The 288,358-nt window shown below is 38.9% G+C and overlaps 2 protein-coding genes, 2 long non-coding RNA genes and 1 pseudogene across 4 annotated transcripts in view; 4 read left to right on the forward strand and 1 right to left on the reverse strand.

Annotated features, from left to right (window-relative positions):
- Positions 1–41,220: 41,220 nt before the first annotated feature.
- LOC118988423 (uncharacterized) lies at positions 41,221–72,581 on the forward strand. The gene is made up of 4 exons (XR_005066765.1): positions 41,221–41,488; positions 62,597–62,658; positions 64,750–64,908; positions 72,488–72,581. It is a non-coding gene; the product is annotated as an uncharacterized LOC118988423 (long non-coding RNA).
- Positions 62,038–68,118, reverse strand: TMEM17 (transmembrane protein 17). The gene is made up of 4 exons (XM_037048013.1): positions 67,576–68,118; positions 64,082–64,185; positions 63,810–63,923; positions 62,038–62,822 (listed from the first exon to the last, which is right to left on the reverse strand). The coding sequence occupies exons 1-4, from the start codon at positions 67,673–67,675 to the stop codon at positions 62,544–62,546; spliced, it is 597 nt and encodes a 198-aa protein (XP_036903908.1). The 5' UTR covers positions 67,676–68,118; the 3' UTR covers positions 62,038–62,543.
- Positions 72,582–86,091: 13,510 nt separating the features above from the next.
- LOC118988425 (uncharacterized) lies at positions 86,092–208,178 on the forward strand. The gene is made up of 3 exons (XR_005066766.1): positions 86,092–86,304; positions 108,911–109,046; positions 208,049–208,178. It is a non-coding gene; the product is annotated as an uncharacterized LOC118988425 (long non-coding RNA).
- Positions 164,970–165,806, forward strand: LOC118988424 (60S ribosomal protein L26-like; annotated as a pseudogene).
- Positions 208,179–222,292: 14,114 nt separating the features above from the next.
- The window catches only part of EHBP1 (EH domain binding protein 1), a 361,085-nt gene continuing 295,019 nt past the window's right edge, over positions 222,293–288,358 (forward strand). Inside the window, exons 1-5 of the mRNA XM_037049039.1 lie at positions 222,293–222,481; positions 223,369–223,761; positions 271,615–271,672; positions 280,026–280,121; positions 287,281–287,334. Coding sequence (XP_036904934.1) covers positions 223,658–223,761; positions 271,615–271,672; positions 280,026–280,121; positions 287,281–287,334 — 312 coding nt within the window. The 5' untranslated portion in view covers positions 222,293–222,481; positions 223,369–223,657. The remainder of the gene's footprint in view (positions 222,482–223,368; positions 223,762–271,614; positions 271,673–280,025; positions 280,122–287,280; positions 287,335–288,358) is intronic.

A 288,358-nucleotide genomic window follows, 5' to 3' on the forward strand; every position in this document is an offset into this window, starting at 1 on the left:
GAGAATTTGCCAGTGTACCTGCCTACACCACACTGAGTGTTTAGCAGTTTTTGACCAAAAATAGCATGACCCTTGTGCCCCACCATCCCTGTTCACCCAGTGTTGCCTCTGTGACTTTTGTTGTTTCCCTGGATGAAAAAAGTCCTCAAAGGGAAACATTTTGCCAAAAGGGAAGAGGTAAAATTTAAAAAATGGCAGAAGCACTAAAAGGCATCAAAATTGATGAGTTCAAAAAGTGTTGTGAGCAGTGGGGGAAAAAAAAAGCCTTGACAAATGTATTGCATCACATGGTGAGTATTTTGAGGGTGACTGAAGTTTAAACACATAAGAATAAATACACAATTTTTTTATAAATAAATTTCAGGTTTTCTTGGCCCTTCCTCATAGATATGTATGTTAAATGACACCTAAAAATGCTTAGCCCTTAGCCTTTAAGAATTCTACTGAAAATATTGTCCAATAGAGCATCTCAAAATAATTATTGTTAGTATAGTAAAAAATTTATGCCTAGTTCATAATTCTTTATATTAAACTTTTTATATTAAAAAAAAAGCCAGCCCTGGCTGGTGTGGCTCAGTGGATTGAGTGCCAGCCTATGAACCAACGGGTCTCCAGTTCAACTCCTGGTCAGGGCACGTGACTGAGTAGCAGGCCATGTCCCCGATTGAGGTGTGTAAGAGGCAACTAATCGATATATTGTTCACACATCAGTGTTTCTCTCCCTCTCTTTTCTCCCTCACTTCCCAACTCTCTAAAGATAAATAAATAAAATTTTTAAAAAGGTAAAGGAAGGTTTTTGAATTGATAATGCTAAAAAGTTTAATTTTTAAAAACAAAAATTATTTTTGAGTGATCTTTTCTTTGCAGAAAAACTGCCCCCAGTCACATTGAACATACAATGTTATCACAGGTAAGTAAGGATTCCAGGGTTCTAACTAAGGCAATAGAGTGGATAGAGAGGACAGGTGTGTGAGCAGCAAGCATCATCTAAGGTAGAACGACTGTGGGAAGCAAGGCAGAGAGGCTCAGGAGGCCAGGACAGCTCCTGGCTTTAAGCTTGGGTGCCAGATTGGACGGCAGCGATGATGATCAGGCTTCAGAAGAAAGAGAAGACATGTCGGGGAAAGGGCTGTCTGTGTCCAGGTGGAAACAGCACTTCACAGCCAGCCTGACACTCAGGAACCTTGCAGCGGAGGTAAGGATTTGAGAGTTTCGGGGACAAGGGTGGCAGTACAAGTTCTGTGTGCTGAGGGGATGACCCTGAGAGGAGTGTGGAGGGAGGAGCATCCTTAACCAAGGACACAACTGTGAGGACAGCCAATACGTTCAGGGCAGTGTGGCCTGAGCTGGCAAGACTTACCGCGATGGTATCATTTCAGGGCCCTAGAATTCCTCTGTGTCCCCCCACCCCGTGCCCTGCCCCCACATCTTCTCCCGGACTTCGCCATGCCTGGAGTTCTTCAGCTCAGGAAAAGTGTGGCTAGGAGTCTTCACTGTCTCAGTCACAGTCCTGGGGATTACGGGTATGTTGTGAGAGATGACATCCACTTGTTGTTACTTCGAGGAAATCCCCAGCCTTAGCCCTGCCCAGGTTTGGGTGGTAAGATTTCCTGAGAAATAAGTGAAGAAGAGTGTATGGGTTTGTCTCCTTTCCTTTCAGCCCGTGGTGAGGGCTGCAGGGTGGGGGATGGGAAATGGTTCTGTCAGCTTTGGCATTCGTTCCTGCTGCACGTTCCCCCAGCGCTGATTACTTTCCGGCTGTGGTCGGGGCATCCTGCCCTTTACTGGATAATGCAGAACAGGTGCCTCATTAGTTAGTCACTCCTCAGACCAGGGCTGCCCGAAAGTAGGAGGTGGTGAAGGCTTTGTGTGGCCTCAGACCCCTGCTGCTTGTAGAGGGAAGGCAAACCCAGCTGCACTGGGGTCCCTGCTCCCCATGTGGCCTTTCTTTCGCTTGGTCTCCCTCTGTTGCCTGATGGCTGGAATGGAAGCCAGGCCCCTGGATAGTGGTGACTGGCACTGTGATGTCTACCCCACGTTGGCCACATACTCTGCCCTTAGTCATGATTAATTCTCAAAAGAGCCCTGAAAGGAGGAAGAACAGCCTTCTTCCTCTCCAAACATTTCTGCCCACGTTCTCTATCAGTCCATCAGTATTCCTAGAGACCCTGCATGGTTATGACCACAGGCCTATAAGGCCTATCCACTGTCTCACAACCCCTGTCATCTGTGGGGGAGGCGGGGCCAGTACCTTAGGTAGAGAAATGATAGTCACCCAGACAGAAGGGCTCTTGAAGGAGAGGTGGATGACATTGTAGGGACATAGACAAGTCAGGTGTGTTTGCAGAATGGATGTTGTCTCTGTTGTCGTCAACATTGTGCAACTTTGGAAAATGGGCAGAGGACTTGAACAGACATTTCTCCAAGGAGGACATACAGAGGATCCAGAGACACATGAAAAGATGCTCGATATCGCTAGCTATCAGAGAGATGCAAATTAAAACCACAATGAGATACCACTTAACACCAGTCAGAATGGCTATCATAAACAAAGAAACAAACAACAAGTGCTGGAGAGGTTGTGGGGAAAAGGGGACCCTAGTTCACTGTTGGTGGGATTGCAGACTGGTACAACCACTATGGAAAACAGTATGGAATTTTCTAAGAAAACTAAAAATGGACGTGCCTTTTGACCCAGCAATTCCACTCTTAGGAGTATATCCTAAGAATCCTGAAACACCAATCCAAAAGAACCTATGCACCCCAATGTTCATAGCAGCACAATTCACGATAGCCAAGAGTTGGAAGCAACCTAGATGCCCATCGGTCAATGACTGGATCACAAAACTATGGTACATTTACACAATGGAATTCTATGCCGCAGAAAGGAAGAAGGAACTACTACCCTTTGCAACATCATGGATGGAACTGGAAAGCATTATGCTGAGTGAAATAAGCCAGGCAGTGAAAGACAAATATCATATGATCTCACCGTTAACAGGATTCTAAACAAACCAAACAAGCAAGCAAAATACGACCAATGACACTCAAATACGGAACAGGCTGACAGGGCCCAGAGGGGAGAGGGGAGAGAATCATAGGGGAAAAGGGAATGGACTCACATGAACAAGTATAAAGGACACATGGACAATAACTAAGGGTGGGGGGTGGAAAGGGGAGGGAGGTGGGGAGCATGGGGCGGGGGGTGGGCAGGGTTGGGAATATAAGACAGAAACCTGTACTTGAACAAGAATTAAATAAAAATAAACACTGTGCAACTTTGGCATTTGAAGAAATGAATGAGGAGGTGGCCATCAAATTATGACACCCCTGAGACCAGGACTAATTCTTTTATTCTGTGTCTTCTACTTATATCTTTTCCCCGAAATCCAAGTAATCAATAGGAAATGGATCTGAGCTGAAACTGGTTGTTCTGTTCTGCAGAGGCTCCCACAGGCTTCCTGCACAAAGTTGCCTCCAGGCTCTAGCGTAAGGGTTAGGGCTGGGTGTGTGGCTCTGGGGTTTTTTAGGAATTCAAACCTGATGACACTAGACATTGTTTGATGCAGAGATAAAATCCTGAGTTTAGGCCTTGGGGGGAATCCTGCTGGTCTGGTATTTGGTTTCTATTTAAGCGTTCCTTTTTCTGTACGGAATTGTTTCTCAGAGCTGAGCAACATGGGACAGCCAAGAAGCAGGACCACCATTCTAAGGGTCCAAATGAATGGTCCAAGCATTATAAAATAGAGAACTCTGCTATGTCTGCGCTGACATTTCTGAGGGCCTAAAGTTAGAAGAGGACACAGCAGCTTTTTTCAGGTCTGGCTGAGTGTGAGAATTACTTAAGGAGCTTTAAAAGTACCGAGGCGTGGGTTCCACCTCCAGAGATTCTGACTGGATTGGTTTTGGGTGGGGCCTGGGCCCTCTGGAGGTTTATGAGCTTCCCAGGTGATACTAATCTAAAGGCAGCTCTGAGACCATCCCAGTAACATCTGCTTGGCCACCTGGCATCTCTGTTGGGGCCGATCCTCATCTGCGCGCCACCTGGTGCACACTCTACCTTTTACCTCTATTGTGCTGTCCCTGGAAGGGACAAAGGAGAACACTACTCTTTGTATGTTTCTGGGCGGTATCTTCTGGAAGATCCAGATTTAGAAGCTTTGGAGGTGAAGGATACATTTTCTGTCATTTCCTTCTTCTGTCTTCAGCTGCATCTAGGGTCTAAAGGAAGTCATGTCCTGGTGCTCATGACTAGATACCCCGCAGGGCTACTCAAGGAGGGGTGAGTTCCAGAGCTGGGGATCATCTCCAAGTAGTAGGGATACACAGCAGCAGGCCACGTGGAATTTGTTTCAGTCATGGTTCTGAGCCCTAATAGGGAACATTCACAATGTCCCCTAGGCTTGCCCTTCTGTTTCTGGTCTAAGATGAAGTGAGATAGCATGTAGACTGATTAGGAAAATGAGTGGTTAGAGCCCTGGCCAGGTATCCAGGTATCTCAGTTGGTTAGAGAATCATTTCCATATACCAAGGTTATGGGTTTGATCCTTGGTCAGGGCACATACAAGAGTCAACCAATGAAAGCATAAATAAGTGGAACAACAAATTGATGTTTCTCTCTCTTCCTCTCCCCCTTCCTCTCTCTCTCTAAAATAAAAAAAAGTGATTAGAAAGATGATCCAGTGTGTAAACCATGGGAGCAGTTGTGCAGGTGGGAAGAAAGGAGGGCACAAGAGCCAGTGTGGTCACGAAAAGCTCCACAGATGAGGTGAGACTTGAGTTTTGAAGAATTTATCCAAGAGAATAAGGGAACCCTTCACTGAAGGTTAGTGAGATATCAAAAGAGAGAATGACACATTTTGAGCAAAGATCAGTTTTTAGGATCCACATGGTATAAGGAGGTGCAGGCACATTGGCTTTCTTCAAGAAAGTCTTATCCTGGGCTTCTCTGGCTAAAAACGAACCAAGGTGATTATTTAGTTCAACCTGCACTGATGGTTCTCAAAATGAGTTTCCTAGACCGGAACCATCAGCATCACCAGGGAACTCGTTTGAGCTGCAAATTCCCAGGCATCACCCCAGGCCAACTAAATTAAACTCTGGAGGTTGGGTCTAGTAAACTATTTTTCACAAGCTCTGTATGTGGGTCTGAGGCTCACTCAAGCTCAAAAGCCACTGTCCTACTTTTCATACACTCTGCTAGGTGGACTCTGGTTATTATCATCACAAATCAGGGACATGTTTCCAGTAGTTCCTCTCACTGGCCTCATGGTCTTTTGCTTATTGATCTTATGTCCTGTTCAAGTGACACAGTGTCAAATAGTTGACAGATATTTATGTATCAGTCAGCATTTACTGAGTGGGTGGCTACCATTTGCTAAGTACTGTTCTAGGGGAAGGGAATTCTATTCTAGGGGAATAGTACTCTAAGCCCTGAGAATGCAGCAATAAACAAGATCAAAGTATGTTCTTTCAAAGCTAATTTTCTAGTGAGGATGATGGACCACTCAAACATAAAAATATCTAGTAGTTCTATGTTCAGGAAAGAAAGGCATAAGAAATTGTTGGAGGGGTATCAATTTTTGCCCGTGGCTAGAGAAGATTTTTGCTGAGGTAATATCTGAGCAGAAACCTTGTTGAAATGAGGAAGAAAGCCATACCAGCAGCCATAAGGAGTGAGAGAAACAGTGTGTATCTGGAGTCCCAGCCTTCTCAATCCCCGTGTTTATCACAACTCCCTAGCATTTTCACACCCTACCACGGCTGCCTCCCTAACCCATAAGTAGCTAAGATCAGAGGCAAGGTGAGGTTTTCCACCTGATCTGCCACCACCATGGGTGTACTTCCCTGTAAAGTGAGTAATAAACGGCATGTTCACATTTGCTGGTCCTCTGGGTGGTTTTTTTGGGAATATCAAGAACCAAGGTGGTGCTCCCTGACTTGGAGCACCTGCGTTAGTTACAAGGGTACTCAGTGAATGGGTTACAGAAATGGCAAGTCCCCAGGGTAAGAATGAGAAGCTTCACCTACTTTAAGAACAGAAAGGGAAGACACTACAGCTACAGAAGAATGAATAAGGTAAAGAGATTCGGGTCTGGGAAGCAATCGCCAGATCCTGACAGGCCTTGAAGATTCTGTTCAGGTGTCAGGATTTCATTTTGAGTGAAGTTAGACTTCTGGAGGGTTTTGAGAATGTGAATGATGTGATAGCTCTTTGGACAAAAACCACTCTGAAGAACAGACCATTCTATGAGAGCAGAAGAAGGAGATGAGCTAGAGACTACTCGAATAATCCAAGTGAAAGATGTAGCATCTGACTGGAGTAAAATTCAGCTGGGTTCTAGGCATTGAAGGAGGGGCCATCAGGACATGCTGATGGGTGGTATGGGGTACACAAGAATCCACACTGACTTCGGGGTTTAGGTGACTGGAGCTGAAGGACCACACCCTGGGAAGGGGAGCCACTTTCTCTGGGCCCTTCTCAGGTGGTGGAGGGCATTCCTCCAGGGGGCAAGCCACTGCCTTCACAAACAAGAGTCTTGCCTGTTGGAATGCCATGCTTTTTATGGGACAAATCTGGGACAGGCTTGGCCACCGAGTCCCAGCCCTCCTGGAGGGCAGGCCATATCCCACCCCTGTCACCACATGGCTTCCTCACATCTTCAGGTCCTCCCTCCTGTGTCTCTAGCTGAGAGCTCCCTGGCTGACTTGGGGAATTCTTGCTCTTCTTGCAGACACCCCAATGTCTGCCATCAAGGGGCTTACTTGGCCAAGCACTGGGCTCATCTCCAATGAGGCAGGTGTCACTTTGGTGGCTGCATCTCTGGGTGGTGAAGTGCTGACACCACCTAGTCTCTCCCATGGCCTTCAAGTGCTTCTCTCAGAAGCAAAGTCATATCTTATCCATTGGATAGCCTTGTCCTCACCCCTTTCAGAGCCAGGACAATTAGACAGCCGGCCCCAGAGAATGATCTATGAGTCATAGTATCCTGGGGATCTTACAGAAAGAGACCCAACATGTGCTGCCTGAAGTCCAGAGGCACTGTCCACAAAACCACTGCAGAGCCCGGCCAGCGTGACATTGACAATGGCCCCCACCAAGATCCTCCAACCACAGCTGCTCCTGAGTGTGTTCCCCAGCCCACACTGGTTTTTCTACCTTCTGCCTGTGACAAAGTTCCTGGAATTCCAGAGGGAACCATGGGGGGTGTCTACATTAGCTTTGTGGCTGGTGTCAGGTTTACAGTTGCCTTCAGATGCCCTGTCTAAGACAGGAGGGTTCGGGGGTGTGCCTCTCTCTCAGCTCCCAAAGTCCAGCCATGCCCCCAGGGCCTGTCCAGTTAAGGTAAAGAGCAGAGTGACTGCTGGCCTCTCTGCTGAGCTCCCTGGGAGCTGTGACCTGAGCTTTCTGCAGACTAACGTGGAGCACCGTCTGCAGAGCACATTGGCTTATTTGGTTCCCTTTCCAAATCTGGCTGGAGTAGAGCCAGCATTTAGTTTAGTGAGTACTTCCTGGCCTGAGCCCAAGCAAGCTGTTTGTAGTGGGGCAGTTGCTGGTCCTCACTACTTAAAGTGAAGTGGGAACTTGCTTTCAACTGCCTCCTATGGCAGAGAGAGCACAGAAGTAACGAGCCAGCTTGAAGGAAAGACTGGACAGTGGTCTGCATCCCTTTGCCTCTGAGTTCATTACAAGGTTTTGGCTTTCACGCTCCCTGGGCTCCTTCCCTGGAAGTGAAGCTCCCTCGGGGCCAAAGGCATATGTTACTCTAGGTATTTCACTGGTCTCTAAGCTGCAAAGCATCTGAGCAGTGATCTCCTTTGAGAGACCTTGAAGAGCATGATGACATGGTCATTTAGCCCTCCAAAGGGCCCACTTCACAGGAGGCTAAGCCCTGGCAATCTACTCATCCCCTAGGATAGGTGTGGAGAGACCTCACCTGGGAAGTGCCACTGTCCCTTCCTAGCTTCCCAGGGGCCTCCTCTGGAAAATGGACCTAGGTTGTAGCAGCTCCTACTGTTATGTCTACTCTGTCCCCCTGGGGAGAGAGTTCATTCTCCCTGGAGACTGAGATACCCCAGAATGACTCCGGTAAATTAAATACTGGTCTCACACACACACACTTAAGATTTCATTCATATTCTTCTCTGTATTTCAGACCATCTTTCTCTAAGTTGATTTTAGAAGTTTCTTTATAGCTTATTGACAGTAAACTCTTGATTTTATTTATCCAATGTCTTTCACCCTCTTTTATCACAATTGTGTTGGGTATGTGATTCTAAGTTGATAGTTATTTTTCTCTCAACATCTTCAAAACTGATTCACCATCTCCTGGTTTTCATGGTTGCCATGGAGAAGTCCCAGTGATGTTTCTTCAAGGTGATCAGTTCTGTCTGACTTATTTTAAGTCCTTCTCTTTGTCATCCATGTTTTATAATTATATTATGTCTCTGTGGACTCCTTTATTTTTTTAACTCTATTTGTGCATTTCTGTTCTGGTTATTTATTGCTATGTACCAAACTGTCCCAAATTTTAGTGGCTTAAAGAAACAATCACTTTAACCTCACTGTTGTGGGTCAGAAATTTAGGCAAGCATCAGCCGGGCAATTCTCCCAACTCTACATGGAGTTGACAGGAGTTTCTCGGTGGTATTTACTGAAATCTGGGGTTGTTTGGAGAGTCCAATATGACTTCACTCATATACATTTATACCACGAATGTTGGTGGGGACAACTGGGAGGCTGGATGCAAATGTGCCCCTTACAAGGTGGCTAGCTTTCCCTAACACAGGCTTTCAAGAGACCACAGTGGAAGCTGAAAGGCTGCCTCTGACTTAGCCTTGAAGATCATATAGCATGATTTCCACAATTATCTATTGGTTAAGCAAGTCACTGAGGGCAGGCCAGGTTCAAGGGAAGAAGAATTAGATTCCACAGAGGTTTTATGGCCATCTCTAATTACTGCTTTGTGCATCTGTATCTGTGAATGAGTACCGGTTTCTTTGTTTTTTTATGCAAGAAAACTTACATCCATTTCTTCCTCTGATTTTTTTTTACCACCATTCTCTATTTATTTCCCACTGTACCCTCCACTCCCGGGACTCCAATTCTATAGCTGAGACTTTCTTATTCAATCTTTCAAATCTCTTAACTTCTTTCATATTCTCATCTTGTCTCTCTGTGCTGTATCATGGGGGATTTATTTGGTTCATTTATTATAAATTTTCCAACTTTGCCACTTGAGCACTGGCTGCTTTCCATGAGACTGACCTCCAGAGTCACCGGGGGTGCGTCCCGAGGCCCCTACTATGTCTTCGCCGAGCCCGGGAGAGAATCGCCCATGAACCCTGGTAGTGAGCAGCCTCATTCTGTCCTGGCCCCAAAGCGGCAGCTAGAAATAATTTCAGACCCAAGTGTTACCTGTGAGGATCTGGGAGGCAGAAGGGCAGAGGCTGAGGGACAGCTAGAACAGGGACGAGGAAGCCCTGGGAGCTGAGCATCTCCTGGGGCACCTGCCCCTTCCCTCTGATGGTAAAGAAGATCCTCTGTTCACAGTGAAACCTTAATAGCCCCAAAGCTGCACCTAAGCCAGACATAGGTTGGATAGTTCCCTTAGTTTTTTTCTCAGAAATAAAATTAAGTCTTTCCTCATGGGGGAGGGAGTAAATGCCAGTAGAGACTCCACTGTGTAAAACATTGCTGTTCAGCACTCTGCTGTGGAACCTGTAATAATCTAATTGCTTGTAGGACCCCCATTTTACAGGTGAGGTTACTGTGGCTGAGAATGAAGGAACTCAGGCACACATAGTCTCATAAGGTGTTTTGGTTTAAGTGCAGCACCTAGAACCAGACAGCCTGGGTTTGCATCCTGGGTCTGCAGCTTTCTCATTGTGTGACCTTGGGAAAGTCATCTAACCTCTCTGTTTTATACTCTGTAAAGTGGAAATAATAGTATCTCATGGGGTTCTAAAGATTCACCAACTTGATTATAGAGTGAGTATTGAACACCAGTACCTTGGCACAGAATGTGAGCTAAGTATGTTTCATCTGCTATTAAAACCATTATCAATGTCTGAACTGCATTTGAAACGCTAGAGAGATTTGATTCCTGTAAGCAGGAAAGCAAAACTAATTTCTCTTTTACTTTCTCTTGCTACCCATGGAGATGTAACTGTATTTTCCTCACTTCCTGGAAATGGCTCTGTTTTAGCATTTCAGCATAATCCAGGAGGTAAGATTTCATAACTGGAGAGTGTTAGATATATTCCAAACCAACTAATCATGTTTGGAGCCCTGAGCCCTCTAAAGCTATCTTGTAGGTCGATAGCAGGAGAGAGGCTGGCTGTATTTTCAAACTACAAGGCATGGTCTTCACTGGTTGTGTCAGGGAATTGATCAGAAATCAGCCTCTCTGATCCAGATTTCCACCTATGTGCCTCCCCTGCTTTATAAACACATAAACTTAATGTATTGTTGGTGTACTGCGTCTAAAGTTTTGTGTTTATCAGCCTTAGTTTACCCAAGGGCCACTGTCCCCAAACCCACTCCCAAGTCCAGTGTCAACACAAACAGAAATGCAAGCAGTGAGAGCTCGAGTTGGGTCAGCTGGGGAAAAAAGTCCCTGGGGCTTGTGATACTGTAGTTATCCTACTGTGCTTCGTCAATGTGATTTTTCCCCTTCCTCTCTCTGAAGTTGTATTAAAGTGAGGGTTAAGTCAGGGCATCACAAAATCTCTAGTGGGTGCTCTTCCAAAGTGTTAAAATCTATGGTGAGAAAGATTAGGCAGGAAGTAAGGTGCCCTGGACACTTCTGGTGTTCTTTTCCTCCCTTCCAATACATTTCTAGAAAAGATACTGCCACAAGGAGTATGAAGACTGAATTCCCATGGAGCCTGGCATGCTGTGTGGGCTCCTCACACAGGTGTTGGCTGCCCCAATGCCCTTTTGACTGGAAGACTTCTGAGCTGCTGAGATCTCCCATGAAACCTGCATGTCCTCAGGTCAGGGGTAAACTCTCAGCCTCCTGCCTCTGGCCACAAATACCAAAAAAAACCAACAAAACAAAAAACCATTCTCTGAAGGACACAAAGTTCAGAAACTGTTCCACAACTTGGAACACATGGAAAATCATGAGAATCTTCATTGTACAGATTTTTCATTTGCAAACTTTAGCTTTGGAGTGCTTCCACAGGATGCTATTCCTGACTCTGAGCAGAGTAGATGTGCATAAGAATTAACTTGAACATCCGGTTGTTTTCCCAAGGCTCCATCCTTTGTGTCCTTGCTTTCAGAAGTTTTCTTGCCAAAGATAACATTGGGCAGGGACTTGCACTGGGAAATCAAGTGAGCTCCTTCTGAGCAGGTCCAGATGGAGCACCCGGTAATGAACTGGACAAAGGCCTTCTCCTGGCCTTCCTCTTTCTAAGGAGCTACTGCTGGTGATAGTAATTCTTTTGGTGCAGTTACCTTGGGAATTCTATAAAGTGTCTGGTGCTTCCACAAGCAGATCAATAGACATGATTACTATTTCCATCTTGCTACTTGCTGTGTGAGCTTGGTGTTTGGGTCTCAATATCCCTAAGAAGCAAAGGGTTTGACTAGATGTTGAAGGTTTTGTCTAACTCTCTGAATGTTAGATACTGAAATTCCAGCAAAGATGCCATTTACCACAGTCTTTTTCCATTGGGTTCAAAGGGCAGGAGGGTGACCCTGCAGTGATGTTGCCACAGCTCTTTGGGTATTTGTGTATGTGTTTCTTAGTTTCTACATTTCAAGAGAAATGTGAGCTCAGCACACAAGAGAGGCTCAGTATGTGTTAACTGAATGGCTCATGGCTAGAAACCTAGTCATCCCTGACACTTTGTAATTGTTGGTTCACATCCTCAGGAGTTGCCCTGGGGGAATTTGAAACTGGTCCCAATACACAGGTGGCTACGAAAGACTGATAGACCACTCCAGATTGGTAGGGGGCAGGTTTAATAAACAGGGGAACTTACATACAGGGCTAGTCTTGGGCAGTCACAAGATGAGTAAATCTCCTCCCCTGCCTGTCAGAATTCTAAAAGTTCATATAGAAGCCTTAATAGGCTTCAGGCATGCATGCTGTTTATATGGTCTCACACACACTGCTCTCTCAAGGCTACATCCGAGAAATGGCTCCTCGTGTGGGGACAGCAGGGTGAACATACATTCTAAGAACGGGGGCAGGGGGCGGGTAAGGAGCCTCTGATTGCCCAGGTCCAGCTCTTGGGTCACCCAGCTATCGTGCCCTCTAGATGTGAGCTCCTCCAATGGCAATTCTCCCATGTTGCTCCTCTGCCCCGCCCCCCAAGTGTCCAGACAAAGCTGTGCCTTCATTAGTTTGGGCTGCTGTAACAAACTACCGTAGGCAGGGTGGCTTAGCAACAAAATTTTATCACTCACATAGTTCTGGGGCCTGAAAGTCCAAGATCGAGGTGTTGGTGGATTCAGTGATGAGAATCTGCTTCCTGGTTTTTAGCTAGCCATCTTCTTACTGCATCCTTACAGGGGGTCTCTCTGGGGCCTCTTTTGTAAGGGCACTAATTCTATCCATGAGGGCTCCAGCCTTGTAATCTGATCACCTCCCAAAGGCCCCACCCCTTAATACCATCGTACTGGGGGTTAGAATTACAATAAGAATTTGGAGGAGACGTAAACATTGCAGGCAGTGACAAGAGTTAAGATGAAATAAAGTCTGTGAGGTGGCCATCTTGAAGTTTCAGAGATCTGGTAGCTGCAGACTTTGCTCTAAAGATAGTTTCTAGATGGTATTGAAACTAATTCTAGTTCTTAGAATCTGTATTGTCACATCCTGATAGACTACGTCTGAAACAGAACTGGCCTTTGTGCTTCTCTGGGTGCGTGGTTTTAAACTTACCGGTTTCTGTCATTTTAAAAATAGACAAGGAATTAGTTTCTGATATGCCTGTGAGAAAAGACTTTTTGTCACTTGCTCATAGACAATTTAGATTCCATATCACAAAGGGATGTTGGACATTTTCCAAAGTTAATTCTCAGTGTATTATTGGGTTCTTGAAGGAGCTATATGGCAAAGTTGGTGACAAGTCCTTACATTACCAGATTTAGTTTATTCCACATCTGGCTTTGGCCTTTGATAAAATATTAGTGGTTACTTTACTTGTTTGTTCAGTCAAAAATGTACCTATTCTATGTCAGGCAATACGCTAGGGATCAGGAACATAAGAGCATAAACCACTGAAAGTGCTTTTTAAAGCCCAGGAGGTAATGGAATATAAGCTTGTCATCTGGTTCCCTCTCTCTCTTTTTTAAAAATATTGTTCCCTTATATTTCAGGAGTTGGGTTATCCTTTAATGACCTGGACATGCTGATCAGAGTTGCTGTGTCCACAGCTGTCTTACTTGTGTTTGCTCTCGGCCTCATGTGGCTCATGACTAGAACCTACATTAAGAAGGCGAATTCTGCCCTGACTGGTGTGGCTCGGTTGGTTGGAGTGTCATCCTACACACAAAAGGTTGCAGGTTCAATCGCTGGTCAGGCCACATACCTAGGTTGTGGGTTAGATCTGTTGGCAGCCAATACAAGAAGGCAGCCAATCGATGTATCTCTCTCACGTTGATGTTTCTCTTTCTCTCTCTCACTTCCTTCTAAAAGCAAAGAAAAAATGTCCATGGGTGAAGCTGTAACAGTTTTTTAAAAAGACAGCAAATTCTCTGAGTTAGAATGTGACAGTGCCCATTTTTAATCTGAGGAACCTCTGCAAACACTTTCCCTTCAACCCCTACCAACCTAAGCTACATGCCAAAGTTCTAGGTGGTGCTCAAGGCCAGGAGCATCTTCAGAGCAGGGAGCTGCTGGTGTGTGTGGAGAAATCAGGCTCTGAGGATGGACAGCTGCTACTTCTATAAAGGAGGGTGGGAGAGGGACCAACTTGTCCTGGAGGTGAAAAACTCACAGTGCCATCAAATCACAGAGACACTTATGAATTTAGGAAGAACTAGTTGGATTCCGATCCTGTTTGTCACCCCTGTTTTCTATGGTTCCTACTCTCCTTGGGGAGCGGGCCTGTGTGCTTTGGGTCCTGCATCAGGACTTGGCCTATAATCCCAGCACAGGGCTAAGAAAACCTCTGGTGGCCCAGATACTTCAGGTGAAGAGTTTGAGTAGAAGGTCAGATATTAGTTTCTGATGGTTACTGTAACCAATTACTGAAAACTTCGTGGCTTAAAACAACACATGTTTATTTCCTTAGGCTTTTAGAGACCAGGAATCAAAACTCAGTCTCAGTGGGCCAGCACCAAGGCATCAGCAGAGCCTCCAGGGAGAATCCATTTCCTTGTCTTTTCCAGTTTTTAGAGCTGCATTATTTTTACATTCTTTGGCCTATAGCCTCTTACCCATCTTAAAGTAAGTGGTGTAGCATCTTAAACCTCTCTCTGCTTTTTTCATAGCATGTTTTTTTTTCTCTTATATAGTATATGGTTTTCCTCTGCCTTGGCCTTAGGCCTCTCAGGCACACCTCAGAGATATTATGGGTTCGTTCCAGACACTCAAAAGTGAGTATGACAATAAAGTGGGACATAATTTCTTTTCTGGTGGAGGGTATTGCCTTCCATTAGTAAAAAATACAACACCTGTGAAGCAAGATAAAGTAAAGCACAATAAAATGAGGCATATGAGTATAATAAGAATGCTTGTGATTACATTAAGACCCACCTGATAATCCAGGGTGTCCTCCCCATTTTAACAGCCTTAACTTAATGACACCTGCTAAATCCTTTTTGCCATCTATGGTAACGTTCACAGGTTTCTGGGCTTAGGACCTGGATGTCCTTGGAAGCATTTATTCAGCCCATCCCAGCCAGTAACCGCCCGTTAAAGGAACCCTGGGTGACGACTCTCAGGAGGTTGATCCTGATAAGGAAGGCTTTTGGAGAAAGCACAGGTAGGAACTGGAAGGATATCAGAGCCAGATACACCGCAGTTGTCCTTCTTCATACTTTTCCTTCTTACTCTTCTAGAACACTTGAGGCTGAGGCGTTAATAGCATTTGAGAGCTGGGAGGGGCTAAGGCAACTAGCAATGTTACCGAATTGGGGGGCATGTGCGGCTCTGATGCCCAGGCCGCCCCATCCCCCCACTCCCACCCCGGTCCAGGCCCACTGCCTCCATGGTACTGTTCTGGGCTGTGGTCCCACTGAGACCACAGACTTGCCTGGGGCAGTCGGTGACTGCCAGGTTACTGTCACAGTCCGAACGGCAGCCACGCAGTGTCTTCGGTGGCCAGCAGGGGTCAGCATCCCCCGCGCAAAGGCTCCCTACGATGCTGTCCGCAGAAAGTGGGACTCCGCGGCTCCCCGAATTTCTTCCAGCCAACTTTAGTTTCATTTGTGTGGCTGTGTCACTGTTTTGACCACACAGCAATTTGCGCCTTTGTTCCTTCTCACCTCGGCATGCCTTTCCCTGGCCCACTTCTCTTCTAACCCCGGAGAAGCCCGAGAACCGTCCTTTGATTTGACACCTGGTGGGTGGACTGAAGGAGGGCTGGGAGGCAAGGGGCTCGCCCTTCACCTTGGCCTGGAGAAGAAGCGGTCTCGTCGAGTCGGTGAGGGCAAGAGGAAGGAGGGTGTGTGCCTGGGAGGGTGTGGTAACGCTGGTGAGAAGTAAAGGGTGTCAGGGTTGGAGGCATCAGTTTGTGTGTGTGCTGATAGTTCGGAAGGGGGCTTGCAGATAGCAATGACTATTAGCTTTGGAATGAGTTCCTCACCAGATGCATCAAATTCTTGGCCAAAGTTTGATTCCCAAGTCTCCATGGCTCCAAGTTCCAAATCCAGAATCGGAATGGAGGGTGGGGATGGGCTGCCTGGATGCAGAGGGCTGAGCTAGCCCAGTGGGAACTTCTCAGCTAAGGGGCACTGTAGTGGGGCTGCAGCAAACTTTTGCTACTAGGCTCTGATCCAAGTCTGTGATTAAGGTCTTAATCTAATTAGCTGCTGTCTCACTTGTTTGTGGCCTGACCTGAGAGGTTGCATGCATAAGCGTCTGGCCTGATCACTGCTTTGCCACTGAACCCAGAAATGGCTATTCTCCTGCAAAGGAGCTAAGGCCTTCATGCACCCGCATTTCCCTCTGTTTTTTTCTCTAATCTGAGAAGACAGAGAATAGAGCTGATGTGGTGTCAGAAAGAGACCTGGATGTTAGATCTGACTTTGCTATTTACTACTTATGAAAGGGTGAGTAGCCTTCTTGCCTGTTACATGGAGGTGCTAACACAACTGAGCTATTTTGGGGAATCACTCAGTACTTATAAAATGCCAAGGTTAGAACTGAAGGTCAACCCTATGTTTTGGTCTGGGCACCTCAGGAGAGCACCAAGGCCTTTCCTGCATGGGGAGGCCTGGTGGAGCACACACTGCAGGACAGGAAATACAAAGCAATAAGCAGCGGTGTGCCCTCATCGGTGAGACCCTTATGCTCCTGTTTGGTGCTATTCAGAGATCATTCCCAGAAGTTCATTCCACCTGTGTTGTGGCAACCTCAATTACTACAGGAGCCAGCCCATGTGGATTCAATCCCAACTCAAGAATCACCAGCTGTTGTGGCTCAGTGGATTGAGTACTGGCCTGAGAACCAAAGGGTGGCCAGTTTGATTCCCAGAGCACATGCCTGAGTTGTGGGCCGGGTCCCCAGTATGGGGCACACCAGAAACAACCACACATTAGTGTTCTCTCCCTCTCTCTCTCCTCCCCTCTCTCAAAAAATGTGTGTGATGCTGCTGAGCAAGGCACATGGCCTTTGGCAATCTGGCCCCCATGATCCAGATGATGGGCACTTGGGTATTGATACTAAGGCCAGAAAATGCTTAGAGCAGAAAATCCAAGACAAGCTGGTGCTTGCCAACTGCTGGTTAGTATGTCTGTGCTTGCAGGAACCTCTGGGCCAGGACAGTGCTTTAGGCTTCTTCGATATTTTCAAGCATGACAGCTCTCAGAGTCCCTTTCAAGAGGCGTCTTCAGACACTCTGCCAGTATGATATCCTGCAGACAGTTTGAGGAGGAACAAAGTTCTAGTTTTGAAGTAAACTTAGCCTCAGTCTTTAAAGAAATTCACAATCTATTATGAATAAAGCTGGTAGGAAGTTTGTGTACCACTTTGTACCACTTCCTTTCTCAGGGATGACTATGTGGAAGTGTAATTTGGGGTCCTGTGGTTTCCCTACGTGTAGAATTTCTGACTGAAAATTGTAAGGTAGCTGGAGAATTGCTTCCCTTCGTGGGAGAGATTTCAGGCAGATGTCTCAGTGGGGAGAATGCCACAGGTTTTATTGAGAATCAGTGGGTTTTTCGTGTGAGTAACAGGCAGCATATCTGTGTGTGTTAGGGGTGTGTGTGTGTGCTTTCCACAACCACTCGTGGAGGCAGGCACACCAGCTTTTCAGGGTGTCTGCTGCAGTGCCGTGGCATGGCCCTTCACTGGCTCCTCATTGTTCGTCACTGAAACCTGTATAAATCTGGGCTCATGAGGAACTTCGTTATTGTCTGCACGACTCAAGGCAAAGTCACTCAGAATGAAGAGGCTGTCTACTGCAGGCTGGTCTTGGGTCACAGACTTGTGGCCTTCGTGCAGTGCCCCCCAAGTTTCTGTTTCCTGACGAGTTTTCTTGACCTGGTTACTACCTAGAGCATCATCATTCTCATTCAGTTCATTTCTCAGCCTGTGACAAGAGACTTCTGTGAGTACTCACACCAGGGCTAACACTTTTCCGCAAAGAATGCCAACACTGCCTTCCACACTAACTTCGCTTACAAAACAAACTGTGTGGCTTAATTGAATTTTCATGTGATCCGAGTGAGCTCCTAACCAGAGGGGAAAAGAGGACATGCACAGTCAGCTCAGATGTCACTGTAGCATTATAAAAGTATCATCTTGCTATTAACATTTGTGAGTACTGGATTTTTCTCAGGTCCCAGTGAAATTGTGTTCCTTAAATAAGCAAAGCAATGAGGACAAATCAAAAAGCCAAAATACTAAAAATGAGGGACAATGGAACTTGTGTCTTATTCAGTTACAGGAGTAACTGCATAGCCCCTCTGTTTTCTGCACCAGAATGCACAGTTACATATTATGGAGACAGGCCAAGGTGCCCTTTGCTCGGGTCTGAGGAAGAGCATCTACTAGCCTTGCTGTGATTTTATTTAATCCTCACAACGAGCCTCTGGGTAGAAATGATTGTTACAGGTGAAAAAATCGAGGTTCCGTGAAGTCTCCTAGCTGTCCTTCCTCCCTGTGGTGCAGGTTAGCGGTTGAAGTGAGTCAGTCACAGGGACCCGCGGGGCCACAGCCGCTGGACTGTGTCTGCAGGTCTTCGTCTCAGTCGTTGAGCTTCTAGGCTTCTTTCTGCCACATTTTTGTTGTAAGTGTCTCCGAGCCATCGGTGACTCTAAAACAAGAAGCATAAATGGTAGTTACAAAATAGACAAGGGGAGGTTAAGAATAGTATGGGAAATGGAGAAGCCACAGAACTTATATGTATGACCCATGGACATGAACTAAGCCTGGGGGGGGATGCAGGTGGGAGAGGGTATAGGGCAGAGGGGACTAAAGGAGGGAAAATAGGACAACTGGAATAGCATCATCAATAAAATACATTAAAAAAGAAACCTTACAATTAAAGATTTCACTGTTACGCCCCCTCTCCTGGGAGCCGGGTGTCAGGCCCGGGCATTTCCCTGAGTCAGAGCACATACGCATCTTCTTTCATTTTCATCCTGTTTCCTTGGAAGAATTTGCTCAAAGCCTATCAGATGGACCCAAACACAAGCATTGTTGTCCTGAAGTTTGCCTTTTGTTCAGTCATTATTTCCATAAATAGTGTTTTGTCTGAGATGAAGTCCTTTTAGTCGGGGCCGCAGACACCCCTCCTCAGGCCCCTTGGCTCCAGGGACAACTATTAACCTGCAGAACTTGGTGTCCCCGAACCTCCCTCACCACCAGGGGGCCACCTCAGACCCAGATATGAAATCAGTTTTGCCCTTCCGCCGCCACTCTGACACCCGAGTTCCTAACTGTGTTTTTTGTGGGATAGATAAGTTCACAGGAACCCCTTTGTTCTCCGGTCATGTTTCCTGCATGATTACTAGCTGTGTACACAGGTCTTCTGGTTTGCATGTCTTTCTGGGAGAAATACCTTCCCCATTTTCCAAAACAGTAGTTCATCCATTTTTGTTATATAAGGTAGAATACCAGTCATTCAAATTAAAGCTCTGAAAAAAAACAGACGCTAAGTATTGTCAGTTGCCATCCCTACTTTCTGCAGTCGATCTTTTGGGCTCCTCCGAATGTCCCTTGATACTACAGTTTATTATTGCTGGGAAATGTAACATATTATTTGAAAAATGGTTATTTTACCAAACTCTGGCAATCTATAATGTTAGATCAATGACTTATCTAAAATAACAAACCACATGCCCTGGCTGGTGTAGCTCAGTGGATTGAGCACGGGCCTGCAAACCACACGATCGCGGTTTGATTCCCAGTCAGGGCACATGCCTGGGTTGCAGGCCAGTTCCCAGCAGGGGCCAGTTCCCAGCAGGGGATGCACCAGAAGCAACCATACATTGATATTTCTCTCCTCTCCTTCCCTTCCCTTCTAAAGATAAATAAAATAAAAAATAAAAAAATTATTAAAAAAAATAAAATAAAATAACAAACCACACAATGATTTCTTCACATTCCGGACTGGAAGACTCACCCTTGCCTCATTCAATTCTATTTTTACTTTGGTGAGCACCTGCTATACGCCAGGCTCCCAGGTGAACAAAAATGGGACAGTCCCACCTTTGTCGGCACTCAGATGACTCACAAAGTTGAAGAAGAAAAAGCAGGCAATTGTGGCTGGTTGCTGGGTCGGGGGAGGGCAGCTTTATGGAGGAAGAAACCCGTGAAAGATAGAGTTCTTGATGGCCCGTACACAGTGGGATAAGCTGAGATTGAACTGTTGAGTACATGATTTCCCACAGGAAAACTGGGTCCTAGGGTCTCTAGCTAGCCCTCTGGGTTCTAGTAAGTTCTCTTCAGCTTGTTGCTCTTCTGAAATTTGGGACAACACAAGGTGCTTCCAGGCCTCAGGCCCTGAACTCTGCTCTCTGGTATACAAATATGTTCAAATGACCTTTAGCCTGGTTGGGATTTGAAGTGACCAGGCCAGGGACGGGAGGGAGACGGAGGTGAGCATGAACTCAGAGGCCTGAACGGACAGCATGGCTTGCCCCCATCCTGAGGTTCTGCCTCTTTAGCCTCTGCAAGTTTAACTGCCAGTGTGGGTTGTGCTCATTCCCTGGGGGCTGGTGTCCTGCTTTGCCACCCTGTCTGGTCAGTGGGGCGGTCCAGCCTCTTCTCCCACTAGCCTACCCCACACCAACAGGCAGGGGACACCTGGAAAGTAGTGGCCTCTCCTCCACTTGGCCCAAAGAACCTAACTTTTTTCAGGGAAATGCTGTGACAAACCCCAGAGATGACTAAGTCCACTGATTATCAAAGCATGGCCCAGGATGGGGGATGGCCTGGTGTCATCTGGGGGCACCTGTTAACCAGGCATGTCCCTGAGTCTCATTTCTGCCCACCTGTACCCGATCTCTGGGGTAAGCCTGGGTCCTACTGAATCCCCAGTTCTCTGTTCAATTCAAACTGAAAACCACAGAACCAGCCCCGGCCCTCGTTTTGCATCCAGTGGGTGGCCAGGGGTCAGATAGGTGAAGAGATTTGTCTGGATGTCCTGCGTGAGCTAGGACGAGAGCCAAAGACCACTCCCAGTCCAGAGCTTGTCCCCACACTCAATGCCACCACTGTTCTTCACCCCCACTTGCCTCTCACTGTGGACACCTGAAGTCCAGGTCCTGGGCGTTCGTTCGGCCCTGGTGGCCTGTTCAGTGGGCTGACAGTTGCTATAGGAGCAAAGAGCTGAGGAGTTGGGAACGGAAGCCTGAAAAAACTGGCCTCTGGCGTTGTTTCTCAGTGTTTTCAGTCTGTTTTCCGTGTGAGCAATCCATCTTTCAACCAGCCAGGCTTCCCACACATCCAGCTACCTGCCCTCAGCCCTGGCCCTGGCCCTGGCCCTACCTGTATGAACATCTTCATAAACACCCACACCACACCCTAGTCCCCCTGACCTCCTTCTGTTGCCACAGGTGTCTCAGGTCTCTCCTCCTTCCACTCCCTGCATCAAAAAGTGAGCAGAGGTGGTTAAGAAATGTGTTAGCACAGGGAGAACCCTGAAATCAGCATCACAAGACCTGAAGTGCCGCTTTGTGTGACTTTGGGCAAGTCACTGACCCTCTCTGGCCTGTGTGCAGGACATCACACAGTGTGCTTGTCCCTTTGCTTCTCGTTCTAGCATAGACTAACCCACCTGTGGCTTGGGAAAGACAAGTCAGTCCAAACCAGCCCCTCCCCAGTGAGCCAAGGGGACTCCTGGTTTGCTCACAGTGTTATTCCCAGTAGCCAGTGCGGGGGTGCCACACAGAAGGTGCTCAATAAATGTGTTGTATCATGGATAAATGTGAATTTAGAGGCACAGAGACTCTAGCAATTAGGGGAAACACTGGAGCTGAAAAGGCCTCTTCAGCTACACTTCTGGCTAATGAGTTCAGTAAACTCCTTCCCTGAACCCTTTCAGTAAGCCCCACTTTGCGCTTCTTTAAGGCCCCACAACTGGCCTGGCCATTTAATTTTAAAGGATGGGCCCGATAAGATCGTCCCTCCACCTCTTCCTCTGTCTGTTTATTCTCTTAAACTTTCTCCCACCCCTTCCACCAGTTACCTTCTGGTTTACACACCCCTGGTGCTATCTGCTCTCCTGAGCCTCCTGCCCCTCAGGGGAGACCCTGCCCACCATTGTCCCCTTTTCAACAGACTTGGGTGTGTCTGCAGCCAGAATATCTTTTGAGCTGGAAAAAAGGAAAGAAGCTGGACATTCTTTTGGTTCCATCTCCTCCTGAGTTTCGGTTCTCCCAGTGTGACTGAACAGAGAATTTTCCCACCAGGCACTGATAGAGCCAAACACGGGACACCAGCAACTGCAGTGGAGAAATGCTGGCCATTTTATTACAAATGGTGCCACCTGACAATGGGGAGCTAATGCTCAAAAGCCCAAACTCCCTAATGGCATGCAGGTTACAGATTTTATAGGACAAAATCACAAGACAGTGTGGGTTCAGGGGAGTGCTGGGAGCTGATTGGTTGGAGGTGAGGTAAGGGTAATAAATCATTTCTTCTGGTCTTGAGGACAGCTCTAAGGTCTGTTCCACTGTCCCTCTGTCTGGTTTCATGGGAAAGTAGACCAGGGGTCATTCTGCCTTACTGCTCAGAAGCCAAAATGTAACTTAGGTCAAAATATTATCTTTAGTCTGCCAGAGGTCCAGGCCTTGTGCTGTATCATTAGTCAGGTCCAGGCTACAACTTCTGCCTTGGGGGTTGTTGATGATGGAGGAAAAGGCTAGGTCTCTGAGGGGGTGGGTGTGTACACATACACACACACACAAACATAGAGAGATGATTTCTAGAGCTAGAACTTAAAGCTAAACTTTGAGCTGAGTCAGATGGACAACACTTACTGATCATAGGACGCTGCCCTGAGCAGTTTGGGGAGTGAGATTGGAGACACAGTCCCTGCCCTCCTGAAACCAACAGCTGTGTGGGACAAGGGGTGTCACAAGACAGCACATGGTTCACTCCCCAGTGAAGAGAACAAAGAGCTTAGTGTCAGAAATGGTGCTTTGGTGCCTGAGATCTGACCCTGCACCTAGTTACATTAGGACCTTGGGCAAGGTACATTCCAGATCTGAGCACGGTGTCGTCATCCAGAAGATGGGGACCCTTGTGAAATACAGCATCCCTTTTAGGCCCGCACATGGTAATAACCGCTGCAGACAAGATCCACAGATGGATCTAAACTCAGCGGGCAGGAGCTGGAGGAGAAGCAGGAGAAACTTGTATTGTCTCCGAGTGTCTCTCCCAAGGGCTATAGCAATTACGAAGAGAAAAAGAGTAACTTTATTATGGAGAAACCTGGCAGATACCACGTTAGTCGAGTGATCAAGGTTAACATGACAGGTTTATAATAAGACAAGTCAACATCCCAACCCCTGGTGTGATGCGCTAAGAAGAACACACATCACTTCTGTGGAAGAAAAGGGGCCACATATCAACCCTCCAAGCTCAGGGGAGGCCTGCGAGGCGGCCTTACAAACTCAGAGAACAGAAAGTAACCACACAGGATGGTCTGTAATCAAAACCTATTAACTAAAAGCAGTTCCTGTCCTAGGCCAGTATTTTTCCCTAGCAAAGATCAGTCTTTTTTATTTATTTTTAGAGAGAGGGGAAGGGAAGGAAAAAGAATGGGAGAGAAACATCAATGTGTGGTTGCCTCTCATGTGTCTCCTACTGGGTACCTGGCCTGCAACTCAGGCATGTGCCCTGACTGGGAATCGAACCCTGATCCTTTGGTTCACAGGCCCGCGCTCAATCCACTGAGCTGCACCAGCCAGGGCAACAAAGATCAGTCTTTACCTTAACTAAGCCTATTTTCTTTTTGCATTTATGATAACATATCTTTGGAATGTCAAGGTGACTTCCCTTTTCCCACTCCCCCAAACTCCTTGGCCACAAGCTGAGACCACAAATCCCCTCCGCGCTATTGTTATCATGTCAGTTGTTGATTGTTGACTATCCCTTACTCACCTGTGTAAAAGAGGCATGTGTCTATCATTCTACCTTTTATCCAATCCCAGAGGTTTCGTCCCTTCACTTTCTCACGTCCCTCCTACTCTATCACCACTGGACTTCAGCAAACCCCTTTATGGCTCCTCCTTTGATTCTAACATATAAAGTGAGGTGCTAAATTGCCATTCTCGGAGCATTTCTCAATCCATTGAGATACTGCTTCCTGGAAACTGCCAGTTTGGCTCAAATAAAGTCACCAGAAATTCTCTACAGGTGTGAATGTTTCTTACCTTGACACTAATATGGTTCTTGCCAAAAGTGCATAACCTCATCTAATCATGAGGAAAATATGAGCCCAGGCTCGTATGAGCCCCGATTGGGAGACTTCTTATGAAATAACTGATCTGCAACATTAAGTGAGTCAAAGTCTTGAAAGAACTGAGAGACTAAGAGGTGATTCACAGACTGGAGGAACACAAGACGACAACTAAACGACATGTGGGATCCTTGACAGAATAAAAGAACATTGGGGAGGAAAAAAAGCCCCATAATGTACTATGGTTGTGTAAGATGTTAACATTAGGGGAAGCTAAGTGAGGGGTGTGCAGAACTCTCTAGTATTTTTGCAACTTTTCTATAAGCCTAAAGTTTTTAAAAGTGACTCAGGGTTTGTAAGGGATAAGTGAGATGATGCCTGTAAGGTGCTTAGCATTGCTGGCACAGTTTAAGTGCTCAGGAAATTTTAATTTCTATTATTACTTGGTTTGATAAATTCAAAGGATGGCAGGTAGAGAGGGAAGGGCAATCCATTCTTCAAAGCAGGAGGATTAGCTTGAGCAGAGCCTGAAGGAACAAGGTATGTTGGGAAACGTAAGCATACCAGCAAGACCAAAACAGAAGGCTGAAACATTAAAAAAATAGGGATGTAATAGGAAAGACCTCAAATGCCAAACTGAGAAGCCAACTTCAGCTAGAGAAAGGCAGTGGGGAGCGCCTATGTGAAAAGTAGAAACATAACCTACAAGTTCCTGCATTTCAGGAAAGGCCCAAGGAGGGAGGAGAGGGGGGGAAGAGGGAGAGGGAAAGAGAGAGAGAGAGAGGGAGAGAGGAGGGGGGAGAGAGAGAGAGAGAGAGAGAGAACAGAGAGAGAAAGAGAGAGAGCAAGAGAGAGCAGCGCGCCTGAGTGCTTTCTGAGCAGTTTGCTAGGAGTTTGGAATGTAAAGGTCTGCACCAGCTGGTAGGATAGGATCATGTGGAGGAGGGTGGGGGTGAGGGTAGGGGGTGGGGCACAGTGAAAGCAGGTGGAACATCTGGGGGCCCCAGGAAACTGAGCATCCTGAGTGGAAATCCAAACTGAGCCTGTTTGCTCTTTCCTTGTCCCAGATGCTTAAATCCAACAGGGGAAAAAAGGATGCTGGGAAGCAGTCCAGGAACATTCAGTGTCTGCTAAGAAGTCAAATCCAATGCAACAGGAATGTGACTTGCTGTGTTCAGAGAGGTGAGAGGCCCGACTGCTTGGCCACAAGAAAAGCTGAGAATGAGGCTCGAATTCAAGCTTAGTATATGGGTGAGAGGGGTTGGTCCTGCCTGGGCCCTTTCTGAGCTGGCACAGGTGGCCTGGGAGGCCTCAAGAAGCAGCTTTGAGAGCTCACCATTCAATTCAGGGCAGAGTGGACCAAGCAGAGGACCTGGGGCTGAGGCCCTGAAGGGGCTCCCTGTGCTCAGCACAACGGTGGGACTTTGCTTCAGCCCCTTCCATCATTTCCCCTCTGGGAGGAAGGGTTCCAGCAGAGGGAAGTCAAAGCAAAGGTGGGGCTGAATGTGACTTTTTGTATTTGGTCAAAGTTGTGCGCGGCTCAGCTGCATGTGGGGACCATGGAGAGTGTCTAGTTCTGTGTTCTTCATCCTGGCTGTACATTAGGATCATGTGGGACTCCTCAAAAACCCCAGTGCCAGGGCCCCAGACCCATGATAGTTGATTTAATAGGTCCAGGTGAGAATCAGGAATAGATGGTTTTAGGGTATTAGTAGTTTGGGTTTTAGAAACGTTATTTTCAAAAACCAGTTGAGTGACTAAAATACCCTGCCCCCACCCCATTTGCCCATTACCCCCCTTAAACCATTTGTAACTCTTGGTCAGTCTTGTCACAATACTTCCTCCACTGACTGACCCTGGACCTGTCCCTGGGGTTAGCTTGAAGCGATCTCAGACATCACAACAAGCTCAGGACTGCGGCATCCCCAGGCGATCTCCATGGGGTTGAGACCTGCAGATGTAGTCCAAGCCCTTCACTGTACAGATAAGAAAACTATGGCCCGAGAGGAGAAAAGACTCACAAAACCTCAGAAGATGCCTCTTCCTCTTTAACATTCTATGAACATGTGAACTTGGAAGCACCACAGAGACTTTTGGAGTATCCTTGTCAAAACATTTCTGGGAAGCCTCACCCTGGCGCCAAGCCAAGGCCTCCACCACAGATGTCAACCAAAGGTTTTGTTTCTTCTAGTTTCTGGCAGAGCTTAGTCCTGCTTTGTTCTGCGTAGTCTCATTGCAAGACTGTTCACTGACGGCCCTCTCTGAATCCTCTCAAGTTCTCTGGGCCTTTGGTTGGAATTTAGTGGTTCTGTTTTCTGGCTGAAGGGCTAGGTGGGGCTGTGATGACTCAGGGCTGGGAGAGCCTGGATTTGCTGCCTTTGGGGCTCCTCCAAGCTCCAGAAGGACAGGAGGCCAAGTGTTCTCAGAGGTCGACACTCTCTGAGGACCAGGTGGCAGGGCCTCAGGCAAGGGGTGAGCTTCCCTACTTGGGCCTGCGGCCAATGACAGGTGTGCCTGCCGGGCCTGCCTTCTCTGTCTGCTTTCTTTTGTAATCAGAGAGCAGACACTAATTGTGAAACTGGGTGTTTGTTGACTCAGAACCCCTTTCAGAGGAAATGAATCCTCAGTGACTTCAGCCTGGTGGTCCATTAGGTCTTGCCCAGAAGGCTTAGGGTTGCTAGTGATAAAGGCAGCCCTGGGAGAGCCTGGGCTGTGGAGGCTTTGGTCAATGTGCAGGGGCCAGAGTGGTTTCCTTTCCTGCCTTTTGAAAGCTCCCTTCCACCTCATCTCTGCCTGCGAGCCCTAGCCCTGGGCCTTCCAAGTGATGCTGTGGAGACAGCCAGCACTACGTCTGCCCTGCTCTTAAAGAGGCTGTCGTTCAAACCAGGGCTGTGCACGACGGGGGGGTGTGGGGTATGTCAGCACATTTGCTACCCTGTCCACACCCTATCAGGTTTTCAAGGAGGAAAAAAGAGACCCCCCCAAGTGACAGAATCGGGGGCTCCATGTGTTCATTTGACATTTGGCCTGAAGTCCAAGGGACAGTCACATTTGTCACCTTAAAAAAATCAGTTTCCAGTACAACCACAGCTGGGGCCCTGACTTAGGCTGTTTCTGTGTTTGTCGCCTCCATGTTTAATCTCTAGATTGCTGGACAGGACTGCTGTGTACGTGGGTGTGTGGGGGGTGGGGGGGTTGGAGGAGGAGGGTTGTGGGAGTGGAGACGGAGTGCTCAGATGCACCTCTGAAACACAGGAGAAGTGGAGTAAGACTCATTGCTGCAAGGACCTTAAGGTGCAACTGATGACTCAGGGCTAGGAGAGCCTGGATTTGCTGCCTTTGGGGCTCCTCCAAGCTCCAGAAGGACAGGAGGCCAAGTGTTCTCAGAGGTCGACACTCTCTGAGGACCAGGTGGCAGGGCCTCAGGCAAGGGGTGAGCTTCCCTACTTGGGCCTGCGGTCAATGACAGGTGTACCCGGGGTAGAACAGGCAGGTACGCATGGGAGACATGCGAAGATGCTTACCTTTCCTGTGTCAGCAAGTCTGACCAAAAGGACTGCTGTTCACTGTCTCTGTTAGAGAACGGAGTGGAGAAGCCCTTAGAGTTGGAAGGGACCTACTAAAGGTAGCGGGGAGAGTTTGAGAGAGCTAAGTGCTGGCCTTGGGACAGGATGGGAAGGTCACCTTGTACTAAGGGGTCAGCTCAGTTTGATGTTATGCAAGGTCCAGACATGGCAGGCAGTCACCCCTTCCACCTTCTGTCAGGGCATCCATCCCCTGAGGGCCAAGCCAAACAATGTCTTTATTTTTCCAGAAAATGTGCAAATAAATGCATTTTATGTTATTTCAGACCCTCACTTAGTTTTTATTTTGCATAAATCTATGCACTATACACAGTCATCTCAGTATACAAGAACGCATGTCTCTGTTGTCTGGCGGCATATTTCAGCCTCAGGTTAGGTCGAGTAGAAGTGACTGGGCTTGTAGAGACTGCTAAGCCCTTCCCTCAAAATGAGCCCAGGGCAGGGTGATGTATGAACAAGGCTGGGATGTCCCCTAGCCCTGTCACACGTGTGAAATAGGGAAGGGCAAATTTTTCTAAGATTTTTGTCTTCATTTTCAAAATGCATGGGCTAATTTAGCTTCTTGCTAAGGTCACTTCCAATTAAGTCTCATCTTTTTTTCCTTTTTTTTTTAAATTAAAGATCCAGAGATTATATTGCCCCGAAAAATGAAAAAAAATTATGGTGTTGCCAAATTAGGATTTCTTTTCTTTACTTTCAGAATTCTTTCCAAGGAACTTTATTTCAAGAAACCAAAATTTAAGATAAAGGTAATAATTACTCAGTCTGCCTGTTGCCTGTTTCCAGGTGATGGGAGGCAAATACTGAATAGCACTTGGAGAATATCCAGTTGTTCTGCTGAGGGTCGTTGGTAAGGTCAGGGAAACAGAAGACAGGGACACATCCGTGGCTCCTGAGAGTAGGAAAGTGCACCAGGAGGCCCAGGTAGGTTTTCCGTTGGCTAAAGCTTTGTGGTCTTTGGGAAGAGGCGGTGTCTGGTGCCCTAGAAGCAGGCTATCTCCTGGCTGTCAGCTGCCCCAGGCAGCAGGGGTCCTGTTGATTTGCTATGAGTTTGTCTCAAGTTGTGAAGTGTCTTTCCCATCCCCTGCCCTTGAGGAAACCCATCTCCTCCCCTTCTCTATGACCTCTACCTTTGTTTCCTAATGTTCTTCCGGCTTTGAATATTCTCTTCCAGGACGTGTCCTCTGATTTCCCTGGCCTCTAAAGCAAGGTCACCTCTGAGTCTAGCCAGCAGTTCCTTCCTCCAGGTCTCCTAGATCTAGGAGGACACCCCATCAGTCGGTTTGTTTCCCTTTGGCAGATTCGTCTCAGTCAGCTTCCCTCACCGTGCCAGGCACCTCTGTGTGGGTGGAGGGGGTGGGGGGGGTACCTTTTCTCTGTCTACTTCCTGCACTTCTTTCCCTGCGCCTCCACCCCTAGGATTACTTCCAAGGCCCTAATTCCTCTTTCCTAATTTAGCAGATCCTGGGGCCAGCTCTGGAGAGAGAGTCAAATGGGTATTTAAACTGCCACAAAGACATCAAATCTTCTGTTAGATTCTGACCTGAAACTTGAAATCTAACTGTTCCTATGTGGAGTCCTCACTTCCTGCTTCCAAAATTCCCCTGCCTATTATAGCTGCCCCTAGAGGAACACACACCCATGGGCAGACTTTGGCCCACAGCCTGTGGCGTTTCATAGGAGGCCAGGTCCATGGATGCACACTTTCATGGTATAGCAGCCTTTGTCTGGATGACAGACAACCAGGCCTAACCTTGACCAGAGGTCCAGACACAGGGTCCTTGGTGACTTAAGTGTGGTCAACCCAATGTGTTATGGGTCCACCTTGAGCTCCCTGCAGTTCCCCTGACCCCTCCCTCACATCGCTTTCTCTTGGCAAGACCACAGCCCCTCACAAGGAGAAGCCTGAAACATTTCCTTGGGAGAAAGAGCAAGTTTACTTTTTTTATTTTTTTAAATGTATTTTATTGATTATGCCATTATAGTTGTTCTATTCCCCCTCTTCATTCCCCTCCACCCTATACACCCCTCCCCCACCATTCTTCCCCCTTTAGTTTATAACCACATGTCTCAAGTTCTTTAGATTCTATATTTCCCCTACTATTCTTGCCCTCCCCCCTATCTATTTTCTACCTACTGTCTATGCTTATTTTCTGTACTTTCTCCCCCCTTCTCCTCCTCCCACTCCCCTGTTGCTAACCCTCTATGTGATCTTCATTTCTATGGTTCTGCTTCTGATCTAGCTGCCCTCTTGGTTTGCTTTTGTTTTAGGTGTGGTTGTTGATAACTGTGAGTTTGATGTCCTTTCCCTGTTCATATTTTTTTATCTTCTTTGTCTTAGATAAGTCCCTTTAACATTTCATATAATAAGGGCCTGGTGATGATGAACTCCTTGAATTTGATCTTATCTGAGAAGCACTTTATCTGTCCTTCCATTCTAAATGAAAGCTTTGCTGGATAGAGCAATCTTGGCTGTAGGTCTTTGGATTTCATGACTTGGAATACTTCTTTCCAGCCCCTTCTTGCCTGGAAGGTCTCTTTTGAGAAATCAGCTGACAGTCTGATGGGTACTCCTTTGTAGGTGACTGTCCCCTTATCTCTTGCTGCTTCTAGGATTCTCTCCCTCATTTTAATCTTGGCTAATTAATTAATTATGATGTGCCTTGGTGTGTTCCTTCTTGGGTCCAACTTCTTTGGGACTCTCTGAGCTTCCTGGATTTCCTGGAAGTCTATTTCCTTTGCCAGGGTGGGGAAGTTCTCCTTTATTATTTGTTCAAATAAGTTTTCCACTTGTTGCTGTTCCTCTTCCCCTTCTGGTACCCCTATAATTCAGATGTTGGAACGTTTAAAGATGTCCTGGAGGTTCCTAAGCCTCTCCTCATTTTTTTTAATTCCCGTTTCTTCATATTTTTCTGTTTGGCCGTTTTTTTCTTCCTTCTGGTCCACACCACTGATTTGAGTCCCAGTTTCCTTTCCATCACTATTGGTTTCCTGTGCATTTCCCTTCATTTCAATTAGTTTAGCCTTCATTTGTTCCTCTCATTTGTGACTAAAATCAACCAGTTCTGTGAGCATCCTGATCACCAGTGTTTTGAACTGTGCATCTGAAAGGTTGGCTATTTCTTGGTTGCTTAGAGTTATTGGCTCTGGGGCTTTGAGTTCTTGAGCCATATTTTGGTCTGTTCTCACCTGTTATGTATGAGGGGTGGAACAGGTGTTCACCAGGGCAGGGGAACTCAGTTGCTGGGTTGTGATGCTTTATGTGGGGGCGGGGTCCAAGAGGGGCAATGGCGGTCCCCTCTGCTGCTTCCCTCAGCTGGGGCCTGTGCAATCTGTCTTACTGCTCGCTTCTTTGCTGGTTCATCTGCGTGCGAATGTGTGACTGCGGTCAGCCTGCCACCTTGAGCCCTCACTGGGTCTGCCCATTGCTACCCCACACCTGGGATCTGCCCAGGACTGCCTATGTGCCTGGGTCGGGGGATCTTTCCTGCCTGTCCCTGCTCCACTGCTGACTCCACCCCTCTTACTGGTCTAGCTGAATGGTCCGTTGTTGTCTGACTTCCATATAGTTCAATTTTCTGTGTTTTGGCTGCGTTTTTGTTTACTTAAACTTTGTTGTCTTTAAAGTTGGTTGTGGGAGAAGGCACAGTGTTTCCACCTACTCCTCCATCTTGGCGGAAGTCCTCAAGTTTACTTTATTATCTCCTGTGCGCCACAGGTGGCCCACCAAACAAAAATCATGGTTACTTGCTTTTTCTCTGAGATAGAAGACCACAGCCAAGACCCCTATTTAAGCAAACTTCTCCCCTCCCAAGGGCTTCTCACCTGATCTGTCCTGAGGATAGTGCTGGAGCAAGCAAAGGCTATTTGCAAACAGCAAGATGCACATTCCCTTCCAGGGGCTGAAAGTTGCTGCTTCTCAAAAGGGGATTACACTATAGAAATGTTGAGTATGAGGAGAGAGCAATGGAGAAGAAACTCAGCCTCTCAAGATGCAGGATCTGGACTGCGGGATTCCAAGCAGAGCAGGCCTCTGACCTTGGGCCAGTCCAAGAGCAATCAGCAAGTCATCAGCCTTTATGGGCGCTTAAGGTGTGCAAAATTGTTGACTGGAAGGTTGTGGCAGAGAAGCTAAAGTCTTGTCTACCTCCTGGGAAGCTTAGAGACCAGCTGGGGAAATAAGGCCAACATAGACAGCAGTGGAGCACTTAAAAGCTACCAACTGACACAGTGACCTTGGACAGTGCTCTTAACCTCTCAGGAACTATGAATTCATCTGTAAGTTGGGCATAATATCAATGAAAGCCAAGATTGGATCAAAGGAGTTCAAAAAATGGCAGTTGGTTGTGGGCTGGAGTAGTCAGGGAGGGCTTCCTAAACTGGGAGCTCCTTCCTTGTAAGGTGGGCCTGTGAGTTTCATTTTTGTATCCCCATCTTTAATCCACTTTCTGGGATTCAGCAGGTGCTCAGTCAACACATTCTAATGAATGGACAGAAGAGAAGGAGGAGCTAGGGCTAAGGTTGAAAGATAACAGGGTTGTCAGGTGCCTAGGAGAAGGGAGAGCCTTTCAGATGAGGGAAAGGCTGAGCCTGAATGCCAAGCGGGAATGTGGCTTGCAGGGCGGGTGGGAGCTGGTCTGTCTGGCTGTTTGCTGACAATTTCTGCACAGTAAAGAACTTGATGTCTGAACTCTTCTCCAAGGGCTGCTGACTGCAGTATGTCTACGGTGTTGCAGCCCATCTGGCAGAGGACCCCTTGGCCCCATTAACATGCCTTTGTCTCTATCAGGGCAGAGCAAGAACTCAGACGCAGAGTACAGGCCCCTGGCCGCTCCAGGAGCTGAGTGTTGAAGCAAAACTTGGCAGGGTTTCAGCCCCTGCAGCAGGTAGCTGAGAGTGTGGGTGGAAATACAGATATTTTATTCAGAGAAGTGGGTGGGGGGATTTAGAGTTCTTTGTGGAAAATAGTGCAGGTTAACTCATGTATTACTCATCCAGTCTTTTCCAGGATAACACAGACTTAATGCTAATCTAAAAGCATTTTCCAACAAAGGCTCTAAAATGCCAGAGGGACCCAAGAGATGCTATAAACAGCTCCCTCACCAGTAAAAGAAGGGTGGTCATGGAGAACCACAGCAGAGCTTTGGGGCTTTCCCTGCAGCCTGCAGTTATAGCCTCTTCATGGCCTGTGCTTGTTTTATTACTACAGACTCTAAGCTCAGCATATTTTGGTACACCACTGAGGAAATAAAACTAAGGGACAGAAGCATGCCTGTTGATTGGCTCTGACTGGTGTCTCCCCTGTCTGTCTTCCAAATAAGCTATTTGGGCTTATTCTAGACCTCAGGGAGTGGACAGAAGCTAGAGCTGGAAGTTCTGCTGATTGTCACCCCACAATTCCAATTTACCAAAAACCCAGATGTCCTAGATCAAGGAGGTCCTTTTGGTGTTATTTTCAGTCTCATGGATGTTAGGGAGTAGAAAATCACTTTGGGGTTCTTCCAGATGTTAATGTGTCATTCATCCAATGCCTAGAACTACGTTAGGCAGAGTTGGGAGGTAAGGAAAACGTACAAGACAGAACTGCTTTCCTCAGGAAGCACACAATGGTTTGGGGGATCAAGACTGACACATTCAAAACAATTAGAAATAGACCACAAGAGGGTGGCATTTAAAGACAACCTTTTAAGAACTTGCCCCTGGCTAGTCTCTTTGGGAGGCACAGGACAGCACATGAAGAAACCCAGGGCTGGGTGAGGTTAGAAGCTTTTAGGGAGGCTGGAACTGCCTCTAACATAAGAACTAATCCCAGAGATGGAAAAACTTTGGGGTGCAGGACCAACACAAATTAGGTGGCCTCTCTACCTTCCATTAAAAGAATGTTAAGTAATAATAACCAGCATTTATTGTGTCTCAAGCACTGTTCTAATCCCTTTAACAAGAGTAGGTCCCTCAGTCCTCCCAATAAACCAGTAAAGTAGGTGCCATTTGGTGAATGAGAAAGGTAAGGTGTCAGGAAGATCCAGCCGCATAGTCAGAACCCTGTTAGCTGGTTCCTGATCATGTGTTCAGCTGTTTCCTGTGGGGCTGCGCTGAGGGTCTGGCTAGGATTTGGGAGTCACAAAAACAGTGGAACTGCAGCAGAGATGGTAGACAGCCATCTCTGTCTGTCTGTGGGAGTTCTGGAGGGACACCTACAACACAGAACCAGGGAAGGTGGCCACATCAGAGAACTCACACCCAGGGCCGTGTAGCAGCAGAACTGACACAATATCCTCCTCCTCTTCCCTCACCTTCAACTCTAGCCGCTGGGAGTAAAGGAAGCAGCCAAGGATCGTAGCATCCCTGGGCCTCTTGCTGACACCGTGTCTGACCTCGGCTGTTTCCTACTGGTTACACTCGTACTGAAAACCACAACCACCAGGTTTTCACATGGTCTCAGGAATACCAGGACTGAGGTGGGTGGACAGAGAATATATCAGCAAAGGAAATCTTGGCAGAACTGATGACCTGGTTACTTCCAGAATGGATCACAGAGGGATGTTGGCAGTGTTATATGGGCTTTGCTTGCTCTCTGGAAACTTCCAGAAGAGAGAGAGAGGGAGGTAGGACTTCCTGGAGGATCCTTAGGCTTAAGCTGAACATTACAGAAGGAATAGAAGAGGGGATGGGTAAGAGCCTCCCAGACAGGAGATGGGCAGGACCCTGGCAGGTCCTCAGGCCCTGTAGGAACTCTGGATAATCATGCTGAGGATGGGAGGGGGCCAGTGTGGTGGCACAGAGACAGCCTGTCCACCAGGCTTTGAGAGTCCTCAGAGAGCCTGGAGTAGAGGGCTGCAGGGCTCTCCACAAATCCACACATCCTCATTTCACTCCCTGGTGTAAAATTGAAGCAAAGAGAACATGCGTGAAAATCTTGATTTTCCTTCTATAAGAGAAAAACTTTCAAAATAGCTCATTTTTGCAATCCAGCCCCTTTGACGAGAATTGTGTGCATAGGGATATTTAAATGAGCTCTATACTGTGGTAAGAATAGCTTCATTTCTCTGCAATGTTTGCAGCCCCAGTGTTCTGTGTCCACAGGCTTGCAAATGCTTCCCAAAGCTCAGCCTACAACCTGCTCTCCCACCCACTCTGAAGCTGCTTCTCTCTCTAGAACAAACAACCCTGTCTTTCTCCAGGCCATGAAAGAATGGTAACATTCCTACATAAAATATCAGCAGCTAGGGGCCTTTGTTGAATTAAACAGGAGGCAGGAAGTTTAGGAAGTGGATAATGAGAACTTACACTTTGGCAGATAATGGGGAATACAAGCAAACATAAGACACCCCTCCCCTTTCTTCAAGAGGCTTAAGAGCCCAGGGAAATCATGTAAAAGGCAGCCTGTGGTGCGCTGGGGTCCAGTAGGCTGAATGACTTTGCCAGATTTAGCACCCAAGTCTTACATCCCAAAGAACACTTCCCCACACCACACTCTCAGTCTTGGTCAACTAAGAACTATTTGTCTCTCCAGCCAAGGACTGTGACTGTTGGAATCTACTTCCTTCTCATCTCATTCCTTGCCTCTACCCCCACCCCTACAAACAGCCCTTTGAAATAAGCTAACATTTAACTTAAAATAATAATTTATAGTGAAAATAACAATAACAGTGATCCATCCTTCACAGCAGTTCTTTTTTTAAAATATATTTTATCAATTATGCCATTACAGTTGTCCTATTTCCCTCCTTCATTCCCCTCCACCCTGCACACGCCCTCTACCACCATTCCCCCCTCCCTTTAATTTATGTCCACGTGTCTAAAGTTCTTTAGATTCTATATTTCCCATACTATTCTTGTCTTCTCCCCGATCTATTTTCTACCTACCATCTATGCTACTTATTCTCTGTACCTTCTCCACCCTTCTCCTCCTCCCACTCCCCTGTTGCTAACCCTCTATGTGATCTCCATTTCTATGGTTCTGCTCCTGATCTAGCTGTCCTTCTTAGTTTTGTTTTAGGTGTGGTTGTTAATAACTGTGAGTTTGCTGTCTTTTTACTGTTCATATTATTCATATTTCTATCTTCTTTTTCTTAGATAAGTCCCTTTAACATTTCATATAATAAGGGCCTGGTGATGATGAACTCCTTGAACTTGACCTTATCTGAGAAGCACTTTATCTGCCCTTCCATTCTAAATGAAAGCTTTGCTGGATAGAGCAATCTTGGCTGCAGGTCTTTGGATTTCATGACTTGGAATACTTCTTTCCAGCCCCTTCTTGCCTGTAAGGTCTCTTTTGAGAAATCCGATGACAGTCTGATGGGAACTCCTTTGTAGGTGACTGTCCCCTTATCTCTTGCTGCTTCTAGGATTCTCTCCTTCATTTTAATCTTGGCTAATGTAATTATGATGTGCCTTGGTGTGTTCCTTCTTGGGTCCACCTTCTTTGGGACTCTCTGAGCTTCCTGGATTTCCTGGAAGTCTATTTCCTTTGCCAGATTGGGGAAGTTCTCCTTTATTATTTGTTCAAATAAGTTTTCCACTTGTTGCTGTTCCTCTTCCCCTTCTGGTACCCCTATAATTCATATGTTGGAATGTTTAAAGATGTCCTGGAGGTTCCTAAGCCTCTCCTCATTTTTTTTAATTCCTGTTTCTTCATATTTTTCTGTTTGGTCATTTCTTCCTTCCTTCTGGTCCACTCCATTGATTTGAGTCCCAGTTTCCTTTCCATCACTATTGGTTTTCTGTGCATTTCCCTTCATTTCAATTAGTTTAGCTTTCATTTGTTCCTCTAATTTGTGGCTAAAATCAACCCGTTCTGTGAGCATCCTGATCACCAGTATTTTGAACTATGCATCTGAAAGGTTGGCTATTTCTTGGTTGCTTAGAGTTATTGGCTCTGGGGCTTTGTGTTCTTTTTGAGCCATAATATTTTGGTCTGTTTGTACCTGTTACATAGGAAGAGTGGAGCCCTAGGTGTTCACCAGGGCAGGGGAACTCAGTTGCTGGATTGTGATGCTGTATGTGGGGGCAGGGTCCAAGAGGGGCAATGGTGGTCCCCTCTGCTGCTTCCCTTAGCTGGGGCCTGTGCAGTCTGTCTCACTGCTCGCTTCTTCGCCTGGTTTATCTGCGTGCGAATGTATGACTGTGGTCAGCCAGCCGCCTTGATCCCTCACTGGGTCTGCCTGTCGAAACCCCACGCCTGGGATCTGCCAACCGCTGCCTGTGTGCGCCTGGGTCGGTCTGGCCGATTTTTCCTGTCCAACCCTGCTCTGCTGGCTGCTGGTTCCGCCCCTCTTACTGGGGTGGCTGAATGGTTTGCTGTTGTCGGACTTCTGTATAGTTGAATTTTCTGTGTTTTGGTTGCGATTTTGTTACTAAATCTTTGTTGTTTTTAAACTTGGTTGTGTGAGGAGGCACAGTGTTTCCACCTACGCCTCCATCTTGGCCGGACCCTTCACAGCAGTTCTTAAAGGAGATCAGGATATGCCACCCCCCCAAAAAAAATGCCATTTGGAGTCAGGATAATTTTCAGCTGAAGATGATCAAGAAGAAATAGATGCAGGAGGAGTTCTCTGCCCTTCCCTTATCCACGAAAAAAGTGAGGCATACATTTCTCTTTGTGAAGGTGGCATAGATGTTCCTTTTGAGGATGCAACCCTCTCCCATGCCAGGAAGAGGAGAGCAACTCCTGATTCAGCACCAAGATGAGTCTGCATAACCGAGCCTTACTAAAATTACCCTTATCTTCCACTAGTTTTCTCCATAAATTTCCTAGTCACTTCCCTACAATTTATTGTCCCTTGAAGCCCAAACCGTTTTTTGTTTGTTAAGATGGGCATGTAAGTTCCTGAACCTAACTGCTTCTTTGAATTTTACTTTTTATGTGAGTTCCTGTGCACATACAATATTAATAAATTTGTATTCCTTTTCTCCTGTTAATCTGTCTTTTGACAGCTAAATTTGCAATCCCTCAGTCATTGAACCTAAGAGGGCAGAGGAAAAGGTTTTCCTCCCCAACATTCTCAACCTTGGCTTGCATATTAGAATTTAGAATCACTTGTGGAGCTTTTAAAACAGATCGGCACCCAGGTCCCTCCCCAGAATGGTGAAACCAGACTCTCCCCAAGGTGCTTTTAGGGTGTAGATGGCCAGAGTGGAGAAACACTGTCTAGGGTTCAGGAGTAGAGGAAGCAGCAGGGCAGCTGAGGGACACAGAATCCTGGAGTATTTCCCGGAGTGATTTCAGCTTCAGAGCCAGATCAGGGTTGCTTATGAATGACGGGGAAACTCTGTAGGTGTTAAGATAGATGCTTACTGAGCAAACCATGGCCCTCTTGGGAGGGAAGCAGATAGAATGTCGGGAGAGGCATGCCCATAGAGTAGTTCTCAGTGCGTCTTTTTGGAGAGACAGCTAAGTGCTGATACCTTCTTCATTGGGTCTGGGAACCCAAGATAATCCCACCCCACTCCCTACCCCCACTTCCAGCCTTCTGCCTCATTTCAAGAAGTCCCTTTGAGGCTGTTTTCCAGGCTGCTACTCCTTGGCGTTTCTGGTTTTCCCATTTGCCACCTCTGTGAAAGAAATTAACAGTTTTGCCAGACCCTATATAAACAGGAAGGCAAGCTGTTAACAAGAGCCTCCTGCCCGCTGCCAAGCCCAGAGCTCACGGTTTCCTTTCTTAGAGCCTGTCAATTGTTAAGAGGAGAAAGGAGAAGAATGGGGTCTCTCTGGACACTGTATGGGCTCTCTTGCGGCCACTTGAATGCCAGTGTTGGGGCTCGCTGACAGCTGGGTGTGCAGCTGGCTGGTTTTGTCTGTGTTTTGAGGGACAGCCAGGACAGCCACTGATTAAACTGGGAACAAAGCGGGACTACAGTCGTGGTCGTGCACACCAGTGCTGCTGAGCAGCAGAGAACAATTAATTGCCATGTTGTGGAATGTGTCGATGGGGGCAGGGAGGCAGTTGGAAAATGTAAGAATGTGCAGGAAAATGTCAAGCAAGTGCTTGTTTTCATTGGAAGCTGAGAGAGAGAGAGAGAGAGAGAGAGCGAGCCAGCAAGCCAGCTCTGGACGCGTTCTCAGGACCCACCACAGTGTGGAGGGTCCTGGGCACTCCCTGCAAGTCCCGCAGCCTTCCCACCTGAGGCAGTCTGACACTGGTGTGCTGCAAACGGCGATGCCGTGCCAAGCAAGAGGGGGAGCCTCTTGGCCTTTGGGATAACAATTTTATCTGTTTACTGGAATATGATACAAAAATGCCCAATTTCTGTATATGGCGTGACAGGGAAATGTGTTCCCTGTAGCACCTATCTAGGCACTAGGCAACCCTGGAAGCTTGCAGTCTGATTTTTACCTGAGAACCAAAGGGCATTGGGAGGGAGTAGGAGTCCCTGCTCCACCTCCACCACCAAGGACACTGCTGCTGGCTTTTCAGGGAAACTGAAACAGAACAGCTACTGCAGTGAGGTGTGTGTATGGTTTAAGCTGGAGAAGCAAAATACATTCATACAATAGGAGAGATAAAAAAGGAGAGCAAGATTGGCATTCAAGGGGTCCTGGAGTGTCTGTGAGGTGGTTTGGAGCCTGGACAAAGAGAATTTAGGAAGTGTTGGGTTCTCTTTGATTTTTTTTTCGTGATGCCATATTGTTTGCTGGACAGTGCATTGAACTTCCTGCCAAGGCTGAGCCTCATGGGGCTCTGGGATTTACTTAAATTACACAAAAATATTATTTTTCCTATCCTGGGTTTCCTCTGGAAAGCTGAGCCTGAATACAGGATTGTGTGCTGATTGGGGAGGTGATCCAAGGGAGCAGAAGTGAGGAAAGGGAGGGAAGGAAATACAAGCCAATACAGGTGTTTTATCAAGGGCATCACTCTGTAAGGGGAACTTAATCCCACCTAGGACCTTTTGAGGAGTGTGAAAAAAATTTTCTCAGGATGGTTCCCCTGGTGATCAGCCAGCAGAGGCGTTCATCCAGCAGCTCCCATTGCCTGCTGTTCGAGGCTTCCATTGAAGGTGTTAATTCCCCCACATGTCAGGGCTGTGCACATGTGAGTGCTAAGTGGGCTCCCACTAGTGTCCACAGCATCATAGAAACCCCAAAACAAAGGAAGCAAAAGATGTAAGCCTTCTGTTGACATAAGAGGCTGTCAGGGTGAGGTGAGGACAAATTGAAGTTAGAATCAGAGGTGAGGTCCAGGATGAGAGGCAGGAAGCCAGAGGCATCTGACCTACCGTTCAGTGAACGGTGGGCCAGGCCCCTGACTTGATGCAAGAGATACAAAGAGGAAGGTATGTGCCCTTAAGCTGTGGCAGAGGGAAGCTCAGGGCCTTTCTACATTCCTTTATGTGTGATCTCTTACTCTGAAGGGACCCCTGACCTACAGCCCTACACTCTACCAGAGCAATCCCAGCCACTCATGCTATGGCAGCTCCCAGAACTTGCACTGTATCTTTAGGGCTCCCCTGCCCTACTGCCTGGGTCCTGTATCTCCTTAATCCCCAAGAGCCCCACCAACTGCCATTAACCTACCATTTCTTGCTGGGAGGATCTCTACTTACTGTTATGAAGCAAAAAAAAAAAAAAAGACTAAACTATTTCACAAAGTTGTGGCTTGAGTCCACAATAAATGACTGTGATGGGTACATTTCAGGTGGGCATGTCCAAGAAGAGAGATTTGCAGACCGAGTTGGGAGGGTGGGCCAAGAAGCCAATGAGCTTCCCTGTCCTGAGAGATGCCTTGATGGAGCCCTGAAATGAACTCACATTTTCCTAAATCCACCTCAGTTCATGTGACGGGATGGGAATGCTTCCTTTCTTAGCCAGTGTTGCCTGTTATGAGTTCCCTGCAGCGCAGAGAAGGGAGCAGCATGTACTGCTTTGTTGCTTCCTGTATAGAGAGGGCAGGAATGAGGAAGTCTAAAGAACACTGCCCTGGGCAGCTGCCACTGGGGACCCAGCCAAATCTCCAAGAGCAGAAAGGCATCTGGCCAGAATTCCCATGGTGCACATTCGTGGGTGTGATGGACATGCTCGCTCACTGGCCTTAAGCTTATACGTAACTAGACAGAAAGGGTCTGGCTTGATTTGTAATCAAATTCCTGCCCTTCAAGCATTTTGTTGCTTCTTGCATTGGCTTTGTTACTGACCTTGGGCAAATATGAGCCAATGCCAGATCAATAATAAAGGATACTGATCTCCTTTATTTACTGTGCCTGTGGGGGGTAGTTAGAATGTGGTTGGTGCTGTGGTATATTAATTTATTTTCTTTCTTTGCTGTTTAAAAAATTATAATTTTGAAGGTTAACTGTCAGCTCTAGTTTTATCCTAATTTGTGCTTCTCTTGGACAAAAGTCTTCATTCCTTCAAACTCAAAATGGAGGTTGGGGAAGTTTAGAAAAATTAGGTTCTGAATTCATCAGTCAGGGGCCAGTGAGAAAGGGAGAATCACTTCAAGGTGTGTGTGTGTGTGTGTGTGTGTGTGTGAGAGAGAGAGAGAGAGAGAGACAGACAGACAGACAGACAGCCTCACAGACAGAGATAGGGATTTGGCCTTATGCTATTCTGGAGCTGTTTAAGAAGTCTCAGTAAGGCTATTGTCTTTGCATCTAAAGCTGGAAGTTCCCAGGGAAGATGGGTGGGGGTAAAGAAGTGGAGAACAAGGACAAGCTAGAACCCACAGGCAGGAAGTGGAACCCAGAAAGGACTGAAACCCATGTTGGTTTCTCACTGCCTGTGACTGGATGGTGTACATGTCCTGCAGGAGCAGCTGGGATCCTCTGTCACCAAACTGCACATACACTTGGCCCAGGAGATGGAGGATTTAAAGAAGGTTCCAGAGGAAGGTGGACCTTTGAAGGCTTGACCGCTACCCCACACCAACAAGGTGAGCCAGCAGATGATGTGCATGAGTTGCAAAATGGCTGCCACTTCACCTCCACCTTCCAAATCTCACACAAGAATCTCTCTTGTAGCTCAAGCTAATTAGAAACATACAGGGAAGGGAATTCTGGGAAATCAGTTCTGCCTAGCCAAGTTGACACATTACAAAACCACCATGTGTCCTAAACAAAATAATAGTAAATTATTGTTTGGCAAAAATATTAGCTACCATCTTTTGAGCAGTGTTCCAGATACTTTATATAAGTTACTTCATTTCATCTCATAATAGTTCTATGGGAAAAGTATTCTGTTCCTATTTTACAGATGAGGAAACCAAGACTGACAAGTTGCAATGAGGATGTTGTTATGAACCATAGAACACTCAAGGCTCCTCTTTCCTGTAAGGTATTCAATCCATGCAGTTTGAATATGGGTTATCCAGTCTAGTCTTAGGCAAAAAGAAGAACATGTGAACCAGGCCTGACCAATCAGAGCACTTTATCCTCTTGGTCACAACATCTGGTCCACAAATGGGCATTGACAGTCTGAATCAACCAGAAACTTTCCTGAGACTTTTCTACTAGAAAAGCTATAATCTTTGTTTTTGATAGCTTGTCAAGTTAAGTCTGGAACTTGGCTCTCATAACCATCTTCCTTACCACGTAGAGCATGCTTATGCTCTATGAAGAAGGAGAAAAAGATCTCATTTGAGCCCCTATTGTATTCAACCATGCCTAAAGTTGGCTGTGCTCTTGAACCACCCTGGTTACATGAGCCTATAAATTCCCTGTTAATAATAAGCTAGTTTGGGTTGGGGTTTTATCAGTTGCCATAAAAAAAGACTAATAAACTAAACTGGTGACAAAATAGAATAATTGTAAGTGAGAGACTCTAAAATATAGATCCCTTTTATGTGGGGAGCAGACCCTTGGTTTCCCAGTACAGAAGCCAATACATTTTCAGTTTTGTTTTTTTTTTTTAGAAAACACTACTTGCAACCAAGACAGTGTGTCTAAAAAGATGATTAAATGACTGGTTGTGTTGCCCAGTAAGTATTAGAGCTCAAATATGGGACTGTCTGATTCCAAAGTCTAGGCATTTACCCTAGTCCTGGGCCAAAGATTGAATAGGCTGCTCAGAGGAAAACCTAGGTGAGCTTTTCTAATTCTCCTTGGAAACAAAAGAGACTATTGCGTGATGTGAAAGCGGCCAGACTTTGAGGTCAAGATCTAAGGTTGGGATGACAGCCACCATATGTGTGAAGGAACAAAACAAAAAATCCTAAAGGATTCACAGAGCAACCCTTATTTGTGTCTATCATTTAAGTACTCTATATACCAAACTTCAGCTGATCAAGACAAATTGATGATTAAGACAAAGTTTATTCTAGAAAAAGGACTCATGGATATGGACAAGGTAGTGTTTGCTGGGTGGGGGGAGGTATAAGGGGACTAAATGGTAATAGAAAAAATATGATAAAGATTATATATTTAAAAAAATAAAAAAATAAAAAGTATCCAAGGGTTTTTTTCAAGACAAAGTTCATTCTAGCTAATTCCCCAATATGAAATCCAGAATGTCAAATCGCTATGCTATTTTTAAATCTTTCCCAAATTTATCAATTTGACAGTCTCTTTTTATTCTTTTCCAGTGTCCAGTACCCTCACAATTAGGGGTTCTCTATGACTAACTTACACGCTTCCTGCTTTAGCTCTTCAAACAAGTGGGAGACATCTGGTCTTGACTCAACAGTTACCAAGGTTTTAAAACCTAGTCTGCCCTCACCTTTTTCCTTGAAGAGCTTAAGAAACTTAGTATTCATTGCACCTTACAAAGATTCTATTTTCCAGTGACTTTGGTGGTACTTGTCCAGACTCTTTCCAGGACTTCTCTATCTCTGCCGTAGTGGCATCTGATAGAACTTCCTGCAATGAGGGAAATATCCTATGTGTATGCTGTCCCCTACAGTAGCCACTAGCCACATGTGGCCATTGAGCACTCAATATGTGGCATGACTTAGGGACTGAATTCTAAATTTTGTGTATGCATAATTAATTTAAATTTAAAAAGTCACATGTATCTAACTCCCCCAATCATACATAGCACATACATGCTGTGGTCTTGTTTCTGGCCTCATGAATATTATTCTGGTTCTTTGAAGACCTGTTGACTTTCGTTCAGTCTGTGGTCTACCAGGACTCTCTACCCTAAATAACCTCTTTATTGTTTCCAGCTTCTATATGCATACTTTGGTCCTTTTTCATGTCTCTAAAGTTTGTATTTACCACTATGGAAATCCTATGTTATTTGTTTCTTATATTTTTTAGAATAGTTCATCTTTGACCAGAAAGGATAGTCATGTTGCAGCTGATGTAGCCATTGGAGGATTACAGAAGAATTCCCCAGAGAAGCGAGTGAGGGACAAAAGAAGAACAGTCACGAGTTTCCTGATTCATAATTTCTATTACATCAGGGGCTACCTATTGCTCAAAAATGGGGCAAAGATACTATTTACTTTCATGATCGCCTACTTCTTCCCCCTGAAAACCTGCTTGCCTCATCTTCCTGATTTCTGTGTGTGCTTTTTCACTTCAAGGTTTGGAAATGTTATGTTGAACTGACCTTTCTGATTCTCAGAGGGGGGAGATTACAAAATTTTAAAAATATTCATGAAATGTAAGTGGCTAGAAGGGTTCACTAGTGAATACATTTTCTATCACGGCTTTCTCCTCTCCATTGCCCCTTTTATTGTTTCATTGACCTTTTAACCTCGCATTATACAGAAAAGTGGCACGAGGCTTTTACGTAAAATGTGTTCTAAGATCCAAGAGATCAGGGAGTAGATCTTTGATTAATCCAGTGTATCCTTTTAACAGTTCTCACGCTCACAGTTAGTAAAATGCTAAAGCCTACTGAAAGTTGACTTTAGGAAATGCCAACAAAAGATGACTGGCTCTTTGCTCTCATTTTCCAGCACTGTTACCTTATATTTGTCTCCGTGTTCAGCATCTGCCCCAATCAGACGGTTCTCCTGGCAGCCCCAGCAATCCCTGTCTCTGACCCTTTGTGTAGAGCCAGGGCCTCTCTGGGCCACCTCAAGCAGACTGGCACAAAATTAACCTCACACAGTCAATGTTTCATTTTAAAAGCTGAACTTTTTTTTGTATTTCCATTTTGGTAAGCAGACCAGATGCTTTGCCAAATTTACCCTCAGCTAATTGTGGAGTTCAGTGTCCTTAAATGAGCCCTTGTTTGCTCAAAACCTGCTGATTTGCAAAAGAAATTGTTCCAGGAATGTGGGTCAGAGTGGACGCCCCTGTGGAAGCTGATTTGACCAGGAAAGAGCTGCTCAGGCCTGGCTGGGGTGCTGGGTGTGTGTGAATCTGCAGGAAGAGAGGACTCTCCAGGGCAGGATTTTCATTTTAATGATAAGGCTGCTGGAGGTGGGGGAGAGCTGGGGCCTGGAGACAGGGACAAAAATCAGTCTGGCTCTGATCCACCTTTGGAACCCCCTCAAGCTTTTCATCTTGAACAGGCTGTGGGGCAAGATTGAAATAAAATATTAATGCACAGCTGGAGGAAAATAATTTTAAAATCTTGTATTTGCTCAGCCTCTGTCCCTGGAGGCCCTCTGATGAGATATATATGAAGCAGGAATGATCTTCCAGCAAGACTAGGGTAAAGATGAAGTTGCTCAGTTACTCTACCCCCACCCCTCAGTCTGGAACCTAATGGCCAGAGGTGATGACCCAGGGGATTGGCCCAGGGCAGATCACAGTACTCTGGCCAGGCCAGATCCAACTCCTGCTACCAAGGAAATGAGCCAAGAACAACCTGGAAAGGATTGAAAGGGCAGGGGAGACCCAAATGAGGCAAAATAGATGTAGTTCCAGTGGAGGGACAACTATGGAGGGGAGGGATCTTCTGCCCATCTTGGTGACAGCTGGGGTGAGGGTGTTCCGCCTAACAGATGGGATGCATATTAATCTTTTGTCATTTTTAGCACACGTCCCTACTCAGGGTAACCTGGGGGCAGCTCCAGTCTAAGCTGTACCACTCCCTGGTTGGCTGTGTGCTCCTGCCAGCCCTTTCTCTTATTGGATGTGTTTTGCTGACCTGCAAGGCAGATACTAGGAGAGCACTCAAGGTATTTCACTCTGCTCTCATAATCCATCTAGAACTTGTTTCAGTTCTTAGAAGTTCAGTCATTTTAATAATTGCACTAGTTTCCTATGGCTAAGTAACATATCACTATGAATGTAGTGGCTTAAAACAGCACAAATAGATCTCACTGGGCTGAAATCAAAGTGTCAGCAGGGCTGTGTTCCCTGCTAGAGGCTCTAGGAGAGACTACTTTCTTACCTTTAGCATCTTCTAGAGGTGGCTGCATTCTTTGGCTTATGCCCCCTTCAATTCTTTTTTTTTAAAGATTTTATTTATTTATCTTTAGAGGAAGGGAAGGAGAGAAGGAAAGAACTATCATTGTATGGTTGCCTCTTGTGTGTCCCTTGTTGGGAACTGGCCTGCAACCCAGGCATGTACCCTGACTGGAAATCGAACCACAATTCTTTGGTTCGCAGGCCTGCACTCAATCTACTGAGCTACACCAGCCAGGGCTGAATGCCAGTTCCCCTCCCATTCTTAAAGCCAGCAAATGTCTTCTCACATCACAACCCTCTGACACTCACTCTTCTGCTCCCCTCTTCTACATTTAAAGCTGCTTCTGATTACATTGGGCTGCCTAGATAATCCAGGATAATCTTCCTCTTTTAAAATCAGCCAACTGGTAACCTTAATTCCATCTGCAAACTTAATTCCCCTTTGCTGTATAATCTAACTATTCACAGGGTAGAGGGATTCAGATGTGGGCCTTTTTGAGGAACTATTGTTCTGCTCACCTTAATAATAAATGCTCACCTTTCTTGGAGCCTTTTCACAGACCTCATTTGACCCTAAAAATACTTCTGAGGTAGGTGAGTGGGATGAGTGTCTTTTAATGGATAAAGAAGCTGAAGGAAATGTCAGAAAACCAAAATGAACCAACAAATCTTGTACAGATCTCACCCTGAGTTTACTTCAAAATAGAAGATGGAACATAATTAAGATCCAGGTCGCAGTTCAGTCCACTTCAAGACCGTAACTCGAGATCATAACGTGAGATGACAATGCATATGAAAGAGGAGGAATATGGGGACAGCATGGCCTTGCGTGGCCAGCTGTCACACCTGGATTCCAGTTTTGTGCTCACAGGAACTTGGCCTGGCAATGTCATTTTCTCTTCCCAAGTCTAGGATTCCCTGTTTTTAAAGCCACCCAAATGGCTTTGAAATTGACTGAGATACTAGTTTAACACAGATGGCTACTGTAGAAAGATGTTTATTAAAATGAATGCCATAGAAAGATGCTGAATGGAGAATAAAAACCATTGCCCTGGTACTGACCTGTTTGAATTTTCCATGAAGTAGAAATAGATTATTTGTAACAGGCAATCAATATCTAAACAAGCTTTTTATTGATAAAAAATGAGGTTTTTAAAAAGAATTAGAAACCCAGAGATATTTAGAGCAATCCTGAAAGCAACTAGTAAGGAGGAACTCTGACTACTGGTCCATGATTGCCGCCCAAATGCACCAGACTCAGTTTTACAGTTCTCCTAAAAACTAAACTCCCTTTGCTTTGTGACCAGGAAGCTTAGGAACTGAATCCTGAATTTAGGGAAATCAAGGAAGAAAGAAACAGAAAGTCCCCAACCCATTAAGAGGCTGGATTTAAAAGGTTTACCCAGAGCTCCTGCTGGCTGGCACTGTTTTATTCTGGGGGCGGAGGGGGCTGGTTTAGAGGGGGTTGAGTGGAATTAAAAGACTTTCCCAACCTTAGCACAATTCCTCTGCTCAGAGGCCAGATTTTAAAACAGCAAAACCAAACATACACAAACACACGCACACCCTCTTGTGGAGTTTGGCTATCTTTTAGTCAATAATACAGGGGCTTATACTTTAAGCCCGGGATTAAACTTGAAAACAAGGTATCTTCCATAATGGACACCTTTACCAGGTGACTAAAGTTGGCAGCATACATCACACATGCTCCCTGAGGCTTGAACATAGTAAATACATCCTTCAGTGGCCCCTTCATCTCAGAAAGCAATTATGGTAAAACACTCCTAGGGCGGGTTTGCCCGAAGGGCAAGTGATGACTTTGATTCATCTTCTAGCTCCAAAGCATGACTGTATCAAATAGTTAAAATGAAAAGGAAGGAATGTTTTCACTGGAGAGTCCCAACAGTTTCCAGCATATTTTCCATTTGCCTGACTGCGCTCTTGGCCCCAAATGGGGTAGAAGGTGGAGTTTTCTCTACTGAAATCATGAAAATCTCTTTATTGGCATGTGTGCATTCAGATCTGCTCTTGATATTGCGTATGTTATTAACTGCAACTGCATTTGCTGTGAGCAAATGTTTTTGTCTTTAGTGAGGATCACTGACTAGGGATTGCCTGCACCCCAAGATTGGAGCGATCATTTTCGTGAGGGGCTAGCTTATTGTATTTTTGTTGTATCTTTTCAGTCCTCAATCTATGTGTTTTGATTTGGGCTTGTTTGCAAAAGGAGGAAATATTTGGCTCATTCCATTTCATGCAGCGAAAGCAGAAGCTTACTGGGGGCTGTTTTTATAACCTAGAAGACAAGTTTTCAAAAGACATTTGGCAAGCTGTAGGTGTTATTAAGATTTTGTGTAATGGGAAGCCACACAGTGCCACACCAAGTGCACATGCGCCTGCCTTACCCGTAACTGTTTCAAAAGAAGTTTAAAAAGCAAAACAAAACAAAAACCCTCCATCAAAATGTTATTAGGTAAGCTTGTTGTTACATATGAGTTCCATAGCCTTTAAATCTATGAAATCCAGAATCCGTAAGTTCCTTTTGTTTCTCTAGGGCCAAATGTTGATTCCAAAAAATATTTAATTCTGATATTAAAAACTTTATAAATGCCAAGTTGTAAACACTGAGGAACTTCTGGCCATGTCTCATATTTTAAAGATTACAACTTAGAAACACTAAGTTTTAGATTCATAGGATTCAAAAAGTTAGGAGTTTGTAGAAAAAAATCTTAGTTTTTAATTTAATAACCAGACCCTTTACTAAGAGAAACAGAAAAGTATGTGGGCACCTTAACTGGCATGGACCCACCAATGAATCGTTCAAATTCCCTCTCTCCGAACCCTTTTCTGACCACCCCGTATGGATGATTATTTTTCTCCACTTGTCAGCATCTCTGTGAGCTCTCAGTTTGCACTTTATTAATTTGCATTTGCAGGAATTTTGCTTTATAAAATGTAGGTTTTGGTTTTATTCTAAGGGAAGAGGGAGAAGGAAGAGAGTGTGCATGTCAAGCTCTCTTCCCACTGCTTTAGGCTCGGACATGGCTCATGTTCTAGACCCCTTGACTGAAATGGGACAGATTCCCAGTCAGTGGGGCCTGGAGTTCCCCTCACCAAGCATTCCTTTATTACTCTCTCCTATGCCCCAAGTTTTCAAAGTTATGCAAGTCTTTTGAACAGTATCCTAGAGGCCCTGTGCCTTTCAAGCAGTAGGATCTCAATCTCTAGAACTGAATGGTGTGGTAAAGCTTTGGAATCAGACACACCTCAGTCTGAATCCCACTTCTGCCAATAGCAGGCTATGTGATCTTGGTTAATTTATTAGAGCTCTCTGATACTCAATTTTTGTCATTTGCAAAATGGAAAATGGTATTATTACCATACAATTATTATATTAATATACTATAATAACAATACAATTATTAAAATTTCTTGGAGGAGAAAATAAGATAGTGCATGAAAAGTACTTAGCTTTTCTGAAGGACCTATCTCAAAAGTGGTAATCCTTCAAATTAGTCTTGTATTATAGGGCTTCCCTATTTAGAAGAGATTAATCAAATACAAATCTCTTTTTCTGCTGGTCAACTCAGATCAACCCAAAATGACAGAGGTCAACACTTGGAGCAGGTGATATACTGACCAACAGGAAAAACTACAGATTTTTTAGTTTGCATGCTCATCATTTTTATAGGTAAATATATTCAATTAAAATAAAAACAATGAAAATAACTTGTTGATTCTTTTTTACTCCTTCTCTTGACCCTAGAGGTCTGAGGGTTCAAGGGTGAAAAATAGCATCATTGATTCTGCTTTGGCTTCTAGGCTGGACATATCTAAATCAACCCAAATACATCCTCAGAGCACGTGTTTGGGAAGAGGGAGCACCACGTGGTGGAAACACAAGGTCTTTAGAGCTCACCAGGCTTGGGTTTCCATCCTGTTTACTCCTGCGTAGCACTGGAAGAGTTCCTTAACTTTTCCCAAGTCTCAGTTTCAGCTTCTGTAAAACAGCAGTAATTACAGGAATTACTCATTTGATGATCAAGTGAGGTATTGATAAAGTCATAGTGCCACATTTGTCTATAGCACATGTTCAATTAAGTGGTAGCTGTTGCTCGTATTTGTTTTTGGAGTCCAGGCAAATTTAAAAGTTTACTCTCAGTGTAAGAGTAGTGATAGGTTTTAAAATTAGGATTATTTCGGGGCCCTGGCTGGCGTAGCTCAGTGGATTGAGCACAGGCCTGTGAACCAGAGGATCGCGCTTCAATTCCCAGTTAGGGCACATGCCTGGGTTGCAGGCCAGTTCCCTGCAGGCCAACTCCCAGTAGGGGACACACGAAAGGCAACCATACATTGATGTTTCTCTCCCTCTCTCCTTCCCCTCTAAAGATAAATCAATAAAATCTTTTAAAAAATAAAAATAAAATTAGGATTATTTTTTATGCCACAAATATTTAGATATGAGTAAATGTAGCATTTCTGCCTTTTAAGGGTTTAATTATTAAAGAAACTACTATATAAAAACAGGAGAGAGGAGTTCTGAGTTCTAACATGACTTGCTATTTCATTCATCTGTGCATTCAGTCAACATTATTAAATGCCTACAATGTGCCACGTGTGATGATGGGCACTGGGGACACATTGAATAAGACCTTGTCCTTATCATCAAGATGCTCATTGACTGTAGGGGAGACAGATATTCCAGCTTTGACCTCATCAAGCAAGATGTGTGTCCCACCCATTTCTGTTCATTATCCTTTATGGTTCACTTACCCTTCTACCTATTAGGGATCCTGTGGTTCATTCCTTCTGCCATTCTCTTGACAATACCTGAAAGTCACCATACTATTGCTTTTTCCACTGCATTTGCCCCAGTATACGCCTAACTTTGGATTAACTTAACCATCTACCTTGAGTCCAAGAGTACCCAGAAAGCTATAGAAAATGACCCAATGCTAGGTTAGAAACGCTATACACATCCATGGTGTCCACCCCCAGCTAAGCTTTCAATACCACTTAATAAGTCTTTGCCTGGCCTTGAGAACTCCTCGTACCATTCTCCTCATCCTAGGATCTGGTCTTGTCTACCCCTTCAGCCTCATCTGTCTTTTTTCTCTCAGCTTATCTTCATGCATTACACACACTGTTTGGGATTCCCTACACACATCATGAAATTTCTGGCCTCCCCACTTTTCTCATGGCATCTCCCTGCTCATGGGGAGAGGGAACCCTGTCAGCACAGATTCAAGTAGCCAGTTCATTGGCAGACACATTTCTGGAGTAGAGAGGAGTTATCATTAGTAGAGAGCATGAACATTCACTTTTTTTGATCCCATGATTTCCAAGTGACTATAATGATTTTAATTTGGCTTTTAAAATAAATTCTTGACAGGTACAAGAAGAATATCTACTGGCAATTGTATTTTGCATTATAAATTAGTAAATTTGCACTCTGTTTTCTGTATCAGTCTTTGAAGAGTTTAGTTACCATGGACATTTCTTTTGAATCTGTTTAGTTATGGATATACTAACAAAATCAAGTTTCTCTGTGGAAAAGCCCAGGACTAAAGTACTAGACCCACACAGAACAACACCAAAGTGACTAGCTGGCCTCGGAGACAATTTCTCTGTCTCACTTCCCTACAACAGCAGTGACTTCTACAGACTTCTACAACCCCCAGATCATCACTGCTTTACGAGAAAGGGGGGTTGGGACTGGGATATAACCTATTAGAGTGGACATGTCCCTAATGGATATGTATTAGCTTGTTCTAAACATCCTTGTAACAGTATCCCATTTCGTTCTATTGAAGCTTTGCTTTACAAGCAACCTTTGTGGTTGTAACTTGATCTCCCGAATGGGAGGGCAAGCCTATGCCTGTGCCCAGTGTGCAGGGTACTCAGACCATATATAGCTCCTGTTATACACAGTAAGTCCCTTATCAGTTTAGATGGAAGTCATCAAAATATCTGTCTAATTAAGCCTAAGAGTCAAGTTCCTGGGCCCAAAAGGAACACAGTGAGATTAAAGACTGAGAAGAAATTATGTGACCTGGAAATTTCAGAATATAAAATAATAAGAATATTTACCATTTATAAATGTTTATTTTGCTATGCTTATTTAATTCTTGCAAAAGCCCTATTAGCACCCATTTTAAAGATGAAGAAATTAAGGATTAGGTAAATTAAGGAACTTGGCCAAGCTGATAAATGGAACAAGTCTTTGGGCATAGGCCTATCTGCCTCAAAGGCCATTCTCTTTTCTCAGTCACTGTGCCATAGTGACTGCCCTTAACTAAGTCCATTAATTTATTTATTCTTCCCATATTTGCTCAGTACTTACAATGTGTTAAGCTTTGGAAATGCAAGGATACTTTCACGGAGACCCTACAATTAAATAACAGGAGTCTAATATACAAAAATACATCTAATAAATTCTTTTCAATGCTATCATAAAGTACGAGCAGCAGAGACGCAAAGAAAAGTATGTAAGAGTTACATACTTCTGGAAGCAGGTTGGGGGACAATGGGAAATTGTCATAGAGGATATGACGGTTTAGGCAGGCATTCAAAGGTAGGTAGAATTTCACCATGTGGATAAGACCACTTGTGGCAGAGAGACCAGTAAGAGGGAAAAACCCAGGAAGGCGCACTGGAGGAACTGCAGATGAAGGACTGCAGGGGCAGCAAAACAAGGCCAGACAGATGGGAGGAGGCCTCGGGTGTCACGCTAGAGTTCGGGTGTAAAGTTGCAGGAAATGGAGAATCTTGAGGAATGTTAAGGAGATGAGTGACATCATTGGGTCGATTTTATTTTGAGTATCTCAGTAAGTACAACTATGGGGATGGTAGTGTAAAGTTAGGTACCACATAGAATAGTACACATCAATTAACAGAGGTTTGTCCTCTCCTAAGACCACCCAGGTATTTTCCTTTGAAGAACAGCACACAATGAGCTCTTTAATTGTGTACTAGTGGACTGATTTTTTGAAAAGTGTATGTTAGATAATGAGTGTATGTGTGTGTGTGAAATGTATTTGTGCCTAGAATTTCAGCCTGTTATGCGATTCTTTTGTAATATGACTGTATTGTTTATCATATTGGCTCTCCCTCTTTGCTTTCTATCACTTTCAAATATGGCAATAATGTTTTCTAATTCTGTGTAAATGTAGACATAGCATTCATCCCTGTAGCATAAAGTCCAAACTCTTTATCGTAATATATTATATGAAAGACTGATATCTTGAAACCAGTCTTTCCAATTCATCTCAAGCCCTCCTCTACACGCCTCATATTTTATCACATCAAACTACACTTGGTTTTGTTCAGGCCTTACATTTTCAAATGTCTATACCTTTGCCCAGGTTGTTCAGCTGTCTGAAAGACTATCCTGCCCCCTAGACAGAACTCCTCACTTATCTTCATATTTTACATAACTCTATTAAAATATTATCATAAGACATTATGCTCGACCTTGGCTAGAGGTGCAGGGACTCAATTCTATTTATCTTTTGTCCTGGAGTATCAAAGCATAGTGGATGGCATACTGTCGGAGATAACGAAATCAGGTTTATTTTGCAGAACAAAATCTTAGCATACTGAAAATATAAAACATGAACATATCCTTTGCCGCTCTGCTTTGTAAGTGACTGAACAATCAACAGTTAGTGCTTTCCAGCCTTCCTTAGTAAAGGTTCACTAACCACAGGGAGCTCTAGTTTTTAGAACAGCAACAAACAAAAAAACGAACGAACCCCCCAAAACAAAAATACTTCTACTAGAGCTTTTTTTCTTTTCTTATTTTTTAGGAAAGCTATCAAAACAAAGTCCTAAACTTCCACAGTCTCTAGTGATCATTTTAGTACTTCTAGGCACCATCAAGTTAAGAATTTATAAAATAAATATTAAATTGCATATCAAACCTTTACATTTGAATTTTGAATATAAATATCAAATATTTGTCTCTTTTGTGCTACAATATTTAGGGTCTCCGATCTGTTTTCAATTGGAATATAAATAACTCAATCTGGAACTAAAAACATTTAAAGATGAATTGACAATTTTGCTTTCCTATCAGCTAAATATAGTGCTGTTAGAGTTCTGAAAAATTAAAAGACAAAATCATTCATGGTTTATTATTGTTTTTAAAAGTTTACATTTTTAATGAAGCTGAGTACTGAACACTTAGGTTTGCGGAACAATGATGGACAAATAGCTATATGTGTATCCTGATAGGTTAAAAAGGTCTTCCCACACAAGTGTTGTTGTGGAACATGTTTAGATGGAGACATAGAGAAGATAAATTTCAAGTGTCTTTGCTTTTTCATAAAATATGTATATGTTCCTGCTATCCTCTAGTATCTTGTTTTGAAGTGGTCTATACTTTTCTGACTTTGGTTAAAACGATCACACACTGATACCTAGACTCATTTTCAGAAAGACAAAAATCTGAATCTACGTTAGCACCAAGATAAATTTAAATGTTGCAATTGAACCTGTATTTAAACACATTTTTCTAGGGCCTGAATGTCTTTAAATGCTTAAACACTAGGCTGGAGACAGGGAGATTTTTAGAATGATTCTTACAATTAACTGTTAATTTTGTATTTTTCTTGACTTAAACTCCCCAATTAATATATATAACAAATTAATATGAATTGTACTTATAAAATGCAGCATTTAATGCTTCTGATAAACCTTTTCTAGAACTAAAACCTAACATTTTATATTGTAACAAATTTACAGAGTAAACTATTCTGCTTGTCTCATTGTTTTCTGCCTCCATGCCTATTTTGCTATGCAAAAGCTTTGTGTCAATTTACTTTTTGAGCCGTTTAAGACCAAACCAAATTATTCCTTCAGCACATTTTAAACAATCCCTTAAAGACCTCTTTTTCTTGGCTATGTTTCCAATCTTGGCTTATCACTATAATATTTCATGCTCCATGCTTCTGAAAAAATTCAATATTCAAGAACAAAGTAATCCAGAGCTTTACTTCATTTCAGTCTTTTTATGTCCCAGGGCTGTCCCAACTCAATGACCCAGTTTTTATTGTGTCACATCTCGCTGTCTGTTGCTGACTGTGACCAGCTTGCCTAATCCTTTTCCTGTCCCTTATCAGTTTTCCCTTAATTCAAAAATCTCTCTCTCTCTTTTTATTCTTTGTACTTCTCTTTTTGCAGCTTTTAGATTTTCTTTTCCCCCTCCTTGGGAGACTCAGTGTTCCTGTGGTAGCAACTCAGAAAAACAAAGATGAATGGGTAACTGAGGTCCATAAGTCTTTCTTTGTCAAAAATTTTATTATCGTATCTTCAGAATTGTGGGTGGTGAATGGCAGAATGTGGATATTATAATTTGGCAATATGCATCAAGGGTCCTTAAAAATGTCTATACTATACAATCTAGCAATTTCAGCAGCTTATTAGTTAAAAATAATCATCTAAGATATGGAAAAAGCCAAATGTACGAGATATTCATTATAATGTTGTATATAAAAGCATAAGAAAAAACAACACAAACACCCAACAACAGAAGAGAAGTTAAATGATTGTCTACTTGATGGACTATTGTGCAGTCATTTAATAAGATGACGGTTGTGTGACTATGTAGAAAGATGGGTAAATATTTATAATGTTCTCAGAAAAGCAGGGTATAAAATTATAGTGTCAATGATGATCATAGCTTTATTTTTAAAAAAGCATTTATGAATTGAAAATTGCAAGGCCACATGACATTTGCTAATAGTTGTTATTTTAGGGTGGTAGAACCAAATATGCTTTTTCTTTATTCTTAAAATCTTGGTTCAATTTCTTTTAAAATTTAAGTTTTTAAAAACCATTGTCTTAACTGATGCAAATTAAGAATGATTTAGGTAGGTTATGTCAAATAAAATTTATAAGACTATTTCAGCCCTGGCTGGTGTGGCTCAGTGGATTGAGTGCCAACGTGAGAACCAAAGGGTTGTCGGTTTCATTCCCAGTCAGGGCACACGCCTCGGTTGTGGGCCAGGTCCCCAGTAAGGAGCACTGAAGAGGCAACCACACCTTGATGTTTCTCTCCCTTTCTTTCTCCCTCCCCCTTCCTCTAAAACTAAATAAATAAAATCTAAAAAAAACCCCCCTCTTTCAGACAGAGCTCTATTTAAATGTAATAACCTAACAACTTGAGGGTGGGGGAGTGGGCAATAAGGCAGTCAGGTTGTCACTTTGTTTACCATTGTGTATAATCCCCCAAAGAATGAATTAAGAAAAACCTTTTGGGACTTCCGGCCAAGATGGAAGCATAGGTAGACACATTGTGCCTCCTCACACAACCAAAATTAAGGAGAACAAAAATTTAGAAACCAAAAATCCAACCAGAACTGACAGAAAATTGAACTGTATGGAAATCCGGCAACCACTCATCCAGACCGGTAAGAGGGGTGAAGTTGGTGGCCTGTGGAGAGGGGTGCGGCAGGAAAAAGTGGTGGTTGGTGGACCTAGGCACCCAAGTGGTGGTTGGCAGACCCCAAGCACACAGGCGGTGGCTAGCAGGCCCTGGGGGCACAGGTGGCTGCTGGCAGACAGCTGGCATAGGGGTGGGGGGGGCGCAATGAGCAGACCCAGTGAGGCGTGCAAGGTGGCTGGCTGACCACGGTCACACATTCACGTGCAGATAAAAGAAGCAAAAAGAGGGAGTGAGACAGACTGCGCAACCCAGGGCCCCAGTGCTGGGAAATAAGCCTAAAAGCACTGATTAAAAATACTTGTGGGGGTTGAGGTGCTGGTAGAGACTCCCAGCCTCACAGGAGAGTTTGCTGGAGAGATCCACAGGGTCCTAGAATGAACACAAGCCCACCCATCCAGGAGCCAGCATCAGAAGGGCCCAATTTGCTTGTGGGAAGTGGCAGAAGGGACTAAAATCCAAGAGAGAGAGGAGCTAATGCCATTGTTCCCTCTTGGACCGCTTCTCCACATACAGCGTCACAACACAGCAACTGGGTTGCTCTGACTGGTGAACACCTAAGTCTCCACCCCTCTCTACATAACAGGCATGACCAGACCAAAAAAAAAAAAAGGCTCAAACAGAAGAACTGATTAAAGCCCCAGAGCCAATACTTTTAGTGACCAAGCGATAGCCAACCTATCAGATGCACAGTTCAAAGCACTAGTGATCAGGATGCTCACAGAATTGCTTGATTTTGGTCGCAAAATAGATGGAAAAATGAAGGCTACACTAAGTGAAATGAAGGAAAATGCACAGGGAATCAATAGTGATGGAAAGAAAATGGACTTAAATCAATGGAGAGGACCAGAAGGAAGAAAGAAACAGCCAAACAGAAAAGAATGAAGAAACAAGAATTCAAAAAAATGAGGAGAGGCTTAGGAACCTCCAGAACATCTTTAAATGTTCCAACATCTGAATTATAGGGGTACCAGAAGGGGAAGAGGAAGATCCACAAGTGGAAAACTTATTTGAACAAATAATAAAGAACTCTCCCAATCTGGCAAAGGATATAGACTTCCAGGAAGTCCAGAAAGCTCAGAGAGTCCCAAAGAAGGTGGACCCAAGGAAGAACAGACCAAGGCATATCATAATTACATTACCCAAGATTAAAATGAAGGAGAGAATTCTAGAATTAGCAAGAGATAAGGAGACAGTCACTTGCAAAGGAGTTCCCATCAGACTGTCAGCAGATTTCTCAAAAGAGACCTTCCAGGCAAGAAGGGGCTGGAAAGAAGTATTCCAAGTCATGAAAGACAAGGACCTACATCCAAGATTGCTCTATTCAGCAAAGCTTTTATTTAGAATGGAAGGGCAGATAAAGTGCTTCTGAGATAAGGTCAAGTTCAAGGAGTTCATCATCACCAAGCCCTTATTATATGAAATGTTAAAGGGACTTATCTAAGAAAAGAAGATAAAAAATATGAACAGTGAAAAGATAGCAAACTCACAGTTATTAACAACCACACCTAAAACAAAAGCAAACTAAGCAAACAACTAGAACAGGAACAGAACCACAGAAATGGAGATCATATGGAGGGTTAGCAACAGGGGAGTGGGAGGAGGAGAGAGGGGGAAAAGGTACAGAGAATAAGTAGCATAAATGGTAGGTAGAAAATAGACAGGGGGGAGGGCAAGAATAGTATGGGAAATGTAGAAGCTAAAGAGCTTATGACACATGGACATGAACTAAAGAGGGGAAGGTGGGTGGGAGGGGATGTGCAGGGTGGAGGGAAATGAAGGGGGGGAAATGGGACAATTGTAATAGCATAATCAATAAAATATATTTTAAAGAAAAAGAAGTGCAAATAGGTAGTCACGGAATAGCCACGGGAATGTAAAGTACAGCATTGGAAATGGAGCAGCTAAAGAATTAATATGCATGACCCATGGACATGAACAATGATGGTGGGATTGCCTGAGGGAGTGGGGGTGCTGGGTGGAAGGGGGCCAAGGGGAAAAAATCAGGAAAACCGTTATAGTATAATCGATAAAATATTATTTTTTTAAAAAAGAAAAACCTTTTGCTACCTGTTTTAAATGTAAAATAAAATTAATTTTTGAAATTTTAATATGTTCTACTTAAGTTTATTTTACTGCCACAGACTATATCCAGGCCAGCTTGTTCTCTCTGAAGTTACTACATCAAATTCTTCCTCTAGTCCAACCCTTTGAATCCATTTTCCACAGTGTGTTCAGAGAAGTCTTTCTTAAACACAAACGGTTGTGATATTTCACTGTTGAAACCATTGAGGGATTCAGAGTATGAAATGCTTTAGTGTAGCTTACTAGCTCCTCCCAAGCTTTTCTACTTTATTCTGTGCCTTTTTCTCCTGCACCCTTCCCACTAGATTTATCAAACTATGTGAAACAGTACTCACACTCCCTATTATTCCTGTTTCTTACTACTGAAATTAATGCTTAATACCCACTCATTCTCTAAATCTCAAGTGTTACTTCATTTAGGAAGCCTTCTCAGATTCCTAATACTTTATTTATCCCTTCTCTGTAATCCTACAGTGCCCCCATCACACAGTGCTTTCACTAATTTGTTTATCTGCCTTTTCCAGAGACAGGAAACTTTTGTATGGTGTGGACTGGCAAGTTTCAGTGAGTGTGTATGTGTTTATTTACTTATATTAAATTTATTGGGGTGACCATGGCTAATAAGATCATACAGGTTTCAAGTGTACATTTTTATGATATATGATCTGCATATTGCATTTCATGCCCACCACTCAAAGTCACATCATCTTTCCTCACCATCTATTTGGCTCCCTTTACCCTCTACTATCCTCCCACCCCCTTCCTTCTGGTAACCACCACACTGTTGTCTGTGTCTATGAGTTTCAGTTTTATACCCCACATATGAGTGAAGTCATGTGGTTCTTAGCTTTTTCTGACTGGTTTATATTTCTTGGTATAATATTTTCAAGTTCTCAGGTTCTATCCATGTTGTCGCAAATGGCAGTATTTCATCTTTTCTTATGGCTGAGTACTGTTCCATTGTACCTATGTATCACATCAAGGGACGGTTTGGTTGTCTCCATGACTTGGCCACTGTGAATGATGCTGCAATGAACACAGGGGTGTATGTGTTGAACTGCACCTCTGTCCCTCTGTGCTCTGACCAGGAGAGGACTAGTGAATGCTAAGTGATGAAGAGGAAGGGTCAGTATGCTAATCCTCAACACTTATGAGCTGGGAACAAAGAGGGGAGATATGCTAGAAGCCGAGGACTGTTATCTGTCAGGTACTTATCAGGTAGGAACTCCTTCAGTGCACCTCGCTGATGAAGTCAGATGTTACTACTTGCCTTAATATCGTCTCACAAATATTTTACCTTCCACATGGGAACACATCCGTTTATGAATGCTCCACTATTCCTTGCACATACTAGGTAGGCATTCAAACATTTACTGATTAAAATCCGAGTTTAAAAATCATTCTGATTTACAGAAATGTACAACTATCCTGTCTGTGATGAGAAAGACTCTGGAAGAAAAAATGTGAAACACAAAATATTTGTAAAGTTCAACATCCTAACGAGAAATGTTCAGAACAGTGTTATGAGCACCTGGAGAGAGAGGTGTAATAGAATTAAGGATAAACAAACTTATTCAAATAAAATAAAAATAAGGACTACCTAAACCCCAAGTACGCTGACATGTAAATATCTTCTCTAGTTCAATTTTTCATATGCTTACATAGGGAACCAATAAAAAATAATGGTTCAGCTTAACAAAAAAATCATGGTTTTACTGTTTAGATGAAAAACAAATGACTGTCATTTTCTCAGTTGACTTTCTAGGTTTCTTTCCCACCCATATTACATCTGCATTGTAAGGGATATCATTATTTCAGCAAAAAAAAATTGGAGGATTTTAATAAATCAAATTTCATTTTCCAAAATGTTTAGTATTTAATATTTTTAAATTATGACTCTAATATTTTAGCTATTAATCTTTTAATCCTAAATTAAAGTTTACATGTGTCAGAGTCTCCACTATTTAAAACAAAACTCTGGACATAATTGTTAAATAAGCAAGTCTCAATCATCCTCCTAATTTATCTACTATGTAGATTTAGTGTCTTATTTTACATTTTCTGACAGAATCACCCATCTATGCCTGTCCAGAAACAAATTTGAGAACTTTCCATACAGAATTCTATTTAGAATTTCAAATTATTGGAGTATACCTGTGACTAGTTTGGTATGAGGGAAAGGTAAACTAGCCAGTGCATAAGGTGAACTATGTAATAGTTCAAGGATTTGTAATAATAAAAAGCAGAAATAAAATTAGCGTAAGTAATTGGGTCAGGTGTAATTAAGAATGGGAAGTGAAAACATTTTAAAAAATAAGCAATGTAAGAATAAATAAAGCAAAACATGGAAATCCTAAGATGAACATGAATTACAGAGAAGGGAAATTGGAAAGAACAATTTTTAATGTAGATACAACTGTTTCTCAGTAAAATACCTTACTTATAAAGCCACTTTTTCCTATAGTAAAGAAGTATTACTTTTGTCCCTCTTTAGCTGAAGTTTTGCTTGCTGCAGTTTCAGTTACTCATGGTCAACCATGGACTGAGAATATTAAATGGAAAATTCCAGAAATAAACAATTCCTAAGTCTTAAATTGTGCCTCATTCTGAGTAACGTGATGAAACCTCATGCTGTTTTGCCTAGGATGTGAATCACCACTTTGTCCAGCGTCTCCACGTGGTAGGTGCTACCCGCCTGTTAGTCATGAGATCAACTTTCATAATATTGCAGTGTCTGTGTTCAAGTAGCCCTTTTTTACTTAATAATGGCCCCAGAGTACAAGAACAGTGATGCCGACAGTTAAGATATGCTGAAGAGAAGCAGGCATTTTGAGAGAAACCATACTCATATAACTTTTATTACAGTATATTATTATAATTGTCCTATTTTGTTATTAGTTATTGTTGAGAATCTCTTACTGTGCCTAATTTATAAGTTAAATTTTATCATAGGTATATACGTATGGAAAAAACGTTGTCTATGTGGTGTTCAGTGCTATCTGAGGTTTCAGGCATACACTGGGATCTTAGAACATATCCCTTGCAGATAAGGGGCAGACTACTGTATATCCCTTTTGACAAGCCTATAATCACTTTAATATAATGTTCAGATACATCCAAGCAATTTTGCTCTTACCAGGATTTCCTTAAGTCAGTTTTTCCTAGTAGCAAGGGAACATGCTTATTTAGAATCCTGTGTATAGTCCCTTTGGTCACTTTAGCTCTCACTATGGTTTAACAGGCACCTGTTAATCTGATTAACAGACTCAAATCAAGCCTCATATTAATTTATTGGGTATGAAGCAGTTCTTCCGTGAATAACGATTTAGTAGATGAGATCACAGGCATTAGTGTGCTTAGTTCAGTGCCTACTACACATTGATATAAGGCTCTCTATGACATACTTCTTCTTCCATCCCTTGCAACTGTGTAATAAAAATAAACCCACAGCCAAAAAGAACTGTATAAGACAAGAATGATTTGTTATAAATACTTTAATATAAATATTTTATAATTTATTGTAAAGACATTTTGCACACCACTACCACTATAAATACTGAACATGGTTGTATGAAAGTTACAATTTTATGATAAAAATATTTCCTAAGTACCATGATAATCCCTTGTTTTCTTTTTAACCTCAGGATAACAGCTGAGCTAGGGTTATGATTTAACCCTAGTAGACATGAAAATGTGGTGTCTTGTTTTACAAATATAGTCTAATACACCACAATATTGATAAGCATTTCCATGTGCTTCAGATGTACTGCCAAGACATGGAAAGCTAACACGTTTAAAAGAAATATTCACATTTCTAACTAGAAATGTTATAGATGCTAACTAGAAATATTACAGTAAAGCTGATAAACTGTCACCACCAACACAGAATTCTACACACCTGAGAAAGTCAACAACAACCAAAAAATTAAGATGTCTGGCATCAGGTGGGAAATATCGAGGCTTTAGGGTTGACTTACTGCTTTCTTGTGTTGTACAGTCTGTCTTCACCCTGAACCTTGGCATTTCATTGCCAGAGGGTTTACAATTCCAAACACTTGCTTTGTCCTTTTTCTCCTGCTAGATCTCTGATGTTTTCCTAGCGCTTGCAGCTCTAGAATGACCTTTCAGATGTGTCACTAAACAGCACGGGGTCAAATCTCTTCTATGCAGGATCTCATTGTTCTCATGCCTCCTCTGTTTGCAGAGAGCCTGTCAAAGTCCTGGAGGTGGAAACGAGTTGCCAACTGATTTACCATTTTCCTCAAGGTAAGAAATGCTGAAACAACTTGGAAAGTAAGGAACATAGTGAAGATGATGTGCACTGCTTTTTCCAAGGGCAGATTCATTAGGCCTTCATTAAAGAGCAAGAAAAGAATCAAAGGCAACTGCAATAGAAGGCTCAAAAGCCAAAAGCCAGCCAACTCTGGAACCTGAAATGATACATATCATTGAGAGTAATCAGATCAGTGAAGTACCCTCTTTTGTTTATACAGATAAGCAAATACTTAGCACTACTATGAACCTTTCTTATGATCTCTGTAATTCAAAAGAAGTGTAGTAACATAACATGGTCCTTGTCCTTGGAGAACTTAGAGTCTACATTAGAAAACTAACTTATGTGACAAAGTATCCTAGAATACTTTACCTTAGTGAGTAAGTAAATGTACTGCTTAGAAATATAGACTTCTACAAGAAGTAAGACAGGAGAGTGATTAGGGTAAGGCGAAAGAATTCAGGATACAGGCTGTTAAAGCTAGGTAAAAAGAGGAAAAAGCAAGAAAGTAATTAAGCAAAGATGTGGGATGAGCAGGACTGAGAATCAAGACATTGGCCTGGAATGGATGCTTAGGGTAGGAAAGAGCAAGAAATACAGTGAGACAGGGTGGGTGGGGCCTAATTATGAAGGGCCTAGGAAACCTTAGGAATCTTCAGGCATTATCCCTAAGCCCTAGTAACTAACTATACATGCTTAGGCAGCATGATGATTCAGAAAACATGTGCCCAGCACAGAAAATGAGCTTCTCATTTCCCCTCATTTTCTTACTCAGGATCCAAATAAACATGTTTAATTGACCGAGTTATTTTCAAGACTGGTAAGAAGAGAAAAAAATGATTAATTCTTAAGTGCTTACTATGTGAGGTACTTTATATAAATTATTTCATGTAGTCCCAACAAAACTGTGAACTCTTCCCCCCCCTTTTAATTAATTAATTAATTAATTTTCCCCATTTTACCTATAAAGAAACCAAGGCTGACGAGATTAAGCAAACAGACCACAGTGACAAAAGAGGTAAATTTGGAGCCAGGCCTTAACTGCAGGCCTTTGCTCCTTCCCGCACAGCTCACTGCCCTTTCTTTGCCGTGAAAACCTTATTGCATTTGTGTGTAGTATGAAAGGAAGGAAAGAGGAGCCTACCTTTTCCTGTAGGTTACCCATGTAGCCCAGATACAACCTGATAGCTTCAATTAAGGTTATTAGGATGATAACAGTGACCACAATGAATTTGTAGTAATCAGGCAAAATTGGATACTAAAAAAATCAAAAGTAAACATGTTTGTAAAATCTCACATATAGTAAAATGGACCTGAGATTAAAAAGAAATTAAGAACTTAAATTTTATTGACAATACAGCAATGCCAGGGATAGGCAGAAGAGACCTTAACAGAAGTATTAATGTGTAGACTTACCTTCATTTGAAGCATCATAATGCTGCTCACCCACCAAAATGGGAAAAAGTAAGCATTAAAATAGAGTGACATCTGCAATGCCAAACTGGAAACCATTTCATTATCTACAATAGAGATAGAAAAGGGACAAACTCTTACACCTGGTCCATGCCTATAAATCCTTTAGTTCCTTAGAATAACTATCATATTGGCTCAACAAAACTCCATATTTCAAGCCTGTTTATAATCATTTCCAGTGAAAGGAAATGTTCACCATCATACTATTTAGTTCATATAATGGCTACTTGGGGGGTACATTTTACATTTTTCAATTATTTTCACATTTTGCCATTACGGCCTGTTGACTTTTTGGCATACTACTGGTATAAATTAAAAATAGAATACCAATATAAATCCCATTGAGACACAATAATTGCTATTACCGCTTTTGTAGAATTCTATGTAAAGAGCCCATAAAATGAACACATAAAATACATGAGAACTACTTTCTCACATATAAACTAATATCATACAAAAAAGCATCTCTCCAAATTATAATTATATACGCACCCCTTTTCACCATACCCTAATTCCACCCACTCATTAATATCCAATTTAATGCCACTTTTTCCGTAAATTTTTTCTTGATTGTACTCCCCCACTCCAGTAGAAATCTCTTTCTCTTGTAGGTACTTATCACTCTAATCTGTGTATAAGAAGTGTTAGCAAAGAACCATGTTCCCTCAATCAAGACGCAGTCTGGTGTAATGAAGAGATCATGAGCTTTGGAGTCCAGGTAAACCTGGAATTCCCCAACCTTCTCAGTGACTCTGCAAGCCAGACTCGAGGTAAGTTATTTAATCTCTTTGACCCTCGATTTCTTCATCTGTAAAATGGTAACATTAAAGTGATTCCACAGATTGCTTACAAGGATTAGAGATAATATATTTCACCCTAGCACCATGCCTGGCACTTAGGAGGAACTCAATAATAAATATATGTCTCCTTTCCTTTTCTTTCACTGATAAACAGACTCAATATAAACACCACATTCTATCCAAATTTGAGACCCTTATGGAACCTAGCATCTTGCTTTAAACACATGAATATCAAATACACATAAGCAGAATGAATTAATGAAAACAGACTCGTCATTTGTGATACGTGAATTTCACTTATCTAAGACTGAGTGTATAACGTTTTGCTTTTACGTAATGGAGAAGAATCCTAAAATAAGAATTATATTTTTTAAATTAGGCCCTACATTTGCATCCTGAATTTTACTAAATTCTAACAGGAGCAGATACATACTTAGAAATCAGTTGCTCTAACTATAAGAATTTACAAAGGCTCTAAAATAAATTTCTTAAAAATAGATTTTTATTTTTTTAACAACTTACATTAGTCATTTTAATAATTTTAAAATATAAGGAATAATCATGATCTCATAACAAGATTTCCTTTAGTTCAAAGAATATGCCTGATTATGATCTACTTTTTAAAATCGTAAGTATGATATATGGTACTTTGCTTGTACCTACTTATTAAATTACCACTGATGAAGAAATGAAGTCTTTTTTAAAAAAAGATTTTATTTATTTATTTTTAGACAGAGAGGAAAGGTGGGAGAGAAGGAGAGAAACATCAATGTGTGGTTGCCTCTCTTGTGACCCCCACCAGAGACCGGCTGAAACCCAGGAATGGGCTCTGACTGGGAATTGAACCAGCGGCCCTTTGGTTTGCACGCAGGCCAGCGCCCAATCCACAGAGCCACACCAGCCAGGGTAGGAATGAAATCTTAAAATCTGTCAAATCTGGAAGCAACTAACTCACCATCCTAGGATTTTAAAAAAAAATAATAATAGTACAATTCCTGGTCAGCTGTGAAGATGGTAATGATACACATTTTTAATTGCAATACAAATAATCAAACCTACACCAGATCCACAAAGAAACTGTGGAAAATAATGATAAATTAGTTAAGCTGAAAATTTTAATACCTTTGGAACAGAAAGTGTAGTCAAATTTCGCAAAGAAGTTTTTCTGTTAAAAATTTTGTACAATAACATCTCAAGAGTTATGCTGTATCTGTATTTCAGCAGATCAAACTGATAATCATGCAGTTGAAAATCACATTAATATGTAAATGAACCTTTGAAAGCACAGACATGAATTTAGTAAATTTTGCAAAAGTATAAGTTGAGTTTGTAAATCAAATTTAAATTAAAACACTTATAATCTAGATTGGGGGTAGGCAAACTACCAGCCGACAGCCTGGTGGTATAGCAAGTGAGCTAAAAGTGTTTTTTCACGTTTTTAAATGATTGGGGAAAAATAATTGAAGAATAATGTTTTTTTGACACTGAAAATCACATGAAATTTAAATTTTAGTATTCACAAGTAAAGTTTTTTGGAACACTGCCTGTCTACCAGTTATCACTATCTATAAGGGCCAGAGATCTACCACCTATGAAATCTAAAATATTTATTATTGAGCCCTTACAGAAAATGTCTGCTGACCCCTGACACCTTGCCTCATCAGATTTTAGAGCCTGTTAAGCCTTAGCTTCAGAAATGAGGAAAGTAAAAACCTAGTTTTTCACATTATGTTTTTTTCTATACATCTTAAATCATGAAAAGGCCTAAATTTGCCGGGAAGGGAGGCAGGCAAATAATCAAGTTGGAAAAATGCAACTATAGAAACTGACTTTACTTTTCTCTGACCCTTTTAAAAATACCTAAACCAAGAAAGAGTAAGATTTCTACTTCCAGAAGAGTTCAGTGATAAAACTGTATGGATTTGGTTGATAGCACGTTGTCCGTCATGATTTAAGAAACTGTTTTAGAGGAAACCGTGTTATTCCTTGTCATCAGGTTCCATGTAGTAGCATCGTGGCATTTTGTTACTAGATTTGGTGAAGCGTTAGATAATAGGGTAGGGTAAGGAGAAGCAGGGAGGGGGAGTGGTTTATTGAAGACGATGCTAGTGTGGCCACTCTCACTCCGGACTGGATAGTGGTTTAAAATGATTTATTTAAAAAAAAAAAACACCTCTTTCCATCTCTTCAGCCAAAAAACCGCCTGTGGTGGAATGTACTTGTTCTGCTAGGAAAGGAGAAAGATATTTTACCGTGGTGGCTGTGGGGAGCGGGAAGGAGTGATTCCCTCCCTCTAGGCTAGAAAAACCCGGGCAGCCTCTGCAGAGAAAAACAACGCCCGCCTTCTCAGAGGGCGCAGGACCAGACGTGTGCTGCGAAAGCGGCTTTTATAGTTTTTATATATTTTTTGAGGACGGCCAGAACCACCTCAGTTGCCCTACTTGCAATTCGTGAGCCAGGCCTCAGCGCAATCAGCCATCAGGGCCCACAAATGTCCCATCCTTGGCTCTCCGTGTGGCCTCTCCTCCATTGGGCTTCCCGTACTGCAGTGAACCAGCTGAAGGCGAAACTGCCATTTTAGGTCCTGGCAAAATCCGCTGCTCCAAACCCTCGCCAGGCCGTGGGCGGGCCACTCACCGGGACCTTCGCTGTACTCGGGGCCGGTCCTGTTTGAGTCCCCAAAGACGGTCCGGCTGAAGTTTCCCAGCCGCAGGCGGACGGGATCCGGCAGCTCCATACCCAGGTTTCTGTAGTCTCTGGGCTTTGTGCCCTGTTCCCACAGCAACGTGTGGCGCTGGGGGCCCAAGCACAGGCAGCCCCACAGCCAGGCAGAGGCGCAGGTTGTGAGCCTGGGCGGCGCCTGGAAGATCCAGGGATGTGGGGAAAGCCAGTTCCTGCTGAGCGCCGCAGCCGGGTGCAAAACGGCAGATTCCTTAGTCCTGTTGTAAGCCCTCTGGTACCTTAAAAACAAGTAGAAATAATAATAAATGACCTGGGTTTGGATTCTGATACCAGGAGTCCTCCCACCTTACCAGTGGAATGCAACCTTTCTGAAAGTAGAGAATGAATGTAGAGCGTGAAGAATGTTCACGACCCTGTAGCTTTATACGTATAGTATATAATATTCCTAATCATATATATTCCTAGAAAAGTGTGTATACACACACACGTGCACATGACATACATTTGATGGAATACATTGCAGCAGCTTTAAAAACATTTTCAATAAATATTTGATAAGGATTAATTTCAAGTAAAAATAAAAACCAGAAGTAAATTGAAGACGATGCTAGTGTGGCCACTCTCACTCTGGACTGGATAGTGGTTTAAAATGATTTATTTAAAAAAAGAAACCTCTTTCCATCTCTTAATAGAAATGAACCTAATTTGGTAAAATATGTGTGTATAAATATATACGGAGCAGAGAGGGGGAGGAGGTAGCACCAACACTGTGGCTTCAAAAGACTAGAAGGAAATAACTAAAAATGTTAATAGTTATTTCTGGATCCTGAGTTTGGGTGATTTAAATTTTTCAAAAAATTTCTGAATTTCTCAGCTTCTTCTGAAATAAGATATATTATTAAACACACACCCACACATAACCAAGTATAATACACTTTCAGTCCATGGTTGGGAATCCATGTATGAGAAGGGGGGAGAAGTTACACTGTGGCAGGTCAGTACCCCTAATGTTTAATGGTCAATGGTACATACAAAAGGGCACGAGCTCAATTTACACCTTTAACCAGCACCCAGATGAAGAAACAGAGCCCTACCAGTACATCCAAAAGCTCTGGCTTCCTATTTCCTAAGTCACAGAACCTCACTTCTAACTGACCTTTCCTGACCTCTAATAGCATAGTTTTGCCTATTTTTACGACATATGTAAAAGTAAATATACAATGGGTACTTTTCAAAAAAATCTAGCTCTTAAATAATCAAAATTATTTTATTAAAGCTCCTTCATACTGTTGAATGTAGAGTCTTTTTCCTTGCTGTTTGTGACCATAACACAGTAAGTTTATCCATTCCACTGTTGATGAGCATCTGTGTATTTTCTAATTTGGAGCTATTATGGATAGTGCCACTTCTGGTAAAATTATGCCTTTTGGTAAACACTTGCATGCACTTGTGTTGAGTTTATTCCTAAGAGTGGACTTTCTGGCTTATGACATATTATTCAACCATTTTCCAAAATAGTTGTACCAATTTTTACTGCTTCCAGAAATGTATGAGCACTGCTGGGGCTCCAGATCCAGCAATGTATAAACATTGCTGTTGTTCCAAATCTTTCACCAACACTTTCTATTTTCCAACCTTCCACCCACTCTGATTTGTGTGTGGTGAACAGTATTTTTACAACCAAAAGAAAAAAACCACACATATTTATATAAATCAAAAGGAAGTTATGGGAGAAAATAGCAACAAGGCTAGGATTTCAAAATAATTCAACTAATGTTTATTTTATTCCCACTTTTTCTGACATTGTAATAGGCTAATTAGGGATATAGTAGTGCTTCCCATCAAGAATCTGAGCCCAATGAGAGAGTAAGAGACATAGAAACAAATAAGTACAATACACATTAGTAAAGAAACACACATGGATTAGGAAGCTGTTAATTCTGGTTGGAGATGTTAGGGAAAATCTGCCTAGCTTCTGTTTCTCTTTAAGATGGAGCTCAAGCCTCATTATCTCCAGAAAGCCTTCCAGGACCTCCCTGAAAATGGCTTAAGTGCCCTACTCTGTGTTTCTCAAAGCATCTTCCTCTGTGTTACTTTGGTCACAGTGCTAGTTTCGCTGTGCTGTAATTGTTTATTGTGTCTGTTTTTCTTCCTAGTTCATAAGCTCTTTGAGGTCAGGCATGGGCTTTCAACTTTATATCCTGAATACTAGCACAGTGCTTGACCTAGAGTGGGAACTGGATTGAATGAATAAAGGGAATGAAAGGTCTGATGACTTCTCCCATATCTTCCCATATCTGGTATGGGGACTGAGAGTGAACCCTTACACAAGGTTCAAAAAAGGTTGTAAAAAACACTCCCACTTCTAATGCAATAATCCAAATTTTAAACCTCTTTCTTTAGGAAAATAATCATAAAAATAAATAAAGGTTTATACATCAAGATATTACTTCCAACATTATTGATATTAGTTTTAAAAAAATAAAATGGTGAGGGAGCATTTGATGTGCTCAACCATAGGGTTTAATTAAGCAGATTTGATATTCGTGATGAGGTGTTGGGCTATAATGGAAAGGATGCCCTTAGAAGCGGAGAGAGCAGGGTTCAAATCCCCTAACGTTCTCACTTCACCACCTAAGAGCTGTGTGATTGATTTCAGGCCTTTGTTTTGCAAAGTGAGAATGATAACTTACTGTTATGGTTGATGTGAAGATTATATCATTAAATAAGGCTTTTTATAAGTGATAGCTATCATCGATACATCTATTAAAGTGATGATTGTGAAGAAGAAACACCTACAGAGGAAGTGAAATCATGCTAGCATTTAATTTTCTGAATTGAACTGTAACTGTGAGGCAACACCTCTATTGCCTTTCCAGTAAAGACAGAGAATGTGATTAGTCATATTAACCAAATTTATCAAAAACCTGAGCAAATTCTTTTAAAGATATCTTCCTAACATTGAAAAAAGAAGTGAAAATCATAATTATTTCATCAAAATCCAGGAGGAAAAAAATTGACAAAATCATGGATATTTTTCCTTTTAGTTTTATTTATTATTCAAATTTCCTGTAATAAGCATGCCTGTCATAGTTCAGAAGAAACATTAAAAATAGAGGAACAAGCTATGATCGTGCAAAAATATATTAGAGTTTTGAAAGGAAAAAATTGTGGTTTGGAAAGAATCCTATCATTACTGATGTCACAAATGGTCCAAAGGGTATAAAAAACATTCCAAATACTATTAGTTGATGCTTATAATACTTGTAGGCAGCAGTCACGTTAGTTAAATACTAAAGGACAGAGAAGGGAATCCACTTTTATGGAATCAAGAGACTAGTACAATTTGGGATTCCCATCGTCTAGACCTATTACTCCAAATGTAAAGAGAGAGGATAGAGTCTCTGTTCCTAAAATCATGGGAATCATTCCCAGCAAGATTAGTAAATAACCCTGTAAAGTTTAACTGTTTACTCTTATGCCAATGTTGATGGTCAGAATAATAGCTGCTTCCCCCCAAAATTGTTCAATACATTTCATTGGAGTTTAATTACATTTATGGTTTACTTAAGTATTTTTTGCACAAAAAATTGAGCCTAGTACAATGATTTTTGTCTCTTTGACAGGAGGTACAGTTATCAGATAATAATGTATGATACTATGTGACAAGAAACTCATTTGGAGAGTTATTTAAATTACTCCTTGGCATGACAAAGATATAAATTCTTTCTATTTGATATTAATAGTTTAGAAATAAGAGAATATGCTATTCAATTTATTGCCTTAAAATGAACTGTGAGACAGTTCTAAGAATTTAGGTACATTTAAAAGATAAGTCATATAAGCCCTGGCTGGTGTGGCTCAGTGGATTGAGTGCTGGCCTGCAAACCAAAGGGTTGCTGGTTCGATTCCCAGTCAGGGCACATTGCCTGGGTGGCAAACCAGGTCCCCAGTTGGGGGTATGTGAGAGGCAACCAATCAGTGTTTCTCTTACACACTGATATTTCTCTAGTTCTCTTTCTCTAAAAGTAAATAAATAAAATCATTTAAAAAATATGAGCAACTCTGAGAATGACATAAATACAATACCAAAAAAAATTGTCCCCTCTAAAATGCTGTTTATATTGTAGTGTTTTGGTCCTGAGCATTTCCTTGTGTTATCCTACCACAGTGTTCATCTATTATAGCAGGCTGCTGTTCCATGTGGCAGACTCTGTGGGGGGTGGGAACGACAAGCCTGGGAAGATCAGTAAAGACAAAGTTGGTTCAGGAGACCTCAGATCTGTCAAGTGAATTGTAATACTGGTTAGAAGCCAATGACTATCTTAATAATTAAATAATAGTTCCATTTTTAGAGCAACAGTATTACTGTACTAATAATATTTTTATATTACTCTTTGTAAAAATATAAATTCTGTTCTCCTTCCTGGAAGAAAATTAATCTTTCTTTTTGTTGATTATAAAAATATTTTCCTGCCCCCAAAATATTAATACATTATACCCTCTTATTTGTTTTGGATTGTGTTTCTGTGCTTTTAACAAACAGTATAATTTATCTTCAACAGTATAGTGTACATTGCTTAGGCATATTCCCCAATTACATCAAAGTTATTAGAGTAGAAATAGTATAGATGGACAATTTGGTATTAAAATGAAAGGTATACACACAGGTAAAGAGTTCAAGTAAACTTGAATTATTATATTTAAGTAGATGAATAATACAACTTTCTAAATGTATAAATATGCTTTGCAAAATAGAAAATCATTGCAATGATTCCTGTATCCCATTACCTTTCCCACTGTGTTTTTCGTAAATACAAAATTGTTCTTTTCTTTGCTTTTTTTTTTCCCAACACACGCTGTGAAGATTAACAGAAGTTCCAGGTGGTTGTAAACAAGTGTGACTGGAGGTCAGCAGGCATGTCCTGGGCCCTAGCTAAGCTACAAAGCTGTGCACAAAGGTGGGGAGTTCACATATTATAAGTTCTAGAACCACCTATAGTTAGGCCAGCCTACTATGAAGTGTCAATACAGTAGTTCCCGCTGTACCTCCCACCCTGTCCCATCTTTATCTGTGGTTTTACTTTCTGTAGGTTCAGCTACTCAGGTCAACCTTGGTCCAAAAATAGTACTTGCACATCTAACTATGGACATCATCATGGCTTGACGATTCAGGTTAACCAAATCAAATGATTCTCCTTCTAATGGATCATCAGAAAGTCAATAGTAGCCTAAAGTTACATCACAATGCCTGTGTCAGTCACTTCACTCCATCTCATCACATAGACATTGTATCACCTTATGTCATTATAAGAAGGGTAAGTATAATACAATAAGATATTTGGGAGAGAAACCACATTCACATAACTTTTATTACAGTATATTATTGTAACATTCTACCTTATTAGTTATTGTCGTTAATCTTTTATTGTGTCTAATATATAAATTAAACTTTATCATAGGTACATATATCTATGCAAAAGCATAAAGTTTGATACTGTCTGCATTTTGAGGCATCCCCTGGGGTTCTTAAAACATATTCCCCATTGGTAAAGGGGGACTACTATACAGGGAAACAGCCCTACCACTAAACATTCCCCAAAGCACCCTATCCCTACTCCTTGAAGTATAGGGAAAGGGTGAATAGAGCTAGCTTTCTGTGAAGTAGAATGTTTATAAGGATATTCTAATCTCTCCCTTTACCCATCCTCACTGTCATACCTTATGGACAAGATTGAGAAATTTTCACTAAATGTGAGTATAAATCAATGAATTATAAACTTATTAAGTATACCCCAAAGCTATTAATTAATACATTGCTTCAGCCTAGAGGTAGGTTGTTTTTATATATATTATTTTTGCTTTTGCCTTTGTTTTTATTGTTTATTTTTTATTGTATTTTTATCCATTACCATTTAGCCTCCCTATACCCTCTTTCACCTCTACCCACTCCCCTCCCTGCCTCAATCACCACCCGCAGTGTCCATGCTTTTTATGTCCATGAATTCTTTTTCTTTTTTGCCCAATCTCTCCACCCCCCACCCCCGCCAGAGCTGTCAGCCTGCCCTTTATCTATGAGGGCAGATATTATCTGCCCACATATTAACTCCCCACATATTATCTGTCTCTATTTTGTTTGTTATTTCGGTTTGCTCATTATATTCCACATACGAGTGAAATCATATGATACTTGTTTTTCTCTGACTTGCTTATTTGAATTAGCTTAATGTTCTCCAGGTCCATCCATGCTGTCACAAAGGGTAATATTTTCTCCTTTTTTATGACCATTGTGGTCATATTTACAATAGAATACAATTTTCTATTCACAATAGAAAATTTCATATTCTACTGTGTGAATTTACCACAGCTGTTTTATCCACTCATCTACTGATGGACACTTGGGCTGCTTCCAAATCCTGGCTGTTGTAAATAATGCTGCAATGATTTTAGGGGTGCATATATTCTTTTGAGTTAGTATTTCGGGTTTCTTTGGATAAATTCCTAGAAGTGGAATTGCTGGGTTATAAGGCAGATCCATTTTAAATTTTTTGAAGTATTTCCACACTGCTTTCCACAGTGGCTGTACTAGTCTGTATTTCCACCAACAATGCAGAAATGTTCCCCTTTTTCCAACATTCTCGCCAGCACTTGTTTGGTGAATTATTGATGATAGCCATTCTGACAGGTGTGAGATGATGATATCTCATTGTGGTTTTCATTTGCATCTCTCTGATGATTGATGACATAGAGAATGTTCATGTCTTTCAGCCATCTGTGTGTCCTCTTACTACCTAATATCAAATTACATACACTATAAGGCCATAGTAATCAAAACATGATGCTGGCCTAAAAACAGACATATAGATCAATGGAACAGAGTAGAGAGCCAAGGAATAAACTCCTCATAGTCAATTTACATTTCAGGAGACAAAGGACATAAAAACTTACAATGATCTAAAAATAATTTATTCAATAAATGGTGTTGAGAAAATTGGACCAATACATGCATAAAAATGAACTTAGACCACCTTCTTTTGCCACACACATGAATACATTCAAATTGGATTAAAGACTTAAGTATTAGACTCAAAACCATAAAAATCCTAGAAGAAAACAAGGCAGTAAAATCTTGGACATTTCTCATAGTAATATTTTATCTGATATATCTCCTCAGGCAAGGGAAACAAAAGAAAAAATAAATGGGACTATATCAAACTAAAAAGTTTTTGAACAGCAAAGGAAACCATAATCAAAATGGGAAGACAGCCCACTGAATGAGAGAACATATTTCTTGATCCATCTGATAAGGGGTTAATATCCAAAATTCATAAAGAACTTATAAAACTCAACATGAAATAAAACCAACAACAAGTCAATTAAAAAAATAGGCAAGGACCTGAATAGACACTTTTCCAGAGAGGACATACAGATGGCTGAAGACATATGAAAAAGACGCTCCATGCCTTTGTTTGTAATATGACATTTCCCTTTGACATTATTCTATTCATCATTTTGGCCACCTTTGTTGGAATTGTGCTTATCAAATTCACTGAGGAAAAATATCAGTTAGCAAGATGCTACAAGCTGGAACAATGGCTGAGTATAAAAAGAATATTAAAAACGTTATAAAAATAATATGCAATCATTGTATAATATTTTGTGAAATTATATTTGGGTAATAATAGTATTTAAAAAACATTTTATCACTTAGAAGTCATAATAATTTCCAAATCATTAAATATTATTATATAATATTGTTTTAAAATATATTTTATTGAATATACCATTATAGTTGTTCTATAATGGTATATTCAATATACCCCTTCATTCAATATACCCCCCTTCATTCCCCTCCACCCTGCACACCCCCTCCCCCACCATTCCCCCCCTTTAGTTTATGACCACATGTCTCAAGTTCTTTAGATTCTGTATTTCCCCTACTACTCTTGCCCTCCCCCCTATCTATTTTCTACCTACCATCTATGCTATTTTCTGTGCCTTCTCCCCCCTTCTCCTCCTCCCACTCCCCTGTTGCTAACCCTCCATGTGTTCTTCATTTCTATGGTTCTGCTCCTGATCTAGTTGTCCTCTTGGTTTGCTTTTGTTTTAGATGTGGTTGTTAATAACTCTGAGTTTGCTGTGCTTTCACTGTTTATATTTTTATCTTCTTTTTCTTAGATGAGTCCCTTTATCATTTCATATAATAAGGGCCTGGTGATGATGAACTCCTTGAATTTGATCTTATCTGAGAAGCACTTTATCTGCCCTTCCATTCTAAATGAAAGCTTTGCTGGATAAAGCAATCTTGGCTGTAGGTCTTTGGATTTCATGACTTGGAATACTTCTTTCCAGCCCCTTCTTGCCTGTAAGATCTCTTTTGAGAAATCAGCTGACAGTCTGATGGGAACTCCTTTGTAGGTGACTGTCCCCTTATCTCTTGCTGCTTCTAGAATTCTCTCCTTCATTTAATCTTGGCTAATTAATTAATTATGATGTGCTTTGGTGTGTTCCTTCCTGGGTCCAACTTCTTTGGGACTCTCTGAGCTTCCTGGATTTCCTGGAAGTCTATTTCCTTTGCCAGGGTGGGGAAGTTCTCCTTTATTATTTGTTCAAATAAGTTTTCCACTTGTGGCTGTTTCTTTTCCCCTTCTGGAACCCCTATAATTCGGATGTTGGAACATTTAAAGATGTCCTGGAGGTTCCTAAGCCTCTCCTCATTTTTTTGAATTGTTGTAACTTCACATTTTTCTGTTTGGTCATTTCTTCCTTCCTTCTGGTCCACCCCCTTGATTTGAGTCACAGTTTCCTTTCCATCACTATTGGTTTCCTGTGCATTTCCCTTCATTTCAATTAGTTTAGCCTTCATATGTTCCTCTAATTTGTGACTAAAATCAACCAGTTCTGTGAGCATCCTGATCACCAGTATTTTAAACTGTGCTCTGAGAGGTTCGCTATTTCTTTTTCGCTTAGAGTTATTGGCTCTGGGGCTTTGAGTTCTTCTTGAGCCATCTTTTGAACTGTTCATGCCTGTTATGTATGAGGAGTAGGGCCCTAGGTGTTCACCAGGGAGGAGCAACTCAGTTGCTGGGTTTTGACACTGAATGTGGGGGTGGGGTCAAAGCAAAGCAATGGCGGTGCCCTCTGCTGCCTCCCGCTGCGGCCACTGCTCGCCAATGTGCGACCCGGTCAGCCTGCCGCCTAGCGTCCTTGCTGGGTTTACTGCTGGGGCCTGTGCAGTCCATCTCACTGCTCACTCCTCTGCTGGTTTATCTGCACACGAATGTGTGACCGCAGCCAGCCCACCACCCTGCGTCCTCACTGGGTCCGCCCGACGCTACCCCAGCTGCCTGGGTGCCTGGGGCAGGGGATCTTTCCTGCCCGCCCCTGCTCTGCTGCTGGCTCCGCCCCTCTTACCATCCCGGTTGAATGGTTTGTTGTTGTCGGACTTCCGTATAGTTCAATTTTCTGTTCTTTGGTTGCGTCTTTGTTTACTAAACCTTTGTTGTATTCAGACTTGGTTGTGGCAGAAGGCACAGTGTTTCCACCTACGCCTCCATCTTGGCAGAACTATATAATATTGTTTTAGTAGACTATAATTTATTTAACCATTAACCTCTCAGCATAGTGCTATAAATAATGTTATATAAATATTTTTGCTTAAAAATCATAAGTGTTTTTTCAAATAATTAAATATCATTCACTCAGTTGCATAACCGTACCATTATTTATTTAACCAATATATTATACTTAGGCAATTAGAATGCCTCCACCATTGCCCATTTTTTATCTTTAAGATTATCATGGATATTCTTATGGCATTATTCTTGGAAAACTGTTATAGTTCTTTCTTTCTGATAAACTCCTAGCATTGTATGAGGGCCTTGGACATTTTCTTGTTGCTTCACCATTGGATATTATGATTCTCAAAACTCCTGCCAATTTTATAGGTAAAAATTAGCGTCTTGCCTCATTTAACTTTTCTTTGAATACTAGTGAAGTTGAACTTTTAAAATACATATATTGACCATTTGCATTTCTTGTTTTGGAGCATCTATGTTTATGTCTTTTGCATATTTTTTAAAATAAATTTTTATTTTCCAATTACAGTTGACACGCAATACTATATTAGTGTCAGGTGTACAACATAGTGATCAGATACTTTATATGTTTTATGAAGTGATCATCCTGACAAATCCAGCACCCATCTGACATCATACATAGTTATTATATTATTGACTATCTTTCCTATGCTGTACTTTATATTCCCATGACCATTCTGTAATTGCCAATTTGTACTCCTTAATCCTGTCCCCTTTACTGCCCTTCTCCTGACCCCCTCCCATTCAACAAATATCAAATTGTTCTCTGTACTCATGAATCTGCTTTTGTCCCACTTGTTTGTTTATATTTTTTTAGATACCATATATAAATGAAATCATTTGGCATTTGTCTTTCTCTGTCTGACGTACTTCACTCAGCATAATACCTTACACATTGTTGCAGCTGGTAAGATTTCATCCTTTTTTATGGCTAAGCCATATTTCATTGTATATATGCACCAATTCTTTTTTATCCATTCATCCAGGAATGGACACTTAGGTTGTTTCCATATCTTGGTGATTGTAAATAATGCTGCAATGAACATGGAAGTGTATATATCTTTTTAAATTAGTGTTTTGAGTTTCTTTGGATAAATACTCAGAAGTGGAATTGCTGGGCCCTTCTTTGTCCCTTGTTATAGCCCTTGTTTTAAATTCTATTTTGTGTGGTATAAGTACTGCTACTCCAGATTTTTTTGTTTCTGTTTTCATGAAATATTTTTTTTATTCCTTTACTTTCAGTCTTTGTGTATCTTTCAAAATGAAGTAAATTTCTTATGTAGGGTCTTGTTTTCTTATCCATTCAGGCAATCTATATCTTTTGACTGGAACATTTAACCCACTTGTGTTTAAAGTAATTATTAAAAGTTATATAATTATTGCCTTTTCATTATTCATATTTTTCTTTTTCTTCTTCTTAAAGAAGTCCCTTTAATATTTCTTGTAATGCTGGCTTGGTGGCAATGAACTCCTTCAGCTTTCTCTGGTGTGGGAAGCTCTTTAATTGTCCTTCAATTCTAAATAATAGCTTTGCTGAGTCTCTTGGTTGTGGGTCTTTTCTTTCAGTTACTTTGAATATTTTATACCAGTCCCTTTTGGCCTTAAATGTTTCTATTGAGGAATCAGCTGGAAGTCCTATGGGAGCTCCTTTGTAGGTAACTAATTGCTTTTCTCGTGCTGCTTTTTTAAAAAAGATTTTATATATTTATTTTTAATTTTTAAACATTTTTATTAATTATATGATTACAGTTTTCCCAGTTCCCCCTGATTTATCCCACCACCCTGCCCCCCAACCCTCCAGCATTCCTCCTCCATAGTTCAAGTCCATGGGTTGTACATGTAAGTTCTTCGAGTCCTCTGTTTCCTATACCATTTTTCTCTCTCCCCATCTATTTTATGCCTACTAACTATGCTTCTTCCCTGTACTTTTTTCCTCCTATTCCTCCCTTCCCCCTCACCACTGAACTCCCTCTGTGTGATAGCTATTTCTCTGATTCTGTTCTTTTCTGATTGTTTTTGTTTGTTGTTTTTCTTTTCTTTTAGGTTCATTTGTTGATAGTTGTAAGTTTGTTGTCACTTTACTGTTGATAGTTTTTAATCTCATTTTTCGTAGATAAGTCCCTTTAACATTTCATATAATAAGGGCTTGATGATGATGAACTCCTTTAACTTGACCTTATCTGGGAAGCACTTTATCTGCTCTTCCATTCTAAATGAAAGCTTTGCTGGATAGAGTAATCTTGGGTGTAGGTCCTTGCCTTTCATGACATCAAATACTTCTTTCCAGGACCTTCTTGCCCGTAAGGTTTCCTTTGAGAAATCAGGTGATAGCCTTATGGGAACTCCTTTGTAGGTAAGCGTCTCCTTTTCTTTTGCTGCTTTTAGGGTTTTCTCTTTGTCTTTAATCTTGGGTAACTTAAAGATGATGTGCCTTGGTGTGTTCCCTCATGGTTCCAACTTCTTTGGGACTCTCTGGGCTTCCTGGACTTCCTGAAAGTCTATTTCTTTCACCAGATTGGGCAAGTTTTCCTTCATTATTTGTTCAAATAAATTTTCAATTTCTTGCTGTTGTTCTTCTCCTTCTGGCATCCCTATAATTTAGATATTGGAATGTTTCAGGTTGTCCCAGAGAATTCTCAGCATCTGTTTATTTTGGGGGGTTCTTGTTTCTTCATTCTGATGCTTTTGAATGTTTATTTTTTTTGTTCCAAATCATTGCTTTGAATCCAGGGTTTCCTTCTTGTCACTGTTGGTTCCCTGAATATTTTGCTTTATTTAATTTTGGGTATATTTCATTTGTTCTTTCATTTTTCGACCAAGCTTGATCAGTTCTGTGAGCATTTTGACTACCAGGGCTTTAAATTCTCCATCAGATAGGTTGGCAATCTCCTCATCACTTAGTTCTGAGGTTTTGCTGTGTTCTTTCATTTTTGCCATATTTCTTTGTCTTTGTGCAGCTAATAAGTTGTAAGGGGCGGGGTCTTAGGTAGCACCAAGGTGGGGCAACCCTCTTTCCTGTGCTGTGGTGCTGCCTATGGGGGAGGGGCCAGAGAGGAAACAGTGCAGCTCACCTACTTATCTCTATTGCGTTTTCCAACAGACTGTCATATCAGACTGGACTTTTCTCTCACCACGGCTAGCCCACAGTCAGCTCTGAGTCTCAGTTTTCCCCTTAAGTCATTCCCTTCTTCACAGCTTCACTGTGAGCTGTTGGCAGTGAGCCCCGCCCCTCAGCCACCTTGCCTCCATTTTTCTGAGTTGACCACCCTGAAGGCCCGCCTTACCAGTCTGGTTGTTCTGGTTGATTTTTTTCTTTAATTCCTTGGTTGTCAAACTTTCATGCAGTTTGATTTTCTGGTGCTATTGGTTGTTTACTGATTTTACATTGGTTGTTATCCTCCTTTTGGTTGTGCAAGGAAGTGGATGGTTTCTGCCTATGCCTCCATCTTGGCCAGAGCCTCTTGCTGTTTTTAACATTCTCTTTATCTTTATCTTTGGTAGTTTAATTATGATGTATCTTTCTGTGGGCCACTTTGGACTCATCTTGTTTGTAATTCTCTAAGAATCCGGGGCTTGTAGTGTCTATTTTCTTTACCAGGAGAGGGAATTCTCAGTCATTATTTCTTCAAATAGGTTCTCAATCCTTTGCTTTTTTTCTTCTCCTGGTAAGATACAAATGTTGGTATGCTTGATGTTGTCCCAGAGGTCCCATAAACTATCCTCAAGTTTTTGAATTTTTTTGTTTTGCTGTTCTGATGGGGTATTTTCTGCTTCCTTATCTTTGAAATCACTGATTTGATCTTCTGCTTTATCTACTCTATTGTTGATTCCCTCTAACATACTCTTCATTTTAGTTATTATATTTTTAATTTCTGGCTAGTTCTTTTTATGTTTCTTATCTTTTTGTTGAAGTTCTCACTAAGATCATTGAGTATCCTTATAACCAGGGTTTTGTATTCTACATCAGGTAGATTGCTTGTCTCAGTTTATTTTTTTGCCCTGGAATTTTTTTCTGTTCTTTTATTTGGGACATGTTTCTTTATATCCTCCTTTTGGCTGCCTCCCTGTGTTTGTTTCTATGTATTAGGTAGAGCTGCTACATCTCTTGGTCTTTGTAGAGTAGCCTTATGTAGTTGGTGTCCTGTGGGGCCCAATAGCACAGTCTTCCTGGTCCCCTGAGAAAGGTATTCCAGGTGTGTCCCTTGTGTGGGTTGTGCATGCTCTCCTGTTGTAGTTGAGCCTTGACTGCTGTTGGCATGCATGTCTTTGGAATGGATTGACCCCCCATTCTGACTGGTTGTGAGGATCGGCTGTGGCTGCAATGGAGGAGCTGTTGTGTAGGGGCTTACCCTATGGAGCAGAATTTGCTATAGGGGCTCTGGTGCCTGCTGAGTATGCCCTTTGAATGTGTTACTTGTGGATGTTGTTAGTGGTGCTCTGATGTTAGCCACAGGTGTGTTGGTTCTGGGGCCTTGGGAGGTGCAGGCCAGAGTCAGCTGCTGCCTGTGCCCTGCCCATGGCTGCTTGGTATGAGAATAGTATAGTCACCAACCCCACTTATAGTTGAGGAAACTGAGACACAGAAATCATCTTATTCCTGGTCAACTACTAAGTAGTGGAGACAGGACTCAAACTCAGGCAGTGTAACTCCAGGGTCCAAAGTAATTTTCTACTTGTGCTTGGGAGATGCTTGGGAGAGGCTAAGCTGTGAACTGCTGGCTATTTCTAGTGCTAGGTATGGGGCTGCTTAGTTATAGGTACTGGGCACTCTAAGGTCAGATGTTGCTTGTTTAGAGTTTATGAACCTTTGAGAGATTTAGGAAAATCTGAAGCATGAGTTAAGATACACTGTTTGTATAGGAAATCCCATGGCAGAGCCTTGGGTGTGCCTGAATATTGGGTAGGGCAGGGTCTCTGAATCACCAGAGTGAGGCAAACGGTGTTAGCCAGGTTGATGGAGACTCAGACAGGACACCTGCCTGTGCCTGCAGGGGGAGGGCTCAGTAAAGGGACAGTGACCTCTGCCAACACTTCTGTCTGGGAAAAAGTGGTTTCTCTGAGCACACCATGAAGTCATACAATTCAGTTTTTTCTTGTATGTCCCTGGCATCTTTCAAACTGCTGCCTCAGACCTGGAGCTTTGAAGGAGTGAGTCCATCAGTAAATAAACTGATGGTTTATTAATGGACCAGTACCGGTCCATGGCCTGTTAGAAACCAGGGCATGCAGCAGCAGGTGAGCGGCAGGTGAGCCAGTGGAGCTTCACTTGAACTAACACGTGAGCTCTCACTCCTGTCTTGGCCCCTTCCACCTCCCAGTGGAAAAATTGTCTTCCATGAAACCAGTCCCTGGTGCCAAACAGGTTGGGGACTGCTGAGTTACATAACCTCTGGATGCAGCTCTTTGAGGTTGCCAGCATCAGTATGCTTTGATTGCCAAAAACCTATTGGAAACTTGGGCTTCATTAATAAAGCTTAGAGTCGAGAGCCAGGAAAGCTATAGCACTACAACATTGTCAAAGATTCAAACTTTAGACTATGTTAGATTTAGATGTGAATGAGATTGTTCATTTTATTGGCTAATATTTCAACAATTGTTGGTGTATTTGTATAATCAAAAACACATTCTCATTTTCAAGATAAGGCAGACAATTTTTTAAAGTGAAACATGCTATTAAAAAGTACAACTTCCAAATATCGCTTAATAATCACCCTTGCTTGTGAGGGTGGTTCAAGACCCACGGGCACTCACCAGCCCTTTTTTGGGCTGGCTTTAGCTCAGTGGGTACTTCGATTCAGAAAAAGTACAACTTCAACAGCTCATTTTTCTTTTAGATTGCCTGATACGAAAATAACAAGCATTAAATATTTCTCAGAAAAACACTATACTTTCTATAACCATACCTCCATTTCCAGCAGGCTTAGCACAGGTTCCGCCAAAATTTGCTTGATGTAGTAAAGCTTGCTGGCACAAGCATTCCTTTCAAAATCAAGAAGACACGGATACCTACTACTCCCCATTCCCCACAGTATTATTTAGTACTGAACTAGGCGAGAAAAGTAAAAGGTATAAGATTCACAAACAAAAAATTAAAACTGTCATTATTCAGAATCAGAATTTTATATGCTTTTAATTTCTTAGTCCTCACCTAGGCTATTTTATTGGCTGTGTTTTCACATTTTAAGACTGTTGTATAAACATGAACCCAGAGAGGTTTATTGGGGAATAATCATGGTGTTGATAAGGAGGGGTCTTTGAAACCATGGTACTTGAGGAAAAGCTTTGGGAGTATTTCACCTGCAGAAAAGGCCCACAGGAAGAAAAAATGACCCAAATTAGTTGTCTTAAGCTATTGAAAGGGAAAATTGTTATGCAGAACAGAGATTAAGTACTCCCCCCCCCTTCCCCCGCTAAAAGGCCCAAGAAAACATAATCAGGGCCATTAAAAGGGGAAGAGGAAGAAAGATTTAAGCTCTGACAGAACTCTTAAGGCAGTGATTCAGAATGTGAGAGGGACACCCTAGGAGGTGGAAAGTTTTTTGTTATTGGACATTTTCAACCAAATGCTGAGTGAGCATGTGTTGGGATGCTGGTTCTATAATGTTTTAAAAACTGCCCTGGCTGGTGTAGCTCAGTGGATTGAGCACGGGCCTGCGAACCACACGATCGTGGTTCGATTCCCAGTCAGGGCACATGCCTGGGTTGCAGGCCAGTTCCCGGCAGGGGACACACCAGAGGCAACCATACATTGATATTTCTCTCTCTCCTTCCTTTCCCCTGTAAAAATAAATAAATATAATCTTTAAAAAAATAATGTTTTAAAAACTAAAAAAACTCACATTTCTTGAGCACCTACTGTGTGCAAGTACTGAGCCAGGTGCTATTTCATATAATCAGTGCAACTCAATGAGGGATGGTCTTTTGTATCCCCCACATTTAAGAAATGAAATGGAAGCTTAGGGGGTCTAAAGGCTTGCCTGGTGTCACATAGATGGTGTGGCCCAGGCCATAATTCCATAGATGGTAATTATGAAAGCCTGAGCTCAGGCCCGGGGAAGCCTGTTTCCAGGGGTCCAACTCTTAAGCATGCACTGAATTGTGTGGAAAGAGTGGTTGGCTTCAGTATTTCATCAAATCCCGAGATCGTATAATTACATGGGGAGTAAAGTCATACCTAAAGAGATTTATATTAAAGATGAATTTTGTTGGCAGTGATGTTAGCTTGCTACTGTTTTAGTATCTAATCTTTAAATTATGAATAAAATAAAAGTTACTAAAAATCCACCCAACATTTCTAAATTAGAAAGCTGTTGGATATTCACATATCTACCAAGGTACCAATAAGTTCGTAGACAATGGCTAGGGTCCCAGGCAGATGTTCTTGGGGCTCTGGCAATAACGGAGCCTATAAATATCAGATGTAGTATGTCTTACAAAACCACATAGCAGTTTTGAAGGATCATGGTATTTGTTTGTTTGTTTGCTTGTTTTTTCTAAGGAGATCTAGCAGTTGATCTTGGGCTACTTTTATAGGATCTCAAGTGAAATTGTTTTATTTGGCATTTTTGAATGCTATATCACTGAGTTGTAAGTTATCTCATACCAGTCACAGAGTGCTATTTAAAATTTACAGCTAGGTGCAATATATGTATATTTCTTGAATATACGTATGTGGCTCCTTCAAATATAGAAACTTGTTCAAACATACATAGTGTGATGTGTGTACAAGAGATAAGTACAGAGATTGGCCATTTGCCATTGTTATTAGGAGGATAGGCATGCACAGAGAGTTTTAACAAATTACAAATGCCAGGAAAAAAAATAATACGGCTGTGTTTGCAAAGATCATGCTATTTACTTGACAGACTCTGCCAGGACATAGTTACAGCTGTGCCCCTGCTTTGCAGATCATTTAAACAGGCTTTTCTTTATGTCACTGACACTTGAGTCACATCCACAGAGCTTTGCCATCAGTAAATAATAATTATTATGTGTGAGAAAATAGCCTATGAGCACCTCCTGTGTTAATAACATGTGTGTCAATAGAAACACACATGAATTAAATTATTTTTGTTTATTTTTTCAATTTATGTATTAACATGAGATCTGTTCAAAGAAAAGTAGATTATAATTTAAAAAATTATAAACAGTGATGTGTGTGTATGAAAATCAGGATTGTCTTTTTGACGGGTTTTTTTAATTCTCTCTCATCTCTATGTATTCTCTGTGGTTGAACATTTCTCATAGCATCATTCCTTATGTCCTATTATTATCTTGTATTCATCTACCTAAGGAAACATAGGTGGGGAAGTATCAGAGTCTGGCTTTGAGTGTCACTGCTTCGTACCTGTGTCAGTTGAAGTCTCTGAGATTCACTTTCTTCATCCACAATAATACCTACCTCTCCAGCAGTTGTTTTTGTGCAGATCAAAGGAAATCCCGAACATGAAGATAAGCTATGTAAACTATGAAACATCCTACCAAAGTCATGTCTGGAAGTGCATTTCTTCCAGGTCAGTCTCTGACAGAGACTGAAAAGAAGTATAAACTATCAAGTAATTAACAATGGAAATAAGCATGCGAATAAATCATGGCAAAACCCAGGGGAAACACATTTCATGAAACTCTTTTCTATTTTTCCTTATTTTAGCTTTCATGGAGAATTATGAGGGCTACTGATCATGTTTTTCTAGTGAAAATTCCTGTGGTTGTTATTGTAGCTCTTGTTCTAGTGATGTGAGAAATATTAGAAGCAAATCACCAGCAGCAAGAGGAGACAACATAGGTAGGTGTGGTTGGAACTTAAACGTTACTGAATTAATACATATGAATGTAGCCAATATCCTCATCTTATGTTAATCTTTTTTTTTAATCTTAGAAAATTTAAGACAGCAATAGCTTGGCATTTGCCTTGAGGCTTTGTTTATCTGCTCTAATTTGGCATTTTCGCACAACAGGAATAGGTGGGACAGCAAACCGCAGATTGAATTTCAGAAGCCTCTACTGCCTGAAGCCTTCCCAAACGCCACACAAGGCATTAATAGGGGGTCCTGTGGAAAAATGATCTCTTGACTTTTTGTAGAATGTGAGTAGAATTTCAAATTGTTTTATTTATAACAAGTTAGTTGGGATTTTCTTTCTTTCTTTTGTACTTAAATAAAAGGAATGCTCATCTTTTCAAAGCTTTTAGGAGGGCCAGACTTTTTTATTTAACAGTCTGTCACTGAGGTGGGAGACTGGTTCAGGATTGAATGGTACAGTGCTATTTGTGCTTTCATTTGGTATTTCATAGTATAAAATACTTCTTAACTCAGCAAGAAGAAGCCTGTGATTTTTAGGAAAAAGAAATGCTTCAAATTCTAACCACACAGACCTGCACTGAGGAATGCATTAGCACTATTTGGTTTGTGTGTTTTTGTATGTATTATACAGGTTTGGATTACAATAATTCCTCCCATTTGTATAAGGTTTTGCAGTTTTCAAAGCACTTTATACTCTTAATCCTCACAATAAACATGGATAGAAGGGTACAGATGGCTCCTGACTCACAATTGGTTCACTTTAAACTACTGTTTTTATGACCTTTATATTATTGTAAATACGACCTTCCTCAGTATTGGCCAAATCTTGTCATTGTGACTGCTTAGGACTATCATCATAGGTGACAGGAAAGATGAAGCTGCTCTTATGCTGACTGGTGCTGGGAGTAAAGTAGAAAAACTTTTGATTTTGTGGATGCAGGTATAGATGAAACAAATGCATATGCATATGACTTAGTTTGTGCTTTTGCAAAAGAATTGTCCTTTTACATTGAAAAATAGCTACCCCAAGACATCAAAGAAGTTTTTCTTGCAAGCAAAACTAGTTGTATTGCTTTTAGAATATAGTTCACAAAACATTAACTGTTAAGGGTGTCATCAAATAATTTGCCCACAAAATCTGATGAAGATGAATGCTACTGTGTGCTATGGTAGTTAATGATGATAAAATCAGCAGCAGAGATGGGAGGAGGATGAGGAGATGCAGGCGGTGGAGAAAATGAAGAGAACACAGTAATAGGGAAAACTTCAACTTTCAAAAAATTTCTGTGCACTGGATCTGCAATGGTAGTTTTTAGGCAGATGGCCCTATTTTGATCACTGTTTGAAGGTTCTTAGGGCCCTGAAGCATTTATGTGTGTCAGGGAGATTTATTAGTCTGAATTTAAAAATAAAATACCTTTAGTTAGAACTTCTTTGCACGGACATTTTCAGAAGCCTCAGCCAGTTGATAAAGAAGAATTCTCCAAGATCATTATTTAGGACATTGATTTTTTTTTGTATAAGCTTAGATCATTGTAAAATCCTGTATTTTCCTTTTCATGATTGATTATGGTGTTTTATAGTAAAAAAAATGGATCTTGAGGAACACTTTCTTTGTTTATAACTTTATAGACAATAAAGGTTTAACTTGTTCAGTTTGTGAATATCCAAGAACAAATGATATCATAAATACCTATCACCTTAGGCCCAATTTATAAATGAGAGACAGACCACAAAGCAGTAAATGACTTGCTGACTTCCCCTAAAAAAGGCAGGAGGGTTAACAATGCCATATTGCTAGGCTGACATTTAATGATGCTTCTCTTTATCGCTCTTACTTGAGAAACACATGTTTTTCACAGACCATCAAGCAAATACACATGTAACATCTGAAGGACTCCAATTTTAATATCATGGCAGCATCAAGTAAATTAGCTGATGGGTGTATTATACTTGTTATCTGGTATTACCAGTGGTTAAATTCAATTAAAGTTGATCAGATTAAGACAATTTAATGCAAAAGAAGTAGGCAGTTATGCTTTGGAATAATCTACTGATATCATCCTTGAAAATAGACCAGTAACTATGTTATTGTCTGAATGGAAGACAAGACCCTCCCTCAGACTGAATCTAATCTATCTACCTGGAATTCATCCTTTCCTTTCTTCTTAAGAAACTCATTATCTTCAATGTTCGTCATTCACTCATACCTACCTTCAGCCTCTTTCTCTGCCTAGCTTCTTATGAGCCTAACAGGCTCAGTCCTCTCTCATCTCTCTCTCTCTCTCTCTCTCTCTCTCTCTCACACACACACACACACACACACACACACCCCTTTCATTGAGTCAGTTATCTCCTCATCTTTCTCTTCCTTTCCCCCTTAAAGCCAAACTTCCTAAAATGATTCCCTATATTAATTCTCTTCACAGTCTCACTCCCTGCTACAAAACACTAAAGTATTTGTAACCTAGCTTCTGCCTCATTATACTTTTAGAATTGTTTTCTCACCAAGTCAGTCACAAATGACCTCTATTTTATAAATCTGATGGTTACGTCTCTGTACTTTTTTTTGATTTCTCCTTAGCTTTTAAGAGCACTGACCACTCCCTCTTGCTTCCCTGGGCTCCCATGCCTGCAGATATTCTTGGTTCTTCTATCTTTCCAGTCTTCTGTTTCTCAATCTCCTGGTCTCTTTTTCTGCCCGTGTCTGAAGTCACCGTTCCTCAGGTTTCCTTCGTGGGCCCCCTTCTGTTCTCACTGGATGATTTCATCTACTTCTATGTCTTTAGCCTCCATTGGGAGAAAATGCAAGTTTATGCTTCTACCTTAAATCTCTTCTCCTGAAGGTTTAACTTGGATCTTCACTGTGAAGTCCTACAGACACTTCTCTCAGTTTGGAGTTCCCTCCCTCAAGTAGAGCCTAAGACAAATGCTTAGGTACATGAAGTTTACTTGGGAAGATAATTCCAGGAAGCAGGAGAGATGGGGCAGGAATAACAAGATACAGGAGGAGAAACCAGTAAAGATCCATTCCTGAGCTGGCAGTCATTGTGGGAATAGACTGGTAATCACTGTCTGTGCAACACAGAATTGCCTCTCCAAAGGAAGGGAGTCTGGGGCGCTATCAACCAGCTCCCAGTACCCACTGATTGAAGATTGTCCCGACAAAAGAGTAACTTGGGGCACTTCTGGGCTACACCATTGCCAGGTTTAACAAACTTCCCCAGATCTGGAGGAATTTGTGAGGCAGAAAAGCAGAGGTAGGATACTGTTAGATACAGAGACCCATTCCCCACAGCTGCATGGCAATGACAGATGAGCTGACCGGGTAGACATTGGGGCAGAAAAAGCATTGCTTTACAACATTCTAAAGCCGAGCTGACTCCCCAGCGGCTGACCCCCTTTCTGTACCCCTTTCTCAGAGACTGGCTCCACTATCCTCTCAGGAGTCAAAACCAGCCACCTGAGCTGTTCTTTTTCATAAAGTCCTATATATTTTTCAAATCTATCCGATGTTTGTTCATCCACACTCTCACTGCTTTAGCTTAGCTATTTAGCTATCATTTGGTTTCCTGGAAAAACTTTCTAATTTATATTCTTGCCCTATTGACATCTGTTACCCTTGAAACCAGAATAATCTTTTAAAACATTTATCAGATTATGTTACTTGCATGCTCAAATCTCCTCAGTGGCTCTCCTTTACTCTTAGAATAAAGACCCAACTTCTGAATATAGTTTTCAGGTTCCTGCATGATCTGACTCTGCCCATACCCCTTCCTTATCTCTAAATGTTCCCTACTCTATTGTCTACATCTGCTGACATTTTATTTTAGTTTTCTGAATACACTTTTATTTCTAGGTTTTTATATGTGCTGTATCTTTGTCTGGGCTGCTATAACAATATTCCATAGTCTGGGTGGTTTATAAACAGCAAAAATTTTTACTCACAGTTCTGGAGGCTGGAATTCCAAGGTCAGGGTACCAGCATGGTTGGTTGAAGGCCCTATTCTAGGTCCCAGACTTCCTGTATTCTCACATAATGGAAGAGGCTAGGGAGGTCTGTGGGTTCTCTTTTATAACAGCACTAGTCCTATTATGAGGGCTCCACCTGCATAACCTGATCACCTCCCAAAGCCCCCGCCTACTACTAGCATCACCTTTGGGATTAGAATTCAACATATAAATTTGGGAAAAGGAGGGACATTCAGGCCATATATAGCATGTAATTATCATGGAACACTTTCTCTCTCTAACCCCACTCTCCCTCATCAGTTCTTACTTATGAACTTGGTTTCAGATTAGTTGTCATCTCTTTTTAAAAAATTTTCTTTCAATTACAGTTTATGTTCAATATTATTTTGTATTGGTTTCAGGTGTATAGCATAATGGTTAGACGATCAAATGCTTTATAAAGTGGCCTGCTCAATATTTCAAGTACCCACTTGGCACTGTTCATAGGTATTACAACACTATTGACTTTATTACCTATGCTGTACTTTACAACCCCAGAACTATTCTTAACTACCAGTTGGTACTTCTTAATCCCTTTCCCCTTTTCACTGAGCCCCCAACACCCCCCTAACAACCACCAGTCTGTTCTCTGCAACTTCATTTCTATTTTGTTTGTTTATCTTATTCTTTAGATTCCACATATAAGTGACATTATATGATATTTGTTTTTCTCTGACTTATTTCACTGAGCATAATACACTCTAGGTCCATCCATGCTGTCACAAATGGTAAGGTTTCAGTCTTTTTTTATGGCTGACTAATATTTCATTGTATATATGAACCACCATGTTTTTGTCCACTGGTCTACTGGTGAGCTCCTGGGTTGCTTCCACATCTTGGCTACTGTAAATAACACTGTAATGAACATAGGAGTGGATATATTCTTTCGAATTAGTGTGTTGATTTTCTTTGGATTTATACCCAGAAGTAGAATCTCTCAGTCATAAAGCAGTTCCATTTTTAATTTTTTGAGGATCCTCCATACTGTTTTCCATAGTGGCTGCTCCAGTCTGCATTCCTGCAAAAGTGAATGAGGGTTTCCTTTTCTCCACTTTCTCACCAATGCTTGTTTGTTTTTTTGATGATTGTCATTCTGACAGGTATGACGTGATATCTCATTGTGGTTTTAACTTGCATTTCTCTGATGATTAGTTTCACTGAACATCTTTTCAGTTGTCTATTGGCCATCTGCATGTCCTCCTTGGAGAAGTGTCGGTTCAGGTTTTCTGCCTTTGTTTTAATTGGATTGTGGCGAGTGACACTCAGGGAGTGTCAGGGAGGCCAGCAGAGTTCATCAGGCTAAAAGAAACCAAGATTTGATCATGTGGTAGAAGGGCACGAGAACGGTGGCACTGGTTGGGCATGTGAGGGGAAAATGGCCCTCGCTCTAGAGCAACACAACTCAGTCTCTCCCTGTGTGTCCCTCTCATACTCTGAGTTTGTCCAGATTTTCTTGAGAGCCTTCTAACAAGTCTTCACCTCAGGCCCAGCTGGCTGTAGCCAGGTGACCCTTGCATAGGATGTAAGCTCAGCAGAGTGGGACCTCCTGCAGGGAAGTGGTACCAGTTGGACTTGTGGAGTGGGGGTGGGGTAATGGCCCTTGCCCTAGAGTCACACATCACAGTCTCTCCTTTGTGTGTCTGACACCCCCTGAGTCTAAGTCAGCTGAGACTTTCTCAACAGCCACCCAAGAAAGTCTGCACAGCCAGCAGACTCCCTTGCAGGGTGCAAGCTTGGTGGGGAGGGCTATCAGGAGGGTGGGGCTAGTGCATTCTCTCAGGCTGATGCCATATAGAGGGGAGTACTCGACCCAGGAAAGACTGTGTCTTTGTGCGGTGTGGGAGAGGACTCAGCATAGGGACCTTAGTGGCTGTTCCTTGAGCCCTCTGCCCAATGCCACACAACCCAGTCTCTCCCTGTATGACTCCAGTTTGCTCTGAGCCACTTTCCCTCCATAAGAGACCAAAGTGGCTGTGAAAGAGATTTTGTGTGTTGGCTCTTTAAAAGGACACCTGGGTTTCTAGTGGACCCTTGTCTCTTTCTGGCAGATGGAATCTTTATTGACTTTCACAGCCAGATGTTATATGGGATCCTCTTTTAGGCTCTAATGCTCTGGGCTGGGGAAGCCAGAGTAGGGTTGAGATCCCTTGCTCCTCAGTGGCGGGGGATCTCTGCAGCTGAGATATCCCTTCAGATTTTCAACTGCGGTACGTGGGTGCAGGGCCAGACCTTTTTGCATCTCCACCCTTCCTACCAGTTTCTATGTGGCTTCCTCTATAAATCCTTGGTTTTAAGACTTCTGTTTAGCTAGTGTTCAGTTGATCATTCAGGTTGATTGTTCTATAATTTAGTTTTAATTTAGGCTTGGTACTGGAGGAGGTAAGTGTATACTACTCCACCACCAACTTGGATTCCTAGCTTGATTATCTGGACTTGTTTCCCCTCCTTTCTATTCCTACATCATCTTATGCTTTCCCTACTGAAACACTCATAACTGTCTATTTTTTTTTGTCCGTATCCCCCCCTATAGACTACGAGCCCTATGAGGGAAAGATCTATTTACACTTTGTTCATCCTCCTATACCCAATGTTCTCATGGTGTCCTTGACATATTTGGTTCTCAATAAATATGGTTAAATAATTGAACCATAATTCAATTATTTGAATTCAATATCCAGAGTGTTAATGGAGCCTTAATCTATGTGGTAGAGTCCTATGATACTTTTCAGGAAAAAATAAGAATTCAACTGGTTCTGGAAGGGTTGGAAAGCATTTTCTAAGTTGATAATAAGGAAGATTTTCCAGGCTATCAACCTAAATGAAAGAGTTAAACTGAAGCAAGCTTAAATTGTCAAAATTTGAGTTTATTTGGGACTTGCAATTCAGGACATGCAAACTGTGGAAGGCAGTCCATTGAGTCCATTGAGGATTCGAGGTAGTGTCTATTTCTGGGCAAGGATTACAAAGAAAGGGGAATTTAGCTAGATTCCGAGTGGCAACTTTAGTGGCTTGAGGATGGAGAGAGGTTCTTGGGACGTATATTGGTTGAGGGACAAATTTTGGTTTTCTGTAAGTTGATTTTTAGAGAAAATCAGTCTTTTGATTCTTAAGTTTTATTTTAATAAGATTAAAACAAATGTTTTAATAAATGGAATAAGATTCTCCATTTCATTTTCAACTGAAATCTTTTTACAAGTCAGAAGGAATGGAATGTGTAAAGGCCCTGGGGGCAGGAATGAATGGCATGGCTTATTCAGGAAATGGTATAGTTTGGGTGCTGGAACATACGGGAGTTGGTAAAGCTGGTCTCACATATTGTGGCCAGATTGTAAACAGCCTTGAATGATTTTGGATTTTAGTGAGTAGACAGAGGTACAACCATTAAGGAGACCAAATTTGACAGGAGAATAACATAGTCATTTGGGATTTAGGAAGAGAATTCAAGACAACCAGGTAATGTTATGTGGGAGAGAAATGGAAGTAAGGAGTTTAGTTAGGTCACACAGTAGGTAATGAAGTCTGGAAGGTAGGTAATTTGGAATATAGAAAAAAACTGAATTTGAGAGACTTCTTAGAGGTAAACTCAGTAACCAACTGGATGTAAGAGTACAGCAGAAGCAGTGTGTGGAGACTGAAATGGGATGCTTGAGAGGACGGTGATGTCACTAACTGAGCTGGTGAATATAGTTCAATTTTAAATAAAATGAGTTTGAAATGCCTGAGGGAATATTTGATAGATGTTGAGAAGGAAACAGAAAATTTAAGTCTGGAGATCAGGGTTGGAAGTTGTGGTAGGTTGAATAATGGCCCTCAGAGATATCCAGATTCTAATCCCTGGAATCTGTGAATGGACCCTAAATGTAATCATAAGTGTTCTTATAAGAGAGAGGCAGATTTGACTGCAAAAAATGGGAATAGGAGATGTAATGATGGAAACAAGATGTTGGAGTGTACAAGGAAGGGGGTATAATCTAAGGAATGTAGGAAGCCTCCAGGAACTAGCAAAGCAAGAAGGGAATTCTCTTCATCTTCCAGGAGAAATTAGCCCTGTTGACAGCTTGATTTTATCCCCACAAAACCAACCTCAGACTCTGTACTCCAGAAGTGTAAGAAAATAAATACATGGTATTTTAAACCATCAGATTTGTGGTAAAGTTCTTTCAGCAACTATAGAAAACAAACACAGAGGAATAATTAAGAGAATAATTGGTAAGGAGCACCAGAGTACTGGGAATGAATAAAATTTTCTAGGGCACAGGCCCTCAGGCTGAATCCAGCCCTCTCCACCTTGTTTTATCTAGCCCAGCACCTTATTTCTACCTGGCAGCAGCCCTGGGCTCCTTGCCCCTAGTTAAGGAGTAGTTACATTTATACAGTCCTAAAATGGCATTCGGCTCTTTGAAGGCAACTGCAAGGCTGATGTGCGCCCCTGCCCGCTCAGCCACCCCATTCCTCCCCACCACACCCACCCCAGTGAAAATGAGTTTGACACCCCTGGGCTGGGGAGAGGGCATGTAGAATAAGGAGACAGGAAGACGGCAGGAAGGAAGCCTTGAAATCTCTTAGCCCTCGGGCAACGCAACGGCAGAGGGACTTCCACTTCTGGCAACAGGACAGACTAGATATCCTGAATAATCCTCTCACTGAAAGCAACTAAAACTAGATGACAAAGTATTTTTTAATCTTTTGAAATGCATTTTATGGTGGCAGCAAAAATAAGGAATATTTAGAGTCCAGGAACTAAATACAAGAGGGAATCCAGGACATAAGCAAAAACCTGGAGAAACTCTTGCCTTGAGGGCATTTGTCAAATAAGTGAATGCAGTGGTCAAGCTGCATTCAAAGTGAGAAGTGTAATTGTAGACCTCTCTGCCTCTGCTTAAATCTGGGTCCCCAAAAGACTACCCCTTTGTGTAAGGATGAGCTACAATAAAACCTACCACCTTTCCTCCCCGCCCCACCCCAAAAACTGCAAGGAAAATTGCCTGCCTTGAAAACTGATTCTAAATGGAAGAAGAAGAGAAATATACCACCTGAGAATCTGCAACATAGCAGGCACTCACACAGGCTTGCAGCCCCAATTCACACTGTACCTGGGAGGTCCAACAAAACCTCAAGTCAAGCATTAAGGTTAAAGTAAGTAAACCTTTATGTACAGTTCCTGAGCTCCTAGCAGGAACGGATGCAAATCTGCCCTGGAGGTACCCATCTTCAACACAGGCCGCAAAGAAGTTTCATCAATAAGAAATATGACGTCATGGTAAAAAAAATAGACCATTTCACAAAATAGAAAAGGAAATAATATATACCATGAGCAAAGGCCAGCAGAAACTATGAACAACAGAATCAGACTGTAAGGCATTAGCTATTGAAATCACCAGGCATAGAATTTAAAATAAGTATGTTAAGAAATAAGAGAAGGGATTGACAACATGCACAAAACATGACCCAACAGTTTTGAAAAAGACTTGAAAGAATCACTAGAAGTTTAAAATATAAGTTTTAAATTAAAAACACAATGGGTGGATTGATAGCAGAATAACCACAAGCTGGAAAATGGATTAGGAAAAATAGATCAAAATATTTTATATAATGTATCCCAAAGAAATGGAAAATATGAAAGAGGTTATGAATCACAGAGATATCATAAGAAATATAACAATCACCTGATTGGGATTCCAGGCAGACAGCAGCAACCTGAAAGGGTAAAAGCAATAATTAAAGGGAAAATGGCTGAGAATTTCCAAGAAATGACAAACCATAGATTCAGAAAGCCCAACAATCCCAATAAAGATAAATAAAAGGATTTTTATTTCACTTAGGCACATTCTAGAAGAGTTCATTACACCCTGAGTTATAAAGCAAATATTAAATAATATCATAACCAAAGAAAAAAATGTAAAAGCAGCCAAAGAAAGAAAAGACATATTACTTTCAGCGAGAAAACAATTAGACTTCTTAACAACTGTGGAAGTCAGAGAAGATTTAAAATCTTCAGTGTGCTGAGATAAAATTACTGTCAACCTAAATTTGCATATTTTAAGAAAGATGGAGAAATCAGACATCTTCAAAAAGCAAACAAAAACAGAGCTGCCACCAGTAGCTGCTCAGTGAAGGAAATCCTAAAGACTGCTCCCTGAGCAAGAAGAAAGTGAACCCATGAAAGATTAGAAATAAATAGTGGAATGAGGTATAAGGAAAGTGTTAAAAATGTGGTTCATTGTAAGTAAATACTCACTAAAAACAACAATAGTAATCTCAAGTTGAAAAAAAGCTAGCTAGAAGTGAAATACAAAACCATCATGTAAGTTTGGAAGGGAATGGTCAGAGTTAAGGTGTTCTGTCCTTTTTATTGTTTGGGAGAATGGTAAAAATATTGAGTATCCAAGTAAAAAATTTTAGCATAACTATCAAAAGGTTGTATAACTTTAAAAAGGAAGAAGTGTGAAAAAAAGGGATACAAAAGTAGATGAAAACAGAGAAGAAATATTAGAGGTTCAAGAGAAATAAAAAGCACAAAATAGGATGGTAGAAATACAAATATATCAGGAATTAAAATAAGCAAAAATAGTCCTCACAGGTGTGGCTCAGTTGCTTGGAGTATCGCCTGTACATTGAAAGGTAGTATCCTGTCAGGGTACACACCTAGGTTGTGGGTCCAATTCCTGGTTAGGAGACTACAAGAGGCAACCAATGTTTCTCTCTCCCATTGATGTTTCTCTCTCTCTCTCTCTCTCTCTCTCTATCTATCTATCTCTTCCCCCTCCCTCTCTCTCTCCATCTCTTTTTCCAAAAAGTCAATGAAAAAAATGTTCTCGGGTAAGGATGAAAAAAAATAAAATAAAATAAGCAAAATTAGGCTAAGTGCCCAACTTCTAAGACAAAAATTTACAGATGGTGTGCATGTATACATATATATTCTGTTTTAAAGAATTCAGCTATGTTGTTTGTCACATTTAAAACATAAGAGGATTAAAAAATTGAGAATAAGAGTGTGAAAAAAATTATACCATGCAGACACTAACCAGAAGCAAGTTGGTATTGCTATATTGGTATCAGACAAAACAGTCCTTAAGACAGAAACTTTTGAAGGGAATCATTTCATCAGAATAAAATGTTCAGTTCTCCAGGAAGATATAACAGTTCTCTAAACATATATGTACTTAGATCAAGATGGAAAATAAGTAAGGAGATAGATTACAACAACACAATTAATAAACTGGCTGTAATTGAGTAAGTGGGTAGGACACTGCACCTAACAGCTACAGAACGCAATTTCGTTTTAACCAATGTGGTTAAATTTTTTAAAAATTGCCAACAATTTTCAAGACTGAAATTATAAACCACAGTTTATGATCATAATGCAATTAAGTTAGAAATCAATAACAAAAGGATAACTAGAAAAAGTTCATGTAAAAAATTAAGATATCCTCTATGAAATAAGTTGGGGGGCCCAAGAAAAATTATGATGGAAAAGAAAATACTTGGAATGTGTGACAACAAAATTACTATAAATCAAGACATATTCAATGCAGATAAAGTGACATGTAGTGGGAAATTATATCCTTAAATGCTTTTATTAGGAAACATGGAAGGCTAGCAATTAACAAGCTAAGAAAAATAATGTTAAAAATAAGAAAATAAAAAATAAAATAGTAGAGATGATAAAGATAAGAGCAGAAATCAATACAATAGAAAAAATACAAACAATATCTATTAGTTTAGTGGGAGAAAAAGAGAAAATACAAAAGGGAGAATTAAAAAGACCTGAAGTTCTTTCTTTGAAAACCCTTTTGTAGATAAATATTAAAACAAAAGAGATCATAATTAAGCTGATACTGACAATTAAGTGGTTAATAAGGAGGATTATGAACAACTTCAACACTATGAACTCAAAAATTTAGAGAAATTACTAAATTTGTACAAAAATATAATATACAAAACTTTAAGACGAAAAAGAAAATAATTCCAAAAAACTAAAGAAAAATAAATCAGTTGTTTAAAATTACCTTACAAGGGAAAAATCAAGACCAAACCATTTCTTGTTATAATAGTTTTTCTTTAAAAAAATTTATTGTAATAATTTTCAATCATGCAAAATAGTAGAGTGAATCATAAAGTGAGCTGACCACCACTCAGCTTCAACGATTGTCAGCACTTATCTTTCCTTTTCACTCAACCTTTTTAAAGTTTTTTATTCCCCCAACTTTAAAAAAAACAAACACACTTTATCTTGCAATAATTTTAGATTTCCTGAATATTTCCAAAAATAGAGTTCCCATATACATTTTATCTAGCTTCCCCTATTGTTAACATTTCAGATGACCATAATACAATTAATCATAACTAAAGTTTGATACAATAGTATTAACTGATCTTCAGACTTTATTTGAATTTTGCAAGGTTTTCCATTAATGTCCTTTTTTTTGTCCAGGATCCAAATTGAGTCTCCTATAGCCCACAGTAGTTCCTCAAAATCAGAGAGTTTTACTGTTGAGTTCTAATTATTCATAGGACACATAATTTCAATTTTCTACATTCTATTTCAAAGACAAAAAAAGTGAGGAAACACTCCCCAGCTCATTTTATGAAGTTAAAATAAGTTTAATATGTGAGGCCAGTTATGGAAATGATGGCATCATTTCAGTTATGAAAAATGATGCAAAAAATTTGAGACAAAATGTTGGCAAATCAAACATTTGGAAAATGTGTATGAAAAAATGAATAAGTCATGACCAAGGTGGATCCACTCTAGAAATGAAAAGTTGGATTACCATTAGAAAACTAATTAATGAAACAAATTACTACACTAAAGACAAAAATCATATGTTCATCTTAGGTATAAAAATGATAACATTCAGGTTACATTCTTGATAACAATTCTTAAAGTAGGAGTACAAATATCTACCACAGTGAACAGTATATATACTTAATGAAACATTGACTATATTTCCTATGAGATTAGGAAACAAGACGAAGGTGCCTATTATTACTATTTCTGTTTAACATTGTACTAGAGAACCTAACTAGTTCAATAGAGGAAGAATGAAAGAAACAAAAGTATATGCATGACTAGAAAGGAAGAAAGCTCATTATTCACAGATGATATATGACCATCTACATATAAAATTCCATAAATGTCCAGATAAATTATGAAAATTAATGAGAAACTTTAGCCAGATTGCTGATTACAACATCAATTGACAAAAATCAATTGCATTTTTATACACAAGAAATAGTGTAATTTGAAAATATAAAACTGAAAACATACAAATTAAACAAAATCTACAATATTAAGTACCTAGGAATAAATCTAGCAAAAAAAGTACAAACCTTTATGAAGAAAAGTAAAATGTTTTATTATGAAAATATTAAAAAAGATTTAAATGAAGAGATTAACCATTCTCATGGATTGGAAAGCAATATTACAGGGCTTTTAATTTTCTCCTGAATGACCCATGGAGTCAATGAAGAAGCAAGAATATATACAATTTTTTCTATTCATATGAAGTTCAAACATGCACACACACACAGATAAAAGCAAATGAAATCTTAAAAAATAATAATACAAATACAAGGTAGAAGGCCTGCTTGAGTATAGTTGGTAGGGTAATAATATGGGTATAATAATTTATTGTTTTAATTTGAACATTTCACCTAAAATGTCATTGTTTGAATGTGATATTGCTATGTGACAGAATTACATGCTTATAATTTTATAATAAAAGATTTTGTAATAAAAAGGGGCATTATTTGTGCTGTGCCCTGTATATGAGCTAAAACCATAAAGAAAAAAAAGGAAAATTTTAGAATACTGTTTTATATGTGAGTGTAGAGGGAGAGAGGTGGTGTCAGAGAGGGGCTTTACAGGGAAATTAAAAAATAATAATGTCTTCTTCTTAAACTGGGTAGTGGGTGCATGCTATCCTCCCTTAGGCTGGATATTCTAGGTCTCAGCTCTGGGCCCTGTGCTTTGGATTGCCTTCCTTGGAACTTTGTAAGTTCCCCTCTGGTGCTTAAGACTGTCTGTGCTGTGCAGTACCTTCCTGCCCCTGAGCTCAGACCTCATCCCGCCTGAGTTGTAGTTGGCAGGATGGCTTGCCTCAAAACTTTGTAAATCTTCCTCCAGTGACTAAGACCACTGTGCTGGCAATACTGTCTGGGTGAGGTACCCAGGTGTTCCTCAGTATGCATTTCTCCCAGGGGTAGATTTCTCCTCTGGGGCACTCTTTGACTCACCACCTCCCCATCCCATCTCTCCTGTTGGATTGACCAGATGCCCAGAGTTGCTATGAGTGTCTGCCTGTGAAGTGGAGTCTGGGGTCTGGTGCCAGGCCCTGCTTATAGGAGGGAGATTTGGTGAGCAGGGAGCTCCCACTGCCCATGAGGCATTTCTTTTGCAGAATGGCAGGGATGCCGGAAGGGTGGGGACACACTGATTTGGGGAGGTTCTCATTTGTATTAGATTAAGGACAAGATCAGGGCTTTGGGGTACTCATGATCCACCATTGACTAGGGCTTGAGCTGTGTTTATCAGCCATGAGTGCATCACCCAGGATACAATACTCGTGTGTGGCAGGAGTGACAATGGAAGTCCTGTACCCTATGGCACCTTCCTCTCCTTATCACTGTCACTCTCACTCCACCTCTAGCACAGGCTCTAGGACATGAGTCAGACAGTTCTCTGGGTGGCCTTACCTATCTCCTCAACAGATTTTTAGAGGCTGTTCTATTATGCTAATGGGCCTTTCTGATCAATGACATCATGCTCTTCCAGGTGAACCTTAAGCTTTGTGGAATAGTGGACTGACTTTGAACTAATGAGACTGATATTTTGGCTCAATCTTTGGGCCCCTCACTTGTAGCCCTGCTGGTTGGTGATGTCTGGTAGGCAGGGAGAACCTTCTCTTAAAAGTGACCACATTCTAGGAATGCAGTAATTACAGCCTCATAAGTTTAAGAGAAGACAAGATTAGAAAATGTTTTCCTATGCTTTAGATTTAAAATTCCTATAAATTTAATGTGACCAGAAATCAAATTACTTTTCACATTTTTTTGCATGCTTTGGACTCATGTTCATGGTCATCATCAAAGCACAGAAATGGCATTTGAGAGTGCAGTTGGCAGCCAGCATTCACAGGTGGCACATGGTAGATGATACAGCATCATAATGTAACCAGCATTAAATACAGTAAATAGTGTTAGGGAAGTACAGGGGTAAGAAATCTATATTGTTCAAATATAAGCAGGTTTCAAAGAGCCATGATACTGTGAATAACAGTGTTGATACCATTTTCCCTGCTTGTGAGACATATGAAAATAGCCAGGAACAATCCATTTGTCAATAAAGAATATGAAGAAGTGGTTCCTGGATCTGAACAGGAAGAGATGCTGCCTGGGCTCTATGAAGAAACTTCATCTGCACTGATTGGGCAACAAACAAAATACTTTGTCCTCTTTTTAAATTAATTATTTTAAATCTTCATTATAAACCACTATTACTCATATTGGGTGATAAATATAATGCTATTATTAAATCAAATTGTGTATATTGACAGGGACCTGGCAAAACAAATTGATTATGGCTCCACACACCCCAGGGTGGCCCTGGGATGTCTGTGTAACATTGCCTTTTTTACTTGTATGGTTGACTATTAAATTGTTTGTGATGGACATACTCAGTGAATGACTGTACTCCTCTCCCCAATCCTATTTTACCTCTTCAGTGAATTACGAACCCCACTCATCTTTCTCTCTCTTTTCAAAATGCAAAACAAAATGATCTAAGTGGAATCTTTTCATCATTTATTCCTCATAACTAGTTCAGGATTGGTTTTCAGGGTTTGCCATAGTTGTTTCTACTACAAAGTCATGGTGTCCTAGATCGGGTAGCCCCTCAGTGCCACTCTAATGTGTTTGGGAGCTGAGTAATCTTCCCCTTCTCATCTTCTGTGGCTATCCCAAACTTCAAGCTCTCTTCCCCATCGTTTGGCTAAAAGGAATTCCCCTTGCCCTTACCCACAGTAAATTAATTTCCCCCTACTTCACACACGCATGAGCATACACACTCACACACCCTAATTTCCTGATAAATCTCCAACTTTTACTGTCATCCAATGATCTCTCACCCTTTCCTTACATGTCACTATAAGTAGTGTTCTTCATTCTATCCATGATTAAGGCATCACAGTGTGTTTTGATCCAAGTCTCTTGGAACCAGCTTAACTGATTCCCTCATTATTTAATGAGTTAAATAAAATCTTTGACCGGTGCCCATTCCATATTAATGTGAGACTGATGCTTTTAACTTGTTTAAAATTATACTTTGATACTGTGATGCTACTAATAAATTATTTCCAAATTGTTTGTCCAGTCGTGTTATTTCTATGCTTATTTCTCTTAATGGCTCCCAGTAACCTTAAGGACAGATGTTCAAGCTCCTTAGCTTAATGTCTTTTATATCTTTCACAGCCTGGATCCTGCCTACGTTTCTATCCAAATCTCCTGTTGTCCTCCCAGCAAACACTTGATGCTTTAAACATTTGACACTAATAAATAAGCAATACTTTTTTCTCTTTGTGCATGCTGCTTTCTTCATCTAGAGTTCTTCCCATCCCATCCCCATGACCTTTTCTCTCTTTTGCTCCTTTCTATTTTATTTATTTTTCAAGACTCAGCCTAGGTATCACCTCCTCTAGAAGCCTCCCCTGGGAGCCATTACTGGGCTAGACGTTCCTCTCCTGTGCTCTCCTTGTGTTTATGGCTATTGCAATGTCCACCAAAGTCTCTATAGTTCATTTATTTGCCTATTTCTGAGACCGAACCTAGATTGTAAAGCTCTTGAGCAAGAAACTGAATTGAATATCTCTTAAGTGCTTAATAGACTGTACAAGATAGTAGGAAAATAACCTGGTTTTGCCTTATCTGCCTTAGCAAAGAATACATTTTTATAGTACAATTTTTCAAGTTTACTGTCAACAATGTGCCAAACATAAGCAAAGTGAGATGTATCCTCTGTCCAATGGCCATAGCTCCTAAATTTAACTATTATTACATAGGTTCTTTTTAAAAAATATATTTTATTGATTATACCATTACAGTTGTTCTATCCCCCCCTTCATTCCCCTCCACCCTGCACACCCCTTCCCCCACCATTCCCCCCCTTTCGTTTATAACCACGTGTCTCAAGTTCTTTAGATTCTTTATTTCCCCCACTATTCTCGCCCTCACCCCATCTATTTTCTACCTACCATCTATGCTACTTATTTTCTGTACCCTCTCCCCCCTTCTCCTCCTCCCACTCCCCTGTTGCTAACCCTCCATGTGTTCTTCATTTCTATGGTTCCACTCCTGATCTAGCTGTCCGCTTGGTTTGCTTTTGTTTTAGGTGTGGTTGTCAATAACTGTGAGTTTGCTGTCCTTTCATTGTTCATATTTTTTATCTTCTTTTTCTTAGATAAGTCCCTTTAACATTTCATATAATAAGGGCCTGGTGATGATGAACTCCTTGAACTTGACCTTATCTGAGGAGCACTTTATCTGTCCTTCCATTCTAAATGAAAGCTTTGTTGGGTAGAGCAGTCTTGGATGTAGGTCTTTGGATTTCATGACTTGGAATACTTCTTTCCAGCCCCTTCTTGCCTGGAAGGTCTCTTTTGAGAAATCAGCTGACAGTCTGATGGGAACTGCTTTGTAGGTGACTGTCCCCTTATCTCTTGCTGCTTCTAGGATTCTCTCCTTCATTTTAATCTTGGCTAATGTAATTATGATGTGCCTTGGTGTGTTCCTCCTTGGGTCCAACTTCTTTGGGAATCTCTGAGCTTCCTGGATTTCCTGGAAGTCTATTTCCTTTGCCAGGGTGGGGAAGTTCTCCTTTATTATTTGTTCAAATAAGTTTTCCACTTGTCACTGTTCCTCTTCCACTTCTGGAACCCCTATAATCCGGATGTTGGGATGTTTAAAGCTGTCCTGGAGGTTCCTAAGCCTCTCCTCATTTTTTTGTATCTTGTAACTTCACTTTTTTCTCTTTGGTCATTTCTTCCTTCTGGTCCACTCCCTTGATTTGAGTCCCAGTTTCCTTTCCATCACTATTGGTTTCCTGTGCATTTCCCTTCATTTCAATTAGTTTAGCCTTCATATGTTCCTCTAATTTGTGGCTAAAATCAACCAATTCTGTGAGCATCCTGATCACCAGTATTTTGAACTGTGCATCTGAGAGGTTGGCTATTTCTTGGTTGCTTAGAGTTATCGGCTCTGGGGCTTTGAGTTCTTCTTGAGCCATGTTTTGGACTGTTCATGCCTGTTATGTATGAGGAGCGGAGCCCTAGGTGTTCACCAGGGCAGGGCAACTCAGTTGCTGGATTTTGGCGCTGTATGTGGGGGCAGGGTCAAAGGAAAGCAATGTGGGTCCCCTCTGCTGCCGCCCACGGCTGCCGCAGGGGCCCTCGTGGTCCGGTCAGTCCCACTGCACGCGAATGTGTGGCCGGGTCAGCCGCCGCCTTGTGTCCTTGCTGGATTCGCCACTGGGGCCTCTGCGGTGGTCTCACTGCTCACTCTGCTGGTTTATCTGCACGCAAATGTGTGACCATGGCCAGCCCTCCACCGTGCATCCCTACTGGGTCTGCCAGATGCTACCCTGGCTGCCTGGGCACCTGGGTCGGGGATCCTTCCTGCCCGGCCCTGCTCCACTGCTGGCTCCGCCCCTCTTACCGTCTGGTTGAATGGTTTGTTGTTGCCAGGCTTTCGTATAGTTCAATTTTCTGTTCTTTGGCTGTGTCTTTGTTTACTGAACCTTTGTTGTATTCAAACTTGGTTGTGGGAGAAGGCACAGTGTTTCCACATACGTCTCCACCTTGGTGGGAGTCCTACATAGGTTCTTTTCCTTGATTCCTTCTTCATTATGTAGTCAATGAAAGAAAATAATGCATTTTATAATACTTTTATCTAATAAAGGTCCTTCTGTGCTTCTCCATCATATAATCCTTAAAGTACTCAGAATTTTATTTACACTTCTGCTTTTTCCCACAGCAAAATAAACAGCATTAATGAACATGAAAGTGTCTCTCTGTTTACCTAAGAAATCTAGAGGAAATTGTCTCTTGCTGATTTTAAGGCTAAGGTTCCCACTGATACAGTAAATGTCCACGGCCCACTGAAAACAGTGTCGCCACAGCCTCACCCAGTGTGGGCCCTTGACTAGACTCTGCCCTCGACTGCTTCAAACCACACCTCATCTGCCCAAGAGACATTTCACTGTGTGATTTCTTATTGACAAATGTCTTGTGCTTTTCTCAGTGCTGGTCTGTCTGAAGCAAGTTGGTTGCCCTTGGCAGAAAACACTATTCATTAGAAAAATTTCCTGATGAAAAGAACCCTAGACTTCAGTGCTGAGCATCAGCAACATGAGAAAAAGCACTACTGCATAAGGATTAGAACTTTGTATGTGTAATTCACTTCAGGCTCCAACCAAAGCAACGACAGCAGCAGGGCACATCCTCTTATGCTTTTGCTTCAGCCACCCCTCAGATGTGTTCAGGTTCATGGTAAGATGTGTTCAGGCTATGCCCTGAGGTACTCTGAACCTCTAAATCTTTGAAAGAGTATTTTACTCTTTCATTCCAGGTTAGAAAATCATCATCCGGTAAGCTGAAATAGGCTGACTTAATGGTCTCATCTGAGATTCCTTATTTCTTCAGATAAGTACCCTGTCCCATTAGTGGGCACTCAGAAGATTTTAAAAACAAAAGTCTCAGGTGTTAGGACTATTTCTGTCTATTTGCAGTATGACTGGTTGAATCAGTGGTTTTCAAACTAAGTTCTGAGTGTCCTAATGGGTTTCTTAGAAATCCCTCAGGATCGAGAGGGATGAGTTAAGAAGATAGTCACTCCAGTTTCAGCAGGAGTAGCTCTATTTGTGTCTATTTTATTTAAATTGGGCTCTAACATATCCTTAAGAAAGGATTTCATTGCTTAAAAATTGGTTTCACAAAAGGAAACAGAGCTAGAATACTTTTTCTTTATTCAGTAGTTATCTTACACTACATGCAAATAAAATAGGCTTAGGACACTGATATTGCCACTAGTTCAAAGCAGTGACACCTTTATTTTCTTAATATTCATACTAAAATATTTATCGAACTTCTATATGCTAGGCATGGTGCTAAGAAAGAAGATATGATATAGGCATGGCACCTGCCCTCATGGACTGTAGTCTAGTGGAAAGACAGTTAAATAAATAGGTAATTATCATGCATCCTAACAACCAGGTGTGTGTAGTAGGGGAAGGGAGTCAAGAAAGACTTTTATGTATTAGGAACTAGAAATGTTCAAGAAATGGCACTTATGTGTGTAAAAGCCTGTGGGTAGAGCGAACATGAATCAAAGAACTGAAAAAAGAAGTATGAAGTGTGGCTCATAGAGTGCAAGTTAGAGGAGTCTTGTATGCGATCTTAAGGAGTATGGACTTAAGAGCCATGGGAAGTAGTAGGGCAAAATGGTCAGATATCTGTTTTTTTTTTTTACAAATTTTTCAATTTTTTTTATTTAATTATTTTTCAAGTACAGTTTTCTGTCAATTACTCCCATCCCATCCCACCCCCCATCCTCCCCCCTCCCTCCCATTTCCACCCTTCTCAGTTGTTGTCCATGTATCCTTTATCTGTTTTTAAAAGCTCACTCTGGCTGTAAGATGAAGAACGGAATGAAGAAGGGCATAGAGAGGAACCAGAGGAGAAGGCTATTAGGATGTTCCAAGTGAGAGTTCCCTTGGGTTAAGGGAGCAGAGTGCTGGCAGAAAGATGTGACCAGATTCCAGAGATAATGGAGGGTTAGATTCAGTTATGTGATGACCGACGGGATGGGTGTTGGGTAGGGAAGAGAGAGTGCCAAGGTCGCTATTGAGTTTTCTGGCTCAGTTTATTGAGTAGATAGTGGAGTCATTCATGGAGACAGGGAACTCAGGGGAGAGGGTCAGTTTTAAAGGACAGGTGATGAAATTCATTTTGGACAGGTTGAGTCAAAGATATGCGTGAGCCATCTATGTGCCGATGTGAAGTAAACAGTGGATGTTTGGGTACTTAGGTTAGGACATAGTCTGGGCTAGAGATGTCATTGTGGGACTCGTCAGGATAGAGGTAGCGATCAGTGTCTTAAGAACGGCATGAATGACAGCTCCTATGAAGACCGAGTGGGCTATGAGAAGAACTGGAGGACAGAGAGAAGAAAATAAAGAATGTGGTGTTTGTTGCAGAAGCTAAGAGAAAAGAGCGGTTTGAGGAGGGGTGAGTGAGAAACAGTGTTAAATGTCGCAGAGGTCACAGTCTAAAAAGTATCTTCAAAATTCAGTCTACATTCTGTCAGTAGCAATATTTGAAAGCTGTCTGTGATTATCTTTGGTCTAGTGGAAAAGTTTTCTGTAATAGTCCAGGAACAAACCTCATATGAGAAAACAGGGCACTTTTAATTCATAGAGAACTGCTACATTGTGGTGAGTTTTTGTAAATATCTGAAGAGATTTAAAAACCAAACTGCTAATGACTGCAAAATCCCTCCCCGCAGACACATGGGCAAGCAGCTAAAGCTCCCTCTAATGTGAGTCCCATGTGGACTACTCTTTCATGTGGTATAATGTTAGTGTGATGTATAATATAAGAAATATGACTTGGAGATAAACAACTAAAATAGGTGAAACACACCCCCCAAAAAACACTTTGCCAAGTCATGTTAAACCCACAATTATATTTCCCTCAGACTTACTTTCACTCCCTACCCAGCTTCCCTTAACTTCTGTCCTTTTCCCCCTCTCCACCTATAATTTGGAGTTAACTTTAAGGGAGCTATAATTGCTGGTAAATATGTTGAGTTTGGAACTTTTCACAGGATGGGATAGTGTTTTTCAGGAGGTGAGTAGTTCTTTGCAGATATTTACCGCTCTATAAACCACATGGCTGGAAGGAAACTTACCTAGCCTTCTTCCTTTTATAGTCAAAGAAATTAGGATCAAAAGAAATGAAGTAACTTGAGCAATGACTCAGGCATTGAGTAGGCGGCTAAAGTAGGTCCCCATACAGCTTGCTCTCTATGTATAAAAATAATGCTTCTTGGAGATGATGGAGAATTAAAATACGTTTTGTCCTATTTTATACTACAAGACTAAATCGGTTCATGTTGATTTGCTAAATCATTCAGATATAAAATTAAAAAAGATTTACTTTTGTATGTTTGATAGACATTGTGAGAACCAGTCCACAAATATCAATTGTCTTGCATTTTCTGTTTCAATGCACTTTATGCAAGAATTTGTTTCCAGAGAGATTGAGAGATACACATCCATTTATTCTGTGATAGTCTGAATTTTGGTCCAGGGTAATTTCTACTACAGCACTCAAGCTCATCCTCCATCCCTATCCCAATAGTACTAACATATGGACCTTCCAGGCAGATGTCAGAGATTCATGTGGCTGTTTAGGTAGGACATGCGATGGCACAGGGAGAGACTGAGCCAGGAGATGCTGTTAAATCCAGCTGGTCCTGAGCCAGGTTGGCATAAGAGAAGAATGGCTTTCTGTGGATAGATCCAATTCTGAGCTGCTAAAGAGCTTGATGGTATTGTAAAGGAGGTGCCTCTCTAAATGTTGGAAATCCCAAACCCATGGAAGGTGATGGAGCATAAGGAAAAACCTCAGACTGTGGAGTCAATGGACTTGGCTTAGGTATCCCAGCTGTGCTTCTTAGCAACAAGAACATTCTTCAAATTTGTTTTATTTAAAATTCTCTAAGCCCACAGTTTTCTCATCTGTAAAATGTGGCTGGGAAGATGTAGTGAAATAATGTATGTTAACTAAGTTTTAGTTTCTCCTTTCTTCCCCTTAAATTCCTTAGGTGCTTTCCATCTCAGACCCTCTCTGTTTGCATCCCCACCAAGTGACTCTGCTAAAGAAAGACTTAAGCTTTTGCTGAATTACTCCTGAAGAAAAGAATCTTGAAATTTGGACCTACAGTTTCAGAAGTACACATGGTAAGCCAACACTACTGTTTTTTCTTTTCAGTGTTACTTAGACATAATTGAAATATAATACTGCATAAGTTTAAAGTATATAACATAATGATTGATATATGTATATATTGCAAAATGATGACCAGAATAAGATTAGTTAATATCCATCACCTCACATAGTTACAATTTTTTCCCCTGTAATGAGAACTTTTAAGGTCCACTCTCTTAGTGACTTTCAAATATACAATATAGAAAGTATTGTTAATTATAGTTGTCATGTTGTATTTACATACCCAGAACTTATTTATCTTATAACTAGTAGTGTGTACCTTTCAACTACCTTCCCTAATCACCACATCCCCCAGCCCTGCCTCTGGCAACTATAAATGTGATCTCTGTTTCCATGAGTTCGGTGTTTTAAACTTCCACATAGAAGTGAAATCATACAGTATTTGTCTTTTTCTGACTATTAAACTTAGCATAATACCCTCAAGACTCATTAATGTTAGTGCAAATGGCAAGATTTCCTTCTGGATTATGTCTGAATAGTATTCTATTCTGCATATATAATATATAGCATATATGTCATGATTTCTTTTTTTACTTTTATTTTTTAATTACAGTTTCTATTCAGTATTATTTATATTAGTTTCAGGCATACAACATGGTGGTTAGACAATCAAATACTTTACAAATTTGTCCCCTCAGTGTTTTATGTATCCACCTGGCACCGTACATAAGTATTACAGTATTATTGACTATCTCCCCTATGCTGTACTTTACATCCCCATGGTTATTCTGTAACTACCAATTTGTACTTCTTAATCCCTTCACATTTTCACCCAGGCCCCTACCTCCCCACCCTGTGCCAATCATACATCTGTTCTCTGTATCTATAAGTTTGTTTCTATGTTGTTTGTTTGTTTATTTTATTCTTTAGATTCCACATACATGCCAAATTATTCTCTGTCTGATTTATTTCACTGGGCATAATACACTCTAGGTCCATCCATGCTGTCATAGATGGTAAGATTTCATTCTTTTTTATGGCTGACTAATATTTCCTTGTACGTATGTACCGCTACTTTTTTATCCTCTTGTCTATTGATGGCACTTGTGTTGCTTTCACATCTTGGCTGTTGTAAGTAATGCTGCAATGAACATGAGAGTGCGTGTACTCTTTCAAATTAGTGTTCTGGGTTCCTTAGGATATTTTTCCAGAAGTGGACTTGCTGAGTCATAAGGCAGATCCATTTTTGATTTTTTTGTGCTAACTGCATACTGCTTTCCAAGGTGACTTGCATCAATCTGCATTCCCACCAGCAGTGCACAAGGGTTCCCTTTGCTCCACATCCTTATCAACACTTGGTTTTTGTTGATTTATTGATGATGGCCATTCTGACAAGTGTGCAGTGATATCTCACTTTGGTTTTAATTTGCATTTCTCTTATGACTAGTGACATTGAGCGTCTTTTCACATATCTATTCGCCACCTTTATGTCCTCTTTGGAGAAGAGTCTATTCAGGTTTACTGCTCATTTTTAAATTGGATTATTTGGGGGGTTTGGTGTTGAGTTGTATGAGGTGTTTATAAATTTTACATCTTTTTTGGATGTATCACTGGCAAATATGTTCTTCCATTCAGTAGGTTGCCTTTTTGTTTTGTTGCTGGTTTCCTTTGCTGTACAAAAACTTTTTAGTTCAATGTAGTCCCATTTGCTTATTTTTTTGGTTTCCCTTACCAGAGGAGATATACATCCAAAAAAATATTGCTAAAAGAAATGTCAGAGGTTTTACTGCCTATGTTTTCTTCTAGGAGTTTTATGGTTTCATGTCTTACGTTTGTCTTTAATCCATTTGGAGTTTATTCTTGCATATGGTGTAAGAAGGTGGTGTAGTCTAATTTTTTGACATGTACCTGTCCAGTTTTCCCAACACCATTTATTGAATAAAATTTCTTTACCCCATTGTATGTCATATATTAATTGACCATATAAACATGGGTTCATTTCTGAGCCCTCTGTTCTGTTCCATTGATCTATGTATAGCATATAGCACAATTTCTTTATTTATTTATCTGTTGATGGACACTCAGGTTGTTTCTCTGTCCTGGCTATTGTAAATAACACTGCAATAAACATGTGGGTGCAGTATGTCTTTGGGACAGTAATTTTGTTTTGTTTGGCTATATACCCAGAGTAGGCTTGCCAAGTCATGTGACAGTTCTATTTTTAATTTTTTGAGGAATCTTCCTACTAGTTTTCATAATGGCTCTATCAATTTACATTCTACTAATAGTGCACGAGGGTTCCCTTTTTTTCACATCCTTGCTAGTATTTGTTATTACTTGTCTTTTGATGATAACCATTCTTACAGGTGTGAGGTGATACTGTGTTGTGATTTTGATTTGCATTTCTCTAGTTATTAGTGGTGACCAATACTATGGTGATAAGGGGAAAAGTGATGTGTGACAAAGAAAAACAACTTGCAGTTTATAATACCCAACTATTCCAAAGGTGTTCATGGTTTGCTGGACAGAGCGACAGGTATGAAGATGCAAAGTTAAAAGAGTTTACTAAACTGATTTACATTAGAAAAAAATGTTTTTTGGAGGAGGGCAGGGCTGAGGGACAATGCAGTGAGATCCAGAACCAGGGAAGACTTAGAGCCTCTGTGTGGACATGATTAAAGGGTGAAGAGGTAGCTGAGGGGGTTTTTCTGGGAATCCCTGGGATGTTTAACAGGAGTTTCTATTAAAGTGTGTCATGTAGTGCTTGATACAACCCTTTCATGTACTGCTCTGTGAAAATCTGTGTTTCTCCTTAAAGTCCTAGGGGAGCCAAAGCGTAGACCTGCTGAGTTCTATTTCATGGTGTTTGTGAACTCAGGACAGGGCTGGGAGGCTCAGGTATATCTGGGTCACATTACTAATATGTATCAGCATCCTTAGCTGAAGATACACATTGTTTTTAAAAAGCAGAGTAAAGAAATAAACACCTGGAAACCATCGTCATTGGGCCCAGAACAATACAGCTTAGCTCTGAAGGATGAAAGTAGAGATTCATCTGGGAAAGGTACACAAAATTCTGATTTTGGCTTGACCCAGAACTTTCTTACGTACCTCACAAAACTGTTACAGAGCTTCCACTTCAAATATTTCCAGCCTGAACAATGTCATTTGTTCAGACCATTTATTCAATGCTGCAAACTTTATGTGAAAAGTTAGAGTGTAACAGCATTCAGAAAATCCAAAGGTAGAGGCTTGCGATTTACTGAGAACTTGTTCTATGCCCAGAAAATCAACAGCAGCCGCCTTCTGAGCTCATCTGTGAGGTAATGGAGTAATGGGTTAGATTTTCAGAGCTTCCAGCAGAGCTTGTGGCTACATTAAGCTCCATAGCTCTACTTCCCCACAATTTTCCTTTTTTTTCACAGTGGGAGAAGACCTATTAGGAAGCAAAAAGTAGCTTTTAAGAAAAAGGTCACAGAGAAACACACACCTTGAAAAACTAGTAAGAGTAGAAATTGGGTATAGGGAAAGATGACAGAGTCCAGGAGAGACTCCGGGAAGCTTTTAACGTTTAAGAGCAGTGCACAGTGTAATGCTTTGAAATAATGGTTGCTCAGATGAATAAAACTGCAGGAATTTGTTGTGGGAGCTTAATTGCTTCAAGCCGTTGGTGCTATTTTCAGGAAAGCTACCACGCTAATTGGAAAATTGATTTCTACAGGATGACTAACAGGTACAAGTGAGTGGATGATTCTCTGCTGCACAGATAGCATAAAGATATCACTGATGGAATGCAGTGAGCCATCACATAAGCCAGCTCTAAGAAGTGAGCATCATAATGTAGAAGAAAGCATAAGATTTAGAATCGATGGCCAAGATGGAAACCCAAACTCTAATACTTGCTGCTTGTCAAGTAGTATGTCAGTCAGTTCTTCTGAGCCTCAGTATTTTTTTCTATAAAAAAGTGTACGATATGTCGCATGGTTGTTCTAAGTCTTGATGGATAGAAAATGTGGATAGAGGCATTTTTTTTTCTTAATTACAAAAGCAATACACATTCAAAGCAAGAAACTTGGAGAACAACAAAAAATGGAGGAAAATACCGAAGAAGTACTCATAATTTTACCAACCAAGGACAACAGATAGTATTTTAATGTCTTCAATGTTCTTATATGTACGCACTCACACACACACACATAGCACATACACTTTCTTTAAACAAAAATAGCATTTTAAGTGTACATACATTTTGCGGCTTGCCTTTCCACTTAGCAATATTGCAAAATATTTCCCATGTCAAATAATCTCCTACTACATGTTTAGGAAAGCATTTTTACCACTGCGAAGGACTATTCAAACATTAGTAGTTACTATTAAAACTTGAATGAGTGAATATATTCATTTCTTCCTCAATATACACAAAACCCCAAGCACCCAAAAAGTCATTCTGCATCATTTTCTTGGCAATTGTCTAAATAAAACTTATGACAAATAGACTAACTTTTGTCTATCTTCTTATTTCTCTTTTGGTATTTTCTTTCTAATAATTAGAAAGGCAAAAGTTACCAAATGAGCCCTGGGTGGTGTAGTTCAGTGGATTGAGTGTGGGCCTGCGAACCAAAGGATCGCAGTTTGATTCCCAGTCAAGGCACATGCCTGGGTTGCAGGCCAGTTCCTGGCAGGGAACGCATGAGAGGCAGCCTTACGTTGATATTTCTCTCCCTCTCTCCTTTCCATCCCTTCTAAAGATAAATAAATAAAATCTTTTTTAAAAAGTTACCAAATGAGAGTATGTTCCAGCATTTTTTTACTTTAAATATTGATACCTTTGATTTATTCTCTTCAGATTTGCTTTGGCAATGATACATGGATTCTGTTGAGACATGCTGCATGTGTGCCATGGTGTTTTCCATTAAACTTTAAAAATAATCATTCAGAAATCTGGGCCCACTGCCTCTTAGTCTTCTATGTCCAAGCAAAGTGAAATAAGCCAGACAGTGAAAGACAAATACCATATGATCTCACCTATAAGTGGAACCTAATCAACAAAACAAACAAACAAGCAAAATATAACCAGAGACATCGAAATTAAGAACAAACTGACAGTAACCGGAGGGGAGATGGGAGGGGATAATGAGGGAAAGGGGGAAGGATTTTCAGGAACATATATAAAGGACACATGGACAAAACCAAAGGGAGTTAGGATTAAGGGTGGGAAGTGGGGATGGGTGGGGTGGGAGAGAGTGGTGGAGGGGAAATGGAGACAACTGTACTTGACAACAGTAAAAAAATGTGAAAAAATCAATAAACAACAAGTGTTGGAGAGGATGTGGAGAAAAGGGAACCCTAGTGCACTGTTAATGGGAATGCAGACCTGTGCAGCCACTGTGGAAAACAGTATGGAATTTCCTCAGAAAACTAAAAATTGCCTTTGACCTGGCAATTCCACTGCTGGGATTATACACTAAGAACACTGAAACACCAATCCAAAAGAACCTATGCACACACAAAAAATGATGATTTGGCATGTTGATTTGTTGTAAGGATATTTTGCAGGTTTTCCTTTACCTCATGTGACCTGGATTGAGAGTTAGGAGCTATGGATGGATCCCTGTTCTGACTCTTCCTATTCACACATCACATCACATCACAGACAAGCCCACCCTTTTCTCAACATTGGTTTTCCCATCTGTAAAATGTTGTGAGTAGAACAAGTAATCTCTAAGTGTCTAAGATTCTCAGGCCACATCAGGAGAGCCAGATGAGCATTCCGATGGCACACCAAAGATAATATAGACAGATATGCCTTGGAACAGCTCTAGCCCATTACCGAAATATTAAAATATTCTGTATCATTTATTATGAACATTCCCCCTCCTTGAGCTTCCAAGTGCCTTCTTTCTCTAGTCCCTCCTCGTTTAACTTCCATGGCCCTTTCTCCTGGACCCCAGATTTCTCCTTCTCCAAATTTCAGCAGCTAAGCAGCCTCTAGCTGGCATCCACTCTTACTGGTTGGTGCCTGAGTCTATCCAGTTTTAAAGTATTTGGAATATCACTCTTGGATATGAGGAGCTCCTTTGCATCCCCATGCATGCCAGCTGATGGTAGAGGCTAAATCATTATCCCTGTGACTAAATCGTCTGGAGGCTATATTTAAAACTGGCTGTTTAACACATAGAAAGTGAAAACCTTAACTGAACTTTGTGAGTTATAGCAATCTAGGTGTAATTTAAAATTGATTCATTAATTTTTCTAAGTGTGTCCAGTTGTTTTTAATGTTTTAAGAAGTAAAGTGAACTTTTTAAAAGTTTAGTTCTAAATATCAGTATAGCAGGATGTATGAATATACTTTTTTTCTTAAACATCTTTATTGAGGTATGTCACATACCATGACACTCACTTATTTAAAATGTACAATCCAATGGTTTTTAGTATATTCACAGAGTTGTACAACAGTTCTTACAAGAATATTTTTATCATCACCAAAAGCCCAGATCCATTAGCTGTCATTCCATGGACCCTGTCCCCTCAGCCACTGGAAACCACTGATCTACTTTTAGTGTCTATGAACTTGCTTATCCTGGAAACTTCTTATAAATGGAATCTTACAGTATGTGGTTTTGTATGAGTGACTGCTTTCACTTAACATATTGTTTTCAAGGGTATATGTGTATTGTTGATGTTTCAATGAAATTGAAACCAGAAGCAATTCTGGGCAAAAGTTTGAAGTCACAATAACATTTGGATTTGATATCCTCTGACCTCCTCTTCTAGACCCAGCTCCCCCCGACCCCCAGGCAGTTTCCCACTTGTGGTCTAATCTCTTCCCCTGCAAACAAGTTTTTGTCAAATACCTCTGTCTGTGGAGATCTGTTTTATCTAAGCTCTCATAAACATGTTGAAAGGGAGGAATCATGAGTAGTGGGGGCTTAATATGTCACTCTCCCTAACGGTAATTACTTTAGCTGATAATTTCTTAATAACAAAAATAATTTTCATTTTGGAGCCCTAACTCAGGACTGGGATCTTCACTAACTATATTTTCGTGCCTAATTTTAGGTAATTATTACTAACCAGGTAGGTATATATTAATATTTTAATTTCACAGAGGAGAAAGTAGAGGTTCAGAAAAGTTAAGTAACTTCCCCAAGGCCACTGAAAAATACCATTGGAATTTTGAGAGGAATTGAATTAACTCTATAGGTGGCTTTGGGTAGTGTGGACATTTTAAGAGTATTAATTATTTGGATCCATGTAGATGAAATCTCTTTCCATATGTGTCTTCAATATTTTTCATCAAAGTCTTATAAATTTCATTGTACAGATTTTTCATTTTCTTGGTTAAATTTAGTCCTAAATATTGCCTTTGACAGTATTGGGAGTGGGCTAGTTTTTAAAATTTCTTTTTTAGATATATTTTTTTATTTCTTCTTTGTCCCTCTGACTGTTCAAGGAATGTGTTAGTCTCCAACATGCTTGTAAAATTTCCAACTTTCCTCTTGCTGTTGATTTCTAGTTTCATACCATTGTGGTCTGAAAGGATACTTGGTATGATTTCAATCTTCTTAAATTTGCTAAGACTTGTTTTGTGGTTTATCATATGACCTACCTTGAAGAATGTTTCATGTGCACTTGAAAAAAAATGTATATTCTGCTCTTGTTCTACAAATACCTGTTAGGCTCATGTGATTTAACATATGGTTCAAATGCAACTTTGAAAAAATTTTTCTGTCTAGATGTTAAAAGTGGGGCATTGAAGTCCTATACTATTATCATTTTGTTGTTTAATTCTCCCTTCAGATCTGCTTAATATATTTAGGTGATCCAGTGTTGTGTATGTATATATTTATGGTTGTTATATCTTCTTGAAGAATTGACCCCTTGAGCATTATATAATGACCCCTTTCCTCTTGTTACTACCATTTTGGCTTAAAACTATTTTGTCTGATGTAGGTATAGCTATTCCTGCTATCTTTTGGTTTCCACTTGCATGGTATATCCTTTGCTATCTTCTGTCTCTTCACTTTAAGCCTATATGTATCCTTAAATCTGAAGTGAGTCTCTTATAAGCAGCATATAGTTGGGAAAAAACGTTTTTCACTTGACTATTTTGGGAAAAACTCTGCCATACGGATAAGAAGAACAGGACAGTAGAACAGTCTGTGCTTTCTGTGGAAAATTATATATATATGAAATTGGGTCTGGTTTTTAAACTTTGGGCTATTCTTAGACTAAAATTTATTACAAAGGGTCAAATGTCAGAAATTCAAACTTGTCATATGTTCCTGATTTCTCACACCAAACTAAGCCAGTTTTGATGAAAAAAATTGTAAAATATGAGTATAGATAAAAGAGTAAACAGACTTCCTTTAATAACATGAGATTTAGGAATTAAACATAGTAGGCAGAAGATCCTGTAGGAATTTCAAGTGATATTTTATGATGATTGGCTAAAGAATGTTTTAAGCCTTGGTTTACATAGCATGCTACTTTATATAGTATTCTTTATTCTTGGGATCCCTGCAAGATAAGATATTGTACTGATATAGACAATCATCTCTTCTTCTTTTCTATCTGGCCAAGTGGGATAGGAATAAACAAAAATAATATCTAGCTAATAAGAGAAGTAGAAAAGAAACTTTAGAAGAGTAAAGGCCAAGATAAAAAAGAAATGTGAAATAGTGAATATTTTGAGTAGGATAACCTTACATTATGGTTCTCCTAAAAAATAAATATGACTTGAAAATATGTCTGAATGTTTAGTGAACTTCCTAAGAATTACTAATTTTATGGCCTTTGCAAGGAGACATCTATAATATCTTATAAAATATCCAAGGGTCTTCTGATATTCATTTATCATTATTCTTTTTTATCCTAGTAAGAAGGTATATGTGTGTGTGTTTGTTTGTTTATGCCTGTACATAAATGTTTATACCAGCATTTATCATTATTCTTACTTTAATTCTATAGTGGTAGCTTTACTCATTATGCATTTGTGAGGCGTATATCAAAGACTGAACATGTAGAAGCTACAAAAAGTCAGAGTTCTTGCTCTTGGGCTGCTTATCATTTGCATGCAGGGGCCAGAAGGATAAAATGATTAGAGGACAAACGCAACAACGACAGTGTTTCAGTGAGGAAGAACGAGCAGGGGTAGAGAGGAAAAACCCTATTTCTATTGCTATACTTTAAGAAAACAGCCTCCTAGAGAGGGTTGATTCTACTAAATGGAAAGCCCCTTTAATAAGATGAGCACTGTGAAGAGATTGGCCAGGTGAGTTTGAGGTAAAAGCTGGGAGGAGATGAACTACATGCTTAATGGAAGAGAATAATTTAAAGTTCTTGGTTCAGTCCAAGATAAAGAATAGAAGAGAGGAGCCAGTGAGGTAAAGATAGACCAGTGAAAGGCCATTAGACCACCAAGGGCCACAGTGGTGCTCATAGTACCATTTTACAATGGTTTGTATCCTTGTAGCTTAAATCCCTCTTTCCCTGACCTTCCCAGCATACTATCTATAGTAAATTCAGCTCTTCTCAAGAATGCTTTGTGTGGTGGAGTAGTTTATTATCGTTTGTGTGTGTGACTACCAAAGATGGAGCTAAGTTTCACATGATGGATATCAAAGAGAGTACCTGAAGAAGCAGAAGGCAGAGGAGGCCATGAAAACGTAGAGCTTGGAGGAACTCACCAAAATCTTGGAGGATCATGGGCCATGGAATTTTACTTATCCAGCAGAAAGGAACCCCCAGCTGACATCAAGTTTAAGTTTACACAGATAAAGAGGGATCTGATCCACAAAAATGAGGTGTGTGTGTGTGTGTGTGTGTGTGTGTGTGTGTGTGTGTGTGTGTATGTAGTGAGAGGGGTGGGTAGTTAAAGAAAGAGAATTTAAATCCAAGTCTTGGAAGACATGGTGTTTTAGAATTGCTTGCAGGGTAACATTTGGCCATTACAGAGTAAGACTTGGCATGAACAAGGCCGTTAGCAAACACACAATGCGTAAATTAGAATAGTGTTTTGGCTATAGTTGGAGAATATTGTTTTAACATCCTTTCATTTTTGCCTGAAGAAATACATTTTCAGTTCCTCTCTAAGTTGCTAATGGTTCAGTGAGAAACAAGGCTCAGACCCAAAGTTTGCAAACGTGGTTTTTTTTGGTCTTTTTTTCTATTACTATTTTTGCCCCTTATATCCCTACTCCGCCCTCCAAATCACTACACTGTTGTCCATGTCTGAGTCCTTTTCCTTTTTGCTTGGTCCTTTTACCCCCTAACCCCCCTCAATAGCTGTCAATCAGTTCTCTATCTATGAGTCTGTCTTTATTTTGCTTGTTAGTTCAGTTTGTTCAGTAGATTCCTATATTAGTGAAAATATATAGTATTTGTCTTTCTCTGACTGACTTATTTCATTTAGCATAATGTTCTCCTGGTCTATTCATGCTGTTGCAAAGGGTAAAATTCTCTCTCTTTTTTATGGCTGAGTAGTATTCCATTGTGTAAATGCCCCATAATTGTTTCATCCACTCATCCACTGATAGACACTTGGGCAGCTTCCATATATTGGCGATTGTAAATAACACTTCAATGAACATATGGGTGCTTATGTTCTTTTGAATTAGTGTTTTGGGTTTCTTCTGACATATTCACAGAAGTGGGATTGCTAGGTCAAAAGGCAGTTCCATTTTTAATTTTTTGAGGAGTCTCCATACTGCTTAATCTTATCTTCAAATAAAACCTAACCCCAAAGTGCAACATGTAAAACAGATAAAAACTCAGTTGCCTTGGTTAGGAAAGTGGATGTCCTGTCCTTTTGTGCTCCCCAACTCTCATCCCTTGGAATTCCACAGAGCACAGCTTGAAAACCACCTTAGGACAAGAGAAATGAGACTATCTCATTGGTCTCCTTTCTCGATTAAAATATTTTCTTGGCAAAACACTTTGCCAAGAAAAGTTTCATTTAGCAATCGGTGCCAGAAAATGAAAAAGCTTGATAATATCTGATGTTGGCAAGGTAATGGGGAAATTGGCACTTTTGAACACTGTTGGTGAGAGTATAAATTGGTGCCGTCTTTTTGAAGATAGTTTATCAAAACTTTAAATGTACAAGCCATGTGATCCCACAGTTTCAATTTGAGAGATCTATTCTATAGGAATATTTCCTTATAAAATTGTATATAGAGGCATGCTTATTATTTATAAGACTGCAAAATCAAAAACAAATGGGAATGATTAAGTCAATTACGTTACCTCTATATAATGGAATATTAGAGTCAGTAAAATTAAAGTTGTGGGTTTATTTATAATGACATAGAAAAATGTTCCTAATACAGTGTAAAGTGAAAATGCAAATTATAAAATACCATATAGTTAATTTGATAAAATTTTCAAGCAAACAAATAAAACTTATATTCCATGAAAACTGTGTAGGTACTTGTAATTTTAAAACAAAAACCTCTAGAAAAAAGTGGTTAGTCTCAGGGGTTAGGGTTTATATCTGGAGAAGGGAAGTAAAGGTATAGGTAAGGTGGGCAAAGACTTTTTATTACATAGATGGTTGTATTATTTGAATTTTTTAATAAAAGACATGAATTAATTTTATAATTTAAAAAGCAATGAAGACAAAGATAAAATGCTTTGCCTGTTTTCAAGAACTACTAAGTTTCCTCTTTTCTATCAACAAAATTAAAATAATATACGCTGCTCCCCTTTTTGCCTGACTGCCAGGAAATCCAGCATGAACCTAGCAATGACATTGACATTTAGATCTAAAATATCTACCTTTTCCTTTGGTTCAGCTTTTCTATTGCTAGTTAACTAACATCTCCCCAACGCTTTCTGGGCTCATTTTTCAAAAGAGATAGGAATAGGTTATAAAGAAAGAAACAAACTGTGAACACCTCACTATAAGGAACTGACATTTCTCTCTGAGCACCGAACTCTTTGATTATTCGCACATAGAACCTGGGGACAAGAATCGGTAGTTTTGCCCTGGCTGGTGTAGCTCAGTGGATTGAGTGCGGGCCTGTGAACCAAACAATCGTGGTTCGATTCCCACTCAGGGCACGTGCCTGGGTTGCAGGCCAGTTCCCAGCAGGGGACTCAACGAGAGGCAACCATACATTGATATTTCTCTCCCTCCCTTCCCCTCTAAAGATAAATAAATAAATAATTTAAAAAAAAAGAATCGGTAGTTTTGCAGCTCTATAAAACACTTGGCTCTGCTTCTGGGTTTTACTTTATCTCTATTCCAAATTTAAGACCTTCAGGGATAGGCGAGGGCCTGTCTGACAAGTCTTGTCTTCATCCTGTAGATGGTGGGAAACCACAGAGGGTTTTTATGCAAAGGAGTCATAATTGGATTTTAACCAAGTTAGTAAAAATAAATAAATAAATAAACAACTGGCAAAGGAGAAAGTAGATTGGTGCAAGGAAAGACAAAGATGCTCATTAAAATACCTGTAGAACAGTTGAATAATTGATGGTTAAATGCTCAAGGTAGTTCTAAAGTCTGCATTTATTGGAAGGGAGTATGCATCATGTGTCAATGATGCCAGGGTCAGATCACTTGGTCTGAATACGGGTTAGTTAAGTCTTAGCGTAGGTGTAGTGAGATTCAAAAAAGAAAACAATACTGAATTTCAGACTGCAGTCTTAAATTCGGCAAACCATTTCATAAGGAGAGTGTATAAACAGCTCCAAGCAAAGATGTTCTTGTGGTCAGGAAAGAATGGAAGGCAACAGTTTATCCAGGTACCGTGGTAGTTGGCGTCTTTATCTGTGTAAAGAGGTGCTCCTTCTCTTTGCTCGCGGAGGTGAAGAAACATCTGCCTCACTCTGAGAAGGGAATACTGAGAAAGGACCCCTGCTTGCTGTGAAACCTAGTTCAACCTTGATTCTGTCACTTATTAACTGTGTGACCTTATACACCCCTCAGAGCCAGTTTTTTCACTTGTAAAAATATCCACATCTGTGGGTGAGGGGGTAAAATAAGGAAAGGCAAATTAATCCTAAGGACGGACCAAGTGTGACTTTTGTTTTTTTGTCTTGTTTTAAGTATTCCACTGTACCTACCAAAGGATTTAGGATGCAGTTGTTGTTATATTGGTGCAAATAGCCCAGGTGTGTTTTAGGCCTCTGTACATTGAATAGTTTATAGAATTAATAGCTGGTTTGTATTCTCCCTTTAGATCTGTGGGTGGGTGTCACACCAAGAAGTGATAACCACTTGCCCTGTGACCCCAACCTCACAGGGAGTATGGGGGCAATGGGGGTGGGAGGGGGTGGCAACTCCTCCCCCTCCAGGAACCCAGCCTAGGCTCCAACTCCAGGAGGAGTTCGGATCTCAAATCTACCTTCAAAGGCTTGGGAGTTGCTGGCCTGGGTCCCTAAAAACACCTTACCTACATACACACCTAGTTAGCGGCTGGCTCTGGGAGGTCTTGGGTTAATTTTTGTGAGCTCCACGTAGTCCCATCTGCAGCTCCTGCTCCTGCCCAACCTGGGGCAGGGTGTCAAAGGAATTGGTGCCAAAAAATGTTACTAAATTAATATTGGTGTTATGTGAGGGTGGGTTATATTTCAAATGCATTGGGATGAGAGACTTCCTGGTTTAAAATAAAGTCCATGATAAACCTCCCTGCATCCATCGTGCTGGACCAATCTGGGAGTTCTCAGCTATTTTTCTGTCCCTGCCCAGCCCTAGACACCCCTTGTTTGGCTATGGCAGGATGCATCTCTGGGAGAAGGGAGGAAATCACCCAATTCTGGTGAAAAATCTTGTCCCCGTGACTGGAAAATTCATTCCAATCCTCCAGAAGCTCTTCCTTTGGCTCATTCTTCACCCTCTCTTCTCCTCTCCGCAGCCACGGGGATGTGGAATGTGGGAGTCACCACGCGCCCAAAATGTCACCTAGGTAGTGTCAGGCTATCCCCCACCGAGCGTGTCTTAGGCTTCTACCGTTGCACTCACCTGAGCTGCTGCTTGCTCCCTGGGTGTCAGAACAGCAGTAGGGGACCAGCAAGGGCATGCTTCCCTGACACCCCCATGCATCCCCACCCCCAACTCCATGCCCAGGCATCTTGCTAAAATCCAGCCTTCACTGAGCCAAGTGGCTTTGCCAGTCTGTACTTAGCAGCAGCAGGTGGTGTGAGGGTGCAGAGGAGGGGAAGTACTGCACTAAAAACGAAGTACTTGTGTAGGTCAGAGTTTATTAACACGAGGGGCAAGTTCCTGCAAAGTGTAGTTCTGTGAATACGAATACACACACGTGTTTTTCTGGGAAAAGTGTCCAAGGGATCAGTGACTCAAAAATGCTACCAAACTAATATTGGTATTAAGTATGAGTTATATTTCAAATGCATTGGGATCAGGGACTCCATGATTAAATGAACAAGAAGGAAAAAAATAGTTAAACCATGTTAAACCTCCCTCCACTGTGCCTGAAAATATAGGGGATCTCAGTTACCTTGCTCTTTTCAAATAGCAATCTGTAAGGAGTACCCCTGTCAAAGGCCCTCCAGGCTGCTAGTAGATTATTTTTGCCTTTGCTGATATGTCCTCTTTTAACACTCTTGGAAATATATGGTGTGCAGAACAAATTATGCTATCTTAACGCTGTTGCTAGCAGATGAGGTAAATAGGGAAAGAATATACATTTTTTAGAGCTTAACCACATACGAGGCATCTTTTTTCATTTGTTTGTTTTCCAAAACGTTCTTGCAGATGGAGAAAGTGGGTGTGGAGAATGGGCACCCCTCCCATGCCAGGCATCTTTTAAACTGCCTTTTTTTCATCCCTGTGCCTTCAGTCCCCCTTCACATATGAAGAAATGGAGGAAAAGGAGATTAAAAAACTTTCCCAAAGTTACAGCATTTGAATACAGACCTCAAAACTCTTTGGATCCAAAGTCAATACCTTTCCTACTCCTCTAAGAGGTCCCTGAAGGGAAATTTTTAATTACCATTAACATTTGCATTTTAATACTAAAACACTTTCAAATCTCTGTCCCTTAAAGAAAAAGTGTACTATATCCTAAATCTCAGCTCCTGAGGTGGCCAAGCTGGGAATTGCTGGAGGAGAGGAGGGAGTGCTGAACAGATAATCCCAAAGATATTTCCCAAATCAGGCCACCAGCAGACACCACGCCTGGTATTTGACCATTAGCTGTCCCCTCTATGCCAATGCACCAGCAACATAATCCATACATTTGAGTAAGTAGAAAACAGATTTCAAAAAAACAAGTTCTGAAAAAGATTGTTTAAAGAAAGCCAGGGGGTTCTGAGTTTAGATGATGGATTGACTGTGTGTATCTAACTTTATTTCCTCTTGAAGTATGCTAAAAGTACATTAAAGAGATTTTAACAAATGACATAAACACACAAGAACAGGGCAAATAGGAGAGATGGTAAGAAAGCTGGATCCCTATCTGGCTTCACCCCAGAATGTTCAAAAGTTTGGAGTTGGCAGCATTAAGTGTGCCTAGGACTGGGGTAAGAGTTCTCCAGTGAGGAAGAAGCCGCTACTTGAAAAGCAGTCAGATTCCTAGCTGCCTTTTCCCTTTTCATGGCACGAGGTAACGGGGCCCCATCCTGACAGAAATCTGGAGGTTTTGTCTTTGTAGAGTGAAATAGATGGTCCTGGACTGAGGGATGCCAGCCATGGTTGAGAGTAGGGCTTCCTCCCGGAGGAACCAGTGAGGCTTGGAATTAGCTCTTATACTCTGATCCTCCCCCCAGGCCTCTTTCCTCATCTGTTTCTCAGCCAGACTCTCATCTACCAAGCAGGAGACTAGAAAATTCTTCTGTGGGAATCTGACCAGAATAAGAAAAAAATGTAAAAATACTAATTCCAGACGTCTCCCAAGAAATAGCCCACCCAGATCACCTTAAAATTTAAAGTTGGCAAGCCCTAACCTCTTGCTCAGTACTTTTTATCAGTTTTTAGTTCTCACTCTTTATCAAGAGCAAAAAATCAAAGGTAACTAAATATCTGAGGAGTCCTCAGTGAAAAAGATAGAGACTCAATAAATATAAGAAAAAGGCAACATGGAAAAATAGCAACTATGCAGGGAGGATTCCTATATCCTCAGATAATACACAACACTGCATGTGTAAAACAAAAATAAGATATTATTAGAAAGGTTCATTTAGAGAACAAAAAAGAGTTCTTAGAAATTAAAAACAATTATGATATTAAAAATTGAAGGGCTAAAATGTAAGATAAAGGATTTTCTTAGAAAGTAGACTAAAGAGTAGACAAAGGGAAAAGAATAAGAATGTGAGAAGTATATTCTAGAAGGTTCATCATCCAAATAATAAGAGCTCCAGAAAAAGACAAAAATATAAATGGAGCAGAGAAAATTACCAGTGAAATAATTCAAGAAAATTTCTCAGAACTGAAGAACATGAATCATCAGATCAATAGGGCCTTTAGAGTCCTAAGTACAATGGATGAAAATAGACCCCCACAAAGGTACATTTCAAATTTTCAGAACTCTGGAGCAAAGATAATTTATATAAGCTCCTAGAAAGGAATAAAAACACATATAGAGAATTAAAAATCCAAATACCTTCAGACTTCTTCACAGTAACACCATAAACAAGAAGGCAATGAAACAATACTTGTAAGGTTCTGAAGAAGAATTATTTCCAATGTAGAATTTTATACCCAGCCAAACCATCAATTAAGCAGGACTATTGTATTGCACAACTCAAGGGAACAATATTCAGAATATAGTGTTGTGCAGTAGAGTAGCTGGCATTCAAGCATGAGGACAGCACAAAGACATTTTCAGATGTTAAAGTTTCAAAGACTTATTGCCCGCGTATCCTTTCTCAAAAAACTACTGGGGAATGTGCTTCTCTAAAACAACAGAGTAAACCAGAAAAGAGGAAGACATGGGATATAGGCAGGGCTGGCTTTATGGGCATCAACCCACACAGTCATGCAGTGTTCCACAGGTAAAAGGGACAACTTACTTTAATGCTCTGATGTCACCACTTTGACATTAGTAATAATTTTAAAACAAGAAACTCTGCATTTTCATTTTTTATAAATTATGTACTTCAGCCCTGGATTAAAAACAGAACAAAACAGGTGATTCAACTAAGGAGAAAGGCAAAGGAAATCCCCATGAGGATAGTAAAGGAAGATTTCAGAACAACTATCAACATACACGGAGGACAACTATCCTGGAGAGGAACCATGAGATTCAAGAGACAGACAGGTTGGTGGCTATTTCCACTGTATTTCCAAGTTTCCACTGTATTTCTACTGTTACTTTTCTGTCTGTTTCAACCTGAGGACACAATACTTGAATAGACCTTGTCCAGATTCTTACCTGTGTCATGATCATTTGTTGACTAAGTTTCTGTTCTCTCCCCGTGCCCTGATACCTGGATCAACTGAGGACACATTTTATCTCACTAGACTTTCTGCTTGAACTTACCTCTGAGAGCTGAAGCTAACGTAGAAAATAGTGGGAAACCCATACCCTCTCTATGTCTACCTGACTCCAGTACCAGGCTCACCTGGCAGCCTTGACAGATGTCCTGAGTGTGCAGAGCCCAGTGTTTGCTAAGGAACCTGCTTATAACCTTGCCTACCTACTTCCCCAGAGAGGGCTCTTGTAAACTCTTGGGGAAATGGTCAACAAGAGATTCTGTTGTCTTCATTCCTGAGTTTTCAATTAAGAGTGTAACTTTGATCTTTTTTTATGCAGCTACCAAATTTTCAGAACTAAGCATGTTGTTTTGATACATAAACATAGGTGGGAAAACCATAAGGAAAGCAGGAAATTATAAACACAAAAGTGTGAATTAGTAGTAACCTCCAGGCAGTCATCGAGGGGGAGGGAGCAGAGGAGAAACCAACAGTAATTATTTTATTCTTAAACTAGGCTGGCTGATAAGTACATGGCTATTGGGCGTTTATTCTTCTTTACACTATACCTATACTTTAAGAAACTCTTCTGAATGCATAATGCAGTAAAATATAAAATAATTGACCCCAGCTGAATGGCTGGCTCAGTTGGTTGGAGTGCCATCCCATACACCAAAAGGTTGTGGGTTTGGTCCCCAGTCTGGGAATGTATGGAAGGCAATTGATAGATATTCTCTCTCATATCGACGTTTCTTTCTCTCTTTAGCTCTCCCTTCCTTTCTGTCTATAATTGATAAACTCATCCTCAGGCAAGAATTAAAAATGCCAATGCCATTATCATAGGATAAATTTCATCTGGCCCTTGAGGTTGTCAGTGCACATAGTACTTTCATCATGGAATTTCAAATAAAAGACCTTAGACCATCCAATCTAACCTCTTTTTTATTTGTAATTATTATTTTAACTGGGTTTGTTCTATCCATGTATCATAAAATTTACAACAGAAATGTGTACATTCATGTCCTTTCAGAGCTGGGTGAGTTGTTAGACACCATTTTCTACTGCTGTCTCTGCCTTTCTCTTTCATTTGGATCCTTTATCTTTTGAAGGGCATGCTTGAGATTTCCTTCATTGGCCTTGATAATTTCATTTTGCTCAGATACGTAGGGTCAAGGAGTGAATGGGTAAACTGACAGGGCAAAATTTATTTGTTTGTGTGTTTTTGCCATGAGAGCTTTACTGCCTTTACTTCTTCCCCAGGAACTCAGTTTAATACAAAGAGCTTGGGGACCTGAGATCTTTGTGCAGAACAATATGAGCTGACTCACTGACATATATCTCAAGTAGATCCAGTGGTCCAGTGAGTAACATCCTGGAAGAAACATGAGTTATTGTTAGTCATAATTATGCCTTCACCTTTCCTGGAATGCCTTTGAAGGCACTAAGCATCAGCAATATCTTGTCATCAAAAACTCTTCAGTCTGCAGTTTCTGTGATTGCATTCACCTTGTTCACAGCAGAGAAAGGTTTTTATTCCCCACTAAGATGATGGCTCTTTTTCTATAAAAGGTATCCACTATTTAGTCTGCCTGCAGAAAGGAAGTTGGCACAGATTCTGAACAGCCAATCAATTCCTTGGCTCTTCTTGAACAAGCTGCCCTTTCTTGATAGCTCTAGAATTTTGCTACAATTATAGAAGCTGAGTAACTAACTTGTCAGCTGGTTATTTGTAACCAATAAAACTAAAAAGATTATCTACCTTAATTTAAATTTTGTATAAATAGAGATGATCTGTAATTCTGGAAGTGTGTGTTAAGAGTTGACTGTTTTATGGAATCCCATCTGGAAAGATTTTGCTCTAGATCTTGGCATTCCTGGCATGAAGAAATCTGAAACAGAAGTCAGAACCATATCTATTAACTTGTTAGTTGTCTTCATGGTATAATGAGTTAAAGAATGAACTGAAGCACTGCGATATGAGTGGAATTAATTGTAACTCTTTTAGTTGCAAAAGACAAAGATTTTTTGGTACAGCTTACTAAAACCAAGACGTTTCCTATAATAAGGATATAAGAGAATCACAGAAGCCAAGGACAGACATATGGTTTACTTCAAGAAGGGATTGGAGCCAGGAATTAGAAGGACCAAGGTTCTCTTTTTCTCATCTCTGCTCTTCTCTGCTCCTATACATCATTTTCTTCCTCTTTGCAGATCAGTTTTTCTTTGCTTCTTAGCAGAATGAGGTCACTCCTATGTTGGTGCTACGTTAGGATAATCCAGGATATGCTGAATTAAGAAATAAATTATAAACCTTAACGATTTCTTTCCTCACTCATGTCACGATTTTCTCTGGGATGGGAAGCCCTTCGTCATATAACTAAGCCATCTGGAACATGCCTCCAAGGTCACTGCTGGGAAAACAGAAAGTGAAATGATTTCAGAGTTATTTTCAATATCCAAACCCAAAAGTGGTTGGAATCACTTGTTTGTTTCCCATTGGCTAGGATTTAGTCACATGGCTCCAATCTACCTGCAAGGAAGACTGGAAAACAGGAGGAGTATATGGATAATTAGGGAGCATTAACACTCTTGATTATACCTCTAATCAATAGATGACCCAGACCAATTAGTCAAACTCCTTGTTTCCTGGAAGTGTTTTTATTAGTCCAAACTCCACTTTCCTAGCGAAGAGACTTGGGCCCAGCTCTGGCCAGATGTCTACTGTGATCCAACCTGCTCTGTCTTAGAAAGAGTGTCCTGTTAAACAGAATGGCTTCCAGGTTCCCATCGGTTTTAACGTATGATTCAAATGTGGAAGAAAAGGACAACACTCAGAAAGTGTAGGCTCTTCAGACAGTGTCTATCTACTACCTGGACTCATGTTTCACTTCTGAAGCCTCTGAGAATCAGTCTCTCTCTTTTGCTGTTTCTCACTAATGGTATCCATGATTTATGAAATTCTTTATAGATGAAAAGACAGTGAACCCACATGAAAGAGTTAGAACTTACTCCTTTTCTCTTTAGAGAATTGTCCACAAACACCCACTTCTGGAAATAAGGCGCCTGAGTTGTGAGGGCAGTTACCCGATGTATAAATGCAGACATCGTTTTTCCTGATCTCTTTTGAGAGCTACTAGAACACAAAGGTGGCACTGGAGTCCTTCTAAACGGACCCTCAGTGGTAATCATTAGAGTTGCTCCAAACATTTCCATTCTCTCCTCCTTTTGGATATATGGTAAGACCGCATTTCTCTGTTTCCTTTGTAATTAAGTGTGGACATGTGACTTGTGTTAGCTGATGAAATGGAAAGAGAAGTGACATGTGTCACAAGCAGAGGCTTTAAGAGCCAGTGTTTGGTTCACTATATTTCTCCCAGCTGAAGTAATTGTAAAAGCACATTGAGATGCAGTAGGATCTCCCTGCCAACCCATGCTGGGTGTTTAGCATAAGAGAATAATCAACTTTTGTTGTATTTAGACTCTGAGACTTTGTAGCTGTTGGTCACTGTAGGTAATCTAGCCTATTCTGTCTACCACATCACTCTTTGTAGCCATCCATACTGCAAGGGATCCCTACCAATATGCACAACCATTGTGGCAATTCTGCTCAAAGCCAAGTGCTCTCCCTCCTGTATGCCATTCCTAGGAGGGCCAGCTGTATGGTTTACACTGTCTTGGTAGTGACTGTGACACTTGAGTCCATTTGCATGGCCTCTTATTGCAAAAGCCATGTGAATTATATGGTCACGGATATTTTAAACTGGAAAATCTTTGGATGTGGAGGACCATAGGATATGTTATATTTGAAATAAATATTTAGTCACTCTGTACTGCTGCCACCTTCCAGAAGGATAGGCTGATTTGCTATGCTTACTACAAGCTGCCTGCACAGACTATGCTTTGTTAAAGATTAGATAAAGATAGAGTGCTAAATAGAGAGCAAGGAAGAGCACCAGACACTGCTGTAGTTCAATACAAACAAAGCCTGCTTGTCTCCCTGCAGCAGCTGTAACATCTTTCACAGGCTCCAGGCTAATGAGCCACACTTTAACTCATTTTGTAACGAGCTTTGCTTAAAGATGTTCTCAGGTTAAATCAAGGACCAGCAAAGCAGATTACTTGCTAAAGGACCAAATTTTACTTCAGTCATTAAAGATAAGACAATTCAAGAGGTATATGGAGATAAAGAGTAAATTCTAAGAGCTCCCTTCATACAGGTAGGACCTAGCATATGACCAAACTGAATTTCTAAAAGTCTTAGGTAACATATTAATGTCACAAGACACCAGGGGTGAAGGTAATGTAATGGAAACTGCCCAAGAGCAGCAAGAAAAAAGCCCATGGGCTGAAGTCACAGTCCTGAATCTGAACACTTGATTGTGCCTCTCCTCACCATTTCCTCAAATGCTCTTTCTCCCATTTGGCCTTAATGCTGCCAAATTATGGTTTTGAAATTTTTCCAGAAAGGCTTAGCATCTTCTTGTGCTTGCTCTTCCCAGCTCTGGTAATTAGCAGTAGGCCTGTCTTAGGCTCATGGATGCATCCAGCCCATAGCCCATAGGCAAATGAGAAAAGATGTCTCATCTTCCCGAAGATGCTGCTGTGAGCCAAGGCATTCTGCTGGGAAAGCAGAGCACAGATCAGATTTCAGAATTCATTCACCCTCCTGGCCCAACTCTGGAGTACATGGTCCAACCTTCAGTCTGCACCCAGCAACCCTGCCTATTACCCACTGTCCTTAAATTCTTTCATTGTTCAGTGTGGGAGCTGCAGTGTACAAAAGTTTAGAACTTGGCTCAAAATTACCCAAAGAAACTTTGACGATAATGATTATATGGAAGAAAAAGATGAAAATAATGATAATATTATATGATAATTATTATATTATTAGTAATAATAATTATTATTATATGACAATAATTATTATTGTTGTCATTAGTAATATTATATGATTACTTACTATTGCACTTAGGTTAGTAGTACACTTCCAGAAAAGCCAGTTTAATGAATAATGCTGCTAAATACTCATACTAATAATATTGGTTTAAATTCTTGTTCCTTAGAGCAAGGGTTGAGCAAGGCTCAAATCTCAAATGGAAAGAGAAAGGAGAGCAAGAGGAGAAGGAAATGAAATGCTACCTTTTTTTTAGGCCACATGTTGAAATTAGAGATATTTATTTGGGGCATTTTTTACCTCATTTCTATACCTCTCATAGGATATCCTGTGCTCTCATTGTACACACACACACACACACACACACACACACACCATATCCCTCTACCCCACTTCCAGAAGGGCACTATACACTAGAGTGATCTACTTTTCTCTCCCCAGTGTCTGGGAGGAAGATATTTTCCTTTATCCTCAAGGTTCTTTTGGCTGGTCTATAATAAAATAGAGATGAGACAGAAGAGAAAATAGTGAAATTTAATACATGTAAATATGTGGGAAACCCACACACATGAGAGAATCAGAGACCCCTCATGCACGAGAGATTCAAAGACAAAAAGGGAAAGTGTGGTATATACGACATTCTGAGCTAAGGATAAGGTTAGGTGCCTTGCGGGCTGCAAAGGGTCATTGCAGGATGAGAAATACAGATATTTAGTGTTCGAAGTTTGCCCTGCCCTACAGATAGGTAAAAAAAAGTTATCTCTAATAATCTCTTACTCTGGGCACAGCCCCAATTCAAGTTCTAGGTAGTTAAATGGGGACAGAAGTTTCTCTGGAGCCCACAGAGTCTTGGTTGCCTCTAGCTTGAAACAATCCACATACCACGAGAAGCACACCTTGTGGTGACTCATTCTAAACTCCCACACCTGCAAATAAAATTCCATCTTCTTGGTGCTGGTTTATAAGGAGGGAAGCATCTGGCTGAACCAAACCATACTAAGATTAAGAATAACTGATGATCGCACTGCTTTCCTGCAAGTTTGTTTTCCACTCTTTTTTATGTTATATTTGTTATTTATTTGTTTTCAAAGGAATGTTTACCAAAAATAAGGCTCACCCTGGCTGGATGTTTGCTCCTGGAGATGGCTGAGCTCTTTGCTCAGGATGATTGCTCCTGTTTGCTCCTGAGCTGTTCCTCCTTCTTATACTTTTCTCTCTTTTCCCTTAGATACCTCTGATTTTTCTAGAGGCTCTCATTTTTTCCTATAATGATTCCCTTGCAGGAGAAGCAGGGACCCTGGGGCCACTTTATGAAGGGGGCAGTGGGCTAGAGATTGTGTCCTTTTTATTTCGGTTAGGGACTACACAAACTAGGTATTCAATACAAGGCAGGCTCTGGGGCAGGCTGAAAGCCTTATGTGGTTACCATACACCCAGACCTGGCAGCAGTACACACTCTCAGTCCTAAAAATCTTTACAGAAAAAGAGTATTTTCTGTAGTGAGACACTCCTAATTGGATCTGAGTCAAACATGAATCATCACAGAAAATGAGAGCAGCACAGTGTACATAATATTGCTATCAGTGTATCTCTCAACTGACAATGAAGTGCCTGAAATTGTACATTATGGGAAATTATCTTTTTAATTAAATGATTTCATGGTGAATAGCACTGTTCTATAGTGAACACTAAGTGAACTAATAAGGCCCCCCTACCCCCTGGCTTTTAAAACAAAGCATGATGTGGAAAGAGAACGTTGCCTTTTAACGGATCCCCAAGTATGTGTGAATCACTGTTACTGGAGATTGATAAAGACAGACTCGTTCTTAGAATGTTGATCCTACAGTGTGTAGAAAGTACCAAAAATACAAGCTTCAAATCTGAAACAAAGTAAATATATTCTTTTAATTCATATTTCAGGACTTCAGTAGGAAATCACCCCAGTTACATATCAAAAGGTTTTTGCTAGATCTTCCCCAGCTCCTTGCCCCTGCTTCATTTGCACAAACATAAAAGGAATGTGCTGGTCTTTTTATTTTTATTTTAAAAACAGAAATTGGAAGAACTTGTTGAGAATATTTGATATGACTAAGCTGAAGAACAAACAGTCAGAGGGATTGTCCAAGTTTGGGTTGGGGAAGGGCTTGCTCAGCAGCATTCTGCCCCCTGGGTACTCAGTGCTCTCAGAGAGACCAGTATCTGAGGGCTGCTCAATGGACCGGGTGGGCCACGCCATTAGTTTCTGGGTTTAAACAAAGGGGGCCTACAATGGCTATTTTGTTTTCTGCTTCACAGAAGAACAAAGCTAGAGAGTATGCTAGTCATGATTAATTCTGGAGAAAAAATTCCATGCAACTAGAATTTTTTCCAAGATTTAAAACAAAATAAACAATATTTTCGACCCATAGCAAAACCCTCTTAGGACAACTGGTACTATACGCAGTGTGAAAAGTGCTTCAGAGTACGTGCTATTTGTTCTCATCCTTTCTTGGGCCTCAGGCATCATTTTCCTGGCAAATTTCAAGGCCAACAAAAGACAATGTCAGGGGCAAGGCTGCCCCTGGACCAATGGTGAGTGGACAGAATGGTCTAGAGACCAGAGGGAGTTGAGGGATGGGGGATGGGAGGCAGCTCACCACTCATAAACTGTGGGACCCTGAATCTGTCATTTAACATCGTGAATCTCAGTCTCTGCGTCTGTAAAATGGGAGACTGGACTAGATCAAGGGGCCCAACCTTCTCTGTGAGGCCTTCCCTGATTACTCAGGTTGTAGTTCTACTTCCTGTTCACTATACCATTTAAAATTCCCTAACCATGACATTCTCTTAGGCAATACATACAGATTTATTTTTTTTGTTAAGATTTTTTAATTTATTTATCTTTAGAGGGGAAGGGAAGGAGAGAGGGAGAGAAATATCAATCTATGGTTGCTTCTCATGCATCCCCTGCTGGGACCTGGCCTGCAACCCAGGCATGTTCCCTGACTGGGAATCGAACCGCTATACTCTGGTTCGCAGGCCCGCGCTCAATCCACTGAGCTACACCAGCCAGGGCTAAGATTTATATTTTATCAGAAACTGCAGTATTTCAATACTGGTGTATGTAAATTGCAGGTCATTCCTTCTGGGGGGAGCTGGGAAAAGAGGGAAATGGCTGCTGAACATAGAAGAGGAATTAAAACAAAGTAGAGATCTTTGAAATGAAGATCTGGGCAGGACCAAGACAGACAGGAATAAATAATCCTGGGCTTTGGAAGTACTTTCTGTGGTATCTGTGGTGAGGGAACAGAGAAATATGCATGTATTTGGCTAAAGTTATGGTGAGCAGATCCAGGGCTGCAAAACTCTGGTATTCAGGGAGATTAATTCTCAAAGGCTTTTTCATCTCAAGCCTCTAACATTTCTCTGGGACCCAGATATTTAGGAGGCAGGGCCCAGAGTGGTGTCAAACTTCCTCTTAGGCTTGGTTTTCTTCAAAGCAGACCTAAAACAAGGGTTTTAATGCAAGCAGCTCATTTAGGTGCAATCCTAGGAAGTCAATACAAAGGGTTAATGAGAACACATTACTGCTGAGGTCAGCTGGGGCCCAGTCCCTCTCGAGGCCTTTGGGATACTGTGCGGCCCCACCTGCATTATCCCATCCCAGGGGTGAGAGCTGGTACTCTCTTTTGCCAAGTTTCTTTTGCTCCTGGAAGTATTAAGTCCCCAGCACTTTCAGCCTGTGCCCTCCTCACCTCCCCCAGTCTGCCCCTGCAGTTGAAAAAACCTTCAGGCAGAGTCACAGATACTTGTAGTAGGAAGTCCCTGGCATGTAAAAAATATGCACAGGAAAATAATGTCTGATGGAAACTACCAAATAAATTTATAAAATAAAACAAAATTTGAACATTTAGAGGATGATTTGTAAGCATCTTATTGGAACTATAGAAAAGAAGGTCCTGAAAGGTATCTTGATAGTGAGTCTAAAATGGTAAAGGGTTGAGTATTCATATGGTATTTATGATTACTAAGGTAAAATATATAAAAGTTATTACTTTTAGTACAAGAAACCATAATCCTGATGACTTTCAAAGGTTTACTCCAAACATCATTTACCCTAACATGATTTTCACCATAAGGATTTAAGTTCTTTTTTTAAAATATATTTTATTAATTATGCCATTACAGTTGTCCCATTCTCCCCCTTCACTCCCCTCCACCCTGCACACCCCTCCCCCACCATTTCCCCCCCCTTTCATTCATGTCCATGTGTCACAAGTTCTTTAGATTCTGTATTTCCCATAGTATTCCTGCCCTCCCCCTGTCTGTTTTCTACCTACTGTCTATGTTACTTATTCTCTGTACCTTCTCCCCCCTTCTCCTCCTCCCACTCCCCTGTTGCTAACCCTCCATGTGATCTCCATTTCTATGGTTCCACTCCTGATCTAGCTGTCCTCTTAGTTTGCTTTTTGTTAATAACTGTGAGTTTACTGTCCTTTCACTGTTCATATTTTTTATCTTCTTTTTCTTAGATAAGTCCCTTTATCATTTCATATAATAAGTGATTGGTGATGATGAACTCCTTGAATTTGACCTTATCTGAGAAGCACTTTTATCTGCCCTTCCATTCTAAATGAAAGCTTTGCTGGATAGAGCAATCTTGGTTGTAGGTCTTTGGATTTCATGACTTGGGTTACTTCTTTCCAGCCCCTTCTTGCCTGGAAGGTCTCTTTTGAGAAATCAGCTGACAGTCTGATGGGAACTCCTTTGTAGGTGACTGTCCCCTTATCTCTTGCTGCTTCTAGGATTCTCGCCTTCATTTTAATCTTGGCTAATGTAATTATGATGTGCCTTGGTGTGTTCCTTCTTGGGTCCAACTTCTTTGGCACTCTCTGAGTTTCCTGGATTTCCTGGAAGTCTATTTCCTTTGCCAGAGTGGGGAAGTTCTCCTTTATTATTTGTTCAAATAAGTTTTCCTCTCATGGCTGTTTTTTTCCCCCTTCTGCTACCCCTATAATCCGGATGTTGGAACGTTTAAAGATATCCTGGAGGTTCCTAAGCCTCTCCTCATTTTTTTGAATTCTTGTTTTTTCATTCTTTTCTGATTGGTCATTTCTTCGTTCCTTCTGGTCCACTCCCTTGATTTCAGTCCCAGTTTCCTTTCCATCACTATCGGTTTCCTGTGCATTTCCCTTCATTTCAATTAGTTTGGCCTTCATTTGTTGCTCTAATTTGTGACTAAAATCAACCAGTTCTGTAAGCATCCTGATCACCAGTGTTTTGAACTGTGCATGTGAAAGGTTGGCTATTTCTTGGTCACTGAGAATTATAGGCTCTGGGGCTTTGAGCTGTTCTTGGGCCATAATGTTTTGGTCTGTTTGCACCTGTTATGTATGAGGGGCGGAGCCTTAGGTGTTCACCAGGGTGGGGCGACCCAGTCCCTGGGTTGTGATGCAGTCTGGCTGAATGGTTCCTTGTTGTCAGACTTCCATACAGTTCAATTTTCACTGTTTTGGCTGCATTTTTGTTACTAAAACTTCATTATCTTTAAACTTAGTTGTGTGAAGAGGCACAGTGTTTCCACCTACACCTCCATCTTGGCCAGAAGTTTGAGATTTAAGTTCTTGAACCACAGGTACTTCTGTCTCTGGGTCCTTAAGAACACTATTGTACAGCTTTTTGTTATTTCATTTTTTATTCTTGTTGTTCAATCCCATTAGAAATTGAATTCTCTACAGTGATGCAGGTCATTGAACTTTTCATGGAACCCAGAACAACTTCTTGAACATGGTAGTTCTTCATAATCTTTTTGATGTTATCCTAAATTTTCTCAATAGTTATATTTGCAAATATAACTGTTTATATAGTTATAGTTTCAAAACTATTTATATATTGGGTTGGCAAAAAAGGCCTTTTTTTCTGTAACATGGCTCTAATAGTACTTAAGTTTTCTTTAACTTCATTCGGAACACTTTGGTTAGATTGTATTATAACAGCTGTCATATCAGTGTGCATTTGAAAAAACATCAAAATTCATAAATTTTTGTGTAGCCATTTTAATACTAAAGAGGGAAGAAAATACACAACATTTTCATCATATTATGCTTTATTATTTCAAGACAGGTAAAAATGCAACTGAAACACACACAAAAAGATTTGTGCAGTATATGGAGAAGGTGCTGTGATTTATCAAACATGTCAAAAATGGTTTGTGAAGTTTCATGCTGGAGATTTTTCACCGGATGATGCTCCAGAGTCAGATAGACCAGTTGAAGTTGACAGTGATTAAATTGAGACATTAATTGAGAACAATCGATATTATACCATGTAGGAGATAGCCGACATACTCAAAAGATCCAAATCAATGAAGTTATTGGTGAAAATGAAAAATGTATCCTTTATTTTATGGATGAAACTAAACAGAGTTTTTGGCTAACCCAATAGTTATGGCTATTTATATAGTTCTACTTCCAAAACTATTAAGGAGATGATATATGTTTATAAGGAAAAATTTATTTGGATGACAAATGGTCAAAGATATGAGTAGTTCACACAAGGGGAAGAGATTCACGCAAGTACAGTAAACAGATGTGAAACAGGTCAAGCTCCTCTAATAACTTCATCTGGTGGATTCTGTTGTTTGGTCTGACCAGAGCCCTTCTATTTGGTATCCTGTCTTTGGATTAATGCTCTTTCTTCCACATTCCAAACAAATGGCTCTGACGGGGAGCACCAGTTGCCATGCCCAACTTCCTGGCCACAGCTGATTGGTTTAGAGGTAAGCAACTATCCAAAGCAGTTCCCCAAGACTCCTTTCCTGGGAGTGTGGAGTTGGTAGATGTGCAGTCACCATCTGTATGAAGTATGGGAATCCCAGTGGCCAAGTTTCCTACTAGTTGAGGAAGCCTGGTTGAGAAAATGAAACAAATGCACATAGAAAAGCAGAGGCCAGAGACAGAGGGAGGAAACAAGCACCCAGCTGTGCTTGTACCTTTGCTTCCTGTTAAAGGTTTTCTAACTTGAAACCAAGGGCTCCATCTGGTACAATGGTAAAAAAACAAATGTAGCTAAAAGTAAGGTTAGGTCCTTGTACCAATGAAATCAAAACAATGCATGAAAATAAGAGTTCAGAGGCACTTGATAATTCTGCAAGCTAATGTTCTTTTTCCGGAAAGCATCTTGGACACATGTGATGTGAATCAGAGACTAAACCTTTAAAATTCTGCACAATTCTGGACATATACTTCCATTATTAATAGAAACGATCAAACACCTTGTCCAAGGTATAATAATTTGGGTGGATGAAAAGAAGGAATTGAGCCTTTATTGAGTTTTAGAATGCAACAAATAGTATGCTAAGAACCACATATGATAATAGCTAACATTACTGAACACTAAGGGTTCTAAGGGTTTGCATATGTATAGTATTGCATATTATGCTTAAACTAATCATACCAGGTGCGTCCTATTATTATAACTATTTTTTAGATGAGCAAACTATGCCTCAGAGAGGCTAAGTAATTTGCCCACACAGATGGCCAGTGGTAGAGCCAGGGTTCAAACACAGGCAGTACACCAATGCTCACACCCTCAGCTGTGCTCTATACATTACCTTATTTAACTTCGGAAAAATAGGAGATAACTGAAAGGAAAGAAATGGCATATGGATATGTATAGTAGAACTCATTAATAGATCTAAAGAAACAGAAAAGGCGCACATACATACCTGTAGGGAAATAAGACAGCAAGTATAATACATTGATATAACAAAACAGTATAAAGTTGGTAGAAATGATAAACATGAGAAACATATAAAGTGGATAAAGGGCTATAGAAAGCAATAGCAGATGAGAAAAAGTATATAAATTCAGAATGATAAATACTGGTCCTAACAATTATGCATAATTGTTTTTATGTAAGCTAGTAGAATGGAAAAAGTCTTAAGAGTTTATGAAAACATGGAAATTTGAGGGGATTTCTTTAAAGACAGTTCATGTTGCTATTGGGACTTAGATATTCCTATTTAGCTTTCATTGTGAAGTTGATTAAATACCCAATTAAAAACAAACTTATTAAAGATTTAAAGCAATATTAATGGTAGAAAATAAAGAAAAGAGGTTTGTGAGATTAAAAGTATTTTTTATTTGGAAAACTTCATTAGAAAAATATAAATAAATATGAGAAGGACTGTTTAATATATGAAGAAGAGAAAATGGTAAATAAGAAGGTAAGCTCTCATCTGCTTACCTGCCCTCCATCTGTTGTAGTTCTACCTATTTCTTCAAGTCTTGCTCCAATGCTGCCATCCTATGCCAAACCAGAAACTTTCTCTGAGTGAACATGGTACTGTCTCTCCTGAGGTGCTTGCATCTTCCCACCTTGTTTTATAGCTGTGTACTTGGCCTCCTTCTCAACCATGGAGGTAGCAACCATCTATCGGCCACATCTTTGTAGGCCCCAGTTGCCCCACATAATGCTACACAGTGGGTGCCCAACTGTGTTTGTTAGATGAATAAGTGTTCTTATAAGAGTAAAGTCACAGATAAACTTGGAAGGCAGTTTTGAACAATTAGTAACTATAATTGGGGATATTAAGATGGTTGCACTTAAGAAAGTTTTTTTCTTCTGCCAAGTTGAAAAGGTAAGTGGTGTAGTTCTAATTGGCTCCAGAATGGTAATAGAGTAGGTGATTTTGATTTGATGAGCTCCGAGGCCAATGTATCTAGAGATGATGAAAGCAATCCAAAACCTTGATTTATGATTATAGCTGCAAAGAACACCGAAAAGAAAAATGCTGAAGAAAGAGAAATGTCGGAGGTATTATTCCAAAGAAGTCTTATAGTCTTTCCCTCATAAGTCCCAAGGTCCTTCTTTTTTATGACTGAAAAACCAGCATTTCTGTTTACACTTTCTTCAATCGTAGTGAGTTCATTGGAATGAGCAAAGTAGACTGGGCGTTTTTTCTAACACACACACTTTCTCCGTCATGCCAATGACTACACTGTTTTGTTTTTCTTCCAAATAGGAAGAGGCACACAGTGTCAAAAAATTCCTATTTCTATTTGAATCCTAAAGGCCAAGGATTCATAACCTTTATGCTGACTGTAACTGGGAAGGCAATGTACCTCTGATTCAAGTGGTATACAAAAATATCTGATGGTTCTTCCTTTCCTCTTTGCTTGAGTGATGTGCAGGAACATCTAGCAAGTTGGAATTTTAAACTTCTTTGGGCTCAGGAACTAGGTCATAAATTATATAGTATCTGAGCAGTACCAAGCTTAAATATTTACTAATATGATTTAATCAACTACCATTAACGAAGGCACAAATCCTCCCAATACCTACCCTTCTGTGAACAGCTAATTCCTTTACCTTACCCATTAAATACAGAGTCCTCTTTAAAGAAACGTTTCTTTGGGCAACTTTTGGCTTACTGTTTGTCTTCTCTCACTAAAATGTAGTTTTTATGAGAGCAAAAGTGCTGTCTGTTTTGTTCAACTATGGTATCCCCAGAGCCTACAACAGTACCTGGTGCTCAGTGTATACTGTGCTGAATAAGTGAATGAAAAAATGATTGAATAATCAAACATTGTTCTGCTTGTGGCTTTAAAGTCTCTAGTAAGTATTAACCTGAGTATCTTACATGAACTCACACACATGTGGCTCTTCAGTGACCTTCCCTCCCCTACTACCCTTCTCCACAAATCATCAGATGAATTAAATAATTATTGGCCATGCATAAGGATCCATCTATCTGGCTTTCACTGAATAGAATATAAAAGTGTTTTGCTTTTCAAAAACTTATGTAGGGAACTTACATCTCAGAAGAGATGTTTGTAATACCAAAATGTATTTTGTTTTATTAAATCCAGATTGTTGGGTGGAGTCCCTTAGCTAAAAGTCACTCTCAAGCAAAATGAATTGCTTGTTATTCTCACAAAGAATTTACAGGAAGCAATTTGTAAAGGTTGCCATCAGGCTGAAGTCATTGTTGGCACTAGGAATCAGTGTGTTATCAACTCCAGAGCAATCATTTAACCTGGGTCTGCTCAGAGAAATCTCCATAATGCAAGGAAAATTGAATTCTACTGCCTCAGATTACAATCACTTTTGATATTATTCCAATTTGATGATGGAGCTTAAAATGTTTGACATATCAGTTTCTTTCATCTTCCCACTATGTAGAAATATCTATTTTACATATGCTTAACAACAGGCCTGTCATTACCAGCTATTTCACAAAGAGGTGTGGTTTTGGGGTGTTTTTTTTTTTTTTTTGGTCTCATGCACTCAGGAAATTTTTATGGGAATAGCTAGGAAATTAATGGTTTCCCAACATATTCTGGCCCATTCCATCCATTAGCCTACCTGCTGGTCAAGTAATAATAGCAAAAAAAAAAATTTCTACTCATCTTGAAGGAACTATCCTATAATCTAGGTGACAGATGGGACACTGAATCTAGGCATGCAGTGAAGATGGACAGTTCTGTGCTCCTAATTTCTCCCAGTATGTTTATTTTTGTCACTCTGGGAAAACAGGGTTAAAAAGATAGAAACACAGAGATTCATAGCATTAGCAAACATTAGACCAGTTCCCTATGTTTCTAATACTAAATTGGAAAAAAAGACCTTGGCAAAACCTAAATATCGATCAATATTTAGCTCAGTTCATTTACTGATTTAGCAAACATTTATTGAATGCTGTGAGGCAGGCCACAAAGCACTCTGAAAATGATGCAGAAACATGTTACTGCCCAGACTCCCCAAGCACTAAATGATTTTGAATGACTATTTTCCTTACTATCCATTGAGAACATAGACTGATGTTAAAATCCTCTGACTGTCTCAGGTAGAAGATGCAGCAACCATCAAGTCTAAGTGCTTTAGAAAGCTTCACTTCATCGAGTAATTATCCTAGAAAAAGACTGACGAGAAGTATGTGGTACTCTCTCTCTCCTCTCCAGACAATCACCTCGCCCTTTGTTTAGCAGCTGGAACTTCTGTTAATAAGTCTTGTCATTCGGCAGCACCCTGGTGTCTGGGCCTCCCAAGTTGAACATGCTGTCTTGATTGAGTCAAGCGATACATTTGCTGATTGTTCTGGACCAGTGTGGCCTGTTGGCCACTATCCCCCTGTAACAACTGATGCTTAGTGTGACATGATTTGTCCTGATAGCACTTCCACAGCCCACCTATTATTCCCATCACTTGTCCATTCCACAGCTGATTAGGCAACCTCCTGTCCGTGGTTCTTGTGCATTAGGGCCAAAAAAATTAATTTGCAATCATCATTCTTAGTTGCAGCTGGCTAATTGGTCTCTAGGGTCACTTCTTTGCCTTATATCATTAATTAAAGTCTGCCTAGTTGATACAATATTTGATATCTATTGAACATTTACAATGTGCCCAGCACTGTGCAAAGTGCAGAGGATACAACAGGCCATGCAACTTCCAGTACCCTAAAAAATTAGTGTACTTTTTAAATTTCTACCTAGTTTTTCTATTTTTAAGTTGATAAATGTTTTTTAAAATTAAATATAAACTATGATCCTTTCCTTTGTAATTTCTATTGTTTCAAACTCAAAAAAATTATCATCTCTTTAGATCTGATTAACATTTACTCAGTCTTGTTTACTTATTTTTGAGTTTGAAGTTATTTATCTAAAGGACTTCTGGAATACATTTTAGGGGTAGTATGAAGTATTTGAGCTAAAACAATTTAATGCAAGTTTCTGGTGAATGATTTCCACCAATATATATATATTTTAAAATCTTCTCTGTTGTTTTGTATTGCGTTTGGGTATTTTCAAATCCTTACACATATATAATGGGGCCTATTTTTGAGGTTTGCTTTTGTTTCACTGACTTACATTTTTAATTTGCTTGTTCTTGTACTTTGTCTTTTTTAAGAATATATTTTCCTTACCTTTTTACTTTTTAAAAGGGATATTATAACATTATTTTTAAATTCTAAAGAGAATTTCACTTTTATTTTGTTTAGGATTACATTAAATTAAAAAACATATTAAGAATTAACATCTTTATGATTTTTTATTTCTCCTAGATATTGTTGCTACATAAATTTTATTATTCTGTTTATGTAGCCAAACACTTGTTATTAAGTCTGCTACTCTTTATGTATTTTATTGCCATTGTAAATTGAATCCCTTTTTTAAATTAGGTTTTTCTGGTTTGTAATTGTTGGTATTCAAGAATCTTAATGGCTCTTCTATATTTTACATATTATCTAGCCATTTATTTTTCTATCGAGTCTAAAAAGTTTAGCTGATTCCTTGGGCACTTTGTTAAATGCATAATCAATTGTCTTCAAATAGTAATATTTTTGTTCCCTTCATTATTTATTCTTCTTCTTCTCGGGCTTATTTCATCCCTCTTCTTACATTGGCCTGAACTCCCAAATCAATATTAAATCAAAATAACGATATAGGGCACGTCTCTAGTACTGTCATTTTAAATACTTCCCCTCATGCCTGAAACTAATCAGGGACATGGAGTGTGGGAGGAAGAAAGGCAGAAAGTTTGAAATTAAACATTGTTCTATGGAAAACTTGGCGTTTTATACATTTTATAACTGTGATTAACTTATGCTTCTTGGTCTTTTAGCCAAGATCTGGTAATTATAATATTGAAATTCTGTTGGTAAAATTGAACTAGGAACAGGAAACATGATGTTTGTCATAAGTTGAAGCTTTAGTCTAATACCTTGGGTTGACATTGGTATAATTATCACAAAATTATAGGTTGAATGTCAGGTTTCTTCCAAAAATAGTATTTCATGCTAATTTAAAAGGTTATATAGGTATTAATAAATAAATTATGATTTTGTATTTTTAATTATATTTTATTGATTATGCTATTATAGTTCTGATTTTCTCCCTTTATTCCCTTCCACCCAGGATCCCCTACTCCCTCAGGAAATCCCCCCATCACTGTTCATGTCCCTGGGTCATGCATATAAGTTCTTTGGCTGCTCTATTTTCCATATTGCACTTTACATCCCTATGGCTATTCTGTAATTATCTATTTGTACTTCTTAATCCCTTCACCTCTACAACTGCTCCCCCACACCCCTTCTACCATCTGGCAACCACCAAAGCACTTTCCTTATCCGATTCTGTCTCTGTTCTTGTTTACTTAGTTTTTTCTTTTTTTTTAAATATATTTTATTGATTATGCCATTACAGTTGTCCTATTCCCCCCTTCATTCCCCTCCACCCTGCACACCCCTCCCCCACCATTCCCCCCTTCATTTACGTCCATGTGTCACAAGGTCTTTAGATTCTATATTTCCCATAGTATTCCTGCCCTCCCCTGTCTATTTTCTACCTATCATCTATGCTACTTATTCTCTACCTTCTTCTCCTCCCACTCTCCTGTTGCTAACCCTCCATGTGATCTCCATTTCTATGGTTTCACTCCTGATCTAGCTGTCCTCTTAGATTGCTTTTGTTTGAGATGTGGTTGTTAATAACTGTGAGTTTGCTGTCCTTTCACTGTTCATATTTTTTATCTTCTTTTTCTTAGATAAGTCCCTTTAACATTTCATATAATAAGGGCTTGGTGATGATGAACTCCTTGAATTTGACCTTATCTGAGAAGCACTTTATCTGTTGTTTACTTAGTTTTTTCAATTGTTGGTAGATATCTGTTTTTGCCATAACTTGTTCATAATCTTGATCTTCATGTTCTTACATAAGTTCCTTTAACATTTCATATAATAATGGTTTGGTGCTGATGAACTCCTTTAGTTTTTTTTTTTTTTTTCTTTTTGGTCTGGGAAGCTTTTTATCCACCCTTAAACTCCAAATGATAGCTTTGCTAGGTAAAACAATCTTGGTGGTAGGTCTATACTTTTCATGTCTTTGAATATTTCTTGCCAATCCCATCTAGCCTGCAAAGTTTCTTTTGAGAAATCAGCTGACAGTCTTATGGGAATTCCCCTGTAGGCCACTAACTGTTTTTCTCTTGCTAGTATTAAGATTCTCTCTTTATCTTTAACCTTTGGCATTTTAATTATGATGTGTCTTGGAGTAGACCTCTTTGCAGCCATCTAGTTAGAGACTCTGTGTTTCCTGGGCTTGCATGTCTATTTCCTTCACCAAATCAGGAAAGTTTTCTTTCATTATTTTTTCAAGTAGATTTTGAATTTCTTGCTCTTTCTCTTCTCCTTCTGGCACCCATATGATGTGAATGTTGGATCTCTTGATGTTGTCCCAGGATCTGCTTATACTGTCCTCATTTTTTTAGATTCTTTTTTCTTCTTTTTCTGATTTTTTTTGCTTCTATATGTTCCAAATTGTTAATTTGATTATCAGCTTCATCCACTCCTCTGTTGTTTCCTTGTGAACTGTTTTTTAAAATTTCAAACAGTGTATCGTTCATTTCTGATTGGATCATATTTATGCTGCCGAGATCCTCACTAAGTTCCTTGAGCATCTTTATAACCAGTGTTTTGAACTCTGCATCTGATACATTGCTTATCTCTGTTTCATTTAGCTTTTTTTCTGGCGTTTTGATCTGTTCTTTAAATTGGGCCATGCTTCCTTGTCTCCTCATTTTGGCAGCTTCCCTATATTTGTGTCTATGTATTAGGTAGAGCTGCTTTGACTCCATGTCTTGGTAGCATGGCCTAATGTAGTAGGTGTCCTGTAGAGTCCAGTGGCACAGCCACCCCTATCACCCAAGTTGGGTACTGGGGGTGTACCCTTTGTGTGGGCTGAGTACACCTTCCTGTTGTAGGTGAGCCTTGGTTGCTGTTGGCAGATAATTGGTGGGGATTTACCTGGGCCAGTCAGGTGCAAGGATTGGCTGTGATCACTTACCACCAACCTCCACCCCCTCATGGAAGATCACCTGTACAGGGGCAGGGTGGTGGTGTTCTGATATGGTCTGTAGCTGTCCTCTGGGTACACTGGCCCTGGGGTTTCCCAGGTGGTTCAGGCCAATGTCAGCCCCAACCTGTGTTTTGCCTCAGGCCACCCTGCCTGAGTTATAAAGCAATCTGAGATGGCTGCTACTTTGGCTTGGAGATTCCCAGCTGAAACCAAGCTGTGAATCTAGGCTGGCTGCAGCTAGTGCTCACTGAGGCCAGCTGTTGTGTGTTTGAGAGGATTTAGGAAGTTGTGCAGTATGAGCCAAGCCCAGCCATTCATAAGGAAAAGGAGTTTGAGTGGGCCCAAAAGTTGGGTGGGATGGGGTCTCTGGGGATCTCCAAGGTGGGTCACATAGTGTTAGCCAGGTTGGTGGAGTCTCAGACACGGTATCAACTTGCCTGTTCTGTAGGCGGAGGGTTTGGGAAAGGGACATTGGCCTCTGCACACCTTGATGCCAGATACTTCAGTTACTCCCTTCATGCCACTGGTGCCTTTCAAGCTGCTACCCCAGTGCTGGAACTCAGAGGGAGAGAATCTGAGTGAGTGAGTACCTGTGTGGGTTAAGGAGAACTGCTTGGGGCTTCAGCAGTTTCTTCCACTTACTCAATCCCTGATGATTTTTGCAGTGAGAGTTGTGGAGACTTATCTTCTTGGCACTGGAACCCTGGGCTGGGGGGCCTGGTGTGGGGCTGGGACTCCTCACAGCTGAAATATCTCTCCTGAATTTTTTATCCACCACACATGAGTGTGGGACCAGCATGTTCTGCATCTGCACCCTGCCTACCAGTCTGGGTGGATGTGGTTTCTTTAATTCTGTAGCTGTTAGACTTTAGACTTCTATTCAACTAGATTCTGATGGTTCTGAGTGATGGTTGTTTTATATTTTAGTTGTAATTTTGATGTGGTTATATGAAGAGGTGAGCCATGTCTGCCTATGCCACCATCTTGACTGGAAGTCCTTATTTTAAATTAAGTACATTAAAAGGTGGAAGAACACATTTATCAAATTCATAAATTACAGAAAGGCTTCTTTGGAGTGTTGGGTAAGAGCAAGGGTTTGTAGTAGAGGTTTTGGAGTAAGGTATATTTGAGCACAAAGTGTGGTTCTGCCTATTACTGATTTTAAAATATTTAGTGAGTTCTGATGCTAGGGATACATTAGCAGACAAAACAGACAGCACCCCAACAATTATAGAATTTACTTGTTAAGACAACTTTCTAGCCATGATGTAAGAAAATTTCACTGGTGGTGGTTTTTTTTTTTTAACAGTTCTGCACTAAACTTCTCATTTATAAAGTAAGAATAGCAGCAGCACCTACCTTATAGGGTCATTTTAAAAATTAAATTAGGTAATGTCTATAAAGCACCTAGCACACGTAAGAACTCAATTACTGGGAGTTAATTTTCATATTTTAAACATCTTCTTTTGAAACAAATTGTAAGAAACAAATACTCATTGTAGAAAAGGAGATCATTTAAATCATCCATATCCTTACCATCAAGAGAACTTATTGCTATTTTAACATATACTTCCAGATTTTTTTCTATGAATATATTTCTTAAAAGAGAATTAGTGACACATACTTTTTAAACTTTGAGACCTGTTTTACCCAATTGCTCTTTAGAAAGGTTGGACCAGCCCTGGCTGGCGTAGCTCAGTGGATTGAGCACAGGCCTGCGAACCAGAGGATCTCGGTTCGATTCCCAGTCAGGGCACATGCCTGGGTTGCAGGCCAGTTCCCTGCAGGCCAACTCCCAGCAGGGGACGCATGAAAGGCAACCATACATTGATGTTTCTCTCCCTCTCTCCTTCCCCTCTAAAGATAAATAAATAAATAAAATGTTTAGAAAAAAGAATCACATAAAAAAAAAAAAAAAAAAAAAAAAAAAAAGAAAGGTTGGACCAGTCTGTATTCCTACCAGTCACATTTTGAAAAAATGGTGGCCTCTTTAGCTCATACAAATTTTGCTGTAGCTATTGATTATGACTTCCAAATTAAACAAAACAACACATGAGATCACCAAGTCCATATCATAACTAGAGATCTTTTGGCTGCAAGGAACCCACTCAAGTCACTTCAAAAACAGAGTACCTTGTCCTGACTTGTGTGGTTTAGTGGGTTGGGCATCATCCCACAAAGCAAAAGGTCTACAGTTCAATTCCCGGTCAGGACCTATGCCTGGGTTGTGGGCCAGGTCCCTGGTTGAAAGTGTGTGAGAGGCAACAAATCCATGTGTCTCTTGCACATTAATCTTTCTCTCCCTCTCTCTCTCAAAATAAATAAATAAAATCTTAAAAAACAAAAATGAAAACAACCCAGAGTGTCTTCTGAGGCTATGTGGGCACTGGAACCAGAGTCAGAATCAGAAAGTCCTCAAGGCCCCAAGAAGTTACTTCTCCTGCCTCCCTGTCAGAAACTTCATTAGCAAACTTACAGCATCTCTGCATCTGCATCAGTCTGTGCATAAGCTGACCCTGCCCTCCAGGGGCTGGTTTCCAGCTTGCTCATGGCTCAGAGTGGCGACCTCATGACCTTTCTTTCAGTCCAGTTCTTGTGGTTATTTAACTTCACCTAGTTTTTCAGTTCAAAGACCCTGAAAGATGAATCTTCTTTTCAACCAGTACATTCAAAGCTGGGATCACTGAACAATTTATCGATGGGTGCTTTGGGTCAGGTGTATTCTCTAGTTGGTTAATTATGTCAGAGTACAGGATCATGTAATGTAGATGGCTATGAGACATCGGGAGGTGTGAACAGGGAAGTGTATATGAGAAGGTAGACATATTGAACATCCTAACTAAGGATCTTTGCCAGATGAAAGGGGTAGTATAATAGATATAATTTCAGTGGTCTAGTTTTTTAAAGATATTTTAATGGTTTATGAGGATAATGGTTTGGAATATTTGAAATTTGAACTATTCCCCCAAATTTAGAGTATATAGTCACTGTTTCTACAAAAAAAGTATAAAATCTGAAATCAGATGATTTTATAGTGCTTTATAGCAAAAACTTAATAAGTATTACTTAAAAATAATATAAGGTTTAAAGATCAAGTTGCCTGCCATTCCACTGCTTTGAATATAGATTTTATGCTTTCTTGAACTACCCATTCATCAGCAGTAAAAGCTTCCCCTTGTAAGATGATGTTATGCAGAGGATATCTGCCTTTAAAATGTATGAACTAACACTGGTGGTGAATTGTCATCTTTTGAACCTGGTTAACATACCAGGACATCAATGTATAAAGAGGCCTCAAAGTTTGGGCTTAAATAATGGCTGAAGTCAAAGACTTCCGTGTAATCTTGTATCTACAAAATCAAACGTCCTCCCACCTCTGGTCCCATTTTGATTTTTTCTCATAATAATGAAATAGTGGGAGAAAAATACTTGCAAGCACATGACTGAATATAGGTATTCAACATATATAGATATTATATATAATTATATATATTATATAGAACATACAGATATTTAATATAAATATTTAATGTAAATAAAACTTAAAGCTGAATTGAAAAAAAACAAACACACAAACAATCCAATTATAAAATGGCAAAAGATAGAAAGCGATTTCACAGAATCTCTTTACAGAAAAGAAGGTAGAGATCACATAAGGTGTTCAACATCATTAGCCATTAGGAAAATGCAAGTTAAAGCCACATAAGATATTACTACACACCTATCAAAATGACTGAAATAAAATTGAAAATAGTGATAATACTAAGTGCTAAATATCTAAGTCAAGGAAACATTTGATTTATTTTTTAAGTGGAAATTTTCTCAGGTCTTGGTCTTTTGGGGATTAAATGCCTCTAAGAGATTCAACTTGAGAATCTCCAATGGTGGCTTATGAGATTGTATTTTCTTACTGATGTGGCCAGAAGATGAGGAAATAGAAATTAAAGCTGAGAAAGGAAGACCAAATATATATCACTTATTTGTTCAAGGAAGCATATGTATTGAGATTCAAACTGACCATGTGGATTTTAAAGATATTACCTGAAATTCTCATTTAGTTCTCATTGAAGAGCTGCCCTTGGCTCAGTGGAATCATAGATTTTGAAATATTATGTGACAATTCAATAGAAATGAAGTCATAATTTTAAAACAGATTCATAAATGTTGATGAGCATGACTCATGCTCTGCATTTCTTCAACTGCCCTTAGGTTACAAACTCTGAAATAATCGTCTTTTCTAGCCAAGTTGCTCATTTTTAATGAAAGTTCATTGAACTGAAAGCATGGCCAAATTGCTGAAATTTTAGAGGCGAGTATGTGAATCCTGGTATTATACTACATTTTATGGCTATGTGGTCAACTCTGACTAATGTTTTGAACCACCTAGTTCTGAAAAAGCATATCCTCTTTTAAAGAAACTACTGAAATAAAATGAAAAAGTAACCATATTTGATGCTAATCTGGAGTCCAAAATTAAGACTAAATATACTAGTTTTAGACTAGATTTGTACACCTATGCCTGTGTGCTTTGGAATAAGTGATTATTCAGCTTTAGAATTATATTTGTATTACAGGTCAAAACTTTCCTCCTCTCCCTCTTCTTCTTTTTCTCATCTGAGTAAAAGAGTGAGGAGTAGCTTTTCAGGATTGAAAAGGTGGATGATAATCTGAGTGAACTTCAGAGGCAAGGCACAATGTCTGTGCTATTGATCATTTGTGTGCATGGCCTCAGATCCAAAACAGAATGCATGAATATTTGAATGTTCCACTATTGTTTCATTCTAGAAAATATACAGTTTTGGTTCTAGTGCTGAATAAATCCCCAAATTTTGTCATTGTTTTTGTAGTTCACACAAAGTCATAAAAAATGGAGCTGGGGTTCAGATTCCTTCTTGTTTAGGATTTTGGGAATTGCAGTTTATTTCCATTCTACCCAGCTTTAAATTGTAAATTTCTATGAAGTATATTTTGTACAAATGTCCGTCTTTGTTATATCCCTTTTTCTGTTATATACCTTCATTTTATTTTTATTATTTTTATTATAAAAGTAAGTCAATAAATATTTTAAAAATGCACACACACATATTTATATTTAAATAATTTATAAAGTATAAAGTAAAAATCTTCAACCATTCACATATATCCCCCATCCCTTTGGAATGCAGTATAAAAGCCAACTCTGGTTTTTCCTCCTAAATGGACATCAAGTTGACTCCAAATTTTTTGATTAGTTTATTATTTTCACAGAGATTTGAAACAATATATTTTTGTTATAATATTTTCAAGTTTATATGGATTTGTTTCTAGACACTTTTATTCTTTGATCTGCTTCTGTATCAATATTATACTACTCTAATTAGTATCATTTTATGGTAAGCTTTGTTAAAGGACTGAGTTCCTTCTCATTATTTTTTATTTTTATATCTTGCTTTGTAATTTTAGCTAATTTACTCACCTAAATGAACTTAGAATTACTTTGCCAATTATCATTAAAAAATTACATTGGAACTTTTAAATTTGAGGTGATTCATCTTTATAACATCATGTTTTCCCATCTAGAGTCATAGTTTTCTCTTTTTCAGGGTCTTTTAAAATAATTTCTAGAAAGTTTTGTAGTTTTCTTCATCTCTTTTGTATTTTAATAGTTTTGTTGGTGATATAATATAAGTGGGGTCTTTTTTCATTATTTCTAATTGACTGTTGTTAGTATCTGCAAAGGCTGTTAGAATTTGCATAGTGGTCATATATATACCTATTTTCCTTGCTGAAGCTCTTCCTTCATAGTTTTTTGGTCAATTTTGGGGGTATCTTTTTAGATACATAAGCATAGCATTTTGTTTCACCTTTTTCAGTATTCCTCTCTTTTTATATACTACCTGTGTATGTATGTGTGTGTACAGAGTCTGGCACAAATAGGACCACTTTAGATTTTTATATTCATCTTTTATTACAAAATCATAAGCATATAATTCTGTAACATAACAACATTACACGCAAGCACACCGTATGAAATTTTAGGTGAAATGTTCAAATTGCTCTCCATCTTGTGTGAGACATTCATGTACCCTACCAAACACGCTCAGTGGCATTACTTCTGCAGGACCCTGTATGTATGTGCAAATGTATGTTTATGTGTCTATCTATCTACAGAGAAAGAGAGTTAAATTGGTTGGGGTTTTCAGAACACTGTTGAGCAAGATTAATGTTGATGAGCATTTTTATATTGTTTCTGATTCTGGGAATAGCTCTTTAGTGCTTTAAGATTTCATATAAATTTTATTATTGACTCCTGATAGATACTCTTTACCAAGTTAAGTTTTGTTGTATTCTTAGCTTACTAAAATTTTTGTCAAAAACTGGTATTACCTTTTCTGAAGCTATAAAAATGAGTACATGACCTTCACTATATCAATGTTATGAAAGAAAGCAACAGATTTTCTGATATTGAACTGAATTCTATTTGATCGTGTTGTAATGCTTTTACATGTACTGCTATTTTTAGTTTGTTAATACTGAATTTATATTCTTTATACCTATATGTATAAGTGAGGTTAGACTATAATTTTTTTATTTTGTATAGTTTTTGTCTATTACTAGTTTAAGACACTTATATTACATTTATAAAAGGAATTTGGCAAATTTCTATCTCTATTCTCTGAAATAGTTTAAATGACATGAAAGTTATCTGTACCTTGAACATTTGAGAAAATTTACTCATAAATTCACCTGAGCCTGGAACTTTTGGGGGAAGAAAATATTTGATTAACTTAAAAATATTTTAAGAACATTGGCCTATATCTTACCTTTTGTTGCACTGCATATGCTTAGGCAAATTTATATTTTCCTAGAAATTCTTACATTTCATTCAGTTTCCAAATGTATTGTTGTAAAGTTGCACATACTATTTTAATATCTCTAACATGTCCTGTATCCATGGTCATAACCCTATCTTATTATTGGTGTTATAATTTTTTTATTTGAGTTATTAGAGGTTTGTTCATTAAAGTACTGTTCTTAAAAAAACAGTTATCAGATGGCAGGTTTTATTTCCATCCAATTTTTGTTTTATCTGTTATTTTCTTCCTTCTATTTTTTGTTGTTTTTATTCTTTTTCCAGTTTATTGTGTTTAATGTTCTTCTTATTTAATTCAATCTTTTTCTTACCAATAGATGAATCTAAAAAGATTATACACACCCTTGAGTAATATTTTGACCAAATAGTTTTTTTCCTTTATGTTTATTTTATTAAGGTATGGTTTATATACCATAAAAACTCACTCATTTTAAGTGCAGAATTCAATGATTTCTAGTAAATTTATAGAGTTGTGTAACCAACATCACAATCCAATTTTGGAACATTTGAATCGCCCTGAAGGGAAACCTTCTATCCTTACAGTTACTTCTCATTTACTGCCAATAGCTTCAGGCACTTGGTCATTTTTTAAAAATACAAATGTCCAACTTCCCCTACAGGACTGCATTCCCCTCCGGAGGTCTTAGGGGAGATCTGTGTTCTGCTTATTCAGACTGCTACAGCTTTAGTCTTTGCACTTATAAAACTAAGGTCCACATTTGCTTCTTGGCTGTAAGCCAAGGGTTGTTTCAAGTTTCTAGAAGCCACTGAACTTGGCTCATGATCCTCTCACCTTATCTTTCTTCAAAGCCCACAGTGGCAACTTTTCATGTCACATCCATCTGACTCCCAAAATTTTTAATATGTAAAGTTGCCATAGACATCCATTTCCAAATGCTGTATAATATCATTTTTCTTTGTTTTTCATGGGCAACTTAGAAGCCTGTTTTAAAATTTCCAAATGGTAGGACTTGGAGGTGTGTGTGTGTGTGTGTTGTGTTATGGTCAGAGAATATAACTTGTATGGTTTCAACTTTGGGAATTTTCTTGGTATTGTCTTTGTAGCCTAATACATGATCAGTTTTTGTAAAAGTTCTATAAGCATTTGAAAAATATATGTATTTTCTGCTTATGAGTATAAAGTTTTATATATTTATGAGATTTACTTTGTAACTGTAGATCAAATTGCTTATATTCTCATTTATTTTCACTGCCTTGATCTGTCATTGTTTTTAGAGAGATGTACAAAAGTGTGCATTTTATTTAGGATTGTGAATTATTCTGTGATTTTCTGGGTGAGAAGAAGCACTATATAGACTTAAATCATGAGATGTATATAAATATATAGCCAATATTTCTGAATAGAAATGTAACTAATTAAAACTAAAGAGATCTGTTTATATAGTGTCACAAAAGCATCTCAGCAGGTTTTTGCTACTTCCTCTTCTTGCACTGGCCCCACTGGTATGGGACCATTAAGTTGGTTTTTCTTTGTTCCCTTTAGTTTTCTTGAACACGGAGTAATTGTTGCTTCCCGAGGTCTACAGCCTAGAGGCTTTGAAAGAACACAGCAATCCAAGAATCTGGTGAAGGGTTCTGAGAGTAATGTGGGGTCCTAGAACCAATTTCATCCCCAAATCCCAAGGGAGGGGGGTTGGGAGACAAGGCAGCTTCCAGGACTCAGGTCCCTACTTTGCTTGCAACCTTCACTATGACAGACTTTCTATTGACTTGCAGTTTGTAAAATTAAAGTTTATACAGTTTATATGCTGATTTTTATTTTTATTTGAAATCTTTTAGCTTAGTCTAGTGACTACCACCATAAAGAACTATGGCATATAACTTTCTTATTATAAATTAACATCCCAAGTGCTGCCTTAAAAGAAATTGAAGAAATTTCTACAGATCACATAATCCCTATCTGAAATGTGTTGAGTCTACATTCCTATGTGAAGACCTAATGAGTGTACACCCAGAAAGAATCGCTTCCATTTCTCCCCCAAGATTTATGGGTTTCCACTGTAAAATTATTTTTTCTCCATAACTTAATCTTTTTCCCCCATAACTTAATCTTAAGGACCTTACATGTCCTGTAGTTAAATGTGCTTAGTTTGGAGAGTTAAGAAAATGTAAAACCTATTTTAAGAACCATACTCTGCTAACTTACTTTTCAGGAAAGCAACTTCAACAGAGTTCTATGTGCTAATGAGTCAGTGAAGATTTACTGTCTTAGTCATTTTGAGGGCTGAACCCCTTGGTTTTCTGTGGCTTACCAAACTAGTTACTCTGCTGAACTTTGAATTAACAAAGTAAAAACCATCAGCAGCATAAAAGGAAAGCTGCTGCAATATCCTCTTATCAGAAAAAAAGAGACAAGGCATAAAATCTTGGGCTTTAGGAACAAATAGTAAATCATTTATGCAAGAGAGATTTGGGAGAGGAAAAGTGGCATCCAGACAAATAAATAAAATACTGACAGTGCAGTATTAAAATGAATTTAGCTAGCATTTGACCAAAGAGTGAAAATAGCCTGGGTTTAGCTTTGGGCTGGTTGAAGAGCACAGGCTTCTTGGGCTGTGTATGCTGACCCACTAACAGAATTTTCCTCTTAATTCACATTTCACTTGTTTTCCCAAGAAACAACTTGTCAGAGTTTAGATGCACCAAGATCATGTTTCAAGATCATGGAAATACACGTGTCTTCACAGGAAGATAAATAAAAGGTTGCAGTCAAAGTTCAATGTAAAACGTGAGGTTTCTCTGTCCATGTTCTTTCTTGTCAGCTGCTCATTGGTACCCAAGCTGTAAAATGCCCTCTTTTTTCTTTCCCCTTGTCTCAACTAGAACCCTGGATATTCTGCAAGAGCTCAAGTCTAAGCCTTCAACTCCCTGACAAATAAGCCTGAGAGATTCCTGCTCTCACCCTGCCCCCCACCATTCTCACCCTAGTAGTTTCTCTTTCCTGATTCTAAACTTTATACCATTTGTACCCATTAATTTGCCAAGTAACCATGTGCTGACTTGTGGCTCTTGCCTTTAATATTTTTATTTTTTATAGTATATTTTATTGATTATGCTGTTACAGTTGCCCCAGTTTTTTTCTCCCCTTTATCCCAATCCTCCCTGCACACTGCCCCTGCAGCATTCTCCCCCCACTTCCCTTAGTTCATGTTCATAGGTTGTACACAGAAGTTCTTTGGCTTCTTCATTACCTATACTATTCGTAACCTCTCCTGTCTATTTTGTGTGTACCTATTATGCTTCTTATAACCTGTATCTTTTGCCCCCATCCTCCCCTCCCCACTGAAAACCCTCCATGTGATCTCCATTTCCGTAATTCTGTTGCTGTTCTAGTTGTTTGCTTAGTTTTTGTTTTTGTTTTTTAGGTTCAGTTGTTGGTAGTTGTGAGTTTGTTGTCAACTTTACTGTTAATAGTTTTTATCTTATTTTTCTTAGATAAGTCCCTTTCACATTTCATATAATAAGGGCTTTGTGATGATGAACTCCTTTAACTTGACCTTATCTGGGAAGCACTTTATCTACCCTTCCATTCTAAATGAAAGCTTTGCTGGATAAAGCAATCTTGGATGTAGGTCCTTGCCTTCCATGACTTCGAATACTTCTTTCCAGCTCCTTCTTGCCTGTAAGGTTTCTTTTGTGAAATCAGCTGATATCCTTATGGGAACTTATTTGTAGGTAACTGTTTCCTTTTCTCTTGCTGCTTTTAAGAGTCTCTCCTCATCTTTAATCTTGGGTAACTTAATTATGATGTGTCTGGGTGTATTCCTTCATGGGTCCAATTTCTTTGAAACTCTCTGGGCCTTCTAAACTTCCTAGAAGTCTATTTCTTTCACCAGATTGGGGAAGTTATCCTTTATTATTTGTTCAAATAAGTTTTCAATTTCTTGCTCTTCCTCTCCTCCCTCTGGCACCCCTATGTTCAGATATTGCAACATTTAAAGTTATTCCAGAGGTTTCTAAGCCTCTCCTCAGTTTTTTGAATTCTTGTTTCTTCATTGTGTTCCAATTGGATGTTTATTTCTTCCTTTTGTTTCAAATCATTGATCTGAGTCCCAGTTTCCTTCTCTTCAGTGTTGGTTCCTGTATATTTTCTTTTTTCCACTTTGTGTAGTCTTCATTTCTTCCTTCATTTTGTGACCAAGTTCAATCAGTTTTGTGAGTATTCTGATTACCAGTGTTTTGAACTGAGACTCAGTAAGGTTGGCTATCTCCTTGTTGTTTAGTTCTTTTTCTGGAGTTTTGATCTGTTCTTTCATTTGGGCTGTATCTCTTTGTCTCCATGCACCTGTTACATCATAAGGGGAGGAGTCTTAGGTATTTGACAAAGTGGGGCAACCCTCTTTGCTACGCTGTGGCACTGTCTGTGAGGGAAGGGTCAAAGAGGGAACAATGCCACTCGCTCACCTCCTGCCCCACTTTCTGTCACTTCTCTTGCTTCCCAGGTGGGTGGGTTTGTATACATTCTAGGACCCTGTGGGTGTCTCCAATGGACTCTCCTGTGAGGCTGGGAGTTTCTCCCACCACCACAATCCCCCCAGATTTTTACAGTCAGAGGTTTTGGGTCTTTAGTTTCCTGTGCTGAAACCCTGGGTTGCACTATCTGTCTTGCTCCCTGTTGGTTTCTCCCACCTTATCCGTGCGAGAATGTGGGATCACTGGTGTGGTCTGCTGCCTTGCCTTGCTGTGTCCTCTCTGCCCCTGTCTCTGACCCGCCTACCAGTGTGGACAACTGTTTCTTTAACTACTTGGTTGTTGGCAGTTTGATTTTCTGGCAGTTGTAGTTGATTTTTGTTTTTAATTTTGTCATTATCCTTCTTTTGGTTGTGTGAGGAAGTGAAGCATTTCTGCCTATGCCTCCATCTTGGCTGAAACCTTCCTTTACTATTTTTAAACAATTATTTACTTATTTTCTGTTATTGAGTATCTAACATTTATATTTAATCACTTATATCAGTAAGTTCTTTGAAGTCAGGGTCTATATATTCAATTATTATTCTTATTTGAATGAGAGAGGAAGGAAGAGGATGGAAAAAATAGTAAACTCTACCTGCATTGGGGCTCTTGACTATTGCAAACCCATGATGCCAAAGAAATATGCCCAGTTTTAAATGACAATGTACAGAACTCAGCCAGGCTGTGTGGTATAGCATGGTTATTATGATTACTATTGTCTTGGAATAACCACCAGACGTTTGGCAGTCACATCCGGTTAAATATATCTTGCTGGGGAAACAAAGGGAGAGTGAATTAAAAAGTGTAAGAAAAGAAAGGTCAGTAAGGTAGAATAGAGGAGTCAGATGAGGAGCAGGGCCTGAAGCAGACCTAAGCAGTAGGATGCAGGTCCAGGGAATATCTGGTCCAATGAACAAACAGGAAAGAGGTCTAGGTGAGCATCAAAGAAAATAATGGGGACAAAGTTTGCTCTCTGCACAGTGATGCTACCTGGACCAACTCAGATTAAAGAACCAGACACAAAGCAGATACTGTATATCTGAGCAAGTTCTGGGCTTCAAGCAAGCTGCCTCTCCACATCTACAGAGGTTTTATGCTTTAGTTGAGAATAAAATATGTTCCAGAGTATAAAGATCTCTTGGTTTAGATACCATTTAGGCTCCTAGGAAAAGTCCCTTTTGCTCCTGCTACTTTTTTCTGTACTTTCTGGCACCCTTTCCCTTCCTTAAGGCCCTGGAATTGCTCTATCTCATTCTCATCAGCTCCACCTTCCATATCATGTGTTTTGTTCATATGCTCAGCCTTATCTGAATGCTCTTTCCTGTCTCCTCTGCATTCGGGCTGCCAATGTGAATTCCCTACTGTGCAAAACCACATTCTCAGGCATGAGGTGCACTGTGAGGCTCACAGTTTCTGGCTGTCTTAGCATGTGTTTGCAATATCAGTGCCTAGAGTGGCAATAAAGCCCTATTCACAGAAGATGCTATGTCAGACTTCTACACTGACTTCTATTATTCCAAACCTTTGGGCTATTTTAAAGAGCTTTATCCATTCCTCCCACTTTCCCCAGCATTAGGCATGTGCCCATTTCTCCTGGCTATTTGTTTAAGTAGTATATACCTGTTTAGTTTGTTTGAACAGGAATTAGGAAGTCTTGTTGTTGGTAGCTTACAGGGTTACTCTGGGTCTGTGCAGACCTGCTATTTCTTAGATTATTTATACAATTTATTTGTCTACATTCTCTTACCTCCAAATCTCTAAAATCCATCTTAATGCAATACAGCCCTTAGCACCAAACCAATTTTTTTCTAATACACATGTTTTCCCTAAAGCCCTCATACCTTCATTCCTTTGTCCTGATTTATTGCTGCTGCCTAACCACAGCTACAAGGCAGAAATAATAATAAAAATAAAAAATTTAAAACCCTAGTAACAAGCACATCAGGATTAACATACTAGGTCTATGTTAAATCACACAACAATGAACTAACTCATCTTTAATTTATTAGCTTGATTCTGATATAAATTCTGAATAAAAAGTAAAAGGTTCTGTAGATTAATAATGTGAAAGTTGCAAAACAAACCCCTGAAAAATAGGAAGTGTTAAGCAAAGGGAGCTATGCCATCTTTAATTCATTGCACTGTTCCTAAGCAATTCCATGCATGTAGGATGCAGGCTCATGGCGCATTTTTAAAAAGATTCTACTATACCCAAGCTAGCAGTACAAGGTATAAACAGCACAGCATATTACCCCAAACTTTAAAGCCTAACTAACATTTATTCTGTGTGACATTGGCATAAAAAACATTTCATTATGAACTTTCATTAAGTATCACATGCTTGTATAAGTTCTTCACACATACATCTATTATTCTTAAGGCAAAAATTGCAGGTGAAGTACTAGATAAATCTAGTAGTCCAAGTGGCCTGAGAATGTATTAACAGCCTTTCATAGTATTCAATCAGCAGCCATGGATTAAGCATTGTGGGGTTGAGGAATCTAAACCAATAATCTGTGAGGCAAGAGGAGAGAAACTTTCCTTCCCTCTTTTAGGTTCTTTTGGCGGCTCTAATGATTAAGTCTGCATGAGACAGAGTAACAAGAGGAAATGACCAAATTTAACTACATTCATAGTATGGAAACCCACATACATGAGAGATTCAGAAACAGGAAAAATGAGGTCTATGTGACATTCTGAGTTAAGGATGGAGTAAGGCACATTGTACTTCAGAGGGGAAGAGGTTGTCATAGGATAAGAAGAGCAAAAGTTCAGTTATTAGAAGTCATTTCTTGTGATAAGTCTTATTATGGACAAGGCCTCTAACTTAAATTCTTTAAGGGAAGGTAAAAGGTTCTCTTGAGCCCTCAGGGTCTCAATTGCCTGCAGCTCAAAACAATTTATATGTCAAAGTGGCAGATCTTAGGGAGGCCTGTTCTGAACCCCTTCAAATCTCTAAATGGAAAGAACATCAGTGTCAAGTGACTTGTGTTTCATTGAAACCTTTATTATTTGGTAAACTTTTATTTATTTAACTTCATCAGGAAGGACAGCCTGAATTTGTAACACAGACACAAGACAAACAACTTCTAGATAATGGAAGTGAGTTTTTTGCTTTCCAGCACGGGCAGTTAGTTACTTCAGTTCAAGCTCTCAGCACTACCAGATTGTGGCTGCTGCCCCTTCTGCTGGCACTGACAAGAAAAAGTGAAAATGGCACTTTAATTCTATAAACAACTCAGTTAATTTTTTATCAATAACTTAGTTAATAATTAGCTTAAACATTTTCCTTTCAATATTTACATCAGCAGATCTCAATAGGACACATTGATGTATTGCAAGTAACTTAATACCAATTATAGTAAAAGCATCAAATTTTGAAATGATTAACCTTTTAAAATAAACTAGAGAAGATTCAAGGTTATCACAATAATACCATGACTGTGAGTCTGCATTTCAATATGCTTTCTTGAGAGAAAAGGAGAGATGGGTTGCAGAGATGAAGCTAGGAAACACACATGAAACTGTGATTTATGCCAACATCATTATTCTATGTCACAGAAAAGAAAACAGAACTATTGCTTTGCAGTATCAATTTTCTTTTTTAAAAAACAATTTTTTAATTTATTTTTAGAGAGAGGGAAAGGGAAGGAAAAAGAGAGGGAGAGAAACATCAATGTGTAATTTCCTCTCTTGCACCTGCTACTGGGGACCTGGCCCACAACCTAGGCATGTGCCCTGATAGGGAATTGAACTGGTGACCCTTTGGTTCACAGGTCAGCACTCAATCTACTGAGCCACAACAGCCAGGGCTACCATATATTTTTAACAAACCCTTGTATTACACAGAAATAAAGCTAAACTTTCACCTTTCTAATTAAAATCAATGATCAGAATTCATTAGTTTTTATTTATCATCTAAACCTACATGTACCAAAGAATTTGGACCTTGGAGATTTACACACCACTAGCATATTATTATGTTGTAGTGAATGAAGTTTGGTAAGGAAGAAGAGTATAATCTGGGAAAACAGTGGGATCCCTGCTAAGCCTTAAAGAGTTGCACCACCTTGGTGAGGTCACCTCAGGCCAGCCTTAGTCTTGCAGACTGAGAAATTCAAGTTTGTGAAAACTCTATAATTTCCTTCATCAGACTGAGACAACTGATTGGGGCTGCCCAAATGTCAAGAGATTGCTATATAGTGTTATTCACTTACATGTTTATACATGTCCTTCCTGATATTATAATACACTGAGAATTGAATTTAGGTTATGAGGTTGGTTGACAAGCATGGAATCAAGAATGGAAAAAGTGGAGGATGGTCTTAGGAATAATATCCTCGAGGCCATGATGAGGTTTGAAGAAGTATCCTTGACCCACAATAGACCATACCTTTCTAGTGACCAGCCTGCATGAGTCCTCAGAGGAGGCACACTCTCCTCTGAAGAGTGCTGGACAAATACTGCCGATATCCTATTCTTTGGGTTTCCTTTACTGTGCTCTAAGCTCCCTGAGTTCATTTTGCTCAGACAATTGGTTCAGTTTCAGTATATTCCTGCAAATGGTAGGGCTCTGTGGCTATACCTAATAGAAATGAACTTTCATTAACTTGAACACAGAAGTGGAATTTGTTGGAAGAACTTGAGAACTCTTACACAATTGAATGAAAAGCTGAAGTCCTGGGTCTCTAAAAGAAACTATGGAGCTGCTTTTAAAATGTTTACCTCTTCGTATGAGGAAATGAGCATTTAAATTAAAAGGAAGGAATAACATGGGTAATTTTACTATAGAAATACACTCAAATTAACAGAGATTACCAAGGGGGAATGGTCAGTGGTCCCTGGCAGGGGTGGGGATAGGGTTAGGGTTCGGGAAGGTGATATTTGAATTGATTCTTAAAAGACGAGTAGTAGACGTTTGCGTGGTGATCAAAGAAAGTACACTCAAAAGAAAAGGAAGGGAGGGAGGGAGGGAGGAAGGAAGGAAGGGAAGGAAGAGCCCTCAAGGCACAGACATGAAGGTATGAAAGAGTATAACATATTTAAGGAAGTATCATCCCTCATACTTCAGCATGGAGTGGGGGTTGGTAAAATGGAGTTTAGTGAGGAAAAATTGGAGAGGAAGACTGACTATGAAGAATTATCTTGCAATGAAGTGATCATACAACACTGAAAACAAATTCAAAAACAAATTTTATGTGTAAAACTACTGCAAACCAGAAACTTTTTAAATTGAATTTATCAGTGTGACATTGGTTAATAAAATTGTATATGTATAAGGTGTACAATTCTAAAATATATTATCTGTAAGTTATATTGTGCATTCACTACCCCAAGTCAAGTCTCCCCCCATCACCATTTATCTCCCCCAGACCCTTTTCTACCTCCCCACCCCCCTTCCCTCTGGTAATCACTATATTGCTATCTGTGTATGGTTTTTTGTTTGTTTTGCTTGTTTGTTTTCTGCTTACCAAAACCTTTTTTTTCCAAAAACTTTTTAAAAAAGTACTGGTGGAGATTATTTTTCAAAGCTCAATTAGTTTTCTCCCTTTTTCTCTCAGGTGTTGCTGAGACCTTCCTCATCAATGCCTCGCCACCAATAGCTCCCTCCCTACACACACACACACACACACACACACACGTACGCACACAATCTACATGCTATTCATATCCATTGGAGTTGTTTTTCTCTTTGAGAATCATTCCCTGAAAATTCTATCCTGGTTATAAGAGACTTTGACAATAATGATTTGAGCAATTTCTAGGAGATATTTTTCCTAGGTAATAAAATATACTGAACTTGTTTTTCTAATCCATAGTTAGTCTTCAGATATATATAAACTAGTCCCTCCAGCTGGGGCAATAGAAGGTAATTCATAGGCCCAAACTGCTTATCAGATTATTCTGGACTCGTTTTCCATTGTTCTCATGGATGCGTTAATGCAAGATGTGCCACATCTAGATATAAATAAGCCTTGAGAAGAAATTGTGAAAGATTTTGTCCAATCTGGACACAAGAATTTTGACCATAATAGTCAATTAGTATGAATTCAGTTCAAGGATTGAATAACTAAAACCTGAAAGTTTTGGCTCTTAAAGTTTGGAATTTATGAAGATAACCAATGGATTTGTTGAGAATAACTGACTCCTCATTCTGAAATAATTTTAATGTTTAAATATTCTATCATGTAATTTAATATACTAAAGACTATTTTGTATTTAATATATTATTGTGGATTCTGTTATCTATTTGCCTTCTTATTGCCTAAGAAAGTGGGGGAAATCCCTAACCAGTGTGCTTCCAGAACCATTCTGGTTCTTCTAGATTTTAGAAATCCTCTTGTCTCGGTTTCCTAGGCTGGGATTCTCTTTTAAGGACCCTTATTTCTAATGGCAGGTTTATAGGCTTTTCTTATGCATTCCTCAAAGTACAGTTTTACCACTTGTTTTCTATGGAAGACTTCCCTTTCTTTCAAAATGCTCTATTAAATGCTGGCTGACTGTTTTAGTGGTAACAGGAATGGCTGCACATTGGTTTAGTTTTCTGTCTCTCTAACCTGGGTGTTCTGGGGTCATATTGTGTCTCCCCCACTTTCTGTGATATGAAAAATATGGAGGGGAGGGATTGGCTATGTTTGGACATGATTAATATCCTTACCTTCTCTTTTCCACACCCCTTCCACTAAATAAGTAAGTTATAGCATTTTTCATTGAGATATCACATTAATATCTTTTCCAGTCAAGAAGACCCAGAAATAAAACCAAACTTACTATTTTGTACAAGATCAAATTAAAATCTCTAAAAAGCAGGATTTTTAAGAAAACTCTAAAATTATTTATAAATTTTATTTCTCCATATCATCTCAGACCCTTATTACCATTGTGCCTTTTAACTGTGGCAGATGGCATTTCCCGAAGGTGGCTGTAACAATATCTTTCATCTCACACGCACTTCTACAATGTGACATTGCTACCTTCCAATCAAGAAGTTGCCATTTCTCTGCTCCCTTGAATTTGGGAAGGCCCTGTGATTGCTTTGGCAATAGTGTACAGTGGTCATGTCAGTTCTGGGCTTAGCCAATAACTGGCCCCACAGTTTCTATTCTGGCTTCTTAGAGTCCACCTGCTATGTAAGAGGTGTGACTATCCAGAAATCATCCAGTGAGAATTCCAAACCACACTGAAAGGCTCTGGAGGTTGAGACACCACACGAGACAGAGAGAAATCAAGAATTGCTGACGCTCTGGACAAGGAAGTAAAGGAATCATCCCGGACATCCAGCCCAGCAGAACCTTCAGAGGACTTCATGACTATAACTGCCTGAGAGTCCCCAAGCAAGAACTTCTAAAGTGGGCAGAGCCTCATCAACCCACAGAACTATGAGAGACAGCAAAGTTTTGTTTTGAGCCACTAAGGTCTGGGGTGGCTTGTTAAACAGCAAAGACAGCTGGGACACAACCTGTGGTGACTATAGCAGGGTCTTAAGGGCTACCCTTTCTCTCGAACTTTAAATGGAGTAATGCAGCACCATGGCTATCTATTTTACATTTTGGAATTCTTAAAAAATATTTAGAAAAGTGTGTCTCCACTTCTTTAAAAAGTTTAACTATCCTCTTCCATTTTGTGGCCATCACTGAGGTGCCAGTGGTCAAAATGAAGTTCAATACCTTTGTGACTCCTGACTGGAGCAAGAACCATTAAAGGCATTTCAATGCACCTTCCCACATTTGCAGGAAGATTATGTTTTCTCCTCTTTCCAAAGAGCTGAGACAGAAGTACAATGTTCAATCTGTGCCCATCTGAAAGGATGACAAAGTTCAGTTGTGCAAGGACATTGTGGAAGGCAGCAAATTGGCAAAGTAGTCCAGGAAAAAATACGTCATCTACATTGAACAAGTGCAGAGGGGGAAAGATAATGGTGCAACTGTTCATTGGGCACTCACCCCAGCAAGGTGGTTATTACTAGACTAAAACTGGACAAAGACCACAAAAAGACTAGAACATAAGCCCTGGCTGGCATAGCTCAGTGGATTGAGCGCGGGCCTGCAAACCACACGATCTTGGTTCGATTCCCAGTCAGGGCACATGCCTGGGTTGCAGGTCAGTTCCCAGCGGGGGACTCATGGAAGGCAACCATATGTTGATATTTCTCTCTTTATCTCCTTCTCTTCCTCTCTAAAGATAAATAAATAAAATCTTAAAAAAAAGACTCTAGAACATAAAGCCAAATCTCACCAAGTGGGAAAGAAAAAGGGCAAATACAAAGAAGAAACCATTGAGAAGATGCAGGAATAATGTAATCTTATATACAGCTTTAATTTAAAACTTGAAATAAAAAAAGTTTAACTATCTCTGCCATGAGTAACTGGGAGTTGGGTAAATAAATATGGATCATAAAAAACACTGTGACATCAAGTCTCCCCTGACTTTTAGACACAAATATATCTAGGCCATTTCTAGATGGACATGTATTTATATCTGATTTCTAAAGCCCTCAATAAGGGGTACCACTTCTGGTTTTTATAGTCCTCACCATTGGGAAATACTTTGGAACTCAGAGACTCACAGACTATAGACTGTGCTGCATTTCTACAGCTACCCTTGTTTGAGTTCAGGAGAAGGAGCTCATGGCACCTCTCTTGGCTCTTGGAAGGGAGCAAAAACCACTTTCCTTGGTGCTAGTGTCCTGTGCTAGGCACAAGATAATGAGAAAATGCGCCTTAATAAGGGCATTCATTTTAATTAGAAATGGCTTCTTCATAAAACTTGCATGTCCTATGATCCTGAGCTTTGCCTAAAGCATTTGAAGTGCCTTTGACAATCAAAACTGTTTTCCCTTCCACACTCAGCAGAGCTATATGTAGTAAGAGTTCCTTAAAGGCTTTCAGCATGCTAGCTACGAGCAGTGTTTTTAGTCTCGCTATCCTGGTGTGCTGGTTCCTTTTATCATTCAGACCATCTGTGATGAAGTCTATTTTGTTAACTCAGAAAACCTCAATTTCTCTAAGACTTTAAAAAGAGGCATTAACATATTTTTATGGATTGTGCTACCATTGTGATTTTGGAGACTTCTCATTTCTGCTATGAAAAAGAAAAACCCTGCCATCTAAGCGTCTCATAAGAAACTATTTTTACATTTATAATCTTTAAAGACGCTTACGGAAAGAAGTGCTTTGAACTCTTTCAGTAAGATTTAGCTCAGCCTAAAGCTTAACAATAATATAATTTGAGTGAGGGTGTCTGATCCCCACCTGTCAGAGATGCTGCAGAAAGATACATAAATCACAGTCAGAATCTCAACTGAAACCAGTTTAAAAATTCATGTGGCTAAAACTCATTCCTGTGTGATCTGGTTTCTTAATACCATAGTATGCCCTGAATATAAGAGTTCAGAGCTGGAATGCACCATAAAACTCATTTTATCCAATCCCTTTGTGCTACCAATGAGTAAACTGAGGCCACACATTTGGACTGGAAGGCATGCCTTCTTTCCATTATCCTCTTTCTAGTCAAAGTATACTCTCTAGAACCAGCTGCATCACCTGGGAGCTTGTTAGGAAAGCAGGATCTTAGGTACCTCACCAGACCAACTGCATCAGAATCTCCATTTTTACAAGATTTCCAAATGGTTCACAAGCACATTAAAGTTTGAAAAGCACTGCTCCATACCACACTGTTTCCTAAGAAAAATGCAGAAAGACTTTGGAATCGGATATATCCAGATTTAAAATCCAGATGGTTTACTAACTACAACATGGCCTTGAGCAATTTATTTAACTGCTCTGGTTCACAGTTTCCTCAACAGTTAAACTCGGAGTAAATAATACCTGCACTGGAAGGTCACCCTGGAGTTTAAATTAAATAATGTTTGCATAGTTCCGAGTCAAGTGCCTGACAGTAGACCCTCAATAAACAGAAACTTCTACTACTACTGCTCTTGCTACTACTGCTCTTGCTACTACAGCTGTTACAACTTCTGTTGCTGCTGCTGCTGCTGCTACTATTATTGCTATACTGCTACTAGTGCTGCTGCTGCTTAACACTAATGCTGCTGCTGCTACTCTCATTACTACTGTTGATACTATTACTGTTCTCGCTGCCACTACCACTACCATGGGTATTAATATCTCAGAGAGGGGAAGTAGCTTGTCCTATGTTGACAATTGACCAAAAGGAAACTGGAGGCCAGGGCCCCTGACTCTTACTCAGGTGCAGTTTTCCTTATGCCTCATAATTTCCCTTCTCTTTTAAGTACAGCTAAACGATAGAGTCCATTTTAATTCTTGGAATAGGATGTAGAAAAAGGAGACTGCTTTTTTTAGGTTTCCATTTAGACCTCCTGGAAAAATAAAGTCAATTTGCTCAATTTTGTGTCTTCTCAAACTGTCATAGCTTCAGCTCAGTCTGAGTTTCTTCTAGGTGGCAGCATCTGTTTCCTTCCACTATGGAATGAATACTGTCATTCTCTAATTTTGCTTCTCGCCTCCAAAATTTTTCCTTAGAAAGTTTTACTGGATCTGATAGTACATTTCTTTTCTTAGAAAACAGGATATGTATTAAATTACAGAGTCACCTTGATATTTTTTAAAAATACATAATTTTTTAAAATTCTGTGTTAGTCCTTTCAGCTTTTAAGTGTACCCACCTCTCCAGATGTGAAATTGCACTTTGGATCATTGTATAGGGAGAAAAAAACCCTCATGGTATGAAAACAGGATTTTGCCATTTTTGAAAACTGAAATAGATGTTGATTTCTTTCTTTGAGGTCTCAGAATGACTTCTCATCCCTGTTCTTATAATTGGATTCAGTGACTTAAGAACATTGACTAAAATGTTGACCTCTCAGACTCAGACAGACTGGATTACAAACTATAATAAGTCCTCTGGGTGGTAGAATATCATATTTATGTGGAAAGTACCCAAATATCCTGATAAGATCAGTAAAAGCACTTTGCAACCATTGATACTTTTCAGATATTCCTCTTTCAATTAAGGACATGCAAACAGAAGAACAAGATTATACAGTAAAGCCAGTTTCAGGGTAGCCCTGCCATAGAAGTCAATGCAGTTCCACACTTTATAAGAAATTACATGCCCTAAATTGGATGGACATCATGAAAGTTGTGCATCTAAGCCCATGAGTGGGTTCTTCATACCAGTGGAAGAGTTCAGGGATGAAACAGACACCCTTAAACAAGCCTTGGTAGTAATGATGCATGTCATTAATATCCAAAATATATAAGGAACTCATATAATTCAATAGCAAAAAAGAGGAAGAAAAAGAATTTTTAAACAAAGAACTTGAATAGACATTTTTCCAAAGAAGACATAAAAATGTCTAATAGGTACATGAAAAGATGTTCGACATCACTAATCATCAGGGAAATGCAAATCAAAACCACAATGAGATATCACCTCATACCTGTTAAAATGACTATTAACAAAAAGTCAAAAGATGATACATGTGGCAAGGGAACCCTTGTGTACTTTAGTGGGAATATAAATTGCTACAGCTATTATGGAAAACAGTATGGGGTTTCCTCAAAAAATGAAAAATAGAACTACCATATGATCGCACAATCCAATTTCTGGGTATATAGCCAAGTGAAGAGAAAATAGAGTATTTAAAAGATATCTGCACTCCCATGTTCACTGCAACACTATTCACAATAGCCAAGATGTAAACACAACAGAAGTGTCTGTTAACAGATGGATGAATGGATAAAGAAGTTGTGAAATACATATTCTGTCTGGAAAAGTCCAACCACTGCTAATATAATGAGAATGGTTTGCATGACATTAATGTTACCTGGAAGCCAAGGAGAGTGGACTGGAATGCACATACATGAACAATGATGATATCACTCTACTAGTCAGTGGGGGTGGTAGAGGCTGTTGAGTATGTGTACTGTGTGGTTGTCACATTCAAAATGACCGAGTGAATAGAACAATGAATCTGCATCAAATTTTGCATTAAGCTTGAACATTCTCCTGCAGAAACTATTCAGATGATTCAGAAGGCCACAGCTATGGGCAACTGGTGATTGGTAGCTTTATCACAACATGCCTGCTCATGCATCATGTCTTGTGCAGAGTTATTTGGTGAAACAACAAATCACCCAGGTGACTCAGCCTCCCATACAGCCCATACAGCCCTTCTGGCTTTTCCCCAAAGTAAAATAACCTTTGAAAGGGAAGAGATTTCAGACCATTGATGAGATTCAGTAAAATACAACAGGGCAGCTGATGGCAATTGGGAGAACTGTGTGAGGCCACAAAGTGCCTACTTCGAAGGGGACTGAGGTGTCATTGTCCTATGTACAATGTTTCTTATATCTTTTTCAATAAATGTTTCTATTATTCATGTTACATGACTGGATAACTTCAGGACAAAAATATATATATACACACATATCTATATATGCACACACACACTGCAGTATTATTCAACTTTAAAAAAGAAGACGGTCATGCCATTTGCAACAACATGTATGAATCTGGAGGACATTACACTAAGTGAAATGAGTCAGATGCAGAAAGACAAATATCATATGATCTTCTATGTAGAATCTAAAAAAATGTTTGCACTTGTGATAGCGAAGTAGAATAATGGTTACGAGAGGGAAGGGAAAGATAATGATCAAAGGCACAAACTTTCAGTTGTAAGATGAATAAGTTCCAATGGACAGCATGCTGGCTATAGTAATAATAATATATACTTGAAAATTGCTAAGAGAGGAGAGATCTCAAGTATTCTCATGACAGACAAACAAAGATAACTATGGGAGATTATGGATATGTTAATTAGTTTCATTGTGGCAATCATCTCTATATGTATATCTGAACATCACATGTATACCTTAAATATGCACACATATATCAAAAATAAATAAATACAAATCACAGAGGAAAAAAAGAAATGATTTACCTCCTGCTGTGTAGGTGAATGAGCACCAGGTTTTCCAGCCCCAGGAGTCTGAGAGTCCTCAGCTGCTGCTAGAGAAGTGGGCACAGTGATGGACTTCCTAGCCTGAGGGCTGCATCTTACAGCCGATCAGTTTAGCAAGTACTGTGCCTTATGCTCTTAACAAAAACATAAGCATTTGTAGGTATCCAAATGAATCAGAAGATCCAGTATGTATTTTTTAAAGCACATCCTTGCCATGCACACACACACTGGCTAAATTCACACACACACGCACAAACACACAAGCTGCTTTATTAGGGTCAAGAGGCCTTGAGTATGGCTCCAAGTGAGTTAGTTACAAATCATAGAAACAGGTCTCACATCTTCTGAGTGGTGATACAGGCACACAAATACACTATACTGTCCTAAATTTCAAAGACAGTGTTTCCCAGGGTCTTAAAAAAAGAGATTCTTTTAAATTTGATTGGTTGACTTTTCTTAGCACTTATACACGAACCAAACACAACTCAAAGCACTTTACAGATGCTAACTTGTTTAGTACCCATAGCAATCTTTAGCTGGCAGGTACTTTTACACTCATTTTAAAGATGAGATAATCACAGAGAGTTTAAGTAACTTGCCCAAGATTATACTGCAAATAAACGGTAGGATTGGAACCCAGGCACTTTGACCCAAAACTCTGTGCTACTATGTACTATGCTATATTATTAGATTATTATATTGTAGTTTTATTTATATTTAGCTGATAGATACGTTTGTTACTTTGTAGTATTAATGAAACCAAAATGATGGGTTTAGCAATTGAATGTGCCAATTATTGAGGCTCTGCATATATGATATATAACCTACAGGCTATATGTTTAATTTCAAAGCCTTCATTTAATTATTGACTATGATAGTTTTTCCTTTTAGGGTTATGCATTATTATAAACTAAAAATAAAAAGCAAGCTAAGCATCATTTAAAAAATATCTTCAAGTTATAATACAAGAGACCATGTACAAATACCCAGAACTTACTAGAGATAGTAAGAGAATTCAAAAGAGACTAGAAATAACCTATTTGCCTGTTATCACCTCAGTGCTTTCTTTCCACGTTTCTGTTTGCATGAAAATCTTCCCGATAAATCGGGGTTTATTATAGGTCAGACAAGAGTCCAATAGCCAACCATAAACTCAGGAATCAATTCTCCCAATACACATGAAAAATAAAAACCCTCCCTAATCGGTAGCCAAAGTGCTCCTGGGCCCTGGGACGGGCACTGTGCCTGGCTACTCCAGCGCAGAGGCAGCAGTGTTGCCATGGCGGCGGGGACCCAACTGTGTGGGCTGGTTTCAATAACCCGCAGCTGCTCACTTCAGAAGAAGCAGGATGACAGCCCAGTTCTGAATGAGGGTTTTTTCCTCTGGGCTTCGACCTGACCTGAATATTGTTTTCTCATTGAATTTCCTTTTATTTATTTATTTTTAGATACCAACTTTCCTTGAACTTTCCTCCTCATTTGTGTGGCAGTTGGCAGGATTGCAGACTCCTCTTTCCTCCTGTAGAAAAAAAATTTTTTAACAGTTCCTGTGGTTTTCCCTGTGCCTTCCTTACCTAGTCCCTCACAAACATTATTTTTCCTGACCAGTAAATTTAATTTTTTAGTACATAATAGTAAAATCTAACACATGGAATTATTGGGGTTATTATATGAATACATAAGTTCACATTCCCCCACACGCATTTTACACACACACACACTTTTGCCTCATTATATAAAGATGCAGAAAAAGGTGGGTGAGGGAAGGTAGAAGAGGGTATAGAGGGAATAAATAGTGATGAAAGGAGACTTGACTTGGGGTGTTGAACACACAGTACAGTGTACAGATGATGTGTTATATTGTAGAATTGTACATCTGAAGCCAGTACAATTTTATCAACCAGTGTCACCCTAATAAATTAATTTAAAAAGACCCTAAACAAATCCACTGAATGTATTTACTCTAAGAAATGTGAAGGTCCAGACATCCCCTCCCCTCTAAAACCCTCCATGATTCATTCTTCCTCAGGCACATTTTCTTTGCCCTGTGAAAATCAAACTGGAATAGGCAATATGACTCTCACATTATTCTGGACATAATCAGATAATCTATGTTTAACCCTAAACATATTCTCAATTCACAATTGATTCACAACCCATTTTTGTCTCTGCTTACATGTTGGCAAAATGCAAAGAATATAAAAATATGAAAATGAATATAATTTCTTATCCTTTACTCACAGGGATTGCAGAAAAGCTGTTCTTGATGGAAGAGAAGAGCTGTACTATATTTGAATGAATTTTGCCCTCTCTAACTCTTAATGAGTTTGGAATAATTTGGAAATGAGGCTTGTACTGCTGTTGAATGTTTTTTTAAAAATAAACTTGAAACAACTTGTTTACAAGTTGTTACTAAAGACTGTCAGAGAAAAATGTTTGTGGACATGTATCCAAAAGGCTGACAGAATCCAGAACTTGCTTGGTATTGAAAGAAGAGCTCTCCAACATTATTCTGCATAGTGTATAATTACTTGCACGCTGGGAGCCAAAAAAGGGAATGCAATCCTGTGAGTGTGTTTATACTGAAGAGTTTAAGAAGCAAAACAATTCAGCAAGCATTCTTCAACCCCAGCATCTGGGAATAATTAATTTGCTTGCTGTGGTTTATAGCATGAAGTTGTCTGCAACTCTGCATTGAGACCATTTGCCTTAGTAAAAGCTTTCTGCTTTAGGGTTTAGCATTGCAGCTAATTTTAGTAAATCTGTTTATTTTTAATTAGAAAATGCTGTGACAAGGAGTTGAACTTTCTCCTTATGGTTTCTTGATCATTTTTATTTCTGTCTATTCCCATTGTGTTCAGGAAGCTGGCACTCACACACCTGCTCCCTGCTCCCTTGCAATGTACTGCTGCAGGAGCAAAGAGATCTCAGAAGTGAGGCCCTGCACATGTGGTAGGGCTTTTACACATTTTCAGTAAACACATACTTAGAACTCTGAAGAGTTCCTCTGGAATACAGAATGTATTACTGTTCCATTTTACACACCTTAGGCCAGGACACTGGAGATTATCATGTGAGACTCTCAATCAATTATCGATACTATTGTGACAAGTTCTGATGGTTTGTTAGGTGTTACATTCTCTTAACTGTGACTTCTATGAAGAAAGTACTATATATCCATATACTATTATCTCTGTTCAGTCTAACAATTCAACACACTACATGAGATTTATTAGTCCTGAGGCTTCTCCTCCAACTTCTGACTAAGGTGTGCTAGAATGAAATACAACTGTTACTCTGACCTTAGTTTATTCAATTCTGGATTTCAGAATGAGAGTTAAGTGCCTTATTTTTGTTAGCTAAGTGCTCCAAGCGTTTAACAGTGTTAAAAGTTTTCTATAACACTTTTAAAAGCTCATATTTCACAACATCTAGCTATTTGCTTTTGAATCCCGGTGAGAAAAAAACTGAGGAACTGCCCAAATACAGCCAGATTTTCTTCCCCCGCCCCTCTTTTCTCAGGGATAATCTCCACACTTTGACAGCTCTTTCAGATTGCTTGTGCCCTGTGTTTCCGGTTTCTTTGGACTAAACATATGTAGTTGTCCTTCATGGTCAAAACTATAACTTCTAGAAAGATTTCTGTTTATGTGGGGGTTATTCTCACAAAGAGTAGCCAGCCTGAGGTCCAGTCCTCTAGCTGGCACACTTGCTGCCCAGAGACAGAAGGTGCTTGCTCAGAGGAGCCATTTTTGCTTTTTGCCTCTACACTCCCAGTCTCTGTACAGTGGGACACCTTCCTGTTCCATCCTTCTAGAATTAGAAGCAGGGAGTGGACCTTACATTAGTGACTAAGTACTCTCATGCTATAGTTCTCAAAATCCACATGGTCCAGACTGGATTGGTACTGGCTGACCATGAGCTTTCCAAGATCTGTTTTCTGATTAAAAAAATAAAATAAAATGTCTAAGCTCCATGAATACAGGAACTTTCCCTATCCCCGTCATGGTTACTATTGTATTCATCACATAGAAAAATTCTGGGTGCCTAAGTATCTGGCCAATGAATGAATAACAGGGTAAATGGATGGGTGAGCAATGTGAATTTTTCCTGAAGTTGAATATATTGTTTTCAGAACAAAAACTTAATAGTATGTTCTGCTTACCTTTTTGCCAAAATTGTTATATAAAGTAGAAGTGTTAATAGGAAGGTTTTAGACAAAAGGGAAATATTAACCAACTTCATGTCAGTTCACAAAATTCTTACACCGTTCCATAAAATTCAAAATCCAGAAATCACTGCCGAAAGCATATTCTTTCTTGCTGTTGCCTTATCTTTTGCCTTCTTATTCTTTTCTTCCTAAAATTTGCCACAGGAGTAAAAAAAGTTTAATTCATAGGAATCAAAGTAGAAAACATAATTCGCATTCAGAATTACCAACGTTGATGAGCACCCACTTTGTGCTAGGCCTGGTGCTATGCACATTCATGTGCTATACTGCTTAATTTTTTAGAGTTATGCCTTATTATTTCCATGTTACAGATGAGGTGACAAGTGAGCTAGATTTTGGGTGGTTTGTATTCTCCCACAACCAAGGGAGATCCAGAGGGCTGAGAGCTTGATGAGAGATATGGGAGTGAACTGAACCTTAATGGTCAAGGGCAAGTTGGTTGTGAAAAGAAGACATTGTGATAGGAGTCAAAATGAGGAGGAAGACTAAACACCATGTAATTTGGAACAGAGTCCAGGCTGACCTGAATGGAACACAAGCAGCAGATATGAAGATTGTAGATTCACAGATGATTGGGCTAGATCATCATTTAGCAGGTATGAAACTTCAGAGTTTGGTATGTTCTGGAGCTTGTTAATTTCTCAGGTTTCCACTTAGTCAGTGCCCTGAAAAAGATATTTGTTTCTTTGAATTTGTTTACTTGACTGTTTCTGGCTTCACATGATGTTCCTTGGGAAGATGATTGTACTCTAAACTACTGGGCATATTTCCCTGTAAGAAAGATTCTCTTCATACCTTAGTACACAGTCTTGTGGGACTTTAAACATAATCAGTCAATAGCCTTGTTGCTGAGTGTGAAATGCATTTTTAGTTTTCTATCAGAGCCCAGACTATTGAGTTAGAGGTTTCCAAGAGAAACAGAAACCCAACCTATTACAAGTTTACAGCTCTATTAATGCATCCTTAAGCTTGGTGTAAAAATCATATGACATTAATCTTGTAAAGTCCTACTCTTTCCAATGTAGATAGCCTATGGATCTAAGACATGCCCACCATTGTTAGCTGAGTCATCTCATTTGAAGAGTGGAAAATTGAACATTTTTATCACACATGTAATGACTTTATATATGTAAAGCACCTAATCCAGTGCCATATGATAGGTGTTTGATAAATTATAGCTACAGTGGATTCTCATTATTTGTGGATTATATGTTTGGGAATTTGCCTACTCCCTAAAATCTCCTTGTAACCCCCAAATTTCCTTGTAACCACCAAATTAATACTTGTGGCATTTTCACAGTCATTTATGGACATGGACAGAACAGTGAAAAATTTGACTCACCTGACATACACATTCCCAGTTGAGGTTGAACAAGGACCTCTCTGCTTTCTTTTTTCTTTTTAAAATATATTTTATTGATTATGTCATTACAGTTGTCCCATTCCCCCCTTCACTCCCCTCCACCCTACACACCCCTCCCCCACCATTCCCCCCCTTTCGTTCATGTCCATGTGTCACAAGTCCTTTAGATTCTGTATTTCCCATAGTATTCCTGCCCTCCCCCATGTCTGTTTTCTACCTACTGTCTATGCTACTTGTTCTCTGTACCTTCCCCCCCCTCCTTCTCCTCCTCCTACTCCCCTATTGCTAACCCTCCATGTGATCTCCATTTCTATGTTTCTGCTCCTGATCTAGCTTTCCTCTTAGTTTGCTTTTATTTTAGGTGTGGTTGTTAATAACTTTGAGTTTGCTGTCCTTTCACTGTTCATATTTTTATCTTCTTTTTCTTAGATAAGTCCCTTTAACATTTCATATAATAAGGGTTTGGTGATGATGAACTCCTTGAATTTGACCTTATCTGAGAAGCACTTTATCTGCCCTTCCATTCTAAATGAAAGCTTTGCTGGATAGAGCAGTCTTGGCTGTAGGTCTTTGGATTTCATGACTTGGAATACTTCTTTCCAGCCCCTTCTTGCCTGTAAGGTCTCTTTTGAGAAATCCGCTGACAGTCTGATGGGTACTCCTTTGTAGGTGACTGTCCCCTTATCCCTTGATGCTTCTAGGATTCTCTCCTTCATTTTAGTCTTGGCTAATGTAATTATGATGTGCCTTGGTGTGTTCCTTCTTGGGTCCAACTTCTTTGGCACTCTCTGAGCTTCCTGGATTTCCTGGAAGTCTATTTCCTTTGCCAGACTGGGGAAGTTCTCCTTTATTTGTTCAAATAAGTTTTCCACTCATGGTTGTTCCTCTTCCCCTTCTGGTACCCCTATAATCCGGATGTTGGAACATTTAAAGATGTCCTGGAGGTTTGTAAGCCTCTCCTCATTTTTTTGAATTCTTGTTTCTTCCTTCTTTTCTGTTTGGTTGTTTCTTTCTTCCTTCTGGCCCACTCCCTTGATTTGAATCCCAGTTTTCTTTCCATCACTATTGGTTTCCGGTGCATTTCCCTTCATTTCAGTCAGTTTAGCCTTCACATGTTCCTCTAATTTGTGGCTAAAATCAACCAATTCTGTGAGCATCCTGATCACCAGTGTTTTGAACTGTGCATCTGAAAGGCTGGCTATTTCTTGGTCACTTAGATTTATAGGCTCTGGGGCTTTGAGCTGTTCTTGAGTCATAATGTTTGGTCTGTTTGCACCTGTTATGTATGAGGGGTGGATACTTAGATGTTCACCAGGGCCAGGTGACCCAGTTGCTGGGTTGTGGCACTGTACCGTGTGGGCAGGGTCAGAGAGGGGGAAAAATGGTGCTTTGCTCCACTCTGCTCTCTCTCAGATTTCTGTCCCCTCTGCGGCTTCCCACAAGCAAATTGGGCCTTTCTAGTGCTGATTCCCGGGCGTGTGGGCCCATGTACTCTCCAGGACCCTGTGGGTCTCTCCAACAAACTCTCTGTGAGCCTGGGAGCCTCTTCCAGCCCCTCAACCCCAAGAAAATCTTTCCAGTTGGTGCTTTCAGGCTCTAATTCCTGTAGCTGGGGCCCTAGCCTGAGTGGTCTGTCTCACTGTTTGCTCTTTTGCTTGGTTTATCTGTGTGCGAATGTGTGACTGCAGTCAGCCAGCCGCCCTGTGCCCTCACGGGGTCCGCCCATCGCCACTCCTTGCCTGGGATCCACCAAACGCCTCTGCTCCTGGGTCAGTTGGTAGGACCAAATGGTCTTTCCAGCCGGACCCACTCTGCCGCTGACTCCGCCCCTCTTAACGGTCTGGCTGAGTGGTTCCTTGTTGTTGGACTTCTGTACAGTTCAATTTTCACTGTTTTGGCTGCATTTTTATTTCTAAAACTTTGCTGTCTTTAAATTCAGTTGTGGGAGGGGGCACAGTGTTTTTACCTACACCTTCATCTTGGCTGGAAGTCTGCTTTCTTGTTTTAGCTCTCAGACTATAAACAAGTGTTCTATTTAGTGCCACATTTCACTTTTTTTTGTTTATTGGTGATTTTGCTTTTTAGAATGGCTCCCAAGTGTAGTGATGAAGGGCTTTCCAGTCTACCTAAGTACAAGTAGTACTTTATGGAGAAAATATGTGTGTTAAATAAGCATTGTTTGGGCATATGCTACAGTGTTGTTGCCATGAGTTCAATGTTAATGAATTCATAATATATATTAAAGAAGGAAATAAGGTATCTTTAAACATAAACACATGTAAAACAGGGTTATGTATTGATTGGTTGATGAAAATGTAACCACAGGCTCACATGAACTTATGCCTGCATTTTCCCTGGAATCAGTGATTCTGTATTTGCTAATCAATGTTTCCAGCGAATTTCTAGAACATAACTACCACAAATAGTAAAAATCTACTGCCTTTATTACAATACTAATTCAGGAAAGCCAAATTGTGTGGTTGCGGCCTAAGCCCAATCTTTTGAGTGTCAATAATGTTAAGATTATATCAGATCTCACCTTCTTTCCTCTGCCTCTACCTTAACAAGACTCTCAAAGTGATCCACATTCAATACAATGTCCCTTCATTTCTTGAGCCAATCTTGTCTAGGGCAGAAAGTTAGTAATCACTGCCTCAGGCTCACCATTTGTTAAGGTTGGCAGGAATGAATCCAGACCATCACTTTCTACTCTTGCCACGCCCAAATGCCCAGTAGAGGGAATCCTCAAGGTTGAATACTCAGGTTGAATTCTCAAGTCTGCTTTACACTTCATCATCTTGGAATTCTGAGTCCAAGAATGAGCCCTGAGTATCCATGTCATCACTAAATCTCATTATGTCAGCATTTCCTATAACTGAGCCATGTGACAGGTACCTACCCAGTCAAGTACTTACTCTCATAGGGGTGAGAGACCCATAAAGAGGTACAATATAATGCAGTCAATGATGTGTAGATGATGATGCTGGGGAATTATGGAGGAGAGATGTAAATCCAGCAGAAAGCCTTCCGTTGCTTTGGTCCAAACTCTCATGCAGGACAGTTCCTCCAAATCCCACCCTGCGTCCCTCACACAGGCCATTGCCTAGTCCTTGCTCCCTAGCCTCCCTGCCAACTCAAAGAGCTGTAGTCCTAGTTTGCTTCAGGCCATGTGTTTAGGAATTCAAGAAGGTCAATATCTATTTTTAAAGGACAGTATCCACCTATATTTTTCCCAATGTCTTTAACGGTCAATATTTTTTAGTCTCAATATTCTTTTTAAAAATTATATTTTATTGTTTATGACATTACAGTTGTCCCAGTTTTTCTACTTCCCCCTATCCAACCTCCCTTCCCCACACTCTGTTGTTCATGTCCATGGGTCATACATATATGTTCATTGGCTACTTTATTCCCTGTGCTGTACTTTACATCCCCATGATTATTCTGTAACAACCAATTTGATTTCTTAATGCCTTTATCTTTTTCACCCATCCTCCCAACCCACCTCTTATCAGGCAACCATCAAAACATTCTCCGTATGTATTATTTTGTTTCTGCTCTGCTTGTTTATTTTGTTTTTAGATTCAATTATTGATATATGTGTATATATTGCCATTTTATTGTTCATAGTTTTGATCTTCTTCTTAAAGAAGATGCTTTAACATTTCATCTAATACTGACGTTGGTGGTGATGGACTGTCTCACCTTTATCTTTTTTCTTGTCTTGGAAGCTCTCTGTCTTTTGATTTTAAATGACAGCTTTCCTGGGTGGAGTAATCTTGGTTGTAGGTCCTTGCTTTTCATCACTTTGACTATTTCTGGCCAATCCCTGCAAAGCTTCTTTTGAGAAATCAGCTGACAGTCTTATGGCAACACCTTGTAGGTAACTGACAAGTTTTCTCTTGATGCTTTTAAGAGTCTCTCTTTGTCTTTCACCTTTGGCATTTTAATTATGCTGTGTCTTGGTGTGGGCCTCTTTGAGTTCATCTTGTTTGGGACTCTGTGCTTTCTGGACTTATATGTCTATTTCCTTCACCAAGCTAATGAAGTTTTCTGTCATTGTTTTTTCAAAAAGATTCCCAATTTCTTGCTTTCTCGGTTCTCCCTCTGGCACCCCTGTGATCTGAATGTTGGTATACTTGAAGTTGCCCCAGAGGTTTCTTATACTACCCTAATTTTTTTTTTCATTTTGGTATCCCAATTGGGTGGGGTTTTTTCTTCTTTATTTTCCAAATTGCTTATTTGATTCTCTGCTCCATACTCTACGGTTGATTCCCTGTAAATAGTTCTTTATTTCATTTAATGTATCTTTCATTTCTGGGTTTTTTTATGCTGTTGTGGTTTCCACTAAGTTCCTTGAGCATCTTTATAATCAGTGTTTTGAACTCTGCATCTAATAGATTGCTTGTCTCCATTTTGTTTAGTAATTTTTGTGGAATTTTGATTTTTCCTTTCATTTGGGATATGTTTCTTTGTCTCCTCATTTAGGCAGCCTCCCTGTGTTTGTTTCTATGTTTTGAGTAAAGCTTGATAGAGTTGTCTAATATAGTAGGTATCCTGGAGAGTTCAGTGGCACAGCCTCCCCTATTACCCAAGCTAGGTATTCAAGGTATTCCTGCTGTGTGGACTTGTACACCCTCCTGTTGTAATTGAGCTTTGATTGCTGTTGGCATGTCCAAGGTCAGCCACCTACTATGTTCTATCAGGGGTCACACAGCATAAGCTACAAAGTGATCTGCGAATGACTGCTACTTTTGGTGAATTTAGGGGTGCCCAAGCGATGCCAAGCTATGAACCAAGGCCAGCTGCTGCTAGTGTCAGGCCTAGGGCAACCTAACAAGAGATATGGGCCTCACTAAAGCCAGTTGCTGCTTGTTTGAGAGAACTTAGGAAAATCTGAAGCACAGGCCAAGACAAGCCATTCTTATTAAAAAGCCACTAGAAACAGCTTAGACAGGCAGAATAGTTGGGTGGGCAGGGCCTTGAAATCATCAGAGTGGGACAAACAGTGTAAGCCAAGTTGATGAGTCTCAGATATGATACCCACCTCTCTGTTACTCTATAGAGGGAGGGGCTCAGCCTTTGACAGCACTTCTATTTGGGAGAAAGCTGCCACACAGCTCTTGCCCTAGTGCTGGACTATTTAGTTCTTCCCCATATGTCTCTGATGCCTTTCAATCTGCTTCCCCCACACTGGAACTCAGAGGGACTGAGTCCAAGTAAATCTGTGTGCAGGCCCTTTAAGGGGAACTGCCTGAGATTTCTGTCTTCCACGGCTTTAATTCTTGCTGGTTTTTACAGCTAGAAGTTTCGGACACTTATTTTCCAGGCACTGCAACCCTGTGCTGGGGAGCCTAGTGTGGGGCTGGGAACCCTTGGTCTTGAGATATCTCTCCTGATTTTTATCTACCATGTGGGTGTGGAACCATCCCATTCTGTGTCTCTGTCCTTTCTACTAGTCTTGATGTGGTTTCTTGTTTAATTTGGTAGTTGTGGAACTTCCATTCAGCTTGATTTCTGAATGATGATTGTTCTGTATTTTAGTTGTAATTTGGTTGTGGTTGTGTGAGGAGGCGAGGCATGTTTACCTACACTGCCATCTTTACTGGAAGTCCAAGAAGGTCAGTGTTGATAAGCAATGGTCTAGCATGTTTTCCCAAAAAAGATTTACTACTAATAAGTATGACATTTCTCTGAGGTCACGATAGGTTGGATGGCATTATGCAGGAACTGGTTTGGAAGCATATACTCAGTCAAAGAAGAAGTCAGTTTGTTCCAGCTGGACATGGGACTCCACATCCAGAATCCATGGCAGGTATTACAGAGGATCAAGCCTAGGGAAGAAAGATTGGTTAGGACACTCATAGAGACTTCCGGAGAAAGGTCAGAGCTGCCATCCACATTCCCATGGAGCCAGAGAGATAAAAAATCCAGGATCAGCCCTGGCTGGTGTAACTCAGTGGATTGAACACGGGCCTGCAAACCAAAGGGTTGCTGGTTCCATTCCCAGTCTAGGGCACATGCCTGGGTTGCAGGCCTGGTCCCCAGTAGGGGTCTCTGAGAGGCAACCATACATTGATATTTCTCTCCCTGTCTTTCTCCTTCTCTTCCCCTCTCTCTAAAAATAAATAAAATCTTTAAAAAAAAGAAAAAGAAAAATCCAGGATCAAGCCTATAGAAGGACACGACAGATCCAATGTCACTGTAGGAATAAAGATTTGAGGTCCAGGGAAGTGAAGCAGCACCATGGCTTCAGGAATGCTGAGAGTCAGGGTCAGATTACAGACCCACATTGTTTCAAGAGTTCTGGTCTGAACAAGGCAAGGGCTAAAAGAGACAGAATCTTACCTCTCCTAATCTGCCCTGAGGAAGACACAAAGAAGCAGGCCAGGAGAACACTGCTAGGGGATGGGGGCAAGGCAAGCCTTCTCCAACACTGATTAAACTTTGAGACTCAGGCATAAACAGATCAGGTAGGCAGTATGGCTGCCCCAGGGGCCCCTCAAAGGCAACCTTCTTTGATAGAACCCCTGAAGACTCTGAACTGCCTGTGATTGGAAGTTCACTGAAAAAACTGGGATAGGGATAGGGATAGGGCATGCACAAGAGATAAGATGAGGTCCCTTGATAACTGCCAAAGCTAACATTTTGTTATTTGTTCTAAAAGGTGAATATATCTACAAATCATCACCAGAGTGGTAAAGTTCACACTACTGCTTAATGCAACTTATTTATTTTTTAATTTTTTATTGTAGATTTTTGATTATGCTGTTACAGTTGTCCTGATTCTTCCCCTTTGCCCCCCTCCACCCCATACCCCACACCCCACACTCCCTCAGGCAATCCCCCCAACATTGTTCATGTCTATGGGTCATGCATAGAAGTTCTTTGGCTACTCCATTTCCTATACTGTACTTTACATCCCCATGACTATTCTTTTTTTTAAAATTAAATATTTTATTTATTTATTTTTAGAGAGAGAAGAAGGGAAGGAGAAAGAGTGGGAGAGAAACATCAATGTGTGGTTGCTTCTTGTGTGCCCCCTACTGGGGACCTAGCCTGCAACCCAGGCATGTGCCCTGACTGGGAATTGAACCGGCAACCCTTTGCTTCACAGGCCCATGCTCAATCCACTGAGCTACACCAGCCAGGGCCTCATGTTTATTCTTTAACTATGTATTTGTACTTCTTAATTTCCTCACTCTTCACCCATTCCCCCATACCTTTCTCCCATCTAACAATCATCAAAACACTCTGTATCCATGATTCTGTCTCCCTTCTTTTTTGCTTAGTTTTTTAGATTCAGTTGTTCTAGATATGTATTTATTGCCATTTTATTGTTCATAGTGTTAATCTTCATTTTCTTAAATAAGTGCCTTTATGTTTCATACAATGATAATTTGGTGATGATGAACTCTTTAGTTATTTCCTGTCTGGGAAGCTCTTTATCTGCCCTTTGATTCTAAATCATAACTTTGCTGGGTAGAGAAATCTTGGTGGTAGATTCATACTTTTCATGTCTTTGAATATTTCTTGCCAGTCCCTTCTAGCCTGCAAAGTTTCTTTTGAGAAATCAACTGATAGTCCTATGGGAATTCCCCTGTAGGTAACTATTTTTCTCTTGCTGCTATTAAGATTCTCTCTTTATCTTTAACCTGTGATATTTTTTTTCATTTTTTAAAATTGTTGTTCAAGTATAGTTTTCTGCCTTTTCCCCCCACCCTTCCCCACCACTTTAATTATAGTGTGTCTTGGAGTGGGCATCTTTGCATTCATCTTGTTGGGGACTTTCTGTGCTTCCTGGAGTTGCATGTCTATTTCCTTCACCAAAATTAGGGAAGTTTTCTTTCATTATTTTTTCAAATAAGTTTTCAATTTCTTCCTCTTTCTTGTCTCCTTCTGGCACTCCTATGATGTGAATGTTGGACCTCTTGATGTTGTCCCAGAGGCTGCTTATGCTGTCCTCATTTTTTTTGGATTCTTTTTTCTCTTTCTGATTGGCTGTTTTTTGCTTCCTTATGTTCCCAATCATTGATTTGATTCTCAGCTTCATCCATCCTACTATTGTTTCCCAGTAATGTTCCTTGAGCATCCTCAAAACCAGTGTTTTGAACTCTGCATCTGATAGATTGCTTATCTTCATTTTGTTTAGTTCTTTTTTTGTCTGGAGTTTTGATCTTTTCTTTCATTTGGGCCATGCTTCTTGTCTCTTCATTTTGGAAGTCTCCCTGTGTTTGTGTCTACATATTAGGTAGAACTTCTATGACTCCCTGTCTTGGTAGAATGGCCTGATGTAGTAGGTGTCCTATAGGGTCCAATGGTGCAGCCTCCCCTATCACCTAAGCTGGATACTCGAGGTGTGCCCTTACTATGGGCTGAGTACTGTAGTTGAGTCTTGATTGCTGTCAGCAGGTCAATGGGAGGATTTACCCAGGCCAGTCAGCTACAAGGGCTGGCTAAGGTCACTGACCACTAACCTCCACCTTCCACGGAGGATCAGCTGTTCAAGTATAGGGTGGTGGTGCTATGACATAGTCTGTAGCTGTCCCCTGGGTGCTCACACTGTGGGGTTTCCCCAGGTGGTGCAGGTCAAGGTCAGCCCCCACCTGTGTTCTCTCTGGGTCCACCTTGTGTGAGCGATAAAGCAATCTGAGATGACTGCTACTTACACTTGGGTTGGAGATTCCCAGACAAAGCCAAATTGTAAATTTAGGTTGGCTGCTGCTAGTGCTGGGCCTGGGGCCACTTAGCAAGAGATACAGGGGTTAGGGACTTACTGAAGTTGGCTGCTACTTGTTTGATAGGATTTAGGAAGTTATGAAGCATGAACCAAGACCAGCTATTCATATGGAAAAGTCACAGTTTACAGTTTGGGTGGGCCCATAAGTTGGGTGGGGCAGAATCTCAGAGAATCTCTAGGGTGAGGTAAACAGTATTAGCCAGGTTGATGGTGTCTCAGATGTGGCACCTGCCTGCCAGTTCTGTGGCTCTGTTGGGGGAGGGCTCAGAAAAGGGACAGTGGCCTCTGCCTGCCTTTGCTCTGCCTGTCTGAGAGAATCTGTCTCCTAGTTCCCACCTTGATGCCAGACACTTCATTTCCTCCCTGTATGCAACTAGTTCCTTTCATGCTGCTACCCCAGTACTAGAGCTCAGCTGGTTTGAGTCTGAGTAAGTCCATGTGTGGATGCTTTAAGAGAAATTGCTTGGGACTCCAGAAGTTCCTTCTACCAACCCAATTCACACTGACTTTTGCAGCCAGAAGTTTTGGGGACTTACCTTTCTGGCCCTGGAACCCTGGGCTGGGGGGAGTGGTGTGGAGCTGGGACTCCTTGCTTCTGAGATATTCCTCCTGAATTTTAATCTACCACACATGGATGTGGGACCAGCCCATTCCTCCTCTTCCTTTCTACCAGTCTGGATGGATGTGGTTTTTTTAATTCTATAGTTGTCAGACTTCCACTCAACTGTATTTCTAATGTTTCTGAGTGGTAATTGTTCTATATTTTTATTGTAATTTTAATGTGGTTGTGTAAGGAGGCTAGCCTTGTTAACCTATGCCACTATCTTGACTGGAAGTCCATTAATGCAATTTAAACATTTTATTTATTTTCAGTGAGAAAGGAAGGGAAGGAGAAAGAGAGTGAGAGAAATATCAATGTGTGGTTGCCTCTCATGCACCCACTACTGGGGGCCTGGCCCACAACCCAGGCATGTGCCCTGATGGGGAATCCAACCAGCAACCCTTTGGTTGGCAGTCTGTCAGTCAGTCCACTGAGCCACACCCTTAATGCAATTTAAAAGAGATAACAAATATACAATCACATTGTATACTGTAACACTGAGTGAATGCAGAGTATTAATACTGTTTAAAATCTAGTTATGTAAAATAGACTTTATAATCCCAATTTATGGAGAAATGCTGTGCTACATATTTTATACACATTATTCTGTTCAATCTTCCCCATGACCATAAGTAGGTACTATTACTACTCGTATTTTATAGATGGAGAAACCCAGACTCACAGAGTATCTATCTAATCCAGGTCACACAGGTAAATTGTAAATGGCCGAACTCAAGGTCAGGCCTGTTTATGTGTTGATTCCAAAGACAGTGCTTCCCCCAAGACTGAACACATGCTATCTCTGTTTGGGAAGTCTGGCTGAGCTGTCTCTTCCCTCATTGCTTGTAAAAGTTAACCCCAAAACACCAGTTCTGGTCTCCTCTGTTAGCCAGATAGCATCCTCTGGAGAATCTTGAGGAGAGCCAGTTTCTGGCAAAGGGCTCCCTCCCATACAACAGACTCTCAATCACCAGCTCTGGAGTCTTATCTGGCAGCCCTCACATTCCTGCTGAGTGCCCCAAGCAGGACACATTCCTGACTGGGTGGAGGGAAGAATTCCTAGCATTCTTTAGCATCTGTCTTCCTTGGAGCTCCTAATCTCCAGTGAGATGGAGAGGGAAAAAACCTTTATTTCTAATATTTGGAATTATTCTAAAATAGCCCTACTTTCCAACCCATAACAAGGGGGGGAAAGGGCGGGATGATGGTTCAGGACCAGTGAGATATGTACTTCTTCTTATAACATGCTTGGGGAGTATGAAATCAGAAACTCACATTCTTTCTCAATAGACTCTAGGGCCAGTAAAGTCTTTGCATTTGGTCTTCATTGTTGACCATCTGTATTGTTTGTCACTCTTATACATCATAGTGTCCTAATATTAGTTATACTTTGGAACTAGAATAGTCCAGATATTTGCATGAATATTACTTCTCTGCAACAATAACACATACTAGTGTTATAAGTAAATTTATACTTTACCATGTTTTATAACTTACATTATCTCATTTGATCTTCACAAGAAATGTATGGGAAAAGAAACAAATGTATGCAGTGGGTATTGTTATTTCCATTTCATAAAGGAGAAACCTAAGCTGAGAAGTGAAGTAACTTGACTGCTGTCAAACAGCTGCTGAGGCAGTAGTGGGTTTCAGACTGCCCTCCACCGTGTTTCACCCGAGGCTTACCATTACAGCATCATAGATGCTGCCAGGTGTTAACTACAAGTCTGCTCCATTAGTGGGAAACATCTGATGCTCCTTTCTGGAGAGGGGCTTCCATGAAAGACTAGGTATTTGAAGGGCCATGCTGTAGAGCACTGGAGAGCTGGCTAGGGTACAAGGTCAGAACGTCTTTGCAGTGGAAAAGTATAAAACAGGAAAAGTGATCCAGCATTTTAAGAGCTGAGTCAGAAAACCAACCCAACCACCTGAGCAGTGATTTTCAAGGTGTGGACTATAGCCAACTGGTAGACCACAGGCATCCTCCTGATGTTCCACAGACTGAACCCAGAACACACATCTCTACTTTGGGTCTTACTAGCAAATGGCCCCAATGCCCTAGATTTTCAATGTTTGTGTGTGTGTGTGTGTGTGTGTGTGTGTGTGAAAGCCACTTATTAATAACTGCTGAGTTGTTAAGAGTTGAAGTATTTGGTATGCATAAATAAAAATTTAACACATAACTAGAGTTTACTGAGGGCTAAACTGAACATTCATCTGGCTTCTAGGCAACCCTTGGCAATGTATGCAAAGCTCCCATATAAACATGTATGGGGCTCAGAACAAGCCATTCTGAGATGTGCCTCAGTGGTATACAGATTATTTTGAGCTAAAGGCAACTTTAGCCATAAGCTCGAGAGAAACTTTTGCCTTTTCCTTAACTACCCAGAAGAACTTTAATTAGGGGCCTTATCCGTAATAAGAGATTATTAGAGATAACCACTTTTTTAACCCCCAATAGGGCAGGGCAAGCCTCTATTTACTAAACACCTGTACTTCTTGTTGTCCTGCAATAATCCTTTGAAGCCCCTTAGGCACCTTACCTCATCCCTAGTTTAGAATGTCTCATACACCCATGTTCCCTCCCCTTCTGCCTCTAAACCTTTCATGCATAAGGGGTCTCTGACTCTCTCATATATGTATGTGGGGTTCCCACACCTATGTATCAAGTGAAGTTATTTTATTTTCTTGCTAATCTATTTCATGTCTATTTGATTATCAGATCATCCAAAAGAACCTTCAGGGTAGGGGGAAGTTTCATTCTCCCTCACACATGCATGGGTGGATTGTTGAAGTATCCTCAATTTGGGGAAAGATTGCTTTGTTATTAGTTAGCATCAATGCTGTATTGAGTTGATTGCTTTTTTCATGGTTACTGTTCCAGCTTTTTAATTATAAATTACCCTTCATTTACCTCCCTCATCATCTATTTTATTTAAGGTGGATTGTTTAATTTTCCTGCAGGAGGGTAGAGATTCTATATAGGTCAACACAACTCATGGCCTATACTGCAGTTTCTTTTTATGCATCTGAGATTAAAGAGAGAACTGAAGGAAGATTAGATGAAGGTGGGATTACAGGATAGTTCAGATTATGCGCCCTCTTTAGGGCGGCTATGGTTTATTTCAAAGTCCTGTTAATCTACATGCACAGAAACAATGGGCAGGGCTTGCTTAAGGCAAAGTTATATTCTTGGGGCATGACTATGCACCATGACCTGTCCAATTAGGAATTTATCATCAGGTCACTCTGCGAGGCTACTTTCCATAGAACTTTTTTTCATTACAAATTTTCTAAAACAAAATGTTAAAACAAATATGGATCACTGTACACATAGGAACCATCCACATCAATATTACTAAAGCACATAATACACGCAAAATGTGTATGCATAGCAATAATTCATTGAAAAGCAGGAAGAGCTGTGTGGTATGTGAGTCTTAGAGCCTTTTTCTCCACCTAGGTAGTCCTGAGTCAAAAAAGTTTGAGAACATTTTTGAGAGAGGGAGACCAGAGAGGGAGAAGATGGTCTCATTTTAGTGGGATGGAAACTACAGAGACCAGAAGAGAGTGAGCCATTTTGAAGGAAGCCTAGGAAGCAGGACTTGGAGAGATTTCTGGTGCCAAAGAAATTATGCCTCCAGGGTCTTTTCAGTTGCCTGTGATCTCAGGCACTAGATGGGAAAAGAGCAGGTAAAGGCGAACATGTTTTCGGGTACCCTATGGGGTAGTCTGATTTGTACACTGCAAAGGTGCCCTGGTAGGACTGAATTCCAGCTGTCCTTTATTCCAGCTGGCCATGAACCTCAGTGCGGGGGAAAAGGAAAATTTTGTAATTTGTCTGTCTCTACAAAATACCATTTAGTAAATGAATTAAAAGGCTCATATGTGCCTTCTAGTCAAGATGGTGGACAGGTAAATGCTGTACTTGGCTCTGCCCACGATATCAAAATTATAGCTAAACTATAGAACAACCATTATTGAGACCACCTGAAGTTTAGCTGAACAGAAGCCCCATAACTAAGAATATACAGAAACCTCAAAGAAACTGGTAGGAGAGGTAGGGACTCAGAATGGGCTGGTCCCACACCCACATGTGGTGGTTAAACATCAGAAGGGATGTGTCGACTGTAGAAGGCCGCCCTAGGATTGAAGGGTCCCAGTCCCAGATCTGGCCCTGCATCCTAGGTATCCAGTGCTGGGAAGAGAAGCCCCCCAAACTTCTGGCTGTGCAAATGGGTGCCGATTGTGGCTGAGTGAGATGGAGGGCTTCTGGAGTTCCAGGCATTGCTTGCGGGGCCCCTGCACAGACTTACTTGCTGATGGACTCACTTACTCTGAGCTGTAGCACTGAGGCAGCAGCTCAAAATGTACCAGGAACATATGGGGGAGGAACTGAATTGTCTGGCTTTGGGGCAAGAGCTGAAGGGGTGGCTTTCTCCCAGGCAGAATTACTATAGAAACCATTGTTCTGTTTCTGAGCACAGGCAGGCACACAACTGTGTCTCCATCAAGCTGGCTAACACTGTTCACCCTGCCCTGTGATTCCCTGAGACCCCACTCCACCCCACCCAATTTTGGGGCCCACCCAAGCTGCTTCCAGTAGCTTTTCCATACAAACAGCCTATCTTGGCTTATGCTATGACTTTTCTAAGAGTAATCAAAGATTCACAAACCCTAAACAAGCAGTATCTGGCCTTGATATGCCCTGTACCTCTTGCTAAGTGGCACAGATGAACACTAACAGCAGCTGACCTCAGTTAAAATCTCAGCCTCTTCTTGGCACCTGTAAGCCCAGAACAAGTAGCACCCTCCTGCATATCACTTTGTAGCTCATGTTGGGTGGTCCTGGGTAGGGTACAGGTGGTAGCTGTTCTTAACCAGCACCTCCCAGGAGGCTGTAGAACCAGGATACCTGGTGGCCAGCTTCAAACCCCACTGAAGCATCGCCCAACCACCTCCATCAGTGACACACTAAAGGGTGAATTCAGCAGGCACCTGAGCCCTGCTGAAGTGAGTTCTGCTCCATGGGGTTGGCCTCTGCACAGAAGCTCCTCTGCTGTTGTTGTGGCTGGTCCTAGAAGCCAATAAGCCTGGGGTGAGGATGTAAATCCTTCCCACTGACATGCTAACACTCAAAGCTGAACTACAACAGGAGGGTGCATACTGCCTATAAGGTGGGGACACACCTGTACTGCTGGGCTCAGGTGACCAGAGAGGCTGCACCACTGGGCCCAATAGGATACCTACTACTTAGATCGCTCTACCAAGACCAGGAGACACAATAGCTCTACCTAACATGTAGAAATAAAAAGCACAGGAAGGCAACCAAAACAAGGAAACAAAGAAATATGTACGAAATGAAAGAACAAAAACAAAACTCCAAAAAAAAATGAATTATAAACACTGGCTATAAAAATACTCAATGAACTTAAGGAAGAGTAGATGATATCTTTAATAGAGACAGGAAATATAAAAAAAGATATAAAAACATAAAAAAGAGCAGATAGAAATTAAGACTACAATATCTTAAATGAACACTACATTAGAGGGAATCAACAGTAAATTAGATAAAGCAGAGGATCAAAGCAGCAATTTGAATCTTTAACTTTTGTTTTTCTTTTATTGATTCCAGAAAGAGGGGAAGAGGTAGAGAGAAACATCAATGCAAGACAGAAACATTGATCAGTTACTTCTTGGATGTGTCCTGACAGGGGACCAAACCCACAACCCAGGTATGTGCCCTGACTGTCAATTAATATGCAACCTTTTGGTTTGCGGGGCAATGCCCAACTAACTGAGCCACACTGGCCAAGGCTGAATCTTATTTTTTAATGGATTTTAGAGGTGGGGGAAGGGAAAAAGAGAGACATTGATTTGCTGTTACAGTTATCATGCGTTCATTAGTTGACCCTTTTATGTCCCCTCATGGGACTTGAACCCACAACCTTGGCATATCAGGACGATGCTCAACAAGAGACCTAGGACCTGCCAGGGTCTTGAAGCAGCAATTTGGAAATAAGATAGCAGAGAACACTGATCAGAATAAGAAAAAGAAAAAAGGATCCCCCTAAATGAGGATAGTATAAGGAGCCTCTGGGACAACTTCAAGTGTACAACATTCACATCATGAAGGTGCTAGAAGGAGAAGAGAAAAAACAAGGAATTGAAAATCTATTTGAAAAAATAATGATGGAAACCTTTTCCAACCTGGTGAAAGAAATAGACATACAAGTTCAGGAAGCAGTAAAGTTTCAAACAAGATGAACCCAGAGACCTATGCCAAAGCACATCATAATTAAAATGCCAAAGGTTAAATATAAAGAGAGAATCTTAAAAGCAGCAAGAGAAAGACAGTTATGTACAAGGGAGCTCCCCTAGGACTGTCAGCTGATTTCTCAACAGAAACTTCTCAGGCCAGAAGGCATTGACACAAAACATTCAAAGTGATGAAAAGCAAGGATCTACAACCAAAATTACTCTAGCCAGCAAAGCTATCATTTAGAATCAAAGGACAGATAGTTTCCCAGACATGGAAAAGCTAAAAGAGTTCATCACCATCAAACCAGTGTTATAAGACATGTTAGGAGGTAGACGAGGATATAGGGGAGATAAATGGTGATAGAAGGTGATGACTTGGGGTGGTGAACACACAATATAATACACATATGATATATCATAAAAATTGTATATAATTTTATTAGTAGTGTGACTCCAATAATTTGATTTTTTAAAAAAGAAATGTTAAAAGGTCTTTTTTAAGAAAAAAAAATTGCCTTGGCTGGTAGTTCAGTTGGTTAGAGCATCGTCCTGTACACCAAAAGGTTGCAGGTTTGAAACCTGGTCAGGGTGTGTACAAAAGGCAACTAACCAATGTTTCTCTCTCACAACAATGTTTCTCTCTCTTTCTCCCTCTCTTTCCCTCCCCCCACTCCTTCCTTTCTCTAAAATCAATTAAAATGTCCGCTGGTGTGGATTAAAAAGGAGAGGAAGAAGAAAGAGGAGGAAGAGAAGGAGGAAGAGAGGGAGGAAGAAGAAGTAGGATAAAAATATGAATAATAAAATGGCAATAAATATATACCTATCAACAATTATTTTCAATGCAAATTGATTAAATGCTTTAATCAAAAGATATAGGGTGGCTGAATTGGTTACCTTACATGTGCTGTCTACAGGAGATTTACTTCAGCTTGAAAAGCACACACAGATGGAAAGGAAAGAGATGGAAAAAGATATTTTGTCCTGGCCAGGTAGCTCAGATGGTTAGAACACCATCATCCCTATATACAAGGTTGTAGGTTCAATCCCCAATCAGGGCACATACAAGAATTAACCAATGAATGCATGAATAAGTGGAACAACAAATTAGTGTTTCTCTCTCTCTTTCAAATCAATAAATTAAAAAAAGAAAAAGATATTTCATGAAAATGGAAACAAACAAACAAAAAGGCTGGGTATTAATACTTATACCAGGCAAAATGGACTTTAAAACAAAGGCTGCAACCGGAGACAAAGAAGGACAAAGCAGTTGCACTTCTTAGTATATATCCAAAAAGACCCAAAACACTAAATGGAAAGTACATATGTATCTGTGTTTATTGCATTGTTATTTACAATAGCAAAGATATGGAAACAATGTGTCTATCAACGATGGATAGATAAAAAAGGAAGTGGTGCATATGTAATAGTGATATGATTTAACCATAAAAAAGTATGAAACCTTGCCATCTGCAATAAAATGGATTGACCTAGAAGGTATTGTGCTGAGTGAAATAAAGTCAGACAGAGAAAAACAAATGCCAGATAATTTCACTTATATGTGGAATCTAAGAACTAAAATAAATGAGTAAGCAGAACAGAAACAGACTCAGATACAGAGAATGTTTTGATAATTGCTGATGGGAGGGGTTTGAGGATGGATAAAAAAGGTGAAGGGATTAAGAAGTAAAAATTGGTAGTTACAGAACACTCATGTGAATGTAAAGTACAGCATAGGGAATATGGTCAATAATATTTTAATGACTATGGGTCAGATGGGTGTTGGATTTAGCATGGTGATCACTTCATAGGTTATATAAATGCCTAATCACTGGGTTATACACCTGGAGCTAATACGCTATTGTATGTCAAGTGCAATTAAAAAGCAATAAATATTTTTTAAAAGGCCCATATGTACAAGTATTGTCCTTAAAGTACTTCACAAAGTGCTGGGATACCTCTTTTTATGGACATACTGATGTATTCCCCATCAGAGAAACTGGCTCAGCAGCCTAAGGATATTGAAAAAGCATTGAAATACTCTTGAAACTTAGAGAAAAGTCCAATAATGTGCTCATATATTGGCAAATTCAGCACATAGGAAGAAAATAGCCTATGTACAAAATAAGACCTTTCTTCTGTTTCTTGAAATAGCGCCAAAATAAAAAACAAAACCCTTTTAATACTGCAAAAATGCCATGTAAAAAGAAGAAACCATGGAGATAGAATGTCTTCTTATCCTGAGAAACTTTGGATTTGAATTCAAGCAGGATAAAAACATCTGGTTAATATTAAGAATTGAAAGCTCCTTAAATGAAGCAGGCCATAATAGAGTTACCCCCTTCAAAAAGCAGTTCTAAATCTATACTGGAATATAATTCCATGAATACTTTATTATAAACTTTATACTGTTATTAAGTCATTGTATATGTCCATTTTATAAAGTGATAATTGTCTTCAAGTAAACCTTAGTTGAATAGCAAGGTTTAGATGTCATTGAAAATATTATTGAATATACAGATTTAAAATAATATTTAGTTAAGTACCTCAAAATTACTCATCTTGGTTTTTGGCTGAGTAACTATTGAGAGAGATGTTGACATTGTGCTATTTCTCAAAACATTTTGCTGAGTGAGTTGCCACATTCCTTTCAGAATCCACATTTCAAAAATGGGGGTGGTTACCTTTATTTGATTTACCCTGGGTGACTCAGTGACTGTTTGGCATTAATAAAGTTGAGGATTAGCCCATGTCTCCTATCAGACTGTGTGATTAGGAAATGTCCATGTGGGAGTTGTTGAATTGTATGAGGTTCATTATTTTTTGTTTTCTAGTGGTTTATCAATCCACAAAAACCCAAGCCATTGTACTGCTGTAAGAGCAGGCAGAACCTAGATTGCTTTTAAAAATTAAAAAAAAACCTGAAAAATAAACAAACAAACAAACAAAAATCATGTACCTCACCTGTAGTCAGTGAATTTAAATACCCAAGAGTTCTGGTCAAATTTCATAACTTGCTTCCTTAAATCATGAATAGGTAAGCCTACAACAACCATTGTTTTTCTCATTTCTTAACGTGAGTGTAAGGATGTAGAGACATCAGCTAGAGAAGCACAGAAAAGTAAAGCCACAATAACAGATAAATGCAGCTTTTCAAAGATCCAGCTGGAGTAAGAAGGGGGAAATATAAAAGCAATATTCACTCCTTAAAAAAATTTTGTTTCTCCTTTTGATTCATAACCTAAGCCAGCATTGGAAAATGATAAAAATGGCACTTTAGGGTTCATAAACTGCATTTATATATGTTAGCTTTTTTGAGTTCCAAAGCAGCCATTATTATTAGGCTTGTTTTAATCCAGAGAACACAGAGCCATGGAGAGACCATCTGACTCACTCAAGGCAACTCAGCTAGTGAAGGACAGCCTGGACTCCGAGCCCCATCTTCTGATTCAAGGACTATGCTTTGCATTTTATTATATAATCTAAAAAGAATGGTATCCCATTTTGACTTGTTCTCCTACAACAATTCAAAGTGGTTTAATCACTCCCAAAATCATGGAATATTGACTTAATTATAACATCAATATCATACCTATCAGTCAATTCAGCAACCCAGATGCCTCTTGGCTAAGTCTACTGTTTTTCTAATCCAAGCAAGTATGAAAAGCTTAGCAATACCATAACCTCCCCCAGAAAGCCAAGGTGACACTAACCTGATATCAGATCAGGAGGTCTTTATCCCCTGCAAATTTTACATCACTTATACCTGTACCTAATAAATTTTAGGCCTTTGAATTTCTTTAATAATCAGTTTAATTTCTCTAGCATTCACAGTTTTCCTTTGGGTTATTTTTGTAATCCAGAGGAATCCATGCCCACAGTTGGTTCTCTTAACATTCCATTTCTTGTCCTAAGGTCCTAGTAGGTACCTGGACCTAAGACAGGGATCTTAGAAAATGTCATGCCTCTGCACTATTGAAAATATTTTTAAACCTGCTTAATTTTTTCCAGCAGTAATAAAATACATAAAACAGAATCTTAATACAAAGTCTAAAATTCATATAGACAGAAAAGTTAAAAAGTAAATAAAATTGTATTAGTCACTAGTATACAAAGGAATTTAGGTAATTAAATTACATGACAACTTGCTTTCGAGGTTAAAACCAAAACCATACCCAACAAAATGTGTTGTGCCAAATGTCTAGGGGTCTGGAGATAAAACCACAGCTAAGATGTCCTGGGCTATATTTTGGTCTTGGCAGGCCCAAGAAGCAAGAGGACAAGGCATGCTTGATCAGAGCATTTGTCCAGAGCACACTGAGCATATTAATTCTTCCTTCACTCAGGCAAATTGCCCTTTTCTACAACTCTCATCTAAATTCAGGTAAAAGAACTTGAGTAAATTTTTGTCCCCAAATATTGAGGGCTTTGTCTTTTTTTATAGTTTATTTTTTTTAATCAACCAAAGAATCTTAAAAGAAGATAGCTTCCAGCTTTGCATCTTCTTCTTTATGAACTCTTCCATTGGGTTAAGGAGAGATGAGAAAGGAAAGTTCTGGAATGAACTTTCAATGAAGTGTTGGATTTCAATGAAATCCAACATATGGACTTAGGGATGGAGTGGGGGACAACAATTCAATGCATAACAGTTCATAAACCTCTTTAATATTCCAGAAGTTCTAGCCACCCATAAGGATGTACAGACGGTTCCTCCCTTCTCATTTTTAGTGCCCACTGGCATTGCCCACATCCCTCACTCTGCTCCACACTCCTCTTTCCTCAAGTTATTGAATCTGAAGATAAGCAAATTATACTCAAGGCAAAGAGAAAGGGGGTGGGGGGTAAGCTTCAGGTTCTATATGGAGAATCCTAGAGATTAAGATTTTCATTTTTCTTCCCCATCACTACTCACTTATGACTTAAAATTGATCTTACCCTTTTTTACAGCATTTGGCAAATTGAGCCTCTGATTCCCATCAGTGGAGAAGAAAGGGAGATAGACACTTGCAATTATTATTGCTTCCAACATTGTCATTGTGTTTGCTGAATTCAGAACTGGTTGTGCACAGAACAGGAGGGATGGGAGTGGATCCTTGTAATTTAATGAGAGAGTAGTCTTACTGACTACTGCAGTGGTCAGAAGACCTGATTCTTTCAGGTATGGACCACCTGACAAATGAAAGGTCCTAAACCTGCACCTCTTCAGAGAGCTGCTCACTCAGTAGTACTCTCTAGGGGGAATGTGAGGCTATTTGGTGACAAAGGACGAGGTCTCTAGAGAAGACAGAACACTAATCTGAAAGTCAAGAGTTTAGGGACTTGAGTCCTACCTCTACCATTAACTAGTTATAACCAGGTCTAGTAGTGCCTCATATGCAAAGTAGGGAGAATAAAACACTGCCCGTTTTTCTTTTCAGAGTGGAAGTGAATATCACATAAGGTAACATATATAGAAATACTTTGAACAGTATTAAAAAACAGGGCTACTTGTAAGAGCATGAATGAAATGAGACAGTGGCCTAAGTACCTGCCAAGGTGCCTCCCAACAGCACAGATCAATGCTGTTGACAGTCTTGATCTAAAGTCTGACAAAAATGCAATTGTGGAAATGTTGACTGGGCCATTTATAGCCAACCTTATTGTGCTGAACAGAGTAAAACTATTATGGAGAACTACATAAAATAGCTTTACATAAATAAATAAAATAGTTACAATGATATAAAACACTGAACGAACAAAGTGGGTTTTTTTCCATTAGTTTTGCACCTGGGAGGAAATACCCAGCTTCCGAATGAATAGTAATGGGATGTTGGGGAGACTGTATCAACATAAAGGGCAATTGGAGGGCAGGAGTTAGGGTAGCATCTCAGAGAACTTTGAGCAGGATAAGGAAGGGGTAGAGCACATAGGCATATTCATCCCAGAGAGGGGGAAGTGTGATGTGAGAAACACGGATGCTATAAGGAAATATTGAAAGGGCCAGTACAAAGGAGAAGATTAGGTACTCTGTTCTAGAAGGCAGGTCACTGGGCACAAAATTAAGTTGTTAGACTAAATGATCTCCAAGTTCTTTAAACAAAATTCTGATATTCCTAAATTATAGGGAGAGAGGCTGTGGCTAAGCACAAGAGAATACTCTGTATGAGTAAGAGTTCTCCGTTGTTGGGCAGAGACACCAACCTTGGAGATATAGTAATATTCATGAGTCTAGAGTTAGGAAGGATGCAAAGTACATGTGCACATTCTATGTACAATCAGACTCCATGACAGAGTGGCCTCTTCAATTCTAAGATTTTTTTTGATTCTTCAGTAGGATGTGTCCTAAAATATGCAAAGTAAGGAATCTGTGTGTCCTTCACTGTCAGCTGGGATAGATACTTTCTAGGAGGTGATTGTTGTCATTTTCTTCTTTTCCCTTGCTTAGAAATTGCTAAGAAAAAAGCTTTTCCAGTACATTTGGATTAATGGCCTTATTTTCTGCTTTATTTGGGTTATTTTTATTGTTCATTAAAACCATCTGTAAACAGTTATTTTTATAGCAGCTTCAAAACCAAAGCCACATATAATAAGCTTGCACCAAGAAAATTCTACACTCAGCCTGGAATGAAGATGTCATCGGATTCTGTTTTGCAGATACCATGTAATAAACTGATTGACAAAGTCTGGAAATAAATCAAGATCATCCTGATGTTCAGAAATCTGATAGACAGATGGTACCACCACAGTTTTAAGCTCTTAACTAGGTCATACGCCTATAATGAGTTATGCTGTTTTCTGACCTTGTAGGCAACTATACTACCTAACTCTAGGACAAAACATCACTGGATTTGGGGCAGCAATTTCATCATCAACTAACTATAAATTCTTCAAGTGGATAAACAAGATTAGCTACAGCATATTCACTAAACACCCTATTAACATTGAAGTGAAGCTTATCCCAACACAGTTATGAGGGGGCTAAACATATGCACAAGAGCAAAAATAACTATATACACTAAGCAGGTAGAAGACAACAGAAAGGCCAAAGGAAACAATGGATATATTAGGCTGTTTTCCATTGCAAATGGCAGAAAACCCATCTCAAAATAGCCTAAACAAAAAGAATTTACTGGCTTACATAAGCAATGTTCAGGCTTGGCTGGCTCCAAGGATGCAGATGATGTCAAGATAATATTCCCACCCACCCTCTTCCCCTTAATCTCTCTATCTCTCATCTTGGCTTCATTCTCTAAAGATGGCTGAGAAACTAGTTCAGACAATAGACCTAGGTAGCTGGAGGTCCAGTGTTTGCCATTTTATTAACAGAAGCATCAGGCCCACCATGGTTGTGGATGCAGCAGCTCTAAGAACACCAAGCAGTTCTCGAGTCTGGATAGTCTTTAGTCCAAGAACAGGTATCAGGCACACTTGACACAAGAAGATCCATGTTCTCAGTGTGGCCTTATCAGGCACATGTGCACATGCAAGGAACTTGTTACCTAGTAGTGTCACCTTAGGAAACAAAGAACAACTTTGTGAGGGTATGTGGTTGTGCATGGATGTTCAGATGTGTCAGTGGCCTGGATGCTGTATCATGGATAAAAAAACACTCAGAAGAGTACAGTAGGCAAGTGATGGTCCTGGAAAGTCATCTTTTATTTGGCAGCTGGTAGAAAGGGGAGGGGCAACCTGGATTATGTTTCACTCTGGGGGTGGGGTAAGGGGCAGGCAGGTGGAATTGCTCCTTAGGAAGGAAGGAAAGGTAGTAGAACATAGTTTCTGCTCCATTTTGGAGTCCAGTGGCTAAGTCTGGACAAAGTAAAGTTTAGCAAGTTGAAAAAGGAGTACTTTAGTCAAGAAAGGGAAAAGCCACAGTGGAAGAAACAAGGGAAGACTGGAGTTCTCCAAAGGCCTGAAACGAGCCATTGAGTTTCAGAAGCCGTTGATTTGACTTTGAGTGCACAGAGAAGTCACAGGCACATGTGTCCCTGGGGCAAGCCCTTTCACCCACTATTACCAAAATTAGTCACAATTAGGTATGGATATGCCTTTTAACAAGTCGTATTTCTTAATGCTACAGAAAGCATTAAAGTTTATTAATGGCTTAAAAACAAAATCATGTTCCTATCTTCCAACCTCCTTTTCCATGAAGTCCATGGGAAAAGGAAGGAAAGAAGGGAAGGGAAAGGAAGGGAAGGGAGAGGAAGGGAAAGAGAAAAAAAAGAAAGAAGTTAATTGCATATATTAGTTTGCTAGAGTTAGCATAACAATGTACCACAAACTGAATGGCTTAAACTATGGAAATTATCATCTCACAGTTATGGAGGCTAGAAGTCCAAGATTGTGGTGTAGACAGCATTGGTTCCTTCTGAAGGCTGTGAGAAAGAATCTGTTCCTTGCCTCTTCCCTGGCTTCTGATGGGTTGCTGGCAATCTTTGGTGCCCCTTGGCTTACATCACCCCAATCTATGTCTTCACCTTCACTTGGTGTTCACTCTGAGTGAGTAACTATGTCCAAATTTCTCCTTTTTTATGAGGACACCAGTAATATTAGATTAGGGTCCACCCTAATGACCTCATCTTAACTACCTCTGCAATGACCCTCACTCCAAATAAGGTCTGGGAGTTAGAACTTCAACATATGGATTTAGGGATGGAGTGGGGACAACAATTCAATGCATAACAGTTCATAAACCTCTTTAATATTCCAGAAGTTATAAATAGCTGCATATCTTGCTCCAGTGTTTAAATTCTAGAGCTAAATATATTCTTACTACTAAGATTGCAGGGGGTGGGAGGGTAGGGTGTAGGCTTCAGAATTCCCTCCTTCTCATCACTGAGGTCATTGTGATGACTAAAGGATAAAAGACCATATTCTTTCAGCTTGAAAAATTTATATATCTTTTGAAAAAAATTGAAAGAAAATTAAAATTCATTTTTTGTGTAAAAGGACTAATTGTTTGACTTCCCAATGGGAGAGAGAAACCCTTTGTTACTTTACTCTCAGTAGGGACAGGAGAATGCAGTACTCCTTTCTCCATTTCCCTCCTCTAAAGAAGGGCCCCAGCAAGGGGTTGGTTAATTCCTAATTTGACTCTTGAGAACAACTTTGCCTATTGCTGATATAAACCAAGTGATCACATGGCACCGCAAATGCCCACTGGCCCAGTGTGAGTGGGGCTTTGTGCTGAACAAAAGGAAAGCAGCCCTACATTTAACCACAGTCAAGTCCTTTGTGGGACAGACAGGAAAAACACGCATGATTGCAACCCACAAATAATACACCTCATGCCATCTGCATTTTACCTACTCTTTAGGACAGAGGCTGCTGTTCCTAGACAAGTCTGAGTTAATCCTGAACTCCTAACTCCAGAGCCAACTCTTGCAGGGATGGCATTTCCCTTCACTTCTTCCTCCCCCTTTACTTTCATTCCAGCCAAGCATAAATAAATGGGCAGTTTCTACTCTGATCACTGAAGCTCTAAGGATAGGGCACTGAACTCACTAAACGATGAATACATGCCATATGGAGCTAACGGCAAGTTCAGATGTAAATTATCTCCATATTGCTCTCTGTATTGCAGATCAAAAGTCCCTTGTGTCATCTCTTTGTACTGATCTGTGTGTATCAGAAAACAGCTGAAAATCACTGAGAAAAGTGCAACAATTAACTTCCTCTAAAAAAACTGGATATTACTTATGCTAGTGAATAGTAAACATTTTTTTAAATTACTTGAGGTTCTGCACAATTTCTTTCACTTGGAATCTCATATTCTAAGCAAACATTTCCATCCTATCAGCCATCTGTATTAACTGTTTAGGGCAGTGTAACAAGAGCTGGAGTCAGACGACCCTGTTTTGGGTTCCTGCACTTACAATAACATTTGCCAAGCACTTACTGAGAACCAGCAACTGTTCTGGGCACTTTCCATAAGTTGTATCACTTACTCTTCACAGCGATTCTAGAAAACAGGTCCTATTAGTCATATTTTATATATGAGGAAACTATTCAAATAGTTACTTAAAGAGTTGGGTTTGAATCTGTGCTGTCAACCACAAAGGCTCTGTTCTTGCCACTTCTCCTTGTGGCCTCTTGCTCTCCACCTCTTTTGACCCGAAGCAGACACAACCCATTTCTTGGTCTCCCTCTTTTTGTATTCTTGAAGAGGGGAGTTGAATTAAATATTCTCTATGATCCTTTTCAGTTCTAAACTTTGCCTTTTGGTGATTATGCTGTCTTTACTTTTCAAAATGTAAGTAAACCTTTGATTTAAATGCTGCCTTTGGTTTTCAAACCCTAAACAGTCCTGTTGATGAGGATGGGTATCTTTCTTATTTCAAAATTTGGAAGTGGTAAAGTTCAGAAACTTTTGCCTTGGGCCCATCTCCCTGTTGAGCTATGTGTAGCCTCCTAGCAGTACAAAAGGGACATAGAAAATCCCAATCATATTAGCAGAGGTCCTGAGATTATCAGACAATGTTTGGGTGGGCCATGTAGAAAAATGAGCTTTATTATGCTCTGTGTAGAAGTATAACCTATTTAGGAATTCCAACCACTTATTATTTGCCTAATTTGGGGGGTATTTCAACCTCGATTCAATAATTGGAGAGTTCCTTTAATAGTTGAATATGAAATACTTTTTTAGCATGTTCTATAACTTTAAAGAAGGCATTTTATTTCTCTCAGACCTTTAATTGCTTTGATATAGTATCAGAGAGATTTGAAATGCTTTATTTACACGTGTGGCTTTCATCTATAAGAAAGGTTCCATTTTTATTATGTTTTTTAATTTACAGCTCTAAAAATAGATGTTTTTTTCTTGAGTCAACATTCATAGCACAACTATCTTCATATAGAAGAAAACATTAACCTGAATGTTGAATATAAATAATATGAATTCTATTATGTATCAATAAGCAGTGAAATATTTCTTGTTTTACAGAATACAAATTTATTTCTATTGAGAAGCAAACATAACTGATGGAATAACTTAATAGAGGGATTACCAGAACTACAACAATTTATTTCTCTCTAGTTATTTAAAAATGCTAATCACATTATATATTCATTCAAAGTTAGAAATTTGTTTTGGACTTTGTGTTTCCTCTTATATCCACTAATAATGTAAATTGAACTAGTGCCTAAAATGTATAAGACCTAAATGAATGGTGACTGTGTCGTCCAATGCCAACATTCTCAGATAAAAAAGTAAAAAATAAAAATACATTTATGATATGGCATATTTATTTCTCAATGAACCCCCCCCAATATTTTTCCATTTTTAATCCTCACCCAAGGATTATGTTTATTGATTTTAGAGAGAGGAAGGAAGATATATAGATAGATAGAGGTAGATAGAGATAGAGATGGAGATGGAGATGGAGATGGAGATAGAGATAGAGAGAGAAAAACATCAATGTGAGAGAGAAACATCCATCGGTTGCCTCCTGTACGTACCCATCAACACTGCAACCTAGGTGCGTGCCCTGACGGGGAACAAAACCTAACCCTTTGGTTACAGTATGATGCTCTAACCAACCAAACCACCCAGCCAGGGTTTTTCTTGATGTGCCAACCTGAATACAGGAGGCCAGCTATGTTCAATGAAATTGTATTATTAAGCATCCAGTACAAAGAAAAGAATATTACTTTAAAGATATTTTTAAAAGGCTTCAGGAGCTGCATAGAAGAGCTATAAAAGGATTAAGGAGACAAGAATGATTGTGTCCTTATAAAGATGGGAGTTAAGGAGAGTCAGAGAAATATAGCAAGAGTGACTTAGTCCCAAAGTAGTTACTGCTGAAGTGTTTATTTATTTATATTTAATTTAAAAAATTATTTTATTATTGTTCAAGTACAGTTGTCTGCATTTACCCCCCACCCATTTAAGTTTTTAAATGAAATGAACTGATAGATGACTTTTTTACTAGAGTGAATAAGCACATACAAATTTAGATGTGCCTACATTTGGAAAAAGGTAAGAACTCCCACAGAAAATAGACCCTGGAAGAGATCCCTCAGCTTTCTTCCTTATTAGAAATTGACCCTTGCAAAAGCAATGAGGTGATATATTTAGTAGTAGTTTTCTAAAAAATAAATGATCTCTTTTAGGCTCTGATTAATTGCTGGAAAGCTAATTGCTGAAGAAAGTAATTTTTTATTGAACGTGTGAGTTGGCTATCTCAGATAGCATGAGTGATCAACACTATCTCTTCCCTTGCACTTTGTTAACCGAATCAGCAAAATTGTATACTAGTTGCTCCCCTCAGACAGGACAGAAAGTAAGACTGTCAGCATTTACTGAGTACTCTCTATGTGTAAGACACATTATTTCCTTCATCACATTGTTTTTCCTCCACCAAGCCTTAATCATAGAGAAAGAATAAGAAAACACTTTTGAAATGGACAAATCAAAATAGGATCACTTTTTAAAAATCTTCTCAATAACCTGGAAATTGTGCATTAATACCTCTTTTTGTAGAGGGGGAATACAGGACTGGATGCAAATTTCAAAATGACTATTCTGGCTTTGATTCATGAAGGGCGCTACCTGAGTATTGAAATGTTGTTTTTCTTTTTTTTATCACAACCCCCCAGTAATGATATGTGTGTCTCATTTTATCGATCCATATGAGGTAGGGCCTCCCTTCAAAACAGAATTATCTTCTAGAGGTTAGGCCCCTTGTAGTACAGGCTCCTCCCACTAGGTGAGTATTCTAGGAAACCATCCGTATCAGCGTACCAGCTGGCGTTGTGAGAGTCTGTGTTCGGCTTCAGTGAATTTGTTTTGAAGACTCTTTCATCAAGTTTGCCCATTTCATGATGGGTGATTTACGAGGGCACCTGCCCACACTGCGCTGAGTGTTCAGCAGTTTTTGACCAAAACCAGCATGACCCTTGTGCCCCACCCTCCCTATGCAACCACTCTCTACCTAAGTGACTTTTGTTTGTTTGTTTGTTTCCCTGGATAAGAAATATCCTCAAAGGGAAAGCGTTTTGCCAATGTGCAAGAGGGGAAACAAAAACAGCAGAAACACTAAAAGGCATCAAAATCGATGACTTCAAAAACAGTTTTGAGCAGTGGAGAAAGGTCTTGATAGGTATATTGTATCAAATGGAGAGTAATTTGAAGGTGACTGAAGTTTAAACATGTAAAAACAATACACAATTTTTTCATAAATACCAGTTTTGGGTGTCCCTCTTCTTTTCAAGAGACCAAGAATGAAGCCTGTTATATTTTAATAGTCACTAAGCTGGTACAAATATTTAATATTTTAAAAAGAATTGTCAGATCTGTTGTCAATTTTATCAAATAAGTATCCTTAAATGCAATAAAACTCATCAGTCTTACCAGTTAAAATCCATGTCTTGATGCCTCATCTGTGAGTTGTGGAAATAATAAATATCAGTAAGTGTAACCTCAATAGAGAAGAAGTTCAGTATAATAGAAATGAAAACAAAACAAAAAGCAAAAGTAGGCTAGTTCAGAATCTATTTTGATATATCTTTCTGACACAAAAGTATCTGTTAATATTGAAATCATAAGTGTCTATTTTCATTAATAAGAGTCAAAACCTTCTGGCTATATTATAATTACATTAATATCAAATTTTGACTTTTCTCCAGTGAAAATATTTTATTGCACATGTATCTGTCCTTGTGTTTAAAGTGAGTTTTAGCCCTTCATACATGAATGCTAAACATAGAAAAAATAAACAGTTATTTAAAATGGCAAAAGACTTTATAACTTTAGGAAGTGAAAAAACAGGTATTTGTCAAGATTCTTGTTTAGTGTTTCTTCATATGGCAAAATTTGCATGGGTGTTGTTTTAAAAGTTCCTAGACTTACAACAAATTGTGGTAAATCTGCTTTTTAATCACACAAGTATTGTCTATAATAGTTGGAATTTTAGGGATATTTCTTAAATATCTACTCCTGCAGTTGTCCAGGAATAGAGGGACTATGACATCTTTTAGTAATCCAGGGAATTGTGAGAGCAGCCTGGTTGAAACAGTCACTACAGCACAGCACTTAGTGACGAGAGCCTCTGAGTTCCTCCTCTGGAGTAGTTTAAAAAGCCCACCCAGGAATGATAGAATGCATGTATTTTTTAAAATAGGGTTTTTGAATTAAATAATTCAAAACAATTATTGAATAAAATTTTGAACAGATATTAACAAGTTATAAAAAAGCCACGGAAGGCTCTAGTAGCCAATAATCGACAATACATGATTTTTAAACTTGTAAACCCACCAGTGGCTGTTCTTATGCCCCTCAAACAAATGCCTAACTCACCATACAGATTTAGGCAAGGTTAGGAAGCTGGAGTAGACTGGAAAAGAAAGTAGAATACCATTGGAAACCTATTTCAAAGGAGTAAGATCCTGCCCTCTCCCTACAAACTAATCAATGTTGATACCCATGTAGTTTGGAATTTTCTGACTGATCTCATCTGGTATGAAAATGCCAGGGAAAGCAGACAGGAGCAATGATGATGAGCAAATTTATACATTTCTAGGTATTTTTGCCATTGTTGGAAAACTTTTGCAAGATCAAATCAAGAGCCCTTACATGCTCTGAGGTTAATTTAGAAAATTGTTCCATCCAGAAAGAAAGCTTCAGAGAGTAAACTCTCTAAACCAATTTAAAGAGCTTTTTACTCTTTACTCTTTATAAACCCAATGTATTCAGATTATACATCTTTTCACATGATAGGGAAAAAACAACAACAAAATACCCATGGCTTATGTGGTTATTTCTAATTCATACAAAAGAAGTCTCGTGGTAGACAGTGCAGGGTAAGTGTAGTGGTTCTATAGATTTGTGAGGGACCTACGTTCCTTCTAGCTTGGCACTTCACTGTCCCTCATCCTCATGGTCCAGGATAGATGCTGGAGTTCAGGCCAACCCATCTATATTCCAGCAATAGGGAAGAGGGAAAATGAAAGATACATTTCCTCCCTCTAAGAAGATTTCTGAAAGTTACACACACAACTTAGCCAAACTTGGGCATGTAGCTACCTCTGGCTGCAAAGGAGGCTGGCAGGTCTTCAGCTGAGCGGAAATGGTTTAGCTAAAATCTGAGATTCTTACTGCTAGGGAAGAGAAGGAGAATGGGTGCTCAGATGTAACTAATAATCTTTGCCTTCAAACTTCGGTTGGGGTCCAGGAAAAATTAGAACCTGTCATCTCCTAATTCCAACTGTAGGGCACTTTCACATTTTAAATTTCCCTATTAGAATGTTATATTTTGCAGAGCTCTCCAGCATATTCAGTTGTCTTGTGACTTGGTTCAACATGGCTGCAGAAAAATAAAACTGGTGAATGTCTTTGGTCAGCGGTTTATTTCTTTAGTTTTATTTTTATTAACATCTGCTTTATGAGGTATAAATCATATATCATAAATGTCACCCTTCATGTAACCAATTTAAAGTGCACACCTCAGTGGGGTGTTTTAATATAAAACTCTTTCTTAAACCCCTGACAACCAGGAGCTTATTATGGACATTTCATATAAATGAAATCATACAATATGTGGTTTCCTATGACTGGCCTCTTTCAATTAGCATGTTTTCAAGGTTCATCCATGTTGTAGCATGTATTGGCACTTCATTCCTTTTTATGAATGAATACTATTCCAATATATGGGTATACCACCACTTGTTTATGCATTCATCAGCTGATGAAATTTGGCTTGTTTCTACTTGATGGCTATTACGAATAATGCTGCTATGAACACTCATGTACAAGTTTTTGCGTGGGCATTGTTTTCATTTCTAATGGGCATATACCTGGGAGTGGAATTCTAGAGTCCTATGGTAACTGTATCATTAACATTTTGAAGAACTGCTAAACTGTTTTTCAAAGTGACTGTTCCTTGTATAATTCCACAAGCAATATGTAAAGGATTTAATTTTTCTATATCCCTACCAGCACCTCTTATTGTCTGTCTTTGATTCCAAGTCATCTTAGTTGGTATGGTATGGTATCTCATCATGGTTTTCATTTCCATTTCCCTGATGGCAAATGATGTTGAACATCTTTTCATGTGTTCATTAGCCATTTATATATCTTTTTTGAAGAAATGTCTCTTTAAATCTCTTGCCACTCTAAAAATTGGATTATTTGTCTATTATTGACTTGTAATAGTTTTTATATATTCTAGATAAAAGTCTTATCAGATATGTGATTTGCAAATATTTCGTCCCATCTGTTGGCTATCTTTCACTTTCTTGATTTGTCTTTGAATCATACAATGTTTTATTTTGATAATTTTTTTTGTTGTTTGTGTTTTTATTATCATATGTCAAAAAAACTGTTGCCAAGCCCATGGTCACAAAAATTTACTCCTCTTTTCTGCTAATAGTTTTACAGTTTTAGCAGTTGACATTTAGGTTGAGAATCCATTCTGCACCAATTTTTTTACGGGATTGTTTTTGCACCCTTAATCTTCATAGCACTTTAAAGAAATCATGAATCATGGGTGTCTCTCTGAAGAAGGTTCAAACAACCTCAGCAATTACACTAAAAAAAATTGAACTCTTTGGGCTGCCATTGAAGTTATAAATAATATAATCTACAAAGAGTAATGTTCTATTAATGCTTTTTGTTTATCGTTTATCATAAATAATTTATAAAATGACTAAAATTGACTTGTGGTTACTCTCTCCTTTAGAGCTGGGGATAAGCAAATGAATGAGAAATCATTGCATTTAGGAATAATCTCTTCCATGTTCCTAACAGACACTGTTCTGCCTTCATGATGACTAGGGGAATTGTGATTATAATCTTGCAATTTTTGACCAATCAGAAAATTACAGTTACACAGGAATTATCAAAATAGACATAACAGGGGGGGAAACCTTCTAAAAATAGCAAAAATTAAATTATAATGAAAACAACTAGAAAGAAATTCTGATTCCTTCTCATTCTGAATGCCACTTTTTAATTTTACACATGCATATATTTATTTATTAAAGGCAAAAATTTTTTAGACAGAATTAGAGCTGGAAGGGGTCCTAAGGGTGCTACCTCTAAGTAGCAAAGTATATCATGTTTCTGAATTCCAACTTACAGATGAGGCAAATGCAGCAACTCTTTCTCCTTTATTTCTTGGCTTCCTCAGTTTGGACTTCTCTCTCAGGTGGATTTGACTAGAAGAGGTCACTGGCAGCAGAATATTCATCCTTATAGGTTCAAATCCAAGAGGAAACTGCTTCTCTTTCCTAATCATTCTATTTCTACCAATTGTCCCAGAATTGTCTCTACTTGCTTTGACTTGGAGGTATATATACAGTTAACTTTTGAACAACGTGGATATTAGGGTTGTCTACCACCACATAGTAGAAAACTCATGTATAAATTTGACTCCCACAAAAATTAACTACTAATAGCCTACTGATTTTTGTAATTATTTCCTTTACTTTTTCTATTAAATTTATCAATTTAACATTGGTTAATAACATTATATAAATTTAAGGTGTGCAGGTTTATAATACAACTTCTGTATACTCCATCGCATGTTCATCCTCCCTCCCCAAGCCCAGTCTCCTCCTGTCACCTTTGCCCTCTTCATTCTCCCTTCACCCACCTGCCCCTCTGGTAACTATCATTCTGTTGCCTATATCTATGAGATTATTTGTTTGTTGCTTTTTGTTTTATATCCTACATATGAATGAAATCATACAGTTCTTGTCCTTTTCTGTCTGACTTGTTTCACTGAGCATGATCCTCTCAAGATCCACCCATGTTGTCACAAATGGCAGTATTTCATCTTTTGGGTGTCGAATAATATTCCGATGTGTATACATAACACATCTAACCAATCATTTGTTGAAGGCTATTTAGGTTGCTTCTATGTCTTGACTATTGTGAATAATGCTGCAGTGAACATAGGGATACATCTATCTTTATATAGAAGTGTTTTCAAAACTTTTTAGTAGATACCCAGGAGAGGGATTGACTAATATAGCCTACTGTTGACCAGAAGCCTAACCAATAACAAACAGTTGATTAACACATATTTTGTACATCATATGTTTTATATACTGTACTCTTACAGTAAAGTAAACTAGAGAAAGTGTTAAGAAAACCATAAGGAAGAGAAATATATTTATAGTATAGCAGGTATTCATTGAAAAAATGAGTGTATAAGTATACCCGTGTAATTCAAACCTGTGTTGTTCAAGGGTCTTCTATATATACTCTTTCTTCTCCATCCAGAGAAGTTATGTGAATTCCCAGGATGACATAATTAGTAAGTGACAGAGCTGCAACAGTAACTCAGTTCTCTCAACTTCAGCCTCATCCTATGTTCTTTGTACTTCACCATAACTGACTGAGTTGCTTTAGACTATAGTACAGTAATGGACTTCTTACATATTTTGATTTTTTTAGACTGTTATTTGAATATATGATAAGGTCTTATATTTTTTACACTTTTTACTCTCTGTATATACTTTTTACTCTCTGTATATACTTTTTCTCTGAAATAAGTTTAAATTCCTTGAGGTCTTCAACTATGATTTATACATTGTTGAAATGTATATTTTTATACATTTTTGAAATGTATAGCTTTATTTTTTGTCACAACTTTCTTGAACAGAGTAGGCCTTTGGTAGATATCTGCTTATTTGAACCACCTGATCTTGATATTGAAGCAGAGAACAGTCTCCCATTCATAATATGAAAATAAGAGGGGAGTCACACATGAGCCCGAAATTAGAAGATGATGGAGAAAATACCCAGCAGGCCCATGAAATTCATGGTCCCATCTCTGAGGAAAGCAGTTCAAGCACATAAAAGGTACCAGTGAAAACTCATCCTTCTTTTTATGCTACATGATACAGAAAATATTCCCAGGAATAGATTGTTTTGTGAAAGAAAAGTCTTCATTCACTCCCCAAACTGAACTGTGTCCATGAGCAAAATAGACCCAGAATCAAAACAGATGTGCTAGAAATGGTTTATCCTGGGGAGAGTTTTCATTTTTAACAATTAAATATAAGTTATAAACATAGACTATAAATGGAAAGCTTTTAGAGTACATGTTAAAGTGTGTATAGTGACATACAATATCTTCAATCTGAGACTACAGTTACATAATTTTAATCATTTTTCTTGTAGAAAAAGTATAAAATGTTAAAAGATAATTTTAAAAAGAGAATGTATCACTCATAATCTTTATACCCTATTGTGAAATTATTTGTGTGTTCTCTTTGAATATTTATTGTCCTATAGATGTACTTTTAAATTTTTAAAAATCATAGAACACATAGAAAATAAAAGTCAACATTAAATTATTTACCTCTAAGAATATCTAGGAAGAGAACTAAAATGTTTTTGAGTAAAGGGCAGTGAAAATAAGCTATTATTACTTTATATTAAAAACTTATTTTGAGAAGTCAAAAAAGGAAATCAAATAGGATAGGTGTGTGTTTCTTAAAATCCTGTCACATTCTTATAATCATTTCATTTTTAAAAGTTGCATGTGGGCTCCAAGAATGTATCGATCAGATTGTTTTTGGCAAACATTTAATAGATTACATATAATCTCTCTCAGACAATGTAATTTCAATTTTGGCATGTATTAATTTTGCATTTTTGTAGTTATCTTATACCCATAATTTAAAAAAATGACTCAATTTCTCTAAAATGGTTCATTGCACATAAAAATAATGAAAAATAGTAATGTAAATACAATTTAAGTAAAGAAACAACCATGAATTGTAAATGGAACTCCAGTACAAATTATAAATGTCTATGAGCTGTGACAAGTCCATAGGTGACTTTGAACAAGCACCACAAAGAAATAAATGTGTAAATTGGAAGTATAGCAATAAGTACCTGAGAATTGAATTCCATTGAGTGGGCTATGTATTAATGTTAGTCCCCAGTGCATTGTCTTTTATAACACTTTTCTGGGTTAGCTTTTGTGTCATTGTTAAACAAAGCACAGTCAATTGAGACTCTCCAAAGCAAATATCAAATAACAGTTTCTAATTGATGAGGAATGTGAGCTCCGTAAGGGCAGGGATTTTGCCTTTTTTTTGTTTTGTTTTGATGTGCTGCATTTCCAGTACTTAGCACAATGCTTTGTGATTAGTAGATTCACTTCGTAGTATTAATTAGATAATTGTTAATAAGTTAATGAGTTTTTCACTAAAAGTATCATCAAAGAAAATAAAAACCATAACTATCATTTAAAGTTGTATTCCTTGTAGCAAAATTAGGTACAAATTGTATTGTTGCCTTAAAACTTGCAAAATCAACCGACAATTAATAAGATTTTAATAAGAGAAAGCAGCATGAACTATTGGCAAAGCTGTTCAATCAGTTAACATTCTTGGACATTGTAAATATCCATAGCATACAGTGTTAAAAAGCAATAAGTATCACGCATGCAATGCAGCAGTTTCACTTTCCAGCATGGCATGTATGAAGAAGTACTCAGCAGGTTACTCTGTTTATCACTGACAAGTCAAGGATTTTGGTAATTATTTTGTAAATTGTGATGTAATCTGGACAAGAGGCATGCACAAGGTAGCTCGTTGAGTAGCTAGGAAGTTTGTTATTACAGGAATAAAAGAAGTTGGCCCTGGCTGGTATAGTGGATTGAGCGTGGGCCTGTGAAGCAAAGGGTCGCCGGTTCGATTCCCAGTCAGGGCACATGCCTGGGTTGCAGGCCACGTCCCCAGTAGGGGACTCACGAGAGGCAACCATACATTGATGTTTCTCTCCCACTTTCTCCTTCCCTTCCCCTCTCTCTGAAAATAAATAAATAAAATATTTTTTAAAAAGAATAAAAGAAGTTGAACAGTCAACAAATAGGCCTCCTGTTTCTGATTCAGTTGTTCAAGGAAAGGATGAATTTTTAAAATATAGTCGTTATGATCTCTAAATATACATCTTTTTAGCATGTGTTGTGTAAAGAGGGACATACAAATATAACACTCTCCTGTTCTACAATGGAATATACTGGTTTTGGGATGAAGGTGCTTGCATAAATTTATGAAATGAGAAATGGGACATTAATAATGTCATATTCCTTCTCAACAAGTATAGCTTAGCACCATATTCAATATCTAAATTAGACTAAACATCATTTTAGGGGTAAAATATTGTAATTTTTAATGTTGAATATATCAAGATTTCTTCAGAAGTTTCAACTATGGCACAGAAACTTAACTCTTGCTCAACAGTTGACTTTCCTTGGTGAAAGATATCAATGACTCATTATTGGGAATATTTAAACTTAGCATCCAGAAATTGTGGCAAAATATGAAGAAATATCCAGCAGCTCTCAGGAAGTCCTCTTGGCTTATCTGGCTGTGTTCTACTCTCTGTAAACCCAGTCACTGACTGGGTGACTTATAAAAAGAGAGATCACTGGGGGCAATATTACAGCTCTCTTCTGATTTCCACATGATTGCCTTTGACCTGGCATTTTTCTCCACCTCGCCCTATCCAGCAGATTGCTCAAACGGTGTATGAGTTAATCCTGGCCTTTGAAATTTGGGTTTATTTTTTAACTCTACTCATCTGGGACAGGCTTCTGCAACAGGGCTATTTTCCCTTGGTTCACACCCAGTGACCTGGTAAGTGGGGTCCTGCTTGATTTCAACTGGCTGCTTTTTTTTTTTTTTTTTGCACTGTTTGAGCTGAAAATGCTTTTGACTTAACACCCAATCAGGGTGGGGGGTATATTCAGTGTCCTCCGAGATTGTGGATTCCCATTGCTTTTTCTTTGTTGTTCCTATCTGGCTTTATTATTTCAGAATGTTAATTATATTATCTTGTTCATACTAAATATAGCCATCCAGGAATTATTCAGAGGAAAACACTGGCTGGATGCTATATCTGGGTACCTGGAATGTATTCCAATTATTGAAAACACAGGAGGAAACGCGGAGGTCAGTTTATTCTTTATAATTCATCAAAGGTTCTTGACATTTCGTGGAAAATGACCAATAAACCTTGGTCAAGAGTCCATATTGATTTTATAAACAAATATATTGAGTTTAGCAAAGACTTTCTCAGAAAGGATCCTAATTCTAACTCAAACCTTTGTTGCAAAAGTTCTAGTAATGGTCTACTTATTTGCAATGTGCAAATTATCTTTGGTAAGTGCATTCACCTTAGTTTACAGCACTTGTGGTCTATGACTTTACCATTATGACATTATCTTGAGTAATCAGAAGAGTCATACTGAGAGGATGGTAGAGAATAGTAAGAGCACTCTGGAGTCAAAGCTGATATTTAGCTGGTCCACCATCGAATAGCTGGACCAACGTTTATGGCTGTCATCCACTCTTAACTGATTAATGCCTGTGTTGTATTATTGTTAACATTTTGAGAATCACATTTTATATAGCATCATTGTCTGTGATGTATTCTTGAAGAAGACTTCTGAAGCTTCTTATCACTCAATATGTTTCTCCAACAAGAGTCAGTCCTACTTAATCACTAATAGATGATATCTGTAGACTTGTTTCTGTCTATTTAAATTTCAAGGCAGTCAAGGATGCTTCTTTCTCTCCACCAACCAAGCCCAGGATGGCCTTTCCTAGGTACTGTGGAACTGGACAAAATTTTTTTAGCACAGAATTGAAATCCCAGAATTAGTGCCGTGTCAGGTTCAAGGTGCAAAGGTTCATTGTGACTAACTTCAAAGATTGGTTTTTGGGTAAGGAACAGAAACAATTTCACAAAAGGATATTGTGTTTTTAATTGAAAATGGTTCACTGATGCAGCTTTTATAAGCTTTCATGTTAACTTGGGTCCTATAGTAACAGAGAAAAAAAGGGCTGCCTTTTGTAAGAATAAACAGATTTCTATGACTTTTGTTAGAATTGTTATTATTAAAGTTATATAGTGGGTAGAGATCTCAATCTAAAAAAAGCTCAGGTTTTCAAGAAACATAAATTTATTTTTTCATAACTCAACCTAATATTTCTTTCAAGTTCTGATTTCACAAGGAGTGCCAGACACTTAATCATAGTCAGTCTGGCAGGAATTGTATCTAAATTGAGAACGCTTACATAGTATTAGGGTATCAGAGGAAGGGAATGGGACATTTGACCCTCCTCCTCCTCTACCATGCTGGCTCCCCTGAGAGTTCCAACCTGCATCATTCCTCAATAGCAGTCAGCCTCACAGATTGCTGCTGGGTCCATCTGGGTCTATCAGCAAGGCCCTTTTAGGTCTGGTGGCTTCCAGTGCTCTGTACCCTTTTGGGTGTCTAGGAATTATGATGTTGGGCTTCCAGAACCTCCATGATACCACGTAATGTTTCATTGTCCATTATGATAGTTACTAGCACATGCAGACATTTAAATTTAAATTAACTAAAACTGAATAATATTAAAACTCCAGTTTCTCAGTTACACTGGCCACATGTCAAGTGCTTAATAGCCCAAAGTGGTTAAAGGCTAAACTACTTTCATCCCAGAAAGTTCTGTAGAACTGTGCTGCTCTGAAGTCTTGGCTGGATTAGACACACTGCCCAGCTTTTTTTCTCTTAAGGGTCTTGCTACTTCCCCAGGGCTCTAACAAGGAAAAAGAATGTAAGTTATCTCTTTTTCAGCTCTCAGATCCCATAGATAGGTGCTGCCACCCTCTTCAAGGCTTGTGCCAGAATAGAGTGAGAACAGGGCCCTAAGTGCAGTTATAGGGATTCCCTCACATCTTGCTTCTCATTACATTTCTTCCAACTTTTTCTTCCTTCTAGTCTAGAAAATCCATTTCTCATCTCTGTGAAAGGAAATTTTACTATTGTCTATGCCAGCACTGTCCAGTAGAAATATAATACAAGTCACATATATAATTTAAAATTTTCCAGACTTCTGGGCAGGGTGGTGGTGTAGGTAAATGCATTACTTGCCTCCTCCCACAACTACATCAAATTTTTAAGTAAACTACAGAATAACCACCATTCAGAACCACCTGAAATCTGACTGAATGGAAGTCCTACAACTAGGAAATTAAAGAAGCCATATCAAGACTGAAAGGATGGGTGAAGGCATGGTCCCATACCCACGTGTAGAGGATAAAAATTGGGAGTGATATTTTTGTCTGCGAAGGTCCCTGCTGAGGAGTAAGGGTTCCCAGCCCCATACCAGGATACCCCCATCCCAGGGTTCCAGTGCCAGTATCCCAGTGGGGACTGTCTGTAAAAACCAGTGGGGTTTGGGGCTGAGGGAAATGAAAGGTTTCTAGAGTCCCAAGGAGTTCCTCTTAAAGGGCCTGGGTCTTATTTCCTCTGAGCACCAGGGCTGGAGCAGCAGCTTGAAAGGCACCAGAGACATATGGGGAGGAACTGAACTGTTCATCATCAGGGTGAGAGCTGGGGCATAGATTTCTCCCAGACAGAAGTGCTGACAGAGGCCATTGTCCTTCGATGAGCCCTCCCCACACAGAGCCAGCCATATATGAGTCTCCATCAACCTGGCTCACACTGTTCTCTCCCCAACCCTGGTGATTCCATGAGGACCCCACCCAACTTTCAGGCCCACTCAAACTTTTTTTTGTGGCTTTTCCATAGGAATGGCCTGTCTTGGCTCATAATTCAGGTTTTCTTAAAATCTTTCACACAAGCAGCATCTGGCCTCAGTGTACTCTGTACCTCGCCTAAGTGGCCCCAGGCCTGGCACTAGCAACAGCTGGCCTTGGCTCACAGCTTGGCTTTGCCTGGGCACCTCTAAGCCCAGCGCAATAAGCAGCCATCTGTAGATTGCTTTGTAGCTGATTCTGGGTGGCCCTGGGTAGAACACAGACAGCTGCTGACCTTGGCCTGTACCTTTCAGAAGGCTCCAGACCCAGCACACCAAGTAGACAGCTTTAGACCACATTGAAACATCACCACCCAACCACCTCCAAAAGCGGCACACTCAAGGGGTGAACTCAGCAGGCACCACAGCCCCACTGAAATAAGTACTGCTTTGTGGAGTGGGTCCTTGCACAGCTGATCCTTCATGGTGGTCAGAGATCAGTGGTTGGTGGTCACAGCCAGTTTTTGCAGCTGACTGGCCTGGGGATAAACCCCTCCCATTAACATGCCAACAGCAATCAAGGCTCAACTACAAGAGGAGGGTATACACAGAACACTCAGGGGAATGCATCTTGGGTGATCAGGGAGGTCTTACCACTGGACTCTACAGGACCCCTACTATATTAGGCCATTCTACCAAGCCTGGGAGACATAACAGTTCTACCCAATACATAGGGGAAAAAACCCCACAGGGAGGCTTCCTAAATGAGGAGACAAACATGCCCCAAATGAAAGAACAGAAAAAAAACTCCAGAAAAAGAGCTAAACAAAGTGGAGACAAGCAATCTACTAGATGCAGAGTTCAAAGCACTGATTGTAAGGATGCTCAAAGAACTTAGTGGGAACTTCAGCATAAAAAAGGATCAGTCAGAAATGAAGGATAGACTAACTGAAATGACTAATTTACAGGGAATCAATAGTAGAGTAGTTGGAACTGGGAATCAAATAACATATATTTGATTTGGAATATATGGAAGCAAAAAACACCCAATCAGGAGAGCAAAATAAAAAAATTTAAAAAATGAGGATAGTGTAATAAGCCTCTGAGTCCTCTTCAAATAGGGCAATATTCACATGATGGGGGTGCTGAAAGGAGAAGAAAAAGAGCAAGAAATTGGAACCTTATTTGAAAAAACGATGACAGTAAACTCTAAAAGTTGGTGAAGGAAATAGACATACAAGTCCAGGAAGCACAGAGAGTCCCAAACAAGATGAATCCAAACAGGCCCAAACCAAGACACTTCATAATTAAAACGCCAAAGATTAAATATAAAGAGAGAATCTTATAAGCAGCAAGAGAAAAGTTGTTAGTTACCTACAAGGGAGCTCCCATCAGACCGTCAGCTGATTTTAGAACAGAAAGACAGATAAAGAGCTTCCCAGACAAGAAAAAGCTAGAGGAGTTCATTATCACAAAATCAGTTTTATATGAAATGTTTAAGGGTCTTCTTTAATAAGATGAAAAAAAGTGATAAAAATATGAACAATAAAATGGCAATAAATACATATCTATCAACAATTGAATCTAAAAAAATGAACAAGCAGAACAGAAACAGACTCAGATACAGAGAACATTTTGATGGTTTCAGATTGGATTGAGGTTGGGGGTTGGGTAAAAAAGGTAAGAAATTGGGCAATTCAGGTTGGTTGTTTTAAAATAGTATGGGGATGTAAAGCACAGCATAGGCAATAATATTAGTAACTATGTATGAGATCAGATGAGTGTGATATTACTTAGTTATGTAATATCTAATCACTAGAGTATACACCTAAAATAATATAATAATGTCTGTAATAAATAGTATTGTAGTGCAATTAAAAAAATAAAATGATTTAAAAAATAAACATAAAATAAATTTCTCCAGTAGCTACATTTAAAAAAGTAAAGGAACAGGTGAACTTAATTTATGTCTTTCATTTAACCCAATATATTCAAAATATTATTTCAATAATTAGTCAATATATAAATGATTAATAAGACATATTGCATTCTTTTTTACATACTAAGTCATTGAAATTGGTATATATTTTATACTTAGAGCTTTTAAAGTGTTCAAAAGTCAGTGTGGTTAGAGGTTATTATACTGAACTGTGCAGGTCTCTATATGGATCCATTTGATTACTTGGTAAAGGAATAGGATTTTGAAACTCAAAAACCAAGGAGAATTCTGTTTTTTTTTCCTTTTGCATTCTGTTTGGCTCCTTTCCTGAAACAATGAGCACAGATAAGCCTGGGTGAGAGTGAGTGTGATGCTGAGGGTATCTTGGCGTGGGTTATAAGAGAGGAAAGGCCATAGGATGCAATGAAATACCTGGAAAAACAACTACAGCAAAAACCGTCAATTAACATTTCCAAGTATTAGCCTGTCACAGTGAGTTTTTTCAAGTAAGTAAAGATTGCTGTAGGATTATTAGGAGTAAATTGTTTGTTATGGGTTTAAAAGAAATAATTTCATTAGAAGTTAAAAATTGCTTAGCATTATTGTTTAGCATAACTGTTTTGGAAACTGGAAAACAATGCAAAACCTGCAGTGTTAATATTGGGATTAAGTCTTATTACTGTGACTAGGCATAGATAAATTCTGTTAGTAGTTAAACTGTGCTATAATACCTTGACAGTTTTTACTGCAAAAACTGTATACCCAAAGATAAGAATTTTATCACCAGAAATGATAATTCAAGACTATGGTTGCATTTTACGGTTGCATTTTATTTTAGGGATTTCTGAAACAGTGTGTAGAAGAGCAGCTGCAATGAAACTAATTTCTATTGTTTCAAAATTGTCATGGCAGAGAAGAGTTACAGTTTTGGGATGGCATTTTTCACTTATTTTTTATATTTTATCTTAATTGTAGCTTGATGATATTTAAAGGTAAAATCAAAATTATTTTAAATGTTGATACTTCTGTTAAGTAAAACATCTGTGAAAATTTGTGATCATAACCTAGGTCAAATGGACAGGACAATTAAACTAATTTTCACTCCCAGATCTACTTTATGCAGATTAAATCTAGGGCAGAAGGAGATGATAAATCAAGACCTGAGTAAACATAGGATTAAGAAGGAGAACCACAGTAGGTAATTCCAAGTTTGGAAGAGGGAGGATCAATAGGATGTACATACTAGTAGGTGGGAAGAATGAGGGCGTCAAGAAAAGGGTAACATCTAGCATGCCAACAGATGTCAGCTAATATATGACATGAAAGATAGTCATGAGGATTGAAGGTAAGTAAATTCTTAGTAATGATAATAAAATCCTGAGTCCACATAAATTATTGGTGTTCCACTGTTGGTAATCACTGAGTTAATGGGAGAGAAATGGTGCTAAAAACACTGTATCTTTTGAGATCTTTTAAGTCTTTGAGGTAGTAATGTTTGGTAGCAACTAAATATTGTTTGAAAGCCTGTTTGCTCTTTTCTTGACTTTTAGTTTGTTACCAAGCACAATAGTGTTCATTAACAATTATCATTTATTTCTTATTTACTACGTGCCAGGTAGTTTACATACATATCTTGCATCTTCTCAACATCCCTAAAAAATAGGCATGATTATTCCTTTGACAGAATAGGAAACTGATACTCAGAGAAGTTAAGTAATTCATATCACTTCCTTGCATGCATGCTCAACACCTGTTTCTGAAAACTCTTTGAAAACAGGGATGTATCTTTTATTAGTACATAGTATCTTTTATGTACTAATAGTATTTAATATGATCAATAATCACTTGGTATTCAATAATTATCAGCTACATGGACAAAAAGACATTAAAATATTCTATATTGAAGTTTCTTCAATAAATGTAGTTAGTAGACCAGTTATTTTTTTTTTAAAAAGTTATGAGAAGAAATAGTTGCTCTTTGGAGCCTCCAGGAGCCAGTGTACTGAACTTGAGCTCAGCAGCTGAACAATGTCAAGGTCTGCTTTAATTCTTTAGTTTCTTCTTAGCTACCTTTGCAGCAATAATTAAAGAATTTACTTCCAAGAAAAATACTTCCCCTAAAAAGCTGCCTTTTAAGAAACTCTTTGTTGGTCTCTTAAAATGTCCTACAATGTCCCCAGAGAAAGATTCCCTGGGGTTCTAGCACATTACTTTTTTTAAAAAAGTGAAAGATACTTATTTAAAACTGATTGCTTTTAAAATAATTTCTTTACAATGAAGTCTTCTTTCCCCCCTACCCCCAAGGCAGGGACATAGTATTAGAAGAAACCGGGGTGACCACATGAGTAAATTTGAGAACTTCTTGAGAACAATAATAAATAGGATGAAAAACCCTCCTGGTCATCATGTTGGGTTTCTGAAGGGCAACTTAGATTAAAATAGTTTGACCATTTCTATAAATTAGCCATTTTTAAAAAATTATACACTTAAAATCTGTTAATGTAGCAGAATGTATCACTGCATGAGATCACAATGGCTGTAGGTTGTAGTGATTTAGTAAACCACTTAGGTTTACTAAGATGTACATGAAGTAAGAGTCAATATAACTATTGATTCTTAATTATATTAAGAGTCAATATCTTAATATAGTTGAGTCAATAATTATTATGGTTGTCTTCATGTTTAAAAATTAAGACTATAGCAAAATAAGTGATATCTATGTCCTTTTCTGTAAAAATGCACATTAGCTCACCTTCTTTACTGAAATAGAAATAGATACTGGATTCAAGCCTTCTGTCTCCCCATCTCTGTTTTTTTCAAAATCTCTCTTTTCTCTGTCTCCACTATCTCTACATGTATTCAGTTCTCACCTATTGTTGCCTTTCTGTTGAGTGTCACAAAGAATCCTTCTCTAGACCCTAATACCTTTCAAGCTTTGTTCTTGTATCCTTAGTAAGATTGAGAATAACGCTTAATAGTTGCTTATTGTCTTTTCATGTTAGCTTCCCTTTTTTTTCAAACTATTTGCTGATTGCTTGTAGGGTGCTCCTACTTCTCTCCATTCTCCTCGGTCTCTTTCCCACTTTCCCATGCTTATTTCTTAAAATGTTGGGATTCCACCCCGCCCCTCGCCCGCCTCTTTTTTGCCCTCTTTCTCTGCACCAGATGTCTGTGAGCCACCTAAAATTGAAAGCAAATTTGTGACTGGACATTTTTTCCTCCTTGGGAAAGTGTCTATGAACTTTCATCATATTCCCAAAAGGGGCCTTGGCGGCTTTTAACAAGGTTAATTACCCCTGCCCTCGCACTGCTCTTAAGTCATTCCATCCTGACATTTGCCTAATAACCACGCTTTTTATATGCCAGCCACTCCCAAATCCAAGTGCAGTTCCTACCAGGGGAAAAGGACCCACCCACATCGATGAGAAGAAACCAAGATCCAAAGAAATGTTGAAGAATCAGAACGAGAAGAAATTGCACCGTTAAACACTTTCTGTCTAGCTTGTGTCATTAAGTCCCGTTGAGGACCAGTTGACTGCTTGTCTGGCGGGGGCTGCTGGCAGGGTTATTACTTCCCAGTTTGACGCGAGAAATCGGGTGAAAACAAGGCTGTGTGCACAAACACCCTAGTCGCTTAGTGGCGGAGGAAACAGAGCTCCCAGCTCCTAGGGTGGGGAATAGAAGAGGAGAGAACCATAGCAGCCTCACTGCCCAGAGCTGCAGCAAAGGCAGCTCGGCTCTCTGCTACTACACACACAGACTCAGGGCAGAAACCCCGCCCGGTACCAGCTCTCGGTTGACAGACATTCACCTTCAGCAACCATCTTCCAGTTCACCGTAAACACTCCTTACTCCTCAGGCCTAACCCTTCCCTTTCCAAGCCAATCAGAGGAATGAATGGGCGGGATTGTTCTCAGTGAGTTCCATTTTTTTTTTTTTCCCCTTCAAAATAAGATAGATTGGTGCGCCGCGTTCCCACTGAGGGAAAACACCTCCAGAGCTTGGGAGTGGCGCCCCTGTGATAGGCACTCGGATCAGCCAATGAGGTTCCCCTGATGCTCAAAGGCTTACCCGCGGAGGTGGGCGGGGCAAGCGTGGTGCCTGACCAATGGCGGCAGGGCGGACGGAGGTTTAGCCGCCGTGGGTAGGGTTAGTGTGAGAGGTGCGGCGGGGGAGGTAATGATGATGGTGGCGGAGGAGGAAGGCGGGGGTGGGGGTGCTGGGCACTGAGCGGCTGCTCTGGCAGGGTTTTGTAGGGTGGGGGGCGGCCGCGGGGAGACTCCGTCCGGGAGGGGGCGGGCGTGAGGCGCGAGGTCCGCCGGAGGGGCTGCAGACCCCCGGCTCCTTCCAGCGCCACGGCTGGCTCCGCTGTTCCATGTGGCTCCGGCGGGGATGGAGGACTCGGTGGCGGCGGCGGCGGCTGCTGCTGCTGCGGCGGCGATGGAGGAGCGGCGTTGAGGAGGGTACGGGGCCATACTCAGCCCGACAGCGGGATTAGAGGCTTGAGGAGGGGGCGGGAGTGGACGTGTGTTTGGGCTGGGGCTCAGGGACCAGGCTGGGGTCTGCTGGCATTGCCTGGGTGTCAGGGACCGCGGGCGAGCCTCTGCCTGCCTCCTCTCGGGGGCCGGGGTCTGGGCTCTGTGCGTGAGTAGAAGAGGCTCCGGCGTTCTGTTCCCTGAGGATGGGGGAGGGAAGGCACCGCACCCTGCACCCCGCACGGTTCACTTGCCCTGCTGGTCATTGCTTCACGCCCAGTCAGGAGTTTCCTTTTCCCTCCGTTTGGCAGTGAAGGTGAAGGAGAGCCCAGGTGGCCTGGAGCCGGGACGTTCCCCTCCCTGTGCCTGGAGATTTCTCACCACTCCTCTTTCCCCATCCATTTTCCCCTCCGACCCAACAACAGCATTCCTTCTGGCTCCTTAATTTGTTCCAAGCAAACATTCTAGGACTCGAGGCTGTTAATTATCGGATGAAAAACAAAGTTTATTTAAAAATACTCCACTTGTCCCTCTCACTGGCCGTGGACATTAAACAGCATCCCTACACTTACTTTCCCGCTCTGCTCGCCCTTCTATGATGCTAGAAGGGGGAGGTAGAGGCCTTACTTGCGTCTGTGGGTTGGTGTTGATGCTGATTACCTGATGTGCTGCTCCAGCATCCTCCGTGTGAATTGTCATTTTTTCCTTGGTGTCTGGTATCCTTGATGTTACTGGCTTTTGAGGTTGGTGTTTTGTTTCATTGTTTGAAAAACATGCAGAGAACTGGGGTTGTCTGTTGCAGTGTTATCTAACATGGGTGGTTAGCCACTTGTCATCCTTCTTTCCTCATATTTTTTCTTTGTTTTGCTTTTCAGTTCTCCAGAATACACGTGATATAGCCCCTGAGGTGTCTCCATGAGGGAACCTCCACTCACTCATCCTGTCATGTATATCACACTGTTCTTGACTGGGCCATTCATCTAAGATGGGATTTACCCTGTGAAACAGGGAGAAGACTTATGGACCCCAAACATCATTTCAAGTTGTAGTTGAGTTTTTAAAAGTACAGACATACATGCAAAGCTTTTTTGCGTTGGACCCTCTGCTTTGTTAAAGCTGCTGTGTTGCTCACTCAGAACTGCTCCAGTGTATTGACTAATCATCATGGCTTCAGTTTGGAAGAGACTGCAGCGTGTGGGAAAACATGCATCTAAGTTCCAGTTTGTGGCCTCTTATCAGGAGCTGATGGTTGAGTGTACCAAGAAATGGTAAGACTCGCCTTGGGGTAGAATTTGTTTTGCTCTGGCCTAAACTTTGCTTCTTCTGACAACGGATTTACCTTTCTGTGGTGTACAAGTGTGTAGAAGAAGGGAGGGGTGCAGATTACTCTAACGAGTAAGGTGTGTACTGTTGCTGCTGGCACCATCCCTTTGGGTTTTAATTATTGTACTTCAAGATGGCTCAGTGCTGTAACTGTGAGAGAACATCACTAATGTTGGAAAAACTTTGCTTTTTATAATTTTAAGGATGCAAAGAATGGCTATTGAAATATTATGAACATATCCATATGCTTTAATGTAAAAATCTGTACTCTTATGGGGTGATGATAATCTGTGTTATTTTTTCCTAGATTATTTCCCCTTAAGATAAAGAATGTTTTGTTATTTGAATAATGGAATGCCAGTCCACATAATCTTAGAAATTCTTTTTGTTTTATATATGCTTAGGCAACTGTGTTTTATTTTAATTGCCTAATGGGATACATTTCTTGGCAGACTTAAGGAAGCAATTAGTAGTGCTGGTCTGTGACTTGCTTCTTTCCACTTGAGCAAAGTAAATTTAGGGCTTTCTTTTCAATGCCGTCAGTGATAAGCAAGAAGAATTCTTATTTAGTGAGAAAAAAAGTTAAGCAAAGAGTCCTTTGGGTTTTGATTTATTGCAGTGATTAAGCAGTATTAATGCAAAAATAAGTTTATTTCATTGTCCACAGTACTATAATTTCATGTCTATATTAACTTCTTTTTGAAATTATTTTTATTAGATGAAAAAAATAGCTTGCTCTAGTCCAGAACTCTTACATATATTTGAATATTTATTTGGAAACTAGTTTCTGAGTGCTTTTCTCTTGAACTTGTTAGGAATGCTGTTTATGTGTAACTCAAGAAATGTATGTACTGGTTACCTACTTTAAACTAATTAATGTGGCTTTAGAGTTGAATATGACATAATCCTCACCCTCCAGGAGCTCATAGTTCAGGGTAATGACAGTCATGTAAATAAATTTACTGTGATAGGTGCAATAATGTAAATATATATGGTGTCAGGATTTTAATCTGTCTCCATCATTTCAGAGTTTGGATATCCTTGGGGACAGGTTGTATAGTTATCTGTGGTTTAGTTTCCATATCCATAAATGTAGTAATGGTACTATTTCATAGGAAGGATTATTTGAAGATTAAATGAGTTAATACATGTAAAGTGCTTGAAACAGAGTCAGGCACACAGTGAACGCCCAACAAATGTCATTATTAGTAAGTTGCCAGAGGAAGAAATATGTATCTACTCAAGAGTTGGGGGTAGGGTCTTGGGATGCCTTCCTGGGATCTGAGCTGGGTTTTGAAAAATTCATAGTAGTTGGCCAGGAAGCCCAGGGGGAAGAAATGAAAGATATTTTAAACTGAAAGAGCAGTCTATCCAAAAACATGGGGGCATTAAATAGTGCAGGGTGTGCTGGAAATTAAAGCAGTGTAGTTTGACTTACAGCACTGGATGGGGGTAGTGCGGTGGACTGTGATGTTTGAAAGGCAGGCAGGACTCAGATCTTGAAAAGGTGTATGCTGTTATACGTGGGAACATAACTGAAAGTTTTTGAGTGGAAGAGACCTTAGATTGGCATTTTGGAAAAATCACTTGATATCATAGAGTGAGTATCATGTAAGTATCATAGGGGAAAGGGTGACTGGAAGCAGTGATATTAGGGTAGCTGTTGCAATTGATAAGATGAGGAAAAAGGGTTAGACTTATGGCATTGACAGAGCAAATGGAGAGAATTAGGCCCAGGGAACACTTAGGACATAAAATGGATAAGACTTGGTGGTCATTTCAGTCAAAAGTCTGAAAAGGATGGGGTTAAGGGAGAGGGAAAGGTCCAAGTTGACACCCAAGTTTCTGGTTTGGATGACTGGGTGTACTACTAACCAAGCTAGAGGATACATGAGGAAAATCCAGATTACTAGTATTTCTTAATTTGCTGGTATACTGGGGATATCAATTTAAAGGTGGTTAAACTAAAATCCCTTTTCCTAAGTGAAATACAACATATCAGGTGATTCTTCAGCCACAAAATCAGTTTCTTCCCTCCAGTTTGCAGCATCCCAGGATTTTTTCCTTGAGAAGTATTGTTATTGTTAATGTGACTCAAGGTGAAAATTAAACTTGATTACAATTGAATATATGGCTTGATCATTTTTAGGGGTTGCCATTATGGCACACCTGTTAAATTAGATCCTTATGATGATAGGATCTGACCTTAACACTACAAACATTGGGATGTTCTAGAATATTCAGAGATTAGTTCTAAATATTTTGGTTTTTTCCTCTCTCATTTAGCAGTATAGTTTAATGCTAACAAGGTGACTCAATAACATTTGTTTGATGTACTAGAATTTTATTTATAAGTGGATGCTTAAATAGAGCTTTAAAATCTTTTTAATATATAAAAATTTGTTGTAGTGACTTTTATTTCTTTTGCCTTACTTTGCATAGGGTCTTGTGATAGATACAGATTAGGCCAAATTTCTGCACTTTTATCCTGTAGTTTACTTTCTTCTATTTCTTTCTTTTTTTCCATTCCTCATTTTGATCTTTGCAAGAAGTCTTAAATTGCTGGAAGTATGTTTGCTGAATTGGAAACTGTTTAAAGGACATAAGAAAAAATAGACTTGGGCACATAGTAAGAAAAATTTTTATCAGTTACTTTTATATTTAGGTACTATTTTGAGGGGTATGGAAGAATAAAAGGTGAAGAAGGAAATTTAGAGATGCCAGTTGAATGAAAGAAAGAGATGTCAGTAATAGCATTGAAGATAAATTGCGAGTATTAAGAGGATATGAAAATACATTTGTTACAAATTAGAGAAGGAATAAACTATAAAAAAAGAATAGTCAGCATTCTATTGGGGTTGTGCCTTTGGAGGTAGCCTGTGTCATTGCCTTTTAGAGCCTGCTGTTGGTGCTTCTCCTTCTTCTTCTTCTAATCCTCACCTGAGGACATTTTTTCATTGCTTTCAGACAGAGAGGAAGTGGGAGGGAGGGGAAAGAATTGATTGGCTGCCTTCTCCTGTGTGCCCCAACTAGGGATTGAACCTGTAAACTTTTGGTCCACAGGACCAAAATGTAAATGAGCCACATTAACTAGGGCTGGAACCTCTTAACATCTCTTCTGAGATGCACAACATTTGCTGTAACACCCAGGACCTGTTAGAACTGCTCTCATGCCAGGCCTTGCTCTAGACTTACTGAATCAGAAACTGCTTTTTAATAAGATTCACAGTATGCATATTAAAGTTTAAGAAAGTATTTTAAAGTGATGTTTTAAACCTTACCAAGTGCCCATTCATTACTTCAAGATAAAGTGTATTTAAAATACACTGACTTCTGCATGAATTTGAAACTCAAAAGAATGAAGATGAAACTCAAGGGATTCAGAAAAGGCATAGTATGTTGATGGAATAGGGAAATGAGAATCAGGGCATATTTTCCAGTGGAGAATATGTTATTTCTGTGATTATGGAGAGGAGAAACTTTTCCCCATTTTCTTTTGTCAGGGCCATAGGCTATGAGCCTAGATAAGACATGTAACAGGATGAAGATAAGGGTTTGTGGAGGTCATCTTTTGAGATGTAGGCCATGAGTAAACTCACAGTATTTTGCTTCTTGATCAAACGATGGATTCTATACATTAGAGGGTTTGGGATTTCTGCTTTCTCTTTGTTGCCATTTATAGTATTTTGCTTTTGTTCTGGTTGATGCAGTGTGAGTTCCCTTAGTTCAACAGGGTCCACTTTCTGATTCTTTCATGGTGTAGTGGTTCTAGAATTTGGGTCAGGAACAAAAGCCAGAATGACTTTTACTCATCTGAGAGAAGGACCCTGTACTTTGAGGTCCTTTTCCTCATTACTTCTTGATTGTCAGGTAAAAAGGCTCTGGCAAATTTGGAGTTAATAAGAGTTTATATCCACTGCTCATATTGTTGTCCCCAAGTCATTTAATTATTAATCTCATTTAACTCACGTAGCTGTTGGCAAGTGGTGAGACTGGCCACTGGGGATGAGTTCAAGAGAAAGAGACAGTGTTCTTTTGTATCTTAGTTTATTTCTTATCCTATTCATTTATCACCTGCAGGCCTTTAGATTTCTGAGGGAAGTCATTACTATATGAGCCCTTAATGGCTGTTCAGCCATGAAAGTTGGCAAGTTGTGGTTATGATAATTTAGGTTGCAGAATTCAGTTCTGATAGGACCTCCCTAATATATGATAAGAACCATTATCTACCAGTATGTATTTTAGTATTCTGTGTATGTCTGTCTCACCTAAATATATGAACATATTTTTTTTTTATGTTCCATATAAGTTTTAGTTATGGTATTCAAAAAGTATTTACAATATGATACATTTTTCTTTAAAAAGGCATAAATATATATGTTTTTGACTTTTTGTCATAAGAATTCTTGTTTTTAAATATAGTTTTAATTTAACTAAAACTTAATTAAGCTTTAATTAATTTACTTTAAAAATAGATAATACAATCACATGGCTCAAAATTCTAGAGATATAAAAATGTGTATAAATATCCCTGAAAGTAACTCCTCATTTTTCCCATTATTCCACCCCTTTGCAAACCTTCTGACCTCAGGATTTGAAAAATAAATAAAGTAGCTGTTTTCAGTGCTTAAGTTTGTGACACTGGCCTGTTAGATAAAATATAAACTCCTTAATCTGATGTTCTGGGCTCTCTGTAACTGAACCCAATTTAGTTTTCCAGTTGAACATCAGAATACTACATGTACTTTAAGTATTAACTTGAATTTGTGAAGTCCAAATTACATTAATAATTACTTATTCAGATCCATTTCTTCACATGGATTAAACAAGCACTTCTTTGTTGACCATCTTTGTTGGTCATCTTTGTTGACTGTGATAGAGGTATATCAATTTTGATATGAAGAACCTATGTTTGAAATACATTTTTTTAAAAAGAAAAAATAATTAATTGGAAATAGGCTTGATGTGTTTTAGGAGTTTCTGGAAGATCAATGTGTCTGGAACCAAGTAGAGTAAGGGGTAAAATGATAGGTGAGGTGGGAGAGGTAGGGGGTGGTGGGGGTCAGATCATGTATGGCCTTGAGAACATGGTAAGGGCTTTTGGATTTTAAGTGTGATAGAAAGCCATTGGAGAGGTATGATATAATATGATTTACATTTTAAGAAGATTATTCTGGATACTTTGTGGACTATTGTCAGTAAAAATGGTAGGGATAGCAGTTAGGAGGCTATTGCAGTAGTCTAAGTAGCAAAGAGGTGATGGTGGAAGTGGTAAGAAATGGTATGATGTACGTAGGTGATAGATGCTACCAGCACACTTTACTGGGGTATAACTTACACATTTATATGCAAAAATACATCCATTTTAAGCATACAGTTTAATAAGTTTTGACAAATTATAAACCTGTGTAACTGGAAGTGACTTTTTTTGAATATATAGTTGACAGGACAGTAGTGGACTAGATATGATACAAAGTGGGAGATGGATCAACAGTGACTATAGTTGTTAAGCCTGAGCAACCAGGTGAATGTAATAAGTTGTTAAGCCTGAGCAACCAGGCTATAGAGATGGGGAACACTTGGGAAGGACAAGGTTTGCCATGAAGGAGAAATGAAGAATTGGTTTTGCTTTTCTTAAAGTTTGGGACATCCAGATGGAGGCCTTAATTGAGCAGTAATGAGTCTTGAGCTCAGGGGAGAGAAGAGGCTGTAGTCACTTAGTATAGTCACACATCGCTTAACTATGGGGACACTTTCTGAGAAATGCATCATTAGGTGATGTTGTGTGAACATCATAGAGTGCATGTACACTAACCTAGTTATTATAGCCTCCACCATACACCAGGGCTATATGATAGTATAGTCTGTTGCTCCTAGGCTACAAACCTGAACAGCATGTTACTGTACTGAATACTTGGCAATTAAAACACAATGGTAAGTATTTGTGTACCTCAATGTAGCTAAACATAGAAAAGATACATTGGAAATATGGTATAAAAGATAAATGGTTCTCCTGTATAAGACACTTACTATGAATGGAGCTTGCAGGATTGGAAATTACTCTGGGTGAGTCAGTGAGTGCTGAGAGTGTGAAGGTGTAGGGTACTACTTTAGACTTTATAAACATTGTTCCACAAGCCCTCCCCCCTTGCTTCCTTCTGACAGGGTCAAGAATAGAACATCGAAGCTGTCAATGGTGCTACATAGATAGGGGAGAGATGTAGGCTGGATTGATTGGAAATATTGAGGATAAACAGTCTGAGTACGGTATAGATCATCATAATAGTGGCTCTCAGGAGAGAGTGAAAGGTGGTCTGCAGATCAGTAGGAATAAGAAATTAAGATGGAAAGGTAAAGGATCATAGGGGTTGTCATGACAATTTGGTTTGGCCTGTCACATGTTGGAGAAGTGGTCTGATCAAGGAACTTTGTAGTATTCATCAGAATAAGAGGATGCTTAATATGGAGGGGGTGTAGAACTGAGGACTCAATATTTTGACTTGGAAATTTGTTTTTGGCTCCATTGACCCTATGTGGTACAAAGGGCTCTGTCTGGCATTGAATCGATGGAAGAAATAAAATTTATTTATGCATTACAACCTGACAGTATTTCCAAAGTACACAGATAGACTGGCTCCACACTCCAAGAAGGCTTTTTTACTAAAGTGGTAGTGGCACTTCATACTTGTAGAGGTAGCTTCTGTGAACCTGTGTCCTTGTATAGGATTTTAGGTCCTTAACAGAGAACCTAGAACAATGTACTCTGGAAATCATGAAGTAGAATTAATTTGCCAGCATGTATGTATGTGTTTGTGTGCACACATGTGCATATGCACTGTGGTGACTGTACTGTTTAGGATATATTTCTTTATGACAGGTTTTATATAAAAGTTTTTTTCCTGTCATGATTTTTAAAATGAACCTATGGAGTAAATTGTATCTTTTGATAGTGTGTCATTCCCTTAACCTTATTTTGGTATCAGATCTTGGCTTATGTATTTTAAAAGTTGATTTTTAAAATGAAATATTAAGTGTTTATGCGAAGAAATTCCACTTTTATAGTTTTATTTCACATTAGTTGTGCAATTAGATGCTCAGAGAACTTTAAATGTACTATTGATGCATCAAATACGTTCCTTCTAATTTTGTGGAAAATTGTAACAAGAGAGTCACTGAAGTAGTTCATTGCATGATATAAAAATAGTCCAGTGTGCTAAAGGAAAAATTGTTCAAGCATTTTGAACTGAATGCTCAATGGGGATGTTCATATTCTGCACAAGGACTTTTGCGTATTTTTTAAAAGGAGTAGGGACTGTGTGTGTGAAATGGAGGCAGTGAAATTACTACAGGCTGCACCTTTGTCTTATTTCTCACTGTTATAGTGATATTTTTAGACAGCTTTGGTAATAGATGCCTCAAGATTTTCCTTGATAAATTGGAGATATTAAAATGTTTCCTGGTGTTATTTTTAAAATACTCTTTAAATAAAAACACTTAAACATGACTCTTATACCTCAGTAACAATAAAAAAGATTGACTTTAATGCATTGAAGTTATCACTTTAAAAATTGGTACTCTTCCTATATCCAAAAGAGTTTGTCAGCTTCAGAATTTGGAATAACACTCTGCTGACTAATTTGGTGATATAAATAGAACAGATAGTATTAGAGGAGCTAGAGTGCGTGTTACCAGGCACTTAACAGGAGTTACCATTGGGTAGTGGGTTTGGTTCTGAGTTTACTGGCAGCTGAGACGTGTTGGCTCACATAATATTCCCTTTGGCTAAAGAAAATACCCGAACTCATTTGCAATGACTTTTCTTAGAACTTAATTCAGAGATGATTTTTATTATGAAAAAAATGTATGACATTTGAGGTAAAGTCTCTACCTACAAAAGACTCAGACTGCTAAACTGAATAGTGTTTATGTTGCTATGATATGTAATTTTAAGAAAGACCCTGTATGAGAGAATATGGTTGAGCAACCTCATTTTCTGTTTATCTAATTTAAATTAAGGGTACAACTTATTTTAGAAGGATGGGTATGTAACATAAATCAAGTTCTGTGCTCTCCAGTTTGGAAACAACTAACCACATCTGGCAATTTACATCTAAATTTAAATGAACTTAAGTTAAATTAAAAATTCAGTTCTTCAGGCACATTAGCCACATTTCAAGTGCTCACTAGCCACATACAACTAGGGGGCTAGCATATTGGACAGTGCAAATGTGGAACAGTTCCATCATCACAAAAAGTTTTACTGGACAGTGTTGTTTTAGCTATTTCCTCTCAAACTGACTGATTTAAGAATCACCATGGCACTTTGCAAATATGGAGAATTCTATGCCCATTAGAAAGCCCTAATTTTGGTAGGTCTGGAATGGTGTTGGCAAATCTGTCATTTTAGAAATTCCCCTATTGCTTAATATCAGCAAGCCAGGTTTTAGAACTGCCATATTTGTTTCTTTCTCAATAATCTATCAGAAGTAAAGCTTTGGTAGATCCTGAATGATAATTCCTGTTGGTACTCCAGACACGTTCATTGAGTCAAAAATTTGAATATAATTTTCTTCCTTTGGTTCAGTTGTTTTGTAGTGTGTGTGTGTATTAGAAGTGAGAGCAGTATACTTCAGTATGTCACATGTAAAGATTACAAATTACTATAAGCAATTTAACAGCTTCATTTATTCATTAAAAAAAAAAGATTGTCTTCCGTAGAAGCCGGGCCTATTGGGGGTGAGAGTCAATAAAGATAGAATAATTTTTTAAAGCAAAGTTTTGAAAATTCTCAAATATTTGCGCTGTTATTATACTTCCAGGCAACATATCTGGATCTACTGATTTTCTTTTTCCTCTAAAGAATGCCTTAATTATTACTCCAAGTTTTCTATTGCCACTGCCTTGGTGGCATCTTTTGTCATCTTTTGCCAAGGCCCATGGTTCCCAAACTGTACTTTGGAGCTGGGCAGGCACTGCAGAGAACTCACAGATGTGCCAAGAGATTCTTAAACATTTTGAGGGAAAGAGCCACGACATCTGTTGGAAACCACACAAACTACTAACTTGAGGGTGGTTTATTTTCAAAATTAGATTCCTACATTCCTTTCAATGCTACCATATTTTTACGAAGCGGAGTTTTTAGTAGGTGCTATGACAGAAAGCAAGTACTATGTGAAAATCCGTATGGAAGTAAAAAAAGAGGAAGGCAGTGTCCAATCCGATTCTAAGGTTTGAGAAGCTGTGCATTGCCTACCTGACACAGTTGTTAAGTTAGGACATACATCTTTCTCAATCTGTTTGAACCTGACTACTTAATAAACAGAATGGTTAGGTATGTCTTTTTGGCCTGTGAAAAAATTACTGACATGTTATGGGTCTTACAAACCCAGAAAGATTGCGACTCTCTGGTGTAGGGTTTTGTGATAGTCTTCAACACTTTCCTAGCCCTTTCTGGCCCTTTGTCTATGTTACCGCCACAGCTATCCTTCCATAATGAACCTCCAGAGTCCCCCTTGTTTATAGGTACTGTTAATGTAGTAATTTGAATCTTTACAGTCTATATTCTGTTTTACTAGTCTTCTTCCAACAATCCCTGCTAAGTTTCCAAAATCTTGTTTCCCTGAAAATGATCTTTCCTCTGTATCCCCTTCCAAAAATCATTCAATGCAAAGAGAATGTAGTAACATTCTATCTCAGAGTAACTTAATTGAAACTAAATTTATTCCTACAGTAAGTGGGTTTAGAAATGAGTTTAATGGTTCAGTTTTAATTTGAAGAGTACTCTAATATACAAAATAGTGTTTTAGAATGTGATTCTTTCATTTTTAAAACTTTTTATTGAAATTATTTTAGGCTTACAGAAGAGTTGCCAAGATAGTATAGAAGTGGAACTGCTGGGTCATGTGGTAATTTTATCTTTTTGAGGAACTGCCAAACCCTTTTCTGGAGTGGCTGCATCGTTTTAGATGCCCACTAGTGATGTATGTGGTTTCTTCACATTCTCACCAGCATACCTTATTGTCTGCTTTATTTTAGCTGTGCTAGTGGGTGTAAGGCAGTGTATCACGGGGGTTTTGATTTACATTTCTCCAGTCACTGGATGATGTTTAGTCACAATCTTTTCTTGTGTTTATTGGTCATTTGTATTTTATTTTTGAGAAATGAGTATTCTGATCATATGCACATTTTTAAATTGGGTTATTTATATTTTTGGCATTGCATTGTAAGACTTTTAAAAATATATTTTAGATACTAGACACTTACCAGATAAGTGATTTATAAATATTTTAACTCAGTGACTTATCTTTTTACTTTCTTGGTGGTGTGTTTTGATGCTCAAAAGTTTTAAATTTAATTAAGTTTATTATATCTATTTTTAAAATTTTATTAATTATGCCTTAGTGTTGGGTATAAGACTACTGGTATTTTGAGTTAATTTTTGTGTATAGTATAAGGAAGGGGTCCAACCTCATTTTTTGTTGCATGTGAATATCCAGTTCTAGCACCATTTGTTGAGTCTGGGTATATTTTCTTGTTTCTTTTTGCACAAATGAGTGGGTTTGTGTACTTTTTACCCTTATTTCTTCCTTTTTACACAAAATGGGTATGGGAATACTATGGTTACTCAGCTTCACTTTGCTTTTTCCTTAACAATACATCCTGGAATCATTCCATATCATTTCACAGAGATCATGATCATCTAATAGAGATAAATTATTATTACCTAAAGCCCATAGTTTGCATTAGGGTTCACCTTTTTGTTGTGCACCTCTTGGTTTTAACAAATATATAATGACATGATTCCATAATAGTATCATACAGAATAGTTTCAATGGCCCTAAAAATTCCCTGTATTCCACCTGTTTATTCCTTTCCTCCTTTTCTGAATCCTTTGCAACCACTGATCTTTTATTGTCTTGATAGTTTTGCCTTTTCCAGAAAGTAATATATTTGGAATTATATAATATATGGCCATTTCAGATTGGGTTCTTTCACTTAGTAATATGCATTGGAAGTTCCACCATATCTTTTTGTGGCTTGATAGCTAATTTCGAGCACTGAGTAGTATTACATTGTATGGATATACCACAGTTTGTTTATCCATTCATCTATTGAAGGACATCTTCGTTGTTTGTTGCTTCCAAGTTTTGGTAATTATGAATAAAGCTGCTGTAAACATTTGTGTACAGGTTTTGTGTAGAACACAAAAGTTTTCAACTCATCTGGGTAAATACCAAGGAGCACAATTTCTGTATCATATGGTAAGCATGTTAGTTTCCTAAGAAGTTGTGAAACTGTCTTTCAGAATGCCTGTATCATTTTGTATTTCCACCAGCAATAAATGAGAGTTCCTTTTGCTCCATGCTCTCGTCTAATTTTGAGATTGCCAGTGCTTTGAATTTTTGCCATTCTAGTAGATGTGTAGTGGAAAATCAAAAATCTCATTTTGATTTGCAGTTACCTGGTAACATATGATTCTGAACATATTTTTATATGTCTATTTGCTATCTGTATATATATCTTCTTTGATGAAGTGTCTAGATCAGTTGCCCATTTTTAAAATTGGGTTATTTTCTTCGTGTTGAGTTTTAAGGATTCTTTGTATATTTAGGATACCGGTCCTTTGCTAGATACATGTGTTGCAAATATTTTCTCCCAGTTTGTGGCTTGCCTTTTCTTTTTCTAAACAGCATCTTTTACACAGCATAAAATTACACATAAGTGGTAATTTTAATAAAGTCCAACGTACCAACTTTTTTTTAAATGGAGTATGCTTTGGTGTTGTGAAAGTTGTGAAGTCTGTATCCAGATTCATTCCAGCACAGTGTGTTGAAAAGACCATCCTTTCTTCATTGAAGAGCCTTTGTTCCTCTGCCAAAGACAAGTTGATTCGATTTGTGGGGGTTCATTTCTGGGCTCTTTATTCCAGTTCATTTCTTTGTTTGTTCACCAGTAACTACACTGCCTTTACTGTTTGTTTTATGATGCATCTTGGAGTTGGGTAGGGTCAGTCTTCTAACTTTGTTCTCCTTCACCATAGTTTGGGGTCCTTTGCCTCTCTCTATGTATTTTAGGATCAGTTTTTCAGAACCAAATGACTTCCTTGGGTTTTAATTGGCATTGTGTGTGTGTGTATATGTATTTAGGAAGATCTGATGTCTTAGCAATATTGAGTCTTATCAAGGTACATTATCCATTCTAGATCTTTTATTTATTTCATAAGAGTTTTGTAGTTCTCCTCATATGGATCTTACATATATTTTGTAAGATTTATATCTAAGTATGTACCATTTTTTAGTGCTAATGTAAATGCTAATGTGTTTCAATTCCACTTGTTCATTGCTGGTATATAATAAAGTAATAAAGCAATTGACGTTTATGTGTTAACCATGTACCCTGCAACCTTGCTATGACTGCTTATTACAGGCTTTTTTTGGTCAATTCTTTGGTATTTTCTACATAAACAATCATGTCACGTGTAAAGAAAGACAGTTTGATTTCTCNTAGTGCTAATGTAAATGCTAATGTGTTTCAATTCCACTTGTTCATTGCTGGTATATAATAAAGTAATAAAGCAATTGACGTTTATGTGTTAACCATGTACCCTGCAACCTTGCTATGACTGCTTATTACAGGCTTTTTTGGTCAATTCTTTGGTATTTTCTACATAAACAATCATGTCACGTGTAAAGAAAGACAGTTTGATTTCTCCCTTTCTAAACTGTATACCTTTTATTTCCCTTTCTTATCTTAACTACATTAACTAGGACTTCTGGTATGATTTGAATAGGAATGCTGAGAACAGACATCCTTGCCTTGCTCCCTATCTTAGTGGGAAAGCATCTAATTTTCACTATTAAGAGTGGTGTTAAAAAAAAAGAATGGTGTTAGCATTAATATTTTGTAGATGTCTTCACAAAGTTGAGGAAACTTCCCTCTATTCCTAATTGGTTCAGAATTTTTATCATGAATGAGTGCTGTATTTTGTTAGATGCTTTTTCTGTATTTAATGATGCGATTATGTAATTTTCTTTAATAATCTGTTGATGTGATATGGATTACATTAATTGATATTCTAATGCTGAACCAGACTTACATGCCTGGAATAAATCCCACTTGGTTGTAGTATATAGTTTTTTAAAAATGCATTGCTGGATTTGATTTATTAATATTTCTTGAGGATTTTGCATTTATGTTCATGATAGATATAGGTCTGTTTTTGGGAAGCGATTGTCTAGATGATTAATATAATTTCTTCTTAAATATTTGGTGGAACTCACCAGTGAACTTATTTGGGCCTGGTGCTCTCTGTTTTAGAAGACTGTTGATTGTTAACTCAATTTTTTCAATAGATATAGGACTACTCATGTTATTTCTCATTGTATGGGGTTTGGTGGATTGTGTCTTTCTGTTTTTCAAGGAATGGGTCCATTTCATGTCATCTGTAAAATTTGTGGGTATAGAATTGTTCATAATATTCTTTTATTATCTTTTCAATGTTCACAGAATCAATAGAGATGGCTTCACTTTCGTTTCTCGTATTAGTGATCTGTTTTTTCTTTTGTTTATTTTTCTTGTTAACCTGGCTAAAAATTTATCTGTTTTATTGATCCTTTCAAAGAACCCACTTTTGGTTTTGCCTGATTTCCTGTTTTTAATCTCATTGATTTCTGCTCTAATTTTTATCAATTTCTTTCCTCTGCTTACTTATTTTTCTTTTTAATAAAAATTTATTTATTTTTTCAATTACAGCTTACATTCAGTATTATTTTGTATTAGTTTCAGGTGTATAGTGTTCCACCCAGTATTTTCAGTACCCAACTGTCCCCATATATAGTTATTACAATATTATTGACTGTTTCCTGTGCTGTACTTTACATACCCATGACTTTTTTATAAGTACCAATGTGTACTTCTCAATCTCTTCACCTCTTATACCCAGTGCCCAATCCCTCCTACCCTCTGGCAACCATCAGTTTGTTCTCTGTGTCTCTGAATTTGTTTCTATTTTGTTTGTTTGTAGTGTTCTTTATATTCCACATGTAAATGAAATCATATGGTATTTGTCTTTTTCTGACTTATTTCACTTAGAATAATATCCTCTAGGTCCATCCATTTTGCCACAAATGGTAAGCCTGCTTTTTAATGGCTGAGTAATATTTCATTTCATTTATGTACCACAGCTATTTTATCTACTTGTATATTGATGGGTACTTGGGTTATTTCCATAGCTTGGTTATTGTCAATAACACTATAGTGAACATAGGGCACATACATTCTTTTTTTTTAATGTTTTATTGATTATGCCATTACAGTTGTCCCATTTCCCCCCTTTCATTCCCCTCCATCCTGCACACCCCTTCCCCCTTTAGTTCATGTCCATGTGTCACAAGTTCTTTAGAGTCTATATTTCCCGTACTATTCTTGCTCTCCCCTCTGTCTATTTTCTATCTACCATCTATGCTACTTATTCTCTGTACCTTCTCCCCCCTTCTCCTCCTCCCACTCCCCTGTTGCTAACCCTTCATGTGATCTCCATTTCTATGGTTCCACTCCCGATCTAGCTGTCCTCTTAGTTTGCTTTTGTTTTAGGTGTGGTTGTTAATAATTGTGAGTTTTCTGTCCTTTCATTGTTCATCTTTTTAATCTTCTTTTTCTTAGAAAAGTCCCTTTAACATTTCATATCATAGGGGCTTGGTGATGATGAACTAGAATTTGACCTTATCTGAGAAGCAGTTTATCTGCTAAATGAAAGCTTTGCTGGATAGAGTAATCTTGGCTGTAGGTCTTTGGATACACAATTATTAAACCCAACCATTTGTCGTATCCATACTTAACCACATTGCTTGTATATTTAATTTCTTTTGGTGTTCTTTTATTCTTGTTCTTGTAACTTAATCTTCGTTCTCACTAGATGGTAAACTCATGGAGAGTAGGAACTTATTTCTAATATGAGCCAAAATGCATGCTAATAGTTTTTGAGGAGTACCAGAATATTATACAGGAAGTTTGCTAATGATTACAACATATGTCTTTAAATAATTTTAATGGTTTTTTAGTATGTACAAAATCTTTTTGATAATCATCTCTAAATTAAGACCATCCAAATACATATTTTAAATTGTGCTTCTTCCATTTCAGTTTCTTAAAAATATAGTTTTTCCCATTATAAAAGCAACTCCTTTACAATAAAAGTATAAAATATAGAAAAATAAGGAGGAAATGGGGATGACTGGGGTGGAGGGGAGTGGTGAAATTAAAATGGAGACAACTGTACTTGAACAACAATTTAAAAAAATATATAAAAATATAAAAAGATCAGAATGTGGGGTCATGAGACAGTGAGTAGGAGTGACAGATGGGTATTAGGGAGGTGTGTAAGGGTATAGACACAGAGAGTAAACCCAAGATGCCTAAGAAAATACAGACTTAGCAGTCATAGTATTGACCTTCATCTACCAAGATCTAGAATAATTTCATTTAATATTAATGAAATGTACTAGTATAACTCTGGAAAATTAGTTGCCCTGGGTTTCAGATATTCAGGACTGTTAAGTATGGGCATGAGGGTGATATATAAAACTTCAATATTGCTCCATAAAATACTTCCCCTAAATTCAGTCACAGTGGTGGCTTCTTAATGGGTATTTACTTACCTCCTCATTCTCTCTGATGTTCACGATTAGAGAAATCTTGCATTGAGGCCTCTTTCTCATGCCTCCTAATATTCTACTCTCCCAGATAGTTGTAAGCTTCTGACTGTTATATATGCATTCCCCTAATTATGTGAGTCAGCTGTGCTTATTAGTATAGTTATTTAATAAAATGTTAATTTTTGTTATATTATAAATACTATTTTGATGAAACGTTCTTAAATAATACATTTCCATTTTATTGTATCATAAATAATTGCCAAAGTATAAGTCAAATTTAAAACCAAAGATATATAAATGTAAAAAGAAAAAAATGACACCTATAAGAACTAAACTTAATCCCTTGTAAAGACTCAATAAAAATGTCATTTTGAAAAAAAAAGCAACTAATTTACAATAAAATCATAAAATGTAGAAAAATAGGGAGAAAAATATCACTTCATAATTCGATTACCCAGAGGTAACTATTATTCATATTTTCATGTACTTTCTTCTATTCTCTTTTACAAGCGTGAGTTTTGTTCATTTATTTTACCTAGTTATGATGCTTTGTTTATACAGTTCTGAATTTGAATTGCTCAGGTTTATTATAAACTCTGTGAATGTTTTTAATAACTTCCTATTCAGGGAATGTGCCATAGTTAACTGTCTTCCTATGGTGAATGTCTTATAGGTTGTTTCAAGAAAAATTAAACATCACTAAAATACTTTAGTGAGCATATTTTTATAAAGGCTGTTATGTTCCAGATTATTTTCTTGGTTTATTTTTCCAAAATTTGGATTACTAAGTCTGTTTTTTTGGCTTGTGATATGCCAAATTGCTTTATAAAAATTATCTTAGTGTACCCTTTAATTATTAATGTATGGCAGTCCCAGACTCACTATTCTTTTACCAATAATATAATTTTTAAGTTGCTAATTTGATACATTAAAAATTGTTTTACTTTGTTTTTATTTTTGTAAATTCAGTATTTTCATTGTTAACTAGTTGTCTTTCCTTTTTTAAAACTGAATTATCTCTACTGACTGGGCGTCTTTGTTTTTTTACTGTTGATATGGGTGTTGTATTTCTTTTTCAGATTTAAAAAGGTTTATTCTACACCCAACTCCTTTTAATATTTTTTTGTGGAGGTTTTTGTTGTTATTGTTGCTGGATAATTTTAGGTTTACAGAAAAGTTACAGAGGCCATGCAGAGCTTTTCTGTATATCCTTCATTTAGCTTCAGCTTCCACAGTGTTTTCATCTTACATGTCTGTGGTATGTTTGTCAAAACTAAGAAAGAAACATTGGCAAACTACTGTTAACCATAAACTTTAGACTTTATTCAGATTTCATTAGTTTTTAAATTAATGCCCCTTTCTGTTCCAGGATCCAGTTCAGGATACCACATTGCATTTAGTTGTCTGTGACAGTTCTTCAACGTTCCCCCCACTTTTTATTTTTAATCTCCAGAGATTTATTCAATCTTAATTATGTAATGACTTTAAATTGTTGTTCTGGTAGGACTGGGCTTATGGTGTGGCATTCCTATTCCTGATTCTTTGTGGGATTTTTGACAGAAATTGTGGGTATTGTCTAAGAAGAATGGAGACTAAATGTTTTTTAATAGGCAGGGAATTGACCTATACGAAATAGAGCCAGACAACTTCAGTAGTGCTTTACTGAAGCAAATAAGGTAATCGCTACTGGCTCTGTGTTAGGTATCCTGTAATAACCTGCCACTCAAGACCCTCAATTTAAATTGTCATTCAGGTCTTCATTTGTCAAATTGTTTAAATTTATGAAGAATATTATATTATATGCCTATTGTGTATAAGATCCTGTATTTCCCATTTCACAGAAATTTATTGCATTTTAGAAAAACTTCTACATGAAATTAAGGAATGAGGTCTCTGAAGCAATCTCAAAAATGTAATCTCTTTGGCAAGCCATTAATTACTCAAATGTGTAAAATATTTGTTGAGACATTAACTCTCTGGATGTGTCAACTATACTGGAGATGACAAATTGCCTGAAAGAAAGTGGGTTATGGATATAAATGTGACAGAAGTTTCATTGGGTCTCAAAGACTATTCATAACCTCCTTTTTACACAAAACAATTTGTGTTGTAATTTGACTGTCTTCTCTTTCCTATAGTAACAAATATAATTAAAAGCCTATCATGAAAAATTAAAAGGGAGAGCGAGGGTTGGAAAGGAGAAAAAGAGAGAATATGAGCCGGGGCAACGGACTTTGTTGGGGAAGGAGTTTGAACATGTTTAGCACAGTGGGATTTGAGTTCCAATATTTGATTCTTTTGTGTACATCATCTTTTTTCCCTCCTTTTAACTGAAATGTTTTTAGAAAAATAATATTACTAATCAAGCAGGTACCTGATATGTGGAGTAGCACTTAATGACTGTTTCACACATTGATGGGGATAGAATGCATTTTAACTTTAAATTTGAATTATTGAAAATTTCACTTTTTACTAAAGGAAATGCCTGAGGTCATAAATAGTTCATTTTTACAGGTCAGAGGGAGAAAAAATTCTACTACAGGTTTTCCCAATTGCATATGATACTCCTAATTATATTTAAATGAGTAGATAAATTAGGTCACATTTAATTGATACATTAAGCAAATGGTTAGATATGAATATATTTTAAATACTGAGTTGAACTTTATATAAATTTTGTTTTCTTAGAAATGTCAGTGAAAATGTAACTGTCAGTCTTGAAATTTGCCTATTTGTTATTAAGATGGTCTATAATCAATTTATGTATCAAAATTTTTAATTAAAATTCAAGCAATTTGGTAAGTATATAGTGATATCTTATTTTAATTTACATTTTTCTTGATGACTAATTCTGTTATCTTTTCATACCTTTTGGCCATTTTTATATCTTATTTTTGAATTGTCCTTTCAAATGTTTTACCTGTTTTTTAAAGAAATTGGGTTGTTTGCCTTATTTTTATTAATTTATAAGAATTCCTTACAATTCTAGGTACTAACACTTTGGCAAATAAAATCATTACTGCTATTTTCACCACTTCTGTATTTTCCTTTTCATGTTTATAATAATTTTAAGAACAATTTTTAATTTTGATGAAATCCAAATTAATACTTTCTCCTGTGACTTGTGTCTTATCTAAGAAATCTTTGCCTACTGAAAGGTCATGAAAATTTTCTCCTGTGTTTTTTCCTCCATGTTTTATAGATTTAGCATTTACATTTAGGTCTGTCTATGATTCATTTCAAATTAATACTTGTGTATGATGTGAGGTAAAGGCTGGGGTTTGTTTTTTCCCGTATAGCTATCCAGTTGTTCCATCATGGGTATCTATTCTTAATGTGTGTGATCAAAGATAGTAAGATGGAAATCAGAGTATACTTCTGTTGTTAGCAGTGAAACTGATATTTTATTGCAGACAAGTAAATGTGATATTTGCCTGTACATACAAGCAGATTTTGAGATACTGAGCATTAGCACCAAGAGTTAAGGTAACCTATTTAAAATACAAACCAGCCAAACATTGAAAAAGTAATTGGATATCAGTCAAAATACCACTACAGTTCCCATTGGTACCAGACTAAGGGCTACAAAAATTTACAGCTTTAAAATGAAATTGGATAAGCAGATTATTTAATAAAAATCATATGAAAGGTAGACTTAAAAATAAAAAGACATATCACTTCACTAGAAATTGAAGGGAAGGAAGAGAAAAATCTGCATTTCCCCTGGTGATTTTTTTTCTAAGATTTTATTTATCTTTAGAGGGAAAGGGAAGGAGAGAGAGAGAGAGAGAGAAATATCAATGTATGGTTGCCTCTGGTGTGTCCCCTGCTGGGAACTGGCCTGCAACCCAGGCATGTGCCCTGACTGGGAATCGAACTGCAATTGTCTGGTTTGCAGGCCCACGCTCAATCCACTGAGCTACACCAGCCCGGGCTCCCCTGGTGATTTTTAACCAAGAGAGATTAGGTGAGATCTAGAGAAGAAACCTTGAGATGGGCAAGGGTAATTTTGTTGCTGCTGTTATTTCCTTGTTTTTCTTCAAGCTATAGAATAAAAAGGAACACTGAGTCTTAGGAAGAATAAAAAACATGACAGAAAACTATGGTTTATTTGTACGTGGTTAATAATGAAAGAGCCGAACCCACTATGGTATCACTAAGAAAAAGTCCTGTTAGAGTAACCCGAGTTAATTTTTTGAAAGAGGTGCTTCTTTAAAAGATGAAGCACATGTAATAAACATGCCATATTTGTAGTTCAGTAAAGGGTTTCCTAAATTCCAATGTGATATCAAGAAGAAAAAATAAAAAGTAGGTTCTGGAAACTGGATAATTTATTTTAAATCCAAAGAAACATTTCTATATCCTTACCACAAGACTTAGTGCTTATCTCTATTCTGTTTGTTTATTTACTTATTGGTTGAAATATTTTATTTATTTAATTTTAGAGAGAGGGGAAGGGAGGGAGAAAGGGAGAGAAACATTGATGTGAGAAACATCAACGATCAGTTGCCTCTCATACTCTCCCTGACCAGAAATGGGACTGGCGACCTTTTGCTTTGTGGGACGATGCCCAACCAGTGAGCCACAGCGGTCAGGGTTCTGTTTATTTTGATCAATTATTTTACTTTCATGCAACATAGAAGACATAGGTTTTGAATTTGCAGCTCATGGGGAGCTATGAGGATAGTAGATATGTGAATTAAGAACCAGGATCACAAGATAACTTAGTTGGCTAGAATTGTGGACTGAATTTAACAAGATTGCATTAAATGTGATAAACATAAAACTGTTCACTTTTTATGTTTAAAGATTTTGAATCTAATAACTGAATCTAAATATTCCTGTTACGTAAGTGTCTAGTGGAAGATATTTGACTCCACAAGTAAGTAAAAGATTTTAGTTGGTAAGCTTACTACGAGTCTGATGTGATACAGCTGTTAAGAACATATCTGTATACTGCATTAATGGAGGTCTCTAAGAAAGGGAGTAGATGGTTCTTTAGTCAGACAACATTTGAAGTATTATTAACTTCAGGTCTGGGCATCTTAGTTTAAGAAAGTTATAAGCAAGTTGGAATTAACTCGTAGGAAAGTGACTAGGGTCAGGGAGGGCAGTCACAGTTACACAAGGCTAAGTTTAAGGAGGATATTTAGCTTACAGAAGAGAAAATATTCCAGGGTATAGAGTGGTTGTGTGAAGAAGTATCTGAAAGGCTGTTCTTGGAAATGGAAGTAGGTGTATTCTACTTGGCAATAAGTGGCAGCATTGGATAGTTGGATAGAAGATTTAGGGAAACAGGTTTGCCTCAGTGAAGAAAAGAACCATCAGGGTTGACTGAAGGTAGCCTGGGCAATGTGGGTGGAACTAATGATTTCCCTATTGCCAGAATCTGAATAACTGCTTGGCAGGCATAACAGAGTGGATTCATGTATCTAGACTAAGTAGGTGTTTAGACTATATAGATGATCTTTAACATTCTTTCCAAAACTGAGGTCTTAGGATTCAGTTAAATGATAGAGGCAGCCTGGCATATGCTCTTATTTCTTGAGTAAGCAAGCTTTGCAAAGTGGAAGGATGTTTAAAGTCAGAATGCGTGGTTCCTAGTCTGGCTCTGTTCTTGAGCACCTGAACACAACTGTGAAATTAAAAGATCATACTAGACCTACAAGTTGAATTGCACCTCTCAAAAACTCTATTACTGGTATGACTTTTGTAGCCCAGCGCTTTAGGAAGAGGAAGGAGGATTGGCAGTTGGTTTGGTAAAGCTCCAAATTCAGTGATGTTTGCATGGCCTGCTGTGAGCAAACTGGGAGAAATCAGGGTAGGAATTGAAAAGGCTGTACAAAGGTTATGTGGAAAGGACAGAGACCAGAATACCAGTTCTCACTGACTCCATTGTCTGATCTTTGCAAGGGTTTTGTCATAAGAGATAGGACATTCTCCTTTCATTGAAATAAAATGATAGGTTCTTTTCTTTCTTTTTTAAGGTCATTTTCCCTTTAGCTTGCTGTAATTCAGAACCTCTACTGACTTAGAATCTCTGGACTTTTAGAGCTTTTAGTTAAATTCTTCAAGTTTCGAAAGCCTATATTTTTATTTATAACTACAGTTTTGGCATAAAGAATTTTAAATAAGTTGAAACACATTAAGACATCTACACATTTTAAAAGGCAAAATTTTAAATACTTCTTTTGATGTGAGAATGTATGTGGTAGTAGCTGTGATATTAATTACATTGATTGTGTGGGAATACTTGCATATTTTATTTTCTTTGGATATTAATGCTTTTACTACTCAATTTTTCACAGATTAAAGTCATATGGGCTTTATATTATTTATCATGTTAGTTTCCATGTAGTTATGACTTTCAGAAAATTGAAGCTCATGATCCAGTGAAAGTTGATTGATAGAAAGGTCAGCATGAGGTGGAAGTTTGAATAAAAACAAAACACCCCCAACAATCTTTGTTGCAGTTGTAGCATAAGCAGCTACACATGTATTCTGCTCATATCTTGTCGTAATAAATAGTGATGTATTTTTCTTTATGACATTAAACCATTTTTATCTCCTAGAGTTCTTTACTAGGGTAATATCTTCTGTTAGACGATAGATACAAAAATGTATGTTGAAACCTTTTGCAGTCTCTTTGTGTGTCCACTTATGTTTGTTTCTGTTTGACTTCTGTATTCCCTTCACTTACTTCTCTCTCTAAACTGATAAAATTGTTTTAAAAATTAGATAATAACAGTAATTGATGTTTTTTTCTCTAAGCCTCATTTTAAAATTAAAAATATATTTATTTTGAAATGACAAACCCAATCTTCAACCTCCTTAAAATCATCACACAGTATAGTTATTACTGAAGGCAAGCAAGCATAATTTGCTATTACTCACAACTAGAGTAAAAATTAACCTTTCTACTTTTACAGAGTTTTTATTTTTCAGTAGGTATCATTCCTACCCCTAGCATTCATACTCCCCCCCACACACAACTTTTTCTTTAAAGCTTAAATGAATATTTATTTATTTATTTGAACAGTTTTGCCTTTTTACAGAATTTATTGGGGTGACACTGGTTAACAAAATGAAGTTTAGGTATGCTTAAACGTGTAACTTTGTTAGAATTAATGTTGAGTAGCAGAAGTGATTAAGTGTTTACTGTAGAAAGGGTAGTTTGTTGCTAAAAGACTTGGTGGGCTGTTTTGGTGTTCACCTAAGGTGAAATGAACAATTATGTTTAATTTGGTACTAGGCTAGAAAAATGTTAATACTGGTTATGGGGTGGGGATGGGGGGTTAAAAATCTCTCTATAGCTTTCACTCAGTTTCATCAAATATTAACATTTTGCCACATTTGCTTTATCATTGGCTTTTCTATTTCTCATACATGTATTAGTTTTCTTTTGTAACAATTTGAGAATAAGTTTCAGAATGATTTTTCTTTACCTTAAGTAAGTTATTGTGTATTCCAGATATCCATTGTCGTATGAACTGTCTCTAAACTAACGATGTAAACTACAGGTTAGAAAACTACTGCCCACAGGGCCAAATCTAACCTTCCACCTATTTTTGTGTAGCTCACAAAGAAAAATGTAAAAAGTTTTACATTTTAAAAGGTTTTTAATAAGCTGAAGAATATATTGCGATACATGAAAATTATATGAAATTCAGACTTCCATATCCATAAATAAAATTTGGGAGCACAGCCATGCTCATTTATTCACATACTGTCTATGGTTGCTTTTGTGCTAGTATACCAGAGTGTGGTAGTTGTGGCAGAATCTGTGTAGCTGTCAAAGCCTAAAAAGTTGCTCTCTGTTCCTTTACTGAAAACGTTTGCCATTCCTGGTGTATATCAACAACCAGGTATCATGCTTACAAACCTCTGGGTCAGTAGTTTGGGTGATTTATGTCTGTTCCATAATGTTTGGGGCATCAGATGGTATGGTTTGAAAGAATGAAGATAGCTGGGAAAGCTTGACGGGGACCAAATATCTGGGTCCTTGATTCTTTTTCAAAAATCCATTGGGGCTGGAATGTCCAAGATAGCTACTTCACTCACACATATGGTGCCTGGATTAGGGGCTGGCTAGCATTACTTACTCCATGCATAGCCATCTCATGCTTACCACATTTCTGATGTGACATCTGGCTTCTACCAGAGCAAGTTTTTCCAGAGAGTGGTGGAAGCTGAAAGGTTGTGACCTAGCCCCCAAAGTTTTATAAGTTAATTAAATCACTAAGACTAGCTCAGATACAAAGCGAGGGAGGGACGAGGTTCTACTTGTCCATGAAGGAATGGCATGCACATACAATAAGGAAAGGAACTACCATAGTGTGTATTTTGGAAAACTTTTTAAAAAATTATTAGACTGTTTTAAAATTGACTTTAGAGAGTGAGGGAGAGAGACATTGATTTGTTGTTCCTCTTTATTTATGCTTGTTTCTTGTTTGTACCTTGACCAGGGATTGAACCCACAACCTTGGCATGTGAGGATGATGCTCTAATCAACTGAGTTACCTGGCCAGGACTATCAAACTTTTTATTTTGAGCTATTTCACATGAATTTGTAGGCAATAATACAGATCCTGGATATTCTTTACTGTTCCTTTTTATGGTAACATTTTTTGAAGTTACTTCTTTTTATCCTTCCCTGTGGACATTTTTTTGCAATTTTAAAAAATTTATGTATTTTTAGAGAGAGGGGAAGGGAAGGAGAAAGAGAGGGAGAGAAACATCAATTGGTTGCCTCTTGTATGCACCCCGACTGGGAACTGAACCGGCAGCCCAGGCAGCTGCCCTGACAGGGAATCAAACTGGCAACCCTCCTCTTTGCAGGATTACATCCAGCCAACTGAGCCATACCAGTCAGGGGTGTAGTAATATTTTGAAAAACTACAGGACAATATCACAACCAGCATGTTGACATCGATATAGACAATATAGAACATTTCCATCACGACAAGGATCCCTCGTGTGTTTTTGTAGTCATACCCATTTCTTTCCCATTCACCCCTCCATAACCCTGGGCAAACACTAATCTGTTCTTCATTGTTATAATTTTGTCATTCTGGTAATGTGAAAGTGGAATATTAATAGTATGTAACCTTTTTGGGATTGGCTTTTTTTGTTTTTGTTTAGTGTACTTCTCTGGAGATTCATACAGGCTGTTGAGTATGTCAGTAGTTCATTCCTTTTTATTGCAGAGTAGAATTCTGTGGTTAGGCGTACTGCCATTTGTTTAACCATTTACCCATTGAAAACCGTGATTACTATCTTGAGTCTTCCAGTCCATGAACAAGATATGTCAGTCATGGTATAGTTTTGTTAATCTTAATGATCTTTTAAAAGAACTAGTGCTTTGTTTCATTGATTTTTCTGTATTGCTTTATTCAGTTTCATCTATTTCTGCTTTTTGTTATTCCCTTCTTTCTGCTTGCTTTTTAGTTTATTTTACTCTATCCCCGACTCTTTTGTAAAAGAAATTATTTATTGATTTTAGAGAGAGAGGGAGGGCGAGAGGAAAGGAGGGAAACATCAATTTGTTGTTTCACTTATTGATGCGTTCATTGGTTGCTCCTGACATGTGCCCTGACTAGGCAGAACCTTGGTGTATCAGGATGACACTCTAACCAACTGAGCTACCTAGCCAGGGCCTCCCATGTGCTTGAGAGGAAATTAAAATTGTTGATTTGAGACTTTTCCTCTTTTCTGATGTATACATTTAGTGTTATTTTTATCCTTAGCACTGCTTTAGCTATGTCCCACAAATTTTTTAAGTTTGTTGAGATTTATGTTGTGGCTCAGGATATGGTCTATCTTTACATACATTCTTAAGAAGAATATATATGGCACCTGAGAAGAATGCATATTCTATTCTTGTTTTGTATTCTGTACCTGTTGTTTAGCTCTTGTTGGTTGATGGTATTGTTGATTTCTTCTACACCCTTACTGATTTTCTAATTTATCTATTTTTCATAGATGGATGTTGGTGTCTTCAATGTAATTGTAGTTATGTATTTTTCTTTTCTGTTCTGTCATTTTTTGTCTTCTATTTAGCAGCTTGGTTTTTTGGTGTATGCACATTTAAAATTACGTCTCTTTGATGTGTCTACTTTTTAATTATTATATGTAATGTTTCTTTCTGTGTCTGATAATTTTCTGTGCTCTGAAATCTCCTTTTCTGATATTAATTTATCCATTCCTTTAATTAATATTTGCTTTATAAATCTTTTTATATTTTTACTTTTAGTTTGCTTATATTGTTACATTTGAAGTGAGTTTCTTGTAGACAGCCTATAATTGGGTTGTTTTTTTAATCTACTCTGCCAATGCCTATCTTTTAGGTTTTGTATTTAAACTACTTACATTTAATATAAGTAGTGGTATGTTAGGGCTGATATCTGACATGTTAGTTTTGTTTTTTAGTTCTGTATTTTCTTTTCCCTTTTTTACTATGGGTTTCTTGAATAATATTTGGAATCTATTTAAGTTATAGTGTTTTGAGTTTATCTCTGTTACAGCTTTTTTTAGTGGCTACTCTAGTTATTACATTATATATACATAATTTATCATCCCCACCCAGCAGTGAGATGCTGCTTCCCCTCCCCTCTGGGTTGGTGTCAGAGCAGGCCAAGTGAAGAGTCAGAACTTTCATCATTACCCAGTAGTATTGAGAACTCACAACCTTTCCCAGCAACAGGGAGCAGCATGCTTGCCTCGCTCAGGTGTCAGCAGAGTTCAGTGGAGAACTTCATTACTGCTGGGTGGTAGTGAGAGTCCAGGTTTCCCACGTGGTCTCCTCTGACACCACAGGTATGAGAATCTTTGTTACTGTCTGGCAGAGATGAAAATCCTAGCTGTCTACCTAGCCTGTCAACACCACCCCCGTGGGCACCTTGTTAACAGTCTCACAAAAGTGGGAATCTAGGTACCTCACTCAGCCTTTGCTGGCATGGGTAAGGGGACAGGGCGGGTGTGTCACAGATTTTCTGTGGTGTTCAGCTAATAGTGAGTAATTACTTTCTAAGAGCTTTTGATCTTGCCAGACTGCCCCTTTCTTGGTTCTTTAATTTCACTTGGTGCTTCATATATGTATACTCATTGGCATTTTGGGGTTGCTAGTTTCTTTAGCTCCAAGTTTGTGATATTTGAAGCTGAGTTACCAAGCTGGTCTGCCTTTTCTCTCCATCCTTCAGAGTCATTTTTTGTTTTTTTTTAATAAATAATTTCTAGTGTTTTTAGTTGTCTTTAGTGGGAGGAATAGGGAGAATTATGTCTACTCAATCTTTCTATAAGTAGAAGCCTAGCTGTCTGATGATTTTTGAGTCTGACCTCCTGCTTATCTGTGATACTGTTTATGAGGATGCCTAATTAATCAACTTGGTAGTGAGAACCGTGTGCTGATCCAGATTAATTTAATGGTTCTTGAGTTACTTCATGATTGCAAATGTAAATTTACTTTAATTGCACAGTATATGAACATTTTTAGGTCCACAAAAATAATCTGTCAGCATGTAGTTAATGAGCCACAAATGAGCAGGAATTGAAGGAGACCTGGAGAACAAGTGGTCTAGCAGAGAATGACAATGGAGAACATTATGAACTATTTCTTTTCTAACATTTTTCATATTATTGCTTTTATGATGTTAAAAAGCAAGAATATGAGGGAAAAGAGAAAATGAAGTTTAAAATTCATCAGAGTAGAAATTATAAAGTAAAATATTGATATATTTAACTAATTTAAAGATTACTAGTATTAAAAACATTATAAACAATATTGAAAGGGAATCAGAAAACTGAAGAAAATATGTTAATAGAGAGATTACCATACTAGTCAAAAACAGGCAAAGGACATGAGAAGGTTTTCATAAAAGAGGGAATAGAAATGGCTAAATAATGAGTATGCATTATTTATATAATTACATAAATAATGCATACTCATTATAAAAATTCAAACATTCATTATATTTTTCCTTATATAATAGTATAAGGAAAAATTTAAAATTACCTAAAGATAACCACTATTAACTTATAGATGGTCATTCTTGCATTTAGCTCATTATGTATTGATTTTTTAAATTTTATTTTAATTGTTTAAGTATAGTCCTGTCTTTTACTCCCATCCCAGCCCCGCCCCAATGCTCCCCACCTCCCTCCCATTTCCTCCCCCCGACCTTAGTTTTTGTCCATGTGTCCTTTATACTTGTTCCTGTAAACCCTTTCCCTTTTCCCCTGAAATTCCCTCACCTCTCCCCTGTGGTCCCTGTCAGCCTGTTCTCTGTTTCAGTGTCTTTGGTTATATTTTGCTTGCTTGTTTGTTTTGTTGTTTAGGTTCCTGTTAAAGGTGAGATGGGCCCTGGCTGGTGTAGGTCAGTGGATTCAGTGCGGGCCTGCGAATCAGAGGATCCCGGTTCGATTCCCAGTCAGGGCACATGCCTGGGTTGCAGGCCAGTTCCCTGCAGGCCAACTCCCAGCAGGGGACGCACGAAAGGCAACCATACATTGATGTTTCTCTCCCTCTCTCCTTCCCTTCCCCTCTAAAGATAAATAAATAAAATCTTAAAAAAAAATAAATAAAATAAAAAAAAATAAAGGTGAGATGGCAGTATGTCTTAAAAACCTAAAAATGTGCTTTGACCCTGTAATTCTATTTCTAGAAATTTATCCTAAAAATATACTCATGGGCTTGTGCAAATATTCATCTATAAGGAAGTTTATTTTGTGTTATCCATAATCATAAAATGCTTGAATGATAATAGTGTCCACATTTGGGAGATTGGTTAAATCCTGCCATCCATATGAAGGAACACTTCGTGGTCATTAAAGTGTGAAAGAATACTTACTATGCTAAAAAAGTTCATGGAACATTTGATGGATAAAAGACAATTAATTGCAAAGTAGTACTACAATATGATCTTATTTTTCTTAAAGAATATTTTATATTATATATTAACTACTAAATCATTTACTATTTTAGTGATAAGAAAAAGAGAGTAAATTGTGCGTTTTTAGATTGGTCTGTGTAGGTAGTGAAACATAGAAGTATCTAATGGACCGTAGCAAGAATTAGACTTACAGTGAATAATACTGGATGATAGAAGGAAAAGGAGCAGATGACTTCAAAATTATAAGGGAAAGTGATTTTGAGTATAGAATTCTCTATCCATCCATGCTTTAAAATTAAGTACTACACTGATTCTTTATCATTCTTTTAGCTCTAAATATACTTTTTTATATTTTACTCTGATGCTGGGGCTGGGACTATGCAGAGTATATTTCTCAGACTGTATTAAGTGCCTGACTTGCTATTAGTTTCTACCGTGGAGCAGGCAGGAGGAAAAGAGGAAAGGAATTTCCTACCCCTTTTATATCATGTAAGTGGAATCAAAGAATCCTCTTTTTTTTCTGGCTTCTTTCTCTTAACATAAAGTCTTCAAGATTCATCAGTGTTGTAGTATGTGTCAGAATTTTATCCCTTTTAAAGCTGAATATATTCCATTGTAACTATATACTACTTGCATCCATTTCAGGGTAGGGATCACCACTGTATGTAAATAAGGTTTATCTATTCATCCATTGATGGGCATTTGGGTGGTTTCCATTTTTTTGCTATTATGAGTAATGCTGCTATGAACATGGTGTTTCACTTTCTGGGTAACCACCAAACTTTTTCTCAGTGCCTGCATAATTTTACATTCTCACCAACAATGCACAAGGGTTCCAGTTTTTCTGTGTCCTTGCTAACACTTGTTCTTTTCTTTCTGTTTTTTCTTTTTCTTTCTTTTTTTTTATGATAGCTATCCTTTTGGGTATGAAGAGTAGTATCTCATTTAGGTCTTGAATTCATTTCTCTAAAAGTTAGTGGTGTGAGCATCTCTTCATGTGCTCATTGGCCAACTGTATATCTTCTTTGGAGAAATGTCTATTCAAGTCCATTGTCCATTGTTTAATTGATTGAGTTTTTATTGTTCTTTTTTTGCATTTTACTTTATTTATTTTTTTAAGTATATTTTATTGATTATACCATTACAGTTGTTCTATTCCCCCCCTTCATTCCCCTCCACCCACACACTCCCTCCCCCACCATTCTCCCCCCCTTAGTTTATAACCACGTGTCTCAAGTTCTTTAGATTCTATATTTCCCCTACTATTCTTGCCCTCCCCCTTATCTATTTCCTACCTACCGTCTATGCTATTTTCTGTACCATCTCCCCCCTTCTCCTCCTCCCACTCTCCTGTTGCTAACCCTCCATGTGATCTTCATTTCTATAGTTCCGCTCCTGATCTAGCTGTCCTCTTAGTTTGCTTTTGTTTTAGGTGTGGTTGTTAATAGCTGAGTTTGCTGTCCTTTCACTGTTCATATTTTTCATCTTCTTTTTCTTATATAAGTCCCTTTAGCATTTCATATAATAAGGGCTTGGTGATGATGAACTCCTTGAACTTGACCTTATCTGAGAAGCACTTTATCTGTCCTTCCATTCTAAATGAAAGTTTTGCTGGATAAAGCAATCTTGGCTGTAGGTCTTTGGATTTCATGACTTGGAATACTTCTTTCCAGCCCCTTCTTGCCTGTAAGGTCTCTTTTGAGAAATCCGCTGACAGTCTGATGGGTACTCCTTTGTAGGTGACTGTCCCCTTATCCCTTGCTGCTTCTAGGATTCTCTCCTTCATTTTAGTCTTGGCTAATGTAATTATGATGTGCCTTGGTGTGTTCCTTCTTGGGTCCAACTTCTTTGGGACTCTCTGAGCTTCCTGGATTTCCTGGAAGTCTATTTCCTTTGCCAGACTGGGGAAGTTCTCCTTTATTATTTGTTCAAATAAGTTTTCCACTCGTGGCTGTTTCTTTCCCCCTTCTGGTACCCCTATAATCTGGATGTTGGAACGTTTAAAGATGTCCTGGAGGTTCCTAAGCCTCTCCTCATTTTTTTGAATTCTCATTTCTTCATTCCTTTCTGGTTGGATGTTTTGTTCTTCCTTCTGGTCCATTCCATTGATTTGAGTCCCAGTTTCCTTTCCATCGCTATTGGTTTCCTGGACATCTCCCTTCATTTCAATTAGTTTAGCCTTCATATGTTCCTCTAATTTGTGACCACAATCAACCAGTTCTGCTAGCATCCTGATCACCAGTGTTTTGAACTGTGCTTCTGAGAGGCTGGCAATTTCTCGGTTGATGAGAGTTATCGGCTCTGGGACTTTGAGTTCTTCTTGAGCCATCTTTTGAGCTGTTCGTGCCTGTTATGTAGCAGAATCAGAGCCCTAGGACTTCACCAGAGCAGGGCAACTCAGTCACTGCCACTGATGGAGTGTGCCACTGCCATCAGCCCTTGCCCCCTGGGGCCTGCGTGGCCCATCTCACTGTGCTCGAATGTGCGACCGTGGTCAGTCTGCCCCACACCCTGACTGGGTCCGGGCCACTTGTGCGCCTAGGTCTTAAGATCTTTCCTGCCCAACCCTGCTCAGCTGCTGGCTCTGCCCCTCTTACCGTCCCCGTTGAACGGTTAGTGGTTGTCGGACTTCCATATAATTCAATTTTCTGGTTTTTTGGCTGTGTCTGTGTTCTCCAAACCTTTGTTGTATTCAAACTTGGTTGTGGGAGAAGGCACAGTGTTTCCACCTATGCCTCCATCTTGGCGGAAATCTTATTGTTCTTCTTGTTGAGTTGTAGTTCTTTATATATCCCCCTTATCAGATTTTTGTTATCTTTTCTCTCATTCTTTGGGTTGCCTTTCTACTCTGTTAATAGTGCTTCTTGATATACAAAGTTTTACATTTTAATGAAGTACAGTTCATGTACTTTTTCTTTTGTTGCTGCCTTTTGGTCATATCCAAGAAGTCATTGCCAAGTCTAATGTCATGAAGTTTTTGCCCTATTTTTTCTTCTAAGAGTTTTATAGTTTTAGCTCTCATGTTTAGATTTTCAGATTTTTTATATCCATTTTGAATTAATTTTTTATATGGTGTGAGGTAAAAAGTCCTCAATTTTTGAGGACTTCCCAGTATCTGGCTAGGTAGAAGAGGATGAGCCTGCAAAAAGGAAGAAACTGACAAGTGTCAATGTTGTTAAAAAGTCAAGTAAAATGAGGATTCAAAAAAATGTTTATCACGTTTAGCAACATGGAGGAGACAGAATGAAAAGCACAGGTCATGTTCTTGGAACATTGACTTCTAATTTGTATGCAGCGTACAGTGTAGGAGGTTATATTAGAAGATTGGTAGAGGTCAAATTGAGGAGGGCTTTGAGTTTGAACTTTATTCTCTAGGTAGCAGTAAGGCATAAAAAGGATAATAAAATAATAATTCTTTCATTGAGGAGTATAATATTCAACAGAGAGTCTGTCTTTGTATTTGGAAAATTGAGCAAGGTATGATGTAGGTCATTAGTTCTAGGGGAACTTTTTGTTCCTAATTGTGGTTAATCTTTGATCCTAGAAGTAAATGTACATCTCTTGACTGTTGAATGTATGTAGTGTACTCAGCTTCTTGCTGGGGCTATAGTCAAAAATAGCTCACCCCTGTTTTTCTTTGGCCATGAGTAGACTGTATTGAACCAGGGTTGTTTTAAACTAAGGGCCAGACTGCTGATCGATAGGTGTTATTTATGTGCCTGAAAGTCATCAAAAAGTGCTATTATAATACTTCTGTTTTACTATGCAGAAACTAGTTCTGGGTGTTTTCCTCAGCCTTGGGGCTATTTGTCCGGAAGCTCGTTACTTTGTATGCCTCAGTGTAAGATGATTCTGAACATAAAATTATTCTCCACCACTAGCATTTTACCAATTGAAGGTCCATTGAAAACTTTTTTTGCTAACTAATAGGGATAGAGGTGAAGTAGTGAAATGGTTACTTATGTTTGATATAATAATTTAACTATACATATTTGAAGTCACAGTATACAAAGTAAAATTAGCTATATAAAAATCTAGTAAATTCCACCAAATTTCTTAAAGACAGTTTTTTAAAGATATTTATATTTGATTTTTATAATTTCAGATATATAAAAGTTATAAAGGTAGTGCAAAGAACTACCATATACTCTTCTCCTGGATTTCCCATTTGCTTTATCATTCTCTGTGTGTGTGTGTGAATATATATGTGTGTATGCATATACATATATTTTATGCTGACTCATTTGAGAATACACTGTAAGAATGATAACTCTAAATATCTTACATAAACACCACACAGTCATCAAAATCAGGAAATTAACGTTGGTACAGTGACATTGTCTACTAGACCTTATTCGGAGTCCAAATAATGTCCTTTATATTAAAAGAAAAATTTTTCTGGTGCAAGATTTTAATTAGGAGCATATATTAATTTAATTGTCATGCTTTTCTTAAAGCGATTTGTCTTTTCAAACTCTACATTTATCTTTGACATCAGTATCTTCATCCTCACTAGAGGTATTTTTTGAATCATCTAGCCTAATTTTTCAGAGGTTATCATTTCACTTCTCTTTCTTTAAGATACAGCACTCTAATTCTGATTAATCATTGTAGTGTCATTGGAAACATTACCACAAGCTATAAATAGGCAACATTAAATAATACAACATTAAAACATTTTTTCAGCCATCACATGCATATTTGTATTTATACAAGGTAATTTTTTACTGTATTTTATAATTTTTTAAATAAATAGCTTGCTTAAAGTGACATTCTTGCTGCAACTGAAAAATCATTTCCAAGAATATTTAATCAGTTAATTATTACTTAATCTATTTAAATATATCCTCTTGGTAGACCTGTCTAAGAATTTAAAATTAATATTGGTTGAATTTATTTCATGCTCACGTGTCTTCTCTAAACAGCACTTTGTTCATGTAATAAAATAATTAGTGAAAGAATATAAGGATATGCATAGGCAGTTTCTTCCTTTTTAAAGAAATGATACCAAGATAACCCAAGAATAGCTTTATAGAGAGGCAGATCAATTAATTTTACAGTAGCTGAAAATGGTAATATAAGTTGAACTAAAACTTGAGGCAATCTGAGTACCAAAGATAGAATCACAAACCAAATGATAATATGCACATGTATTCCTTGTGAGAGGTCAGATATTGGTGTTAAAAACAAATTTAACTTAAATGGCTGGAAAATGTCATAGGTTGGATATTATAGACATAATATGAAGTACGTGTAACTAATTTTTAGGTAACCAATTTTTAAAAACAGGCTAAAATCTAAATCTATGCTTATAAATAAATATGGTTCTAAGCGTAACCTGTCAAGAATATTAGTGCTACTTGGAAATGTTTGGGATTCCCTATGGAGGCAGCAGTACATTCTTTTTTTTTTTTTAGATTTTATTTATTTTTAGAGAGAGGGAAAGGGAAGGAAGGAGAGAAACATCAATGTGTGGTTGCCTTTCACATGCCCCCTTCTGGGGACCTGGCCCTCAACCCAGGCATGTTCCCTGGCGGGGAATTGAACCAGTGACCCTTTGGTTCGCAGTCTGGTGTTCAGTCCACTGAGCCACACCATCCAGGGCTGCAGTACATTCTTTAATATAGAGTAGTGGGTTAGGAGCATGGACTCTGGTGCCAAACTGTCTCATTTTGCATCTCACTCCCCACTTCCCACTTGAGTCACCTTTGTAAAAAGCTTCTTAACCTCTCTATGCCTCAGTTTCTTCATTTGTGAAATAGGGATCATTTTATCTAATCAGAGCGTGAACCGGGGCATATAAGATGAGAATGGCACCTAGTGTTGTGGGCAGTGCAACAGCACATTATCTACTTGAGGGGTTTCTGTGAACTTTAAAACAGTACATGCAAGACACTGAAAAGACAGTATATGTAAGACACTGTTTTAAGTGTCTTACATATAGTATATGCCATGCAAGTATTTGCTACTCTTCTTTTAAAAAACCCCTCAATGATGGTTAGTCTTTCGAGGATGAGTTGTCCTTGGGAATGGTCGAGTTAAATTGCAACCTTGATGAATATGGCAGGCCAAACCAGTAGTAATATTGTTGGTCTTAAGTGAAATATATGGTTTTCAAAATAATGACTGCATTTTTTTGTAATTTATAATTTGTTGCCATTCAGTCCTTTCTCACCTTCATTCTTAGTAGTCTTACGTAAACTCTTAAAAATATTTGCTAATGAGTCTTTTGTGACTGATCAGTTCTTTAAATATATAAAGATGCAATTAAGAGTTAAAGATAAAGATCATGACTTTAAAAAACTGTATTTCTCTGTGTTATGTCATGTTCTTTTCTAACCCACTAGATGTACATTTTTACCTTTACTCTGGATTTTCACATTTCTTTTTACTAATGGAAAAGTTTTTCCTTAACTGCTGAGAACCTTTAAACATTTTAATTCTTCAAATAGTTGCCCAATTTTCTTCTTTAAAATTTTTTATTGGCATATAATATTGTATTAGTTTAAGGTATACAACATAATGATTTGCTATGTATATCTATTGCACAATGATTACAATGTTGGGTTAACATCCATCCACCTCACAGTTCCATTTTTTCTTGTGATGAAAATTACTTTCTTTTTAAAAAAAATTTATTGGGCCCTGGCTGGCATAGCTCAGTGGATTGAGCACGAGCCTACAAACCACACAATCGCGGTTCGATTCCCAGTCAGGGCACATGCCTGAGTTGCAGGCCGGTTCCTTGCAGGCTAACTACCAGCAGGGGACGCACAAAAGGCAACCATACATTGATGTTTCTCTCCCTTGCTCCTTCCCCTCTAAAAATAAATAAGTAAATTAAATCTTTTAAAAAAAATAAATAAATAAAATAAAAGAAATTTATTGATTTTAGAGAGAAGGGAGGGGGTAGAGACAGACAGACACACAGGTAGACCAAAAGACAGGCACTTTGATTTGTTGTTCCACTTATTTATGCATTTATTGGTTGCTCTGACTGGAGGTCAAACTCATAGCCTTAGTGTATTGGGATGACGCTCTAGCCAACTGAGCTATTTAGCCTGTGCCTCTTGTCACAACTTTCAAATATACAATATAGTATTGTTAACTATAGTCACCATGCTGTACTTATTTATAAGATAAATAAGTTCCCCAGAACTTATTTATCTTATAACTGGAAGTTTGTACCTTTGATTACCTTTATCCATCCCCAACCCTCTGCTTCTGACAGCTATCATCAATCTGCTCTGTATTTGAGTTTGTTTTTTTAAGATTCCACATATAAGTGAGATCATACATACGATATTTGTCTTTCTCTGACTTTTTTCACTTAGCATAATGCCCTTAGGCCCCATTTATGTTGTCACAAATGGCAGGATTTACTTTTTAATGAATGAGTAATATACCATTGTATAAATATATCACATTTTTAAAAATCCATGTATCTGTTGGTGGGCTCTTTAGGTTGTTTCCATGTCTTAACTACTGTAAATAATGCTGCAGCGAACATGGCAGGAGTGGGGTTGCAGATATCTTTTCAAGGTAGTAATTTTGTTTCCTTTGGGTATATATTCAGAAATGGAATATGTATGGTATGGTAGTTATATTTTTTTAATTGTGAAGAAACTTCCATATTGTAGTTTCTATAGTGCCTATACCAGTTTATTACCAACAACAGTGTGTCATGGTTCCTTTTTTTTTTCATTGTTTCAAACACTTAGGTATTGCCTTAGGTATTTATCAGGGTGGGGCAATCCTCTGCCCTGTGTGTGGCATTGTCTTTGGGGGAGAGATCAGAGAGGGAGGGAGCAGTGCTGGTTGCTGGGCTCCCCCACTGCTTTCTGTTACTTCCTTCACTTCCACAAGCAGATTGTGCCCTTTCAGGTGTTGATTCCCAGGTGGGTGGGTTTGTGTACATTCTGGGACTCCTTGGTCCTCTCCAAAGGACTCTCCTTTGAGACTGGGAGTTTCTCCTCTACTGCAACTCCCACAGATATTTTACAGCTAGAGGTTTTGAGTCTAGTTTTCCACGCTGAAAGCCCGGATTTCATGGTCTTGCTCATGTTGTTCTACCTGGCTTGTGTGTGCACAAATGTGGGATCCCTGGTTAGCCAGGCCCCATCTCACCTGCGCAGTGCGAAGTCCTCTCTGCCCCTCCTACCAGTCTGGATGAATGTTTCTTTAACTCCATTGTTGTTGGAGTTCCATGCAGTTTGATTTTGTCAGTTCTGTTGTTTTTTTGTTTTTAAATTGGTTATTATCCTTTTTTTTCAGTTGTTTAAAGAAGTGAAGTGTTTCTACCTATGCCTCCATCTTGGCCAGAACTCCAGAAATCCTGTTTCTATTAGGAGTCGTTTTCTACCTTTGCTTCCCCCACTCCAAGCCTTGGGCAACCTAGGGCAACTCCAATCTACTTTTGTTTCTGTGGATTTGTCTATCATGGGCATTTCATGTAAAGGATATTATATAATAATGGCCTTCTTTATCTGGTTTTTTTCACTTCACATATGATTTCTAGGTTCATCCATGTTGTAACATATACCAGTAGGTCATTTCTTTTTGTGACTGTATAATATTCCTTTTATGGTCATACCACATTGGTTATTCCTTCATCAGTTGATGGACATTCCACTTGTTTTTATTCTTTTGGTTATTATGGATAATGCTTTGAACATTTATGTATACATGAAGTTTTTGGGTGTATACCTAGGAGTGAAATTACTGGATCACATGGTAACTCTATGCTTAACTTTAGAGGAACTGCCAGACTGTTTGCCACGGCAGCTATACCATTTTATAATCCCACCAGCACTAATTTCATATCTTTGTCAATATATATTCTGTGTTGATGGCATTTTATTGTTCAATAACATACTTTTCACTTGTTTTTTTAAAGCCTTTGTAATTTTAGACTTTATCTACTGTCTTATTGGTATAGTAGATGAGAATTCAGCTGTTGTAACAACTTCCCTAAAACACACTTACCTCATTCCCTTTTCTCATTCTTCCCATTCTTTAATCAGAGTTAGATCAGAATTCGTTATGACTTAGCATTATTTGCAGCTGAGCCCTGTAGTATTATGATGATATTTCTTTCCCTTTGACTTTTTTGTGTTAATTGCTATTTTATTTTTTTGCCTTTTCTATTTGTCTATTATTCTTCTTCTTAATTTTTTTCTTAGCCTCCGATAATCTTCTCTATACAGTTAAACACTGGTGATTCATCAGTTCCTGTTACCCATGGAGCCCTCGGGGTCCTGCTCCACCTTGGAATGGTTTCCTTCCAGGCCTGCAGTGTAGGTGACATATTGAGACTTTTCTTTTTACTGTCATCTTGGTCAGGTAGTTCTGACTAATCTTTGGATAGTTCTTAATTTCTTGCCTTTTCTCTCCCTTTGAATATCTCTATTATTTATTTTTATTTTTTATCTTCCACGGAGGGCATTTTTTCTATCACTTTTTATAGAGAGAGAGTGGGGGAGTGAGAGGGAGGAAGAGGGACAGGGATGAAAGAGACATCTGTGTGAGTGAGAAACATTGATCTGTTGCCTTCACTCTTGCACCCCTATCTGGAATTGAACCTGCAACCTGAGTATGTGCCCTGACTGGGAATTCAACCTGTGACCCTTGGATCTATGGGAAGATGCTCCAACCAACTGAGCCACACTGGGCTGTTCCTTTTTTTTAGATTTGGAAAATTTCCTCAACTTTATCTTCCAACTTTTCAATTTTTGCTTTTCTAAATTAAAAAAATTACAATTTCCAGAATGCTTTCTTGTTCTTTAAGTATTCCTTTTATGTTTTCATTGGTACAATAGCTTTTATATTTGTGCTAATATTAGTGATAATGTCTTTGACCTTTCAAATTCTTTTTTTCTCTTTCAGCCACTTGTCTTTTATATTAGAAGCTTTCCTCATGTGGTCCTTCTGGTCTATTGACATTTAAGAGGGTGACTGTATGAAGCTGTTTGGAAGCTCTGTGCCTACCCAAGGGATGGTCACTAACATTATTTGAGAATTTGCTGAAAGGCACTGAACTAAATAAGCATTTTTCTTAAATCATCTTAACTGATTTATGTATTGATCCTATGAGGTTCTAATTTTACAGATGAGGAACCTCTTGAGGTTTAGATGATACAACCAGAAAAAGAGGAACCAGATTCAAACATGGATATGTCTGCCTTCATGATTCTTTTATTCATAATATTCTGTTTCCTTGCCTCCTTACCATCCCAGTAAATGCTTCATGAATACTAGGAAGCCTCTGGAGAACCTTAAAGTCAGATAGGAGCAAGACAGGCACATGTAATCACCTAAACACACAATTGAAGCAATTACAGAAATGTGTTGAGAGGAAATGATGAAAATGATTATTTAGGAGGGCTGGGGAATAGTCTGAGTGATGTGTTTTTTTTTCTAACTTCGGTTCCAGGAAGCCAAGTACATCACTTGGGAATATTGAGGATACGTGAGGCTTATTACAACAGAACTAGGGAAAAATTAGTAAATAATATGCTTAGTTAAAAGAAATATTACGAGTGATTCTATAAAATACAGAAAGTGGAAAGTATTGTTTAGGAATATGTATGTGTGTGTGTGTATTTATTGATAGCCTGTCAGGAAGTACAGTCAGCTGAAGTCCGCCAAACTACTCTTCCTCAGTTTGAGGGGTGTTGTCCCTAAATACTGTTCTATGGGTATTAGAAATACCTGTCATCAAAAGTCCATACGCATCACCAGTGAAATATTTTTAACCAAAAGTAATCACTGTAGCAATATTTTAAATATGGTAAGAAGATGCAAACATGATTTAATAAATGTATTTTTATTTAAGCGGCAAAGATTTATATCGCTTAATAGAACTGTCCTTTCATTTTTACAGAAAAGAAATATATCCTATATATGTTAATTTAGGATATATTTAGGACAAATTATACAAAACTCGTATAATTTGTCTTCAATAATTTTTCATGTTGAATTCATTATTACAGCTTGCTAAATACCTCTTGGGAAGTAAGCATAAAGGAATAATTAACTTGAGCTACAGCAGTGATAGTACAAGAGGCAGATGTACCCACTGAAGGATAAAAATAATCACTTGAAAAGTTGTAAAGTTAGAGTATTTCTGTGATACAACAGTTTCTCCCCTTTTGTATCAATGTTCACATCAGTTCAGCATGAAATGTTCAGTTATGGCTAAAAAGAAAAAACTTGTTATTTAGTGAAGTGCCCATTCACATTAACTTTAGGTATTTTGAGCTTTTTCTCAATGTAAGCATATCCTAGATTCTGTGGTGAGAGGAATATGTCTAAGGGCTTCTGGTTCTTTAATTTTAATTTAGGAAAAGCTCAAAGGCTTAAATATTAATTATTAAATTTGGAGGTATAACTGTTTTATCTTTAGAAACATTGATTTCGCATAAATGAAAACCAATAGGACATAAAAAGGTTAAATTTGGTCTCAGCACTTTTCAATATAAGCTTCTATAAGACAACTACTATTTTATTATGTATGAGTGTTATTAATTTACTGAATTTTCTAGCATGTTGGGGAGTTACTGCCCAGACACCCAGAAATTCAAGTAGCTTAATCCAATCAAAGTTTATTTCTTCCCCACTTCTCTGCCTAGAGGAGGTATTCCAGGTTAGTTGTCCTTTCATGACCTTTTAGCTGATGACTCTGCCCTCTGCATTCTAGAATCCTCTCCTGTAAAATCAACTGCTGTGGGGAAGGCAAAGTCCTTTATTATCCATTTTACTCCAGAAGCGACACAAATCACCTCTCACATTCCAGGGGTGTATCAGGTGGCCCCATGTCAATGCGTGGTGGTGGTGGTGTGGGGTGGGGATGAGGGACTTCTTGGAACACTTCCAGGATTAACATTATGCTTTGGACAAGGAGCATTAATATTTGGTTGTAGGTTTAATTCTGTACTAAAACTATAACTTCCTTCTTTGTGATGTTGTTCAAATTTATTAATAATAGCTACTGCTAGATTGCCAGAAGATAGGGGGCAAGTGATTCCTGGCCTCAAATTCTGTACCCTATTCCTGAATTTCTCATTTCGTTTTAAACCACCAAAATATTTAACCAATTAAAGCCATTTAACCTTACAGTCTTTGAACCATAGTGTTTTAGAACTAGCTGAGGTTTTAGTGCAACCTCTTCATTTGATAAATTAAGGAAACACACTCAGAGAAATGGAGAGGCATTCCTAAAGTCACTTAGGCCAGAACCAGGAAGAACAAGTTTTCTAACCTCCTCTTTGGTACTGTCATCTTAGAAGCCTCTTCTTTTACAAATTCATATCTGCTAAATTAACACAAATTGTTTCTCCAGATTTCTTTCCTTTTAATACCCTCCAAGATTCCCTGGGGGAAGGCGAATTTTAATTGATGTAGAAAAGAATGAATGATCTGAAGAGCCTTTGTCATGTTGTTACTGTTTGGGCTGTAATGGAGCACGTGCGGACTTTGCATACCCAGGGAAGAATGGCTCTGGAATTGGAGGGCCTGCAAACCTAGCGGGAAAGATGCCAAAGTCAAGTGGGGCTTGTTGTGCCTAGGGCCCGCTTGGACTTTGGGAAACATCTCTATTGACTTAAGATAAAAAATATATCTGCTGTACATTTATTGTTTTAGAAGACAGATGAACTCAGCTGCCTGAGAGTTATTTAAATCCAGCAAAATTTAAAAAATTAAATTATTTCACTCACTCTAGTCATATTTAATTCCAAACTTAAAAGTATTATTTTACTTTAAATAACTTCCCTCACAACACATTTAAATAACTCACCCGCATAAAGGAATATAAATTAATTGCGGAAAATACAGAAAAGTATATTCTTAAAATGACATGTAATTTTATTTGTAGTAGTAACCACAGTTAGCATTTTGAGATATTTCCTCCTGGTGTATATAGAAAAAAATTATGATTGATATAAATAAGCTTAACATGCTGTCCCAAGTGTTGTCCCATGCTAGTAAATGTTCTTAGAAGATATTTTTAATGGCTCTATAATATTCTATTAGACAGATGTAGTGTAATTAGTCACTCATCTTTTGTTGGACTTGGTAAAGTATTGTAAATTATAGTTCCCTTTTTTACACATGTAAATTAAGTAATCTCAGCAGTTGGGCAGGATTTGTTGTTTTGTTTTGTTTTGATTTTGTCTGTGCATATTTCCTGATATGTATAGATCTATATAGATCTGTATCCTTCACCATATAAGATCTTTTTGTTTTCTCCACATTTCCCAAGGTTGTGCCTGCACTAGGGTAGTTGACTGAGTTTTTTGTCTCCCCACTAGATTGTCTTCTTTCATCTTTGTATTTTGTCACCCTGTAAAAATTTTTGTGAGTTTACTTGAGCCAAACTGACAACAGTTGCTGGGAAGCAAAAACTCAACAGATAGAGAAAATGCTCCAGGAAATGGCAGCTTTTGCACCTTATTTTATACATTACAATCAAAAGAAAAGACATGAGTTGCATGAAGTCCACTGGTGATAGATTAGGAAGGTGGGGAGAACATAAAGGTGTGGGGGGGGGATTTATACAATCCTAGACTTCTAGGATTGGATAAAAAATAAAATGATAGACACATACTTCTTTTTCAGGGATGGGTACAGGATAGTTAATAGTCAATAATTAACACTCTAACAATAACAAGGAGTGGATTTGTGGTCTTCCTGTAGTGCAGTGTCTGTGCTTTGAGGGGTCAGAGAAAGGAAATCTGACGTTCCATAGGTATGTTATTGTAAATGCATACAGACAACAGACAGGCTCAACTAAGGTAAAGATTCACTTTTGTCAGGGAAGATTCTAGCCTAGGACATGATTGCTTGCCATGACCTGCTTTTAGTGAGAAACTTTTAATGTCAGACCATCCTATGTGGTTACTTAAGGTCTCTGAGTGTGTAGGGCTGCCATGCAGGCTCCCCGAGCTTGTTGGTGTTAGTAGGTGGCCCCATTTCATCCATAGTGTCTATCCATTACTCAGCACGGTGCCAGGAACATAACAGGCATCCAATAAAGTATTTGGTGTATGTATTATGATTCTGGAAAGTAATGAAACTGGTTCTCACCTGACAGTTTTAGATTTTTTTTTTAGTCTCACCTTATGTATGTAACACACATGAGAGTGGAAAAGAGTAAAGGAGTCTAAATTTAAGCCAGAAATGTTTTTTCTTTATAGTTATCTTTATACATAGTAGCTCATGAGTGACAATGGGGAGGGTACAACATTTAGCTGCAGACCAAAGAAAGATACAAATTATTGCTTTTATAATCTGATTCATTGAAATACATGCATCTTTTCCTTTTTCCACTCCTTTTTCCTCCCCTCCTTCCTGCTCTTCTGAATTCAACATCAGAACTGTAATTTGAGATAAGTCTTGACAGATTCAATTTGTTTCTTTTTAAGGACTTTGAGGGTAGGAGAGAAGGCACTGAATTTTCATTTTTAAATGCAAAGTTTCCTTCCCCAAATAAGCCCACCAAAAGGCTTCGAATTTTCCATTGGCGTCCTTTAGGTCCATTTCACAGAAAGTGTGCTTGTGTACTCATTTTATGTGTATGTAAAGAAAATGTTTATATATGTAAATATCTCTACATAAACATATATGTATATAGTGTCTGTTTATATGTCTGTGTATGCATTTTGTGTTAGGGCTGCCTGGTCATTTAATTCAGGTAATTGGATAGAAATGTTAAATGTGTGATTGTTGAATTCTCTCTGAAACCTGAACTCTAGCAGGTTGTCTTGATATTTTTGATAGAAAGGAAGTTGTATAATGATAGATTCTTTGGTCGTTGGATAAAACTCTCACAATTACTCTGTCCCTGGCCTCTCGGGAATACCTAAGTAAATATTTAATGGTTCTTTTCTAGTACATCACAGATGCATAAAATATTAATTGTGGTAAGTGAATTATATGGTTATTGGGACTCTTCTATTGAGAACAGTAACTCACATGCAGTTCTTTGCTTTAGAACATTCTGCCATGTCCCTGATAATGTAAAGGTGGATTGATTTCTAGTAAAGACATTTAAAAAAAAATGAGACACGACTTAGAATGACAAAAATGTTTAGCTGTCTCTAAAGACATTCTCAAATGAGTAATTTACATCCTATTTACATTCCTGGAACTTCAGGTGCATAGGTTAGGAGAGTATCTTTTCTGATTGTTTAGTTGTAAAAGTCTTCCCTGCCCTGAAGTACTGAGATCAGATTTAGTTGAGGGGAGGGAGGTGTTGAGAAGCTGAGTGAGAAGGGGCAGCAGTGCAGGCGGCTCTAGGACAGTGTTGTGAAGGGGAGACACCATCACTGCCCTCGCAACTAATGCTTTGCTAGTGTTCAAGTCAGGAGATGTGGGGATGTCTCACCACATCCTATAAGACGGGGGTCCTCAACCTTGGCTGATCATTAGAATCACCTGTGGAACTTAAAAAATCTGCACACCGGACCAATTAAATCAGATTCTCTGGAGTCAGATTCTCTAGGCATCAGTATTTTTTAAAGCTTCCCGGGAGGTTCCAGTGCACAGCCGAAGTGAGAGTACCTGCAAAGCTCAAATAAGCTGCAGAGAGGCTGTTTTATATAGGCAGTGGCTTTAGTTGGACATCATAAATTATAATTGGGAATTCCTGGGTGATACTTAAATTTTATTCAGTAGCAAATGGTCATTGCCTCAACCTATACCAGATTCTTTTTGGTTGCTGGGAATACAAAGATAAATAAGATATGGTTGATAAGGGAGCACAATCTAGTGGAGGAGATAGAAATAATAACATAATATTGTACGGGACATATTAAATATTAAAATAGGTGTATCTCGGGTATTACTGAAAATACAGTGGAAGAAGCAGTAAGTTAATTCAGGCTAAGGTTTGGGATAAGGAAGGGGTAGAAATTAAATCAGAAATGGCCAGGGTTTCACAGAGGAAGGGATGAATTAAGAGCTTATCAGGTAGAAGAGGGGAGGGGGAAGAGGAAGTTAAAAAAGGTTATAACATGCAAAGATGTGAAGAAATTGGATGAATAAGTGTTCCAGGATTGGTTGAAAAGCAAGTTGTCTATGAGATATGTGCAGGTTATACTTTTAGAAAGGTAGATGAGAGTCAGGTGGTGAAGTGTCCTAACTATAAACCATGTGTAGGATGTAGACGTTATCCTGCATGCCACCTGTCACAGGGTTAAGTGCATAGTGGCTCAGGATAGACCATCTTAAAGAGTGAAGCTAGTCAGGTGTGAAACAGTCATTAGTGTTGGAGGTTCTAGTAATCCGGACAGCATGGACCTTGTTTAAAGGCTTTTATAAAGTTTAAATTCAAACTGAAATAAAATGCAGTACTGTTTAGGTCAGATAAATCTGTCAAATTCAAACTGTAAGGGCCAGTTTGTATAGTATCTTCAGTGTAAGAGCCTTGTTTAAGATAATAAAGAAGGAAAAACTGTAAGATTTTGTAGAATTTCTAAAGTACTGTAGAAATACAACGAAGAGGTGATGTTGGGTTGGCCATGAGAGCATAGTGAAAAGGTTGGTGTGGTAATCTAGGTAAAATGTTCCAGTAACCCACCAGTGCTTCCCAACAGGGTAACTTATACTTGTTGGCTGCTCAGTCCCTCTGCTGTTAAGTGGTCAGCACTGGTCCATGCCATACTGCTCCCAGCTTTACTGTCATTTGTCTTATTCTACTTCTCTGTGTGTTGATAAGGCTTTGTTTTTCATTTTCAGGTTTTGTTTCTCCATTGGTACAGATTCTTAGGTTAACACTCTCATGTTTCATAGAAACTTTCTTCTATTTCACCTGTAATTTACCACTTCTGCATCTCTACTGTTCCCAACATCTTCCTCTGGGAAGACTCACCAAAGCAGGCTACTGATTTTAGTTTACAGTTGTTATTGATTGACACTGCTTAGGAACTGAGTTTAGTCTTGGACAGAGAACCGAGACTATTTATACCATGTTGGTTATTGTCAGAATCAGAAACATTGTGCATTTGTTTAGATGGATCCTTAGCCAAATAGTTTCATTATTGGAATTTTCTTCCTTTTTTTTTTTGGTCTATCCATTCTTCAGGTCTGACCAGCTAAAATGAACAATCATTAACATTTTACCATATTTTTGTTGCTTCTTGCATGATACTCTCTCCCATATTTAGCTGGGATCTATACATTGTAGACTCTTAGTCTATATCTAAAACTATTTCTTAAAGGGTAATTGAACTAGTATAGAACTAGAGAGTGGCAGCTATTTTCCCTTAGCAACTTGAAGATCATTAGCTTCATTGTCTTTTGGGCTCTATTGTTGCTAATGAGAAGTTGCTGTCAGTATAATTATTCCTTTGTGGGTGATTTATCTTTTGTTTTTATGATTTTTCTCTTTATTCTTGCTGTCCTGTGGTTTGATTGCTAGGGTTTTATGATTTTTCTCTTTATTCTTGCTGTCCTGTGGTTTGATTGCTAGGTGTATATATATATATATATATATATAGAGAGAGAGAGAGAGAGAGAGAGAGAGAGAGAGACTTATTTTGCAGGGGGTGTTGAGCTTTTATTGAATTATAATTGGATTATAAAAGGGTAGGGGGCATTGCTGTTGTCAGGCCCCTCGGCTGTTGGGGGTGTTGTAATATGAGGTGAGGTTTCGATTGGTTTTGCATAAGCTGTAGTTTGCTCCAATTTTATCTTCTGCCTGTAGCTGGAAAGACTGCCATGAATCACGTGAAAAATCAAGGTACCAGGCCATTTTTCCAAGGGGCTCTTACTGGCTTCGAAAGTCAATCTTAATTCTTTAAGGCTTTTGGGTGACATCCAGAGTCCAGGAATGACTCTTTCAATTGTGACATTCCAGACAAAGACCTGGTTAATAAAGTCACATTTGGAAACTGGCCATGTGGGAGTGAGGAGGAGGCTGTCCACAGAGTCCAGAGAGATAGAAAAGGATTAGAATCCTCTATCCAGACCTCACAGAGGCAGGGTAAGGTGGTTAGCTCCAGGCAAGCTTCTGCTGCCCACTGCTCCCCTAGTCACAAGTCTCAGGAGACAGAGGAGAGGGAGAAATAGAGAATGTCCCCGTACGGGCCACTGAAATGTTAGGGTAGTCAGTAATGTGGGCTGTGGAAGAATTCACAAAGAGAAAGAAGAGTAGAGAGTATTTGATAATACTTATTTTAGTATTTTTATAACTTTATTTCTGTGCTATATTCTGGGTCAGTTCTTCCATAATATTTTTCGTTGTGTAACTCTCTCTTCAGACAGGTGCATTGGTGAATCACTGGGTAAGGAGCTTATGGCTGGTGTCCTTTTATATATGTAAGGTATATATTTAATTAAATGAAATAGGAGGAGAGGTCATCTTTTCATAGTGAGGGATTCCAGGGTAAAATAAAGGGGGTACAGGAGGTGGCGAAGGTCACCAAAGGAGCCTGTCATTCATTTCTTTTTAAAAAGCTTTTATCTAAGATTTTTTAAAATAAAAATTTAAAGAAAATAACTGGTAATTGTAGTCTAGGTGTTTTTTCCCTGAGCACTAAAGAGAACTTAGTTATATTAGCTGAAAATGTAAGGCTTTTTTTTTGTTGGTGGCGGTATTTGCTTTTTACTTTATATTATTGGCAGATAACGAAGAGAGTTCTGAAAATTAGAAAACCTGTATTTCAGTCTTGATTCTGCCAGAGCTTTTGATTAGTTATTTAACTTTGCCATTTTAAGCTTATAAAATAGGAATGATATTATATATTGTGCCTATTTTCAGTACTATATTGTTTTTATGAAGATAATTGAGTTGATTGATTATAAAAATGTTGAAAACCATAGCATTGTTCGTAAGAATTAGAAGTGTCAAAATAATATAACTCAGAGATCTAAATTATTTTTATTTTCTCCAAATTAAAGTAAAAAATGTGTTAGAAGTATAGTATTAAGTTTTGGAGAAGATATATATGTGCTTTTCTTTTTAAAATAGTCACCAGTTCTAAGTATTTTTATTTTACATGGTTTGTTCTACTAAATTAATTTGTTAAAGTATCTTAAGAAATGTGACTGAAATATTAGTCATTTAAATTAGATCACAATTGTATTCAACATCTACTGTATTGAGTAATTTATTTGAATAAGCTTTATTGTAAGAGTAACTGCTCCATACAGTCTAAAGCAAATGATGTTTTTGTCCTTTTAAATGTACTAGAACCAAATTTTACATTGATTTGATTTAAATTAACAAATTATATTTAATATCTTTTTTGTTTGGCAGGCAACCAGATAAACTGGTGGTGGTTTGGACAAGAAGAAGCCGAAGGAAGTCTTCTAAGGTTAGTCGGTTTCTAAATTTATTAAAATATTCAATATCAAGTCAGATTAGTAAGCTTCTCTGGCCCTTGTGTCACATATTTTAAAATATTACTGGATATTGTGGGTTATTTCTTATGTAATCTAGTATGGAGTCTAGTGAAATGATTGACTAGGCACTGCGATCTTGTTGTTACTACAGTTCTTAAAATGGGAACCAGGTGCCTGAGTTTTTGGTCTTGGATTTGGTAGCCTTGAGTAAGTAGTTATCTGACTTTGCTGTACTAGGATGTCATGAATTAAATAGGTACTGCTTACAAAATCGTACCTGGGCATAATTTATTCAGAATCCAAGAGGATGAAGGTAGGGCACACTTAAGGAAAAGGGAGTCATCTGAATCCATCGCTGGGTGGCAGAAGAGAAGGACTGGTTTTTTCAGAGGCTGGAGTTTTTTGTACCGATAGCTTTGTGGGGAGTAGAATAAAAAGATGTTCAATGGCAGTTGTATAGATATTTTAAACAGCGTATTTCATAGGTAAGTAAATTTGAGTATATTATTACAAGCACACAGTGACTACAGGCACATTTTGGATGGTGATTTTCTACAAGTAGATCTATGTGAATTAAATTTCAGAATTTAAAGAAAATTTTAAGGGCATCTTCTCATTTTATTTTTATTGAACTAAAATTTACATATAGTATAATGCATAGATGCTAATTATATGATTTAGTAAGTTTTGATTTTTATATGTAATTGTGTAATTACTGTTCCTATCAAGATATAGACTGTTTTCATCAGTATGTTGTTGAGGTTTTTTTGTGTTGTTTTATATGTAGGCAGTTTTTTTTATTGCTTAGAAGTATTCAATTATGTACATATACTGCAATTTAATTATTTATAGTATCCCTATTGATGAACATTTGCTCATTTCCAGTGAATATTGTGAATACTCACTATTACGAATACAGCTGCTGTATATATTACTACTGTACAAGTATTTTGGGGGACAAATGTTTTTGTTTCTCTTGGGCATCAGATATCTAGGAATGGAATCACTGGGTAATAGTGTAGATAAATTTTTGACCTTTAAATGTCATCCCACCAGCATTATAGAAAAAATTCAGTTGATTAATAGCAAGAATGGCATCTTCTTCAAAGCATACACTTATAGCTTTGGGGCATTTTATTTTGGACCTGGAATATTTTGTTATTTATTTACATATGGGCTCTGAAAATAGACTTTACGGTATTCTGTCAGTTTTGCTGATTGGACTTAAGCTTTGTGGAAAGGAACAAAATAAGATCATCTACTAAGTAAAATAGATAAATATGACTACAACTGTAAACATTAGAAATAGTCCCTAAATGTATTTGGCTATCAACAGAAAGTGATTTCCCTTTTAATAATTAGATACCAACTATTAAGAAAATTATGAAACATAGTGAAATACTTTAGGTTATAGGGCAACTCAGAATGCTTATGTTTGAGGTTAAACACACTTTTTATTTAGTTGCATTTTTAAAAGTCAGTCAAATAGTTTTTATTTTAGGTCTAGATTCTTTTTTTATATTTTATAAAATATCAATTGACTCCATATGGTGAAATACAAATGTGAAATGTAAAAGTGAGGCTACAGGTTAGTTTTTCTTAGAATGCAGTATTTTCTAGAAAGAATTATTTCTTGGACTTATTTTCCAGTTATGCTTTTAATATTTTAAATAATTTCTGTATATTTTAGAATCATTGTGTTTTGTCTTGAAACATGGTGCAGGTGCACTTCTTTAGAAAAGTTAATGACACCGCACATGTGTTAAGCTTATTACAGCATATGCATAGTATGTTTGTGTGTGTGTATGTGTGTATAAAAAGCTGACCTATAAATTGTCTGCAACAGCTAAATAAGCACATAAAAATCAGTTCCAGAAGCTGTGGAGGAAATGATTATATTACTGTAAAAATTAAGTAAATACAATTTTTTGAATTTTGAAAAACTGAAGATTCATGACATTTTGGAATTCTTAAAAAATAACAACCCTTCTTCCTAGCTATTTTTTAAAAATTAGCTATCAGTATATTAAATTCAAAGAGTAGAATCATTGTTTTCTTCCTTGAGTCTATCGTTTTCTAACATTTTTCCTTTAAAATATGTTATTTGCTACTAAGTCCCACTGAAATCACTTAGGGGATAAAGTTCTTTGCAACAACTATCCAGAAAATATTCTAGTTTTTCATTTTAAATATGTTTTTGAAAAGAGTTTGGGCCACTCAGTTATCATTTTTGTAATCATCTGTATAGCTTCCTATTTATCTTTCCTAATTCTGAATGTATCTACTATTTTTTCTATTGGTGGATTGAAATTTTTCATTGACACCCAGGTAACTATCAGATTAGACAGTAAAATATTAAGACACATTGCATTATTAATTTAAAGTGTAGTTCGCAGTTTATTGCTCACTTTTTTTGAGTGCATGTGTATTTTATAGCCAAATATACAAAGAGCTCATTGAATACTTTTCTATTGAGAAAATAATTGTCATCACTAATTGGCACAATATGCAGCTTCCCCTCCTCATCTTAAGTCATAGCATTTATAATAAAGATGATCAGGCTGCAGTTGATTTGTATATGCTTAAATAAACTATTTTTCAGTAGAGTAGGTGGTAATGTGAAGCAAGGCAATTATGTTAGACCAGAAAAATTATGGCAGAGTAGTCTATGTCTTAACTCCAGCATATGAAGTATAAATTTAAGCTCACAGAGAGATGGGAGAATTCCAAAGGGGAACCAGAGCTCAAAGTCCTCATTAGCTTTTTGATGGTGTTACTGCCTTTACTTCCTTGCTCTGTGGTTGTGCTATAGCTTTTACGATGCATTATGATATCAGGAGGAGACTGTTACAGTTGTAGAACTTTACCTTATAGTGGTGGTGTTGGCAGCTCTAAGATAATTTTATATGTGACATCCTAAGTTTTAGGTATATGCAGTTTTAAAAATTGAAAATTATCAACTTAACAACTATATGACAATTACAAATTTTCATTGAAATATTTTGATTTTATAGGAACAGAAATAATAAAATGAGTGCTTACTCTGTTTAGTTCTATATAAGGTACAAATCTTTTAGGTAAAGTATGACATGAAATAATTAGAAAATAAGCATTCTATTGGGTAAGTACCCCAAATTGAGAAATGTTGCCTTTTTTCCTAGGTCTGCTTTGGCAAGACGACAAAGGATCTGTAACGTTATTAAAGAGTGAGAAAAATTGTATAAGGGGAACTGGATAATTTCAACCATTATTTGTACTAGGATACTGGCAAATGCTTAACTTGCCTTGTATTATTACACTGAGGAGTAAAAGCTGTACCTGTGTTTTTGTGCCTTGTTATTTTATAGGGAAATCCTTTCTGTTACCCTGAGTGGAAACTGATCAGGGCTCTTACAGTGCAGATGTTTGCCAATATGATGTACTTTATGTTAGTCAAGTTTTCATGAACCCAGATTACTGTTCCTGTGTATTTGTACAATTAGATATGTATTACCATAGCTATTTGTATATAGTTACAGTTATTAGACTTTTCATTCTTTTTCTAGCTTGGATTCTTGAATTCTGTTTGAGGTAGAAGTTGTAGTAAGCTCTTTGAAAATAGGAATGCCATTTTTTTATATTTGCCACTGTGTTCATCCTCGGTTCCTTTCCAGTAAAATTTACTGGTCTTGTTTTCTGCCCAATATATAATAATTTGTTAACATTATAAAGCTGGCATTGCTGGCAACTGATGTTGTTACATTGTCCTCACTTAGGTTGTACAGTCTCTGGAAGGAATATCAGAAAGCCAGAGCTCTAACTTAGTTGGACATTTTTCACTGGTGAGAGAGATGATGGATAGAACAATGAGAAAAATGGCAGCACACTGCCAACTTGGGAACTAGCACCCTTCCATCTGCTTTTATTAACAAAAAAAGATTTTAGTTAAATCAGATTGTATTTTTGTTTGTTCAGCAGTTGAATTACCATTTGCTGATTCAAGACTGAGGATTGAAAGAGGTCATTTAAGAGAACCAGCATTAGGAGACCTGAGGAAATTATCTGAAAACACCATCTTTTTTTGAAAAGTAGTTCCTTTTTAAAAAAAGTAGTTCCTTTTTTATTGTATTTTTTCCCATTACCATTTATCCCCCTCATATCCTCTTCTACTTCCATCCCCACCCCCACCCTCTGCATTCACAACCCTTGTCCATGTCCATGAACTCCTTTTCTTTTTTGCTTTATCTTTTCACCCACCAGTCCCCCTGAAAACACCATCTCCTAATTGCTCAGTTCTTCTCCATACCCTGCTTTCCCCATTTTTGATCTGTGTCGTACATATAAATGTTAAGACCTTAGGGATAGAAGACTATTTTCTTGAATTACTGTGTAAGTCAAGGGTAGAGCTGGGCATGATGTTGGTTGGATGAAGAACTCTGAACTTGGAAATCATGGAGTCTGATTCTTCTACTGATGACTAGTGTGGGTCCAGGCAAGCCATTTACTCTTTGGTTGCTTTATCTTTCTTATCTGGACTTGAATTAAATCTTCTAATTTATCTTCAGGTGTAAAATTCTTTTATGGTCTTTTTTAATGAGGAATTTTTCAAAGACTTATCCTTTCCTCTCTGGTTAGTAAGAAAAATTGTTATTCTGCTCTTTCTTCTTATGTTTCTGTTGTATGGGGAAGCTATGAAAATATAAATGTGGAAAGTTTGAAGAGACCAGAGAAGTAGCCTGGTCTGCCTTAACAATACATGTTAATTACAGTTGTCACCAGTCTTCAAAATTAAGTGTGTAGAGTATGCTGAGTGGAGTTTTGATTAAGGATTGTCTAAGGTGGGCAGAAATTTATTTTTCAAAATGGATATTGTTTACTTTGTGGAGTTTTTGTTATAAGACTATCAACAGGTATAGAAGTAGGCAGAGCAATGAACAGATGAATCTCTGGAAATGTTTTTTAATCAACAAAACTGAGATTTTTTTTTTTTTACCTTTGGCTGTGGTGTACCAATATGGTGAGTCTCTACTTCCCCTTTCCTCACCTCAAGTTTTGTGATTGGGGCATTGGAGAGAATAGAGGGTGAATTATTGACAATTTTCAAGTTTGAGTGGGAGAATGCTGCTAAACTTGTATCTTCTGCTGGTATTTTAACTAACAAGATCTGATAAGACTTGCATGGATGTAAGTTTCTGTGATTTTGACTCCTTCTCAGTTCTATTTCCTGGGTTCAGATCTAATTTCTGCCACTTACTTGCTGTGTGATCTTGGGCAAGTCTGTGCCCTTGCTATCCTCATCTGTTAAGTCTGTTCCCTCACATGTGTCTGCACTCACACACTCTTAACTTCTTTCCTGCTGTGGAAGAATGAATGGTCTGCACTCCCAGCAAAGGCGGGTCTGCTCCTTTCCTACGGTTCGGGATGTTATTCTAAGTGGAGTGGGGGTGGGAGGAGTTTGAGGAGGGTGTAGGGGAGATAAAAGGTTAAGGAAGGAGGCTTGACTTGGGCTGGTGAACACACAGTACAGTGTACAGATGATGTACTGTGGAATTATTTACCTGAAACCTGTGTAATTGTATTAAACACTGTCATTTCAGTACATTTGATAAAAAGGACATTACTCTGGCAATTATTTCTGTTCTGCATCATTAAATTTTCCTTCTTAAGTGGATTTTTCCCATCAGCATATTTTTCTCTTAATGAAAGTTTCTCTCTGACACACTTTCTCCCACCAGTACCGACCAGCTTCTCTTTTCTCTTTCAGCAAAACACCTCAGAGGAGTTGAGTTTATTTGCTATCTTCAGTTTCTCTCCTCCTGTTCTTTCTTGAACCCAGGCATGTGCCTCATCATTCTACTAAAACTTCTCTTGTGAAGTTAGTAATAGCTCTACTTTGTTAAACCCAGTGGTTATTTTTCAGGCCTCATCTTATAAACTATCAGTAACATTTGGCACAGGTGATTGTTCTTTCCTCTTTGAAATGTTTTCTTCACCAGACTTTCAGAAAACCAACAGTTCTCTGATTTTCCTTCTGCTTTACTGATTCCTTCTCATTTCCTTGACCTGTTAGTGTTGTGCTCCAAGGTTCAGTGCTTGAGCCTTCATATTCTTTATCTGTACTCACTTCCTTGGCATCACATCTACTCTTAAGCTGCAAGTACCAGCTGTGTGTTAATGATTGCCACATTTACAGCTCCAGGTACATATATCTAGCTGCCTGTTTGAACACCTGTACTTGACTATCTAATACAGGGGTGTCAAACTCATTTTCACCACATCAGCCTCGCGGTTGCCTTTAAAGGGCCAAATGTAATTTCAACTCTTTAACAGTTAAGGAGTAGTTACATTTATACATTCCTAAAATTATTTCGGCCCTTTGAAGCCAACTGCAAGGCTGATGTGGCCCCCTGTGAAAATGAGTTTGACACCCTCAATCTAATAGGTACCTCACATTTAATGTGTGTAAAACTGAGTTCCCTGTCTTCCCAAACTTGTTCTTCTTGCAGTCTTGCTTATATGTTAGTAGGCATTTTTTTCTTTTACTTGCTCAAGCACAAAAGCCTTAGAATAGCCTTGTCTGTTTTCTTTCTCCCATACAACTGGACAGCAAATCTTGTTGATTCTGTTTGAAAAACATAAAAATACCTTAAGAATCTAGCCAGTTTGTACCATCTTTCCACCATGCCACCCCAAGTCACTGTCAGCTCTCCCCTGGTTTATTGCAGTAATTTCTTGGTCTTTCTGTCCTTCTCTTATGCCTGGAGTCTATTTTTGATACGTTAACTGGATTGAGTCTCTTATACCATAATTTAAATCATCATTTCTCTGCTTAAAACCTTTGAATGGCTTCCTTTCTCCCTAAGATTGCAAGCCAAAATCTTTGCAATAGCCTCCCAGAGCACTGTATGACATGGGCCCTCCGTTATTTCTCCGATGTTGTCTCTGCTGCTCTCCGCTTTGATGACTGTGCTCCAGCCACATTGGTCTCCTTGTGATCTAACTGCCTCAGCACCTCCCAGTTGCTGTACCTTCTCCCTGGAAAGTTGTTCTCATGTATTTACATATCTGATTCTTTCACCTTTTTTAGGGCATTCTCTGAAGTGTTACCTTCTCAATGACACTTTCTCTGACTACCCTATTGAAAATTGTTACTTTCTTTTTCTCCCCTTCACCTTTCTTCCCTATATCTATTCCCTACATCCATAGCACTTACCTCTGCTTAACATATTATATATTTTCCTTAATTATTTTGTCTGTCTCTCTCTCCTACTATACTGTGAACTCCACTGAAGCAGATTGCTTTTTTTTTTTTTTTAAACTACTGAGGTGTTTAGATGGTGCTTGGCAGGTATTATCAGTGAATGAGTGAGTGAATGAGGGAGTCAGTGAGTGAATGAATGGTAGTAGCTACCTCATAGGGTTCATAGGCAGATTAAATGAGTTAAACATAAGTGCATTCCAAATAGTGACTGACATAAAGGAAGTACTCTGTAAGCTGTTAGGTTTTATTGTCACCTTCATGGAATGTCCATGGACAGTCTTGCAGCCCATAGAGATAAAGCCTTATTTGAGATGTCTTGGCATACCTAATCTTCCATCACCTTTGGCTGGAAATTCCACCACAAAGGAAGAACTATAGTGGTAACTCCCAAATTTGTGGGGGGATTCCTTAGGGAACCTTGATAAGCAAGATTTACAAGGGAAAAATATCTTTAAAATTATAAGTACCAGAAATACTAATTACAAAAACTGCTTTTCTTTTTTTACCTGTCCTAAACAAATATTGGGAGTATAATGGGAAATGAAATGAATTTAAATGCAAGCATACAATTACTTTCTCCTTTTGTTTTTCCTTCTTTAATCATTTTTATTATTCTATTATAGTTGTCTCAATTTTTCCCCCTTTGCCCTCCTCCACCCATCCCACTCTCTCATCCCGCTGCTCTGTTTTTCCTTTTGACAAGTGAATTTGCCTTTAAGTTTTCTGATCACAAGAATAATTTTAAAAATATGTTTCCTAATAAGATTTTTTTTCCTAATAAGATTTTTATCCAATCACAAATAGTAGCTTTTGAAAACACGAAACACCTCAGTTTTGCATATTCTTTTGTCTGTGGGTGGGATAGAGGGTGAAGGTTTGTTTAAAGATGTCATCTGTAGCTATCATGTGATATAACTGTCATGGCCCAGGTTTAATGCTTGAAAAGTTTTATTTAATAAGTTATTTTTGTTTCAGGGAGACCACAGATCTGAATTGATAACTAAGTAGACTCAATACATTTTTGTAAATTATTAACATTGCATTTCCTGTACTTCATATTGAAGCCATTATTTTTATTCTGGTAGGCTCATAGCTGGCAACCTGGAATAAAAAATCCATATCGTGGTGTTGTAGTGTGGCCTGTACCTGAAAATATTGAAATCACTGTGACACTTTTTAAGGTAAGTTTCATTTTTATAAGTTAAATAATTTATTATATAATCGTGGTTCTAAATCACAGAATATTTCAATATTCATTGTTCCATACATTTGGGTCCAACCTAGTGCCTTAGTGTGCATTATTTTTAGGGATATAGCAGTTTATTAACCGTGCAAGGGTAGCAGAGTATTTCATGGTCTATAAAGTCAGAATAATTTTGTAGCTCTTTTGAACTTGTTATAATTAGGTTTCATTGGAATATTTCTTTTACTACTTCCTATGTTCCATCCACAAGAAACTTTAAAGTGCTTTTTCTATGGAAAGTTAAAGATTGTGGAATTCTGCCCTGGCTGGTGTAGCTCAGTGGATTGAGCACAGACCTGTGAACCAAAGGATCATGGTTCAGTTCCCAGCCAGGGCACATGCCTGGGTTGCAGGCCAGTTCCCAGCAGGGAATGCATGAGAGGCAACCATGCATTGATACTTCTCTCCCTCTCTCCTTCCATTCCCCTCTAAAGATAAATAAAAAATATCTTTAAAAAAAAGATTGTGGAATTCTTAGTTCTGAATCTCATTTTGTTGGCCTTGTTTGACTAGTAACAAGATACACCTTAAAATTATGCCCTGGCTGGTGTGTCTCAGTGGATTGAGTGCCAGCCTGTGAACCAAAAGTTCCCTGGTTCAATTCCCAGTTAGGGCACCTGCCTGGATTGTGGGCCAGGTCCCTGGTGGGGGTACACAGGAGAGGAAACCACACATTGATGTTTCTCTCCCTTTCTTTCTCCCTCTCTTCCCATCTGTCTAAAAATAAATAAATAAAATCTCTAAAGAAATTTAAAAATAATATAATAAAATAATAGTTACTATTAAAAAAAATTAGCATTTGGCCCTGGCTGGCGTAGCTCAGTGGATTGAGCATGGGCTGCAAACCAAGAGGTTGCAGGTTCGTTTTCCAGTCAGAGCACATTCCTGGGTTGTGGGCCAGGTCCCCAGTGGGGGCCATCTGAGAGGCAGCCACACATTGATGTTTCTCTCTCTCTCTTTCTCCCTCCCTTCCCCTCTCTAAAAATAAATAAATAAAATCTTTAAAGAAAAAGAATCACACACATAAAAAATTAGCATTTGATAGCTATGTTAGTGATGTTAGTAGTAGAAGAAAGTTTTAAATTGCTATTTGGTAAATATTTTGTTGATATAAATATTTTGTAAATACTGTAGCTTAAAAGCAAAATTCTAGTTGTAAATTCAAAGTATAAATTCAAAAACAGAGGTGTATGCCTACCAGCCTAGTTTCCGTGCATGTTTTTTTCCTTAAAAGTCTTCCATGTTTCTTGAAACACTATAATGTATTTTTTGCACATAGGGTTAAGCACTGGGATATTTACTTTCCTAACAAACTCCTTATCTCCTTCAAAAAAATGATGGCGACAACTGTGTCTCAGTTTTAGCTTCTTTGGAAATGTTAAAATTAGAAAGTGAATGCTTTATTTCTTCTTTCAATCATTCCGATTATATTGAAGTTACTTTTGCAGAAGGACATCTCATTAAGCATAATTTAGTTACATAAAGTTTGTGAAAATCCACTAAGTATTTAAGGACATTAAATTTAAGTAGAGAAATGTTATATGGCTTAGAGTGTGAAATCTCTGTGTAAAAAAGTTTCTTTTGATTTTGTGACCCATTATATTAATTCGTTCAGGAACTACTGTAGAGGTCAAGAGAACAAAATAATATGATGAATGTTAACGTACTAACCCATGAATGGAATACTAGTTTTAAATGCTCTGTTTCATGTATTATGTTTTTCAAAACATTCTTAATATTTTATGTATGTTTTATACTTTTGATATTACTGTTATTGGCATTATTGTAACATTACTTGATTATGCTAATCATGTAAATACCATACTTGGTTTGTCTAGGGAGAAATAAAGGGTAAGACAGTAGCTACAGTTCCTTTTATTCAGGAGTGCCAGAACTATCCCGTTGCCTTTCAGATGGCTGTCTTAAAAGTCTGTTATTAAACCCCTGTAATCCATATTTTTCCTACTGGGATGATGCAAGTAAGCTTAGAAGTTTACTATGAGACCTTTGGAATATTTCGTTTAATTCTCGCAGCAACCCTAAGTTTCTGTGATTATTTCTGGTGTTCTGCTAAGGCAACTGAGACTAGAAAAGAAGGAAACTTGTGCAGACACACTGTGATTTAGCCCTGTTCTTTATTCTACATTTTACTGCCTGTTCTGTAATAAAAAACAACTGTGAGTGTAGATTGCAATAAAAGATCTCTGATATTCTTGAATAAGATTTTTAAGTAATCTCTTGATTGTTTTGATTTAATTTGTTGTTTTTATTGGTAAAGCAAATGAATGGACATAGTTACACAACTTTTTAAAAAACAGGATGCTACAGAAAAACAGGGTTAGAATAGAGCTGACAAACATGTGTTTGGGGAAAGGATATCACTGAGTGATTCTGAGCTGAAAGTGGCTGTTGAAATATGTTACCTGGAAGATTAGGAGATAAGTGGTGTTTTCAAGTACTGATGAGAATGTTCAGCATATTCTTATCACTGAACTTTTATAACTTTGAGTATTATATTATAGTTTGTTGGGAAAAAAGCCCCAAATACCTCTTCCTCCCTAGTTTACTGTATCACTTGTGCTGAGGCAATCTTGTGACCATTTAAAATATTTAGAGAATATTTTCAACCAATACTCTTTTAAATCTTTCTGACTCCCCCATCCTACCAAATTATAATAGAAAAGAGAAAAGTAAAACAAGAAAAACAAATTTTTATTCTTTCATGATGATTTTTGGAATTTGTTTTTGAACGTCATTGAAACTATTTAAGTAGAAAACTTTTCACATTCTCCCCCTTTTTACTTTAATAAAATCTTCACAATTCACTTAATCTTGAAACTTGGAAATAGGAAGGGACTATTTTAAATCATTTTTGCCTGAAGTACAGTATTCACAGAGGTATGCTCATACACAAGGTGCATTTTAAAGAAGTTATCAGTGTTTTGTCTTTCTGTGATTTAACTGTAAATCAATTGGTTCAGCTTGCATGCTTCTTTTTGAAATTTGAATTAGACTGAAAATCGATGTTTCTATTAAGTGAATAAAAAGTCTTTCAGGGTTTTGAGAAGGAAAAAGACTCTGTAAGCCATTTCCAATTTTTCTCTTTACTGCAGTGGTAGGAAAGGGGACTCTAAAGCTGTGATTTTCAACTTTTTTCGTCTTATGGCATACACAAACTAATTACTAAAATTCTGAGGTATGCAAAAAATATATTTTTTGCTGATCTGACAAAAATATATGTATAATTTTGATTCATTCACATTGGATGGCCATTGTGTTGGCTGTTGTCATTTTTTGAAAATTTGAGAATCTAAGGGAAGGAGGTCAATGGCTTTAACTAGTCAGATATTGCATGTTTTGAAAATCCTTGCAACACACTGGCTGAAAATCACTGCTCTAGGGGGTAGAGAGTAGGATACAAAGAAGACTTAATTGATTTGAGCTGAAAGCGATCTTTGTTACAAATGTTTTTTTCTAGTAAATAGTTACTTGTGTAGGTATTCCATTTTGAAGTGTCTTAAAAATGAACATTATTGTTCTGTTTTACATGTTTTTATTGACTTTGCCCCATCACATTGTTCCTTGTTCTTATTGAAATTGTTCTTTTAAGAATGATAACATCATTGATATTTAAAAGTAATGTTTCATATGCTTTGAGAATTAATGTGTACTATGTAAGGCACTCTTCAATATTTGTCAATTTATAAGATATGTATTTATTAATCCATTCATTAAATATTCTTGAGAATCTGCTGTGTGGCTGGTACTGTTCTAGGTGCTGGGGATGTGGTGGGCAAACTGAACCAACGCTGTGGCTGAAATTAAGGCAGATCCCATACTGTAATGTAGTTTTAATACCTATTAGTTGTTCACTGTGGGACAGCACGTCTTTCAGGTCTCAGTTTTGTGTACTGTTAAAGGGGAATAAAAATAGCACCTACTTTTTAAGTTCTTATGATGATTAAAACAGCACAGTAATGGGGGCAGAATGTGTGCTGAGTAAGTATTTTGTTTTCTTATTAATTGTGCTAGCTGAGCTACAACTAGGCTGCATTCCTCAACAAAATGAAGGGGAAGGGCAGGTAGGAAGGGTGAGCTTTGTGTCACACTTTATTACGTGGTCTCTAAAGTAGCACTGTTTGTGCCCTAAATTCTTCATGGAAAAGCTTCTTTAGGCTTTATTTGTTTGTTTGTTTATTTGTTTATTTTTAATTATGGAACTTTCACTTCAAGTGATGGAGTAGTATCCTCCACAGGACCAACTTTCTGACAGCTACCAGTGACAAACCCTGGGCAAAATATTTAAAAAAACAAACAAACCAATACCAGAATGTACTATAGAGCAACCAAAAGCTGTCAGGAAATGGATGGTATCTACCCTTGAAGGAAGTGAATGGTATTGGTTGAGTAATGTAAGCGTATACTGTGTTCATGGATTGGAAGAATTACTACCCAAAGCAATTTATAGATTCAACACAATTGCTATTAAAATACCAATGTCATATTTCACAGATATAGAACAAACATTTCATAAATTTATATGGAACCATAAGCTACCCCAGGTAGCTACAGCAATTTTGAGAAAGAAGAACAAAGTAGGAAGGATAACAATACCTGATGTCAAACTATATTACAAGGCCACTGTAATCAAAATAGTCTGGTACTGGCTTAAGAACAGACACATAGACCAATGGAACAGAATAGAGAGCCCAGACAAAGGTCAATTGATATTCAGCAAAGGAGGCAGAAGCATAAAATGGAGTAAAAATAGCCTCTTCAACAAATGGTGTTGGGAGATCTGGACAGCTACATGCAAAAAGATGAAACTTGACTACCAGCTTACACCATACACAAAAATAAACTCAAGATGGATAAAAGATTTAAATATAAGTCATGACACCATAAAAGTCTTAGAGGAGAACATAGGCAGGTAAAGCTCAGATATTCCACACAATAATATTTTCAAGCTTTATTTATAGTATTCTCTCTCCATATACCTAGTTCATAGGCAGGACCAGGCTGGGGAAACAAGTTTCAAGTAGAGTACTCTACCTTTTGTTCCCTTTTGCCTTTCCTCCCTCCCCCTGCATATCACCACCAAAGGAACATCTTTTTGACAGGTTTTTATCCTACTTGTGCGAATTTACTCATTTAAGTAATTGCCTTAATACAGCTTAGAATCAGTCACCACCATGCTGTTACAGTAAAAATAAGTAAATAAAAAATAAACAGATATAAAGAAGTAGAACTAAGAAGTTTTAAATTTATCCCATAGGTGTGTAAGAGTCATTAAAGAAATTTGAATTGGTACTAACATAGTCAGAACTGTGGCTTGAAAGAATTAATATGTATACAAGGCCCTGGCTGGTGTAGCTCAGTAGATTGAGTGCGGGCCCGCAAACCAGAGGATTGCAGTTCAATTCCCAGTCAGGGCACATGCCTGGGTTGCAGGCCAGTTCCCAACAGGACACACAAGAGGCAACCATACGTTGATATTTCTCTCCCTCTCTCCTTCCCTTACCCTCTGAAGATAAATGAATAAAATCTTAAAAAATATGTATACAAGGTTGATTGGAGGGCAGAGAGACTTGAGAATGCTGCAGTTGCTTTTACCTAGGCACAAAGTGGTGACAGCCCAGACTAGGCTGTGGCAATAGAAACAGAAGATTAATAATGGACTGAAATGGATCAGTCATAAAAAAGATGCTTTCCTAGGAGCGGCACGTGGAACCTGAGACCCGACCTGAGACCCAGTAGGGGAATAGCAGAGTCAATTTTCCATGTGTGTGCACTCATTCTTAATTGGAATGTTGAGCCAAAAGCGTGCACTATTTAAATATTCTCTCACTTTTGTCCTGGCTGGTGTGGCTCAGTGGATTGAGCACAGGCCTGTGAACCAGAGTCACTGGTTCAATTCCCAGTCAGGGCACATGCCTGGGTTGTGAGCCAAGTTGTGCCCCCAGTGGGGGGCACTTGAGAGGCAACCGCACATTGATGTTTCTCTCCCTCTCTCCTTGCCTTCCCCTCTCTCTAAAAATAAATTAATAAAATATTTAAAATATTCTATCACTCTCAATACTTTCTTCCCTCCCCCTCCTCTAACACATAGAATTGAACTTGAGTAACTTAATTGCACATACAATTTGACCCTGCTACTTTGTTTTTTGGGTGTTATACTCAGTTTTACCTATTCTAATATCTGGGGAAGTCCTATACTGTCCCTTCTGGCCCAAATGCTTTCTCTCTCATAAAGCGAATTTTCCTATTCATTCCTGGAAAAAGTGATGTGTTGTTTCCCAGTATTTGGTAAGACCATGTATTTCATTCATCACATATTTATTTAGTTTTTTTAATCTTTGAAGGCAGAGACAACTATGTTTGGCAGCATATAGCACCTCTACACTCCCTTGTATAATAAGTACCTAATAAATACTTGCAAAAAATGGGCATCATTTTTTAAAGGTAGTATTTGGTGTAGTATCTATTCCCTTTCTCAGGGTTCTGAGGCCTCTCCAGGATTAATGACTGGATGGAGTTGGGGGTATCAGCAGTCATGCCAATTTGCCATTTTATATAGATTATGAAGTCCTTTGCATTACGTTGAAATTCCAGACGTTTACATAATCTCTGCTTAGAAGAAAACCTTGCCTCGAGTGGTGCTTTTTTTTCTTACATGTATAAATGTAAACTACTTACATTTATACATGTAAGTACAAGTTTACTACCTGTAAGTAGTTTTACATTTATAAATGCAAACTACTTACATGTATAAAAATGAGGACAAGGCGTTACATAAGAATCTAATATTCTAAATAAAGTGCTTCTTACTAGTTCATTCTCTAGGTTATCTGTCTCTGATCAGGTTTCTTTTTATCTTGTCATCTGTGCTATCCTGGAAGATGATGTGCATCAATATAAGTAAAATAGAGTATTTCTCAATGTCAAATAATGGTTTAAATTTAGAGAAATTGTAGAATTTTCATAAGAGTGACTCTTTTTTTAAAGCTGGTAAAGCTAAAAGCAAGGCTGTTTGCATTCCATTGATCGATTGAATTAAAGAAATGTATTGTGAGTTTATAATTTTGCTTTTATTACAGGATCCTCATGCAGAGGAATTTGAAGATAAAGAGTGGACATTCGTCATTGAAAATGTAAGCTAATGGCAAATTCTGTCACCTTTCACATTTTTGACTGTATACATTAGTAAGGTACACTAGCATTTTGGTAATAGGAGAAATGTTGCCTTATACAATTAAATAGTGATTTAATAGCTTTTAGAAATTTTTAATGGAACAATAACCAATAGCTGAATTATTTGTCAGGAGTACTTTTGTTTAAACTATAAAAGTAAAAATACTTTTCAATACTAAATTATATATATATTTTGGGGGGGGCTTGAGGGAAGGACCATGTCTTATATATCTTTTTATCTGTTCAGTATCTAGCATGATGCTTCTCCATAGCAAGTTCTTATTTACACTAGTATTGAATGAAATCAGGAGGGGCTTGAAATTTTATTAAAATAAAGCACATGCTTTAACTTTTTGTTAGAGTTGAGGGATTCTAGATTGGTGCTTAAATAATCATACTTAATTTACATATTGTGGAATTTTCAGTAACTGGCAGGTGGGTATAGTAGGCATTCAGTAAATATTTTTGAATGGGGACTAGGGAAGATAGTAAATGAAAATATAGTAAATTAAGAGTGCAGGTTCTGGAGTCAGATGTGGTTTCAATCCCTAGCTCTCTTACTTACAAGCCGTGGTTAGTTTCTTAATTTCTCAGACATAAATGTGGTTGTTGTGAGGATTAAATAATGCTAATGAATATTAGTTTTTACAATTGTCATCATCAGTGTTTTCATAATCACCATTAAAGTTCTAAAATATCTGTATAACAGATCTGTAACATCCTTTGCAGTGTGTTCTTCCTTCTCCAGTCAGCATATTGTGTGATTTTATTTTATATGTCAGTGATAAAAGGATTCTTGCACTTTTTCCGGCAGTAACTGGGCCATTTTTAGTCTGAAAGATCTGAGAAGCTTGGGAGGGAGATCAGTCCAAACACAGCAGGGTGGAGTTTTGATGGCTGCATATTAAGACAATGTCATGTTAAAGGTTCGCACATGTTAACAACTCCCTCGCTTTTCTGTAGTGCTAGATCTGAACATTATAC

Source organism: Sturnira hondurensis, unplaced genomic scaffold (genome assembly GCF_014824575.4).
Source record: "Sturnira hondurensis isolate 20B ecotype Veracruz unplaced genomic scaffold, ASM1482457v3 Scaffold0006413, whole genome shotgun sequence".
NCBI lineage: Eukaryota > Metazoa > Chordata > Mammalia > Chiroptera > Phyllostomidae > Sturnira > Sturnira hondurensis.

Excerpts from the sequence above, each read along its gene's own strand:
- TMEM17 (XM_037048013.1), bottom strand. The coding sequence starts at position 67,675 with ATGGAGCTGCCGGATCCCGTCCGCCTGCGGCTGGGAAACTTCAGCCGG. Across the intron at positions 63,924-64,081 it reads TTATGATGCTTCAAATGAAG|TATCCAATTTTGCCTGATTA; the intron begins GTAAGTCTACAC and ends TGATTTTTTTAG. Across the intron at positions 62,823-63,809 it reads TGGGTAACCTACAGGAAAAG|GTTCCAGAGTTGGCTGGCTT; the intron begins GTAGGCTCCTCT and ends GTATCATTTCAG.